This window comes from Echeneis naucrates, chromosome 11, assembly GCF_900963305.1.
Source record: "Echeneis naucrates chromosome 11, fEcheNa1.1, whole genome shotgun sequence".
Taxonomy (NCBI): Eukaryota; Metazoa; Chordata; class Actinopteri; order Carangiformes; family Echeneidae; genus Echeneis; species Echeneis naucrates.
In genome coordinates, this window is record NC_042521.1 from 16,327,729 (window position 1) to 16,592,932 (window position 265,204).

Below are 265,204 nucleotides of genomic sequence, written 5' to 3' on the forward strand. Positions count from 1 at the left end.
CTTTGACTTTTCATTAATACTTTTTCCTATTGAGGTACACAAACATCTTTAAACCACACAAAATTGTATTTTAAATGAGAGTATACCAGAGTCCTATGGACACCATAGTAATTTATTGATATGCTGCATAATGTCCTCCTTTTTGGTGTTATGGAAATGGTCACCCTAGTCAGTCTCCACACCAGAAGCCGTTGCTAGATTTGTCGCTAATTGCCATTCTGAGGGAAAAAAGTAACTGAAAAGTTGTTAAATCTTGGCAACACTGATCGCAGGGCCAAGATACAGAGTTAAAAAAACTGATGAACAACCACTCAGACCTACAGACAATATAGTCATCAGCTGACCCAAACATGATGTATTCGGACGGTGGGAGGAAACTGACGCAGGCATGGGGAGAACCTGCAAACTCAATACAGAAAGGCCCCAGGCCTGGAACCGAACCTGTAACCTTCTTGTTGTGGGGCAACAGTGCTAACCACTAGTATGCCATGCTGCCTAAGAGAATTATTTGCCACAAATATTCAACAATGTGTTCATAGCTGGATTTGATCCTTAACCCAAAGGGTGAGAAAAACAATAATTCCTGAATGCAAGCTAGGAAGGTATATGAATAATTTTGCATGACTATACATTTCAGGCTGTATTCCATTCATTCACATTAATTATCTGCTTTTTCTAATGCCATATTAGTGAAGTGACCCCTCAAACCCCACATCTTGGAGTGTCACCAAGGTATCATGTAGAACATTAACTATTTTCTTATGAGCATCCATCCATCTTTTTCTTCTTAGTGGTAGCAGGTTAAGTTGTCCAAATGTCCCTCCCCCCCCAAGAACATTTTACAGCTCTCCTGAAATGTTCCCAGGCTAGATGAGCTTGCTCTGCTTTGCCCCAAGGCCCCTTAGCAGTTGGACATGCCTGGAAGACCAATCAAATGGAAGGTGCTGGGGACACTTGACCTTTGAGGGTAGCTTGCCAGACAGCATCTGGTTACCAGGCCTCAGTCCAAGCACCCCATCCCCATCAGATACACTCAGAAGAAATTACATGGAGCCATCTCCCTGTTGGCCCTCACCTCCAGGACAGATGTGCCAATCCGTGGCTTTTTAGAACAACTTTTTTCGTCTCTGGAGGAAAATTCTGCTGTGTGGTAGCTTGTCATCTAATAGTTAAGGCATTGTAAAGTCTGATGGCAGCGGGAATGAATGATTTTCTGTATCTTTCTGTCCTACATTGTAGATGGATTAACCGTCCACTGCTGTCCAAGTATTTTAAAAGGGTCTCTGCCTGCCTCTGCCTGCCTCTGCCTGGATTGCTCCACTACGGCCAACAGTGAGTCTTATCTGGTTCCACTTTTAGACTAGTGTGAGGTATCTGAGTAAGTGCTTTATCAAATAAGACATAAAATCTGCTTTCTGGACACATGGTCATGGTTTAGTTCAGTTTTCAAACTGAAAAAACACATTTTATCAAAATTTTAAGCTCTGCGTCTAACAAAGCTGCATATTCTAACTTGTGAAGTTAGTGAACAAGGTGAAGCTGTTGTTTCATTTCATGGGGACTTTAACTGTAGGAAATACTTACATAAGCTGCTGTCACATGGCCACATTTTAAGGTTCAGGTTGGTATTTCATATTTGCCAGCGCGCGTGCAGTGGCAGATAGCTGACTAATTAAGTCAGAGAGTCACAGTGGATCAGTAAACAGGCATGGATGAGGATTCCTGTGTGCTTCTCTGCCAGTTTTTCTCTCTGTTGTGCTACAGGCGTGAGAGAGAAGGAGCAGCACAGGTGACAAACCACTCGTTTTTCTTCAGCATACATCCTAATCCTCATGCAACCTCTTCATCGCTCTACTACAGAGATCATTTACATATCAAGGTTGCAGATATATAGGAGTGGACGTGAGTTACCACTCAGCCTGGAGAGAGAGAAGAAAAAGACTTAATTGAACTCTTGCTTCTTGCAGACTCATTAACATGAATGTATTCATGCAGAGTGACACTGCACTGTCTTCAGCTGTGCTCTGGGGAATTTCTCTGCTACTGAATGAACTCACTATTGAGATTGAGATTATCTAAGGCAGGGAGGAAGTGCAATGGCAAAGATTGATGGATGATATCGGCCAGATCACAGTCAGAAGCACAAGTACAATATGCTCCAAGATAATAAGCTGGTGTCGTTATTTTGATAAGAAATCCTATTTAAAGTGTTCTGGATGTCCTCCGTTGATGAGAGGTCGGGTTGCTGTTGTTACCACTCTTTGTGTGTGTTTCTTCTGATGAATGCATTTTTATAGCTACTTACAACCTCATTTACAGTAGTAATAACCAAAGCCTTTGTTTAAGTACAAGTATTAATTAAATTAAGTATCATATTTAAATATGAGTTTCACCTTCACTTAAACATTGAGATCAAGGAGTGAAGAATTTTGTGGCTCTAGAGAATCTTTGTCAAGTGTCAGTTAAATTAACCCCAGACACTATTATCAGGATTACTGCGTTTTTAGGGATAGGACTCCCAAATGGTTACCCTTTATTTAAATGACAGCTGCTCACTGAGGACACATTAATAAAAGTTTTCTGGGCCTGCTCCTAAATCCCAAAGACATTTTCCTTGAAGAAAAGCCAAAAAAAAAAAAAAAGTTTTAGAAACATTAAACCTTGAACACTTAATGGAACTCACAATGTTCTTTTGTACATCATACAGGGAAGCTCTGAGGAGCCTTAGATGCTCAGTCTATCTAATGACCCTCAGGGTGTAACGACACTGAAAGATGTTAGATTGTATTAGTCTATGGGAAAATTGTCCTACTTCTGACTTGATTTATTAGCTCAGTAGACATTTACCTAATGAGGTAATGGTCTCTGTCCCTAGTTTGAAGTCTTCAATACAGCATTATCATTTATTTTTTAAATGGTGGTCCCATTTAAAGGAAAATAAATGGGTGCAACAGGATGCAATAGAATAAGATGGATTAAGGTGTGACTACAGTGTGATTGACAGACTAAAACCTAATCAGGATAGAGTACAGACCAGCTCAGATCCACCCTCTCCTCCTAATATAGTTTGTTCTCATAAAAAAAAAAAAAAATTAAAAAAGTAGCCAACATACTTCAAACCCACTCATGAGCGATACTTAGGGCCTGAGCACTCGACAGTGGAAGAGCCCTGTTGCATTTCCTGCTATTATTATGTCTTTCCGCCACTTTCACTAGCTTTTTGGGGCCTTCAACATACCCTAAAATTCAAGAAATTCAGGCAACATGTCAAGACTGCATGAAATTTATTGAAAAAAATGGCTCGATGCCACCTTGAAAAACAAAAATTTAATGGACCATTTAAAAATTTTATGAGAAATGTAAAAGGGTACACATATGTATCATGACTAGGTGCACAAAAGAGTTGTAAGGATCCATACCCTAATTCCAACAAGATATTCCCCTGATTTGGCTGATTTCCACGTTTCGTACTTTATAGAACTTCTCCTAATGTTTTAATGCAAATTACTTCACATTTACTCAGTTTAATCTCAAGACTTGGCAGATGAAAAGTTAGCCTTTTTTTTGTCTCTTCTACATACTGGTTGCGGTGGTGCAATGAATTTGTTTAGATTTGCCAGATTTCACCATAAAACAAGATGCCGCTATAACTATCTGCCCTAAATTCAATTAAAGTGATCGGAGTCCCACTCTGGAAACATCTGTATGTATCAATTCTAAGCCAACCTCAGAGCACCACCTCCTGCACACAGGGAATCAGCCTCATATGATAAATCTAATCTGATTTATATAATATTTACAGGCTGTCTTCCTCACATCGAACACTACGACATGACATAAAATTTGTGGATGTTCTCTAGCGCCACAGTGTGGACACTTATAATATGACATCTTTGTAACCCTTACATAGTGCAATTTGGGGCAAATTGTGCACACATGTTCACTCCTAAACGAAACAGCTATGTGCCAGTAGTGAGTCAAACTCCAAGCGCCACACAGTGGGCACAGGAATTCAGCCTCATTATGCAAACATTGAATGATTTACATCATATTTGAAGAATGTGCTGTCCACAGCGTAGGCTACTACATGGCGTGAAACTGATGAGTATTCTGTTGCACCACAAAGTGGACATTCACAAAACATTGCACGCATCTCACAGCAAAATGTTTTAAAGCATTTGGGTGGGGGTGAGTCCTGAGGAACCCCCGAGTTGCTGAGGGGTGTAAGGGCCCTTTCATCGCTGCTTGCCACTTTATTTAATTCATTAATTACAAAATAATTGTAATTATTGTGAGTATATATTATTCATTATTTAGTTGATTAACCTCTACCATGCTATTGCTCATTTTCTCATTGCTACCTCATTTATGGAGCGAAACTTAAAACCCACCTTTTTTATTAAAACTTAGACCCACAACCTTTGTACTTCTGTAAATGATCCCCAGCATTGATATCAGACATCTAATTATCTTGATGAGTAAAATAAATTTTTCAGGTTAAGTCCTAATTTATTCAGGCACAGTGACTGAGTAAACATGAGCATACAGTGCAACTGGCAGTGAGCTGAAAGTGTGGACTGTAAACAGCAAAGACTATTAAAGTAAGTCTCATGTTTATTATGGCTATCAACCAGGTCAGTCTGTGATGCTGTCTGTTGTTTTTTTTTTTTTATTATTATTGTTTCTTCACCTCTCCTGCATTCAGATTCAGGTGCCCAAACCTAGAATTTAATTAGAGTGAATAAAATGAATCTCTGCTCCGATAAGTGAGGATGGTATTATTTTCAGCTCTGCTTTGTACTTCAGTCTGATAAAATTGGTGTTGCCTTTACTTAAAGGGGCACTGTGAGGGTCACAGAATAATATGCAGAAGATAAAATTTGAATTTAAGAAGCAAGGTTGAACAGGCTGTGCTGAGCTCTCTGTTTGTACAGGGTCTACGCTCAAACAGATTAAGACAATCCAGTTAATTGTTGCATGAATGATGGCAATTTTTAAAGCACTGAATAAATACGCACACTTTACACAAACATACACACATGCTCTGTTCTTGCATTGTTTGTGTTGTGTGCATAACTAATGAATGTGAGGCTTCACTAATGTTTTATTCACACATATAAACTTACACATGTATTAGGATAAGAATCCACTTTTGACTGAGCTTCAAACATGATTTTCATGAGCAAACACCACTATATTGCAGAGAAAAAAAAAAAAAAAAAGCGATTGTAATTCGTTATGCTTTCATTGCAAAGGAACCTCCTTCACATTGCAGGAACTGCTGACATTTCTGAAGTAGTTCAACACAAACTGTTCATGTAGTCACTTTGCATATAGCAAATCCAAACTCGGGCAATGTTATCCTGTCATTATTACATACTGAAGCTGTTGTTTGACAAAAAATGCCATCAAAAAGTCCAACAAGACTCCTGTATGATCAGTACTGCTCTGGGCATACTGGTTTGCTATCAGTGCATTCACAGATACTAAAAACAGACATCCAAGGAGGTCTAGATCCAGACAAATAACAACAGTACACTAACACTGCTCTGCCATTCAATCAAAGATAGCCCAAATGATAATATTTCCTGCTGTAACAATGAACTGCACGGTATCAATGGCTGGCAGCAGGTTGTTCAGTCCTCCTTTGTATAAATAAAATAAAAATAATTATTAGTTGGCACTGTTCCCCCCCGATAATCATTGTTTATGGATTATGAAGTAGGTGAATGTCAGACTTGAGGTTCTGAAAATGATGTGATAAGAGTCATCTCTGTAGGCAGAAAATGAAGATAATCACTGAGCTATTATGGCTGGAACTGACAAATGCAATAAGCTGGAATAATGTCAAAATGAACAAAGGTGATCTCTTAGAATTTATTTATAGCAATTACACACACATAATGATAGGCTAATCTAAGATGGGCAAATTCACAAGTGTGCTAGTGTGGTGGCACAGAGGCAAAAGAAAACATCATTTTAAATCTGGCTGATCACACTCCCAAGGGTTCTTGCAAAGCTCTCAGCCACTGTGGTGTGTGCTAATGTCTATCAGACTTTCGTTACACTGATCTTATGTATTATACTTTGATATGAAAGAATCAACTCAATCAATGGCTTTATAATTCAAAGAGTGGCTGCACCACAAAGTAATGCAGCCACATTATAACTGGTGTGAAGACGGTGCTATTGGAGGCTTACCAATGGATTAGCTCGCTGGGGAGTTGTATAGTAGACAGTTTTCGTTGTGGTTAGTTTGACTATCTGGTGACAGGCTGCTTCCAGCCCATCAAATCAGCTTCCCAATCTTACTAGCAATCACTTATGAAACTACCAGCGAACAGACTAACTGACTAATAAGGTTATAATAATGGTTAATTCAGGGAAAGAGTGGTATAGTCTGCTCCTGTCTTACAACCAATGTTTCTGAGACTCTTTGATGGAACAATCTATGATCTGTCAGGTCAGGATTCCATAAGATTTTATCAGATCACTCACCATTATTCCTCCCATAAAAAGTGACTGGCTGTCTACCCTCAGAGATCAGCATTGTCTGATTTGCTAGTGTTCACAGATGAGATTTTTGCATCAAAATATATGGGGATAGAAGAGCATCTTCCTAAGGCTTTGTGTCAAATGACGAATCATCTGAATTTCTTCCACCACCCCTGTAAACTGCGTGTAACCTTTAAACTGAAAATTCAAATGAAAAGATTTTGCTGTGTTCTGTACACATTTTAACCTGTAACAAAATATTTACAAATGAAGCAATTTATATGGCTATTATATTTACAGACATGGACAACAAATTGATTAACGCTTCCGATGTGCTGTCTGGGGGACCTAGGCCCCAGCCTGTAGTGGCACATCCAGGGCTTTAATGTGGACACTGGGCAGAGTGAACCAAGCTAAGGGAAGCTCGCGTCCAGCGCTGTCGTCCTGGAACTTGATGTTAAGGTAGAAGTCTCCAGTGTAGAGGAAGAGCAGAGCACCCACACAGACTGCGCTGTCTTTAGGTTTCACCTGATGATGGGGAAAAAAAGACACAGCAGAAGGATTCATTAGACTCCACCTTTCAACAGTTTTATAATGAAACTAGCGCACTGTCAGCTAGAGTGGAGCCAGCAGGGGAATAAGTGTGAAGCCTTTGATTTAAAAAATCCACACAAATGCAAATAAACTGCCTGCAATACTGGGATATAGTTTTAATATTTCTTATTAAAGTATGTGTCAATAAGTATAACTCATCTTTGGGCACTTCAGTAAATGTAACAAATAACAAAATAGTAACACATTGTTGTACTGGGAAAAAGAAAAAAAAAAAAAGACAAATAGTGTACAAGGCTCAAAACTCTCCTCGTAAATGATTACTCGATGGTTTGTTTTATATGTGTGTTTGTGTTGGTCAATGTGTTGGTGTGTATTGGTATTTCTAATGCTGTGCTGCACAATAGGATGTGATATCCGTGTACTGTTTCTTTTATTCCTGGTAAAGACTTGTCCGCTGATGCTATGTTGCCTATTTGGCCTACTGCATTCCTTTAAAAGTGAAAAAGACACAGAGCTAAAAAATTGTATTTGTAGCTGTGTATGACAATCTATGGGACTTCAAGTCAAATGTCAGCCATGTTGAACTGGTTTCACGCTGTCTCATTATATTAGTGCTGCTGATATTTCCATGCTCACTTCTGCTAATTCTGTCTTTTATGACTGACAAGACAGCGAAAACTATAATGTTGTAATCAATGTTAGAAACATTTGAGCTAAAAACACATTGCAGTCTTGAAAAAGGTTACAGCTGCTGTAACTTTGAACATATCACCATGACAATATGAGGCATTCTGGTTAAAACAAATGTGATACATCTATGTAAATTTTGCACTTAGCTCATTTCCCTCATCATGGGTGCGTTCAGTGTGAACTCAACCCCCGACACAAACAACTTCAGCTCTAAAAAGTTGTCTAATTCTGTGACTACCTAGAGCATTCTGGTTACATAATGTGATGTAAGTGGGTGAAATGAATGCTTTTAGTTGGTGGGTGCATCTATGTATTTCAGCCACCACTGACCGTGTTGATGTAGAAAGTGTTGGAGCCGATGAAGGTGACAGCATCCTCCAGATCGTAGTTTTGGACTCCATTTTGGTAGTCCTGGTATGGCACCACAGTCAGAGCCAGGGGTCCCACCGAATTCTTGCTCAGATTTGTCAATTTTACCTCCAAAGTCACGGCCTCGCCCACTTTGCAGTCAGCAATGACATCACAATCACATGGCTTCTCATTCACCATGACATCTGTGGAAAAAAAAACAAAACAAAAAACAATGACGGGATTAGTAGGAATGGAGGAGAGGGGCTTTTTGTCAAACATTTTGTGCTAAAAAAGGAACTGTGAGGTTTCTGGCAGAAGCAAGAAGTGCGTTTGTTAAAAACCAGCATTCAGAGCTGCTGCATGATCATTTGCAGGATTCCCACCCAATTTCCTCTCATTTGTAGTCATCAAAACCCTGAGCGGACCAATAAGGGCCTATCATAGTATTTCTGGTAGCGGGGAGGCTCAGGCTTTGTTTGTCCTAAAAAACATTACACTGAATTCCCTCCTGGCATGACTAATTTCTGTCAAGAAGTTGGAACAATCCTACACAGACATACACATATACACACACACTTCTGAAATATCCCCTCTCTCTCTTCTGGCAATGCCAACCACGAAACAGTGAGTGAGTTCAATTCAATTCTGCTAATGTGTGGCCAGTCACTCCTGAAGTGGCCCCTATTTGGCTAAGGTGCTCAGGGAGACACAATGATTTGTTTAGAACAGCGAGCTGTGTCAGTGAACTGGGCCCCCGTATGCTAATCGTACACTGAAGAGGAGACTGACTCCAAACATGGCGGATTCAGGGGCACCTAAGGAGATCGAGTGGCATACGCACAACAAACATGCACACACAACGGTTTTATCATACGCTTTCTAGTGTCACGCCTGCGGCTGTGATAAACACTGTGAGTCAGAATGCCTGAGCCTGTATGACAGCCTGATGAAAGAGCCTGGCTGCGTTCACTGCCACTGGTGTGCTGATCCGTTGTGTACAAGTGAGGGTTGAGGCTAGATGGGCAGGGTGGGGGTCGGGGGCTATAGACAGACAATCCAGCAGTATGGAGAGAGAGGTGGGCTATGGAGGGAGGTAGGGCGGGCGTATGTGGCTCAGGCCACAGTGTCACAGCTGGTAGGAGAGCTCTGGGAAGGCTAGAGCTGCGGGAGAGTGACATTCAAAGCCATGTCTGTAGTGAAAACCCACTTTGCTAAACACAGACAACCAGCAGCTCTCACTGAGGGGCTGCCAGGAGGCTTTTTTTTTTTTTTTTTTTTACAAAAATACAAAACATTGTCCTCAATTTGGTAATGCTGCTCAGTAAATATTTAATGTATCCTGCACATATGGGCCCAACTTTAACTGTGATGCTTTGATTCGGAGTGATTATGAATCACAGGTATCGTCGTTACTGATGCATTGGAAATATCCATTACAGGTCAACGCTAGGAGTGAGGATATGTAGTATATTTATAATCCACAAGTAAAACTAGGTATGAAACGATTATTAATTCATCCATCTTCTACCACTTCTCTGTTTCCATGTCACATGGAGTGCTGGAGCCAATCCCAGCTCACTCTGGGTCAGGGCGGGGTACACCCTGGACAGGTCACCAGTCCATCACAGGGCCAACACACAGAGACAGACAGAGACCAACAACCACTCACACTCAGACCTACAGACAATTTAGAGTCACCAGTTAACCAAAACATGTTGTCTTTGGACAGTGGGAGGAAACCGGAGTACCCGGTGGGAACCCACGCATGCACAGGGAGAATAGGCAAACTCTCTTGATATAAGCTTCTGGCTCTGACACAATCCATAGTACATAACACGTTACATCAATTAATGAGATTTCCATGATGGCTCAAAGAATTAAAAACGTATAAGGACCAAATTAGTCAAATACAAGTGTACACATCAGTACCTTAGAAGCTGCAGTCATCTTTAAGCAGGTAAAATACATGAAGATATAACAAGATGCACCCTTTGAGAGTTCTAAAAGATGTGAGCTCTTCAATGTGACTACAGTGCAATCTGCAGGAATTTTACACTCTGTATCAACAATGTGTTTTCTCTTATCCAGATAAATTCCAGATCATATGCCAATGGTAGCCATCAATTAGGTCTCTGCTTTAACCTGTAAAGCTATTCTGACGGCTTTTGTAGGCTACAGAGTTGTTCCCTCAACTGAATGTATCCCTAAACTGCTATTTTAGTTTGAGTTCAAATATAATTTCAATAACCTCCTGCAGTGGTGAAGTGTTTTTTGTTTTCCTGAAAAAACCTCTGGTGATTCTGCTGGTGCATTACACTTCTCACACACACACACACACACACACACACAGATACATATATATGCAAACACAAACACACACACGTGTAACTGAATCATTTCATTGCCAGTAGCACTGAGCTTATAGTGACACCTTAGCAAGTAGTTATATTTAGTTTGTTCAAAGTCTTGTTGCTAGGAGATGTGCAAATTATAGGTAGCCTACATTGGCTGTAAAACTAGAAATAAATTCTTTCACATTAAAAGTGAAGAAAAGAAGATGGTTAGTCTGCACTCCTACACGTGCCGCTCAGCCACACACACCTACAGCCTGAACTATTGCTAAACACTTTCTCTATTGGACCATGTATCAACACCAAGCTAATCAGCTAATTTAGATCAGCAACATGAACACAGAAAAAGCAAGCAGTGGGAGCAGAGGGAAGAAGAGGCAGCCCACCGCAACTGTGCTAAAAAATGAAATATATATATATATATTTATTATAATTTTTTTCATATATATATATATTCTATATATAAAAAGTAGGGGATTAGGGATGATGAGACGACACTAAATAAAATATCCACATTTTAGATAAATCATCCTTTACAAAACAAATAACCCAGTGATAAAGGCTGCTGCTTGTAGTTCTCTAGGGGCTCTCAGCAAACATCTCTGCATCTCCCCAGAGTGGACTGGAAAGGTCACGGCAAAATGCTGCTTTTTAAGAGCAGAGCTGAGTGCTGTAGTGCCGCTGTACCAATGCTCTTTGTTTTACCTACGCAGCCCTGTGTTGAGTAGGTATGTTGAGGGGTGCAGGTTCCCCAGGGACTGAATGTGAATAGGTTACATCTCACAGGCTTACAGAGAAAAACGCGGCTGAATAATTTGATCAAGCTGTAATTATTTCATTTTAATTTGCCTGCTCTTCCTTATTTTTGGCCCACAAATTTTTATGCAAGATAGGTATACAAGAAAATTGTTCTGTTTCAATATCTTGGAATTAGACAAAATGTGCCTGTTAAACCTGAAAGTTAAGCACAGTTTAACTTGCATATATGAATATAAAACTTTTTGCAGAAGAACAGGAATATTTTATTATAGCAATTACAATTATAAAAGCTAATTTTTTTTATGTGTGTATTTAGCTGGTTGTGGTTATAATGCTAATGCTAATGCTAAGGTTATAATGCTGTATTGTAGCTGCTTAGTCTAAAGATTAGTGTTTTTATAAGTTGATTTGGCAGTTGCACAGGACACATTGTACTACTCCCTGTACAACAGTATTTTATTTATTTAATTATTTATTTATTATGAGGTTTTTGTTGTGATCATTTTGTACTTCCTATTGTTTTTACCCTTTGCTAATTTTCTTTTCCCTATACTTTTTGGTACCCTTCCCAATTTTGTTAGTGTTTAATTGACAGCACAGAGTATCCAGTGCTTCATTTTTCAAATTCTAAAAGAAATATTGTACAAATAGACAAACTATTTTGTCAAAATATTTCAATGGATAGTAGCTCAACCGGGTTTGAAATGCTCGATGATGACCGTAGCAGTGACCAAGCTGTGATATATTTGTCTTGGAGTCACCTGATTTCAGACCCGTCTACTCTTCTGTTCTGTGTGTTCATACTTGAGGTGAAATACCTAATGCAGCTGCTTTCTGTTGCAGGACAACTGAGACAGAGCCTACCAAGATCACCTCGGCTGCATGTCTGTGTCAGCACCGAGTGCTGCTCCACCTCTCAGTAAACTGAGTTGAAACTAGGACTGAGGTCTGGTTTGCCTCTCTTCTGTGCAAAGCAGTTTCTGTAAAAAAATGTTTTGATGGGGTATGGAAAAATGCTTAATCCTACAAAGTTAGTTGAACATTGCTAACAGTTGTCAGTTTGTTGCTAATTGTTGTTAAATTACTCTTGTTAGACTGTGGATCGCAAAATCGGTATGTTTCAAAATAGAAAGGAAAAACTTTTTTTCTGCCTTTACAAATACTTTAACGATGCACACTGCAGAATTTTTCTCTGGGGATTAATAAAGTGTTTCTGATTCTGATTTAAACTGAAGAACAAACGGGACAGAGTTGATTAATCAGCCGGATGATAGTATCAGTGGGAGGGAGGAGGAGAGGGTAAGAGAAAATGAATAGGCGAGTTTGTCTTAATAAAACAGTCCAAAACAGTGTATGTAAATGTAAATGGTAGCAGGAAGGAGGATGCAGAACTATTGCTGGGACAAAATGGTGCTACAGCTCTGTGCAAGCAACAGGTATGTCACAGGATGAGTGTGAGTGTGTGGTAGTTTTAGCTTAATGCTGTTCATTAAAAAGTGACTCATTTTTCATGCTCTAGTGTGCTTAGCTGTGACAGGTTCATTCATAAATTAACAAGAATTGAGAGGACTTGATCTGTTTATTAATTTCCTGCCCATTCCAACAGGCAGCTACATCACTTACAATATATTATGTAATCTCTGAGCTGGGATAGGCTTTTATGGCAGCGCGCGCGTGCGCGCGCACGCACACACACACACACACACACACACACACACCACTCTACCCAGATGCTGCTGCTAGAGTTTGCAGAGGCAAAGCGCTGCGGCAGGCGTCACCACAGCAACTGGGAGAGAAAGAGGAAGAGAGAGAGAAAGATACATGACACCTCCCTCCTGGACGGATCTGAAAGCCACAGATCAAACTGCTACTCAGAGATTAAACAACCCTCTCCAACCCTCGCCAATTCACTGTCACTCATGAAGTGCTCCGACAGGTGAAGATAAAGAAGACAAGCGACACTTGCAGATTTGCCAGTGTTGACAAGATTATTCTGTGCATCGTGCCGGGTGTCTACTTTGCTCATTAAGATTCACTCACAAATATTGTGCAATGAGAAGGGAAAGCAGACAAATGAAATACAAACAAATACAGATGTCATGCTCCTCGTACCTCACACTGTGTGAAGTGACATCTTTGAAGTGTGTGTAGGAGATGCTTATTAAACAAAAGGGGGTGTAATGCTGGAAAACTGATTACGTCAGAAATTCGCGAGTTGGTGCACGTGTATGTGTCTGGGTGTCCATGTGGTGAAGGAAAAGCAACCGTAGAAACATTTTTGTTGTCTGTCAGAAATGATGTGCTATTATTGCACCACATTAGGTGATGCATGAAATGATCAAATATCAATTATCTTTCAGACAATTAGACATTTTCCTTGCGACCAATTGGTGATCACATTTTTACAGACACTTTAAACGAGACCGGCACTGCAAAAAAAAAGTAACATAATAAAATAAATAGACCTAAGTAAAAAACTGACTGGCTGACTGAGGCAGCAGCTCTTGTGTTCTGAAAGGTGAAATAACAGTTATCTTTTTTTTTTCTCCGATAGAGTGTGAAGGCTTTGAAAGCACGATATAATAGCTACTTCTGGTTAAACAAAAAAGATCTTATTGTTTAACAGAATGGTCTTTCGCTGTAGGAAACCTATCCATAAAGTTCTCAGGCACTTCAAATAACAATGCGAACCTGTCAGTGGCAAAAACAAGCACTTTAGTGGATCTGCTGATGCCAACTAACTGTCACATTGTTTATATTGCTGCTGCCAAAAAAAAAAAAACATGGGGAGGTTGAAAAATTCCTCGGATGTAGCTTCTTTTTTTATTTTTATTATTTTCACTGAACCTTTGTTAAACTAGGTAAATACCACCGAGGTTAGAAAACACTTCTGATTGTAACTCTAATCTTTTGCTGGGATGGCATCATAAAAAAACCTGTAGATAAACTGATTATCATTTTAAAATGATGCCAAAAGCAGTGGCAACAACAGAATACATAGGGGAGTTGTTTCTGTCCATACATTAGGAGCTGATACACTCATGTGATGAGACTTAATGGTTACAAGACATGACATCCAATGGTAGTTTGACAAGACTGTCTTTATAAATAGAAATAAGCCAATGACTCAGATAGACATGGCCAGCTAGCAAAATAAACAAATGGCGCTCTTTAAAATGGGTACAAATCTAGTGCCAGACATAATGGATACATTTAAAAATACAACAAACTCCTACATTCAGGACTTGGTCAGTGCCTTTTCCTCCGGGATGAACATTAGTGAAGGGGTGTGCTCTAGCCCAGATGACCAGATTATCAAGGTTTAACAGCTCTGCCCTGCCAGTGGCCGCTAGTCACACAGGTTCATTGATGAATGATGTGATGGAGCCAGACGATGTGCTTTAAAAGGTTGAGGTGTGCTGCAGTCAGTCTAAAAATAGCTCACCAACCTCTGATATCCCCCTAAGCTATCTGCCCCTTCTATAATTATCCCCATAACAACCATTCACCTGATATTGTCTTTTCCTGCAACCAAAATCTAAAGATTCCATCTGCTCCGACCAAAAGAAGGGAGAGAGATACTCTAACATTCAGTTGAGTGGGACATGAAACACTACCACATTTATCAGTTCAGTCCAGGAGGCATATACATTTAACTTTTCTGTGGAAGCACGAGCAGTCTGATTGGCGAGGATGACATAAATCAACCAAAAATTTGGAGCTTAAACTCCTCCCACTGCAGCTTTACTTTCTCAGCGGTCTGAATAATTGTTATCCATCTGTGCTACTCTTTGAAATCTACCACTGGCTGTGCATAATTATTTTGTTGTTTAGCGGGGCCATATTTAAGAGGAATCACTCCAAACAAGCTGACCTGCTTGGCTGCTATAATTCCAATCAGCTGTGTGCAGCAGCCTGTGGCAGAAATGGATTGGGGGGGGGGGGGGGGGGGGGTAGTCTGTTGCAGTAACAGTTAATAAGCTTGCTGGACTAATATTGGCTCATCTCCACACAAGACAACTAACTGAGCCGAGCTGCTCCCAGCCTGTTCGCACTCATCGCTGCTCTGTGAGCACAGCATTGCTCACCCAAAACATTGGACGTCGCTTTCATTCTCCACCAGTGGCTATGTGACTTCTGTTTACTCAAATAATAGTTCTCCCTCCTTTTCTCACCCTCCATTCAATCTCTCCATCCTCCTCTTAAAGTGCAAGAGTGTTCTCTGCCGGCTCACTGTTTGCATGGCGGTGCCAAAGGTTACGATTGTTTAGCGTCCTTATCCTGCACTTCCAGCCGCACTTATCCAGGCTTTTGAAAGCAGGCAAGATACTGCAAGGAATTAGAGGTTAAGATGTTTACACACTTATTGAGACATTTTCCAATGCAACTTGTGTCATGCCAGCGTACACCAAGTAGAAATAAGAGTGCACTCCGCAGAAGAGCTTCGAAAGAGAGATATGAAGAGACTAGACTAGAAAAATAATGAATGAACACACATAAACTGACACGGTGACTACATCCGGGGTACCGACTGGCTCTCAATGTTGAAATCGCAGTTATTTCTAATGCTATGCAAAATTTTAATGATGGTGGAGTGAGTCTACAAATCTCTGAGAGGTGCTGCCAACTCTTCTGTGTTTATATTAATAGGTGCCAAATTTATTTTGTCTACTCCCCTCTTTGATACAGCACATTAGAAAACATGGAACACCCGACACACGCAGAAGATACAAAGGCAAGATAGAAAGACGTGGTGGGTGGTGGCGTCACTACGCCTCATCCATACTGTGCTGGATCACCAAACAGCCAATGAAAGCCATGGCTCCACGACAGTGGAGGTGGGACTAACTTTGTTACTTCACAGAACAAAGAATCTAACGAGCACAGCAGCTGGCCAGCTGTGTAAAGACAGTGAAGAAGTAACCATTTTAGACTTTAAAGCTGTCACTCTGTTTTTCTAAAGCTTCTGAAGACACTATTTTTGTGTGTGGGCTGTTACATGACCCTTGAGGGTTCAAACCTGCACTATTAACACGAGGCAAACTAGCTTTTCATTTCCTCTCTCAGGCTTCTCTCTGGAGCTCTGTTAACAACAGGTGAGCCAGCCAATCGGCGTCTCCTCTGATTGGCTGCTTGTAATCTGTGATAAAATAAAAATATGACAGAAGTTCCACAAATGAATCAAGTCTAGGTAGAACCTACAGCAAGGGACGTTTAAAAGCACAAGCAAAACAACTGTTGGCCTGTCATGACAGAAATCAAGTTTGACGGGTTGTAGAGTGGTGCGTTTAAGTGTTGGTCTATGATGACCTCTTTACAGGCTTGTGATGGTCCTGTCACTGTTAGTGTAGGTTCAGTGTAGATGTGCTATTAAGCCTCGTCGTGGGGACCAAAAGCGCTGTAGCAATGAGCTACAGTAAGCAGAACATAAAATCTGCTGATCGAATCGAAGGACAGTTCTGAAGACTATATCCCATCTCATTTGGATTTTTTATAGCCCTTGGATTAAAAATTTATTTTTCTATTTGTTGGAAAGTTTAACACAAAAAAAATCTACATTAGATACATTTTGTGACATCACAAATACTTTGGAAACCAATAATGATTCAATGTGTTTTCACAAAGGCTTATATTGAAGTGTGTCTAAATGGACCTCTTTACTTTGTCTGCATGCTTTCAATATTTCCATTCACATTTATCCACATACAGATGATGACGCCTTTCTTCCCACTCTGCTTCCATAGATAGTAAAGAAACATGGGGAAGTTTGGGGAGGAGAAGGCCAGAATGGAGCATGTTGCAGGCACATAGTTTACAGTATGAGCACCTGCATATCACTTCCAGCATTTCATTTTCACTCAACTGTGAGCTTGGCTAATCGGTAAAAAAAATTAACACCGTAGGCCTCGTGTCTTTGCTATACATCGACATGCCAAAATGGAATGAATCAATAGTGAGGGTGAGCAGCCGTGTGGTGGCTTGGTACCATTACACTTCAATGGCACCACATTGAGACGGCAGTTTTAATTGGGGGCTTCCTGGGGGCATTCTTTAAATGCGACTCTTTTTCTGAACTTTGAAGATTGTGTTCAGAGCTGACTATTGTTTCCTTACCATAATCTCTGAACGGGCCATTGTACTCATGCAAAAGCCAAATGTGAAGAATGAGTCTGTGGCGTGGCTGTTACTAAAATGATTTAATTAATTTGCATGAGCTGGTGACTTTCACTTGGACCAAATAGTGGTCATCGCAGAGTGGATGACTTGGGTTGTTTGAAGAGGGTTTGAACTGAAGAGCAGCGTTTAATCTCACTAACTCTTAATTGAAGTCTCTTCCTTTCCACATGAAGTCTTCATATTAGCTTCAACACCTCATCACCTGCTGATCTCGTATTGATTTTTGATTGCTCACTGTCTCTCAGAAAACTCTCCCCCTGCCTCTAACTGTGGCGAGAGCAGACTGTGAAAACAACACACAACTGTTGTGTGAACTTCACATCGCATTTTCAGCAGAGGTGAGCAGCGAGCCACAGGGGTGATACACTCATTCGTTCAAACTCCACAAGCGAAGACTTCTTTTTCAAACTTGGAGAATTTATGTCCAACTGACCCCGGTGTCATCACTTGTAAACATTTTTACAAATTCAGGTCTGTCCGAAGCCAAAAAAACCTTCATCCTGTAATTATTAACATATGCAGCTTTACAGTTAATGAAGCAGCCTGAGTGGAAACACGTCCGCTGTGCAGCCTTGCCAGTGCTGCCTGGTTGAATGAAGACTGAGATAGGTGGCTCCATGAAGTCTGCATGTGAGGAATGAGTCCTAAAACCTGAAAATGATTCCACTGGTTGTAAAAAGAAGTCAGAATTGCATTGAAGTCTATGGGAAAATGTAGCAAATAATTTTGTGGTGGCGCTTATGGTCTAAGCATTTAGTTTAAGGTGTTCTTCAATCGCAGAAACAGTGACCTGCTGCAGAGAGGATAGAGCAGGTCAAACCTTCTGATTCCACCTTAGCACACCTTCTCCAAAAATGGTTTCTTCAGGTTTCAAAATACCAACAGGATGGGGCCGACAGAATGTTAAGTCACAAACTACTGGAAGATTTGGCTAATACCCACCAAAACTGTGTTAACAGTGGTGATTTATGATTTAAGTTGTTGTGCTGGACAACATGTGTTAGTCTCATAAACTCGCTTCTAAATTTGTTTTTGGTAGTAACCTGAGAGCCAATGGAAACCTCCCATTGGTATTTGTTGCAAGAGCAGGGGTGATACTAACTTCCAGATGAACCCACAAAAGACATCCCTGCAGCTCTCAGTTCTTAGAAGTAGCAGTGTTGTGTTTTTGGTGCAGATGCTTGCATAACATGTGCTTTGAAGTTTTTTGCATGGCTGAAATTGCTTGTTGAAATGTTTGTGGAGTCAAGAGTGTTTGTGGGGATCTTAGCTGTTTCAGTAAAAATCTTTCAGCAGTTCCAACTGAAGGCTGTATCTACCTCAACAAGTTGTGCAGCCACTTTAATGCTAGTAACACCAACCCAAACCCAATCCACAGTGTCTCAAATATTGGTTCCACAGGAAACTCCGCTTTCTTGGCAAGATGCTCAAGAACTGAATTGAGAATTGGGAAAGAATTGATTCTCACATCCATAATAGGCATCTTAAGAGAAAACAGACATGAATTTATGATATTGGACGACAAGCGATTGGTTGGATGCAAATGAAACCACAGTCCACTCTGCTACTTCCTGAGATCCTACAACATAAAATCAATTTTATTCGATTGAAAAAACTAACAAACAAAAGAACAAAACAAAACAAAACAATAAAGTTTATTTAAAATAGGGAAGTCATTTAGATGACATCCCAAAGAGCCAGGACATTGTTGTTGTGTTTAATAATGAACATCAGTTTCTATCCTTGCGTCATGGTTCAATAGCATTGTGGATCGTTTGCTCTGTACTTGGAGCTACAGAATCTACTTATGTGTGGAAATGGACAACTACAGGGCCTTTGGAGTACTTGAAATACATGTTGCCTGCTTTTAATAGAAGAGCGTTATATCACGGATTTAAAAAAAAAAAAAAAAAAAAGTGTTATATGTTCTGGTGTGATGAAAAATTTGAACACTACACAAAAAAAGCTGAGTTTTTTTTTTTTTTTTTTTTTACTTTTTACCTTCCTGATAGACTCTTTCTTATTATATCGCGTCTAATCTCAAAGGTGAAATATTTCCTTCTGTGACTTAAAATGGCCTCCTGGAGAAAAATTCTACATGTTGATGTAATGTTATGAAGAAAGGGTAGGTGAAATAGGCTTTCTATGTTCAATTTTTTTTTTTTTTTTTTTTTTTACAATGAATATAACATAATAAACTGAACAAGTGTTGCCAGATCCTGATGTGGCGCAACAGCACGACCCGCTATGCCGCCGTGCTGCCCTTCATCATGGAATAGTTCAATAAATACTGAAATTTATTTTTGGTTTTAGCAGTGGCACTAAAAGATCATTCAGGAATCAACAGGTTAAGTAATTCATCCTCTGGAGTCTATGAATGTAGTAAATTTGACGGTAGTTGTTGAGATATTGAAGTTGGGACTACAATGGGAAGGTCTTTCTCTAAACAACTGCGATGAGTCTGCTCAGTGCATCTTTAAAAATCAAGACTGCAGCCTCCTGTGGAGTTGTTTTTTGAGGAATGTATTTCTTTTTTGAATTCTTATGCCCTTCCCTCACATCTTCCTAATAAAAATCATGATATATCGCAGCATATGAGTGACGGGTTTTGGCTTTCCTCTGTCTGTCTCCCCTCACACATGCACCTGTAACCAAATACTAATAAAACCACAATGATCTTTTTCTTTTTCCCCAAATGTAATTTGCTGCCACTTGATTACTAACTTCGCTTTGGGATTAATGTCAGAAAACTCAGAATTAATCAAGACTAATCAGGTGCAAGGCAAACAGGCAAATGCTTGCGTGTGGCAACTGCATAAGTTACAAAAGAAAATTGGCTAAATTTGTAGATTTTTTTTTAAGTCTGATTCTAATAAAATCTCGAGTCAATGCGGTATATATTTTTATACATTGAATAGGCTTACATTTCCATTGAGGCTCACAAGCAATACTATTGTAAGTGGAAAGTTACAAAGGAGAAGTAAAACCAAAACACTGTCAGTGACCTTATGTAATTTCATACTCTGACGGTGGCTTTAAGCATAGTCAGCCATGACCGAGGCTGAAGCTAGTGGTCCGTGTCTGAGCCAAATTGGCTGGGAGATGAATTTTCAACAGCACCCCCATACTGAGCATTTAAAGACAATCTTAGTTAATCACATATGGATGGAAAATAATGAGGCCTATCTTTTCCTGGCAGATTTCGATAGCCTGAGTGTTGAAGCAGGAAAAAAGAGCTGCTGTAATAAATCTGATCAGATAATCCAGTATGCTGATTGAACACAACCAGAAGGGCAATTCTCACAGTCAGTGTCCATACAGCACGGTGGACTGCATGCCCTGCTCTCATCTCCTAAACTGACCTAAACAGGGGAAGATCATTTACACAAATTAGGGGTTTGTTATCTGTCTGAAATCTATTTACTCTAACAGATATGAAATAAAACAGATTGGGTGTCACGCCACAAAATTCAAAAAAATGTCATTACAAAGTTCTCTGTCCTCTGTCCTCTGTGTTAGTCCATAAAGTCACTCATCCAAGTAATGTCAACAGAGCAACTCCGGTAAGTCTGCTGGTAAAACGATGATTTACAGCACTGATTAGTTGGGTATTTTGGCTGAAAGTCATACGCTCATGAATAAAAAATTAACAAAATCCCCACATTCTCAAAGTACCTTTTGACAGGAAAGGTTTGTTGAAATATATCAAGTAGATCACTGTACACTATTGTAACACACCATGTCAGGTGACTAAAAGGCCGTAGCTAATAGCTGTTAGCGCATATGAAAATAGCCAACAAATGCGTGGATTTTTAATTTCATACAAAGCCTTGTGGGTCGGTAAGTTGTGTTATATGGGATACAGGCAGAGGGATGCCAGGACTAACTACACCTGCTGGATAAATGGCCCCTGTGTCGCTGTTTGGATCTTCTCATTCCCAGTCATATGGCATATGTCAACACACACGATGAGAACCAGTCTGGGAGCGACTGTGGGTGTCCGTGTTCCCAAAAGTCTCCCATTTGTCTGTCCGGGCTACAACACACCCCCAAGGTTTCAGACTGAAACAGGTCCGGCCACATTTCAGCTGCTTAAAAATGCGTGAAAAATTTAAGAGTAACATGTCTCAAAGCCCACTTATGCCAAGCGAAGAGAGCTGAGAGCAGGCCAGTGTAAAAGACCTATGAATTTCTTTTTAACAAGAGATTTATGAAGAAATAAGAATCAGAGTTTAAATTATGAAAATAAAAACATTTGATGTCTACGTTGATTGAAAACTGACATGTTCCTTCAGTCATCTAGTGCACTTTGACAGCACTCAGTCGACTAAGCAAACAACCATGAGCCATTTTCATAAGGAGGTGAATCAACCCAATGTGAAGAGAAGATGGGAAACACGTCGCAGGAAATCCGCAGAACAATATGGAGGACATTCAGTTTATGATGAGGACGCACTGGTCATAGCAGAAACCGGATGAGACAGAGAGAATGCTACAAAGCTTCTCAAAACGTCTAACTGTTGCTTTAGCACATACCTAATGGATGAAAACCAAAATATTCACCTCAGGCATCTGAGGCTAATGACAGCGTACCCAGGGACAGCCCATCCCTCACTGTGGTAATCTGGGATCTTCGTCGCCACTGGGAGAGTCTCCCCTCTCCACACAAGGCCTCTGGCTCTTTGAATCTCCTCTTTGGTCTCATTTTGTAAAGCACTTCAGAACATCAAACTCTTTGGCAGACAGTAATGTAGTTTTTGAGTCACATCTGTGATTACAACTCTGATTACATCAGATTTGATTAAACTTGAATGACTTTTTTTTTTTTTTTTTTCCTTGAAAGGCAATTTCTGCATGCATCATCATAATTAACTGGGTGTGATCTTGCTCAGTGATGCAGGAGCAGGCTGCAGATATTCCTGGGGTGCATGGGGGCTAATTTGGTTGGATCAATCTAAATGTGAAAAATGTTATTGATTCACACTGAGGAATTGATTTGTTACAAATGTACAACATGCAAATATATAACTGAGCAGGTAAATAAGGTGTTGTAAGATTTACATTAACATATGGGCCGAGGATTCAGTTTCCATGTCACATGGAGTGCTGGAGCCAATCCCAGCTCGCACTGGGTCAGGGCGGAGTCACCCTGGACAGGTCACCAGTCCATCACAGGGCCAACACACAGAGACAGACAGAGACCAACAACCACTCACACTCAGACCTACAGACAGTTTAGAGTCAGCAGTTAACCCAAACATGATGTCTTTGGATGGTGGGAGGAAACTGGAGTACACGGAGGAAACCCACACAGGCACGGGGAGAAGATGGAAATTCCACGCAGAAAGGCCACAGGCCGGGAACTGAACTGAACTGAACCAGAATCTTCTTATTGTGGGGCAACAGCGCTGACCATTATGCTGCTACGCTACACAACTGTCTTAAAAGCTAATTAAAGGACGACAATAGCTCACAAACCTGAGCAATTATTTGCTTTTTCTGTTTTTGTGTGAAAAAAAAAAAATCTGGTAAACCAGATTCCAAAATAGCAAGCCTAAACAAATATTATGTATGTCATCAGACTAGAATGGACAGTTGAGTGTTTGGGCAATTTAAGAATAACATGTACAATGTGCTGCAGTCTGGAAACAAAGAAGCACAACAAACTCCAACTCCGCACACATTGAGAAGTGCATTTGCCTGAGAATGGTTTCAACGGCATACGAGTCTTTATCTCCATCAAATATTTGCTCACTTGGATGGGACAGCAATCGACTGTGTGGGGGATGTGTGTTGTACTGTAAAGTAGCCGCCAGTACCTCCTCTGACATAATCTCCAAGAATGGAAAACCAAACAGGACGAGTGTGCAACGACCTGCCGTGTCAACTCCACACTCCACAACCACAACATCAACAGGAGGCGGGGGAGCGGGTGGGGGGGGGGGGGGGGGGGGGGGGCTGGAGGAGTGGGCGGTAATTGTCGGAGCAGGATGGATTCATAGTGGGAGGGTTGACAGAATGGGAAAATGTGAGGAAGAGGCAGCGGCTGTTTTAACTCGTATTCTGAAAGCTCAACGTCAACAGTAAGCCCCCCCCGAGGGGCTCACTGTTGTGAGGTCTGAACATGGCCGCTGTCATACACCGTGCTAAACTCATACTCCAATTCCACCGTCTCTCCCCTTCATATGCTCCACCTCTAATTATGCTATTGAACACACTTTACCTTCAGCACTGAAGCTCTGATATGTAACCTTATAGTTCATTGACAACTTAAGAAAAGAGATACAGAAAAAAGACATTCCTTGTTACTGTATAAAAATATGATTCCATGTGATTCTTATTTTCTGAAATGATGGAAGACCAGAGATGAGGAAAAGTAAAAAAAAAAAAAAAAATTCTCAAGTAATAGTAAAAAAAAATTGACCGATCAACGCACATGATTGAAAAGTGCCATACAACAAACTTAATTTAAAGTCTAACTGTCAGAAACAAAACAAATAAAAAAGCTGGAAGACCATGAAACCACGGCAGAGCAGCTTTCTCTGACTACAAGATGTGTCACAGAAGGCTGAGGAAGAACCTCTGCTTCTTATTCTGCCTTCTCCTGGTGTTTCAAGTTTGCCATCATGTAGGAGGTTGAAAGCTGTAAAAATTGCTCCTGATGACGCAGATGTAGCTGTGACTGGGAGGATTTCCCAGGCATAAACCAAAGGGATGCTGCTGAAGGGAATGTCATTTCATTATGTAAAAAAAAAAAGCACAGCACAGCAACAAAGCCCTGCCTGATCACCCACACACAATCTGCTGTTGCACAATGTTCTTGCTGCTGCTTTTATGTTTTTTTGAGTAGATAATGCGACACAGAGACACACAGACATACTGCGAGCGTGCAATACTTTTATGTGGCAATTATGTCCAAGACAAATTATACCTGTGGTACATATAAAGTCTGTAATTATCTATTTATAGTTTTCCGTATTTTATAAGAGGGAAAACATACAACACAAAAAGTTTATTTAACAAACTTGCTTGCATTGCTGGGCAAACAAGAAGCAGGAGTTGCTGGAGAGAAGAGATAGTGAGGAATGAGATATTTTGCATCATGCTGTTGTCATGGGAAACATCTCGGACATCATGAAGCCATAAATATATAATAATATTAATAATTGTTTCGGAGTTGGAATTCTGAAGGCCAAAATGGCAAAGAGATGTCAACATTCTTGTGTGTGTGTGTGTGTGTGTGTTGTTTTTTTCTCAAATCCACAGCTTTAACCAAAATCTAAAAATGAAGGCACAGGTACTGAATTAAATGAAAAAGAATTTGGACAAAACAAAAATCTACATATATCTAAGTATATTTCATCTGTTGTTTTTAACAAAAAAATGAGTGGTGGTGAGACATATTTATTTGTTGGACTACCTGATAAGGCACTCTCACTGTGGAACGAATCACTGACTCACTGTCTGTAGGCGCCAAATAGACAAACTAGCAGGCTTCCTACTAGCACAGTTTTAGGATGAAAAATTTAAATGGCCAATTCATCTGAATGAATTTATACCATTCATTAATGTCTTCCAGCTAACAGCAGAAAATGCCTTTCCTAACGATATGACATGAGCTTAAGTGGAAAGTGACCTGAGACAACCTTGGCTAAGATTTGCCAGACAAATAAACAACATTAGGTCAACTTAGATTCACAGTCATCACTGTCAAGTTGCTCATCGCTACAAACTCTCACTTTTAATGTCACCAAGGCCGAGCCGTAAAGTATTCATCGGGTTTACTTTTCCCCATCTGAACTTAATTCCTTTGGTAGCAAACTGTGCTCTCATAATTTTTGGTGTGGTGGAGCCCTCAACGGTGACACTTAATCAAAAGATTGACATTAATCAGCGTTATAAACGTTTAAGACTAAACTTGGTCTTAAGAAAAATAAACATGAAAAAAGCACAACTTTCAAAGGAAAAGAACAAGAATGGCATTAGAAGTACAGATTGTCCAGGGAAATTGTCAGTGTGAAGCAGGAACACTGAGGTAATGAGCTGTCAGTACTTCACTGTGGGGCAAATGGCTACAGGCAGCACAGTTACCTGAAAGGTTATTATTTCCTCCACCAAACGAATGGCAATCAATGTCATTGGGAACTTGCTTCAATCACCTGAAGGATTTAAGTGGGATTGAAATTGAAAATACAGGCTTCTCATTAAAAGAAGATCTGCTCCACCGTCCCCCTTATTCACGTACACTCAGATCCTCCGTCTTGTTTTGTAAAGAAAACACTCATTACCAAGAGAAAGACTACTTAACGGGTTAATACTGTTTGTGTATGAACGGATGAATCGAAGTCTCTTTGACAAGGCTCAATGTATACCGCCTTACATTAAGCCATGAAAATAAATATTTGTATGTTTATGTGACATCTTCCCTTAAAATCTGAAAGTAAATTCTAAAAATGGGTCCATCGCAGCTCTCGTCTCTGTTGTGGTCTTTTAGTGATGCTTTACTGCAGTTCCTGTAATCGGTGTACTGTTGTGTGAGATTACCGGCAATCAAACAGACAACAGAAATTGGCATCATGTGTGACTAAAGCTGAAGACAATGTAGATCCTATAAAAAAAAAAAAAAAGTTGTCATGATTGTGATTTGTGACTGTGAGCATGCAGTGTTTAAAGCAGAGAGGCTGTCAAACAAATGGGCCCATTAAGACTTTTCAAGTAAATCACTGCTACATTCAAGAGGGTAAATAAACAAGCACACACATAAACACACGTACCAAGAAACTGTGACCGCAATACATGCGACAAATGAAAAGAGACGGGACATAAAAATTTGGTTTTCCATTGACTACAATTACAAAAAGCAGAAAGAAAATGAAGAACGAAAACAAAACAGCCAAACAAACAAAGAAAAAAGGTAATACATTACTGTAACATCAGGACAGTTAACTCTTCCTTTATTTAGATTTAACTCTTAACCGTCTTTCAGTATTTCACTTCACGGCAACTTCAAAAAACATCTACTCCTGGAAAACCATAATTTATATTCATCTAATATAACACTAATATTGACAAATGTTATAGTCTTATGGATTGATAAGAGAAGTGTATACCCAGTTATCAATATGGTTAGCAAATACTATAACTAATGTAACACCAACTTTAACTTAATTAATGTTATAGTTTGACTGATGGACAGAACGGCGCTTTGCTTGACTCGAAATGTTGAGAGATCTCAGTAATTATGACTGAAATAGCAACGTGATGTACTGAAATTAAAACTGTGAGGACTTCAGAGAAATCAGAAATAAAAAAAATAAATAATAATAACTCAATGAATAACGTCAAAAACTACTTTTATAGAGTGCTAATACCAAGAAGAATGGTCACACTCAATGATTTATGACATTATGAATATCCAAATCACACACACTACTCCTTGGCAGGGACTGGATCCTGATGTGGATTTACAAGCTGACACTCCAATTTGTTGAGTCTGGCTAACATAAATGTTGTTAAACGTCGTGAAACCTGAAATGCCTGCAAATGAATTTGATGCCTAATTTTGACCCTAATTTCTCTATGATTATGGCACACTTCAGCTAACACTGTGCACATTATATTGCCAAAGTAGAACCATAGTCTGTATACGTTACACCTTTACTCACACTAATGGAATAACTAGCTGCGTCTGTTATCGTCATCATCTGTACCACAGTATGGAAGGACAGCTCTTAAATCAGTGGATTCAACTAAGTCCAAATGATGGGAGTTTAATCCCCGTGATTAATGGAGAAATAATGTGAAATCTCTCTAAAAGCCTGAACAAGGTCAAAGAGAATTAGCCTATGCGAAACAATCAAGGTTCCTCGCCTCTAAATTAAACTGCCCTGAACTGCATTACATCTCCAACCTGTCCGCCATCAATCACCCGACTAAAGCAGCTATCCAAACGCACTCACTCCATCAGTCTGGGCTGCTTCTTTCCTTCCTCTCTTCCTCCCCCTCTCTTTGCGTCGACGACACTCCGTCACATCGTCGGCTCTATCATCTCTGCTCATCGAGCACTGTGGGAGTTATTTACCCCATCTATTTTCGCAAGTCAAAGGCGATTCCTTTTTCTCGCCGTTTCTCATTCATTTCTATCTCCAATCTTCCAACCTCTTCTTCCGTTCATCCTCTACCTCAGCATTTCCTATCAGTGTTTCTTCATTAATGCTGCCGGCACAATCACCGCAGTTTTTCATTTGACTTTCCATTAGTCATATCTCCTCTAATAAATCTGTCCCAGACTTTCCTACAGTTGGTGATTTTTTAACAAGCTGTTATGAGAGATTTTTTTTTTTTCATTTAAAAAAGTTGATATGTAATGTATCTCAAACCAATTTGCTGCCAAGCTCACTCTGGTGATGTTTTTTTTTTTTTTTTTTAACAGCCCATCATACAAACTTCTATTCATCCCTGCAAAATTTAGACACACATTCTTTCCTACGCATCAGATTTCGCCAAGGCTAAGGAAACTAAATGAGACTGTTTTTTTAAGACAGTAATAACAGTCAAATATATAAAACTAAACCTGGTTATTTATATTAACATGGGTTATATCCTTTGTCCATTTAATGAGAATTTAAAATGGTGAAAAATAATGAGTGCTTGGGGCTATCAATTATCTCCGCAGTGGATAAGTGAAGTAAAAAAGCTGTACAGGTCATCAAGCAGGTTATCATGAGACAGCCAAGAGTGTAAAAACCTCTCTCAGTTATTAAGACTTTGGGATTAAGCCACACAACAGTGGACAGCCTCTCGCTTTACAGGACACACAAGATCATAGATAGAAAACGTTTCTAGAATTTGTGCAGTGTTTTCTTTTTGATGAACGCGAGACCGGTTTCATGCACAAACGCGTTAGTAATACAAGATGCAAATACAACAGGGAAGTGTAAGATCTCACTGTATCTTTAATTCAACCCTGCAGCCATTAAAACATGAAGCTTTCACTGAACCGCTATCCGTAATTCTTCATGGAAAATCTTTTACCCCGAAAATATGCTATGAACTGACAGTGACAGTAAACATTGTTGCTGCATTGACTAGCTGAACGCCACATGACACAGTGGGACTCACACCATAGGCCAATGGGCTTTGAAAACGAATTTGCGCAGTTTACTATATCAGGAAATTTACAGGCTGGTGTGGAGCCAACTTGGTGCATTTGTCATTTGATTTAGGAACTTTTTTCCTCTTTCAAAAAATCCGTTGGTGACAAATGTAGTGACTTGCAGTAGAAGAGAGTCACCAGTAATGTCCTCTCTCTCTCTCACTCTCTATTATGTACATTAAGACAAAATCACAGCACAACCCTTGTCTTAACTCATGTGTTTGGGGACTTTGTTTGTCTGGCACCAGAAACAGAAAAATGGAACTGACACATTCAGCTGCATTAAAATACCAAATGATCCTCCATTTGTGCATTTGATTTAAATTCCCTACTTGTGTTTCATGGCATTGTTTTCAGAAAACAGTATAAAACACCAAATACTGCAACCGGAACTAACAACAGACACCTCAGATTAAACGCAATGGAAGAAATCGGAACCAAGTTGTTGACAGTTTAGATTTTTTTACTGACTCCAAAATGTATATAAACAACTCTTTCCCTTTTTCCTGAGATCAACCATTCACATCCTGAGAGAAAAGGGACTATGAATTGAAAAGTAATCAAATCTTTGTGATGTTTCGGTCACTTGAAACGACATCAAGTCAGTTTTTTTTCTTGGCTGAGGTTACTAAATTAAATGTAGTGAAAATCTGCAAATAGGAGTTGAAAATGGTCAAGAATCAATGTGAAGCTCTTGGCTGCATGATGAAAGAATGAACGAATAAATGCCAAGGTTAATCTCAACATTGATTATACAGCAGTGCAGCTGACCCTGGCATCCTGTTAAAGCTTATATAAAACCTTTCCCCAATCGTGGGTCTTGGATAAATGCAAAGCAGTATAACTGCAAAGTCTCGCAATTCCCAAATTTTCCATGTACACCGTTTGAATAAATGTTAATCTGTCAAATAACACAAAACATCTGGCTGTTTCTTCCCATCTGCGCACAGACTGAACTGGTGTTACAACATATGGGAGCTTGTTATGGCTATTGCTGAACATCTGCAAACTGTAATGCAACCAAGTGCAATAGCCCCGTAACAAATGTGACACTTGCAAAGCTGATTATATTCAGTTTCTGTTGAGACTGACAGAGCGGTTTCAGCCCGATGCAGTAAGTTTTGAAGCTGTACTTTTTGGTTAAGATGCTGCAATCGCACTTTTCTGTTTGTGCCTCATATAAAATATACAGAGGGAAATTGAAACTGATATATTTATGGATTTAAAGCTTTGTTGAGCGTTAACTACAGCGAACAGAGGACATCACTATTTAGATTTCAGAGCGCTAAGTTAAAGTGGCTTCGGGATGTGGTAGCTTTAAATCACATCGTGATTAAACAGCTGCTAAATGGACCTTCAGTTGAAATTTTTTACTTAACTGCTGTTTCCAGGGTCAGAAAAAACTATGAAACTCATAGTGTTTCTTTTTCAATTTATTAAAAAAAAAAAAAAAAAAAAAAAATCTACTTTAGCTTTAGCTAACTTATTATCTTCCACCAAGGGACTGATGGGAAAATATGCTTCAATTTCATTTCTGGCATCAGTTCACAACACAGCCCAAACGTGTTGATGATTCGTGTCTATTTCCTTCAGTAACTGCAGCAACCAAGTCAAAGGAGTATCTAAGTATCCAACAACTTGAAGCTCAAGCTGCTGCCTCAATGAAAAGCTGAGATGAGACGAGATTTGGATAGCACTGGCGGCAATCGTTAAGGTGCAGCAGCACGCCAACATGGAAGTGCAGCTTCTCTACAGACCTCTAGAGTCCTGACTTAAGTGCGAGCTCCTCACGTCTCACCTCCTTGGCCGTTTTTGCATTAGCCAAGAGTTGGGTAGAATCGGGCACTGCCAAGATGATGATGGATAAACATCCCCCCTCTGAGCTTCAAAACTGCTCCTCAGACACCATGATGGCTATGACCATCTGTAGTTAGTTAATTGTGGTTAATATTTTCTCAAACTGCGTTTTGCAGTTGCTAATTTCAGGGTTGGTGCAACAGGCGACCCTTCTTATCTATTATCCTGTCAAACTGAACCACGCTGTCGTAACCTGTGACATGTTCTCATTGAAATCATCATAGAATCACTTTCCTTGATGTTTCCTGAGACAGATAACGTGAGAGATGAATAAATGCAAACGGTTCATTGATATTGCAGAGAAGACCGGACAATGCTCTCAAAGGCCGACTGAGCAATGCTGCTCCCTGATCAAAACGTCATTGTCAAAATGTCAATAGCAGCTTAGCAAAATCATGTTAAGGAGAGAATATCAGATTCAATTATACAGCAGCCAAGAGAGACCTCTGTGCCTCTCAGCCAAGGTCTAATTACAGAGAGCAGGTTTGCCTCTGTTTGACATAATTAAAAGAAGGAAGAGAGGCTGAGTCACAGATGAGGACCAAGATCAGAGCATCAGCTATAACCTGTTGATGAAGTACCATCATCCAGAGACACTTGAGTGTTTTATTTTGTTAATGTGATGCAGAGAATCATTTCTCTTCATATTTAAATGTGAATGCAGTTGCAGCCTTGAATAATGAGGCGCAAGGGTGTTTTCACAAAGTGTGCCTGGTTGCGACCGTTTTTTCCGCCATTTTGCTTTGATGGCAGCAGGGTGCCGTGTTGGCGGCGCCCAGCTGTCCCCGGTCATGCCGGCGGCACCCGCATGTTGTCCATAAGCAACCATAGGTTACAATTCTCCCAGTGCAATGAGGAAAACTGATTCAACTAAGTCGAAATGGTTACCATCCAAAGTGAAGTAGATCCAGGCAAAGCTGGATGTACAAATATCAATATGCAAATTTGAGACACACAAACAGATGTCGCAAATATTGTTGAAGTGTAAGTGAGACCCATCAATAATTTTTAATCCACTTCCCTCTTTGCTCACCGCTCCTACCCTTGAATTATTTAATTGTGATTCAAGCTGTGTGAGTGCTGGCTCCGAAATAGCTTTGGCTTCTAAAAACAGCCAATGAGGGCACCGAGCTACCAAAACACACTGAATGATTTATGGCATTCTGTAATAATAAACTGAGGCTGATTTATTTTGAGCATCTAGATGGAGACACAGAAACATCACTTAAAGTGGCCCAGATGGAGGATATCCCACAGTCAGTCATACCTTTATAGGTGGTTCTATCTTCAGGCTTTCTTAGAACTTAGGCACAGACTGAGGAGGACGAAAGATGAAGGGCAACTTGGTTTCATCCTAAGCACTGGTTTTACAGTTTTAAAAGTGTCAGGAGTAAAGAAAACCAAAAGCTGCGGCGTGAGAAGACCAACAGAAGCTTCCTAACACTTCCATTGTGTTTCCTCTTCTCGCAGATATTTATATCTTAGTCTATGCTGGGAGGCGGAGGCTGTGACGGTCTGTGTTTGCAACGAGAAACAAGCCTGAGATGAAATTGATTCTGAAGTTACAGTCGATGTGGCTTTATGGGGCTAATAAAGGCAAAATGAATCTCTCTAGCTGTAAAGTTTTGGAGAAGGTTTTTCTAGATCAGGTGATTACTGATCCGTCTGTTTTTATACTTAAACTCTTCTGTTTATAGCCACACTAGCATCATGAGTCAAAGGGCAGCCATGTTTGGTGGCCAGTCTGTTCAGCGCAGGGAAATATCTCTGCAAACACTGAGTTGTGGACCGACATTAATGGTGTCTAGAGGCCTAAAAGAGAGAACGAAAGTGATCGGCTGACCTTTCAGTCAAGAGATCAAGAGCAGCTCAACGCCTCCATGACAATGGGTGTCACTAACTGAGACAATGAATCCTAATTATCTTTCTGACTCTGACAATCTCTTGTTATCTTATGAACAGACAATATTTGGGGCAGAAGTGGAAACTACTGTAGTAGAGTACACACCTCATGTCGTCTGCTGGGGTAACTCGCTGGCTTTACCCTCTTCTTAGCAGAGAATTTGGCATCAAATCACTCTTTGGGATATATATGAGCAAAATATCTGTATCTGTGCTTCAGGTTCATATCAGGGTCTTCTAATAATAAAAGCACAGAAAAGCTACCTGACAGCTATAGGCTTTATCTTGTGGAGAATCCACAGCATAAAAATGGACTTTAAATGAGTTTCACATTAAAAAAAAAATATATCACTAGGACAAACAATATATACGATGATGTGGTGTAAAGAGGAGCAAACACATCACATCACATCAATCAGACGTAGCACTGTCCAGAGTAATCAAACTGCACCATGAGCAGTGTAGGATTTAACAAAGGGGACAGTGACCCACTTCCTGCATACCTCCTGGGTAGACTGGACTGATCCACTGCTCTGACGTCTTTCAAGTGCGAGCGCAGTCTGATTAGTCATTGATATTATGGTCTGCATGGATGCTGTATCCATGCGGCGTTATAGCAAGGCATAAAGACATGCATGGCAGGCAGGGGGAAGAGACAACCCTCTCTGACAGCATGCAGAATAAGTTTCACTGAGGGTTGAGAGCATCTCCTTTGCCAATGTGGCCATGAGGATTGCTTCGGATTGTTCGTGCCCCTGTGTGCTCCTTGGCTGAGTCAGGACCGAGACAAATGGCCCTCCTACAAGTCACATGTCCGAGCAGGTTCTTCTGAGGAATGACCGTGTGCTTGTTCCACAGCACATACTATTTGATATTGGTCAGTTCCAATGCAGTTATAGATGAAAGTAATATTGTTGAGACCTTTGTGTTCCAGAATCAATGATACAATAAATGAATTAATACATAAATAAACAAGTCAGCGGCTCAGATGACTTCTCTACAGTATGAGAACAACCCAACATATACAAGAACTGTAACAGTTGTCCTGGCGTACCTTTCAGCTGCCACTGCTTCAAACAGCTGATACAGCTGCCACTTAATTCCTATTAAATTCTATAAACTCAACTGAAGTATCACAATTCAAATCTCTGCGTCAAAGTCCTGACTGATTTTGAAATCACCCACAAATGAAGAAGTGTCTGTCTTCTCTAAATCTACAATTTTAACACATTCCTTTTCAGAGGATATTATTACGATTATCCTGCCACAGGGAGCAGTCAGAGAGCGACGTATTAGCCCACAAGGTCTCGTGGGGGCAGAACAACAAGACAGTGGAGACTGTGTTGTGTTGCCACCGCTTGTTAGTAAAACTTTCTGTGAAAAAAAAAAAAAAAAAAGGAAGCAGAAAGATAAATGAGTCAGAATGAGAACATGTTTAGGGTAACAAAGTCAACACCGGTCTATTCTTAAGCAAGAAATGGAGGTAAGGTTTTTATTTGAACTTCTTTTTAATATCTGTCAACAGATGTTCGCTAGTTGATGTGCGCCTAAAGCGCTAGACTGTCAGCCGAACTCGGCTGAAAGTCCTGTTGTCTAAGCCTAAAAGTGTCTAAAAGTATATGACAGGAGGAAAGTCAGAAGTCAGGACTGAAAAGTTTACAGCTTTGGTTCCAATAACTAACAATGGATCAAATTGTACTGCGGATGTGAAAGTTGTCACGAACTCACAGAGATTTGCTCAACTCTGCAGCTCATTGTTTTGGTTGTACAGCCGAGAAGTTTTGGTTCAGTACATGAGGCAGCTGTGTTCGGTAGAAAAGCTGGGAGAGTCCACTGTAAACATGGTAGAAAGCAGGAGTTGTCAAGCAGACAGAAGACAAAGTCAGCACTTGCCAGCTGAAGAGCCAGCCAACTCTGAGCACTTCTGCATCCGACACTAAGCATAACATTGGATTTGACATTCATCAGACAGCTGCGAGCACAGCTCCAAATCAATAATCATGCTGCCTTGGAAAAAAAAATAAAATAAAAAAAATATTTTTTTTTTTTTTTTAAAAAAGTGTTTCGAGTATCAAATTATAATATCATCTAAAAATCCCTGAATACTAATTGAAAATATTCCACATCCAATTAGCGGACAATGTTTGTTTTGCTGTTTGATCAAAACATAATAAAAATACGTAAACAAGCTTCAAAACATTACTTTTAAAATCAAAATAGAAAATATAAATTAATACGCTACAATAATCAGCTGAAAAATTCCAATCCGGTTTGGTAGTCGAGATTTGTGTTTCAACATGACTTGCGGCCTCTGCAAAGATTTTCCAAGATTTTCAGAGCCTTGTAGTTAAACTGCTGACCCCGTGGCCAGCAGCTGCCTTTCTGCACAGAGGAAAGACATAAAATAAACACCTGCTTTGAGGCTGCTGGGGCCCAAATAAACACTACGGCAAGAAGATTCTGCCTCTCACTGAAGTGTGTTGGAAAAGTAAACACAAACACAGCCTTTTGCACACCTGGCATGTGAGTGAATCAGTGAAAGGACAGTTTGGGGCTGAGACAAGATAAACAGACAGACTGATGGACTGAATTAAAGATGTATGAGTAACTCTCTTCATCGGCGGTGATGACTGTTATCTCAGACTGCTTGCCACCAACAGAGAAAGACAAAGACCCATAAAGAGAAAGCGAGGGAGGAAATGCATCCAGTGTGATGAATAAGTGAGACAAGAACGAGATTAGGAATAGTCCACTGAATTAATGAAGTGAGGGAGGGGGGAAAAAAAAAAAAAAAGAACAGATGGCTCAACGCTGCCAACGATGACAACTTCTTCTCCTTCTAAATAAAAAGTGCTGCTTCTAAGAATAGCTGCGTTTGCCTCTGGTTATAGGCTGCAATTGCCATCATCATTAGCACCCTTGTAGTGTGATTCTCAAGCACAAGTTGCAGTGTGAATGTGGGAGATGCTGGCGTGTCACTAATTTGTCTGTTAGCAGGTTCCTGATGCCCCTTTTTTCCTGGCATTTACGAAGCATCACAGGTGGCTGGACAGCAACGCGGCAGAGTGACTGGGACTACAGCTCAACAAGGTTAAGTGCACGCAAACTTCTGCAGTCTGCGTTATGTTTCTCAGCTGAGAAATGTTTTCGGCAAAAAGACATTCGTGACACTTTGTGCTGAGCTTTAATGGTCCGGAGCACATGATCTAAGCGCATCTGAGGTGTGTCCAAATCGCTTCATGTTTTTTTAAGGGGTGAAGTTTTGGACGTGTTTTGGGCGTAACATGCCATAAGGCAATTAATGGCAGGCATGCTTGCAAAGTGTTCCGATTGTTACTAACATGGCACAGCATCTCCTGAGGAATGAGCCTATCTGTCGAAGATGCGGATCCACTGACTAGCCTCACATGACAACGCCTCTTTTGAGACTAACATGTCCAAGTGTGTTTGCTATTGAAACAGCAATCACAATTTAGCCATATCGAAGCTTCTCTGAGGAGACATTTTGTGGCAGGTGAGGGATATGACCCTTGGTCCCAATTTTGTAGAAATTGAGATCTTCAATGTTTTTGCACAAGCTATTTGCTGGGACTGAGATAAGACTGGTTCTATTTCATGAGGAGGGAGTGCATTAAGTACGTAGCCGTAGCCAGGGGACATTTGGCTTAGCATAGTAATAGATTAGCAGTATCTGAAGTGGTGTTCACCCTGACGTCTGTGATCAGGCGGATGGCTAGAGAAAAAGTAGGGGATGGGATGTAGTCGATATAGTATTTGTGGATAAAATTGTGAGCAAGCCCCACAACATACAAAGCACCGATGTTTCTCCTCCTGAGTCACCATCAGAGGAGGTGATAGGGGAGCAGTTATTCATCGGGTCCCAGGCGGCTGCTCGTCATGCATACATTCGTCATGGCAAAAACAGTTGGCAAGGCCAAAGAGCCACTTGAAAATGTAGGTCAGAATGTTTGGACGTCATAAAACACAGCATGGGAATTATGAGAAACGCATTTGTTTTGCCATTTACAATCGTTGCTTTGCAGAGTTCTCATCGTTATGACCTTTGCCGGTTGTAATAATAAGTAATGTGAAGTCAAGGAATGCATTTGTCCCAGTCTCGGTGATAATCCACCTACTCCAAGCCTCCTAAATGTCATGCACGTAATCACTACAGTGGTCGCTATCTGAGCAAAAGCTACTTGAAGTTCTCCTGCAAGATTAATACACTTACTGCTCAGCAACGCCCCTAAAGGCTTGACTGTTTACGTCTCAATGTCGCTTTCTTCAAAAAAACAAAACAAAGCAAACAAACAAAAAAAACACACTGTGTCGTTCCCTATTTTAAACCCCTCATAGTCTTCCAGATCTACGACTGTTCTCCTGCATGCTTCCGTTCCCTCTTACACAAACTAGGCATTCTTAATCCAGTATACGTCTATTAAGAGGATTTTTCCTGCAGAATACAGAATTTCAGGGAGGCTCCCTGGACATAAATTTCAGTGCTGCTTGTACAAAAATCCGGTTGACTATTTTAAGATGGCCAAAGGCAATGCTGTCAATTACTGCATCAGTGGAATCGATCCAGGGGTGATATTAAAGGTAAAAAAAATTAAATAAGAAAATACAGCATATAACAAGATGATTCATGAGCTAATTAGTGCTGGCCAATAAAATCACAGTTCACATGGCCAAAGAGATATGGAAAATTTGTCATGTGTGATGGTGGGAAATGCGGCGTTGGTGTGCAGTCACGTGGCTGTGAAACAACTTCACATCTGCAGCTCGGGCCCTCCTGTTTCTCGTCATGTGAGTTTTTTAGGTCCTTGTTCATAAAGGCGAAATGTACAAAAACACATCAGCCTATACCACAGACTGACGGATGCTACTGACGCACAACAGAAATGAATCAACTCCTCTGTGACGCATTTTCAATAAATGAAGACTTTTAAAGGGGCTATTTCTGCGTCCTCTGCTGCTCCTGGTTACAAAACCAGGAGCAGCAGCAGGTGCTGGTGAGTGTCAGTTGAAAAGATCTTTTGCCATTGATGCATTTACAAGACGTGAAGTTATAATGTCCCTTCTGGGCAGCGCTACGTCTTCAGCACTGAGTGGAGGCGAACTGCCATGCTAAGTTCAGAATAAAACAGGGAGACTTGAGTTAACATTGTTGTTTTCCTCTTCTCCACACAGCTCTTGGTGAGTAAAGGAAGTCTGATGCTGAGGTGAAAACTGGCTGGTAACTATATAGCTGTTAATGCCAATGTTGGCTAGGTAGCAAAAGCAAATCTTACAAATGGCTCCCTTAACAAGGTAAGAGTACATTTAGTGCATTATAGTGCAGTATATTTAGTACATACATTTACACTTGAATTTGCTTCTGCTTTTAATGTGCACAAATGTTATGTCTTAACATGTCAATAGCTGCAATAGCAGCACTAATACGGGCAGCAACAGAGTTGTAAGGTTATCTAAACAGTGCCAGCAGATACTTCAGGGCAGTGTGTGGGCTTAGGCGCTGGCACATACTCAAATGACTTTCCTATTTAAGTAATTAATTGCAGTTCAGTAGATCACAGCTGAGGTAAAACCTTATCCTCCTTTTGAGGCAGCAGGAGTCCTGGTGTGAGATAGTGCATGAACCTAGGAACACGGTTTCAGTCCCCCCTGTCCCCGGGCAGACCCAAGAGAGCGCTCACACGGCTGGCCGATGAAATGCTGCATCACTTACCCATGATACAATCAGGGTATTACAACAAAAACAACAACAAGCAAACACACACAGTAAATATGCATATGAAGAAAAATATTTGGAGTGACATCGCTCTCACCGAAAGACTAATCTTGACGTGGGTTTCTGTTTTAAGAATGAGGCTGATGCCGTCACAAAGGGGGCGGATTATTGGAAAAGACTGCACAACAAACAATTCAGGACCAGGAGCGCAAAAGAAAGCATGCCCAAAGCTGGTAGAGGTTATGCTGATCCCCTTCCATTCTTTCTGAATAAAATTAAGCAAAAAGAAAATTCATGAGTCTTACTGTGGCACGAGATGCTTCATAGACGGATAGAGAGAGAGAGAGATGTACCTTATTGATAGAAACTGTCATGTTCATATCTTCATGCTGCTGGAAATTCACAAAAACCTGCAGGCTCACAACACTATCTAACACAGCAAACAATATTTTAACCTTCCATAGCTTTTATCTGACACAGAGCGATCAATAGAGGGAAAACCGTGAATGACCTCGTGGACCGCCCGCTGCCCAAGCTGCAGTGAAGCTCATGATCATCTCATCATAAAAACATTTGGAGAGAAAAAAAAATAGAAGAATAAATAGTGCATTTATGTTCAACAGCATTTCATTTTGTTACGATTTATTTATACACAGAGTTGAGTGTCGTTTTAGGACACTGTGGCTGCTGTGCTCAAACACTCCCTACCAGCATTCTTGCGTTTTGATTCAGGAATGAACCCAGGAAGTGAACAGACAGAGCCAAGACCAGATTTGTGCTTAAGAGATAAAATAAACAAATGATGGGGAGGAAAACCAGGCTCTTTAATCCACATTTACTTACAGCGCTGGTCAAACTGAACGGATGAGCTTGTTAAGATAAGCCGAAAAGGATCAAAGAGTATCTAAGGAAAGAGTATCTGAGTGATATCACTGTAATGAAGAAAAAGGCCACTTTCAAACAGATCAATGTCATTGTAATTTAGAGTATTGGCAGGTTGTCCCCCAACATTTGCATGTTGATGTTTGAGCTGTCCCACAAACAAAGTTCTATTACCTAAGAGCAATAGGCAAATTAGTTTTAATTACACAGACGTAGAGAGAAAACTCTGGTTCCTGATCTTTTCCAACTCATGGCCCTAAAAATCAATGAAGATAAAACATCTGAATACTGACTGAGCTGAAAACAGAGGAGGCTCAGTTTTTCCTTTGTGTTTGAAGAACTGTCTGTTGTTCGCCAGGCAGTCATTCATTTCACAACCTTGATTTTCCCTGTGGTGGGCCGATGCCCACAGGTTAAGAACTGTTGTACCAACTCTGATGATGGTGCTAGCAAACTGTGCCAATAGTTTCAATTCAATGACATTTTCCAAATGAACACAATTTTTTTTTCTCGTTGCTATTGGGTTCATGTAATAAATTCTAAAATTTCATAAAAAATTTTTATTAGCTCAGGCAAAAAAATCGCAAGACATTTAATAGGAGTTCAAATCGGCAAGCACAGAAGAAAAGGAAGGAATAAAAGAACTGACAGCCAGCCTCGGCGAGCAGCGCATCTGAATGAGAGGAGCTGAGGGGCTAAAATGAATATGATAAAAGCTCAGTTGCGAGAGCCAAGTTTAGAAAATCCCGCTTTACCAAATCCCCTCTAGGGGAGGCAAGGTCTCAGAACAGGTTGCAAAGGGGAGGTTGAGGAGTGTGTTGAAGAGACATTCAGTGGCCCTTCAAGAGACGAAGCCCTATTAGAAAACCACGGGCCTGGTACCATCCCACAACACAGTATTTCCAAAATCATGGAAAGGTTTAACCCGTCCAGAGGGGCCGCATCGAAGGGTTCCCTGGATGCTTGGTCCATACAGGGGCCCTCAGCCATCTTATTCAAGAAGCAAAGGAAAAGAAAGGGAACTTAATAGTCTTCTGACTTGATTTTGCAATTTTGACTATTCCCCTTAATTTGATCCAAGTTTCCATGAACTGGTACTACATCCCACATCCCCCCTACTTGGGAGACATCCAGTTGTGATTCCAGTCAGCCTAGTTTACAACAAAGCACTGATAGTGGCCACCACTCTGAGGGCAGCCCACTGGCACTTGTCCCAGCTCACACTGGGCGAGGGCAGAGTCCATCACAGGGCCAACACACAGAGACAGAGAGAGACAAACAGCCAATTAATCCAAACATTATGTCTTTGGGCGGTAAGAGGAAACCAGAGTACCCGGAGGAAACTTCTTGTTGTGGGACAACAGCACGGCCCACTATGCTGCTGGGGTTAAGGCCATTTTCCTATCAACTTCAATACAATCTAAGTTTTTTTCATGCAACCAGTGGAGTAGCCCTCCGAAAGTAGATGTTTAAGCATTGACTTCTGCCTAAAGCCTCAGAAAAGCGGTCCACTTTTATTTCCAGTCTGAGTTTTAAATAAAGAATAATTCACTGTGACTTCACATGGTGCAGCTTTTATTTACAGTCAATAAAAACCACTATTTTTCCCGAGCTTGCTTTTGCACCTAAACCACACTGACTCTCCAAACCCTTTGTGGTGTGGGAGTGTGCTCGTTGTACATCCACCACCCATTTCCTGTGTACATAATCCACTAAGCGGCACTGCCACCCACCACCAGCGGGGAGAACGTGGTTGGCCACAATTGCCACCCCACTAATAATATATGATAATGGATTCCAACTGATCCCACCCCGTTTCCTTGGGAGCCCCAGGTGTGCTGCACAAAAATGCCACAAGTAGACTATCTTCCTGTGCCTCATGCACTTAGCCACACCCTGCACCCTGCCTCTTCATATTCAGAATTAGCTCCTATCCTGACATCTCTCATCTAAAGAGAAAAGAGAACTGCAAGTGACGTTGTCTAGATGAGGTAAGTGTAAAGTAGCTGCAGTTGGATGAGTTGAGTTGACATTGTTCAAGCTGAACAATGTGCAAAAAAATAAAAAAATAAAAATAAAAACACAAACTACTGTAACAGCTGAGCTGCAATTTCAATTGCAATGATCACTTTTGGATTTATAAAAAAAAATATATATATATATATATGGTGACATATATGGTGATATGGTGACATGATTTTTACTGAGTCTTACACCATATAAAGAAGCTCCAAATGTGCGCAGAATGTGATTGTTGTCTGATGTCCCCTGTAGCTTTATTTATGGTCTGTTGTGACACCATTAACTTTAAAGTTGCAGCTCTTTGACTTTGGATACTGCACTTTGTCACATTGGGATTTTAATAAGATCAAATTAGTTGTTCAGCCCCAGTTGGGGATAATTTTAACAACCTCGTAAACACTGTGATAAACATATAAATAACAAATAAACAGATAGATGTAGCTAAGTCAAAGGCAAATGAAGTCTTGTGATAGACAGGCGACCTTGGTCTCCAGTTCTCCCTTGACCCAGAATGGATTAATGGATTAATGGATGGATAAAAAGGTCAAATGCACACCTCAGAAATGTAATAGGTTAGAAGGACAAAACTACTAATGCTTATGTGGAGTTAAGTGCAGTATTTGTGCATGGTTACAATAATATGGTTGATTGTTCCCCTGCTTTTCCAGCTCTTTTTAAGTGTTACAATGAAATGAATTAATGAGCCGAAAAGGGATTAAAATGCATTATGTGTCTACTCACACTCAAAAACAACAAGTCCAACATGTTTGACAGTGTTGGGCCTGCAGGGCTGAAGAGATGTGCTAACAGGCTATTCCTAGGAAGTGTGATCTGAAATACAAATGTGAGCTCTTCCTGTGTGCGACCATTCAGTGTGTTGTCAAAATAAAGATTCAAGCCCTCCCAACCATTTGCCTTAGAATACATACTTGTCCTTTCCCCCGCTGCAGCCAGTGTACGTACTTCATGGAGCTTCTGCATAAATGAAACAACGCGCTCATTACTCCTTAATTACATCGCTGCAGTGTTCACAGGTGAAAAGGTCTTTCCTTCAAGACTTATGGAGTAGAGCGGAGAATATGGGCTGATTGCATTCAACAACCCTGCAGCAACAGGAGGTAATGACAACATTTGGAGCTGCAGACGTGAGATACAAGTCAAACAATCTTAGTATTTAAACTGTCCAGGGGAAAATGCCCATTTCGTCCCGGTCATTTGCACTGAATCATGGGTCATGTCATTTTCTATGACATCATACATTATTTATAGCACCCTGCTTTATTTTTAGAAATTGTGGCAACGTTCTGTTCTTATTTTCTGCTGGCAGGGATTCAAGTCTCCATCTAATTAGCCAGGGAATTTTCTTTTCAGCCCTTTCGGTTATGCAGAAATTGAGATAGACCATAGCGTATGTGATTATCTTCACCCTATCTCCTATTGTAGACTCCACTCAATAGCTACAGTCATTATATACATTTTGGATATCAAGAGTGCCAAAAATAATTGTACAATTTTGTAAAGCTGATTTTGAGCAGTTGGGTGTAGGAGTGTCTGGGGTGAACCATTGGTGTAAAAGATAAACAGTCAGTGAATATTAGCACTGGCGTCATTTAAGTTTTCAGATTTATTCTCACTGTGGAGTACAACAGTGCTCTTTAAGTCAGAAAACTTGTTTTTTCATTTGGTCATCCATGAAGTAGAATAGTAGAATAGTTTTTCCTAACTTGCTTTTCAGACACTTTGCTGTCCTGATTTTATGAAAAATCTTTGCTCACAGTATCCCTCATGCAGGAACTTGCCTTGATGAAATGCAAATAGGTGCATGACTTCTAAAAATTCCCTCCTTGCACATGTCACAAAAGAGAAAAACTGTATTGTACCAGGCTCAAACTGTTTATTTCTGCTTTAAAGTTGCACATATAGTTATAACGGCCAGATAGCGAATCTCCCGTCATCATTTTATATGTCAACTTTCGTCCATATTGACAGTGAAGACAGACACAAGCATTCAAAAAGCAAGCGTGGGCAAAATGTGCAAAACTTCCTGGCTTCCACCTAGTTTACAGTATATTTAGTACATGCTAATTGTAATAGAGTACCTTATTTTACAGTTACCCATTTAATACATCCAAGAAATACTACAGTGCATGCACCAATGAATGCCAATCACACTGCAACTCTGGAGCATCATCTCCAATTAACTTTCACCAACAGATGACAAATGCTTTTCCAAGAACTTAACTCCGGTTTGTTTTCCGAATTATTCCTGGCACTGTTTCACCAAGATACAACATTCGTCTCAGCTTTCCATCAACTTTGAGCAGCTCCTCCATTTTCTTTGTGGAACAATAGTGATAATATCACCACTCCGTACTACTTGACCTGGCCTGACCTCGTCATCGTCACGGGGATTCGTCAGAAAGTATGTTAAACCACTGCATCATCTGCCTGCTCCCACCGAACAGGAGAATGAAGACAGAAGATTATTGCCCCCCTCTCCCTCCCCCCTTGTGGAAGCTTACCACCAACACTGCATTGGCAAAGCCTCCAGTATCACCAGAGACCCCCTATCACCCATCCAACAGTCTGTTTACCCTCGTGCCATCTGGAGCATCAAAGCCCAAGCAAGTACGACTAGGAACAGCTTCTTCACCCTGATGGTCAGAATCACAAGCATATTGTGCCCCCCGTAGGCAAGTACGCACTAACACAACTAACACACAGGTGCTGGCCACTTTTTACCTCCTCGACACTTACTTATTCACACAATTCATTACTTATTAGTAGTGGCTTGTGTGAAACTGGATATGATCTATATGACTCGTTTTCACTATGTCATCCAAACAGTCTTAGTCGACCAACTTTGGATTTATCGGTTGGTCCTAAGGAAAACAAAAAAAAAAAATTAATTGCAAAGAAACTAAACAGTCACAGATAGACATGGTTTCCACGTTGGTTTCTGGTGGTTAACAGATAATAATGTGACCCAGTTTCTTCTGTTTCGCCTAACTGGGTAGACTTAGTATTGAACGTCTTAGAGCCATAGCATAATATCACCTTATTGGTGACTTTTATGGAATATATGACCGTAAACATCAACAATCTGTAGACACACAACTGTCTGCTACACTAATTATAAACAGGACATAAACTATTGTTTGTCGTCAAACATGGATCATCATTTTAATTACTAAGCTAAATTCTATTTTTGCAGGCATCCTTGAGCGGTATCCGAGTTCATACAGGTACATGTGTATTTTTATAGCTTTGTATTTCTCTGTCATGGAACAGTGTTCTCAAAATACTCTCAGCCTTGGGTTAAAACCTAAGCCATTCTCTAATGGCCCTAAAAATACAACGTTAATGATGGCTAGCCACACATTTGCAGCGTGAACTAACCAGTCGACAAGAAAAATATTTGGTTGGGGGCCGCCCTGGGTATCACACTGATTGTGACTTCAAGTTGATCTTGTTTTACGTACATATTATTCTAGACGTCTAGTCTATTTTTCTTTTGCGCTGTCTTATGCTGAAAACAACTACAATACCCCCTAGTTCTGCTTCTATGGCACAGTCAAACAAAACTTCTCACAAAGAAAGCTGGTTATAAGATAAAAATAAAGCACTGCGCCATGAGCTCATCGAGTCAAAATTTTGCGTTGGGAAACATCTGTAAAAGAAAACTTGTAACAGAAATTCCAATAGTTTTGGAGGTTGACTGACTGAGATTCCCCTCTGTAGACATGTAAATAAGCCTGATGGGTTTTTTTCTACAGCAGTAGAGCCTTCGGTTACTGGGAGGACACTCTGGATAAGTGAGGATAATACCAGATGGTCCATGCTTCAAGTGCAGTTCTATGCTTCTGTGGCACCATAATTACATTTAGCCCTTGCCACGACTTGAATTAGAAGTAAGACTTAGGGCAAATACCTGAAAACCATCCCTCTTGCTCACCTTCATCTTTTCCTTCTCTGACTCTGCTCTCACCTAAGATGACTCAGTAAGCACAATCTTCCCAAAAATCTCATTAAGGCCCACCACAGCCAACTGAGTGCCATTGCATTATTCATGTGTTTTTCCCAAGCACTCTCCAAAAAAAAAAAAAAAAAAGGGGGTGAATAATTCCATCTGATGCTTAAAATGCACTGCTAGAAAATCATCTAGGTTACATCTAAGCATATCTTTAAACAAACAATGCTGCCGGGCCAAAAGAACTCACGAAAACTCGTTCATCAAAAGTGACCTATAAGAAACCTAGATAGCATAAAGTCAGACAGAAACATAATTTATGAACACAATTCAATATGCTGTGATAAAATAATGTTAATATAAAATGCAGCAGCAGACATATTGGACTATATTTAAATCACTAGGATACACTAGCGTGTAAACATTTTCACTCTATTTTTGCATGGCATGCTGCTCAACGCTACGTGAGAGAGCAATTCACCGTATCCTTCAGGACAGAAAAAGAGATCTGAATAACTCTTCAATTGATGTAAAAGGACCTGTCAAGTGTTGGAGTCACAGGGAACTTGTTCTTTTGTAGGTGTGAGAGCAGAGTGTTTGGATGTGTATTGACCTGTCTGCCAGATGACACAGTATTTTTATGTAACTACAGTGGCTGGGGAAAATGCTCATTAATATTTTAGTTACAACTACAGTACATTGAGCTGGTGAGGAAAACATTTCGCTTAAAAAGACGGCACAGCTTTTCAATCAGTATTTCGGCTGTCAGACCAGCGCAAATCTTCGGTTTGGTTGAGTCTCAAGGTTCAAGGTCGCATTGTTCACAAGCCTGAGCACAAGCCATCCAGGGAAACAGCAAATTCATGTTAGGCATTTATAAATAAAAAAAGACAAACAAACATAAATTATTGTAAAATAAAGCAGAAATTAAACAGTTTGAGCTATATCCACATTCAGAAGCAAATCCACTGATTTAATTTACAATAAAGGCCCTTGGTTTATGCTCTGAAATGGTTTTATTTCATGCGTCAATCTGCTTCAGAGACAGAGCAAAATGTTGTTTCAGTGAATGTCAAGTTTTTTCCAGAAAGACTTAAGGCTTTACAAGGTTGTTTTGAAACAGCGTTAAAGTTGTATAATGCTCTTTAGAGGGCATCTTAGGTTTTAATGGTTTAAGTCTGAGTTTCTGAAAACAAGCTTTTTGCATTTCATTGTTGAACTTTGATGCTTTCACAGTAATAATATAGAAGCTAGCGCAGCTGCATAAAGGAAAAAGATAAGCAGCACCTCCAGAACGTGCAGTAGAACGCTGACCCTTTATACTTCAACACAAATCCACAGTAATGCAGCATTTCTTCATCATCTCCTCCGAAGGCTACAATTACGACAAATGTGAAGACAACGTAAGAAATAAAACTCTACCTACTGCTTCATTTCTATGCATGCCGGAGATTTTTATGAGCAGGCTTAGGTTTGCAGTATCATTTCATGACTCCATTTTTACCTTCATGAGACATATGCTGTAGGCAAGCCCCGAGGAATCCGGGAGATTCCACAGCTGTTGCTGTTAAAATATGCAAATTGGTAAAATATGGTTCAAACTAAATATAACCCATCATTAAAGTTTTAGTGTTGCATTAAGCAGGAGTGTAAAGCAATAATGACCCCACTGAGTCACAAGCTCGGCATTATTCAGCCAACCTCCACGTGCGATGGCTGAAAATGCAGAGAGGGGGAGAAATGTATGAATAAATGTGCATGCATCAGTCTCTCACTGACATTACACTGGCCTGCATGTTTAATGGCTTCTGGTAGAGCTTTGACTTCTGTGAACTTGACTGCCAGGCCGAGTCCCACGCCGGAGCACAGAAAGGCTTTATTACAAGTTCATCGTAATTTCACTGTCCTAATTTGCATCGAGTATGCACTTTCACCTTTTACATGCATGCACCAAAGTGTAGCATGCTTCCACAGCTTCTAGCTGTGAAACACCATAAGGACGAGCTCCACTAATTTCCATGTGAAGTGAGAGTAGAGACTAACTTAGACTGGCAGATGGGTAGAGGGCATTGGGTAAACAGCCACACAGGTCAGGATGACATTAAATTGTCTTTCACTGGCCAGCTCACTAAAGGGGAAGCCCTCATACATGCACGGGAAACGGAGTCACATTTACAACATAGCTTCCTGCCTTTAAAACACACCTGCACACAGCTGGAAATTTCTCAGATGCTTTTCTTCAGTGCTTATTATTATTTTCCCTTCCTAATTTTTGATTATTTCACATGTCATCGGAAACACGGCTGTGTGAAAATAACATTTGTCTCCTTAATTTCCTGTTGTATATAGACTAACTATATGAACGCATCCATTTTTAACTGAAAGCATCATCAGAATGTGTTTTAAGCTCACGCCGTTACGCACATGCTCACGCAGCCCTGTCAAGGCTTTGATTGGTTCTGCTGGCAAAGATGAAGATATCCAGCACACAGTCAGTGGCACGTTCACACTGACCTCAGACCAGTGACATCCTGCAGTCTGCTGAGCACAGTCAGCAGACTGGTCAAGCACGGTTCGTCGGGTAAGGATCCAGTCTCATTGCAGCACCCAAAATTCACAGCATGCACAGCCCAGAGAGTGGAGAGGATTGCTGATACATCTTTTTTTTATTTATTTTTTTATTTTTTTAAGTGTACCACTGGTAATAATACTGAAAGATAGCAGTCACTGCAGACTGCACAAGGCTCCTGCTGAAGAGCCAGAAATGTTCAGTTCCGTCAAATGTAAGAAAAGGCTTATGGCTTTGTTTAGGCTTGTCATCTAAGATTCAAGCAGGTGAAAAACAACCAGATCCAACCCACCTTTCCATCTACACCGAGCATTATTCAGGTAAGAATTCCAGCTCCAGCCTTTGCGATTTTTCCTAAGCAAAGTCTGAGAGCTGGAATGAGAGACAGGAAGCTGTCACAGCTGTAACGCACCATCCACTTCTAATAACCTTCTGTGTCAGAGCGCTGAATGCCCTACAAAAGTGCAGGGCTTCCAGACAGATATGCCAAGAGTTCATGGTAAAGACACATCTTTTGAATAAGCTGTACGGTGTCCTTGTTAGTGAGTGTTAAATGTCATTGGCCTGCCAACTTTTTTATCAGACTATTAGCAACATTTTTAGTTTTGGGGGATCTACCTTTTCTCCTCAGTAACATTTTATAACTCAAAAATGGTATACTTGGGAAAATGGGAGGGAGAAGCACACAGAACAACAAAAAAAATTGCTAACTCTGTTTAGGAATAATGTGCAATTTGAATGGATTGATTTTACTCAATGCCTTGTAGTACATTTATGTGAGAGAGCACTGACAATGCATTTTGAAAAAGGCTACTGCATATTTCAATATGATAAAAATCCAAGGAAGAAAGTAATTCAGGTTACATCCTATGTGCAGTTTGATGAAATCTGGCACATGATAACTAATGTTTGAGTGAAGGGCTGGTGCGGGCCCGATAACTTGAAGAAACTGTAAATGATTCTAAATGTAAAGGATGATTCTCATAACGTAGATTCTGTGGGAATCACAGATTGAGTGCATGTGTGTTTGTGTGTGTGCGACTCTCCACCTGTTCTGCGACTATGTCCTGCTCATGCCAGACTGCCTGAATCACGCTCGGCCAAAAAGGCAGAACTAAGGCCCTTCTGCTTTCATTTATAATTCAGACCAGCACCACATACCATTTGTGTCGTGCAGAATTACAATTTCATATCTCTTGTTTCTGGGGAATTGCTTTTCGAGAAAGAAAAAAAAAGAGGTGCATACCTACTGAATGTTTCAGGTGTTCTTTTGTAAGGGCTCTTTAGGGAATAGAGCAGTATCATGTGAGAAAATTTACCAGCACAAAAAAAAAAAAAAGATACAATATGAAAGCAATGACATATTCTTCTTCATAAAAGGCTTCTGAGGGTTTATATGCATCTTTGAATAAGAAAAATCTGTAAAACTCTTCTCTCTGTCTATTCAAACTAAGACTGATGTGTCTTTAACAAACATTACATCCTTTTATACACACGTATATCATGTGTACTGACCAACTGATCATATTACACTATGAATTTAACAGCTACAGTATATGAAGCCATGCGATTATGCGACAAATTACACACGGCACTCTTGTCGCAAGCTGTTCTGACTCTGCCTCGTGAAATCTGGGAGAAGCTTTTCGATTATTTAAAAATGGGATTGGTTATTCCATGATTGGCACAAAGGTTCAATAACAAAGCAACGTATGGGCTCACTCCCCGTTCAAATGTCTCTACTATAGCAGTTATTGTTGAGTGTAGGACTCAAATATTACAACAACACACCCAATTTTATCTTATTCCTCTAGTCCCGCAACAAAGAGTCGCAGCATTATCAAATCAAACTTAAGACAGGAATATTTTCCAAGAAACCATCCATCCATCTATCTTCTACTGCTTTTACATTTCCGGGTCACGGGGGTGGAGCTGCAGCCAATCCCTGCTAATGCTCCAGGTGAGAGGCGGAGTACACCCTGGACAGGCCACCAGTCCAGCACAGGGCCAACACACAGAGACGAACAACCACTCACACTCACACTCACAGTAACACACTACAGACAATTTAGAGTCACCAGTTAACCTAGACATTGGGAGACAATGGGAGGAAAGCGGAGTACCCGGAGAAAACCCACATAGACATGGGGAACCAAGCCGGATTTGCTGTCGGGTTGCCTCCAAGAAAACAGAGCCAATCAATTTGACATATAAGTCCAGAGAATTTTTAAGTACTCGCAGACCAAAGAAGCCCCTCATGCACTTTAATGTAGACCAAGAAAAGGTTACAGATTTGTAATATTAAAAATCTCTATTTGTTCATGGAGGTTTAAAGAAACAAAAAAAATAAGTTTAATATTCACATACCTGGGAACAAACATCCTGAGACGTTCTATCTATTATCTATTACTTTAACATTGGAGTTGTACAGGTGCGATGTGGAATAGTGGAAGCAAAACTCATTTAGACAGACGTGACATCACAAATTTCCAGCAAAGCACCGCCGATTGTAAGCCTGTGAGATATGCAAGGCCTCCAAACATAAATATGGAAATATGTCCTGTGAAATAGCCCAAAGTTTTCTTGCTTTTGCAGAAAGCTTTCAAGTTTTATCTTTAATACCAAGAAGCTAACTCAAAGAATTCAGTTTTCGGGGATTTGAACAGCACGATTACCTGACGCACTGTCAACAAAGAAAATTGCAATAATAATGCAATTCAGGGTCTTTAATAGTTACAAGAGTGGACTTCAAAACAAGCTGTAGGTGTGCAAAGCCCAGAAAAACTACAAATGTCCTGATGGATGCCTCATCTGTCTGATTATAAAACACAAGAAAGCAATAGAAACAGTCAGCAAAATAACAGCGATTATGTCAATATATCGCAACATTAATGTCTGTATGCCGAGAAGGATTACAGAGGAAAGATTCATATTTTACAGAAACTGTGCACAGAAATCCAGTCATATCCAGTGAGCTGTGAGAATGACACCCGGTGTGTGTATGTGTGTGTGTGAAATTGTCTCATCTGCTGCACAGAGTTTCAGCCTGGCTCAGACTCATTGGTCAACCTGTCATCACTGGTTCTGACTCACCGCTTAACCTTTGTGAGCATACACCATTATTTAGTACAACACTGGCCCCTCTGGGAAAGAGGACTGGATAAATGGATGGGGCTGCAGCAGGCAGACTTTCCCCACACATATTCTTCACATACTCACAGCTACTCAATTCAGACTGTGCGGACAGAGCATGATTCACTAAAAGTTAGTTCAGCGTGCTAGTTCAGAGTGAGGTCAGACTCTGTTACTTCCAAACTATTTAGTTACTGGGGGATGCTGCCAAATTGTAATCTAAGGATTAATCCATAGTTAATATTGATAATATGACCCCCCTGGACAACAGACAGGTAATGAATTACTGTTTTGTTTTGTTTCTGTTGCTGCTGTTGTTTTTGGATCTAGTGGTGTTTATAACTTTGTTCAGAAACATTCCAACAGAAAGCATGAAAACACCAGCTAATTAGCAGAATGGCATACTAACTACAACAGTGAAGTGCTGACCGAATCAGGCCTTTATTCCTGATTCTTTGCTGAGATGATAATATCATGCAGTAATTGTGCCACATTCCTATTTTTTGTCGATGGAAAATATCAACGTTTCATAATTATTGTAAAAATAGAGCAATTTCTTTGCATGTAATTATGACATACTGTAAAATATCAATGAGATAATGATGCTCTGGTCAAATCTATTAAAAAAAAAATCTTCATCTACCACTGCTGATGTACAAAGTGAGCAATGTGTGTTTTAATACAGAATGCGAACCTTGTATATCCTTTCTGTTCTAATAGTGGAGCATCTTCATGTTGTTCCTGCCAAGTGCAGAAGCAGAAGACAGACTGAGTTTGTGTTATAAAGAATGCAAACCAATTGGAGGGCTTGTGTGATTCAGAAACTGGCGATCGTTCTCTTTTCTCCATTCCAAAGGTGGCAGCTCAAAAGAATCCAAAGTTGGCAGACACTGAGGTACGAGTTACAGCTCAAAACTCTTTCGGGTGTGAGTTACTGTGGTGGATATTTCTTGATTTTGCAAAGAGACAGAAATACTGCAGGAGATTTTGCAGCATTATTGTGTTGCTTGCTAAAATTCTAAAACTGTAAAAATGCTATGGTGTGATTCAGCAGAACCAACAGAAACCCTCTCCAGCTGTCCAATCTTGTATCGCTTAAAGACCAGCCACCTGTTACAAGTAGCTGTTGCTTCCTCTTGTGATCACTACATCTGAGAAGAAGGCTGTGGTGTTCTGTTTGCAGACAAAGCTGGGTTTGAAAATAGACCAGCAAGTGGGATCCCTGGAGCTAATTACTGGCCGCGCCATGATTGTCTTAAATACCAGGTGGGAAGAACAATGGCAGGTCCAGACAAAAGAGGAGAACAAAAGGCCGTTCCTGTTTGATGATAGGAGGGCACCAAGTGAATCGACCCCCAGGAATATGTGATGTGATGTGTATGTGCTTGGGTGGTCAGGCTATCCTAAAAGGGCACTAACACTCTCTGTTGTTCACGGACCTCAGACTACAACATAAATCATCAATTTTAGCTTTTGAAATATTGGTTTATGGGAAGCATGGGGGCAGAGTGGTTAGCGCTTTTGCCTCAACAAGAAGGTCAAGTGTTCGGTTCCCGGTCTGGGGCCTTTCTGTGTGGAGTTTGCATGTTCTCCCCATGTCTGGGTGGGTTTCCTCCCACCGTCCAAAGACATCATGTTTGGGTTAACTGCTGACTCTAAACTGTCTGTAGGTCTGAGTGTGAGTGTGAGTGGTTGTTGGTCTCTGTCTGTCTCTGTGTGTTGGCCCTGTGATGGACTGGTGACATGTCCAGGGTGACTCCGCCCTCACTCAGTGTGAGCTGGGATTGGCTCCAGCACCCCCACGACCCGAAAAAAGCAGTCGAAGATGAATAAATGAATGATATTAGACGTTACCACATAATCAGTATAGAGTACCCTCACCTCCAAATATGGCTTCTTCTGCTTTCAAAAACCAAGATGGCTAAAGCCAAATTACAAACTGGAGCCCAAAAAACTATTCACAAACCAATAGGTGGTGTAACGATGCATTGCAGCTTGGTTCGTTTCCAAGCCAAGTCTAGGTGTTACAGTTCGAAAACCGCAATGTAGCTCTTCCTAAAAGTAATGATGGCTAAAAATGCTCAAAATGTTCTGCCATATTTAACCATCGTTTACTTTACTGCGTCGTGTACCTCAGCAGTATGATGCCCCTGGAAGCAAAAAGCTGCCAGTACTGCATGCATTCGATTCAAATGTGATAATGGGGTGGAAGGGGAACAGATACTCCCATGTGTGACCACAACAAACGATAGATACGAGTCGCACGGATTGATTCATCCATGCCTACAAACCAATTATCTATCCTCGCTCTGCAACTGCCCAAGAATGTGATTATAATGACCTCTTCCAGTCAGTGCTCCTTCACTTCCAGCACATAGCAATGCATTGGACCGGTGGCTCATTGGCTTGTGGAGGCCACATCATGGACTGATTTTGACTGGTCGACAAAGGGATGAAGTAATTCCATTAAAATCAAATTTAGGTAAAATATTAATGGACACAGAAGGCAGGCGGATCAGCTGTTCCTTGTCATGCCTTGTCTGCGATTTCCTTTGATAAACAGCTTACAACTGACTACTCAACACTAACCACGTCCACGTCTACTTTGTTGAGAATGTATAAAATATGAAAAGCATCACAGGCTTTGATGTCAAATGATTGAGGAGGGATGTAGAAGTAACTCTGAATGATACAATTAGAAGCAGAGATTTCCATAATACTGGTGTAACAACTGACTCAGCTGGAAAAAGCTCATCTCTCTACCCCTGTTCTCTTTAAAATTAAATTTAACTTACTCATAATTCTGCAACATACAGTCCCTGAATTGCGCTTCTTCATTTTTGCATCTCTTAAAAAAAAACCAAAACAAAACAGAGGCATACCAAAAGAAATATCTGGCTTTAGTGTGTCAAAAGTCTTTACCCTCGTTAGCAATCTGTGCAACAAAGTGTTGCATGTTTAAGAGCTCAATGTGGGCACTGTAAGGAATGTAACCGGCATGAACAACCAACCCAGGTTGAGTATTGCCAGTATTAGCAGCTTATTCAAATTAACATACAGCCACCTACTCATCCAAAATTTTTTTTTATTTTTCAAAACTGGCCAACATGCTCACTTGGCTCAGTGACTGGTCAGATGTATGAAGGTGTGAACATAGAAAGGATTTGCGTCTCACTCCTCCGTATGATGGTAGGCTTTGGGCTATCAGGCTTGGTCTTTGAATATGATCATAGGAACATCGACAACTGGACAAATTTCTGTACTGACTACATCTGTCTATACATATACATGTATATATATTTATACACCTTTAACTTCTCTCATTTGGAGCCAAAAGTAAACTGACATTGACTTTTACCTACATGAAAAAATTCAAACAAAACATCAAACCAAATCTAAATCAAACTGGTTTGGCCTGCTTTTATTTACCTTTCACTCAAAAAAATAATGTGTATACGTACCCTATCAAACTGTGGACTTTCATCATCTTAACATGCAATGAATTGTCAATTGTCTTTCACAAGGCTATTGCGTCAACAGTATATTCATGAAAGCCTGCTGAACTAAAAAAAAAAAAAAAAACTGAGCTTATTATATCATAAAGCTTTATGATTCTATGTTTTGCCCTGGTTAGTTGCTTTAAATTAGGCTAGTTTGATTGAAAAGAGACATTTAGCAGTTTATCAGCATCCTGCTAGGATGTTTAGTGACACTAATATTCTTTTGTGAATCCTGTGATGCGACCTTGCTATAAAATGCAGCTAATAAGTGACAATTAGGGCAATAGCTATTGATGGCAGTCCCTTGCATGAAAAGGCAACATTCTAGCTAATTGTACAGATTGATTAATTATGTAGTCTGCTAGCACCATTTCCATTGATCTCTTGTGCTGCAAAGCTGTCATAGCATGACAATGGTCATGGAAAGCGTAGGATATTTGGCCCCAGTCATTATTAGCACCACCATGAGTGGTAATATGGTAATGTTGCCAGTTTTTACTCTCCGTCCGTCAAATGACTTTGTCTGCGTGCTCTGGTGTGAATGAGAAAGAGAGCAAGTGTGTGCAAATAAAGAAAAAGCAAAAAAAGAAAAAGAAAATAAATAAAAAAGAAAAAATAACGAAAAAGATAACGTGACAATGTGTCCCAAAATACATTTCCTGTGCTTTCCAGGCACCCCGAGGATGTTGCAGTCATGCACAGGGGATCTCGAAGCCTATATATGCTGTCAAACAGTCACCTATTATTCTTACGGCATGCCCTGTGCACATACTCCTGAAGTAACTCCTCACATATTCCAGTGAAGAGGGGAACGATGGGCTAACAGTGTGCACTCCGAGGTTCTCAGTGGATGACCTGTTACGGTGCTGGCTGCTGTGTGTTGGGGCCAGAAACCTCTCAGTGGTGTGAGCAGGACCGGTTCATTGAATGCTTAATTGTCAGTTTTGCATGGTGGTTGAAACAGATCTGCCAGCAGGCTTCAGTTCTTGTGAATCCCTTGCTGGCTAACCTCTGATGGAACACAGTCAAACATGATGGATCGCCTGCTACTTCTTCGCTGCTGCATTGAAGAAGACTGATAGCATGTTACAAAGAGCGACATCAGTGAACATCAGTGACTGGCAGAGCACATCTGAGCAATAAGTGCAACAATCCCACATAAGAGTATGTGATTATTATCAAACATGGCACACTGTACAGTGTGATATGTATGAGCTCCCCCAAGCCTGCCTCTGCCTTCCATTTCCAATCAAGCATCTTATTCTCAACAGTTACTGCATCATTCTCCTTCAACATTATTGTGGCATAGTCTTGAGAAACCACCCAAGTTTTTCCATAATCCACTCAACTATGTCTTTTCTAATCCCAACTTTCAATATTCCCTTACTCGATTAAATTGTGGAAGACATAAACAGATCTGCTGGCATCCACAAACTGTAAGAAACAGGCGGCAAACTAAACAAGAGCAGCTCCACTCAAGTGGGATAAGATCTGATTATAAGTCTGTGGCAACACAGCATCCTTGAAGAGGATCAATAGCGACATATGAGTGTAGTGGAATGATTTCTTCCTCCAAGAGGCTCCGTCATGTCCCACCATTGTTGAAAAGTAGAGCCTGCCCAGTCTTTTTGACGATGCTATGTGGCAAGTCAAGTCCAGAATAAGAAACCCGTCATGAAGGATGAGGCCAAATGCCGGGTTCCTGTTCTAGTCACTGATAAAGCGCATTTCACTGTAACCACCGTACAACGAGAGATGATCTGAGTATTTCAAACCCCAAGAACAAACCTGTCCCAGTCTGTCAGACTTTGAGAGGGATTGTTATGTTTGCCATAATGCAGTGTTTCACAAATAGTGGAGCAACGGGGGCGGGGGGGGGTGACCCCAGGGAACATGCTTAAACTAACGTCTGTGATTTTTCATTGCCTCAGCAAAACAAAGCGTGATTGCACACCCGCTACCGTAGGTGGCAGTGGCACTTTCATGCGCTGTGCCATTAAACGGTGGGAGATGAAGAAAGACCGGCGTGTGTATTGTGTCTGAAAGCTCTGGCAGCGGACAGCATGAAGCCAAGTAAATTAAGGCGGCACTGACAGACATTACACTCCAATCACACTGATAAGCCACTTGAGTTTTGCCATTAATTCTGTGAAAGACTTCATTTTGATTTAAAAATCAGCACATTTTTTTTTCTTTTTTTTTTTTTTTTTGGGTTAAAGTGTTTTATTTGCATCCGGCATAATAACAGCAGCCAAAACCAATCATGCAAGTCACGGAGATGACTTGCTGTGGCGACCCCGAACAGCCAAAAGCCAAAAGGGGAAAGAAAGGAAAAAAAATATATATATATATTAAAGCGTTTTATTCATATTCCTCCTGAGGTAACGTTGCTGATAAATTTCTAATTATTTATTCATTTCATTCAAGCTTATTTTTCAGTAACAAATGGTTCAAGCAGTTGTCGTCGTAAGTTTGTGTTATAACCTATTCTCTGGAGATTGATGCAGAAGTCGCGTTCATCATCTTCTTCTTCTTTGTTGAAGTTAGTGCAAAACTGATGCACTTTTAATCTTTTCTGAAAATGCACTCCGACGGAAAAACAGAGTAAAACTCCTCTTTTTGTAAGTGGACCTGTATTTCTTTTTTTTCTTTTTTCTTTTTTCTTTTTTAGTTTTCTTTGATTTTAAGAAGCATGCAATGTTACACAAAACTGCACTTGTAACAATTTTATAGATAAACACAACATTATAGTATTATTAGCATAGTAATACTATACTACAATAATAATAGTGGGGGGGCGGGCACTGTCCCCCACTGCCATAATGGAAGCAGACGGTTGGTTTGTAAATCACTGCTCAGCTTTCACTGCTGTGCTGTTGGATGATGTCCTGAGATTGACATTTCCAATTAATTTTGATCCAAAATCGTGAGGGGCTTTACAGGTATTTGAATCTTGAAGTTATGAATAATAAATGGGGGTGCATTCAAAGCTGATGTCTGCTGATGATGTAAAGACATTTTGCAAAGATTCAAGCTCCGATGTATTATTGAGCCATTCTACTCTAGGAGCAGATTTTACGGTTGCGATGGAACGATGTTTGCGTCAGTACCTACAGTTGTAAGAAGTTAATACCATTTCGTTTATCGCATCTATATTATCTCATTCTATCTTATTGCATCTGATCTCTATCAAGGTGTGCAATGGGCACAATCATCTGCTAGTCCTTGAAAGCCTAAAAATGTAGCGGTGACTGCGCTAACTGGTTTCTTCAGTAGCCAAACTGGGCTGGTCCAAGGTGAGCTGCTTCATAAGCCTGCTGCCGCTGCAGGCTGTATGTAAAAGTAGCTGCTGTTCCATTAGCATAAGTACAATTTGTGTGCATTTCTGACAACACATACTAAATTCTAAATACGTGACAGTCACTATATACTCACTGTCTCCACCCTGATAGCGTGTACTTTGCACTCTGTTGGGGATGTCACAGGGATGTCAGCAGTACAGATGCTACATCAAATGTATAGTTTGAGGTGTGCTGTTGTTTCACTGAAGCAAAGGGAGTAACACAACTTAGTTTCTTGGTAGTTTGACAGGTCAGCCATGCTTGGTGAGCTAAAGTAGGGAAATATTTGGATTGAAAAGTGTATGTGCTTTGTCTGGGGTGGGGGTGCTCTTCATATTAATGTCAACATGCCTGATTATCTGACAACTTCACGTATAACATGATTCTTTCCTAGATATATGATAAGATATGTAATCAGAGCCAATTTGGAACCATTAGTTGGACAAAATAATTTGAAACCCATATCTTAAGCTTTTGTAAAATTGTAATGGATACCTTTTCACTATTTCCTGACATTTTGAAGATCAGATAATAAAGAAAATAATCAGAGCATTCCCACTCCATTACCATCAGTTTCCTATGACAACGGTCTTGTACTGCCATTAATGCTTAAAGATAAAAACACTAAGTTTTGTATTCACATTGTATCATTATCAAACATTTCTATTTCATTTAAAAGGGATCAAATTCTGAATTTGATGTGTCTCATTTTGCAAATGTTTGACCAAATCCCAAGGAACCTCAATTATACATCAGCTACCGATCTGTTTACGTTTCCCACAGCGAACGATCGAGAAAGCAGTGCCACATGAACAAGGCAATGCTCATTTCTCTGTAGTGCAGCAGGTAAAACAGCTGTGTCACAATATTCCCTCTTTTAGTAGTACTTGAAATAATATTGCAAAGCACTCAAGGCATTCTCACTATGGAAACTGTGGCTGGACTCGGTTGCATTTAGAAATGTCAGGTAATCTGTCTTACAGGGATGAAAAGGCAGCTGTTGGGGTTACTCTTGTTTCCTCTGAAGAAATCAATAACAGAGGTGGTTTTATTTGATAAAAAACACAGAGAGAGAAACAGGTTTTAGCCCAAAACACCTTTTGAAAATGGTGAAAAAAAAAAAAAAAAAAAAAAAGTTGCTTCCTAGCCTGAACAAGGTAACTAAACGGATGTTTTTGCCGTTCAGTGAACTCCACTTACTAGATAAAACTTTGGCAAACTAAGCATATGAGAAGTTTAGTGTCATATGAAGTGTACACAGACGCATACAGTAAAACTACTTACTACACACACAATCCCTGCACACAGAGGCTGAACGCTTCCTTTGTGCGTTTATCACAACTGTCATGTTTACATTTTGACTCGGTTTCCTTTCCTCTCCCTGTCGCCTTACTCGCCTAAATGAAGGAGCAAGTATGTGGTGAGGTAGGTTGGAGGAGTTTGGATTTATCTCCACAGCTCACCCAAACTGATGCACTGACAGCCTGGATTGTTCTATAGCCATGATAAATGCCCCATAAACAGACGCTCTGAGCCTGTTAAATGTGCCAATTCTAAATCCACACAGGCGCGATAGAAAAAGGGAAGACTAGATAGGCGATCACAGTGTGCCGCTGTATCTTTGCTCGCATTTGCACATAAAAGCTACCTGGGCCGTGGAATAAGAGTAGTGAATTCCAGCCAAAGGAGCTCAAATGATCCTTTCATGCTCGTCCTCTAATGTGGTCAAAAGTCTATTAACAATGCTTTTAAATAGTCCTGTGTTATGATAATCCTGCATGAGAGTTATAATGATTTTAAACCTCAGAGGAAGATGCTACCTCATTCTTACGCTCTAATCTCAACATCTGAGTATCGCTGTCTGCCTCCAGGAGCAGTACGGCGGCATACTGCTGCCCCGCAACAGGAAGGTCGCGAGCTTGATTCCCAGTTTGCATGTTCTCCCCGTGCCTGTGTGGGTTTCCTCCCACCATCCAAAGACATCGTGTGTGGGTTAACTGGTGAATCTAAATTGCCCCCCCCCAACCCCCCATCCAACCCCATAACCCGGAAATAAATAAGTGATAAAAGATTAATGAATGAATGAATGTCTTCCTCCACACATCCAACTTAGCCTATCAGCAGCGGAGTCAGCACTGGCTCAGTAAATCACACACAGCAGCCCTGTGGAGAGAGTGAGTCTCCTGAAAAAAGGTGTGTGTTGCCCTTCTATCTCACTCTGGCTTCCTGCTGCCTTCAATAGAAGACCTTTAGGCTGGCTGACTGGCAGAGCCTAGGCGACAGAGCTGAAAAACAAGCAAATAAATCAGCTTCTGCCCATCCAGTGCTCCTCCCAGTGCCCATCAATTAGCTAAATGGACAGCACCCGCTACAAATTTAGGACTATCTGCAATCCAGTAGGTGGGTGGACGGATAGATTATGGGGTGGTAATGTGTATGTTTGTGTTTATGGACTGTAGGATATTGAGACAAACAAGCCTTTAGGTGTACATTTTTCTTCAGTCGTTTTCCTGCACACTGAGGCCTCAGAAGAGCCACTAAACTCAGCGTTCGACTACACATGATGTGAAACCATGTTAGCATTTGTCCTGACAAGATCTTTCAACACCCAGATTACTAAATCATTAAAGTTAGGCATAATTGCGGTGTCAGGCAGACTTAATTAAAGGGGATATTCGCATGCTTTCTCCCTAGAAACTTGCCAGGGGCGAGTGGTGATGACTGTTGCTTGACAAGACCTTCTGCCATTGTTGTATTAACAACACAAGGGTTTATAATATGGCCTCCGAACAGCGCTGCATCATCAGGGCAGATTGGAGACTGCAGCAAGTCACTACTGCAAAGTGCCAAGAGGGACTAGCCAGTTGGCAGAAAAGGTGTGATAGGGACAAGAGTTAACATTAGTACAGCTGTACTAGACAGCTGCTGTTGAATAAAGGAATCCATTTTAATGCTGAACTCGTGTCCTTTCTTCTTGACTGGTACAAAAACAGCTGCAAGCTACAAACACGCATGAACATCTATAATATGGAGACAGTGCTAATGTTGAGGAAATATAGCGGTTACAACAAATCAACTGATTTATTGGTTAGGATTGTGGAAAGATGGTGGTGAAGAAAAGGGAAAGAACTGACTTTAAGCAACCGGTCTCCTGCCTGAAAAGCCATCAACACAACACCTTTGCTTTCTTCACCGCATACAATCTATCTGCACTGACAGTGGACATTGCCTTTGGACTTAATTCCTGAACTACTATTTGTCCATTATGGACATTCCTATCACAGTGAGTGTGCATTTCCTCCAATATATTCAACTGTCAAAGGCTGAATCTGCTTTTTTGAATCAAAAAAAGAAAACTAAATAAACTTTTTTTCAGTGTTGCATAAAAATGATTGGCATGCTGAATAAAAAAAAAATAATAATCCTTTTTAGTCCTCACATTCTTTGTTTTGTTTTTTTTTTTTCTTTCAAACTAGGAATTTAGTCAGATATTCAGGTGAAATCCAGCTGATGTGCTGTTCAGCTGTTAGCCACAAACAAGGATGAGGAGAAGAGAACCCCAAACACTGACTCAGGTTCCATCACCTGAAAGCTCCCGCTGGACATGCAAATCTTTGTGGTACTTGAAGAGACTTGACTGAGGTGTACATTTGATTTTATATGTATATTTTCATGAACCTATATATCTTATATTAGGTGAAATATTATCTTGTATATTTGAGTTTGGATAACTGTCCTTTTGAAAGGAAAATGAGGATGAATCATCCTCTTAACTCTCTTACCCTTCACAGGGTCTTGGATGTGTACAGCTTACCCCTGCTGACATCTACAGAAAGATACATATATAGACACCTCGCACAATAACCAGTTTATAGCTCAAAATAGAGTACTGTCGACATAAGTCTTAAAAAAAAAAAATACATAAAACCACAGCGCTTACAAAGTGGTCCTTCCTGCTCGGAGCTTGAGGCAGACTGGACCGACATCATCCCTCAGTAAGTTGGGCTTTAAGGATGCTGACTATCATCTCCCACAGGCCCCATCGCTGCTGTGCAGATAACTGCAGAAGAGCCTGAGTTGATGTATGCTCACAGATGTGACATATCGGCAGTCACAGGTGCAGTCTGAACACTTCTCTTTCATTTCACCCATGCATGTATTCATCCCCATCCTCCCTCTGTCTAAGGTCAGCAATCATCATCACCACAACAGGACTTCAGCGCGAGATGCATCTGGACTGCTTGGCAGCACCATTTGTCAAACCAGTAGCATTCATTGCAACTGGGAACCTGACAAAAGCTTAAAGGCATATTATTCCACGAGGCGCCCCCTGTGTCTGTTGAAAAGGCACCGCCTGTGACTGTTCCAAATGTCCGTTTCTGTGTGATTGTGTGTGTGTGTGTGTGTGTCTGTGTAAGGTAGGGGAAAAAAATGCAGCGGTGTGAACAGTGGTTCAGAAGCACTGTCTTATTAAATTATCTCTCCGTCTTTTACAGCAAAGCCCCCGCCCTTCTCTTTCCATCTCCTTCCTCGGCTAAACATTTGTCTTTCCATTCATGGGTGAATTTGTATTCCATTGAGATGGGTTTCTGTTGGCGGACTGATGGCTGGGGATGGAGAGAGGGGGGTGGGTGCAAAGTCCGTATTTAGGGTTGCTGTTTTCCATCTCACTGCTTGGTTACAGTACTCAGCAGGCAGACAGATACTGAAAATCAAAGCCTGGCCACTGCTGCTTTAACACTGCTTCTAATTCATGGATTCATAATGCATTCGCACTACATATACTTGAGACTGCTTATTATTGATCACCTAACATTATTTAAAAAACAAAACAAAACATTTTTTATTATCATAACATTTGTTACCAAGGTTGAAGAGTTATTTACACATTGCTTACATTTCCAACTCCCAGTGCCGATGCAAGTATTTTTGTAAATTGTCGTAATATATTCTACAGCTGACAATACTGGCTATACTTTATGCATTGCGGTATTTTATATGGTTGCTTTAAGAACGGAGCCAATAGCTTTATACACAGATATTAAAATGTATTTGCTTTTACAAAAACCCAAATTTGCCCATAAGATCAATAAAAAAATAAATCTCATCTCTAATCTCATCTAAAAAATTGTCAGGACACTTCCTGTCTGGTACACACCTCATGTTCTTATTCAGCGCAGTGTCTTCAGAAGCTATGGGAACTCCCGTTTTGATTGGTGGGAGTACTGTTTATTTAGCACCACTCCATTAATTTGACATAGCCACTCCTAACATGACGTACTCCACTGTGCTTTAATCCAATTTACATGAGCTGATGAGCTATAATCAATGGAACTATTTACATAATATCAGGCTGTAAAAAACAAACAAAGCAAAACCAAACAAAACAAACAGACAAAAAAAAAAAAAACCCACACAGTTTTGCTGGAGGTTTGTAAGACCTTCGAAGACAAAATTTATTTAGAAATCCTGCCTTCATATCAGGCATCTCAACATGAGTCATGAGGAATTTAACTGGTTTTATTATTCATGTCAAGTATTGATTCATTATTATGTGCTGCCTTTTGTTGAGATGTTATTCTTACCAGACTGAATGGTTAAATTAAGATGAGAGACATAAAACAAAAATGTTCTGAAAAGAGACAGATGAATTTGGTCACTTTATTTTGAAAAACTATATCAAACATATTTATTGTGTGTCAATGAGTCAGATAGATAAATAGTATACTGTAATATTGCAATTGTAAAATGCTCTAATCTTAATCATTTAGAATTTGACGGATAATGGAAGTAAGTGCCATTTAATCAATCACTCAAACGACTTCTCTACTTTGATAATGCAGCGGTGCTGCCAAAGCTGCGGTGACCACTGTCTTTATTTATACTGAATGGTAAAACGAGATTCAGTTGCTGCTTTGGTGGGAAGAGGGCAAAACATTTACTTTAAAAATCTGATCCTAATTGAGTGTGCTCCATTCCATAGCCCACAGTCAAATGTTCTCAATTTTAAGGATGACAAGTAACCTTATAGTTTTTGGAAGAGCAATAAAACATTTTTGTCATAGATAATGATACCAGCCAGCCGCTAACCTTCTGAAAAACAATAGCTGAGAATCTCAGTGGCTGCTCTGCTGATATTTAAACTGTTTGTCAAACTGTCTACCCTTTTCAATGGCACTATGAAATCTACGCTCAACATAGACTTTCATGGCAGGACTTCTTTCTCAGGAGAGTGAAAAAAACAGCTTCCACTGAGATGTTTAGTGCTGGAGCAGAAAATGAAATGACTCAGTGCATCCCGTCAGAATTACTGCTCTGTCAAGGGTAAAGGTACACATCAATCCAAAGCTATATTAAAATCAGGCACAGCAATTTTAGGCAGAGCTGAACTTAATTCTAATGTCTTTAAAAGCTGCAAATGTGAGCCACAGTTGATTATATTAATAAGTTTTTTTTTCTTGGCTTTTTGAAGAATTATGGTTTTGGTGGACTCACATATATGAAATCATAAAAAAACCTGTCATCTCTTTTATGGCAAACAGGAAACGCAGCTTTCTCATTTATGTTTGCGCTTATTTAAAAATTTGCATCAGATGTTGTTGTTTTTTTCCAGCTTCAGGAAAAAAAAAAAACAAAAAACAAAAATTTTACCTGCTTTAACTTCTGTCCCCTCAGTGAGTTACAGATGCTCCCCGAACACTAACAATAAAACTGAGCGGCTACAAAAGGATGCATTATTAATTTGTAATTATGAAGTGAATTTCATCATATGTGATCTCACTTTATTGCAGCACTGCACGTGACTGCAGCCCAGGGGCAGAATCATTTACTAATGGTATCCTTTTGCTCCCCATTCAATAATAATAATGAGCCTGTAAACAAACACAAAGCCATAAAAGAGATTCTGGCACTTTCCATCTTCTCCATTTACTGGAACTGGTGATCAAATATTCATTAGGTTTCTATGGCAGCAAATCATGAAGAGGCATCAGGTTTCTCAGAATTAGTTGACCACAGAATTAGCTGAGTTCAGCGGGAGATGTCAGAGCCTCCTTCCTATAACCCCCATCTGAAGCGCCGTCTCTGTAAATATTAACTCGCACTTGTTGACCTTTTTGGAATTTTGTGGTTCTTTTAATTTCCCATATTTGAAAATACAAGCAGTAAGTTCTAAATTTAACTCTAGGAAAAATAAATAAATAAATAAGTCATTAAGTCAATAAGAAGAAACTGTGCGATTGTTGGTTTTTTACATTTCATTTTTTTGCTCCAAAAAAACTAAAAAAAAAAAAAGACACAAAATTTGCCATCTATGGACACTGATCGCAAAATAAGGTAAAAAGGAGCACTTTCCACACTGTTACGATGACTGCAAAGACATGCCTTGTGACAATCGACGTGGCCAATCACAACATATGGAAACTGTGCAGCATGCAAAATCACTTAGAATTGCGGTAAGTAACAGACTTGCACTCTGCAGGTGCATCTCAGATCAATCTCAGTCAATATTTTTTCTCACTAAGGTCCAGAACACATTCTCCTTCAACCCCACCGGAGTCATAGTTGAGTAGCTGAGGTTACCTTTCAGACACTGCTGAAAATATTGACACTAAAATATATTGTACTCCTCGACTAACCCGTTGTGACCTTCACACCATGATTATATGTTCATTCATTCATCCGTTTCCAGGCCCGGGAATGGAACCAGTGACCTTCTTGTTGTGTAGCAACAGTGCTAACATGATTTAAATGTGCAAAATATTATTTGTACTTTTGTATTTGAAAGGAGGTGCTTGAAACACAAAGTATATCTTAATCTCCTAATCAGGACTGTTATAAAGTAGAAATCTAATTTCCACACAACAACAAACCTGATGCTGCTGATCAGTCATGTAATAATCTCCTGCCAAATGTCCACATTTGTTTGCGACATGGAATCTGTAACTGCTGGAGGACTGAAAGACAAAGCTGTGGCAATTACACACAACTACGATGAGAATTTTTGACAGGCAGGTTCTTTTTATCTACAGTATATCTGCGAGAGTGTTAGGCAACAATGGTATTAAAAGCATTCAGCTGGACGAGACGCAGGGGAAATGCTTGAACTATAGCCGTAATTGAGCCAGTGATAGTCTTGGCAACCCTGATAAAGGCATCCTAATGGGCTGAGGCAAATTATCTGGTTCATAATCAGCAAAGGCCGTGAAGGCCTGAGCTGGAACCTGCACAGCTGTAAGAAATGAAGCCACAAGGAAGCGAAAACAACTGCTGAAAATCTCTGTGCTAAGATAATGATGAATATCGGATCAAAGACAGGAGCACCTCAGACAACCTTACAACAGCATCAAGTCCTGGGAATATTTCGTCTTGCAGGGCGGGAGCACGTCAAAATATCTGGAGAACAGTGAATCTGGTGAGGCAATTTCCCTGACCATCCCCCTCTCCTCCCCACTCTCTATTTTTATCTCAGCAGATTCTTCCATTTCCATGCTTGATGTGCTCCGTCACATCATTTTGCAGACCGCTACCCCCTTTGCAGAAACCAAGGACAGTCCCAGCTGACTAATCAAATGCTGGCAGTGCCCTGAGAGAGGCCGCGAATCTAAGAAAACAAACACCCCAAGTACATCAAAAGTGATTTCAGAAGATGATCACAGATGGTGCGACTGCAGAGTGCTTCTGTAAATTCTTCGCTTCCCCCTGGTGATTCACACATTTCCCAAGTGCTGTCTACACTTTTCTAAAATAGCATGTCGCTCATAATGAATGCAAATAAAAAACATGACTTGAGACCAGTTCTGGAGGTTTATACATTCACTGACAGGTAAGGAGATTGCTATAACAACAAAAATAACTGTGACTGGCAGAGTAACATACTTGTAGAAAGTGTAATGGGAGGTCTTATTTCCAAAGATTTGAGAAAATCTACAATACAACCTGATTAAAGCTTTTTCATATTTCACATTCATTTGTTATTTTCTATAAACAGCATTCATTATTATAAGTCTTGAAACTCATAGTCTCGCATACAAGTCACACACACACAGATGCACATTGACTCACCCCACTGCAAAGGCGCGAGCTGGAGGTGCTCCAGGACCAGCTGGTTGAGGACTCCCTCCACGCTGGCCTCTCCACGACGCCGCAGGGAGGGGTGGGAGAGGTTAAGGACAATAGCATTTTGAGACACATGCACAGTATTTCCCTTGTAAAACCAGGAGTTAGAAAAGTTAAATATTTTATTTGGCAATCTTTAAAGGTAAAGCTCTAATGAACTGTCCAGGAAATTGGACGTTTTATCAAATATTTGCACTGCCTGGACCCATGGTCAGGATCTGTGTTAACACTGTTTAATTTGGAGATTTCATGCAGGCAGTTCTACACAGATCCAGTTTCCTGAAAATGCTTTGCAGAGCCACAGCTGGGTAAGAGAAGTGCTTGAATTAAAATGTATGATTTAAGCAAGGACTACTGTGAGGCATAGTGGCATCAAATAATAACAACAAGAGAAGTACCATGTAAATAAAGCTACTACTGGGAATGGACAGGCCTCATTGACAGGCCTTACCACACAATCAGGATGGAGTACACAGCAGTTCAATGTCCATATGCACAATATGACATATGTGACCAGTCCTGGATGTACACTGTCCTCACCTAATGCCGCCTGTGGTTGTTTCCAGCCTTAGCAGCGCTGACAGATAAGCAGTGTAGAAAATAGATGGATGGAGGAAAAGACACTATTGATGTTGTCTTGAGTTCAACAGGTCGACTGTTCCAGCAGCAGACAGCTGAAACAGCAGAGACCCCAGAAAAACCAGCTGACCACCTAGGTATATATGGGATAATAATTCTTAAATATAATTTAGCTCAAGAGTATTTAATACTTTAAAAGTGAGGGTATGTAATATGTAAAAAAAAAAAAAAAAAAGTGACTAAAGCGTAAAGTTACAACAAAAAGATACATGTATAAGTAATTGTGGCTGAAAAATGACACATTCTATTTTTACAGCTACTTTTACTCTACAAATAAAAAACCAGATAAACATCCTGTAGTTTCTGTGTCAAAGGGGCAGGGAGTGTGTGCATGTTTCTGCAACATGGCATCAGACTCAGCACAAGGAGGGCTATCAATGTACTGTATGACTAGCTCATACAATCAAATATGACTGTAAAAGAGCAATTACCTAGATAATGTGTGATGATAAGGACGCCGATGATCATTTACACAGCTGACATTTGGAATAATGGGTGAGACGAGCAGCGCCCAGAGCACCAGACCTGTGTCTATTAACCTTTTAGTGGGAGAGACCAAACGCGCTATGCTGAAACGCTCGTCTGCTGTGCTGCTGACTCTGAGTCACAGAAAATGTTATTCCCACAAACAATGGCCGCAGCGTGGTTGTGATAACTTAAGTTTTTTTTTTCTTCACAGCTTGATTGGAGTTGTTTCTCCTGGCTCAGGTACCATGAGCTCCAGTCTCTGGTCTGACACAGGTACCGTCCCTCATTCTTTGTTCATGCAAGTCCACTTTGTGACTGACAGCTTTCATAAAATATGCATGCTCATTAAATCTACTGCCACCAGAAACAGAGTAACCGCGGTAACACTGCTGGCTGACTCCCCAAACAGAGGATGCAAAACTCAGAGGCCTTATCCTTTGGAGTTACATTTGAGTCAGCATTACCAGGCTGCCCCATTTCAAAGGCAACAATTGTTCAAATGTGTTCCACAAACGTGTCCTCTTTTTTCCTGGGACACCAATGAGCCACCGTTACTTACTGACTGTTAATGAAAGCAATACGGCAGCAACAAACACAAAGACAAAGGATCACACATTTAAATAGAATTTTTCTTATTCAAAGGTGTAGTGGCTAGGCCGTAAAATCTCTGGCTTTTGTGTCAAAGAAGTTACTTTCAAGGTTGCTAGGCAACAGGAGCCACCTTAGCAATGCCACGGTAGGGGCGGGAATAGCTGGTGATGCAAAGCCAAAATCCTCCGTAGGCCGAGGTGCATCAGTTAGCTCAGACCACCCCTTCATAGACTATTAGTCCTCCAAAGGAGCTGCCCTGCAGTGGGTTACAGCACCGTACTGTCACTCGCAGACAAACAAAAAGGTTCAACAAGTTGACTATACTGTAAATATAATTTATCATAAACTTTTCCGCAGACATCTAATGTGCACGAAAAGTCTAAAGTGTAAAGTGTAAAATGACACACTTGAACATGAGTCATGCAACAAGTCACGTAAACGGCATACTATACATCTCAAATTGAAATTCTTTAACTTTTCCACAGAGGGGAAATGACCATGTTGCAGTAGCTTCGAAAGGTGTTGTGATAATACATAAGCATGAAGAGGATATTACTGCTGGTTAAGGAATAAATAAATTCCCACACTATACATTCAGGGGTGAGTCAATGACCTTGTGAAAGGGATAACACATGTTGAGCATTCTCCCCTTCATTTCCTGTATTTCCCCCCCGTGCATATGTCCGAGCCCTCTCCCATGAGCGAGTCACTAAGTGTAACTCAGTGACTCGCACAATCAACAGAACAGCAATAATATTGTAGGGGCCTCATAAACTAGCAATTAAAGTGATTGTTACTCTACTCAACACCAACTGAATGCTTCTGAGTGTGACATTTGCTATAATAAAATCTTTTATTCTTATAGTTTTTCACGGTGAAAGAGGAAAATCCAGCCTGAGGCAGAATTAGCATTGTGCTCTTCTGATGCTTTCAGGCAGCTGAGTCACTTTCTACAGACAGATAAACGTCTCCCCGAGCAGGAAACGACCGAATCGAGACTTCACCCACTAACACCATGTGAACATTTTGGTGTCAGTCCATGCAAATGCATTGCAAGTTTTATCCCATCCAGTTAATTTTATGTGAACGTGGACTTCCAGATGTGAAGCCCTGTGGTTTTCAAGGTCTGAAGACTCAAAAGTTGGCTTCTATTTTCCACATGTGAAGCTGCTGATAATATTTGACGCAAACTGCAACTTTGGCAATTTTTCACTCGTCAAAAAAAAATCCATCTTTTCAATTTTACTATTCAAATAATCATAATTTAATTTAAATAATTTTTCCTGGAAACTAAGACACATGGATTATTACTTCATTACCTCATTCACAACCAAATAAATATGTCTTCACTGAAAACATTTTAGCTATGGTAGCTTTGACAAACTGTGCTCTGTCTTTTTGATACATGTGTGACAGATGAAAAAAAAAAAAAAAAAAACAGTTATTGGGCCATGATTTATAAGATTGATCAGTCAAAACGGTTCGGTTTTCAGATTTTGGATTTTTCAGGATGAAGCATCAACCCACCATGACACACATTCATTTGTACTGCGGTTTTAAAACCTTCGGTTTTTAATGTGTTTGTTCAGTCATTCATTCATTCACCATCACACAGAGACAGACAGAGACCAACAACCACTCACTCTCACACTCAGACCTACGGACAATTTAGAGTCACCAATTAACCCAAACGTGATGTCTTTGGTGGGAGGAAACCCACACAGGCACGGGGAGAACATGTAAACTCCACACAGAAAGGCCCAGGCTGGGAACTGAACCCATGACGTTCTTGCTGTGCCAATAAACAGCTAATTAACTGTTAATGCTGTAAAACGCATAAAAAAAATGGAAGAATATATATATATAATATATATAATAATAATATAATAATATATATAAGATTCCAAATCACAAAATATTGGTTTAAAAATATAAATTATTCATTCATCTTCACCCGCTAATCTGTTTCCGGGTCACAGGGCTAAAAATATTCATTTGACAACATGATAAAACAAAGAAAAGTGTCAACTGATCGATCGCCTATTAAAGAGAATGAAGTTCCTGCTTCATCAGTCACTTAATTTAAGTATTCATTTTGTGTTTTCCCCAAGACGTTTTACATTTTTGGGAAAGAGAATAATCGTCATGACTGATTTTTTTTTTTTTTTAAATAAACTCTAGAAACAATGTTACAAGTTCATTGTTTCTAATAGACAGCATTTTTGAATAGTTGTGATCAGTTGTGAAATTATTAAGAATCGTGGACTGCACACAAAATGCAGGCTGTATTGGATTTGATTGAAATTTGCCATATTAGCAACACATATGGTCAACTAAAGTCATATCATGAGATCTTCTTTTTGAAATATGTTAAACATCCTGGTCGCATGTCCCAGCGTGAAATGAGCAAATGGAAGATTTGTCTGCTGAGGGTATTTAAATGTATAAATTACTCTGGCAGCATATGTTCTAAATGAGCAGAAAATTGGTCAACCATGCAGTTTGCTGCTGTGGTGGAAAGAGGGCTATCAGACTGGCTGCTGGGATTGCATTTATTTGGCAGGTTCTTTCTTCAATCCAGCCTACATGCTGCCAAATTACTTAAAACAATGCACATAATAATGGGAGTGTTCATGCCATCATAAAAAAGAGAAAATATAATGGCAACTTCATTTGTTCAGAGATCCAATTCATCATTAATTGCACACCATGCTCATTAACAATCTGACAGGCGCTTGTTAAATCTCTAAATATGTGCACTGGTAAGTGCCAGCTGATGAGTTATGGGCTGGTACAGGGGACTTTTCTGGGCAATGACTACTGTAGTAACTATTTAAGGCAACAACTTCTTATGAACCACATGTTTTTACTTGAATCCTGACTCTCTCATATGTTGCTGCATTCTGATGCTCCTGGGCGTTGTCTGCCATGTCGAAAGTTCCCCACTGCTTGGCGTGAGCCCCTGAGTCCGCTGCAGCTAACGTGCCAGGCTGTGTGCTGGTCTTTAAATCGTGATGCCACTGTAATAGAGGCTTTTAAAGCTGATTTCAAAGTTGATTTCATTTGTTTGGGGGTTCACTTTCTCTTCTCTACAGCTGCAGTTTGGAGCCCACTTTCTCTTTCTCTCTAGTTTTTGACCTTCTTTGCTAGGTCTACACACCTCCTTTCCAAACTGGATTTAATGTCTCACAACACTTTGTCGCACAATGAAATATATATCAGGTTTATTATGTCTCAAACAAAGCTGTTGCTCTTTAAGGTGGCATTTCAGGTTATCTGGCATGGAGTTGTGTGAGGTAATCAAGTATAGTCAGTGTGCACTAGATGCAAATCAGCGAGCTGCGAGTTTAGAGAGGCAATAAAAAAAAAAATAAAAAAAAAATACCTGCACAGCAGCAGAGTGATGTGCTGATGTGAGGACAGCAGAAAAAGATGCCTACCAAAATAATCTAATACAAGTTGAAATATAACCTTCATAATAATACTTTCAGCTCTTTATCTTTTTTTCTTTTTGTACGGCATGGTTTTTGACCACTGAATTAATCCACCAGGCCACTGTCACCTTACAAAAGGAACGTCATTTTGCTTCCTGTTATAGACTGACTGGTCCAGGATGTAGCCCACCCTATTGATGACGGATGGATGGATCCACTCCACCTTCAGGGTGACTGTAGTGCGCTGGAGCTCCAGGTCAACTGAGTGACTCAGAAAGGGCTAACCTTACTTTGGTGGCCATCTCTTTATTATTCAACATTAGGTCAGTATAGTGGGTAATTTGAGTTTCATATTTATGTATATAAGTACCTCCTTGGTTCTTGTCCGCCTTGTTCCTAAGTGGATTTGTTTGTTACATCATGGATGTCAAACACTCACATAACAGCTAAGATGGGCAGAGAAGTGGGCATTAATGTGTCTGTTTACAACCCCACAAAAAACACATACTAACTCAACTTGTATCTGTGTTGCAGTTTAAAACCCACACATTTTTGATGTGTGGCAGTTAAGTTGTACATGAAAGGCCAAAAGACAACAAAGGAATAGAAGCGTTGCCTCCCTGTGGAAAACCAGAACACAGAGAGCAGCATACTGACAACAATGATGTCAAAGATTCAAAGATTACCTTGGCTAGACCACAAAGCTTGCCAAGCTAGAATACATGGGAAAATGTTCTAACATACTAATGTGGGTATGCGCCACAATTACCCCCCCCCCACTCACACACAGAAACACTAATACATCACTTCACAGTGTCAGAGTGGCAAGTGGTCTACCATACGCTTTCCCATCTGTCAGCGTAGGCGAACAAGATCCCTGCTGGCCAGAGGGCCTCCAGATGTGGGATCCAGATGTTGCGCAACTCTGATATGACTGATGACAACAAACAACATTCAATAGATGCAACAATAAATCTGTTTACCCACTCAAAACTATTGGAGCAGTATGTCAAACTATAAACCTTTACCATTTCCACCTAGAGCCGGCCTAACAATCATCAGGTCCGGCTTCTTTGCAGCCTCTGGAAGGATATGATGCTCCAGCAGATGCCCAGCTTGCTGTTGATCTGGCAGCCCTGGGCATGCTGTCGCTCCTCCTGCAGCTGTTTGGGGTTAGTGAAGCGAGCAGTCTCCTGGTCTGGCTGTGGCAGACTCTCAAAGTCAAACTTGTCAACCTGGATGGCCATTCTGCAACAGGAGATGGAAAAAGCACTTAGTGTTACAGGGTTCATCTTATATAATTACTAAATAGGAAATCTCACAGTACTCGTCCAATAGCTCTCAGGAATGGCAGTTGCATAACTGTCATTTGAAACTTCATAAATAAGTTAATAAATGTTCCACTGACAGATGTTGAAAGGTTCATAATAATATTTATGATATTTGAGCAAAACTGGTAAATTTCTACTCTTCAGCAAAGTTAAAAATTGTTGTGAAAGCATTCAATTAATGGGAATTTTGGTGTCTAGAAAGTGTGCAAAAGAACACTCCTCACTTCTAGTTGTTAAATAATCAAGCAAGGTAAAATATTGAAATTTCAGCCAAAGAAACAGAAAAGCAATTTTCTACCAGAATTTATGAACCAATTAAAAGGCATGAAGACCACAACAAGTGGAAGTTATAACAAAAGAAAATGTCATTTCTACATACTGTACTATTCAAATGCACAGCATTGTTGCATTCAAATAGTTTCAGGTATATTCCCATAAACAATAAATATAAGTTGTTGTGATCAACCAGAAACCAAAAACAAAAGATGGTATATACTGTACTGTAAACAAATGCAGCTTTCTCTTGTCAGAGGACGTGCTTGTTGATTGCAAAAGAGCTTGTCTGTAAGACAATCTATTATAAAAAGCGATTAGAATATTGAGTTTTAGCAGCACTACATCTTCAGAACAGATTAGAGGCTGCAGTGGGTCGCCATCAGAAAGTACAGAGACAGCCTGGGGCTAGGTGGTTGGGATGCTAACTTCAGCAGATACAGGGCACAATACAGAAAATAAAACGATTCAATTATGAATCTGAATTAGCCCTAACCCATCAAGATTGACAGGTGAACAGCTGTTAACTTTGGCTATAGAGCAGGGGTCTCAGACTCGCGGCCCGCAGTACAATATTTAATATTAGTGTGTCGGGGCTAGGTGCGTGACAGCGCATGCGCCAAACTTCCACCAGTAAGTGGAGAAACATTCATAGCCCTGTGGAGAACGAGGAAGAACTGTTTTGGAGACGAAGAAGAAGAGCTTGTTTACATTCAGCGCACTATCGGTAGTTATCATGGACGTTGTAGAAATAAACCTGTCGTCGGTGCTGGAAGAATAATAAAGTCTATGTTTATGTTCCAATCAAAGCCTGTATCTGTAGCGCACCAGTATGTAGTATTTAATCGTGTCTATTAATAAAAACAACAAACTGCAGCGTTTCACTGTTCAATGAGCCGTTTGTATATACATAGCGTGCACAGGTAAACACTGTGATGGATGGAGACTGTCCAGGGTTTAATCACTGCCTGTCACCCTGTGTGAGCTGAGAATAAGCACCAGCACACCCCGCGATGCCAGTTGGTACGAAGTAGGTGAAGAGATATATATTTAGAAGATGAATGAATGAATAGCGTATCCGCGGCGCCGGTATGCTGCGCCGCCATCTTGACTACGGCCCCTGATGTTGTCGCAGTGTCTTTTCTAATGATGAGATAGATTAAAATAGGACTCAATAAGTCCAAGTAAAGGCCCAGACTTACTGATGATCATCTTCAAGCCATACTGAGGGTCTCAACTGCTTCCTCTCTCAAGCCAAATGTGGTTGAGATTTGTGAGAAGAAGCGCTGTCAAGTCTCTGGCAGCAAGGAGTAGGCAAGAGAAGCCATGTTCAGAAGAACCGTTCATGATTTTCACTCAATGTTCCATTCATGTTTAGGACACTTCATATTCAGAAGAAATCATGAAATCTGTTAATGACATTTGAGGACTTTTTTTTTATTTTTTTAACTTTTTTTGTGGAATCCCTTATGCGGCCCACCCTTACCCAGACTCTGCCTCCAGTGGCCCCCCAGGTGAATTGAGTTTGAGACCCCTGCTATAGAGCAATACCAAAACTTAAAAACAGCTCCTTGATGGCCAGGATAATGGAACAGCATTGAGGTGGTTGAAAGAGCTCGGTGAGTAGTTTCAGGGCTAGTTGGTGAACTACTGTAGCTACTACAGCTAAGACGCAGCTGTTAGATGAAAAAAGTGAGTCACAGCAACTCTCCTCTTCAAGACTGTTTGTTATTTAATTCAGTTAAGACTCACAAGCAGCACTCATGAGTTTGCAGCTTTAGTAATTTCCAAGTACACTATGCTTAGTGCAGATTTTATATTCTGACAAAGAAGGTAATGAGCTGCATTAGCTTCTTTCCTCCATTTTAACCTCTTTTTCATTAAGAATCAGACCAGAGTGCAATTCATAAAACTACTTTTCATGGGAATGAACTGATTTTGCTGAAAAATGCCGATGTTGAAGTTTTCACTGAATTTGAAAATAGCAATAGACTTTCAAAGGCCAATGAGTCCTGGCATATTCATTTCAGGCAAAGGATATTGGATACTAAAAAAATGTTTAGGTCAACATACAAACTATATATTTGGCAACAGAATTTGTTGACATTTTCACTTTCTGCCTTGCAGCATTTAGATCACACAGATTTGTGCTCATCTTCATCTTCCATGGAAAAACTTGCTTATATTCCTGTCTGATGACAACCAATGCAGGCTGATTTGTGTGGTTTGGCAAGTGATAAATTATTTATCTAGTCTGAACAAACACCCTGAGGCCCAAGATCCCCCGTCTGTACTGAGGCTGTTTCTAAGTTATTTATTAACAAGAGCTGGGGTGTTTTTTGCCTGAGGTTACATCAAGTGCCACCTCCCGGATTCAAAGAGTAGTGTGCTACTAACTAAGCTCAGGCCGCGCTCGTCCGTGCTCGTCAGAATGACCCCAAAGCCCACCTTTCTCTCACATCCTTAAGGCTCTGCATTCAAAGATGAAAATATTAATTGGAAGTATTCTCCCTCTGACTGTATGAAACTCTGTAAGGCTCAGAGTTCAGTACAAAGACAGTGGATGGAAATATCCAGAGGGAAAAAGGGTGATAAGAGGAGAGGAATATGGGATGAGACAGACCATCTCCAGTGCCTACAGAAAGAAGCTGAGCATTTTTAAAACTGGCAACCTCAGTAAAATACCAAAACATCAGAAAAACCCAGAAAGAATTAAAGCCACACTAATCGAATAATGCTAAGTTATTAAGCATCTTGAGACAAATTTGACCTCCACCAACTTTAGAGGGAAGTACCTGCATATTTGTCCGCTTGTTAGCTACTGGCAACATTATGCTGCGTCTACATACAGTGATTGTGTCACAATGACTGTCACATTTCGAGGCATCTTCTAATGTGCCTGCTTTTCCTGGGCAACAAAGGCTCTAGCTGGCCCAATCTACCTCTCAGACTCAATGTGGGAAAACAAGATGGCAGCAAATGACGTCAACAATGTAAATCCTCGGTAGACCAGGCCGTCTCATTTTGGGTTGGCCTTTGTGGCCAGTGACGGTTATGAAGGCCACGCCGTCAGGAAGGATATGCCCCCAGCATTAGGGACGCATGGTTTTATTTGTTGCGCTGCTACAGAGTCGAGTGCAGATGGAGTTGTCTGAGGTCCTCTGCTGAAAACAGCTGCCTGCAGCTAATTTTAATGAGGTGAACCAATACAGTGAATTCACAGGACAAAGAACCGAAACAACTCACCAAAAGAAATAAAAACTTTGACCCATTGCCATGACTATGACTTCAATCTTGAATCTTTTTTTTTTTTTTTTTTAATTGGCTTCAGATCCTGAACATATATACCAAATCTTGCTGGAGTCTACTCGGAAATTACCGAATTGTAACGTATGTGAAGGTGGTTTCTTATAGTGAGGCTGCATATCTCTCCTCAGCGCTACAGAGTTCTCTAGTTTCTTTTAGGTCATTGTTTGCAAATTTTGCTGACGGCGACCCACATTCCCAGCAGCAGCAGCACCTATACTCAGCAGTTTCCAACAAATCTGAGGCACATCAAGTCCTCACACAAAGAGGAAACTGTAATAGCCAGCAGCTAACAATCCACACTGCAAGAGGTGGTGGAGAGATTTGGGGTTAAAGCAGATACTGGACCAAGATCTGTCATGTCACAAGAAAAATTCTAAATGTGAAATACTATGCCAAAATCGACTGAACGGCATACTCTAACATTGTGATGGTGCGGTTCTCAAAGCGTGGGGTACGCCCCATTGGTGGGGAATAGAGACATTACAGGTAGGGCCTCACAAAATGGAGGGGATTTTCCTTTTCATGCCTTTCTTTATTGACAACAGTGACCCGACATTCAAAACAAAACACCTACACACAAACAAAGTAATCATTAATGGCCCACATGTAGCCTGAATGAAGAGAACTTTAGATAGGGGAATGAGAGAAAAAAGTAAGACGGCGTTTAGTGACGTCATGAATTTATGTTGAGAGCTGAATTATCCAAAAAGGTGTAGCCCTTAACTTCTCACAGGAAACCACAATGATATAGAAGATTTCTTCTGTTAGAAACTTTATGACCACCTGCCTTATTTTGTGTGTGTCTCACTTTTACTGCCAGACTAGTGAGGACTCGTCAGACCGGTGCGATGAGAACTGATGAAGTCCTGGATAAGAAGCAAAACGCCTTCTTAGACAAATCTCAGTCCAGTTGCTTTCCTGCCAAGCCATGGACTCCTCTAGAGCACTGAAGGTGAGCTGTGATATCTGGACCAAGGCTTTAGAAGCAGATCCTTTAAGTCCTAGCAGTTGACAGGTGGAGCCTCCAATGATCAGACTTGTTGGTCCAGCTCATCACACAGATGTTGGATATGGCTTGAGGTCTGTAAAATGTGGTGCCAAGTGAGCACTCTGAGCTGGTTTTGGTTCTTCAAATCATTCCTGAAGCATTGTTGCCGAGACAGTGGCTCTTCTCTTGGATCCGCCTTCACTCCTGATGTGCATCACTGAACCTTGGCCCCTGACCCTGTCTGTGGTCCAGTGGTTTTCCTTTCTTGCACCACTTCTAGTAGATCCTGACCTCTGCGGACCAGGATCATCACACAGAGCTGCATTCTTGGAGATGCTCTGACTCAGTCAACGAGTCTCTCACATCTTCAGATTTTTTGAAGCCTTTTTCTTCTTTAACGAATTCAGAACTGAATTTTCACCTGCTGCCTAATTTGTCCACCCACTTATAGGTGCCATGGCAACCAGATTTATGTTATTTACTTCACCTGCCATGGTTTTTATGTTACAGCTGAAGGATGTAATGCTAAAATTAAGTTTATCAGAAAACATAAAATCGCCAAAGCTGGAGATGGGCATCACACTTCTGAAGAGCATTCTAGCAAAGAGCTGCATTTTACAGGACAGAACAAATGTCTCTGGTGTCTTACTAATGTCACGATGAGTGGCAGCATTTGATTTGAAGTGTTGAAAGGGGAGACAGGCACCATCAGCGTGATCACTGCACAAAGAGACCAGAACAAAAACAGTCTAACCTCCATTTTTCCATGACCCCAGTTCTCCCATCACTCTGTACTTTGAAAAATGACACAATGTGACTTTGAGGAGAGCGACTAACCGCAAATTATGTGGGCATCCATCTCTGTGGGGGGCCATCTTGTTATAAGAGGCTCTTAAAAAAGCAGGGTTGCAGTACAAGTGTCACTTCCCATTTTCAATCCTTGATAAAAATCTCTGCTTTGACAGTAACTATGCTAACCGAATCAAATTACTTCACAGTGAGCGCGTTCAACACCTGAAGCATCAAGTGTGTAGCTTCTTTTTTCCCCTCATTCTCTTTGATAGGCAAAACACAGTGGACCCATAAATTGATCTGTTGGCTCATCTCTGGATTTCAGTTCAGAGGCCACGGCAGCTCCCTGAAGAGTCAATTTAAGAATATCTGGGACACAGCACAGTCAGATTGGCTGCAGAGTCGAGCTGTATTATGTTTCTTGGGTGTTGTGTGGCCGAAGCCGCTCACTCCTTCCCCAAGCACAAACACTCAGCATACTACCTGAGACACAGCAGGACGGACAGTTTGATCACACACACTATTCTATAACACCTTTTTCCTTCCACAGTGAGACTGATAGCAAAAGTGAATAAGGACTATACACAAACACATAGTCATCTGCGTCAAAGTGGAATAAAAACTGCAATTCTGCAATGTAGAATACCATTCCCAAAACCAAATGTCTTTATGTTTTTTTTTTTGGTGTGTCTTGACTTATAGCTCTTACACAAGAATTCCTATATACTCAGACTGTATGCAAGTGTCCAAACGGCAAATAAAGTTCTCCTCCTTTTTTAATAGGTTTAGTCTTTTTTTTTTTTTTTTTATATATATAGTACCAAGTCATGATAGAGTTACATCAGGACACTTTAAATATAGAGCAAGTCTGTATAATTCGGCTCAGAACTCAGATCATGAATTACCACATGAACACAGATGATCCCATCTCATTTATAATGAATGGCTTGATTCAGTACGTCTGATTCTGTCAGTTTTGTGTATCACAGACACGTGTTATTTTGACTTATTTTTGACTGCTTCCTCACACCTCTTGCGTACAGTATTGAAAATCTTTAATGAAATTACACTGCGGGGGGGAAAAAAGAAGTCTCTTGATGATTCCAGAGACGAATGTACATCAAAGTGAGACAGGAGAGAAGGGAACGCAATTATTATTTCACAGCCTTTCCAACAAAGCAGAAGACAAATTAAATAACAATTAAGGCTTCAAAACAAAGACGAAAGGAAAGTTCCTGGTCTTGCTGGCCCCGCTGAATTACATCAGCCTTTGAAGATTAGGGGCACAAGGCTGATGTCACTAACTGCAGTCCCATCTTCAAATGGGCGCTGCTTTTCATTTGTTCGTCTTCAAAAGCGCAGAATACACACCAGGTCTAAAAATACCACGTTCCAGCAATGCAAATGGACCTTAAATGGGAAGGCGCTGTCTGGTAAAGGCTTGGGACTGCTTTTCTTTAGACAGGTAATCACTAACCGCCAGACACACAACATGCAAAAATGGACACTTCAAATGGGTTGTAATTTGGAAAGGAATGTTTGTTCAGGGAATAATCCAAACATTTGGCATAATAGCAGTGAAGAGTGCGTTTTACATTTTGTTCAGTGCAACACCGAGACCATGTTTAACTGGCTTCATCCAGAAAATCCTCATTTAGAACGTTTGCAGCATTAATTTGGTGGGATTTGATTTGTCAATTTGAGTGGCCTGTCTGCATTAGCAAGTAATTTATAATCCTATTGCAAACATAATGAAAGGAAAACAAAGGATGTGCTAATGTGCAGTCCAAGACCTAAGGCTAAAACACAGCACAATCTGTAAAGCACTAGCACCGGCAAAATGTTGAGTTTACTGCACTGAGCAATGTTAAAAATAACTACCATTGCCTTACCGACAATTTTAAGACTTTGGCAATGACAACCACGTAACTGTCATATTTGCTGGTTTGGGTTGCGCCTTAAGAAGTCCAACTTATGGCATATTGGAGCCAATATTTTTATTGTTGGCAGTATTTTGTGTTTTGTTGTTTTTTTAAGACAGTGAAAGTTCACAACAGCAGAGCCATTAAATCGTCTGTGGTGTAACAACAAAGCAGTTTAAGTAAGAACAGTACAATATAAAGTACAGTATATTTAAGTCTCTAAAGTGGTTATACCAGCAAAAGACCACATTCAACCCCGATCACCCCTAGGAGAGCTTTTTACTAAAGCATGAGCGCATTAACAGACCAAGCTCTCACACCGTCTTCTTTTTCTAATGATTTGATTGCAGTGTCTTTCAAGGATTAGGCCATATCTAGAGACTAATCTAGCCTGCTACAAGGTTTTTAATAACAATCTGTGTGCTGAATCGGGGCCATCATTGAACATCTTTAGGTCTAATTCCCAGTCCATTTCACCAACCAGCCTCCCTCCAGCCCCTCACTGAAATCAGCCTGGCTGGCCTTTAATTCCCTGGCTGAAAGAGTACGCAAGGGGAGATGGGGGATGGATGGATGGTTTGATAGAATGTAAAATGCAAACAGTTAGCATTTAAATCAAACTCTTTCTATTTTCTCATCTGCGTGTATCGTTTTTGTCAGGTTCAAACAACGTTTTTTTTTGTGTGTTTTGATGACTCACAATGAGCCTGACTGTCAGTGAGAGTGGAGGCAAAGCAGAGGTGTACTAGAGAGACCTGTGATGCTCAGGGCATATTGAAAGCTTGCAGCAAAAGCCAAAGTCACGTTCTGTGCTATTTTCATGGATCTGCCGAAGCAGAACATGTTTGAAGTGATTCCATCAAAAGATTTTTGCTTGGTGAAAAGGATTTTGGTTGGCTTGAGCTTTGGCGTTGCCCATCCTTAATAACTGTTTGTACTGAAAAGAACATTTTCATAAAAAGTCATTTGACCTTGAATATATCTTAGTGGAAAATAACTGTAAGTATATGACACCCATTATTGTATTGTGGGTGTCTTGGTGGGTATATGAAGCACATGACTTTGACAACCAGTCTGAACCTGTGTCCCTCATATTAGTCCACTAAAGCTCAGGTTTAAAGTTTACAGGCAAGGAAAAACAGTAGCCGTAGTTAGGACAGATTTCAATGAGTACCTTCATGTTGTTCACCTCTGAACCAAACAAGAAAGTCAAATATTTGCAGGTGTTTTCATATTTCTATTACATATTTATGAAAACAGTAAAATGCTATTTCACAGCTCTTGGGAGATATTACAGAAGAGTGAAATATCAATTGAAAATATTATGGTTGTATATTTAGGTAGTGTGGTGGTGAAAGATGTAATTTTTGTTTTATTTCTCTGCCAAAAAAAAAAAAAACAACATCTAAAAGCAAACCAGACCTGCATTACTAAATATCATCATGTCTTCTGACACCGTGCTGCTAATTACCACCTGCAGCAGTGAAGCCTTTCTTAATGGCCATTGTAACACAGGCTCAGGATGAGCCGGTCACATTGAAATGACCTCTACCTAATCAAATGCTATGATCCATCAGACTAAAAGTATATAATAGCATTAAATCATATGGGGTCACTTTCATCTGACCACTGCGGGGCTGTGAATCATTTCAGCTGCAAGGTGTGTATAAAATGAACTGTGGAAATAAAAAAAAAAACAGCCAGCATTACAACTCAGGGCTGGAAGGAATATAGACATACAGAATTTTATAAAATATAGAAATAATTTTGATTTTCCTCTGACTTGCTTCCAGTCCATCGCAGCTGTTGTGGTATTACAGCCATTTATTTAGTGTAAAAGCATTTAACTTTGGCAGAGGTGCTCTATAGCTGTACTTGGTTTTGCAGCCCGTGTCTCTGCAGGCTTCGCTGGGTGCCTGACTGTGAGCGCACGGTGAGTAATGTGCACAGTTTGAATCCTAATCTACACAGCCTGACTCGAAGCAATCTATTTCCAATCAACATTTTTATCAAAGCTTTTTCACACTGTTTTTGTTCTTTTTTTTTTTTGCCCGCGTTTGTGTTATATCACTAGGGAGAAGCTGTGAGCAAAGAATGTGCTGAAAGAGAGAAAGAGAGGGTGTGTGCGCATTTCCACAAAAAAGGTTATTTTTAGCTCACGTGCAAGAGCTTAAAGGCAGAGATCCATAGACGCCTGTGCAGAGGCAGGCAAGCGCAACAGTCTATTTTTAGACTGCGGCTGACTCTGTAACCCGTTGTTTGCAGCAGCAGCTCCATCCATCCCTGTCTCGCTCAAAATGATGAGCCACAGTAAAAATGAGCCCTTACAGCCAATTACTGTATGCGGATAGTATGCTTTTGTGAAGATGTGCTGGCTGTCATTAGAACTGGGGCTTTGTAAACTATGACTACGGTTGACAAGAGTGAGCTATTTTTATCTCTGCTGCTGAAACCCAAGAGTTCTTTTTAGGGCATTTTGCCATTTTTAGACAGCACAGCAGAGGGAGCAGCCCATGCAGAAGATAGAAACAGAAAGGAATGACATGCACATAAAGCAAAGTTGGGTCTGATCCCAGGATGCTGCAACTTGTAAATGCATATTATTTACTGTAAGTGAAATGGCTAATCCACTGATAGCACAGAAGGGTTTAACAATAATCTGAAGGTGGACGGAGTTACAGGTGACTGGAGAAAGTTGTGTGTAGGTTAGATAAATCTGCCATATCCTGTTGTGTGGATATATGGAGTTTGTGGAGATGAAGCACAGTTCCAGAATAACAATATAAAAGGATGACTGTGTCAGATGACTACTGATTCAATGACATTCACTGCATAAAGCACACATAAAGTGCAAAAAGATCTCAGTGTTCCACCACCTTAAGTACCCATCCCCAGACAGCTGAAGGAACTAAAACACCCCCTAAGGAATACGTCTTAAGAATATATTCAGATAAAATTTGTTAAGGAGGGAAGTAAAAAATATGCGAAGAAAATATTACAATGGTGTGAAACTGAATCCAAGGGAGAGGTCGAGCCTCATCATCTCGGCAGTCAGTTCTCATCTTTGTCAAAAATATGCCTTTCCTTGGCCTCGGGAGACATAAGCATGTATTGATTAGAGATGACATTGTTCATGTGACATGCATGTACACTATGTGGTAACACTAACAGTATACTGGGAGTATTGAGGATGGGATACGTGACTGCAGTTGCATTATGTGCTCTGCTGCCATAAAATGTACCACAAGGGGGGGTGGGGGGGTGTGGTCACCATGGAAACAAGCTTTGTTTGAAAAGCTCGTGCAATGTGGCGTGTCTGCCCTCGTGAGCGCCAATCCAGCTGAGCCAAAGAGGCACAGCGAAGGGAGGAGACATGGTTAAGAATGAGTAACTGCTGCAGTGAGTACTAACTTGCCAGTTGTTGTCATTAGCATGGTTCTGCAATTACAGTGGTGAACTGTAGCGGGAACTTGTTAGCGCCCCTGGGGTGGAGGGGGTGATGCTGCGATGAGATGTGAACCGCTAAAGGCCTGTTTCAGCCCCCTGAGAGACACAGCTGCACTGCGGATGCAGAGCGGGGGGTTGGCATGAAGGTGTAAGAGCAAGCCTACGCTGGCGACGAAGACACTGGACAAACTTCAAGCCTAACAGCCTTTATATCATTCCACCATTTGATGTTTAACCTCATTACACTGCAGAATATTAAGCTGTTAAAAGGTGCGGCCACTTTCCAGCATTGTTTTCATGTCGATAATGAGTTTGTTCAGGATTAAAGTGTAGTCTTTTTAAAAAGGTATTTTTAATAAATGAAGATACAGTATTTCCTGTAAAACCCATCGAAGGGGGCAGACCATTAGGGCCTGCTGGTAAGGGGATCTTGAGTGAGCTTTGATGCTCTAACATCACGTGGGTTACATTCAAACCGCTGGCAGCTAGAGACAAGTCCCTGGGGGCAATGTAATCTAGTAATAATTAGATGCTGCTCCAACAGTTGTATCAAACCCATCCTTTAAAAAAAAAGATCACTTGAGTGACTTGCAGACAAACCCTTGTAATTACAGTGCTTATGAACTAGTTTTATGGAAATGCCATTTCAGCCTGTCATCCTGGACAACATATCCTATTTTCAATTCATAGTAATAACAGGAATTGTAATTTGCTCCCTCCCATCATAATTTGCTCATTAGATCAAAGGTCCCGTCAAAGTAAGGTCAGAGCTGTCTTGTGACACACAGGATCTCTCCTTTTTTTTTTATCAAATAAAAGAATATGAAGTAAGAGAGTAAGAGGGGAGAGGTGCTAATTTACATGCTATTTATGTAGCGCAGCGACCGTTACAGCCTGATCATTTGACTCAGCTCGGTGTGGTTAAAAAGCGGCCGCTGAAAAAGAATGTGGGGGGAATTAGTCACTTCACCAAAACCACACACTAATCAATGAACGGAAAATTTGATCCCTCTTAAAACTTTTATGGTAATCTCTATCCCTGAGATAATTATTTCAGACCTTTTGGACTAAAACGCATCACCGTGACATACAGTATACGCACCCAGCACTCTATTAGGGACTCTTCATTATTGCCGCACGGCGCCTCCCTTTGCTCCTAACAGCCATTCATGCTGCCAGCTTCCTGCCTTGTCAAACACTGCATCGACACAGGACCACAAAATAGTACATAAGCTAAATGACAAAGCACATTAGTTAGCAAATAGGAGAATGAGCAAGGAAGAATCCTGTATTCCTAATTATTAAATATAAGTACATATTTATCTTTTTAACATGCATTTTTAAATATAACTTATAGCCCATAATTTTTTCATACATTGTGTATTTCATGATACACTTATATAATTCACTATACTGAATGTTTTATGCAGTTTATACGATGCTATTTACTCTAATTCTGTTTCTATTTTTTCTTACCAATTAAAATATAAACTAATGGCTAACATCATCATTTAGCATACTTTTTATTTTATAAGCAACCTTTTTATTTTTATTTGTGACAATGAAGGGGGTAGAGTTGGAGAGAAGAGAGCTTACTACATCACTGTAGCCTTGAGCCTGTGAGCAGCTTCATACCACATTAATTGCTACTTAAGTCCCATGTAAGGTCCCAAACTCATGAACACGGCACCCAAGTGTCACATGGCCAACTTGGTTTTGCAAAACCAGAACAAACAAATTTTAATTAGAAGGTGGAGCTAAACTTTGCTTTCTCCAGCAGATCCCAATTTTTGGTACTGTCAGTTGGTACTGGGGTACTTGGTACTCCCTACTCCCTATATAGGCAGATTCATGTAGTGAACTTATTCACAAAATAAACGATCACTTTCGGACACTACTTTTGGAGCCGTTACTTGCGTCATCTTAGGTTTTTAATTGTAACCTAACATTACTTGAACGTCTGATTTTACTGTGTTTTGCAAGATGTTAATGCTCTTTAAAAGTAAACATGAATATAGCTCGTGCCTCTCATCTGTCATCTAATGACATGATATTTGAGGATATGATGTGCAATGCATCATGGGGCATCTTGCTTGGTTTGTAATGGGTCGGTGACCATTCGCTATTCACTAATTTTCACAATGCATTGTGGGATACATTTTGTAGCAAAACATTTGGACACCCCTGAAACGACGAGCTCACTGTACAGTGCACTACATAGTGATTGGGGGTTGGTTTCGGACACAGCCCTGGTGGCCACGTCCTAATGCATAACCAGCTTTATGGTTCAAATCCTTCAAATCAGTGGAGGCACCATCCATGAAAATCTCGCTTTCCCCTCTTGATCCTGTTGTCTATGTTTTGGTCTGTTCAATGCAGACATGGAAAACAAAAAAAAAATATTAATATGACTGACGCCGGCCTTCAGAAACTTGTCAGTCTCCCAAATATCTTAGTGGCCATTCACAATCTCAGAAGCTTCAATTCTTTCAACCAACATTAAATAACACCATCAATCTTAGCTTGCTTTGTTTTCAATTACTAACACTCAATAAATGTACAGTCTATCTAAACCTACTTAAATATGGTTGTACCAGAAGATGGAGACAGTTGTCTGTCTCCATCTTCTGTCGTCATGGTGCCCACATACACACTCATATCTCGAACCTTTTAAAGACTCCCGTTACAGCTGCTATATTTCCCTCCATGCCTGAAAGCCTTCTCTCCAGTTTCTATTTATATATCCATGAAAAGGCTCAATCGAAACAATTAAAAGCCATTTGTCGTAGGAGGAAAGTATGGATGATTGACAGAGTCATTTTTGTGTCTGTCGGATTGAAGCCTCAGTTTCACCAGTCCAAGATGAAGACTCCAGAAAACATCTTGTGCCTGACACCTCATTTATCATAGAACAGGAAAGTAGTATGAAATGACAGAGACTTCTGGTGTAGGGGGCATGAAAAGAAGAGACACAAACAATATGATTTAGCGGGCAAAGATCTAGGATTCCAAGTCCCTGTTTCTCTCAGTATGCAAAACTCCTACCTCTACCTCTGTGGATTGCTATGAAAAGAATCAATATGTTGGATCTGAGAAAATGCTCCTGATAATGAATTTATGTGGATGTCAGGCTTCAAGAGGAATCTCTACAGGATGGAAGAGCTTTTTGGTGGAGTCAGAGGCAGTGTTAGTGTCTACAGGGAATGTCAGTCAAAGGGAGAAAAAGAGATGTAGGTCTATATATACATTGGTAGTTGTCACCAGACTTGACATTTTTTGCCCCAAAGGCACATTGTGTCATATTGTATCTCTTTCTAGTGGGGCATTGATTGGAGAACTGGCACATCATGTATCCTGACCACTACTGACTGCTAAGTCCTAATGGATACAATTGACTTTATGATGGTATCAGCGGGAGATGGGTAAAGTGAATCTTATTTGGGTATTGGATATTTGGGGAGTTATACACTGGTGACTGATGGCCTGACTGGAGAAAACGCACTGCAGCTATGACTCGTGAAAGAAACTTTTGTGCCACTCAGACCCAGCTTTAAGTGGTATCTGCAATGCATATCACTGAACAATGATTAACGTGTATCAATTAAAAACTCAAAGTTACAATAAGCAAGGACAGAAAATCAAGGCAGTGCTACAATGAAACTTTAGAACAAACCACTGCAGGAGTCCTATCAGCAGCTTTTGATCATGATACCAGTTTGTTCCACAGGCAAATAAATAACCATAGATAACCAATATGGACCTTTGGGCCGAATTCTCATTCAAGAAACTCTTGACAAAGTAAAAATGGAAACATATTCGTGCTTTTCACGGGGCAGACATTAATACTGAAAGAGCACAGCAAAAAAGTGCAGAGTAAAGGGTATGGTTGACTTAACCAGCAGTCATTAGGCAGTGGGTTTGATAGCATATGTTCTAAATCAGAGCCCAACCTGGCTGTACACTGCAGCTGTAAGAAAATAAGTCCTCAAAACGCCATAATACAAGTCTACAATGGAAGGAGCTTATCTACAGAAACACCACACCGCCACCACATTAGGTACTAAATTAACCACTCATATATATATATATCGGGCAGCACAGCAGCATAGTGGTTAGCACTGCTGCCTCACAACAAGAAGGTGGTGGTTTCAATTCCCAGGTCTGGGGCCTTTCTCTGTGGCGTTTACATGTTAATCCGGGTACTCCTGTTTCCTCCCACCATCCAAAGACATGCATGTTTCGGTTCATTGGTGACTCTAAATGGTGTACCCCGTCCTCGCACACTGTGAGCTGGGACTGACTCCAGCGACCCACAAAGTGATAAGCAGTAGAAGATGGACAGAATATCTAATATCGCTGCATCCCGTTTGCCTCCTGCCTCTGTTCAGCTGCATTCAACCTTTTACCTTTTTGCCTTTTTCCCCTCTAGTCTCTGTTACTGTGTACATAAAACACGTGCAAGAGCGAATTCTGTCACAAACAATATGATGCTTATGACGGTAAGATATTTGGAGCATCAACCACCACAAGCTACTGACCCATTTACTTTTACAGTGGTTAAACTGGAAAAAGTTGTGTATTTTAAAAGGCATTTGGTTAGTTCTTGTGAGATATAATTTGGTTTTGCAATAGGTACATTTCCATCCAAATGTAAGGAAAATTTTAACAGAATTTTTAGAAAACTGGCTACAGGAAATGAGAATTATTTATTTTATTATTTGTTCTATTCTAATTTTAGTTGTTTGGAACAGCTGGCGGCACCATTTTCACACTTTCTACCGTGCATTAACTACTACAGTTAAAGTGTCGGCAAATAAGAAGGCATAGATGCCAATGTAACGACAAAACATGAGTAATGAAAAATGTACATAAAAACCAGGCTGACGCAACCACGGCACCTGGTTAATTCATTAAACACGGAAGTAAATGAAACAAAAGCCCCAAATGCAGCGTTTTTAGCCTTCTGCAGTTATCTTTCCTGTTGACAATAAAAGTTAGAAAATTCTGCTATAATAAGCTTGTTGATCTTAACAGTCCACATCTGCACTGGAAAGATTATCTGGAGTGAGCCGAGTGATGAGCTCTTTGGCTCTGTTTGAAAAGATCCCTTTCTATCCTCTAATTCCCTTCAAATAATAACATTCCACCCCTGCAGAGAAAGGTCTGTGAGTCACCAACGGTGTACCTCTGCTTGTGGCTAAGGATGCGCTGGAGAGACATGCTGACAGGAATCATAATTTGCCACTTTCCAGTGAAAAGGCAAACAGAGTGAGAGAGAGAGCGAGAGCGTGAGAGAGGCAGTGGTAATCTACAGAAAAGAGGAGGAAGAGGGAGAGGGACAGAGAGAGAGAAAGAGAGAGTGGATGTGTGTGCATTTATGTCGCTGAAAAGTGGGAGAGAAACTGAAATTTTCAATGGGGTGAATAATTTGCAAATTATTATATATATCCACCTGGAAAAGTGTATGAAAGGCAGTTTTGACTTTCACTTTCACAAAATAAATGAATAAATAAATAAAACAAAGCAATGATGCAAACTGTGCTAATGTGATCTGAACTGACGTGAACCAAATGCTCATATACCTTCTCATGTGGAGAAAATGATTTATGGGCTGGGGCATCTCTATAGCACCATATGTGACAGACAATTCACCTTCATTATCCCATTTTGATCATATTTCATGTGATATTCAGCCTGACTATTCTTACAACTATTTGTATTTAGTTTGATGCACTAAATATGGATACAATAATTATTATAATAATGAAACAAATTTTCTTCTATGAATTCTGCTGCTCCTTGAGGAACAGTGAGGAAGGTTACTTTTTCTGACACAAGAGTGAGGAGAAAATATCAGTGTTCCTGTCCATCTTTAGTGGAAACAGCTGACTGTGTTATTTTACAGCTCTTAAACTGACTACACTTGCAATGGAGCAGGTTCCAATGGTTTAACAAAAATATGGTGCGTCATTTTTGACAGCCGGTGTTCTCGCAGTCCAGCAGGTTCAGATGAAAAATGGATTCTTCCATTAAATATCTTTATCAGACCTCATTGTGAATCTATGGATCGAGCCTACATCTCACCATCTCTCCCATTGTCCCACAGTAGACTACAAACTACAAACTTAACATGACCTGTCCCCCACGTGTCCTTGTGTTGGGTGTATACGAGTCAAAATGGCCTTGTGACATTTAGATCATGGGTGGAAACATGATAGAAGGTTGTGTTGCATAACAGTAAGTGTTGTGTAGGAGTTGGAGATAGAGCGGTACAGGGAGAGCACAAACTTGTGCTGGTTCAGGTTAGGGTTAGGGTTAGGGTTAGGGTTAGCTGCTAACAATCAGTTAAGAAAGATAAAGGACAAGACTCGTGCAATACAATACGATACACATTCGATGTCCACCAGCTTCTTTACATACAAATGGAACTAGTTGTACGCAGACTTTTAAGGAAAGTCTCCCCCACTTTGTCAGGTCGCAATAAATACTGAACTCCTGGTCCGTGGTTCTTCGTCAGCATTCAGCATTCACCATAAGCCCATACATTGAAAATGTGTGGGACACGAGGAAAAAAAGCGAAACACTGCACTCACCTCTGGCACTCGCTGGCATGGAGAACCAGGTCCTGGTTGTTCTTGGCGCAGACAGTGAGCTCGTGTTCTGTAGGGTTGAAGATGTCGAGCAACAGGTAGCACTGCCGGGTGCTGTGGACAGATACAGGCAGAATAATTGGCTGTGGAACCAAATCAGACTATACTGGGTGACAAGTATGTTTGCACAAACTCACACTGATGAGCAGTCCTATGCACCGTTTAAACCAAAGAGTTCTTTATACGCTGTACACACAGGAAAAACAAAAAGTAAGTACTCTATACCATATCAGTACTCAGGTCCTGCAGGGTGACTGTCTCTTGCCCATCTCCCCATATAACCTATGCATAATGGCTTGTTAATGCGTATAAGAGATAATCCTTTATGCATGAGGTTACAGTTATTTCTTCTAAAAATACACACACGCAGCCAGTGCATGAGATCCAAGGACACGGTGTGAAGTACTCATCAGTCCTTGTCATAACATCAAAGGTAGAAGTGCTTTCATCAGGCCTGCAAGCCTGGCTGGAGCTGGCCATCTTCACATCATCCCAGGACCTGCTTTGCTCATGCAGATCATAAGAGGGACAATTTGTGATTTAGATCAAGACAGGAGAGGTGGAGAGAGGAGTTAATTTTAACCCCCAAGTAGGTGTTTTTTTGTTTTTTTTTCCTCCCCTTGTAATGATGGATAAAAGGAATGAATCTCTTAAAGCAGAAGCACAGCAGACTGCGGCCAGCGCTCTGACATTAATAGTTTCTGGAGGTGTACAGGAAGAATGTGACATCTCTAAATCTACACTGCACATGAAGTCGGTAGTAAATATTGTATGGCTAATACAGTGACTCTTACACAGTACAGCTGCATAAATAGGTTTATATAGCTAAATATGTTTCATGCTTCGCAAAACTTCACTCTGGAGCCACAGCAGTGTTGCTGTAACACTGAGCTGCATAATAACGGCATTCAATATGCTGCCCAGAATAAATGTCCCAAAAACAAACAAACAAACTCATCAACACACACTAATGCGTATGAATGAAAAGATGTTTGGTGAAGCACATACAGCTAAAGTTAAAATGAAATGAGATAGAATGACGTGAAAAGTTATTTTTAAAAATCCAGATAGAAAATAAACAACCAGATAGAAAATTTCACTTTCTATCACTTTCACTAGGTGATTTTATGTGCGACAAAAAGGTAAAAACGGTGAAATAACTGAAAAGATATTTGAAAACAGATCCATAGTAAATCAAATATAAAATAAAACTGATAAATGGAAAGTCTGAAAACACACTTTGGATCTTACTGTTTATGAGTACAATTGGATGAAATATTGATGTCATCATTTTACTGTGATTTATGTTCTGAGTGTCTTTTTAGACTATATATATATATATATATATATATATATATTGACGTTGATATCCATATATCACAACGTCACATCTTCTACTACATACATACTACATACTCCCTCAGTTGTCTTACAATTATCCATTCTTTTTTCTTTTTTTTATATCTTTTTTGTACAGTAAGTAAAGCAGTGATGATGGCTGGACCAGGCAAAACATTGGACTGGAAAAAAACTGATACGCAGTGAATATGGCACAAAATATTTACAGTATATACAGAATAAATAGAAGATAAGGCAAGTTTCACCAAATTTTACAGCAAAGATTACATAAGTTTGAAACAGCTGTAGAAGCAGGTCCTGTACAAATGAAATGCTTCCTATCACCCTATCTGCTCTGCAGATTACACTAAACCCCACCTCCCAGGTACCTTCTTACCTCTTTAATCCCAGGGTTAATAGATTGCCTGGGACGCTAATAAACTGCTCTGGCAATTAAAGAAGAATATTTTTTGAAGGCCTACCAATGTTTCTTTAATTGTCTCGTTGTCTTTGTTGGAGGACATGATTAACGGCCTGACAGGGGCATGTACTGATTTATAGGACAGGGCGTTTAGCTGAGGTGATCAATCAGACCTAGTTAAGAAAGAGGCTCGCTGTTCATGTGCTAAGTACATAAGAGCAGGTGAAGGAACAGAGCCAGGGATTTAAAGACACGACAATGAGGATTTACACTTTTTGATTTGAAGAGTTTCGTGTTCAGCGACCCCACCGAAAGCCTGAAACAACACTGAGCAGTTGAGGATGACTTCAATCGGGAACTTATGTTCGGAAGAAGTGCTCCAGAACGCTTGTCGATTGAAGTTGAAGATTATGTTTTTGAATTTTTCCAATAAGTATTCTGCATGGGGCACCAAGATCTAAGATAAAGATATTATTCAGAAATGCCAATTGGGTTTCAAACTGTTTTGTTTCCTTTTCTGTCTGTGAATATTTGAATTTCTCTCTAAGAGCAGAGTGAGATGCTGAAGAAATAAAGTCACTCTCAGTGCTTAAAATTTAACATTTATAAAAATCTGCTTCTTTGTGGAGTGCAAAAAATCAGCACTTCACCTCTCCATCAATACTTTTATCTGATTTACCTTTAATGAAGTCAAACTTTGGCTGCATATACATATGCTTTTGTATAAACCATGTGTCACTGCTTTTTGAACTGACTCCAGTTTGTCATTTGGCTGCCACTGACGTCTTTTTGAAAAAAACAAAAAACAAAACATATTAGAGGAAAAGGTGGACCTCAGAGTGGGGGGGGTGTTGACCTGCTTTTTTTTTTTCTATACTATATATACAGCACAGGCCAAAAGTTTGGACACACTTTCCGATTAATTTGAATGAGAAGGTGTGTCCAAACTTTTGGCCTGTGCTGTATATATATATTTATATATCTATATATATAGATATATGTATATATATGGACAAAACAGACACCAGACGCCACAGCTATGAGGGGCCAGGGTCAAATCAAGTCAATGTGTCACAGTAGGGCGTGACACTGACTGGGAATTAGTTTGACCTGGCACTGTGGTTTTTACAACATAGTGGGCGGTACAAATGGCACACACTACGGCAGGAGCTCATAGATCAATGGCCCTGGGCCTACATCTTAGTCAATTCCGCGAATTTGCAATCAATAAGTGCTGATTTTGCCACCCTCCTCTGGCACAGGAACGTGACATATTCCATGCACACAAAATGTAATGGCCTTAATCAGCCTGGTTGGATTTAGAGGACTGCCAATGATGGGCTATTTCTAGCCAAAGAGGGCCAGTTGTACTTTAATGTCCACATTCAAACATTTAATAACAAATAAAAAGTAGCTTTTAAACTTATTCAAGTGATTCCCACTCTGGAACATTGGCTGTGAATAGGATTATTTGTAGCATTCAACGGATTAAAACATTTAATAGGAACATCCCTATTTAGCCTCTTTCAACAGTCAACAGGACATGGTCAGGAGTCTTTACTCTCGTAGAAAGTGCCTCTAATGAAAACTGTTTACAACAGTTCACAATTAGAAATATTCTTTTTTTTCTCCAAGTCAAGTTGGAGGCAGCAGAGCTGGTCCTTATATGGTCCTTTATATGGGTGCTGCAAACTGTTGTTACTTTCTAAGCTATAGATGATACACAGGATGCTCTTCATAAAAACACATCAGTTTATATTCCCCAGCAGAGCAACGCATTTGGCCACAGCACCACAATGTTGAACAAATGGGATTTTAACAGGTAGCCGTAAAGTATGAATCACTGGTCCTTCACACTCTCCATCACTTTCTTCAACAGATTTGTCACCTTATGTATGGCCTAACCCCTGAGGAGGATTCTCTGCGTGCCAGGAGAAGATGGCCACTGAATTGTGTCATAAACATCACAAGAAAAGGAAACTGGGGAAATTGCGGCAGAGTGGGGAATTACATACGCTCCTTGGAGAGGGAATTTAACTGGCATTCAAGCGTGACTGTGGCCTATGTTGTAGGTTTGTTTTTATGTATGAGGAGCTGGCAAAACCTTTAGATGCATTGATTCCTTGGTGAAAAGTGCACTTCAAGAAGCAAGGCTAAGGTAGAAAAGTAAGTTCTTGAATAGAACAAGCAAAAGATACCATAAGCAAAGGTATGCAAATATAACCTAAAGCAAGAAGAGTAGCAGAAGTGGTAAGGGAGAGGCAAAGAGAGATGTAGAGTTAAATAATGAAAGAAGCAATGAGAGACAAAATAGAAGAGAGGCAGATAGTATGAGAAGGGAAGAACAGAGGAACAGTGAAACAGCGAGACAGAGCAAAGACAAAGATTGATTGAATTGCTGCATTATATACATATTATATTATATAAAATGGAGCTTATATTTTATATTACAACATACAAGCTGGTGACAGAGGTGATGATGAGGTAAACTATATATATATATATATATATATGACCATAAGAGGGAAAGTAAGTAAAAAAAATTTAAAGTGAAAAGCAGATCGAAGCAAAGACACTCGGAGAGCAAAGTAGAAACAGAGTATTGAAAGTAAAAATGTGTAAAGATCTTAGTCAGACTGGCGTTTTGGGCCGAAATCAATTCACAGTAATAGAAATCACTTTTGTTTTGTTTTTTTCAAATGTTAATATTACAAATGTAATCTTAACTGTTTCACTCCATCCAATGTCATTAATCTTGCTATGTTCTTGTTGAAGACATGTATGAACCTAGTACAAAAAAAGTTCAGGGCAGGATTTCTCTTTATCCCAGTTCAACCTCTGTCCTTCCCTTTTCCAGGCACATAGAGGAAACTCATACAGAAAGAGGTGATTTTAAAAATGGCACAAAAGGATCATGATTTCAGCAGCATGGATAGTGCCGCTCAGCCAGGCCTTCTGATGCCTTCAATATGTAACAGAATAATCTGACAACATTCATTCATTCATTCATTCATATTCTATCGCTTATCTGTTTCTGGGTCTCGCGGGCTGCTGGAGCCAATCCCAGCTCACTCTGGGTGAGGGCGGGGTCACGCTGGACAGGTCACCAGTCCAACACACAGAGACAGACAGACCAACAACCACTCACACTCAGACCTACAGACAGTTTAGAGTCACCAATTAACTTACACATGCAACAAGCCTCTTAAAGTGTGGGTCAGTAATGTGTAAGGTACATTCTACTGCTTTCATTTGAGGAATTCAGAAATATAATCATGGCATTTTCAAAGTTTTCCTGACACCCGCCATGGATTTAGGGTTACATTTCTCCATATAGTCAGCCAGTTTAGCTACGTTGGCATCTCAGGCGCTGGACAGCCGCTGGGAAGTGGAGACGCACTTCCAGTTCACTGACCCTCGACCTCTATTCTGGCAAATTAACGACATTTTGACATAAACCATTGCTGTTAAAAGAGGCAGAGGAATCACTAAACAAGAAACAGAGCAGAGAGAATGGGGAGCGCAAGAATCATTGGGAACTACACAAAATAATGTTGCAGAGCGGGATAGCATGTTAGCAACAGAAATGGCACTTTCTTCTCTGACTGCAGAGCAATCACTTCACAAGCCTTTAAGATCAAAGGAGAGAAACCCACATTTCAGATTGAAACAAGGAGGAGGTGCAAGAATGAGACGCAAAGAAGAAGCAAAAGCGATAGAATGAAGACACCACCTCCATCTTCCTGAACCTGTGTTTCCTGACTTGTAGAGCCTTTTTATTTGCCAGCATCTCTTGGATACTTTGCTGACCTGTCACGTGTTACAGTTTTAGAGAAGAGTCAATGACAATCCAGCAGTGAACAGCAGTGTTTGTACAAAGACGACCTGCATTTTACCAACTACCAGCTCAGAGTATGTCAACAATGTGCTCTAAACCATACACACACACACACAAGCGCATAAAACAGTCCCAAAAATCACAAGATAATCCTTTTAGTCGTGCCTTGCTTGAGTGTTTTAGTTCATCATACATTCTAAACACTGTTCTGTTTTAACTTCAGCAGTGATGCCATGAAGGCAAAAGAGAGATTAATATCAAAGATTCTACCTGCATCTCTCTTGCACAGCAGCTGGCATGTATGAAGGCCTCCCCTTTCAGCTGATTAACACAGAATACAGCCATCTGAGGGTTGCAGCTATGTGCTTCATCCACAGTCACTAATTGGAGTGATGGGCATTGTCTGCACCTGATTATATGCATCAGTTTCACTGGCTTCCTTGATTAAATCTTACATAACCACTCGCAGCCTGTTGATTAATGATAATACACAATACTGTGCTACTGAGAACACCACCCCAGCTGCCTATACTTGCATATTTGAGTACACTTTTACTGAAAATCTGTGCAGGGAAAACCAGGAATTTTATAATGTGCGATATGAAAAGATAAAAAATTATTCAAGCTTTCAATTACAAGAACAACTGTATTCTGAAGCACCTCAATGTCCAGAGGAAAAAAAAAAACCAAAAAACGTTTACAATGCTAGCAAATGCAGTATGATGAAAGACTGCTGTTTGTGTAATGGTGGATATTTAATTTTAACGTGGTCATGATCAGAATGATCAACCTGCAGAAGGCTGGATGAAAAGGAAACCATATGCACTGTGTATCTGTGCCTCCTTATGAGAATTGAAGCCTCCAGGTTGGAGAAGACTTTCTGCACGTCGCCACTATGTACAAAACCAGCAGAACATCACAGGTGAGAGAGTAGCGGTCTTTAGGAGAAGGAGTGAACAAAGTCAGAGCAGAAGCCAATATGTTTTTCTGCGAGGCTCCTTCCTCACTGTTGCCATTAGAGCAGCTTCTCTATCGCTGCATGTATTAGGACTTTAGGGCAGCACAGCTAAATCACATTCTCCAAAGAGGAAGGAGAAAGATTACCAAAAGAATTATGAATGAAGGTTTCTTTTTAGAGTGTATGGAAAAGGAAAGAGAAACAGATGGACTGATAAGCAGAGGGGGGAGGTAAGAGAAAGATAAACACAAAAACAGATCGAAACGATAAGTTGCTGTATTACTGAGCAATTTCATAAAACCACTTCTTTTAAAATCAAAGCCAAAAAATTCAATAGTACTAATCTCGACAAAAGTGTGTTCAAGGCTTTCTATGTCTCTCCTTCAAGGGAGGAAATCAAAGGAAGTTCTACCACATGAAGAATTAATATGTGATTTCAAAACATAAGAATATCAACATTAGTTTTAATGATGGCTGTCATAAAAGTGGTAAAAGTGTAATATCTGCATGAGCAGCGTCTGTACATTATCTCCACACAGCAGGGTAGGCATTAAAGGTGTGGTTACACACAGGGACCTGTCTGACAATCTGGATTACAGAGCAGGTCAGATCTACCCTTCACACCTCCTTAGCTCCACTTTCTTTTCCAAATAAGGTTCATTCCGCTTTCAAAAACTAACAAGCCAGGCTTATATATAATCTAAGGCTTTGGGGATGCCACAGGGGGTTGTCAAATGATTACAAGTCATAGTTGGGATTTTTCAGTTAATAAACACAACAGCCTCTATCCCTGCGTGGGCTTCCTCCAGGTACTCCGGTTTCCTCCCATCGTCCAAAGACATCATGTTTGAGTTAACTGGTGACTCTACATTGTCTGTAGGTCCAAGTGTGAGTGTGAATGGTTGTGTGTCTCTGTGTGTTGGCCCTGTGATGGACTGGTGACCTGTCCAGGGTGTACCCCGCCGTCACCCAGAGTGAGCTGGGATTGACTCCAGCACCCCAATGATCTGGAAACGGAAAAGTGGTAGAAAATGGATGGATGGAACAGCCTCTATCCTCAGACTTTTCGATTTCAGCAGTTTTTATGCCACCTACAGCTTCCATTTTCTTTATATATTTTAAGTTTTTAAAGTCTTACAGAGATCAAACAGGGTCAACGACCACAGGGTGGGCTGATGATACAGTGAGAGTTGCAAACACTCTCAATTTCAAAATATCTTTCGACGTTTGGCTGAGAGCCAACAGACAGTACATTACACTGTATCTCAGTATGATGAGGCAGAAATGGGTACATTAGAGACTTGGGGAGGGGGCGGGAGGTGTTGCAATGACAGGGTGACTGTATAGCAGCTAGTCCAGCATATCTATCATTGCTGAGCCAAGATGGATGGCTTCAAATGAAGATATTATTACAGCTAATGATTCACCTCAAGTGGCCATTACTCCACTACGATCTGTCTTCCTCGCTTTGAGTTTTTTTTTTTTTTTTTTTTTTTCATGAGCGCTGGGGAGAGTTGTGAAGCAAAACACAAGAAATGTGTGCGTGCGTGTGTGTGTGTGTGTGTGTGTGTGCATGAGGACACACAGCCAGATCAGATCAGAGCGTCTGCAAACATGCATGTGAGGAAATGTGAGCAGTTAAGAAAAGTGAGAGTATCCATTTTATATCCATTCAAACCTGCCACTAACTGACGTGTGGGTGACAGCCTGGTTTCGATAACAGGAAAGTCACAGTCACGTGTTCCTGCAGATGAAAATTGAAATCCATTCGACAAATCAAGCGGCTACATTTGTGTTGTATCCGAGATTGAATGAAGTTGTACCGTTGAGATTTATTAGTAATTATTGAGAGAAGGGAAACTGTCAAGTGAGATTCTCTTTGTTTGTGAGGTACGTCAGTGAAGGTTGAGAGGTATTGCAGTTTTATCTCGCAATGTCTGGGTTTAAATCACCAAATTTGTGTTTTATGTTAAAGCGTCATCAGATTACAAAGTAGTACTGAATAGAATGTGAGCACCTTAAACATTAGTTTTCTAACCCATTATAAAGGATGTAAATTAACAAAAACAGAGCAATGATTGAACTCATACCAGTGAGCCACAGTGATTAAATATGAATAAAGCACTGTTTGACTGAGTGACTGAATTGGGCCTCGAAAGAACAGTCCTTGTAAAAGAAATCACGTCTTATCCCTGTCCCCTGATTTAATATAATTGCAGGTTCTATCTGCCTGCTCTGTATTCTAGGGGTCCAGTTTTTAATCACGTGTGGTAAAATAATGTAACTAAGGAATAAGGGGGAGTCTAAATAATTTAAATTCTACATCTAGGGTCAGCAAATTGACTCTGTATTGTCTAGGTTTTTCGATTAATATTCAGAATTTCTTACGTTATGCATTAGTCCAATAATTGTGTCATTTAAAAAGGAGCTGCTCATAGTGATAAGCCCATGGAGAATTATAACCTAATCATCAGCTCTTCTCAGCTCTAGGGGTGATTTCGAGTCTTTTTGATCACTGTTTTGATTCGCCGGCTGGCATCACCGCAGTGTTTGAGCTGCTTTCCAGCAGCAGCAGCAGGCAGCTCTTATTATGCCCTACCTGGCCTGCACCAAATGGACAGAGTGCGACCAAATTAGCAGGTAGGAATGACATTGGAGAGGAAATTGATGGTTGTTCGGCGGAAAGAAGCGAAACTTTAAATGATCAGTGATAATTTGCCAGATGTGTAAACAGGCTGTTGACACTTTTCACAGCAAATGCATCTGTGTGTTACCTGGTAGCAGGGAGGGTGCTGACTCTGGTGAAGAACACAGATGGCTCCACATCAACATGGACTCCCAGAGACAGCTCCCTATAGTAGCCTTCCACTTTGCCTGCTCCCCCAGAGTACTTGAAGTTCAGCACTGCTTCCAAAGTCTGCAAAAAAAAAAAAAAAAACAAGGGAAGAAAGGATATAAATAAAGATCGGGAAAGCATGGCAAAATTAAAAAAGACTACAAAAGGAATATCTGTATGGACGACTGAGTTGGAGTTGGGTCGGTGCTCCCAACAGTCTGACTGTTGTGTCCTGCCATTCCATCAGCTAAACTGTCTTTTTCAGAACAATGGATCAGAAGTCAGTGTGAGGAAAAATAACACTGAAGCACATCTATTGTGCTGTGTAGTTAAATGGAAATATGATAGTGAGGATAGTGAGGAAGACTGGGTGGGTGGGGTGGGGAGGGGGGTTGGCTAACAGATCATTCCAAATGGACTGGTGGACATCCTAAAATGGCAATGAGTGGGTTCTGCTGGCTGTGTTCCACAGGAAGTGGGGAAAGCAGTCACTGAATTACTCAGAAGTACTCAGAGGTATTTTGCGGAGGCACAGAAAAAGCAGCAAAGTTGGCGAAGGATGGGGAAATTAAAAGTGGCAGTTTATGGTGAGGGAGCACTAGCTGACTCAGGCAAAGGGCTGAAATGGGGTAAAGGGAGCATCCAAGGTCCCGCTTTTCTTCTTATGCAGCATACATCATCACTCCACATATTGCTGATGGAGCCACTGGCTGGGCCTTCTCAGAACAAACTTCACTGATTCCTTGATTATTTTTGCTCTTTATCCCCTCATGTGGGGGCGCGAGGCCAGAGTGGAACGATTTGGTGCCTGCTGGCGAGACGTCTGGCCGATTACAACATAATGACAGAAGCACAGCACACTGAGTAAAAAGAGATGGAAACATTGGAGGGGAGCATTATTATTGTGACCAAGCACCTTGATTCAAAATTTCTCACTTATATTGAGCTATAGGGGCTCACTGGAAATGTTCATGTGATACATATAATCGTAAAGCTGGAGGAGAGTGCTGACTTCTCCTCCACCAGTAATATGTCTCCATAACAATCAAACTGACTGGCATTAAAATGTAACCTTAGCTGGGTCCAGAGAAACCATGAACATGAAAGTGAAACTCAAGTGTTGAGTTACAGGATTCCTTGGGAAAACATCCATCCACAGAAATGGTACCAATGAAGCGTATTCTAGAGATACTGACTTTAATACCATTTCTATCCTCATTTTCAACTTGAACAAGAGTGGCGTCATGATGGAATACTCAGTAAAGCATGTCTGACGCGGTGGCTCTGGATATCCTCCCTGAAGACCATTTTTTTCTCATTCCTATAAGAGAGACAGGAGAAACGGCATGCCCTGGATGTGGAGGAAGTGTGGCAGTCAGAGAATGCAGGAAATAGACAGACTCATGCTGTGCTGGCAACAAAAGGAAAGGAACAACATGCTGATATGAATCTCATTTGAATTAATTGACTGAAATTGCTCAGATTCCTTGAGCAGAGACTATGGTTGGAGGCCAGTTCTATTTGAATCTATGTTCCCTCTACATCAACAGTTTCATCCCGATGTTTTTCTTGTTTGTTATAGGATAAGGATGGTGTTATTCTGTCTTTTAATTATCATTGACAAATCTAATGAAAACACAAAAGCTCACAATGAGTTTATCCTTTCAGCAATATTGTATAAAGCCTGATATTGCCACAGAACTACACCAAAAATGGCCATCTAAAAAGGGCCATAGCATCCTTGAGAATGATTTTTTTTTTTTTTTTTTCATATCAATGAATACAGCCACTTCAGTATATTCATACATTTACAATCAAGTGGGCCTCTACCAGTGAGAACAAAAATATGCAAAGTCATATATCTTTTGAGAAGTCAAGTGCTGTTACGCTCAGTTGTGTGATCTGCCATCATGTCAGATAGACTTGATCCTCTTGAAGGACAGTGATTGTCTCAGCGACACTGGAAAACAAAACCTGCGCATCCTGATTCCCTTTTCAGACTTGGGGCCAGCCCTGACCTTCCCCTCCTCCTGTGTTCAATCCTCTGCTCTCACCCCTCAGAGACCCTATTTCAATCACTCCAGGCTAAAAATAAACTCAGCTGTAATGAGCTGACTGTGTTAGAGGGAGGGCAGCAGCAACAAAAACAGCTTGACTGCACACGTGCACTCCCTTCACATATATATAATACAAAGCGCGAATGCCAACACTGAGGTGACAGTTTGAGAAAGTTGTTTATCAGCACTGATAACCACAGATTGCATGAACTATTCTGTGTCGGAATTAATGCTCTGTAGGCTTTGCCAGCAAGGGAGCAGGAAAAAGAAAACAGTTTCCTTTGAAGCAGGGCTAAGCAACTTTATGGCTAATAGGTGGCTGTTTTGGATTCATGCTAAATACTCCCCTTATATAAGAACCACAAATGAATGAAGTATTTTTTTTTTTTTTTTTTATTAAAACGCTTCTGTAAGCAAGTGTGCTTAACACAGACACAGAACCAGCCAGAGAGTCAAAGACTGAGCTGAAGTGGATGTGTGTGGTATAATCCCCGGTTTGTGCATCTCGTTTCAGAGTTATGTCCGTTGTTGGCGTGGCCTCAGAGATGTCACAGGTCAGAAAAGGCTGATGGATTGGCGTCAAACTTTCTGCATCCTCAGTTACAGTGTAAGCTGAGGATGAATCAGATGGGAGCAGGAGCTGGAGCAACAAGCAGATTCCTTTGGATCACTTTACATGTCTTACATCATGTTTAAGGTGGACATTTCCACAAACAATAGAAAACGAGGGACTTTTTGTTAATCATTTGTAAACGTTGCAAATTTTTTTTGGTCAGTTTTGTCTTGTTTCGCTGATCTTTTCTGTCACAGTTTCACTAATCTTACAAACATGAAGCTGATCCTCTATGAGTAATAATATGGTAATTACTGTAGACAGCAGTATCTGGCTGACTTCCTTTTGACTTCTCTTTAAAAGGAATAGTTATATGATTTTGGTTGCTTTGTGGCTAAGAACCACTGACCTGATATGCAAGGCACACTCTGTATTAGCCTGGATTTTAGTTTGAAAGCCATCAATCAATTGTTTTAGCCATGTCAAAACAAAGCCTCAGAAGACTATCCATCACACCCTTCAACGCAAATGCAGCATTTGTTTGACAATAGCAGTGAATACTTAACATCACAGACAGCACTGTCACTCCTGCACGTGGCAAGTGAACAAAAACAGAGAAAGAAGAGAGAAGCTACAGGCTTTTTCAAACTTGGGACTGAGATTAAAAAAATAACAATAAATGAATAAATCCTGACACATCTTCTGAGGAGATTATGGCATGACCACATGTCTCCTGACAGGAAAACAAAGATAAAGCAGATGAAGTGACAGGTAGTCGGGGACAGGGGCAGCTCTTCCTTAGTTACCACTCTGGAAGTTTCCTTAAGCACGAAGACTGAAAGGATCTAAGCAGTTTTCACTTTGGATGCATTTATCACAATTTCTTTGATCCTTTGGGTTTGGGCAACAGTTGAGCTTCAGCAGGTCAAACTTAAAAAGTATTTCATTGACAAAAAAGACTTGTTGGTTTCTGTTCATGATAATTAAAATATGTAAGGTGTTCTATGCAGAATCAATTGCAAACACTTTGGCTTCACCACCACAATCTATTATGTACATCTTCAAGGCCAAACAAAGCAAATATTTTCTAATCAACTGATTAAGTAGAAAGCACTGATGCCACTGGTTTGTATCGGCATCACAAAGCTTCAGACGTCCTGACTGCTGGTTTCAAGGCTCATTTCTGACTGTCTATCAGCTGCACTAATATAGAACCTAGACCTGCTTTGCAATCATAGAAGACATGGAGGTCTATATTTAAACTGAATGGGATTTTTGAATACAGGTGGATCACAACTTCTTCAAGTAAATGCTAACCCTAACCCTTTCTGTTATGGTCTTCCTCGTCCATTGTCTTCTCTTTCTGACTACTCAGCTGTATATAGTCAATGGTAATAATTGCGACCATGGAAAATAGATTTTGACCATTTTATTTGCACAGACTCAGCAAAGAGCCATTGTAAAAGGTGCTGGTGTGAAACATCATTATCTTCCTGCAGACCGCCAAATTGGAGATGGCATAAAGCCCCCATTTATGGGTGATACACTATCAATTTCTCTGTCTCTTTCAGACAGACTTTTTCAGCCTTTTTTTTTTCCCCATCAGAATTTTTAAAAAATGTGGTGGATAACATGTTCCGCTTGCTACACACACGTTATTTATCCATGGCGTTTTTATAACTGGAACCAGTGGTTAAATGCCAGGTGGACAAGAGCATCACAACAAACTTTGATGATATGACGCAATGGAAGCCAGCCTGCCTAATTTTCCTTAAAAAGAAACTAGACCCCTGCTTAGGTTGCATCTGCCTAGTGGCATAGGAACAATAGTTCAGGCAGAATAGATATTTGGTCAGAAAAGAGAGAAATTCCTTGAGGAAATTCAGATGCATTATGGCCATGAGGAGTACCGCTGGGACCGACTCTTATATCCACACCTGGCTGTTAATAAGTCAGCCAATCAGTCGGGCACCCTGGAGCAGGCACCTCCACAGCAAGGAAGTTAACCAGCATCCTGACACTTTATACTTTATATTGAGATGAGATAGAGAAATAAAAGTCAAGCACTGAACAGATAAAAGGAGAAAGAGCAGTCCAGCTTTCTCCCTGTGCTCCTGTTCATCACTTGTTATTTTGTTCAAATGTACTCTGAAAGGTTCCAACTTGATGCAATACAATCCCCCCTACCTGAGCAAATGAGATCCCTCCACCAGCTTCCATGCACATCTTACCAATGTGCACGATCACCCTGTCTTTTAGATCCGCCTGCCTTTGTGTGTTTTTGCTTCAAAGAGCATTTTCATGATATTTACATCCTGGAGAAAGCTTGACATTATCATGCTTCTGCTGTGCTTGTTGGCAATTGGTGATTCATGAGAGAGGAGGGAAGGAGGGCCGATAAGAGCAAATATGTCCTCTATTGGTTCCACGGTGTAATGACTTGGCAACAATGGTCAGATGATGAGGGGCGAGGGCACAGTGAACAATTCTAGGATTGATGTCACAGCTGATGCAGGTCAGAGCAGCTAAAACTGCTCAGTAACAACCAGGCTGCATGTAGACCGAAATAGCCCATACTGCTGACAGGGGAAAGGAAGTATATTTATTTTAAAGGAAAGGATCGAGTGAAGCACAGAAGTTTGCATAGCATGGCATATTAGCTACACCTGTTCCCAAACGATCCCAAAACCAAAAGCTTACCTACACCAGCCCGAGAAAGTCTGCTTAATGATGGTCCTGACATTTCTGCCCACAGCGCTTATAATGTCATGCTCTGCACGCCCTCACAGTTAGGGTTTGCCTCTGATGTGGCAATTACGAAGAAAGACACTTTAAGGGGCGGGTGAGCAACCTGCCCAACGGTGAGGACTCTGGGCAAAGAGGGTTACGGGATGTCAAGCTCAAGTTAACATTGGGAGGCAAAGAGTAGTAAAATATTGCCAAAAATTACGACAAGAGCCACATGACAGAAAATGCCTTCCAGCAGCTGTACTTAGCTGAATCTGACAGTTAATCTGATACACAGAGGACAGCAACCTGAGGCAGTAGTGATGTTACCAGTCGTCCTTTCAGCTTCAGAAACACTTTAGTTGATCCTGAGCTTTCATTAAAACATCCTAAAGTCAGCAGCGTTGAAGCTACTACACCTTCTGTTAATGATATCTGTGCTGTTGCTATTGTGACTGTTCAGAGTCTCCATTCTAAGGAAGAGTTTTAGTTTGAACTTTTTTGTTGTTAAAATGAGATTTAAAAAAAAAAAAAAAAAGGAAACATGAACTCTGCCAAGTGGTAATCTCCCCTTCTGTGAATCTGCAACGGTGGACATCTTTTGCTCATCTTTGTTTCATGTGTGACAGGACATCTGAATTTGATCTGACTAGGCAATAATTTCTGATAACAGATCACCAACTTCAAACTTTCAAACATGTTTGTTCTCCTGGCCACAACCCACTATGACATAGACACAAAAGCAAGTGGAGCTTTTTGAGATGTATTTTCTCCTCAGTTCATTTCCCCCTATTGATCCTCTACATACACACACACGCATGCATGCATATGATATGAAAGCTAAATACTGACCAATTAGTGGGAGACCACTAATTTGGTGCGGAAGGAGTCAGGGCTAAACAACTCCACCGTGGCAAAGCATCAGGGGTTGATGAGATACTCCCTGAAATGCTGAAGGCTCTGGGTGTTGAGGTGGCTTTCTTGGTTGACACGCCTTTTGGGGAGTTGGGGATGGTGCCAAAGAAGTAGCTGACCAGGGAGGTGGGCCCTCTCCTCAAGAAGGGGGACCATAGGTTGTGTGCTAACTACGGGGCAGCAGACCACTCAGCCTCCCTTGAAAAGTCTACTCTAAGGTACTGGAAAGGAGGGTCCTTTCCGATTGTTGAACCTCAGATTGAAGAGGAACAATGCAGAGTCGATTGGCCTCTGCCAGGGCTGTGCCTTGTCTCTGATTCTGCTCATAATATTCATGGACAGGATTTTGTGGCGCAGCCATGGTGAGTAAAGAGTGCAGGTCAGTAGCTGGAGGGTTGCATTGTTGCTTTTTGCAGATGATATGGTTTTACTGGATCGGTACGCAGCGGTACGGGTGAGTGGGTTCTCCCTTAGCGATAGGGTGAGAAGTTTATTCATCCAGGAGAGACTCAGAGTAGAGCTGCTGATCCTTTGCATGGAAAGGAGCCAGGTGATGTGGTTCGGGCATCTGATAAGGACGCCACCTGGGCGTCTCCCTAGGGAGGTTCTCATTGCATGTCTGCGTGGGCCGAGACCTCAGGGAAGACCCAGGACCAAGTGGAGAGTTTATATCTCCTCACTGGCCTGGTAGCACCTCAAGATCCCCCAGTCAGAGTTAGCTGAAGTTGCTGGGGAAAAGGAAGTCTGGGGCTCCTTGCTAAAGCTATTAACCCCGCGACCCAATTTCAGATAAGTAGTTGAAGATGGATGGATGGATGGCGCTAACCTACCCACACAAAAAAACCCCAAGCAAGAAATTACAGTGGATGCAAGATAGCTAATCTAGCTGAGGTTTATGTGCTTGACCTGACGTTGCACGTGTAGCAATAGTCATATTCATAACACCTTTTCCCCCACGTTCAGAGTTTTTCTGCCTGCTGCCCATTAATTTGGACCAGATCAATAAAGCACTAAGCACGGTGCAACTGATAGTCCCTACACTTTAATTAGGACAGGACTACTACGAATTAAAACCTGTAGATACATGGCAAAAGTAAACCACAAGTCACATTCATGTAGGACTGGTCTGTTTTAGTTTCATTACTTCACAATATTTCATAGCCAGCAGACACACCTAACCAGGAAAAATGCTTCTATAGAGCAGGATTAATTCCAAAGCCTTTTATTAGCCTCTGACAATTCACAACTCTGTCTCCTTGAGGATGGCACTCCATCTGAAACTATGCTCACACAGACTAGATCCCCAGTCGAACGAGTGCCAAGCTGCTGCAAAATAAGCACCCCAGCTCCTGCATCTCATGTACGTCACATTGGTTGTGACTCATTATGTCGCAGTTTCTTAGTTTCTGCAGTGCAACTCAACGGGCAAGCTGGACGCAGCCACATCCTGGAGATCCATGGGGGGGACACAGTCGTTAGGGTTCTGCAAAAAAGCCGAACCTAATTAAAAAGTTCTCTCTTGTCTTCCCCTCACTAAAACCCTTCAGGAACGCCCATTTTCCACAAATCCTCTCTCTCTCTCTCTCATTCTCCGTATCCTCATCCAACAACGCCAGGTTCCCAGGGAAACGGCAGAGAGCAGCTTATGCAAATATTTAAACCACATCTCCCTGGTTGGCTACCGCAGGGTCATCAAAGCGCTCCCATATCATGGATCTGACGTAACCTCGACATGTAATTCAGCGTGAATACTAATGAGCAACCTTTGCATACACTTCAAACTGAGGATGGCAATTATGAATCATTCTGGTAATAACCTCTGAACATACCAAATGATCAAATGTAGCTTAGTAATAAGATGCTAAGTTGATATTGGTGGAACATAAACAGGCTTCTTTTACCTGTCCTCTGTTTCAACATCACCTCTGGTGAAACTCACACGCCTTCTCTGATCAAACCAATATAAGATTCAGTCTGTTGTGAGAGCAGCCTAGAGAATGTCATCTGCACTTTTTGCATTCCCACTTCCTAAATAATGATGGAGCTACAAGTTAATTTTATCATAAATGCTGTAAAGCCTCATTCCCAGGCACACATAGAAACTTTCAAGGCCATGTATGTCCTGTAGCATCCTGTTGCATCGTGTATTCCAATCAATTCATCATATGAAGGAGGGTTGTGAATCTCCATTCAAATGTATCTAATTTGCAAACATAATGCTGGTTATATAATGATAAATAATGTTATGTAAAGCCTTTACTTGAAAAGGTTTATCATAACTTTATGTTGTGTGGGTATGCTGGCAGTCAAACACACTATATTTTACCTCATCTGCTAAATCGTTGAATCTTTGTGGTTTAGTTGCATGAAGTTGGGCTAATTACAGAAACGTACTGCTCCTCCAGAAGATAGTTTATTTGCATCTTTAGCTGACACCTCCCTGTCCTCTGAACCACATTATCAGTGGCGTAAACTCATTTTTAGACAGACCTGAAAAACTGTTCAGATACTTGGACTCAATTTGCAAAACTCATCTGCTCTTTTTTCGCTAAACCTGAAACATTGTAAACACTGGCAGCAAAATGTGAACACAACTCCAACACAGTCGTCATCTTTTGCACACAATAACTCAAAAAATGTATCATTTCTACTGATGCGATCAGACCGATTGGGCAGGTTAAAAGTCAGTTCAGAGCGAACAGGTGGCTCATGTGCATCCATCTACAATGGAGAGAAACATACAAACACGCACAGGGGGGAAGAGTTCGTGTAAGAGGTGGTGGACGAGGAAGAGGCTGAGGAAAACATCATTTCTGATGAAATTCGGACAACTATTGTACACCGTGTCCTTGTCCGTGGGATGACAGCATGAGAAGCAGTTTGAGCAGATTTTCGGCGGCCAGCATCATCAGGACATTCAGAGAAGACAACAGGTAATTGTTTCTTGTTGTACCACATTTGACATGCAGAACACTGTAAGTACTATAATGTTCACTACAATACTGCTTTACTGGCCGTGTATCTTTGTAAGTGCATTTCCTCCTTTGTAGAGTTAAAAAAGCACCAAATGAGGGAGGAAGGACTGCTCCTTTCTCCCAACAACAGGACGCACTCATTGCTGACGTGGTCCTTCAAAATAACGCCATCCGACTTCGTGAAATCCAGCAGACAATCCAGACAATGTCAACTTCGATGGAATCAACAGTGCGTCTCTGTCGACCACTGACATTGTTCTCCAGTGCAGTAGACAGTAGCGTGAAACAGGTGTACAGAATGCCCTTTGAGCGAAACTCTGAAAGAGCCAAAGATCTAAGACATCTGTATGTGCAAATAAGTGTAACCTGCACACACTTTCAGCACTGATGCTTCCAGTACATTTCTCTGCTCATAGGTTCTCTGCTACTGTAGGCCAGCAGTTAGAGTTGTGATCTTTACAGTACTGTAAAGTATATTGTAATGTACGTAAATCTGGAGTGCATACTGTAAACACACAATTGCACAAGTCTGCCTTTCCATATCACTTAATGTACAAAACTACCTTTTATCTATTTTTATAGCGAGTTTTTGAACTGGATTCCATGGAAAGGCCTCATGAATACATTTTCATAGATGAAACAGGGTTCAGTCTGGCAAAAAGGATGCGGAGAGGCAGGAACGCAACTGGTGAACGTGTCATTGTGGAAGTCCCTGGCCGGCGTGGTTGCAGTCACCGTTTGTGCAGCCATTAGTAACTATGGGGTTCTCCATCGTCATGAAAACCTGGGGCAACATAACACTCAACATCTCCTTACATTCCTGGGTGGTCGACAGGATATTATGGCTGCGTGAGAGCAAGCAGTACATCCTGTATATGTCAGTTTGGGACAATGTGAGCTTTCACTGTGCTGTCCTGATACGCAAGTTGTTCGCCAACAACCGGCGCTTCATGCTTTTCCTTCCACTGTTGGATCTGGGGTTTAAAGTTTTGAGGAAATGAGTGGGGGTTACAAGAAATATGTTTTTGCAACTGTAACATACGCATTCAAATGAATGTATCAGAGTGAGAAGCGTGTTTGTCTTTTCAAACTTTTCACACGACTATCTTTGAAGGAGTTTAGAGAGGGAAGTAAATCATCCAAGGGGAAATTTAAAAAATACTGGTGGTGGTGGTGCTATCACACTGCTTCCTGTGGACCACCTGGTGGATGCTCACATCTGCACTGCTAACTCAGGCTTACAGGAATGCGGCGATTAGAAAGTTGGTAGCAGTGGAGCAGCACTGCCTCCGACAGAGCCTGCAGAGGATGCTAATGCTGTCATTACCGGCTCTGGCTCAGACAGAAGTTTGTTGAGGACTAAGGAGAAAGACAAGAAAAAAACAAAACAAAAACATACCATGACAGCGGCCGGAAATGAACCTGTTCAGAGTACAGTGCGGAATGAAGACTTGGCTCCTGCGTGATGACAGATAGTGGTGAATATTTCTTATCAGAAACTGCGAGGGAAAACAATTCTTTTCAATAATGTCAAGGATTACTGGTAAATTGTGGTTGACACATTAAGACAGCATCAAACGACTTCTTCTTCGAAGAAGAAAGCTGCTCATTTATGCTTCACTGCACTTGTTCAGTTGTGCTTTGCTGAGTAGGTTGTTCACATTAATATCGCCCGTCATGGTCGTTTGCTGGTTGTCTCACTAACATCACGTGTGTGTTTTGCTGATGATGGATTGGTGATGTGATGCATAGTAATGCATACCATTCTGGTACAACAAAAAGGACCCTAAAATGTTGTTCATGTCATAACATGTCAACGTTTTTTTTCCCCTCTCTCTCTTTCGGCTTTTCCCCATTTGGAGTCACTACAGACTTGCCTGATTGATTTGGCTACAGACTTTACACTGTATGTCCTTCCTGCCGCAACCCTCTCCGGCACAAGCCTACCGCTGGTATGCCTTTTGGCTGGGGTTTGAACCAAAGGCCTCTGCATGCAAAGCATGCAGTCTACCACTGAGCTACATCCCTGGGCATTAACATAAATAACTTTTTTTTTTTTTTTTAGTGCGTAGGTTGAGGCCTAGGTTTGTGGTTAGATCTCATTGTAAAGGTAATACATCTGTTGCTTTAGTCCTAAAATACATGTAATCTCCTTTCTCATTAGAATTGGGGGGGGGGGGTAAATACAACCCACAGCAACTTCAAGGAAATTTTTCCATTTGGAACATCATTTTCATACCGCTATGGCAAATGAAACAACCACCAGAAGCAGATTAACTTAATTTTGCATAAAAACGTGTACAGGTAAAGGTTGTTTTGGGTTTTCCACTTGCAGGTTGTTTTCAAAAATAATGATCAGATCAGACACATTGCATACTACCTTAAATGCAGGACTACAGGAAAGAAATAAAACTCTACCTCACAACACCAGCCACTCAGAGCACTTGTCTTATATTTGACTGCATGACTATTAATGATTCATTGTTTTATAATCTTATATTTTTAATTTGACTTTTCAGTCACTGTTTATAAGTTCTATGAAATGTTTTACTTACTGTTTCTTGTGAACAATGGTTTTTTTTTTTTTTTTTGGTTGGGTTGATTTTCTTGTCCCCCTTTTTTCCCCCTTTTAATTGATATAATTTTTTTTATAGATCCCTTCATTGTATACAAACATTCCAAGCCTAGCGAGAATGCGCGCACAGTTTGGGGCCAGAAAATGTCAGAGCATAGAAGCGAGCATGGATGTCAACGATCCTCCACCAAATTATTCGGATTATTCAGAATATGTGCTTTAGTTGTCCATTAACGGCCGTGAGGAATACCTCAAAAAATTACTGCTAGCCGACGTCTAACTACAAGCTAGCTACGTACATCCACCACAAAATAACTTTAGGCAGCATAGGTTTCATGTGTTTCATAAGCATTTACAAACGATTTTCTGAGAAATCCAGGCTTTTCAGCATAATCTAACAGAAAGGGTGAGATGAAGTGAGCACTACAAACTTCTTTGACTGCAGTAATGCACATCTAAATTACGATTGGATGGAATGTTGATTGACAATGGCTTTGCCCAGTCAGAATCCAGGAAAGTCATAAATTTGGTTATTTTTTAAGAGAAACTTGACAGAATAGCAACCAAAACAGCAAAGATATTAATTATCTATTGTGTGTTTAGTTAAATGAATGGCCCTTAGGCATTTAGTGTTAGAGCTTACGGAAAGCGACATTCTCCCATAGACTTTGGGAGAGTTCAGTGGTTTTCTGGCCCCAAACTGCGTGCACATGTTTCTGTGACGTTGCACTTGAAGGGGTCTATCCGGATGTTATCTTAATTGTATGGACCCAACATAAGTACCTGGTACCCTCAGCACTCTGTTGAAAGCACCAGGTACTTGGCTGTGGGGATGCAGATAAATAAATACACTGTGACCTGGGATGGAGGACAGAAGGAAGGTGATCAGCACATTGACTGGTACCCTAGGTGTGTCTTCTTTCTGCCGTCTGCAGTTTGGATGAAGTTTCTGTTTGCAAGCAATTATCTAAATTGAAGTGTGATTGAATTTCACTATCTGGACCTTTAATCTATCATAGATAGTAAACCACAGCTGATGTTAATATTGTTGGGTTGTTGATGGGTGGCCACTGACACAGAAAGTGGAAACCCAGGTGTGTGTGCTTCATACATGTAAGTACTTCCTGTGAATTCTCACAATAAAAGAACCATTTCATCCAGAGTAATTTGATTTCTTTTCAGAGTGTTGGCTAATTCACTTACAAGTGATTCAATCTGATTATAGGTTGTGAGTCATAAAGGGGCAGGGCAAGAGGATGAACAGCAGCACTAAATTTTGTCAAAGGAGAGTGGCATCTGCTCAAAATGAAGACTAAATCTCATACACACAGGCACACAAACATGGTTACCTCTGATCACACATGATCAGAGGTAACCAGAAGACTGACAGGTGCCTCGGACACGACACAGTCGCTCTTTTACATCACCGAGGGTCCTGTGCGAGTATCACACCATTTACCAGCTGGAGCGACTATATGGAGAAGCCTTACAACACCCCTGACCCCCGCTGCTGTTCTTATAGTATATCAGCAGCCAGTCAGCCATGGAGATCATCAAGGATGGAACAAGCAGAGCTGAAAGCCAGGAGTTCCAGAGCCTGAAAAAATTATAAATTGCATGGCAATGCATGAGCAAACATTTACACAAATACACACACATTTATTGCTACGCTTATATAAACACATGCACACACACAAAAATCCCCAACAATGGCCTGTCTAATAATAAAATATAAAAAAAAAAAGCAGGTGTGGGGGCATTGAATCTTGGTGGTATATAAACTTCCTGTTTTGGGTGGCTGCGGTGCAGCTGAAGGTGATCTGATTGACACTGGTTCAGCCGCCGAGCCCGACAGCATATGGAGCCACGCTTGGCCTGACTCACTGAATTTCACACATGGATTCAAGTCCAGTAAGCATGATGAAATGCTCAATTCTCTACTAATTTCACCCACCAGGCCTGCATACACCAGCAGTTCCAGAAACACACACACACACACACACACACACACACACACACACACACACATTCCCAGGAGCCTACAAACAGAACATTATCTTGACCTTCTGTGGGTGGAACAGAATTTTACACTGAGGCTCATTTACTTGATCACTGTGGGTCTAGTTGTTCCTTGATATTTTTGGACTTGCAAAGAGAACATGTAGTCTTTGAACAGAGCACAAACAAAAACATATCACTGCCAGTTCATTTATATATATATATATATATATATATATATAATATATATACACATATATTTTCCATCTATGGTGGATATTTTCAGCAATTGTCTACATAACAGGGTTTCTTTTCTTTAAATCAAGTTTAAATGGTAAGAATTCATTCATGGAGCCTGTAGTGGCTGACAGGTAACTACGGTATATAACGATGCCAGTATCACTATCCTGCTGTTAAAAGTGGTATAACCCTATTTTAAAAGTACCCATGCTTCAACACGGTGTTTTAATAACAGCCATATTTCCTGTGCGTTGATGTGTTTGCAGCCCTCTGCTTCAACTCAACTCAAAAACCACAAAGCCAGAATTATGGGGTGTGAAGCCTGCCCATAACATGTCAACCAAGCAGACGCATGATATGAAATGTGGCATTTCTGTGTGTTAAAGCACAGCATCAACATTATAAACAATATTTTGTGTCTGAAAAAGCCTTTGTCTGGAATAATAACACGAAGAAAGAATGTTATAAATCAAAAAATGGATGTGCTGCTCCAGGACTTGGATAGAATCGCTGTTAAATAAACATTTCTTTTATGCTGTGGCAATTATATTGTGAAAACAAACACATGGTTAAGATCGCAGAAAGCCTTGGTGACCGTTCATTTGAAACAAAAAATGAGAAGTGGTTGACCCAGCCATCCACCCCAACCTACTTCCATTACACCCAGCTTCCATTTGGCTCCGACAGAAAAGAATCTATGGACTTCTTCCTTTTTGTTATCATCATAATTTCAATGCAGCCTGGTAATTATATCATTCATAAACGTGTCATTTTGGGGCATTTTCTGAAAGGACTAATGCAGCTTAACAATAAAACACAACTATAGGTCATCAAAGTCCCTCTGGACGAATGGCCAATGGGGTTGTTTTTCCTGGGAGGACATTGTCTTCTTAAAACGAGCATTGGGTTGTGCTCAATGCCACATTCAAAGTCCATCCAAGTTTTTTAGTAGAAAAACTAGAATTTTTTGTTTTCACACAGAGTCTCATGTATGAGTTTTAATGTATGTATCTTTTTCAATGACTGTTGCCAAGTATTACAGCCTGTAGATTTATAGCTAAAGTGAAAGTAGAACAACTTCTCCCCTTGAAAAGTCCAGCCCCACCATTTACTTTCAAACTGAAAACAAAAAATATGCACGGTCACTGAATTATATAATATATGCACAATAATTGAAAAGCTAAAGCCTATATTTCAATAGTTTCTTTGAACGGGGACAACCCCCTAAAGATAGCTGACTGAAGGCAAACCAGTCAACCAACTGTTGCTCTCCCAATTGGCCTGTCTCGCCGCAGCTTCTAAAAAGCTGCCTAGGAGCACAGACAGAGCTGTGCATTTTATATGGAGGTAATTAGGAATACGGGTACAAACCTCAGTTATCCCTGGGGTTAGGTTCTTAATGGACCAGATTATTTGGCCATCAGTTAGAGACAGGGGCCCTGCAGTGCCACATCACAGTGTCTGCACTGACAGAGTAGCGATAGGTCGACAGGGACAAGGCATACGGTAGAGGACTGACTTGTCTTTTTGACGCCTGATATAAGGGGACATCCAGGATTCAGGAGCCAAATGCTAAATAGGATTTGGTGCTGCTGGCAGGATAAGGTGTCCCCTGCCTGTTGCAACTACAGTTTGGAGATATGCTATAAAGTGCTGCGCTGATTTTCTGCTGCCAACACTATAACTGCAAGTACGCTTGCAGGTCTGCTGACTCTCACAGGAAAGCAGGCCCTTTCACAATTTATTCAAATACTAACATTCATCTTATGAGCAAATCTGAAAAGTTTAATTTGATGACTTTCAAACAACCAGGAGCCAACTCCTACAGGACATGCTGATCGCAAGGTAAATCATCAAAAGCAAAATAAAAGCCTTGCATGCAAAGCAGATCACTAAACATTTGCAGGAGTTCTGCAGAAACAGAGTGAATTATAGCCTTGATTATCATGACTGTGATGACAACACTGCTTGAGAAAGAATGAAGCACATAATTGCATTTAGGCTTATCGAACGAGCCAGCAGCCGGCCTTGCTGCATCTCTGCCGAAAGGAAGAAAATAGGAATGTGATGGAAGAAGATGCGGTATCCACAGAGGCACTTGAAAAAAAAAAAAAAAAAGACTTCTGCCTATTGCTGTGGGATGACATACCAGAGTCAGCCCTACAGTGACACAAGTCTCACCCCAAACCCGATCCATCTTCCTATTTCTCCTGATGTGTATCCTCCCTTCATCTATCACAGAGGCACAAGTAGGATGTGCTTCATATCGTTGTAGCCTGAAGATAACAGGCAGCCATATACAGAAAAACTGAAGGAAAAAAAAAAAAAAGAAAGGGGGACAGCTGTGGTTTGCAACTGTAGCTTAATAGGCCAATCAGTGAAGCTTGTGAAATGCATACAGGTAAATTAGGCACTCAGAGATTAAACGGCTGGAAATGAAAATGTGGGCAAACAGCCCACGGCTGAGGCAGTGCGGGGTGTGTTGCTTTTCTGTGTGTTTGAGGAGGAGCCTTCCTGATGATGATTATGCCTTTTGATTAGTCTTCACACTCCCCATTTCTCTTCCTCACAGCTTCACAACCTCCGTGCAGAAACACCTAGAGCAAAACAGCCTTTCCAAGACCTGAGGCCCAAATCCAAACATAGACAAGGAGATTGACAGAGCTTGAGAGGATGGATTGGGTGTTTGGTCAATATGCTCCCTCCCCCCTCTTTCAGGTGTTTGTCCTCCTCTTCCTGGGTCGCAGTGTGATGGGGCCTGGCCTGTACTTCTCAAAATACTGCTGAACCCATGATTCTATCGGATTTCTCTAATAATACGTAGCAGGAGTCAGCTGTCGTGAGGACCACCGTGCATCTTCTGTTCACACAGTGAGGTCACAGCCTCCCTTGGCTGATGGTGAAGCTGCCATTCTATTGGCAAGGACTGCAGATGCTTTCAACATCACATATTCTTCTTGTGATTCACTGCAAGTTTAGTTACCTATAGAGTGATTTTGTCTCTGTGCTGAGGTTCAGTATTGGTGAACACTGTGGTGTAGATGTCTTATTTTGTTTGGATAAGTGTCTGATATGTTGTTCACCCATCTGCTGTAAGCTTTCTGTTGTGCTGTATTACTTATTCAAAATTTTTCCTGTTCTCCGAATGCGACTGTGACTGTAAATTTTAATGTCTATCTTTCTTTGCTCTTGCATCTTAAGATAATTGCGTCCTTTGTGCCTTTATATCACTTCACACATGACTGCACAGGTTATATACAGTGTCAGATTCTGGAGTTTTAAATTCAAACCTCCGTGGTTGTGGATGTGCAAATATCTCTGGGATGTTTTCAGCTCTGTGTGTTTCCCTGCAAAATGTTGATGTAGGTTGTTTGGCTTCGCTGGTCTGTTCACAAAAGCCTGTGAAGAGTTTTCTGCTCAATGGATTACTTTTCTGGAACATGTTGCAGTGAAGGGCACTTCAGTCTCTGTGGACTCATACTATCATACACAACAGTCACAAGCAAGATGTTTGGATAATCTTTAATCCTAATTAATGGCTGACTGCATTACTGCTACTACTGCTGCATCCACATCTGTTTTTCCTCTCTCTCTTTCCCTCTGTCTATCTATTGCTCTGAGGTCAAAGCTGAATAAACACACATCAACTTTTACTGATTTGTTTACAGGCAAAGTGAGCTTTAGCATCAATAGCAGACTTAATTAGCAACGGCCACAACACAAGGTCCAACAAAGTGGGGGTTGGGCCATATTTCCACCCTATGTTGGAAATAAATGACCAATTGGATGGTATGTACTTAGACACTAGAGTTCATTTCTCAAGGGAGAAAGTCTGATTGCTTCAGTGGATGGTTGATTCATAGCTGTGTTTTTAAAAATGGCCCATAAAACATCTTTGAATTTCAAATTTTAGAGAAGGTCTCTGCAGAGGTGCATCATTCATTCCTGATTTGCTTCTTGGGTTATAATATGAAGGGAGATCAATGCTCCATTCACGATTGATTCTCCCTTCCACAAAGCTGCTGTTAGTTTTATCTGTGCAGCTTAACTATGTTACGTTTTATACCACAGAGCATTAAAACTACAGAAGATCAATTTGTGGATAACATATGTTCGTATAAAAAAATACAAAGGAAAGAAGAATGTAATATGAAACTATATTAAATAATAATTTAAGCTATCAATGTAACAATGAAGTGATTATAGCAGTTGTGTTCAAATTCTCTAGAAACAACCAAGTGTTGTTAAACAAATTATATAATACGAATATCAGCATCGACTTTAGCCAAATGTGTAATGTGATAAATGATTTTGTTTAGGTAATGTTGGAATGTCTGACTTATGCTATTTACCGTGTAATGTATTTGACATGGTACAGTCACACAAACACGGACCTGGGTTATGTCAATATCGTATAGAAAGGGCAATGAATAGACAGTTAAACACCAAACAATGTGTTGATATATGATCAAAATCACGCTTTTAAGGACAATAAACATAAAACAGTCAGCGCTTAACTGAGATTCATTAGCACTGAGTGAGGTAAAAGCTCTGTGATCTGTGATTAAAAACTGCATGTCTTTAGAACTAAAACCCAGCCTCCATAGGCACAATATCAGCATTTGGATCAATAAATCAATACATCAGAGGTCACACTCCTCCAGAGCTGCGGCTGAACATAAAATCGGTGGTGAACTAGCCAAACGAGGGGAGGGAAAAAAAAAAACAAAAAACAAGGAACCATTTTAATCCTGAGCTAAGGAAAAGAAAATCATTTGGTTGTTCAGCTGGAGTTTCATACTTGAGCAGACAGCTGTGGCAGTTATAAATATCCGTACCACGAGATGGGATATGTATATGTGAGGAGAGCTGAACTGCCATCGGGAGGGCTGGGCTTCTAAAAATAGCACACTGGCTGGCTGGCTGGCTGGCTGGCTGGCAGGCAGAGAGCCGACTCTGCTTCTGTCTCCACTGGATTCGATTAGCCCTGAGGAAGCTTTGCTCCTCCTCCACCCACCCACCACCACCACCAACTGCACTGCCCCAAACACAGTGTGTGAGTGCGTTTGTGGCGGCTTGTCTTGTCTGGAGGGCTGGTTCTTTTTCACAACATACAACCACAAACACTTTCTTTATTGTTGAAAATGCTTATATTGGCTTTTCAGAGGTGTGAGCCAGAGACTCTTTTCTCCAGCGTGTTTAACCCTCGTATTATCCTCAAATATTACTAACACATTTTACCCTTGGGGTCAATTTGACCCCAGGTATATTTGCCTCCAGAAAATGATTTACAGAAAATTGTTGACCAAGTTTTTGTGTCAGGCACTTTGTTTATTTGTTGAATACATAAATAACCCCTTGATAATGAAACCTATCAGTGAGTTTACCTGCCCTCTAGCGCCACCATCAGGCAAAACTTTTAAATTAGAATTAATTTATCTTGAAAACTTTTCATACAAATCTTCTCAAATTTACTGACAACATTAATGACCACAAGAGTATGAATCCTATTGGTTTTGGTGATGATATGACCTTCCCTGTAGCGCCACCATCAGGTCAAACTTTCAGTTTTAGAGTTAGTGTATCTTGAAAATCTTTCATCCAAATCTTTTCTAATTTGGGGTGCACATTCATGACTCTCACAGAATGAACCATATTGACTGATGTTGATAAGCCCCCCTTTCCTCTCATAAACATATTTATTTACTTATTTTTATCTCCTTTTCTTGTAACATATTTTTTGTCTTCTCTGCTGCTCAGGGCATCATCTTTGTGCATGGTGCTAAGCAGCAGGACATTTTTCCCTTTCTTGGGGCAATAGGAGACCACAGTTGCTTTATCAGTGAAGGCAAACACTGAAGATGTTACCTTCCTGTTCTTGACAGCAAGAAGTTCAGAGGGAAGCTCTGGTTTATTTTTTCTCACTGTCCCCAACATCGTTACCTTCCTTTTCAGCAGTTCCTCACCCAGGGCATAAGATGTGAAAAAATTATCACATGTAATATTATGCCCATGCAGTCCTTCAGCCATATCAAGCACAACCCTTGTGCCCTGATTTTTTTCCGGTGCTTCGCCAGGAGATTTGCCTGTGTAAACCTGCATATTCCATGCAAAGCTGGACTGTGCATCACATGCTGCCCATATTTTGATGCCATATTTGGCAGGTTTGCTTGGCATATATTGTCGGAATGGACAGCGCCCACGAAACGCAACCAAGCACTCATCAACAGTCACGTGGGGGCCTGGATTGTAAAGCAGGGGTAAACGCTGCACCCACTTGTCCCACACATCCCTTATTGCCGCAAGTTTGTCACGTTCGCGTCGGCCGTGCCTTGTTTGTTTGTCATCAAAGCGTATGACACGGGACAAAACTTGGAATGTCTTCAGAGACATGGTGGCTGGAAATATTGCCCTTCCAGTCTCAGCATTCCAAAGGCTTGCTGTTGCTTCACCTTTTGATTTATAAACTCCCGCCAAAATGAGCAAGCCAATGTAGGCTTCCAAGTCGACTACATCCAAGTCTTTCCAACTGTCCCCATACACACGCTTCCCCTCTAAATTTGTCATCCCAAGTACAATATTCTCAATCGATGGTGTTATGAAGAGCTCTAATGATGACTTGATGTCTTCAACATGGCTGATTGCATATCTGGTGGGGCCTGGAACCATTTTGATAATATTAGTAGCGCTAAGTCTACCTTGCTGTCTAAGTGGGGAAAGGGACCATATTATCTTTCCATTTTTGGAAAGGATCGTGTCTGCTGGTGGTTGAGAAGCAACAGGAGGGTCAACACTTTCATTCTCATCAGATGAGAATGCCTCAAAATCAGGGTCCTCCTCAACACAATCCTCTGTCTCAGAAACATTCTCCTCTATGTCACTTTCACTGTCAAAGAGCTGTTCCAAAACGTCATTGACAGTAAACCTTTTCCCAGAAGACATTTTCAAATGAGAGAGCGTGCAGATTGCAGTGTACACAGAGCACAAAGAAGAATGATGTGGATAGAGGGCTGCAATGCAAGCTTTTATATGTTTGCTCCTCCCTTATTTTGCATGAACTACCAATGTCCTTGCAGGAATACCCCGCCCCCCACAGAGCGGGAAAGTCTCTCCCCCCCCCAGAGCGGGAAAGTTTCCCCCCATTATGTATCAACTCAAAAGTATCAACTCTGCACCTGCAGGTGTGGGGATGTTAGGTCACACACACAGACAGACAAGTTTTACACAGCTAAAACAGCTTGGGGTCAAATTGACCCCAGAGGAACACCGATGCGTGGAATATGCGTTCAGCACATTGAAAAAATATTATCATGATGATTTTACGCTTAATCAGTTGTCCCCATCAAATTAGGAAAAGTCATGAAATATGGAGCAAAAAAAAAAAAAGCCAACTATTGTTTTTTGAATGATAAACATTGATTGGGGTCAAATTGACCCCAAGGATAATAGGAGGGTTAAGGTTTATGTTTGGGGCACATGAAAAGTAATTTCTTTTTGTCTGCTTTCAAAATAAAACCTTTTTTCAAATGATGATCCCACAACTTTGTGTTGCATCATCAAACACAAAATACAACAACAGAGATTCGGCTGAAAACTATAGCTTCCCTCAGCTCTTCTGCTTCTTTCAACCTTTCACATACTTGTTGGTGTGCTGTGATAAACCTTCTGCATGATAACTGAAGAGTGAATTCTTATACTCTCCAGGCAATTAGCAACCCAACTCCGTGTAAATTGCTGGTCTTGATCAGTGTCTGTTGATGTCTTCAGACTGTACATAAACAGAGGCTCTGGGCCGGCAAAGTGAAGTCAATGCTAAAGAGCCTAAAGCATACATACAAACATGGACATTTTATGACTCTATAATATGGTTTGAATCTTTTTCATATTGAATATTTATCAGTCACAGCACACGGCGGTTAACAGTACATGTTATCCTGTTTTGTCCAAAACTATGAGGAAATACAATTTATCTATTATTTAAGAATAAACTGATTACACTTAGCTGAGTGTAAAACAGCACATCACCAGTTTTTTCAACCAGGGAAACGTCAGGAAAAGACTTGCTTAGTCTGACCAACAGTCGAAAGACCACAGATATTATTTATTGTCATGGATAATAACCATAATCATACAGCCCGAGTGTCTCATCAACGTATCTATTCCTCAGTTCTGAGGCACAGACTATAACCACCTGAATGGACTCATTTCGAGAAAAACTTTTGGAAATGCCCTCCAAGACTCCTGAGCTGGCAAAAGGAACACAGTAACAGCCTCTTCTCTCTCAGGCTGTTTGTCCAAGAGGAGCACACACATTCATGCTCTAACAGCAATCCCTGCCATGCAATAACATGGCATTGCAAAGAGGGAAGGAAAATCACACTGGATGCATCTTAGCAACACCCCATGCATTTGGTGTGTTGAAGATACAATAATCACCTGATGTGTCTGAGGTGTCTATTTCAGTATCATGGTTTCTCTTGAAATGCCCTCGATGGCATCTGTCCATTGAATATAGGTTCACAGGAAGTGATTGAGCAGGAGTGCACAAAGCCCAGATCCACGTTTACTCACAAAGGTGGGATTACTGTATCCACTTTCTTTTCTCTTACCCCCAGTCTGTCACTCAAGTTGCCCATCATTAAATCCTCACCAAATAGAAGTTGGGGGCCCAAATCCTAATAAAACTCATCTCTGTAGTTGGTGCTGCTGCTTCATACGCACACTCCAAAGACTATCACAGAAGCACTGTACACATAGCAACAACACAGCACTCAAATCAAAACTGAGCTTGATGAGATGATGTGCCCCCAGTGAGGACAGGCAGATGGAGTGAGACATACAGCAGCAGAGATGAGGGGAGAGGAGTAATTGGTGGTGTCAAAGAAACAAAGTTGTGGAAGTGCCCACACTCTCCTGGGGGGAATGAGTCATTGAAAATGTGTAAATAACCAGTAAAATCCACACGTCTGGCAGCCAGTCCTCTTTCACGTGTGGTGGATCCATCCCACCCTGACAGAATACATATATTTCAAGCACACAGGCATTTGCAATTTGGGGGGAGGATTGAAAAGCAGGTGGTAAGATTCAGCGATGAGAGGCCAGCGAGATAAACATGTTGACTCCTCCTGTGCTGATTACAGATCAGTCATGATGAATTGCACTTACTCATAGTCTGCAAACTGAAGTGGACATGCCAAGAAATTCCCCTGCCAGAACAGCACATAGATACTCACAGACTGCAGACACAAAACAGGGGGAGGAGACTATATAAATGTATGGGCAGAAACGGCAAAGAAAACGGATCAGTAAGACTTGGTCTAATTTGTGTTAGATGGTCAAAAATAGACAACCTCACACTTAATTGGCCCACCTCAGATTTCAATATGCAGGGAACACCCTTCTGTACTACCAGCCTGTTTGGCTTGAAGGTTTTCAATTTCCTGTGCATCTGTCTTTCTATCCCCATAGCCAAAAACTGTTTATTAGCAGCTAATACAAATTCTCTCTCATTGTATCATACACACGCAGACACACATATACGCAGTGACAAATAAAGATCCACATAACACAAGCAGTGGTACACCTGTTCAAAAAGCACTAACACATGCAGAGACAGAGCTCAACCTATTAGCATTTCCTGTTACAAACTGAATGAGGAGGTTCAGACAGAGGATTAAGCTTCAGTATTGTTACAAAGTTTTTCTTCTTTGGCTTTGGTAGATCTGTGACTGCCAGCACAGAGAGCAAGGATGGGAGTAATACAGCCAAGGCAATAATGGGGGAAATGCCAATGCCTGAGCAGCCCTTTCAGAAACAGCCTTATCACTGGGTGAAAATGTCAACATTGGACAAAGATTACATTAACCCTTTGAGACCAGATGACTCACACACGCACAGTATATGATTATGTTCATTTTAAGACATAAGACATAAGTAAACCATGAAATGCATTTCAATTGGCTGAAATTCATGTCAGGAAAGTCTAATCCATTATAGAAAATGTGTGATGGTGAAGCAGATTACAGCTCTTACCTGCATAAAAAAATCTAAATTACCTTAAAAGATTCACAGAACAAGTTCAATCTGCGAAGCAATCAGATAGCCGCCATAAAAAAAAGGCTGTTGGCAATGTGCATCTTTTTCCAGCCATGATAAATTTCCAAAGGAAAAGCCAGTAACTGACAACAAAACCAACGGTTTGCTGGCCTGCTTGGTGAGAGAAGTTAAACTTTTGAAGTAGCAGTTCAGGCGTTATTGCGGTGGGGAATCACTCTGTTCTCTGTGATCAGTGTATGTACATATGAGGAATGTAGTCTGTAGAAAGGGGTTAGAGCCAGTTCGACTTCTGATCATTGATTCCTTTCCTGTGTAATGTTCATTTCCTCTCCCTCTAAATCCAACCGGTTGAGACAGATGGCCACCCACCCTGGTTCTGTCCGGAGTTTCTGCCTGTCAAAGGAAAACTGATTTGGATTTTGTGGACTCCCGTTTAGCATTGCTAGCATGGAAGAAAAAGGCTCAAGCCAGCAATGTTGCATGGCTGTTGTGTGACTGGGCATCAGGTGCACCCGTGACTGAGTATTCATGCAACAAACACAACACAGTTCAAGCTTGTGCATCATCAGTTCTACATGGACAAATAAGCTGTGATGTTGGCCAAACAACTGTCTTCCCATTAGTTACACATACTTTCTCTAACCCTTCGACAGCTACCTTAATGAATTCCAAAAACGTTTGTCTCAGTTGCCTCAAATGGCTCAAACATAATGCTGCTGCTGGAAATCGTTTATAAACTATGGCGCTAGTTTGTTGTTGCAGTCATATGAATCACTCTTGTGTCTTTTGAGGAGCAACAGGTCTACAAAATGCAAAGGAAAGAGAGGCCATGTCCTTGAAACCTTCATTACATTACTTATGGAGATACGATAAGAGTATTTATGTAACCAGCTGCACTTTAGAATGGGCCCAGCATTATGGAGGGATGGAACTTAGAGCTGTCAAACAAACTCTATCCTACTCTAAGCCATGCCCATTGATTAGTGTTCAGCTTACCTTTTGCAAAGGCATTGCATTGGGAATGGTTAACCAAAAGGCTATGCAATAAATTCAAAGGGAAATGAATTCTGCACTTAACCTTGGTGTGAGTTACAGTAGGAACGAAAATGACTATGTTACCCTCTAGACACTGACACAAGCATCTGATGTTCCTCAAGGATAAACACTCAACAATCTATTCCATAAAACAGAGAGTCCTTTTACTTCAGAGATTTCTTTTACGTTTTCACTATCAACTATAGTAAGAAATTAATAAACAAAATTTTGGAGACAGTTTGAGTTGATGATCTGCACGTGTTATTTCACACCAAGATGCAATTTGCAACACGACTTGACAGAACAATTTGAAAATGACTTATCAGAGAGTTTTATGGCTTCTGACAACTGCTTCCTCTCTTTAGAGATAGACTCCCCAGTTTTATGGCCAAGGGTCTATTACAATAGTTAAAGAACCATTCTACCACTTATTTACACTTGTCTTACACATGGAGAGAACGTTTTGGGCGCTTAAGCTGTACCGATTATCATCCATTACGCAATATGTTCAATCAGTGCCAAATTCATTTTGCAGGATGATAAAGACTAATACACACAGCCAGACTCATCTAGAAGTATCTTCTGTGAGTTATAATCAGACTAATGCATTGTTGCGCTTTCTGAAACGGTTTTGTCCATAAAGTTGTCAGTGACTAAGCAATTATGGACAGGAAAACATCCTCTTGTGCTCTCCCTGCCATTAATCAGCACCCTGTCAAACTTTTATTAAGAAAGGGTTAGAGAGAAGTCGACTTTGTTTAGCCACGCATCTGAACATCTCATATCAGAAAAGACAAAATGGATCCCCTGGTGTTTAAAATTCACGACTCCGCAGCCTACACACTTGAGGGATTTGTGCTTCGGATGACCCTCAGCAGGTTTTCCTTGGTAAGCCCGCCCATTTCTATGCCCATGAGACCTCAACAAAACCTTTTCCTTTGCTGGTTGATTCCATCCATTGCACTCTCATTCTAAATGTCTCCATCTGACCTGTTTCAATCTACTCTTTACAGTTTCAGATTTAAAAAAAAAACAACAACAACAACATGTAAACAGTTTCCTCCTTTTTCCAAGAAAATGCCCTTCCCTAATTTACCATGAGCTAACTTGATGGAACAGCTTTGCCTCAGTTCAACCGACACTGTGTACATTCTCAATGCAGAGCTCTGACTCCATGTGTCAGAGTGAGAGGATCAAATATCTCAACCCGAGATATTCATTAACTGCAAAAACAGTCCAGTGAGGATGCACCCGGTTGAAAATGCATTTTCACTGAGGCTATGCTGCCGGGAAGCACAAACAAAAAGAAAAAAAAAAAAAAAAACATGGAAAATGGGGTTTGTTTTTTTTTTCAAAGTTTTCCAGACTCTTTTGCTTTTACCTTAATATGGCTGTACTCCGCCTTGCCAGGCTCACTGCTGACCGGCTTGTTCTCGGGCCTGGGTTTGAGGACTTGGCGCAGCGGACTGGAGATTGGCAAGCCCGTCACACTGATCCCATCTGAAAATACATTGTGGCATCACACAGTCAGCAACAAACAAAGCACAGAGACATGGCTATCATTAAACAGCAGCTGGCAGAGCATCACAGCAATAGTCGTGCAGTGCGAGATATCAACAGTCTTTGATGAATTACAATGTTTTACAAGAGCTATTTTGTGAATCATTGTTTTAATTACATTTTTAATGTACTCACTTTGCTTCAACTAGCTCACATTTAGTTGGTGATTTCTGACATTTCCCATAAGAATGTTCTTTGCAGTTATTTACTGATCCCCACAAACAAGGTAAGCAGGTCCACACTTGTTACACAGATGGAAAGACAGTTGTTTGATGTGAAATCACACCCCTTAACTGGAAATTCGAAATCTCTTGTGACTGCGTCAGTACAAGAGAGAGGAAATATTTTTCTGTTTTTTTTTTTTTTTTTCCCCAGCTTCTATGAAAAATGACACCGTCACATCGTGTCTTTGAGCAATAATGAGAAATAATTAGGGGAAAAAAACTAGTTTGAATTACAAAATGTGCAGATATATGCATATTTTTTGTTTTTTTCTTTTGGATGTGTTAAATTTGTTTTAAACTGTATCTTTTCTGGGAACTGACCATTTGTTACACTCCACCCCTGAATGATGGTCGGCAGCTCCTCACTGCTTAGCAACCCTTAACTAGGCACAGCCAGCAAAGGATTTTTTTGTTTGTTTCTTCCCTTTACAAAACCAAAAACAGGAGCAAAAGAAATGGATTAGACAACATCTGTTCCAAAATCACCCATCCAGAGTGATAATGAAACTTTATTTTTTCGATTTGCAAAAATGGTTGTATTTGAGCATTGGGTTGTAGGATACTTAGTGTAGGATGTGAGACCGTGCCCCCCTTTTTTATCCCACTGTCTTAGTTGAGGGCACCTTGTAAGTGATTTCCAGATGAACAAATGAAATGGTAACTTGAGATTTTTGTGCAGTATAAACTAAATACCGATTTTGTTTGCTCAAATGAAAGATAAAAATGTTTGTGTGTCTTGCTAACACCTTAATGCCTGCAGTTCTAACTGGGGCAAGTCATTAGTGAATTGGTGGGATTACAGGTAAATGTGTCTCCAGACAGTGTTGTCTCCGTGTTGACAAAATCAGAAATCACTGGCGAGAGATTAGGCTCTGTGTAAAACTAAGGATTAATTGCATTTAAAAAAAAAATGTTTTTTCAATATTGTCTGTCAGTATTACTTCCTAGCTTGATAACCAAAGAATCAGTAATTATGGTGGATGAGGATTTACATGTCAGATTAAAGGCTGTTTGTGGATACACTGCTTCACTGTTATGGTACGTCTGTGCTGTTTAGTTAATTATGTTATCTAAATGTTATCTAAATTATGAGTGAACACATTCTACCCGAGGACCAATACAACGTATTTTGTCAGCGCATTTTATCACTATATATTGTGATCACTTTGTCACTTGATTGATAATTGTTGTTTCCCACTTATGGTACAATAGGAAGGTAGTTTTGAATATTTTTAAATGATAAAAACTCTAATATCACGTGGCTTTTGGCTTATGAGAAGAATAAAGAATGAGTGTAAACTTATGACCTTGAGTGAAGCAACTGGAGCAGCTGCACTATCAGCAGCTGTGCTCGGCTCCACTACAGGGGCTGCTGCTTTCAACACACTCCGACAATACTCAAAAGTGACGCCCAGAGCCCATGCTCTGACGTCAAAGGAATCATATCGCTCTCTGACGTCAGTGAGGTTGCAAAGCCCTGCAATTTCCCCGAAGAGGCGGGAAATTACCAGCCTTAGCAGCAGCTGAAGCATTTGGGTTCCTGATCGGCAGAAAGATTCACAGACAACCATACCAATGAGAATATTACAAAAACAACAAAATGGAAAGCTATTTCCAATAAAAAGAGAAAAGATAGGCATGTGTGGAAAGCCAATGTGGCACTGTTGGTGGAATTAATGCTGTGAAACTATGGATTAAGCCATATTTCTAGGACGACAGGTAAACACAGACAAGGCTTGCGCTTGTATTCACAGTGGGAGCAGAAAAAGGAAAATTCTGACTGAAATAAGAAATTACAAAAGCAGAGAAATTCAAAATAAATGTCTCCAATGGGCAAAATCAATAAAAACTCATTCTCTTATATTAAATTTAGTCAATTTCCAATTATTAGTATGTGGCATTATTATAGATCTCTACTTTGGAAATGCAGTGAACTAATGTCTCTGAAAAACTGATCCAGCCACCTGTAAATGTACAAAATGTCTGCAGCTCATTTACATTTTAATGATCATTCAGGACTGAACTATAAACAGGGGAAATATGTTGAATGCTCCACTTCTCTGTTTTGTTTTACCAGGGAGTGATCGCTTAGTCTCTTAGTTCTCTTTTCTGTAAATTGCTAAGCAGCTATCCATTTTGATTCTTATTTGCCATCTTTTGATAAGTGCCATTTCACTGTGAAAACCCCTCAAATGAGAAAATGGAATAAGAGGAGCAGGGCAAAATAAGCCTGAAATCTCATCAATACGGTGTGGTTGTCTGTGCTAATGGAAACAGTGGCTCTGTATCAGCTACTACCAGTTACATGCTGATAAACAGGACAGGACTGCACTGATATACCTCTGTTAGTCACTCATTTCAGTGACATCAGACTCTTTATCTGACTGATGTTAAACCTTCTTAACGCGCTGCTCTTACCGGCCATCCTTCGATCAGTTAGTGGGCAGGGAACATGGCTTGACCCAGAATTTCTCAATGCTTAAGTGAGTGCTGCTTTCCATCCAGTTTTTGTTTTTCTCTTTTGTCACTTTCTATGCAGTGAAATCACATTAAAATAAATATTAATCATATAAGAGTATTTCTCAGGGTGACTCAGAGTCAGAGAAAAGCAAAGAATCAAAAATAGAGCCAACTCCTTTCCACTTCATAGCCTGCATCCCCCATTGTGTTACGCAGTGTGTTTAAGGCACTACACATGACTTGCCATATCCTGTGGCACAGCGACTGTGTGAGTAATGGATGGCATGATTAACAATGGCATCGCTCACAATCATGCCCTCCTTTACACCCTCCCTCCAATCAGTATTTGTCTAGCTCTCTGTGGAACGGCCTTGGGGTGGATTGGGTGAACTCAGCATTACCCTCACCGAAGGTTCATGAGATAATGTCAAAACTATGCATCGTCCTTTCCTCTCACATTTACACCTTTTTTTTTTTCCAGGATGATATTGTGGAAGATATTGTAGATATTAATATCTACAAAGCTAATAAATTAGGAAGTTATGACCTGGTAAACCACCTTCAATATCCCGTAAAAAAGAGAGTGACACAAACACCAAATACAGCTTGACGACACCTTTGACAACTAGAGACAAACTATCCAATTTTCTATAACTGTGAGTAAAACAACTCTGACAGATACTGCAGCCTTGTCTCATTACTGGACATCAAACGCACCATTAATCCAATTGAAACTATGACAAGAGTTACATAACAGTACAAACGTACAATCTCACTTTAAACCACAGTTATTCTGAGGTGACACGCAACACTGAAACTGGAAGAACATCATTAGACTTCTCTTTCACTGAGAGAGACGGAGGAGGGGCGTGCCATGAGCAGGGATCTGTAACATACATGCATTCATACATCTGAGCAGATGATTACTATCATTACTAAAAGCCATTCCACTCAGTGTGGACACTCCATTTAAGTCAGAGGGAAATCACCTGCAAACGGCTGCTTTAGCTTTAAAAGCAGTAACAAATGCAAGGCATGGTGGGACTGCTGTGGTACGTATTTAACCTGTGTCGAGTTAACAGCAGCTACAAATTTTCGAGAACGGGCCATTTTATTTTACAGCTACCAATGTATGTATAAACTGGTTGCCTGAGATTTACTGAGAGATTAACTCTTAAACAGAATTTATTTCTTTAATGGTCTTTTCATTGTACTTGAGGAAATAGACATGTAGCACTGAATTCCTGAAGGAGACCATTTATATTGTATTAAATACACATACGCATGTTAACAGAACATGCCCGTTCCAAAGATATTCAAGTGACTGTGACTACTTCATTAGAAAAAAGGTCATTCAGAAGCTGAGTTTTGCATTTAGAAGAGGAAACAAAAGAGAGAGAATGAATCTTTTATTGGACTAACGCTGAAAGTTGTTTTCAAGACTTAGATAGGACATGACACCACCCAGCCATTGAGCACAGGTGGGTGGGGCAGGACCCATCTGAGAGGGACTGCCAGCCTGGCCATAAGAGAGGCAAAGGACTATGTGTGACTTTTCTTTGCAGTTATTAACATTCTCTCAAACAGTGTGAAGTTCCAAATTGAGTATATGGGAAGGGGTTTGGAAGCTATCATTCAAGTATTTTCAAAGGTGTGGCATTAAAGGCTTTTCATTTTCTGTTCTTCAAGTTTAATACTAGATCCAGAAGAACAAAGCTTTATGTTCTGATAGAGTTTCGTATGGCATGAAACATTTTTGATACTGCCACAAATACGGAGGCTGAATCTTTTGTGTAAAAAAACATTATATTTTGTGATGCCGCACTTTTTCTCTGCAGAAATAATAATAATTAATTTCTCAATTTTTCTGATAGGAAAGAATGTTGGCTTCAAGATTGTAAATGGGAAAAGTGACATGCACAGCAGGCTGAGCTAAAAAGGTGATGGAATTAGCATTTATACACATATATATATATATATATATATATATATATATTAAAAAAAAGCATGATGCAAACAGTGCATCTGAATGGAACCATTGTTACTGTCCCTCCTAAATTTCATCAGAGTGTTTCCGGAAAAGACGAAAGCACAACCGAGTTTATATCAACACAGGGAGGCCTAAAATCATGTTAATCTCCCCAAACTAAAACAGTTTGAGCCTTGGATGAATAAGGGGGTCTGTCTACTACTGAGGCCCAAGGATGGGGCTTTCAGGTCTGATGTTGCCAGGGCCAAGAGCAGCATTTCACCCATTTCTTAAGGATCAGGCAAGGTAACCAGGCCATAATGAAACCACAGAGCAGCTAATATTACCCCTCCAGTCCCCACTGCCTGCCTCTGAGGAAACACAACCCACTTTATCCCTTCATGACAAATATCTGTTTGCTATAGACACTACTGAGGTGTGACAACTAACTGTTGTGACATGACCGGACTCATGATGTTTAGAGCAGCAGTTGTAAAAGCTTTCAGGGAGGGGTTCAGCCCCTTTTGAGCAGCAGCTTCGTTGTAGCGCTTGACAACAAATATTCCCAAAATGCCATAGGGTATTACTTCAGGCCTGCTGGTGGAGGTTGGAAGTTAGGTAACTGGAAACTAACTGCAACTAGGACAGCAGTGTATTGTCAGGCTAATGTCAACTGAGGACATGCATTAGAGAACAGTAAGACAGTACTTCCACTTCTCTGTCTTCTACGAATCTCACAACAATGCTTGCCTCTGACTGAGTCCTTTAATTCCTGTGGTTAATTGGTATAATGTGTTTCTGGCGAGACTGCATTCTGTTCGATGCAAGGTGCAGTCTTCAAAGAACAACCACTATTAATGTGGGCGGTTTTGTGACAATTAGGTACAACACTCCACACCATTTAACACAATAAAGTTCGCTCTAAGTCAGGGCCCATTAGTCCTGAGTGATGACATCACCCTCGTCTGATCCTAAGTTATAGCGTCATGGTCTCACGTCAGACTCAAAGTGAGGGACAGGCTCGTTGGAGGATAAATCAATGAGGCTCAGCCTTTTTTCTATGTTCCCGCTGTACTGTTTTCTGTGGCTTTGTCCAATGTGCTCCTTATGCCTCAGCTGAGACACAAAGGATGTCAAGCGCAGTACTGCCAGGGGAGATCACAGTTAAGGGTGCCGTATTGACTTTCATCACAATGCGCATATAAATGCAGACTGCTCAATAAAGAGCATATATTAGTGTAGGTTAAATGCCACTGATGATACATTATATCACTCAACATCATGACAAATGAGAATCTGGTGCATGCTAATTCTGTACAGCATGACACATAGTGGCAGCCAAGCCACAGTCATTGGAGGGCTACAGTTATATTTAATAGTTATATTAATAGATAAGTGCTGATGTTGACACTGTACCCACTGCATACATGTCAGACAGATTCTGACACCCATTGCACAAACTGTGAGTTCTCATCTATCCTCAGGCTGTGGTGCTGGAAAAAGGGAAGGCGTGAAAGACTGACTGAGAGAGAGGGGAAGAGTGAAGAAAATTCATTCCCATCTATCCATACGTTGGTGATCATCTTCATAGAGTCAGAGTGGGGGAGGCTGTTATGTTGTTAAGTTATGTTCTTAGTGTAGGATTGGATTGTACAGTGTGTCTGTTGCAAATGTTCTGCATTCTTTTTGTTTTTGCAGTTGCTTGCTGCTGTAACATAAGAAAAGAAGAAAACATAAGAAAGTCAATCTATCTAAATATCTATCTGGCTTTAGTATCTATTACAGTTAGTTAGTTGTTAATAAAAAAAAAGTTACACATAATCAGGAATACACACATTTGCTCTCCTTTCAAGAGTTATCAGGTAGCAATTTGCTTCGCTTACAATAAAGACCTGATGTAGGACAAGCACAAAGCTTTATTTCTGTCCAAAGTCCAAAAATCTGCCATTGATAAATGTTGCTTATGAGCTGGTAGCTAACGTCTCATTTTTTCAAACTACACAAAATGGAAATATAAGGAGTTATGATTGGATGTGCATTTATTTCAGCATTTTCTTTCTATCATTGGCTGTTCACAAAAATACAATTTGTTTGTTTCTCCTCTATCTAAATAAAGCAGTTGTTGTTGTTTTTTTTTATACCTTGCCCTATAACAGCTCTCAACAGTGTCTCTGACCTTCTCTGGGGACTGTGGCTCAGGAGAAAAAGCATGTTGTTGACCAGTTGTGGGGTTTGCAGATCTCACCGCCAATATGCCAAAAATATTCCTGAGCAGGACACTGACCACAGTTAGCTGTAAATGGTCAGACCATGCACCCACTGTGTTAGCTGGCTGCCATTGGTGTGTGGGCATAAGTGGACAAAAGTAAAATATAAATAAAGCTAATGTGAAGGATTATACTTCTTTCTGGAAACAAACACAAAAAACAACAGAGGCAAAGGACCTAGTTAAGAGCAATGTCGCATTTCTTGAATTTTTGTTGTTGTGTTTGTTGCATTGTGTGTGTAGGAGCCCAAAAATGAATTAATAACATTGTGTTACATGAAGACAACTAATGACTGCCATTTTGAACAGGCTACAACAGAGCAGCATCGACACAGTCTCAGAGGAAGGTTATCAATCATTCAAAACATACCAAACAATTCATTGTCGGATTTCAGGACAGGAGAATCCCCTGCACAGATTTAGATCACCAATATAAACCCATTTTCACAAAGCTTATAAAAGTTTAATTCAGGACTATCCATTCCTAATTATTTCTCATCATTATTTTATTCATGCTCAGTTGCACCTGGACAAAAATATCTGAATGTATAAAACTGAACTTATACTTGACTATATGTGGAGGATATGATGTGGCTAAGCAGCACAACAGTTAACAAATGTGCCAGTTTTGCCGAAAAAAATAATAACAATAATAATAAAATCTGGATTTTATGGTTTGATTAGTAAAGAAGGAAGAAACTGGTAATCATCTAGCAAACAGTAGCACCGATTAAAAAGCAGAACCTCTGGCCTTATGCAAATAGTTTCTTCATTATATGAACACAACATTATTAATGTGATTACATAAATGTATTAGAGTGCTAGATAGCATCAAATGCTGTTTAGCAAAGCCTGCATCCCATAATGTCACCATAACTGCTTTCAAAGCTGTTGTTTAGACAAAGTCATGTCTTATCTTCTTCATTCAGGGCCCCAATTATTGCTCAGCTAATTAAAACACTGAAATAGTGTCACTTAAATGACCTTATGAGAAGAGCTGCACCGGGGCTGAGAGCAGCACGCAGCATTGTTTGTGTTTACTTTCCCAGTCATCGAGCAAAGTCTTTGGTGTAGAAGTTGCCCCAAATTGATCACTCACTAATATTTGTCCATCCAGAGTCTGTGGTGAAGAGGTTCAACAGAGGATGACAGAGGAGATTGAGAGGTCAAAGTAAAACAGGAAGGAAGAGAGGCTGAACGTGAACTGTGCGTAAGGGTGGAGAAGGCATGCAGGGAGTGAGCTTCGAAGGTATGGGAGAAGGTCAGACTTTTTTTTTTCTTAATAAGGGATAAGAAGAAAGGAAATCTGGCAATTGAAGTGTGGAAGTCAGACGCTATGAGAGGAATGGACATTTAGAGACCTTGAGGCCTTGTTCCTATTACTGTTGAATCTTAAATAAGGCAACCGGAATGGCTAAAACAGACACTCTCCTCTGCATTCAACATGGTGGTACGTAGCTTCAGCTGGGCATTTTGGAAATAGTGTGATTGTAATAAAATCTAGCACAGGTTTGTTAATAATAATTATTTTCATTATTGATTATTTTGCATATTTTTTCCAAAACATTGTTTAATAGTTTTTTTTATATATATAAAACAGTAGGAAATCAACTAAAAAGAAATATTGAAGAAAAAATGACATAAAGGCATGTCCCACCAGTTAAGTGGAACTAAATGTCTCATCGACTTCATCTTGCTAATGTCTAGAACACTCTCACCAATGCTGCGTTAATGGCCTTTAAAAATGAGCTTCTAGCTTCTTTTCAGTCATGTGGCTCCACATCGTTAAACTAAAATCGGTCCAAGTTCATGCAATGGCAAGCTGGGAAAATGGATGAATGTTGAACCTCAGACCCCATCTGCTGTTAAAACTGTTAAAACACATCAACTTTGCTGTTTACACCTGGCTTTCACTACTCTGAAGATGGCTTCTATTATTTGTGATTCTCCCTCTTTCCACACACACACACACACACACACACACACACACACACACACACACACACACACATATATAAGATTTTATTGAAGGTTTAGCCTATCTGAGTACCGTCGCCTGGCTTACATACTCTCTTGCAATATCAGTGCTGAATTAACTTATTGCTTATTGCTAATGGTGCATCTTCACAAAGCACAGGGTCATCGCCAACTGTGATCTTATACTCATTAATCAGCGTCAGAGGATCATTTTAAATTTTGTGAGTGCATGTCGTATATAAAAAAAAAAAAAAAAAAAAAAAGCCGGTTGGCAGCAAAAAAACAGGGACATAAGTCGTTCCACTGTTATATATCTGACAGGAGCAGCTCAAGGATGTGTCCCATTACAGTACAGTTTGCTGATCTCGTGTCAAACTGGACTGACATCAAAAAATGTTTAGAAATTTTTAAAGAATTCCGCCTATAATCATTCCAATATTGTTGCTGGACTGTACATGTTAGATCTGTAAAAAAGGCAACTTAAATTGTCTGTTGGGGGAAGCACGTTTATACTCAGCTCACCATCATTGAGGTCCTGTAGCAGGCTCTCCTGACCAGAGAAGTCCAGCTTGACTTTGATGTTGACAGTAAGCGTCACAGCCTGGCCAGGCTTCAGAGGCAGATGAGACAAAGGCTCATCCAGCTCCCAGCTCAGAAAGTTCCCAAACACTTTCTCTGCATGAAAAAGAGACAAGATACAGGATTACAAAATATGTAACATGAACTATCTAAGCATGTCAAGATTACGACATAACAGCTGGGAATGCATGTTAATATGATATTTTTCACATTTGTGGAGGAAAGGTGAGACACTGCTGTCCATGTAGCAAAACAAAGGTACGTCATGAGAGATGCACGTGTAACGACTGCAGAGAAATTCACTTTGAACTGCTTGTTGTGTATTTTGTGCAAAGAGGTGAGAAAGAAAAACAGCACACCGGCATTACAAAGCATTACAAAAAAAAAAAAGCAGTACTATTGTATTGTTTCCTTAGCATTTCTCCTTCTGAAGCAACAAAGCTACTGATTGGCCCCCTGCCTACGAGTGCTGTTGGTGCCCGTCATGAGACCTGATGCTCCACTTTATGCCTCCAACAGCGTCCTACCTGAGGCAGAATAACTCAGCTGCATCCACTGATACATCACCTGAATAAAGCATGTGCTCTGTCTGTACAGGTGAGCTGCTCCTGCTCTTAGGGATTGCAGGAACAACGAGCGGGCTGATTTTAATAGACACTCGGCAGGAGGGTTGATGCAAGTTCGCAGTAAGAACAACAGAGTACAAGTCCCTGCTCCGTTCCTAACGAAAGCCGTTAATATCCGCTGAGAGGATGTGAGCGCAGGCGGCATTAAATAAAGATTTTCTGAATAACACTCTACTTGAAATATTCATAAATTCAGAGCATTTGCAGTGAATTAAAAGAGAGGTTAAAAAGAGGAGTGGGGCAGAGAGTGGGGGCAATGGGGAAATTATTTTAAAGTAATGGGATTCACTCACTTTAATATGTAACACCGGGGCATGTGATTCAACAGGTAGATGTCTGGGGTTGTGGGTGACATCACCATCATTACAATGTTAAAATGTGAGTCACAAGGACAGGCAACTGCAACGACTGCCTGGAAATCTTCCTTGCCTTACCTCGGGTATCAACCAGAGACAATATGGAGAGCAAGTCCAGCAGATATGAAACACTTTCCAGAACATTGAGCAAGGGTTTTGAGATTTTAATCCTCTCTGAATCCAATTCCCTTGCTTCTCTTTCTCCCTCAATAATACACCTGCAGGAAAACAGGAGGTGCATTACAGGAGCTGGAATGAATTTATAACAGGCAGTATGAATTTGTCTGATACTCACATAGCTACATGAGTCTATTGTTCATGTGTTGTACTGTATGTTAACAATTTAGAGCATTTAGACATTATTGAGGAAATGTGGATGAAGCTAACAGTTAGCAAGCAGTTTGCTAGCTCGAGTAAGATCTGATATGTTCAGTTATCAGCAGTCTATACATTATTGACAACAAACGCAATCACTGACCAGGCCAGTTAAAGAGATCAACCGAAACCTCCAACGTAAAGGAAGTACTATGATGCTGACACAAAGACTTATACTGTGTGTAAAGACATATCCTCGTGGATGAGGAGCTTTGACTTTAGTTTTTTCGCATCTTTGTTTCTGACCTTTTAAATAAAGATATTACATTTCATAAAACTATTTTGGGATGTGTGATAGCGAAGTGCACTGTGATTTTTTTTTTCTGCTGTGCCTAAGTGCACCTTCATCTGAAACACAATTTAAACCTGATTTGTGGTTTTACGCCAAAGTTCCGCTAAAACACTATTGTTGGAAACTGAAGCTGAAACCAGAACGAATGCAGCAGAAGGAGAAGAGAGATTTGGATGAGAGTGTGTTCCTGAGACAGAGACAAGTTCATTTTTATCTGATCCGTCTTAAAAAAAAAAAAAAAATGCCGCCTTGATGTCAGCATGTTCATAAGATCTGTGGCTTGTGAAAAAAGGATCCAATATTAATTGGAAGAATTGGTCAATCTATAATCAGGTTCACTTCTCCCCTTGGAATGAATAGACTGGCCAAAGAGGAGGGAAATGGAGGAACCAACATGACACAGTTACAGGAATTAAATGGAAATGAATAAATTCCTTTCTCAAGTGTTTCTGGTCTAAAGTTTGGATATGAGCTTTTCATAAATGTCAGTGCTATGTAATCAAAAAAGTGAATAATATCACATGGATTTGCCATGCCATGCTTTGCTACATAGGCATTTTTAAAAAAATATACCAGAAAGATGCTTCTAATAAGAGGAACTGTTAGAATATTTTTGGGATTGTGAGTAACGGCTGCTTAAGTCAAGCAATGTGGTAACTGCATAAATTAGGAGGCTCATGGATAAAGAAATGCCTCACTTCATGCCAGACAACCCCCCTAAATACAAATGCACACCCATCTTGAACAAACTGATGCAGTCAAAGGAGAAGGATGGCGTACACAAACGCAGCTGACTGCCAGCTTTGCTTATGGCCACAAAAATCACTGAAGCAACATTAATCCCCCTTTTTTTTTCCTTTTTCACTGTTTTCACAGTAAAATGTGTTTTGTCCTTATGAGATATCTGAAATGAGAGTGTGTGTAAAAGGATAACTGAGCCAACCTGATATTTATATCCACAAAAGAGTAATAACGAAGCAATGATGAAGAAAAACTCTGATGGCTTTTATACTGGTTTATACTGACTCTAATTTAGATGTGATAAAATAGATTATTCTGTTAAGGGTTTATTTTTTGCTATCCACAAAGTTTTCTCTGAATAAATATTTACTTTTGAGAAAGTGAACTCCTATCTCATACGTCAAGGCGGCTGTGCTGTGGCAGAAAGAGTAATGTTTTGTTTGTTTTGCCAAAGATGTCCTCCTATTGTGACTCTTCATCTTTTATTCATTCAGTTCCCACGAGAAAGCAGAGAGGGCCTCACAGAGCAAAACTCACAGGTGGGATGTCCAAAGCTACAACAAAGAAGCACAGGCAGCCTCAGTGTCTACAGGTATGCAGAGCACACCATCGCCATGTACAGTTCATATATGACTGAGACACTCAGAGAGATTTCCTCAAAAGGAAAGAGTGGATGTATTATCAGGATCAGATGTCCTCATTATGTGAACAGAAATTATGCATGTCCCAGTGCTCTGACTTAAACTGTAAGAATAACCCTGATGCATACCCGATACAACTCACTAAGTATTGAATACCGCATTCATAGCAACAAAGGCATTGGGGCGTCTCAAAGACCGCTTCCAGTGTGTCAGAGGAATTTGTCCATAGCACACGAGGTTGTGGTTTGTAAACATCTGCTTGCTGTGGTCCCACTAACAAAGTCTTTCTACGGTGTCGGTCGAAGTGGAGTCATTTCTTCTAAAATTGGAATAGATTTCTAAAATGCACAGGAGCTGTAAGTGAGTGTTGTCTTTTAATCATTTTTTCCCCTCACATTTTCATTGGGTACAGCCCTTTTTGCGCTGTATTCTTATTACCTCAATTCTTTAGGCTCCTTTTACTTGTACAAGCAGATTTGATTATATGATATTATTGCTCATGGGAAACTGGAACTGCACTTCATTGTCAAAAGTCATCTGGTATTGTTCAACCCAATTTTTATGTTAGATTTTAATGCGGGTGATTAACTCTCGGTGACCCCTGTGTTTGGTGCAATTGTACAGTCTAACCTCTACAAAGCTAAAAATGTTCCATTCCTAGTGACAACATTTGTCCAATTATGTTTATTAGTGAGGTCAAGGCTGAAGGCCATGTTGTACATGAAAACATTACATTCCTATGTCTTCTTGCAATGAAGTCAAATGCATCTTTACCACCAACTGTGACCTTAGTACAACAACAGGGATTTGAATTGAAAATTTGACCAAAAGCTAAACATTAAATGCACTAAAACTGTGTATGAGGAAACATTGGTATTGGATTATGTTTAGGGCAGACAGGGTTAATTGTGATCTATTGAAATTCAGTGATTAGCATGCTATTTTTAATTTTTTAAAATCACATTAATGACATGTTGCTATTTTGTCCTCTCGCTGCACCTTTAACTAGCTATTCAGTCATCAGTAGCTTCCTGCTTTCTGCTACAGCCTACGTCATTCGCAATTTGCTTCCGATGGTTTTTGTTTTTTTTTTTTACACTCCAGAACAGCTCTTTGGACAATTCAGAAGTAATTAGCAGCTTGTGTAAAGAATAATTTAAATTGTTTAAATTAATATCGGGGCAGAATGGCGGCATAGTGGTTAGCACTGTTGCCCCACAATAAGAAGGCTGTGGGTTTGGTTCACGGCTAGCGGCCTTTCTGTGTGAAGTTAGTGTATTCTCCCCGTGCCTGCGTGGGTTCCCTCCGGGTACCAGTTTCCTCCCACCGTCCAAAGACATCATGTTTATGTTAACTGCTGACTCTAAACTGTCTGTAGGTCTGAGTGTGAGTGGTTGTTGGTCTCTGTCTGTCTCTGTGTGTTGGCCCTCTGATGGACTGGTGACCTGTCCAGGGTGTCCCCTGCCTTCACCCAGAGTGAGCTGGGATTGGCTCCAGCACCGCCCACGACCCAGAAACAGATTAGCGTTACAAGGTGCTAAACTATGTGGACAAATGCAGACCAAAAAAAAAAAAAAAAAAGGATAAGCAGTAGAAGATGAATGGATGGATGAATGAATGAATGAATATATTTCACATATAGACAAAATAAGACAAGCTATATTTGTGAAGTAGACATGGTGTTCCCTAAGGCCTATCACATTTCTCCAGATTTTAAATTACTCCGAAAGGCAGCTTACTAAAATCATTTTCTTTGATTCGTATTCAGGACACATTCGTGAGAACTGCTTAACTGCTTAACCTATTGTGAAGTTTCATCAATCCTTACATCATATATTTACAAAATAAATAAATAATAAAAATAGCCATGCCTCTTCATTTGGATTTGACACCCCCACCTCTTTTCATCTCTCTTCCTGTTCCAGCAGTATACTGAGGAAAATGTGGCTTCTCAGTCATATTTAAGAATGGTATTTATTATATTATTAAACCACAGTTACTGTGAGATTAACCAGATTTAACAATTTGATTATTTGACAGCCCGTAATTATATTATAACAGACAAGTAAATATAATAAAGTGGAGTCTGAGTGTACAGTTGCTTTAAGGCTATGCCATAATTCCTAGAATATTGCATGTTTGCACTGACCATAATGGCTGTAAGTTCAATAAAACTAAACTTACTCTAGATGAGGAGAACGAATGGTTTCATAAAGCATCATCAGAGTAACGATGCTGCAAAGGGAGGGTGAGAGGTGGTAATACAATAATAAAACATTGGTAATTGGTAGGTTGTTAGCAGTCTGTACAGCCATCTGTGAAATGGTGATCAAAGGTATCACACTGGTGTGATCAACTTCATCTCCCTTTTTATTTAGACTTGAGGAAACATTTTACACCTGTCATTATTACCTAATGTCATACTTTCACATGTGAGCTGATGTGGTTGTTTTAAAAAGCTGTTAGATTTTAAGATACAAAATAAAATGTAATTTAAATGTGATTTGAAACCTAAAGAGTCTTGTCTTCCCACTTTTTTTCCTAGATGTTCTATGATGACCTTACTAAACAAAAATTGTACACCAATATGGTCCTAACTGTAGAAGAGTGATGTAAAATATATCTATATAGTATAGTTATATATACATATAACTATCAAATCTCATATATGCTGAATAAACTATAAAGATTTGACAAATTGATCATATCCTTTGACTAATAATATTCTAATTTCCAGAACAGCAAGAGCTAAATTGTAACTAATAGGAATGCTTAAATAACAGCTATATTCATGACTTCCATATTGTCATATTATTGCCATATTTTACCTTAATAAACACATTATTGGGTTTTAGGTGGGGCTAACAAAGAATCTAATAAAGTATAAAGAACTATAAGCAACTATTTAGTTGGTGCTTAATAAACATACAGCTATGCTCTGATTCATTGCATTGAAACTGACTTAACATCTATTATAACCTGACTTTCAGCAAATAAGCGACATATTTAAAACCATTGAAAGAGTTAAATCACAGAGCTTAAAACAACTATCTTGCAAGTGTACCAACTTGATCAAGTGATTCAATGTTAGAAGAATATTATCTACAACCCTAAAAGAAACATCTAGTGGCCAACAGTGGCATATGGCTGTTTAGAGGATAATGTAACTTGAATCCTTGTGTTTCAGCAACTTTAAGTGCAAATCATCCAACCTAAGGATGTGATGTGACTTCAGGGTGCATTCTCAGTATTATTAGGGATTCTCCAGTGGTTTAAGATTAAGGTTGCAAAGGAAGTAGCAAATAAAAGTTATTCTTGATGAATTGCAATGTTCTAAAAATGGAAAGAGAGAAAACCGATTAAAGAGTTTAACAAGTATTCATTTCTCAAATGCAAAAGTTTAAGTGGGTGGTTCCTCATCATTAATGGAGTGAAGTGGAGAAAAACCAGTAAAAATCAGACCAGATTAAAAATACATATTAATTAAAACGTGCCACTTTCTTTAAGGGCTGATCTTACTTAAAAAACTGCGATTGAAATCGCAGCACTTTCAGAAATTACAGCAACAAAAGAGAAAAGAACTGGAAGATGAATTGCCCAGGTTGTGTTGTATCCAGCTATTACGCCTCGGAGCAAACATGTTTTTAGGCTTAGGTGTCATTTTCTGGCATTTTTGTTTGCAGAAACAAAATCAATTAAAGCAGCAAGCAGCGATGAACAGGACCTCACAACTGCCTGCACAACTTTGAGTGTCCACAAGTCCATCAGTTTTACGTCAGGCGGAAGTGTACAATGTGGAGAACACAAATTGGACGATGTTTGCTTAATGAGGCTGACTTCCTGTGTCCAGGAGGTGGCGCTCTGTGTGTGACTCAGTATCGACACCTGGACCTTTCATGTGACAGTCTGAATGTAGAGAACACAGCCTGTAAATATCATGTAAATCTGATGATGTTTGCGTTACTAGGCTGACCTCCAGTGTCCAGGAGGTGGCACTCGGTAATGACACAGAGGGGTTCGGGGCAGCACTTGTGGTGAATTCAGGCCTGTGTATGCTGGAGTTGTGTAGACTTCCTTTTTTATGGCGAAACCTGGCAAAGCTTTAAAAATTCACCACCACACCACGCCACGCCATGCCAAGCAGGTACAACTTATTAAAAAGATTTTGATAGTTTTACATCTTCATGGTCTTGGGATGATACTGAACGAACATGAAGCAATTTGGATGAATACTGTGGGATGAGTTTGTTAAAGTACAATGCGTGGAAATTGCGTGAAAGTTGGCAAAAAATCTAAAAATGGCCGAATTCCTGTTGGAGTGCGGGTTATGAGTTTTGTGATATGTTTAAACCCCGAAAAATGCCCTCAAAGTAGCGGAAGAAAATTAATAACACCAAGGGATCGAATTGGGCTCCCGCACTGTCGAGTGCTTGGGCCCTAATTAAAAGTTGGGAAGTGTAAACTTTCTTATTCAATTATTCAGACTTTAAAACAACTTTTGCAAAGCCTTATAGAAAAAAGAGATATACAAAGCTGCACTGCAGAAGGAGGTATAGTCCAATATGTGCTAATTATCAGCCTACAGGACAAGCTGGGAACAATAAAGCAACTCATCTAACAGCTTTCCAGGGTCACTGTGGTTGGCTTAAGACAAGATGAGGCTCTGCGTCCATACAGTGTTAAGTAATGGAAGGTGAAAAAATATGATCAGTGTGATTCAGGGCTGTTGACTGCAACAGATCTGCCACGGCAGCTCTGAGTCACACCTGAAACAGAAAGGACGCAATGACTCCAGCAGACAAGTTGATAAAGGTTTGCACTTTATATAAACCCCTATATCTGATGAGAGGCTGCGGGTCAGGAGCCGAGGTTGTCAACTAATCAGAAAGTTCTTCATTTGATTTCCAGCGCCTCCACTTACAAGCCATGGGTAGACCACATTTAATTCACAGTGTCATTGAAATGTAGGACACAAAGTGATATACGTGACGTGGTTTGCACAGTGCAAATGTATTTGGAGGCAAAAAAAGATTAAATAAGCCCCCCGTTTTTATGTTAACCTATGTATTAAAATAATGAATGAAAATGGCATTTCACAACATCAGACATTTAAATGGCAAAACAGAAAAGGTCAATTAGCTCCTAAATAGGAAATAATGATAGACTAAGTAGAGCCAAGTGAGTTTTTTCTATACTGGATTCTTCTCTTAGATGATAAGCTCACGCAGCTTAATAAGACCTTGGAAACGGGCAGCATACTGCTCTTTATTTTTTGAATGTATGCAAATTGTGCAACTGTCTGCCACGCAACATCTCAATACACTTCAGGCATTCCTGAGGGCATCTATCCATCCATCATTACAAAAAAAAACAAAAAACAAATCTCCAGAACAATGGCTGCTACTAACTGAGGTAACGCTGCTCATACATGCAACATTAACAAAAATCATTTCAGAGCGAGAGTGTAGAGACTATCGGGAGATCTGATATATCACCTGTCATTCTAGGCCCAGCAAGAGGAGGCGGGAGAGATAGGAAGAAGAGAAACATTTCCTAAGACAAATGCGTTAAAATCCAAAACTTGATTTGAAATAACATATAAAGTCTAAAATAAACATGCTGTTGTCTGTGCACCTGGTCCTGGTCAATTAAATTCATAAATGATAAAAACAGTATTGAGATATTTCCTTCTTGTTTTCATTTTCTTTGTGGAACTGGTAAGCTTTCAGATATGTTATCTTGACACATCCTTTTCTTCCGTAAAAGTTGCACTCATCAGATAAGCAAGCTGCCACGTCATTCATTCATATAACAGTAGTGGATGGAAACACATGCATTCGTATTTATCCTTTATCTTCTCTCTGGAAACGTGGACGGAAATCACAATATATTATATATATATAAAATTTCTTGTAGCATCTCACTGTGATGACACCCATAGGTCTGTGAGCTGGAATTTTAGTTTGTAATTTGGCGCTCGCCATCTTGCATTTTGTGTGTGGTACAGACTGTTAGTCACAGGGTAGCCTGCGCTGCTTTATGCTCTATTGTTGTACTGTACTATTGTTGAAATTTGAGATTTACACCTTAAACACATTTGGGAAGCATTTACTGAGCTAATAAATCAAATGAGAAAAAGAGACATTTTTAAATAGACAGCACATTCTGACTTCTTTTTCAAATAGAAGGAGTGACACTGTGATGGTCTTTAGATAGAATGAAGGTTTAAGGCTCTTCACCATTGAGGGGGGGGGGGGGGGGGGGCAAACAAATAAATGCAAAGACCTGAAGTTAGGAGTTTGACATTTTGGTTTTTCCCATGACTGCAAATTTGTAACTATTATGAACTTGGAATGGAAACAGTTTTAGGGTAAAAGCTGAGAGAAGTGATGTTCATTCATTCATTCATCTTCAACCGCTTTATCCGTTTCCAGGTCACGGGGCTGCTGGAGCCAATCCCAGCTCACATTGGGTGAGGGGCAAGGTACACCCAGGTTGCCAGTCCATCACAGGGCCAACACACACAAAGACAAACAAACACTCACGCTCACTCACACCTACGGTCAATTTAGCATCACCAGTTAACCTTTACATTCATGTCTATGGAGGGTGGGAGGAAACCCACGCAGACACGGGGAGAACATGCAAACGCCACACAGAAAGGCCCCAGGCCGGGAACCAAACCCACAACCTTCTTATTGGGGGGGACAGCACTAAACACTACGCCGCTAGAACGAGAAACTGTCTTAAATGACTAGGATTGTTTTGCCATGTTGTCATATTATTCAAAATGTTTCCATTCGTTCTCAATAAAAAAAATGCCAGATTTAGGCTATTGGAATAATTTGGCATAGTATTTCATGTTTTGTTTTGTTTTTTTATGGTCAGCTTCATTTGATAGTCAATGACACCATAGCCCCTATACACGTAAATCCAAATATAGATTTTTAGTCATCCGAAGTCTGGATCTCAGGTTTTCAGAGAAAAAAAAAAAAAATGAAGACGACTCCCATGATCCCATGTAATTTCATGCCACCCATTGTCTTTTGCAGAGACTCATTTACCTAGGTCAGATATTATAAACTTATACACTTTATGAAAACAACATACCACTAAACTTAACCTAAAATCAACTATATATAACTATAAATATAAATAAAGCATATGCATGAATTTAGTGGAAATCGTTAGATTTATTTCAATTCATTTCAAGTCATATTGGCTGAATACTTTGGACATGAGTTATAAAGACATCATCCGAACTCTAAATCAGAGAGTCAATTTTCTTTTCTTGTCCACACAACACACAAAAAAGATTCCTGAGGAGGCTAAAGTGTAGTTGCAGCCTAAATAATTTCCAACTATTACAGCAGTTCTATTTCAAAGAAACCTCGTTTGAACTAGAGAGACTGCATTGTAGTGTGGAGTCCAGCCACCAGAAAGCAGGGAGGTCACGACCGGTTCACTGAACAAGTGTCTTCAAACACTAGGCTTTTGTCAATTAGACTCCTGCAGTATTTAGCATTTACCATTAAGAGCTGAACTAGGCTTTATACAGAAATTTCCAGACGACACTAGAAATACACAGCAAGTCTTTCACCACACTGTCTCTGGGCCATAAAATCTTCATCAGGGCTGGTCACCATCTCTGCCTTGCATAGAGTCACTGACATGTTTGTTAGACAAACACATGAATAGTGACACTGACAGAAGCTGTGTGGTAGGACAAAGACTGTGAGTATTAACCCTTGGACAGAGGATATGTTATTGAGGTTTGCCTTCAATTAAACACTGAACCCCAAGGCCACTTTGGAAATGTCAGATCAATTCCATATATATTGCTCCTCATTCTGTGCAGACAGGGAAGGTGGGGGGGGGGGGGGCATCGACACAAGCAGATTCTTCTAAACAGAGGACATTCAAATACCAGGTCAATAACAACACTACACCTGAATACAACACACTGCACAAAAATATAATCTGATGAAATACACTGGAGTAACACGTTATTGCAAACACTGAACTCTAACTGAAAAGATGAAGCTTGGTTGAATCGCCAAAAGAACTGTTGTTCATTCAGATGGCCAATACGATGCCTAACCAGTCATCAGCTGAATTCAAGTGATCGAAGATCAAAGGCAGTGACAGCCGCTGTTAGATGATAATGATTTACAGCAATCATTATTTTCAAAAACATTTAATTCATTTATTTAATTCAGTTCATTTTAGGGTTCCTTAATGTAAAAGTGAGGTATTTCATTGTTTTATTCTTCTTTTGCTCACAGAGAAGACAATCAAACTTGGCTATCTTCAGGATGTAAAAGATAAAACTAATTTTGAACCTGCAGAAAGCTTATTACCATTCCTTCATACGAGCTAAGCTCATTTTCAATCATTTCATGTACCCTCATAACTATAGTTAATGCCTGGAATGAAAGAAAGAAACGTGACGACTTGCAGTGAGAAATTTCCATAGATACCAAGAGCCCTGTCTTAGAACCAGCACCAAGCACCAAGCAAAAGTCTTGCCAGTTTCAAGTAGACACATTAGTCACTTTCCTGTCCAACACCCATGGTGTGTGAATAACAAATGCACTGGGCATAGTGGTCTTTAAATGATGCGCGGTTCAGTCTATTGTTGTCTTGAGGGAGCATAAAACCATTCTGTGATTAGTAGATGGCACTCTGATTAATAACTTGTGTGTTACAGCCCAAGCATACCCATGCATAGTTAAAACACAGAGTAAATCACTTTGGAATGTGTCTTGCACTGAGAACATTTTTTTCTGCCATTAATCCAGCAGACGTAGATTTGAACACATCCAAAATATACTGGCCCCTCCGTAAAGAGTATGCAATTACATAGTTAGCCTTACAGAGACCCCTAGCAAGTTGAATTTCATTGGTAAAATGCCATGATTCCGAGATAACAAGATTGTTGTTACCTTGCCATATTTCTCTTCCAGATAGATGTAAGTATTATATGTCTGGAAATAGAAGAAAATAAGTTGGTTTCTTCCTACTGTTGAAATCAGCTTTTGGTTGTTGAAGGAACATATATTTCTTCTAGACAGGTAAATAAATAGCTGACAATACTAATATCGACTAAGGAGCAATATAAGACTCCACTACCACTATTCTATACAATAAACTTGTACTATATTGTACACACTGCAGCTGCCAGTGGGCTGATGTGTGCCATCTACAGGATAAGAAAATTACAGCTTCCACATTGCTGACATTTGTGCTACCATCATAACTTTCTCTGTACTGTACTGGATTTTTTTTTTTTTTTTTTTTTTACACAGACAATGAGACAAAGACAAAAAAGCAAGTTGCAGAAACACAGCGGGGAGAGGTGGACTGCAGAGATCTGACAGCCCGAGCAGGTGTTGTACAAAGAGACAGAACAGAGAGTTCTGCCCGTAGGTCTGAGTGTGACTGAGTGGTTGTTGGTCTCTGTCTGTCTCTGTGGTTTGGCCCTGTGATGGACTGGTGACCTGACCAGGGTGACCCCACCCTTGCTCAGTGTGAGCTGGGATTGGCTCCAGCAACCCCCGTGACTTGGAAGAAATTGAATGAATGAATATATTGATGCAAATTCCTTCTTAAGTCTGACATAAAAATTCTGAACTTTATGAAGTAAAAGTGACACACTTTGCTTTGATGCTGTTGACGGGGGCCACTAACCTTTAGTGCTGACAATCTTGGAGGTGAGTTCCAGCGTCTCAATGTCCTCAGATCCAATGTTCTCCAGGGTGATGGTCAGCTGCTGGGTCTCTCCATTGAAAAGCTGGACAGACACAGTGCTGGATAGCTCTTCTTTGGACATGGGCTGAGGCGGATGCACTGACCTGTTTGGGTTTGGAAAGCAGGAGGAAATGTACAGGGAGATTTAGAGGATTTGTTGCCTTAATTCTGTTGGCAATAAAGTTTTTAAGAGAATTTTTCAAAATAGGTGTAAAAACAGAAGAAATACTTGATTTGATTTTTAATTTGATGATTTTCAAACATTGCCAGAATGATTTGATGAGGGCTTTTGAATACCGTTCAAATACTGCTTTCTATTATATGAGGGCTTTGCCACTCAATTTGGGTTGTAGGTAAAGTATTCACCATGAGAAGATGACATACACTTTCAGACATGTTTAACAAAATCGACCTTTGTTTTGTTGACATTTCTTAAAGATGCCTAATGTATCCTGGATATATTTTAGAAAGTCTCCCTTATGTTGCTATAACTGGACAGTGCATCATGCATAATATTGACAGGACTCATATTATATTAATTGGCTGAAGCTGTATTCACTTAAAAAAATTATAGTGTGTACTGTCTATTAATAACTTTGGAATAATTTCATAGCCATTTAAAGATGCTGTAAGTTTTTATACTGGTAAACATGGTCCAGTGGTGGTTGCTTGAAAAGAGTTGCCAAGCCATTGCTGATTTTACAAGTCAAGAGGTTATCGTACACCCTCTGAGCGGGGCTTCATCTTCAGAGCAGACTTGAGGCTGCATCGACGAGATGGGCTGGCTGACTAGCATGCTAACTGCAGTAGAAGATAGGATCAAGACAAGAATGACAGTTTCCTTCTTTGGACGCACCTAACATAACAAGTCGAGGAATGAAATCCGATGCTGGACTTGAGGTGTTCCTTCTGGACTGGTAAACAGCTGTTCAGAGTAAAGCTGGCAAAAAGAGCCAAACTTAGCTTAAATAGCTCCTTTAAACGGTATGCTGAATCATGTTTAGCAATAAAATGCTCTTGCACCTCTGTTTGTCACTAACATTATGTCTGGCAGTCAGCAATACCATCGTAAAGGACGTTCATCAGCTGTCACAAATCCAGTGGACCAACATTGAGATGGCTAAATCTTACAGGTACTAGGTACTACAAACAACACTGCTGCACTTTATAAGAAGGACCAGAGCAGACGCTACCTGCTCAGGAGACTGAAGTCTTTGGAGTGCAGGGCGCACTCCTAAAGACCCTCTATGACACTGTGGTGGCATCAATCATCTTCTATGGGGTGGGCCGCTGAGGCAGCAGCATCTCCGCGGTGGACAGGAAGAGACTGGACAAAGTTATTAAGAAGGCCAGCTCTGTTCTGAGATGCCCCCTTGATACGGTGGAGGTGGTGGGAGGGAGGAGAATGATGGCCAAGCTGTCTTCTCTGATGTACAATAACGCCCACCCCATGAAGGACACCATGGCTATTATGGAGAGCTCCTTCGGCGACAAACTCCTTCACCCCAAGTGTGCGAAGGAGCGATATCGCAGGCCCTTCATCCCTGCAGCTGTGAGGCTATATGACCAGCACTGCTCCCAGCAACCCCCCCACTCCACCCCACATTCTTCCAACCTGGACAATCCGACAAACTGCACCTTAACGTCCAACACTGTCTCATGAACACTACCAATTATACATTTAATTTCTATTGTGTGAAATATACATTCATTTATTATATGCAATAACAATATAATCTCTGGTATATTAATCAGTACCAGCATTTCTCATGTAAATAATGTAAATCAGTTATTATTTGTATTGTTATTATATATTTTATCTATTATGGTTATTTTTGGTGCCTATTATTTACTGCACATATTCTTCTTTTTTATTCTGCTTTTCTACTGACTGTTTACTTGCTGTTGAAACAATGCAAATTTACCCAATGTGGGAAAAATAAAGGAATATCTTATCTTAAACTAAACATCTGCAGCTGCCACTCTGTGCTTTATAGAACTGCAGCCATCTGATTTTACAAAGTAATGCAAATAACGGAGCAACAACTGTCGAAGATAATGAAAGATCAATGTGGGTGCCCGTCTACACCCTCAAGAAATGTCCTCATATTAGGATATGTATACCCTTAAAATGCAGCAAACATTATGCCTGAGTTGAAATGTATGTCATCAACAAGTGTCTTTACTTTTTGTCTGACTTTGAAAGCAAGTGAACACATAAAAATCGCTTTGAAATGATACTGGAATTTATGTACTTGTGGTCAATGTGTTTCAGAATGTTTAAGAGAACATAAAAAACAAACAAAAAGGTTCTAAATAATTGAAGTTAATCTGTAATGCTGGTGTCAGTGATTTAAGAAAAAGAAGCTGTCAGTACTCATGTTTTGTATTGGAGGCAGGAAGATATCCAAGCAGACAGTAAAGCACCTGTTAGACTGAAGTCAAAGCCGGCAGTCTACCTGTGGGCCCAGTGAGAGGACCCAAGGGACCACATATTACATTTTCATTGTTTGCTTCACGCGTCTGCTCCAGGACTTGTTCAGCACAGTAGAATAAATCATTTCTCACATCCAAAACTGCTCAAATGCTGTACATACAGACGTTACCTAAATGGTGGATTTTGCTGTCAGAATGATTTACAGCAATCCAAAAGGGAAATCAATGTGTTATTTTCTGGTAGTAATAAGCTGTGATTTCTCCTCTCATGTCCCTTATTTTCAAAATTACATTTCACCTTCACAGGATATACAAGGGGGCAAATTCACCTGCTCTGATGTTGAAGTTGTCAAGGACGTCAGCTATGTATCTGTTTGAATGTACATAAACGTGGGGCATGTTTCAGTAATTTCAACAAAAGTTCCTAGTTGTGCTGCTACTGACCAGGCAATGTCACATACTGTTTTATATATTGTATACTGTAATATTATATATATTATATATTGATTCACCAAGCACACATGGTTTCATTTCATTTTATAAATGAAACTATTTGATCGTCATTGTATCTTTACATATCTAGTTTTATATTGTCATCAGAAATAAGAGTTAGGTTACAATCCATCCTGAATCTGGTGCTGATCTAGGTTCCAAGTGTGAAACTCAAGCCCGTTTTTGATTAGGCAAGATTCAGGCAGAATGAGGCATTGCTAAGATAGCAGCAGTGGGATGGCCCACTGACTTTATTTAGAAATATGGCGACACCACTGACGTGTATGAAAGCCTTTTCCATAGAGGATGAATGTTCTTACTATAAGATTCCAGTTTTGTTTGAACAGCTATAATGTGCATCATATGTGAGTGATACAATTAACTCATTTAAAATCTTCTGATCATAAACAGACAGATAACTAACTGACTGTATATACACACTTCATAACCTGAGCAGTTACCTTTTTTTACTTGTTAGGAAATTGAGCATCAACACCATTAATGTACGCTGCAGTCTGTGAGGACTGGAGCAGAACAATGACACATCTTTCATTGTTTCGGTTCTGCACTCCAGCACAATGGATGTGAAGTGAAATAATGACTATAAGGTTAAAGTGCTGACTTTCATTTTTAAGGGTATTTGAGGATGTTGACATCAAACGTGGGTGAACAGAGAAGGACTCACTGCCCTTTTTATATTTTTATGGTAGAGCTGCTACACTCATCAGTACAGTCACCTGACTTCAACTAACTCAGCATGTGTTGTCATTTACTGAACCAAGCATCCAATGGCACATCAAATATAACATAATTATTTAAGATTAACTAACTGTTCCTATAAAATCCAGAATAGATGCATAAAGCATCTACAATTCACACAATTATTTTTTTCACTCATGTTGATGTAAATGAACATGTTAATACTTTAATCCTAGATTGATTGCCTTTCAATATATTTAAGTAAAGAGGAATCTGCCATCCAGCTTGTGGACGGTAATGTAAATTTGACAAGCTGGTTCACTAGTTCATCAATTTCGGCCGATCTGCTATGATCCGTAGCCCAGTCCAGTCAGTGAGCGGAAATGCATTGATGTTTTGTGTAACCCACAGCAGTCATAAAGCAGATGTGAGTTAAGGGTTTTGTACCGTGGTAGAGATGTGCTGAGCTGAAGGCGAGGAAGGGAGGGAATGACCTCCACCAAGCACCCAGTAGTCTTTACAGCAGGCAGACCCTCCAGCAGACAGTCACTGGTCACACCAAACACTGACGTGTGGTAACCTGGGCCCATGATGATACATTAAGGTGCAGTGAGGTGAGGCTAATGTTACTATCAAGGATAAAAACACAGAGACGTGTAATGTAAGCAGCTCATTGATATTTGTTTTCAGCTGGACTCACCATTGACAGTGATGTTCCCAGCCGTGCGTGGAGCACCAACCAGAGTGACAGGATATAGGCCAGACTCTGCAGGCAGGGACAGTGCAGCAGGCAGAGATTCAAACTCCACTCCAGATGTCAGCAAACCCTGAGTACAAGCAAAAACATTTTTATGGTCAACATATAAACATTTCCGCATATCCCAAAAAGAGAGACAAGTAGGCAGCAGGCAGAGATTCAAACTCCACTCCAGATGTCAGCAAACCCTGAGTACAAGCAAAAACATTTTTATGGTCAACATATAAACATTTCCGCATATCCCAAAAAGAGAGACAAGTAGGATTATTAGGACTGCACACAAGGACTCAGAGACAAGACGACCATTCTATTGCTTTTCCATAAAACTGTAATGTCACTGTGAGGTTATACAGACAATTTCAGAAGTCATCAGTCATTCATCAGCAATTACTTATCTTTCGATACTTTTAGATATTCATTGTCTTTTTTAAAACATCAATCTTAAATAATTTCATTTAATCTAGCCAAAGGAAACACAAGAGATTGATAAAAGCCTATTGAGGTAACCTTGAAAAAACATTCTTCTTTATTCTCTAGTCACAGCGATTGCCGGCTTGGAGGTGATAGCTGGCAATACCAATTGACAAAACAATGGCAATCTACTGTACAAGGGACCACACATTTTTAAAAGGCAGAAAAATGCCAAGTGCACTGATGAATAACCGACACAATGTGCACTCCATGACATTGCGGCCACAACAGGAAAAGAAGGGCTGTGCAGCTGTCTGATCCCCCAGTGCCAGTTTAGTGTGAAGCATCTCGGCTTCCAACTGTTTCATGTGCTCCATCATTTTAATCCACCCAAGATATCCTCAGGATTGAATCGCTGTCAGTATGAGGCGGCCATTTCCACAGAAAAATGAAAAAACAACTGTTCGTCGCAGGAAATGGCAACTGGAGCCACATATACCTAAGAAGTTACCGAATGCAAGTCCAACAGCTCACAACAGAGAAGGACAATGGATCAGACAGCATTCACACTGGGCACTGCTGAAAGTAAAATATCCATAAACTAAAACTACAGTTTTTTATTCGTTAGAAAAATCCTGCATGGCCATCCAAAGTGTAACTCTGAGCCATTTAAATTAAGATCACACAGTGAATTTAAATCAACTCCAAAAGCTCTATAATACATACAAAATAATAATAATATATACTCTAAGTGTTATTCTGCTCTGTCAGAGCTATAACTTCTGCAATTTACACATCACTTTATTAATATTGGCAACACTGTACTCAAAATAAGAGGGTGTGACCTGAGGTGTCAGAGATCAGATCTATGAGATTTTAGTAATCCAATTTGGTTGTGATAATTATTAAGAAGAAGGACGTGAAGGAAGTGGGAGCTGTTACACTGGGGGCTGGTACAGGATGTTAGTTTGGGACAGCTACAGGATTTTAGAGAGAAACTTTACCTGTAAGATCTCAATATTTTAAGCCAAAAAAATGTATAATAAAATAATAAAACTGAAATACACCGAGGTAGCACAGTGGCATAGTGGTTAGCGCTGTTGCCCACAAAAAAGGTCACATGTTCAGTTCCTGGGCCTGTGCTTGCTTGGGTTTCTTCTGAGTGCTCAGGTTTTCTCCCACCGTCCAAAGGCCTCATGTTTGGGTTAATAGGTGACTAAATTGTGCGTAGGTCTGAGTATGAGTGGTTGTTGGTCTCTGTGATGGACTGATGACCTGTCCAGGGTGTACCCTGCCCTCAGCCAGTGTGAGCTGGGATTGGCTCCAGTACCCCCCGCAACCCGGATAGAAGAATGAATTAATAAATTAAATCTAAAGTCAGTATTGAAAAACACAGGCCATATCTGTACATCATTTGTAGTCAGAACAGACCTGTGTGCCTTAAATGTTTTTGTTAAATGTGTGAACGTTGGAATAACTATATTTACATTCCAAGTACACAGCGGCTGGTTGCACAGGGCAGACTGAGGTGATGTAATGACTGCATCAATCGCTAACAGCAGACACTACCTCACTGGAGGGAAGGCTGAACCTCTGAGGTGCCACGGCTAAGATTTAAACTCTCCTTGCTTTCACTTCAGGACATTATACATTGTTATTGGCTTGCAGAAGTATCACTGTTAACCTATTGGAAATAGTTCATTTGCATTCAGCTTTGAAAAGGTTAATTAGCCTGTTTCATTAACAGTAACGATTAGAGCATGTGCAAATTAACTGGATTGTTTTAACTTGTGAGAATCGACTTCATAGTGCAACAAGTATGTAGTTAACCTTTTGTTTTGCTGAAAGTAATGCTATGGGCGGCGTAGAATTATCATTTATGATGATGACAGTTTATTTGTTTCAGCAGATGTGAGGTTCTGTTAAGGTTTAGGTGGGATAACCCCTTGCAAAACCTAAAGAAGAGGAAACATCAGATACCTCAAATTCAAAAAAGGTGATGAAACATTACTTTTAGGAAAGAAAATCAAAAAACAAGTCAAACATTATAATTTGCTGTTTAAAAAAAAAAATCATGCAAAGAATGACAGTGTCCCATTTGAAAATGGAAGGTGGAGGTTGTGGTAAAAACACTTTAATAGACAAATCAATAAAGCACAAAGAAAAGCTGAGTATTACCACTAAAATGTAGTGACTGCGAAGCACTGCCTGTCCTGCCAAACTGCAGGGTCACCTTGGTGACGGAAGACGGATAAGTGACCTTGCATGTGTGTGTTTGTTTCACAGTGTGCTTCTGCAAGTTGGTTTATATACCAGTGGATTATGACTGTGTAGGTCTAACAGCAGTCACTTTGTCTAGGGTACAGAGGAGCTCTTGGCAGCTTGCGTCACCCTGTCTGTCTCTACCTGCGTGACTCTACAAACCACCTGAGGTTCCCAGCTGCTGTGGAGCTGGTAAGGGTGTCAGTCTCCATCTGTGACGTGATCGATTCACCTGTAGGTGGGGAGGAATTAACGATATCCTTAGCACTACTTGGCCTCTGTCCGATTGTATCACCTCACGTTGACTTTGCAAACTGGCACCTCCTAAAATTACTCACCCTGAATGCGAAGGCAACTGGGGTGGAGATACTGCAATTCCTGCTCATTCTAGCTTCCATTAAAGGTCCTGAAGCTTCAAAATGTTTGGGCATAGTTGTTAAGTCAGTATTTCCACGTGTGTAAGGGTCAGCAAGGCTATGCATAACATAATAATTGTGTTCATGCCAATTTTTTGTGTCTACAACCCATGGGTACCAACTAGTGGAACATGTGAGGTCAACAATTCATCTTTAGAACAACAAAACAAATAAAAGTAAACACAATTTGTTAGTTAAGAAAAGAACTTTCCAAGACTTTGGTGTATATCTTTGAAACGCATCCTCCAAGTGGAGTTTAAGCAGTCGGTCATGAGTATACTGTAGCTGAGGCTTTCCCTTGCTGTGTGTACACAGCGTATAATATTTGCTCTTCCATTTTTCTTCATTTTTAATGACCTCATGGCTGAAATAGGCTACAGAAATTATTAAATGAGAGGAGTTTAGCAAAAAAAAAAAAAAGAAGGTTTCCAGTTCTTTCTTTTATAAACACTTCATGGAAAGTGCTTCGGGATTTGGGCATGATTTGACTTGCAATTTTGATAATTAATGTGTCACAGAACATCTCTATCAGTGGCTGGAGCAGCCAAAAAAAAATAGTGTAAACTCTGTCATTATATCCTGTCTGTTTGGTTTTGTATTTCATTACGATTTCAGTGTTTCAGGGCAACCACTATTGCAGCCAAATTCTAGTGAAATAAAAATTAGCTTAATGGAACTTTAACTCATGAACAACTGGTTGCTGATTTCTCCTCTAGTTTAAACTGTTCCAAACCCCATCGTCACATGTGTTTCCTGTGTCCGTAACACCATGTGCTATTATGAGACATGGCAGAGCGGCAAAATCAAGGAGTGCAACCTGTCCAAGTCCATTTGGCATCAGCTCACACAGCCACTGCAGTTAAGGGGCCTCTGATTCATTTACACTTTGCTACAAAATTTTCACAGCAATTTGTCCTTGACTTTCCAAATAATTAAAGGGCATTGTCACTTTTGATGGGTGTGTCCTGTCCGCTACTTAGTTAAGTTACCCGTTATTACATTCACTCATCTTATGTTGTCCTTCCTGTTTTATTTTGAAAAGTTCCTCACCCTTGTCTCTTTTTCAGGTGTGCATCCTGCCCCCACCCCCTACACACCTGCTCCCTGATTGTTTCTCCCCAGCTGTCTCATCATCCATTGCTCCTCTCTGTGTCTGTGCCAATTCATTGTACCTTTGTTGTCGCGTTCCAGCGTTCAACTCATAGTTCACTCTTCTGGTTTTTGGATTTTCGATTTGCTATGGTTTTTGCATTTTTCCTCATGTTTTTGGATACCTCTCACTGATCTGACTTATCTTCTGTGGTTTGATTAAACAATATTGAACTCTGATTCTCCCCATCTGGTTTCGTGCATTTGAGTTCTTTTCCTGGTTCGGGTTCTAACAGTTGAAAGTAGGCTTCTCTCCCCTAGCCTTTTATTGAACCTGATGACTGTTTTGCATTTCAAGGATGTCCCACGTCACCAAATTCATAAACAGAGACAGCCACAAGCAGGAAGAAAAGCAATTTAATTGGCAATCTTTTGCACTCTTGAACCAGATAAAGTGGCTTAACTGGTGAGTGTGCTTGTATAGTATGTGTGTCTAAGGGACAAAGTACATACATTAGAAATGCTGCTGCAGTGACCAAGCAGCTATTAAGTAATACCATTAAGTTTGAGTCGCCTCTTCTCAAACTTTGTTTTGTACAAAAAACAAACAGAAACCATTGCTGCATTAATTTCAGTATGTAATCACATCTGGCAGAATGGTGTGTAAAACCATAACAGTAATAGCAGTGCAGGGGGCAGAGAGGGGGGTTGTCTGCCTAGTGATGTTCTCTTACTGTGAGGAGTAAGAGGAGGTTGTTCTCACCATCTCATACAATCATTACAGTATTAAATTGTAAAAAAAAAAAAAGGCTTTTAAGGGATTCAGAATGACTCATTGTAACACTTGCCTCATTGTGATCCTAGGTGAGTGGAGAGGGGACTTTTATTCTACCACTGTAACACACCTCCTGAGCTGTGTTAATGAACTATAAAGTCTGATCAATCACATATTTAATTGCTGATTCAGATTTCCCATGTCCAATGGTCTCACTTCTCATGTAGTATCAAGGTAAATGTCTGTTACTTCTTTGATTAAAAGAAATCAGGTTTAGGTCCTATATTAATAAAGCGAAAGCATCAAAGTTCTCAGTCCACAGACAAATGCTTAAACTGAGCCTTAAAACTAGCATTCAGGGCCTCTGGAACTTTAAACATGTACCATTAACGTATGTTGTTAAAAGAAATTTAAAGTTTGGTGGAATAAAGTTCTCCTACCATGTTCTCCACTCGAAGTTCATAAGGCATGGGGTTGTACACCATGAGTTGCACTTCACAAACATCCCCTTGAACCCACTGGAAGTCTAGAAGAAAAAGACATGAATGCATTAGAATAAGACGTCAGTGGTATTAAAACCCATTTGTAATTAATGAGCTGAGGGAAACAGATCATTAAGCTACACGCCTGTAAAACAGCCAAGGCATCATCAGTGATAGATGATGTAACCAAAAAAATTATTAAATCTTTCCGATTATTTTTTTATTAATTCAGAAACAACATAAACAATCACTGAAAAAATTCATCCAGTTTATGTTACGCTTCAGTTAAAATTTGCCAGACTACTTTAAAGAAAGAGTTGGACATCTTGGGAGGGTGGCTTCAGAGGCTTCAGCTCGGGCTTTGACTTTGAAGATTGATGCACCTTCAGCAAAAATTTACATCTGACAACCAGAGTGATTTATCTCAGCTTGTCTGATCCTGTCAGATAACAAATTCCCCCTACTGGCATCTTTAAAGTTAAATTGTTGATGTTTCATAATTCTTGTTTAATCTGAAAGTGTAAAAAAGAAAATCCTGTGTTTTTTAAGTAACATGCCAATCTTCTCTTTCATTTCTTGTGAAGGGGGGTTGATTCTGGGACCATTAAGAGAAAGAAATACTATCAATGGTATCAATATTTCTCTCAGCAATTAAAATTTTATAATTCATAGTGAAATTCTGTTATTTTACATTCAACTTCTTTACTACATGATGCAACTTTGTCTTTTTTGGCTAAGTGCTCTGTGTTGGCAAACCCCCGTGTCAATGAAGCACTCTCATTCACATCACTGCTAAAGCTAATGTTCTTTGTGGTTGAATGAGAACAAATCCTACTGTACAGCCTCAATGAAAACTCTTATGGCAAGTTTTGTCCGATCACAGAATCGTGTTAATATTTTGCAATGACAATTTCAACAAAAATATATGGATTTGATGGTATGCATACACTATACATGGTATTGGGGGAAAAAAAAAGGTATGAAGTTGAATTGATGCAGGGGCTGTTAAAGACAGCATACTGTAAGACCTCCAACTGGTCATTGTTAGCTCAGAGAATGAAATTTACTGACCTGTCAGCAGGTGACAATGAGACCAAATTATGTTAGATTCTAATTAAATGGACTTTGGAAAAAAGCACACATAATGGGTGCTTTGTACAAGAAAATGTCATACACATTAAGGAAATATTCAACAAAAACTGACTCAGCCATTGGTTCCTGAGAGCAAGTTGGGTTTTCCATTCCTGGATTTTCCTTCTTGAAGGCGCTATCATTTGTGAATGAGATGTTGAAAGGTGTTGTTAGCCTGAGAAGCTATTTTTGCCCCATCGTAACTATACCATCTCCCATTTTGAGATGTATCACATTCTAGTCCATTTAGAGAGTCCTTTGCTCGAAAGAAACTTTAAAAAGAGGGGCTGAAAAGCCTCGCTCAGAAAGTGGCAGGAAAAACCTGACAAAAAAAATTTATGGAAGGCAAACTGCAACCATCCACCCTGGGAAATTAAGTCAGTCAAAAGAAAGATATCAATAACACGAATGTCTGGAAAACCCACACAACCTTAGGTCTAGCTCACAGGCATGCTCTCATAGCCGACCAATTAAGTGTGAAATACACCTCAAAAAATAGGAAAACAAATTGGACTGCTGCCATCTTATTTGCTTTGCCTCAGTACTAACTCCTCAAGTGGCCATTGAAATTCAGCACAGAGTTCCAAACGCTTCAGCTTTTAAAATCACATTGTACAAAGCTATAATTAATTAATTAAATTCCTAAGTCCAGCTGCATTCGATTCAATTGTTGGCCGGAAATGTTTGAGTTACTGCGTGGCAGTGTGGGTTGGTTAAACATGGACCATGTTTGTTCTCGGTTCCTTAAAACGCAAATCATTTAGTCACTCTCGCCCTGATGTTCTGTGACAGTGTCTACATGAACAGAGACAGAGCTCAGACATGTTTACTGGTGTTACTGGATCCTACAGAGAAATTTTCTGAACAACTATCAGTAGTCTTTTGTCCTGAATAATACATGCTCTGTGCCTGGGCATGGAACAAAAATCATGCGATCCTCTGATGGAAACACATTTCTGGAGGAAAACTTAATAATAATCTTAACTGGATATTCTCAACAGCCCAAATGAAAAACATAAAAAAATAAAATAACTTAAAAAAAAAAAAATGCTTAATCTGTTTGACAAGCAAGAGATACCAATGTTAGAGGCACCAAAGTGATTATGAAAGTACATCTTCGGCCTTGGAAAAAACAAGTAGGCAAAATAATATTGATGCCATTCACTGAGGAAGACAGTGATTTGAAAACCTAAATCCCTGATTCATGAATATTTAAGTAGTCAAGGAGATCACCCAAAGCAGAAACCAAAGAAGTGAAAACTTAACTCGCATGGAGGAACCACAAGTGACCAAACAGATCAATTTACTAACTATGTATTCATTATGTCTGTTACAGAGTATAAATACATGTATAGAGAGCAGACCAAAGCATAACACACACCAGGCTTCAGTTTAAAAAAAAATCTAATTCACAGTAAATCATCTGTAATTGCCCTCAAATTTTGTGTGCTCTACCCTGGCCCAATTCCCCTTCCTCCACCAAGTTCTGCCCAAATCGATTCAGTACTTTTCCCATAATCCTGCTGAAAAATAAACAAGCCAAGAGACAGACATAGGTGAAAACATACGTACATTGCTGGGGGCAAAAAAAAATATATATATATACATTTACAGACTGTCCACTGCTTTAAGCAGCTTACAGCACCATGGTGATGTAGATGTGTTCCCTAGGATGGCAATGATTCAGGACGTCTGGGTTGACTACTCAATTAATGGGGCACAACTCACACATCTCAACAATCAAGAAGTCAAAAACACAGGCCTTTCCAGGTGGAGCTGTACTAGTCCAGGTTCAAGGTTCTGCCAGACAGCTGAAGAGTTCCATAAAGTGGTGCACCGCTTCATCCCTGACCTTCAAGCTGATCATGGGTGCAGTATAAAAAATGGCCCATTAGTTTTGCTCTCCTTGGCCCTGCCTGCATAATAATAATTCCTGTGGTCTATGGGGACTATGAGCCTGGAGGAATTTTCCATAGCATACCATAATTGGCCAGTGGCGCAAATTGGCAGCAAGGCTTCCTGAGACTGGCAACCTTGGCCAAGGGAAACATTCGTCCACAGGGTTCCCCAGACACAGCCAGGCAACACCCTATGTGGTGATGGATTACAAGTGTAAATCTTGATACTGTGCCCCCGCCCCAGAGTGGTCTCTGGAAGAAGACCCTGTTCTATCTTTCATCTTTAACCTGTTTTTCAGCAAGTGAATCCCACTCTGTACGATTGCAGTCAGTTCAGTCTGTAGGTCAAGACCATTACACTTTTTGTCCAACAAATCTCGGCAAGCCCCTCCCCAAGCAAACATAAAGGTGGAAGACAACTCTTTATACTTATAGTTATTGTTCTATTTCAAATCAAACATGATGGAGTATAGGGAAAAAAACAAGGAAAATAAGTCTGTTTCTCCATTGAGGGCTAGATTAAACAAAATTCCCCTGCCTGTTTGTCCATATACCAATGTAACAAATAGCCCATCACCCCCATTAGAGTGAATGAATAGCTGCAGACTAGAATGTTCTTAAAACTGAATCTCAGAGCAATTATAGGGAGAACAACCTCCCATTAGACGGCCCCTTGTTTGATGGCTGAACATCAATCTGATCCATAGAATGTGACTTAAAGAGCAAAAAAAATACTAAGTTTTTTATTCCAGTGTCCATACACCTCAATTGCCAGAGTCAAGCACAGAATACTAAAGACTTTGGTTTCCCTGTCAGTAAAACTTCTGTACCTATGTGTAGAAGTAGGTTCAGGCTAGTCAGCATAACTTGTGTCTGGGGAGGATGTGGGGTCTGACCACCCATTTAGGGACATAGTTAAAATTATCTGGAACAGGAATATGTTCAGACCCCTGTATTGCTGTTGTCCAGAACTTCTTAAGTTTGAAACACTGCTTGTATCTTCTGTGCGTAAGTTTTGTCTCCTTGTGTGTTTACTAGATTGTTGTTCAGAGTGCCTTTAAGTAAAAACCTCCATTACATTCTTAGTTGTGACAAGGCAAATCTGGTGCTGGCTTTACCTTAGTTAAAAATTTCAAGCTGCGATAGGACATTGAAAAAAGGAAAATAAAACCCTTTAAACTGCCAGAAACCTGAATTAAGCTTTTTCTCTACAAGCTGACTACAACTTGTTACATGCAGAAATGTATGTTATTTGGCACAATTTGTGTACTTCACCAACAGGTACTTTGTTGCCAGCGATCTCCCAGTGGATCTAACATTTGCCCAAACTGTTACCCAAACTTCTGTGCCCTACTGCCTCCATTTAATCATAAGTATTTCTAATCTGTGGTTTTAGATTGTTTTCTTACCAAGTACATTGAAAGAGAACTGTGTATGCTACAAACTGATACTCTCTTTTTTTTTTTTTTATCTAAAGCAGCTTATGTACTTTCATGCAGGAGAGGAACTGTGTACCATGCTGTATAGGGGCTTATGACTCATCAATAGGTTTAATTTTAATACATTTAAAGTACAACTTATTGATCTGTCCATCCCTAAAAGCTGTTTGGTAAGCAAATGATGAACCACTGCAGAATTTAAGGGTATTTATATTTTATGCTGTAAAGTAGTGGACAGTGCATAAAATTGTGTAGTGAAACTAAAGCAGACTGTGTTAATTATGTCACACACCTGAGAGACCAGTGTCTTCAGGATTTGCCTGAAAATCAAGTTTTAATATCATTTCATTAGACAAGTTGTATTTATGTATTTATGTTTCTTTACATTAATTGCTGTATGCTCCAGACTGGGTTTACCACTGGAAAAAAATATTTATATACCCTCAAAAGAAAGCTGGAAAATTGTGCTTCAAAGACCCAGGGATGGAGCTTTAAGGGCTTCAAAGGACTCAGAGAGATGAAGGGGGCTCTGCATGGTGTCCCTGGGTCAGCTTTGGCATCATGTTGCTGTGGATGTCTACAACCTGCAGACACACGCATCCAATGCACTGCCACACTCATATTCTCGCTGTGGCTCATATACAATATTAAATTGGACTTTGATGACTGCATCGGAGATTTCATAAACATCTGAAATGGATTCACTCTAGACTCAGTGCAAACAAGATGTTGTTTTTCCGTACAGAAGATTTTCCAGTCAAGCGGGCAGTGATTGATTCCAGCATAGCCTTGAGCCTGTTGCTGCTGCTTACATACCAAGTGATGAATATGCTGTAAGTTTCTTAGGCAGTTAAGGTATACATGAGAGGCAGTCATTAATTCAGGGCTGGACCAGTTAAGGCTGGCTTTATTTACAGTAAATGATGCCAGGACACAAATCTGGGCCAATTTTATTTGTTTACTTGTTATGCAACTGACATGTTTTTCTGCGACCGAACAAATCAATCAGTAGATAAATTTATGAACGGAGAAAGTAGATATTCGCCATACTCATCAAGAGGTGCATTACATGGCTGTGGCTGGACCTTCCACGCAGCCTCACCAGCACCGCATTGTATGGGACAAAAAGCACCTTGTAGCTACTGTTCGGTGGATTCAAGGAAGAGTTCATGGTGGCTCACATGTGGGAAGTCCTCCAGTTCAGAGACACTAAAGTGGCAGCAGCCAGCATCGCGGTGAGGACAGTGGGGGGCGGGCAGAGACACTGGTGGGCACTGCGGTAATCAGCAGAGTGGGCTTGAGTTACTTCTAAAGGACCCAGGACACCTTGCCAAGTCCAGCAAACGCCCACATCTGGGAAAAGAACAATAAGTTGCCATATACTCCCTAACGCTTAGGGGTTACTCAGCAAAAGAGCCCTAAGCCATTTTTCAGGGCTTTTGAATTGATTTCTATTATTAACTACTTTTTTTATTTAATTTTTTTTTTTAAATCTCACGTACCCCCTGGAGTGTCCTCAAGTACCCGCAGGGGTACACTTACCCCCATTTCAGAACCACTGTCTTAAACATATAAGTTGGTAGATAAAACACTTTACATTCGGATGTTTTATGTTTGGTTCTGTTTTTAACATTTTTATGCTTAACATGAGTCACAGTTGTCTCACTCCAGAAACCAGATGGTTGGCAGGAAATAGACAACTTTCCCTTTCTGAAGAATTGACTAGTTGGAAATTACAATAGATTAAACAATAAATATTTTGTCTTCGTCATTTAATTTTACTAGATATTGGAATTAAACTATTTCATTATCAGCGCTTAAATTTGATGTTTAATGTTACAGTACAGAAACCTTTCATCCTAAACAAAGGGCAAAACCTAATAAGTTCATCCTTGGGTCCAAAAGGACCAAAAGGACATTTGTGCCAAAGTTATAAGGAACTAATTTGAGTTGTTTCAGGTCTTCATGCAAACTGCTTTTACCCAATCACTAGATCAGAGTACATGTCAAAGTTTGTACCAAGCGTCAAGAAATTCCCTTCAGGTGTTACCGAGATATCGCGTTTACGGGAATGTGACAGATGGATAGGCTGAAAACATAATGCCTCCAGCCACAGCTGTCTCTGGTGGAGAGGCATTTTGTGTGTGTATACAAACAGTACTCACCAGTAAAGATTACAAATACAAAATTTAAATATAATTGGCAAATGGTAAATATAACCTTGGAATACATTACAACATTCAGTGGAAAATTAAAAACATTTTTAATTTCCAAACTACAATCAAACATAGTTCCAACTTTTGAAGACTGCTGAAGTGGATGATTGCAGGCATATCATTAGAGGAGTGACTGTACCTGGACATTACCTTTCAGCTATAACTCATGTAGTCAACAAAAATAAGCCTGGAGAGGAAAGACTGCACTCACTGGAGTTGTCTCCATAAAGGATCAGTCATGTCTGCCATTAATTAGCACAATCAGGATCAATGAAAAGGGAACTGGAATGTGTCCAAGCACAGACAGCGCTGCTAACGATCCATGGAGATCTTAGTCATCCAGGCCAGGGTATCTCTCATGGCTTTACAAAGGCAAATGGACTTTAGCTCCCATCCAAAAGACTTCTTCAGTTCTGATCAGATGATCCAGTTTGGATGAAACAACCTCAAGAACCACAAACAAATGCAGTTGACTTTGTAAAGTTCTGATATCAAGCTGAAAGTGAAGAAGAATCCACTAAGTTCTAAAATTAATACATAATAATAATACAATCCTATCGACCTGGCTACCTCCACACCAAGTTTGTTTTATGGTGCATCTCTTCTGCTATATTTTGGCTTCCAGTCCACACTACTACTAATGTGTAAGCCCCAAAGACAGCGGAATTTGGAAACACTGTTAACCTTGTTTTAGTTTGACAGCTTGGGGTTGCATTAATGTCTGGATGGTCAAAAAAAAAAAAAAACAAACAAACAAACAAACTGTCACTTACGGACTGAACATGAATTATCACCACCATTAACTGACATTGACCTTGCTATCTTTGCTAACAGCTGTTCTACATGTTAACCCTACGATTAGCTTTGCTTTCCTTCTATATAATATGTTCTGCAACTAATCAGCTGAGCACAACTTTATGTCCACAGTCAGTTGTTGTTTTTTTTTTGTTTGTTTTTTTTGTCTACTCATGCTCTCTTTGAATGCTCGTGTGTGTGCTTGTTAGAGCGAAAGGTTGCTGTTACTTTAAAACACTGTTATTAGAGGAAGATGTAGAAGCCTGGACATACTCTTAGGTGTTTGAAGTTCAGGACTCTATAGGTTGTCGAATTCTGAGGAAGTTACACACCCCTACTATAAAGATGTGTGAATTGAGTGAGGGATGTGGAAAAAAGCCCATTCATTTTAATTTCACATTATAACATCTTCTGTATTGAATTAGTACAAAAGATATACAAGTGTATTAGAAAATCTAAAGTAAATCAAATCAAATCTCAGTGTTCGTAAGTGTTCTTTTTGAATACACGTAGTACTTATCAAGGTCTCCGCCAAGCCTTTGTGCCTGACTTCCGGGTTCTTTTGGATAAAAGCTTCTGATGAATGAGTAAATGTGAAAGTAAAGATTAACTAAAGGAAAATTATTTCCAAGATGCATTTTGTGAAGAAATATACACTAAGTTCCACTAAAAGCAGGTAAAGATTACACTGTCAACAAAATAAAATAGCCTCATCCTCCACACATTTAGTCCAATTTAGCTGATTGTAGATCACTAAAGAACTTCAGGCTTGAGCTGTGTTCACAAGTGCAACAAAACAGCATCTTGAGTGTTGCTCCAATTCTGATTGATGCCTTTCTGTTTCTTCTCTTTAGCAACAGTGACCTGGGCTCATGGGAATTATAGCATTTTTCAAATTGATGGGGGGAAAAAAAACAACAAACAAACAAACGTTTGATTTGTTTGAATGATTTCCGTTGCAATAATTTCGGGGGGGTTTCCCTATTTGGTGTCCCCTCAGCAAGTCTGCTCTACAGCAAATGCCCTTCCCATCACAACCCTCCCAATAGCCTACCACTTGTTTGCCTTGTGGCTGGGGATTGAACCTGGGGCCTCATGCACTCTACCATTGAGCAAAACCATATTTGGGTTGCTTTGCTATTATTGATTCATTATTATTTGTAGCACTAAGCCAATATTAATTTTAACCTGCTGTGCCAAACGTTCCCAACAGCATTTCTAGCATATCACCAATAACTGATAAAACTGAAACATTGTGAGGCAGACGGTGGTATGTGATTTAACAGAACAGGAACAGCTGGCTGCTTTTCCTTGTGGTAAGCAAAACTTTTAGCTCTAACAGAAGTGAACTAACAGTCAACACAGCTCTTTCTATTCACCTCTTCCACAGATTCTAAATCCACATTGTGATTGTTCTGATCATTAAATGTGAATAAATAAAGTTCTTTTGTCTGAGATAGCAACTCAGGCAAGATATGGACCCCAAAATTGCCCCACACGTGCCATTGTTGTATTGTGTGGGCGATAGAGATGCACCATGAATATAACAAGCACTGCAAAAATGTGTATGTGAATTTGAGTTGAAGTGTAAAGTGCTTTGAATGGTCACTAACAAGAGAAAATGGCTATATAAATCGTTTCTACTCAATTACAGTTAGAGTTTTAACATAACCACAAATGCTTTTGATACCTTACAAGGAGTAACTGCAACCGCGATAGCTATGTATGTGTCAATTACATTGAACTAAGTTTGTATGGTCACTGGCAAAGTGAGGACTTACCTATCTTCTTACAGCGCTCCTCTCCTCTGTTGTGCATGATGATTGGCGAGTAGATGAATGGGCTGGCAGTGGACATATTATGTCCCAGCAGTTCTTTCACTTTGTGCGGGCGCAGACTGACAGGCAGATTCAAGAGCTTCACAGATCTAGTTTGGGAATCAAAGGACACAGTGACATGAGCTTGTGTCATTTGCCAAAGAGCAGCTCTCTCCAAATACGATGATCTCACATCTATATAAAATGTTTGGCTATTTTTGGCTATGTGATGGCTATTTATGATTATTATGGTATACAGCAAGAAATTTACAACAGTAGCAAAGCAAACCTATAAAAAGTGCACGCCGTACTTGAAGGTGTCTTGTCAGTGTAATCCATCAAATAAGACTCTGAACCTGCTCATTGAACAAACATTATGCACTGCAGGGAAAGGCTTTATGTTTGGAGAGGAAAGACTTCAATGATCAAAAGTTTGAAGTCACAATGACATTGAGGGAAAGACATCTTTCTCTCTCTTTTTTTTTTAAATCCACTTAATTTCCAGTGCATGGGTTTCTCTTGGTTTGTTTCTAGCTCTCCACAGTTACCTCCTAACTGCAGCATGTATGGGTCAGTTTTGCCCAGAGGCAGACCTGTCTCACTTTGAGCTAAGTTCTGCTGTCAGTGAAGTTATTTCAGTGTTGTTAAACCATTAAAACTGCTATCCACACCACAACAACTTTTCAATGTGATTTTTCATTGTGTTTTATTTAATCACACCAAACCGAGTCTGGTTTGGGGTTTTTTTTCCCTATTGTTTTGTGCGACCATTGTTGAAGTATTACCCGTGGTGCCTCACCAATAATGAGATTATGTTAAAGGTTCTGCAAACGAGATTTCAAACAAAAACACAGCAGTGAACAACTATTTTTCCAGTAGAGTAATGGTGTGCTAAGCAGAGAATGAAATCACAACCCCCACTGCGTGTGTTGTAGTATCTCTAATTAGTGCATGTTGTCCTCCCTATTCTTAGAGAGGGAAACTGCAATACACTGTGTTCAGGGCAAAGCAACCCACCTTTCCTCCACAGTGGAAACCACGTTTCTGGCTGAAATGGCCTCGGGCAAAAAACAGAGACAAGACCAGAGCACAGACATATTGGCCATTGGGGCTATTGGCTCAAATAGCTGTCACCCAGGGAAAAGTCAAACATCCTCAAAGTTTACTGGCTCCATCAGTGTCATTCTTGCGCCTAGGCCGGTATAAAAGCCAATGGCTGAATCTCTTTCTCAGTCCAACCTTGGAGCTAACACTGGCTGATGTACAGACTGGAGTTCAAGGGCTGTTTCTGAGCAGAGGCCTGAGATGTGGAATCTATTAACTCTAAAAAGTCAGATTCCTGTATATATTGTTGTCTAAACACATCACTGAGCCAAGCCATCATATAGGATTCCAACATGACATTTCTGCTGGTGTAAATACTCTTAGCAACACAACCACAACTTAACAAATCTAATATATTCAAACAATCATTGAGTCCAAATGATGTTTTCAAAATATCCCAAGTAACTTCAATTCAATTCAAACCCTTTTTTAGGATTGAGTACAAGAGTGCAGCAGACAATCTGAAGAATCCAGATGGCATTGAGAGACAGACTTACATTTTGTCCTCTACATGGGATCTGTTGTAAAAATGAAATTCCATTCAAAATTATTCAAACAATTACATGATTTTCAACAATTTTAAGAGTGTACAAAATTTTAATTTACCCTGTTTGAGAAATGGTTTTTAAATGAACTCTAGGGGATTAATGGAAGTCTCGTTACAAAGCAATCGAAAGTAAAGGCACCAATTATACATTCATACAATCGTTTAGCAGTAATGGCTAACTAACTGCCACATTTTGATGCATCAATGTGTAATTACTTCCCTTTTCTAATTGAGATGATATGTAACCAAGTTAAAAATGAAACCAACATGTGACAAGAGAGAAAAAGTAAGACAGACAGACTCTTCTCTTACCGGACAATGGGAAGCTTTGTGAAGGGCACCGGCGGGAGCTTCAAGCCGTCAGGAAGAGTGATGACCTCCATTCCCCCTGGGCACTTGGAGGTATAGTTCTCCAGACTCTGAGTCACTTCCTTCTTCTCTATAAATGAAGAATGTAACAGTAGAAAACTTGCTGAGGCACATGTCCACAAAAAAATCTATAGACACAGTTGTCCACCAATAAAACAGGAGCAATTACGATATAACACAGTCCCCTTTAAATTTCCCCACAACTGGATAATTTGAGTGCTATCAAGAGTTCATGTGTGACAGTGTATGGTATAAATTAACCAGACATTAATAGCCTGTGAGGTGTCTCTCTCCTTTTCCTATCTTAGCAATAAGATTCTCAGCCTTCAAGTACAACTCTAAGTTTTATTGTGCCATCAATACCTTTTGAGGGAACATTACTGCTCACCCAGTTGTAGAATTTGCTTTAGCGGTGCAAGTTTCAAGATTTCCCATCAAGGTGGAGAAGGACATCTACTTGCAAAGCCTACGTAGGGGTAAATTAGGAGCCCTGTGCTTTTCTCCATTTTATTGGATACTAAATAAAAACTGTTCTATAATAGAAAGCACCCAACTTCCTCATTGCACGATCCAAAAACAATGTTCATTTAACCAGCTGCCTAAGATATACAGAGAAATGCTCTTTTTAATAACCAAAAGGATGGCCCCAGGCGGTTCTCAGACAGCTGCAAAACCCCTCCATATAAAAACACTAATCTGTGCACAAACTACAAGCAGAAACCCACCAATCAGATCAATCAGAGTGAAGCCAGAGTGGAGAGAAACAACAGAGGAAAGGTTAGACCAAATGAAATGAAGGAGGATGGAGATAATTAAATAAGTGAGATGGACAAAGGAAAAAATATAAAAGGAATAAAATAATAGGATATGTATGAAGTGATGGCTCACTTGTCCTCCTGGCTCACAGTTTTCATGACTGAAGATGTATGTGTCCATTTTTTTCCTGGTTTTTCATGTCTGAGCTTTCACAGCAGCTGAGTGGGGAGGGGCCACTACAATTGTCATATGCTCAAAGAAAATCACTACCTAGAAAATTTACATTTTTTTGCACCCTTATAGAATATTTTACGTAAAGAAAGCAAGAATGTACAAAATTGAATTTTTCTTTCTTCCACTGTCACATTCAGTGTAATTTTACTAAATGTTATTCTTTCTTTGTGTGGTGGAGTTAATGGGTGTGATGGCAACAGTATCACTAACTTATATCATGACTGAAGCTGGTTTCGGTATCCAAGGAACTTATGGAAAATCTGTGATCAATTGAGTCCAGTAATGACTTAAATGACTTAAATACGTGAATATTAATACTGACAGGAACTCTGGGTAAGGACCTGGTGGAAGAGATACTGTAACTAGCACAAATGGTTTTTCAATGTTCCTGTTTGAAGGGAGAGACTGAGCATAAGGCTGTCAAAAGATCTATGCTCAGAGTTTGGTCTAGGATTGATTCATAAGCTGGAATGAAATATCACAGCCAGCCCTCCCCCCTGACCTTTGGTACAAGGAATATGAAAGTTAACATGAGTGGGAGGTGTAGATTCATTTATACCAACATACTCATTCTGCTGAAGCCAGGTTTCAGCGATACAGAATAAATCCATAATATGATCAGTGATCAGATCATTAACTAATAGGGATTTGAATGATACTGATCTAATATTCAGTACTCCACATTTTTTTGTGGAACATGGGCTATGGCAGTTACAACAGTCGGTTGCTGCTGAAGTGAATTACCACTTTACCATATTTACGCTTATCCTTGGCCAGCAGTTTCTTAGACTGGATGTTGCCCACTCTGGCCCCAGGGGTGGACTTAACTATGGCTGCTGGTGTCGCTAACTTCATGTTCCTCCGAATAGAATCACAAATAACTACAGTTGGAAACATGAACTGTTTGGTGGTATAGAAGAGGGGAGGAAAGTACAGGAGAGGAGAAGAAACCAAATAAAAGGAAAACTACATTTCACAGTAAAACCAGTAGGGTTGAAAGTTGACAAAATTTGAGTCAGAGAGACCACAGGTAGTTTTGTATGAGGCCAGACCATATCATGGTTTTGAAGCAGCATCGAACTTTTTACCCAACGCATTTGTGTTGTGGAAACCAACACACCAACAGTCTCTTGTGTGGCAAGCATCCACCATCCACCCCAAATGCCTCCTGGAAAGTCTGCTGCTAATAATAAATGTGAACCTTCATTCAAAAAAATATGTTGCCTCTACAAAGACAAACAGTCTAAATGATTTACTAAAGCAGTGTAGTCCAGAAAAATGGATTACACCATATAAAAACCAGAATGAGAGCTGATCAAATGACTTCAAATACATTAGCAAACATATGTATCAATGAATTATTCCTGTCAATAAAAACTACTGGCTTAAGATTTACTGCTTCTGTGTCCCACAAAGCCTTAAATTTTGTGCCATGTCTGACCCCAGAGATAGCTGTTTACTCTGAGGCTTGGGCAATTTTGGGCCAACTATGTTGACTGACTGCTATCTAACCTTTCATGCATATATTGAGAATAAGCCCTTAAATTTCCCCATCACGTTTTCTGAGGCTAACCATGCCAAAGCAACGCATAAAGAATATTTGTTAATTTTCCATAGACATGAATTAAAGTCAATAAGAATTGTGTTAATTGCTTGCTAAGTCTAATGTTTGTAGACCTGTAACATGAATCTACAGGAGAGATTCAAGTTTGTACATTTGTAGAAAAGGTTAGTAGCTGTGCGAGCAAAATCTATGAACAAATAACACCAGTTGTATGCAAAGACATGGCAGAAAACTGTGGGTATAAGACTTGGCATTGAAAGTTCCCATACTGTGTGGGCTTTTTCACCAAAGTGGATTTTAAATTAAGTTTGATGAGACTGTCAGAAATTATGGTAAACATTTACTGAGCAGTATGCAGGGAAACCCACCACGGTCATGCAGAAGCACCCACCTTCATCCATCTTGAACGTCTACTCTAATATTTTCCTCTTTGTATTACTACACACACATCTTCACAAAAGCACTACTGGCTTAATTTACCGTAATTTCCGGACTATAGAGCGCACCTGAATATAAGCGGCACCCGCTAAATAAAAAGAGAAAAAGAGTTTTGTTCATATATAGGCCGCACTTTTTTATAAGTCACAGGTGTCGAAAATATGGGAGGAAATGGCATATGGCAGGAAATATGTTAGACAGAAAGATTTCACCTTTTCACCAGGTCGATCAACTTTAACTTGAAAGCTGCATCATATGCATTGCTTCATGTGTTTTCCATGATAAGGGTGTGTGCATGAAGCGCAAAATAAATGACTGAAGAATTTAGTGTGGGTGCGTTTAATTTAATTCGAACAATTTCATTGGTCCACTGTGACCTGTTGGGCAATTTCATTGGTCTGATGTGACGCTAAATGTATTGGCAGGATGAAGCTTGTTACCTGAAAATCCATAAATTAGCCGTATAGTTGTTTCAACCTTGAACCGTAGGGTTCAAAGCGTGTGAAAAAAGATGCGTCTTATAATCCAGAAATCACGGTAACTTTAGATTTCCTTTACAAAATGTCACATGCACAGACTTTCATTTCTGTAGATGCATACCATCTCTTATGGTTTATGCAATTGTGACTGGCTTTTATTTTGTTTTGAGAAGCACTTTGTAAACTGGTGTTTTTAAAGGTGCTATATAGATAGTTGTTATTATTATTATTGTTATTATCATCATCACCATCATATGAAAGCTTTACAGAGGTTCATTTACTATAAACTACTAATTTGGCTTTTTTTTTCCATGACCAGCACATTGTTAGCTCTACTGTACATCTTTCCCTTAACGTGAGGCCATAGTTCTCCTTTGGTGATGGAATTTCCTTCAGGTAAATCTGACCTGAAGGAAATTGCATTGCTTTTCGTGGGTGTTTTTATAATCAAAGCCATGGGTTAAACTAAATGAAATTGTTGGCTTCTTCTCCATTGCTTTTTATCCAACATCCTACCCATACAAACAATAAAGCACATTATAGGCTGGAACAGGCTGTCCAGATCAGCAAAAAAAAACATTTTTACACACAACAAAATGGGGAAGCAATAAGGTCTAGATTCTGCCGTTCACATAGTTCCCCCAAATGAAAGGATCGCATCTTCAAGTGACAGGTGTCATGAAGAGGAATAACAATAGAAGACTGGATGAATGGTAGCACAGGAAAAAGTTTGCTCTTTATCCTCCTCTCTGCGAACTAAGCTTCCGTCATCTTGTTGTGCACTTGAGAGTAGGACTGAGACGCTTTTGAACTTTGCACCTATTAAATCTACCTTCTTCGAAGAGGTTTGTTTTCAGTTCTCTTTCCTTACCGAGCACTTCATTAAGCATACACTTTCAAAAGCCCAATATAACCGAATATTCAGCGAAGCGCTGCACACACCATTCAAATTAGCTTGACAGTAATGATGGTGTTCAGGTATTCTGACAGGGTCTTTTGTACTATTGCTGTATTACTGTGTCCCAGTTTGTCGAGACAGATTTCACATAATTCATAAAGCAACAGGTGTTGCTCTGCCGCTTCTGCCGAAGCATAAACGCTATGAAAAGCAAAATGAGAGGAATGTGGGTCTGAGGGATGATCTGTAAAGGCCAAACAAACTAGTGCAACACACCTTCTTGCCTTTCTTCTGCCTTGATGTGTATTGTTTTTGCTGCTTCCTCCAAAAGATGCATTAGTAGGGCTATCCCCTTAAAGTTGATGAATGGATGCCTCCTCTTCCAAGTTGACTCATATTTTGTGATTAAATTGACTGAAGTTTTTTCTCAAGGTAGAAGCTCACACAACAGTGTATGTGCCTCATCTCTTTTTTTGCCCTCATGCATTTCCTGCCAGAATGAAAGACTTTGCATAGTTTGTAACTTTGATAAGATCATGACAGCAAAGTTCTCTGATTGTGTGTAAATGTTTTGAGATCACAAATGATGAACTTTGAAACACACATCTGGTGAAACATGAGTATAATATTCAGGAGTATGGTGAGGGAAACTGAATCTACAGGACAGGTGCAGTGGAACGTATGATATAAACGCCCAATTTCAAAAAAGCTGAGACACTGTAAAATGTAAATAAAAACAGGATATATTGATCTGCAAATGTGAAAAACCCATATTTTATTTCCAATTGAACATAAACATAAACATATCGGATCATGAAACTGTGCACGTTTTACCATTTCATGGAAAAGATGGGCTCATTTTGAATTTCAAAAAGTTGGAACAGGGTTATGTTCACCATTGTGTTGCATCCCCTCTCCCTTTAGCACATCTGGGAAGTGAGGCGACCGGTTGCTGGAGTTTTAGGAGAGCAATGTTGTCCCATTCTTTTCTGATGCAAGATTCTAGCTGCTCAACAGTCCTGGACCTTTGCTGCAGGATTTTTCATTTCATGATGTGCCAAATGTTTCCAAATGGTAAATGGTCTGATTACAAGCAGGGCAGTTCAGCACCCAGACTCTTGTCCCATCAAGCCATGCTGTTGTGATGGATGCAGTGGTTTTAGCATTGTCTTGCTAAAATATGCCAGGCCTTCCCTGAAAGAGACGTTGGCTAGATGGGATCATGATATGCTCTAAAACCTCTATGTACTTTGCAGCACTGATGGTTCCTTTCCAGGTGTGTAAGCTGCCCATGTCAAAGGCACTAATGAAACCCCACACCATCAGAGATGCAGGCTTTTGAACTGTCCACTGATAATAAGTTAGATGGTCCTGCTCTTCTTTCAGCGTCCATGTTTTCAAATTTTGATTCATCTGACCACAGTTTTCCATTTTAAAAGAGCTTTGGCCCAAAGAAGACGACTGTGTTTGTTGACTGTGTTCATATATGGCTTCTTCCTTGCATGACACAGCATTAACTTGGATTTGTGGATTGGAAACTGTGGTCACAGATAGTGATTTCTGGAAGTGTTCCTGAGCCCAAGGAGTGATGTCCAGTCGAGAATCATGACTGTTTTTAATGCATTACCATATCAGGACCAGAAGATCACAAGCATCCAGTTTTGTCCTTCGACCTTGTCCCTTGCCTCTGTCCCAACTTTTTTGAGATGTGTTGCTGCCATCAAATTCAAAACGAACTAATATGTTCCATGAAATGGTAAAATGTCTCAGTTTCATTATATATGTTGTTTGTGTTCTATTGGGAATAAAACCTGGGCTTATGGGGTTAGGGTTAGATTTGCCAAAAATAGCATTTAGTTTTTCTATACATTTTACACAGTGTCCCAGCTTTGAGGAATTGGGGTTGTGTTTCTCCATTTGTATATACAGTCTACACAAAGTCTTTCATAAACCTAGAAATATGTACAGAAAACAATGAAAAAATACATTTTCTGGGAAAAGTCACTAACTGAATGGAGCCTTGGACCCCTGAGATTCAGACTGTCAGCACCAACAGCTTGATGTACACAGTGAAAACGAAATGTAATTGGACAGCAGTTGGTTGAAGATTAGCTGACATGTTGCCAATGACACGTTACTTTAATCAACATGACAGATGGTCGGGCAACTACATCAAACAGGACGATAAATCGTACTTAATAATTAGCAATTTTCGTTTTCCATGAAGAAGCCAATGTCAGGCTGAATAATAGTCTCCTAACAAAATAGAAATGGAAAATAATGACTGTTGTCAACTGTGCTGATTTGAAACTTTTTCTACTTTAAATTTATGGCATCCAACTTTGATACAGCCCTAACGGGACGACACTATAATGTTCCCCATTATTTAATTAATAATCTCAGATTGCAATGAAATATGAAAACTCAGCAGTACAGTTAAAGTGAAACTAAGGGAATTTTTATACATATGCACTATATAAAAATGCAATGCGTAATTATAGCTATTTCTTAAAGAGAAATGTTGAACTTTTGCTCTATAATAAAAAGGTGGATAGACTGTTCACCCAGTCAAGGCTGTTGATACTAACTGACACTCAAAATCAATAGAGATGTTGCATCTTCAATGATCTCCAAAAATAAGGACTGTTGATAGAAGCTACTATACTTGCCACAGATTTGAGGAATTGGGGTTGTATTTTTGTTGTTCTCTGTGTTGTTCAAAAGAGTAAATGTTGTGCACAAATCAATGAAAAACTGATTTACAAAGAGCAAATCATGGCCAACTGTAAATTTTCATTATCCTTGAAAAATCTTTAGAACCTTTTTGGTAAACTAACTTCACTGGACACAATTAAGCAAGACGCATGCACCTGTTACACTGTACGTCAACACAAAAACCAGTCAATGAAGTCCAAGGAACTCTGATCAAGATCCCCTTGATTAAGATCAGACAGAGGGTTTGAAACCTTTCATTAAAAGCTTGTGCATTCACAGGAGAACAGCGGGAAACATTTGGGCCACTAAGACCATTCCTATACACCATGTCCTGAAGTGGCCCAGCCAAAGCCCATACTTAGAACCATTAAAACATTGTTTTAATGGAGGGCCCTGAAAATGCCAACTCACAGATGCTTCCATCTGAGAGGAATCCGAAAAGGAAAAACTGACCAAATCCAGGTGTGCAAAGTTTGAAGAGGCTACCAAAAGGTGCTGCTGCAAAACGGCCTCCTTCGTTGATTATTCACACACACACACACACACACACACACACACACACACACACACACACACACACACACACTTTCACCTTGTTACTGAGGGATGTTATTGAAGGACTTAAACATACTGGAAAAGTGTGTTTAAAATGAAGCAGTTTGAATACCATCTGGACCCTGTGAGCACGTCATTATTATTACTGTTACACTGAGAAAAAATTGTGATGAGGCAGCCATTTATTCAAAACGTAAGCCCATCTTATAAGCAATAATCATCTGCCCTTTGTATTTCTATGGAAATATCAATCTACTGACAAGAAAAGTGAAATGAGCCATTTTTTCCAAATGATTTCCCTGGTCACTGCAGCAGCACAACAAAAACATCCCATTTTTCTGAGAATATTTGTGATTTAATGTTCTGGCTGAAGAAGATCAGTAACTTGGCCTAGAGATGGTTAACCCTTCATCAGTTTCATGGAGCGAACATGGAGTGTCTGCTGGGGAAATTCTGGCCAATGGGTGACGTAAACAATGTAGTTGGTCAAAGTTTTCCAACATAACATTTTCTATTAGTCCCTTTGTTTGTTTGTTTGTTTGTTTTTTTGTGAAGAAGTAGTAGTATTGGGGCCTATAAGGCTTGAAAATACTATAAACAGCAACAACACCAATAACCTGTGACACCATCAGTCACAATGCAATTACCCCATCAGTAATCTGGCAGCCAGATGGGTAAAAGATATAAACAGGTCAAATAAAAGGCCATCAAGGGTTCCAGTTTGCATTTGTGATTGATGAGAGAGTAACAGTGCAAAAACTCAGTGGTGACAAACAAGATGGTGAGCATGTTCAACAAGCTTGTCAAGAACCCGAAGAGAATCTTGTGGTTTTACATGCTAGATGTAAAACCTTTCTCTTATCAAGTGTCCCTCTCTAACACCACTCTCTGGGGCAGGACTACAGCAGCTATAATTAGCCCTACCTGATCACCTTGTCATGACCCAGACAAAGAGCTGTAGGGAGCTATCTTAAATTCTACCACGACTAAAAAAGATGAAGGCTCTCATAAAACATTCAAGGTATGTTTCTACTGATTTCAGCGAAGACTCAGAGAGGCCTTTGAAAAGACCAAAACCAATTCAGACGTGTGGCTCCTGGGATGGTTGTGATTACATTAAAAAGAAAGAATAGCAGATGGCATCCAGACAATGTGTTTTCTCACTACAGTATCAAACATTGTAATTAATTTGCAAAAAAAAATGAGCAAGACCTAACCTACCAACACTAATATGTAATGATATCAGAGACAATATCTGGAGCTCTTCTAATCATCTCTGTCTATTTTCAGTTCCCTTTCAATTAAACTGTATTTTATAGCAGCTCCAACAAATTAAAAAAACTCCCACACACAATCAAACAACTATGTTTTGAACACCACCCCTGGTATTAGCAGAGTCATCAAAGACACATTCATTACCATTGAAAAAGTAAAATTATTTATTGTTATGCTACACTTTCAAAATATGATCAGCCAGTCAGATCCTGGGGTAAAATGTGTTGTTGGGCTCTACGTCCACATTGGCAGTTCCTTTATTTCCCAAGATACCCAGAGATCAAGAGACACAGAATTATTAGTTGATCCACTGACTGAGATATTGATAAACGGCAGTATGCCAAAATCTATACAATAAAGGATCCAGACTTGCTGCCTGCTGACCAGTCAATATATTAATAAGCCTAACCCTGCCAGGTCTATTGATAATGAAAACATTGCTCCTGTTCTGAAGGTTTTCTGCATGTTAATCACGCCAACCAGAAAAATTCAAGCAATCTGATAAAACATGAGGTTAGCACAGATGAGCTCAGTCCAAGCTAAATCAAAAATCCCTTTACAATACCAACATGGTCATAAATGGTGGTGCCATTTTTTTAACCACCACTTATGACCAGACGCCTTTGTGAGTTTTTAGTGATTTTTGTTGTTAAAAGCTGTAAGATTCCAAACACATTTGTTTATAATGTGTCTCTAATCCTTTATCTGTGGAGAATAGGGATTACAGAGAAATTTGATTTCAGTATGAAGAATTCTTCTAAAGAACTCAGACTTTTTTGGTAGCGTATACAGTTGACTACCTTTTATAATCTTATAAGGGCATGATAAAGATGCCAGAAAGGTAAACCCTAAGAGCAGTTGAATAAAAGGGAAAATGATCGGAACAGAAACAGAAGGAAAAAAAATCAAGTGTCACAAGAATCCCCCTCAGCACAGAAGCAGCAGAGATGCTTTTGTCATCTGTTGCAGAACCATATAGAAGTCCTTCCCAGCGTAGTTCCTGTCTGTGATTGACACAGACACACCCAAACTTAGGCTGCCATTCAGTGGGACCATTTTTCCATGAGAACAAACTACAACTTCTGACATTTTTAATTTCCCTCTGCAGACTAGGAGTAAAGACAATCACAGGAGGGCACCTAAATCACTTCAAGCAGCACTCTGACCCCAGGAAAAAAAATAAATAAATAAATCACACAAAGTTGATATAAAATGTATTCTATTGTAGCGAAAGCTCTCCTCAAAACCAGCTTACAAGGTCAGTTCCTCTAGCCAGAAAATACTTGATAGTGGCAGTCGTGGTTACATCATCCAGTGTTGTTTTTCTCCAGCCCTTGATGAATATAAGGCTGGAGATAGTAATATTATTCAAGCAGGACTGTTCCTAAGACAGCTTTTACTATCAGCACCCTAAACACACTCATTCAGTTCTCTATGCTGACGTTTAATATTTTATAAGAGAAGCTTGATCCATGTTGTTCATACCTCTTTTCCCTCCCTCCATTCTCAAGCTCAGAAGCCAACCGAGGATTACACTGGCCTCTTTTGTGTGGCCAGTGGACCATCTGGCTCACACTGCTCCAGTAAAAACCCTATCTCCTGGCTGCACATGATTTCTGCTCTGAGCACAATGTTGTACTATGCGCCAAAAAAACAAAAAAAAAAAAAACAAAACAAGAATTCAGTCTTTGTTGTGCGTCATACTATTTAGCACAAGATATAACACCGCAATCACCAAAAGACAGGGGGCCTGTTTCTATATTTTTTTATGTCTGGGAATGAATCTAGAAGCACCTCACAGGCTTGAGATTCTAGAAGAAAAAAATAAAGCAAAACAGTGCTGACTTTTCAAGCCTCTTTCTGAATGTTTACTGTGGGCTGACCTTGATCAGACAGGAAGTCCAGCATGGTCTGCAGCAGGAAGGACAGGTGGCGCACAGACAGACCAGGGTTGCCCATGCGACGTGAAGCGTACACCAGTTCATGCAGGAGACGCATCTGCACAGCAGCCCAGCCTCTGTGAGTGCCTAGGAGAAAGAGAGAGGGGGAGAGAGAGATTCACAGACATACACTGACAAAGCTCATTGCTGACATCTAATGTTAGACAGCTACTGAACCAAAAAAAGTACAGAAGCATCAGTGGAGTTGAAAGAATCATGTTCTGTGCATCTGACACGGAGAACTTCATGACACCGTGTTTCAAGGATGAAAAACAAATTTCTTCTGAAAACGTAGGCGCAACATGAGAAACAAATACTTGGCTCTTCATAGATATTACACATACTATTACACAAATATAAATGCATGTGAAAAGAAGGTGGGTACAAAAGTTTGATTTTTTGATTCTGCAGTTGAGCATGAAAGTTCAGCTTAGAAAAAATATTTGTGCAAACATAAAACATGAACATCAAGGATGAAGCAATTACATCCCGCCATCCTGTTTGAGATCTATTAATGTTCACACACATACTTTTAGAGACCAACGTTCATACACAAACTGCACCAGTCTAGCACAGTCATAAGTTACATTGCCATTATTGAAAACATCAGTCCTCAGTTGGTGTCTTTCAATCAAATAAGCTGTACTTCAGCCTTCCCTCCATCACTGTACAAATGAACAGTGAAGGAATCTGATTCTGGAGGTCTACCCGCTGAATCAGATTAATCTCCATTTACAATATATATGCAATGCTCTATATCTCTGTCTCTCTAACTGAGAGTATAATAAAGATAAAAAAAAATGCCCAACAACAGCCCTGCAATGAAACGTCCAACAAATGTCCAACAAGTGTGTGACAAACTGTCATAAGCCTGGATTTGGCATGCTTAACACTTAACATAATCAGATCAAACTTAAATGTTTTCATTGGAACCCTCTCTTAAAATGTAAGTATCACTGTAACGGACTATCACGTGCTTGAGTCTCGCGCTAACTTCACAAGTGCTTTTTGTTTCTGCACAGCTCCACAAGACACCTTAATAGCATTCTAGTCTGACACCAAACATTATATAAGACCTTCAGCCCCCTTACGAGATCCCCTGCTCCACTCTCAGCTGTCTACTGTTGACTCACTGAGTGGGAAAGAAAACTAGAGGAAAGATGTGGCGGTAAGGCCTTGGGAGCTTGATGGAGGGAAGGAGGATATTTGGTAAACACTGATGTTTTCTCTGCTTAAATACCACTTTCAATAATGTTGAATCATGTCCACGATGCTTTTCAGCATTTTTCTACAATGGTGATTATCCATCCTGACTTCATCTGCCATCTGAACAAACTCTAAATGCAATTCCTTCATGAACTATTTTTTTACTGTAATGAAACTGCACCCACTAAGCAGTGTAAAAATAGCTGACTCCCACCTGTCTGCCAAAACTAGTGCTTATCTGAAGGACAGTAATCCAAAGGACACTTTGAATTTTCTGAGGATGCCACTCTCACCCGAGCACGAAAAATGGGGTATCTCACAATCCAATTAACACACTACCAAGTTAATGAGCCCAGTGCCACAGCCCAGCAGTCACACTGTCATGCAAACCTGAAGGCACTGTACCTTCGGACTGCCTCCAACAGAGCTGGGGGGATTTTCTACTGTGCAGGAGGATGACACTGCCATTATTCTCTACGAGAATAAACATGTAAATTATTACAAAAAATAGAACTCCCCATATTTCTGTGACAGCGTGACAACAGTGGAGAGTTGAGTTCTATTCCAGGAGAAGAAAGAAAGCAGACTGAAAATGAGTGTTCCCATTTCTCGTAAAAGGGGGGGGGGGGCTGTGAGCCACTTAAAAAGCCATTTGTTCCACTGTATCTCGAGGCAAAGCAGCCTTTATTGGAATGCACCAGTGATCCCCATTTTCCTTCTCACTTGAACTTCCATCTCAAGCTTATTGCTTGATAAACTCTCACCTGATCCCGACTGCCAAAAGACTTGCAGCCATCATTCCCTGATATCCCATCATCCCTGTGGGGACTGGGAGTGGATATATCGGTGCCTCAGTTGGAAGAGGTGTATTAAAGAGCACTGTTTTGTGTTATCTGTGATTTAAGTCTGTTATTAAAGCTTACAAGCTCCATGGAACAGTCTCCCTATTAATCCAGCTGTGTATCTCATTTTATTATATTTCATATTGATTAGGAGTAAAGTTAGAAGTAAAGTTTCAGTGCCCATGGTCTGGCATACTAATTTATCCTCTATGTTAAGAAAAAAGGCTTCTTACCTTTAACTTTCAAATTTGAAATGACCACCTTAAATTTTGTATTAGATATTTCTTCACTCTTTCCATTTGCATCCTTGCATCTTAGATGCAAACTGATTTATTTTTTCTATATTCTCAACTAAATGATGATTATTACGCCAAATGTAGTAAATAAATATGGAGTAAATGTAGTAAATACATATGTAGTAAATGTAGTAAATAAAATTGAACTATAATGTTATTTAAAGATGGGAGCATAAAATTCAATGTCTTTGGTATTTGATACTGCGTGGGTTTCCTCCAGATACCCCAGTTTTCCTCCCACCGTCCAAAGATGTGCATGAATAGGTTAACTGGAGACTCTAAATTGACCACAGGTGTGAATGCGAGAGTGAGTGGTTGTTTGTCTCTGTTTGTCCTTGTGTGTTGACCCTGCGATGGACTGGCGACCTGTCCAGGGTGTACCCCACCCCTCGCCCAATGTGTGCTGGGATTGGTTCCAGGAGCCCCGCGACCCGGATACGGATAAAGTGTATGAAGATGAGTGAGTGAGTGGTATTTGGTATATATATTTGGTATTTATGCACTAATGTTACAGTACTTATATGTTAGCATGAAACACAGCAAAATGCAGTTAAAAAAAAAAAAAAAACTAATGTAATGTAATCCTTCCTTAAAAGGGTAAACTATTTCCTATTTTCCAATTTTTCATCCTGAGGCTCTTTTCTTAGTTGAGATCATACAGTTCATCATCATCATCATACTCTAAAAAGGGCACTGCCCACAATGCACTTTGATCATGTCTTTCATTAGCTGTTCCTCTGTCTTATCACCATCATACACTGCATATAAAAAAGGACATTGATCTGAACAGTGAACCCAATTATGTAGAGCCTTGGCTTTATACTATATATAATGACATTCAAGGAGCAACTCCACTGGTTGTGAAAATATGTCAGATTCTATTGAAATCTATGGAAAAATGTCTACTCACATGATTTATGGGCTCAGTAAACATTTTCACAGGAGTTTATAGTCTCGTCTCTAGTCTCTCTAAACTGAGATAAACTTCAGTTTAAACTTGCTATCACTTTGCTTGTTTTGAGTATAAGATTTTAATAGTACAAAATAACTGATTGCCTAAACTTGAAGCATATCAACATACAACTAGCAACCTTCTATCTCAAAAACCTGAAGCTTTTTCCTAATCACAGTTTATAAAAAGGAAACGAGGACAAAGCTTAACAGCATATCGGAGAGAAACATCTCCCTCGGAACAACATATGGACGTCCCTGAGCTTTTTTTACTCACTGTGAACGCTGTCCTTTGTGTAGCTAATGCTTGTCACTGAGTGGCTGCGATGAGCCAGGGTCAAGAGTCTGCAGAACCATGAGACTTATCAGGAGGGCCTTAGCAGAGAGTCGACAAAAGCACAGGTCATGGTTTCAGCTGGATCTCTTTTTTGATCAGAACGCTGGCATGAATGCAGAATACCCTGAAGGAGCACTCTTGAAAAGAATGCAGCTGGAATGAAGCCATGCTATTCATCTCGTTTATCTATTAGATATGTGTTTACTCTGCTGCCACTCACTGCTTTTGCTCTTTGAAAGCAATCGATTCAGTGAGATTTTCTACTTTTCACTGACATAAAATTTGCTCTTCTTGACTCATGACCCTTAAAAAAAAAAAAGGCCTTGCTGTTATAAGATGACAGAAATGCTAGTCAGCTCCCGCACATTCAGTTTTTCTTCTTTACTGCCTCATTACAACAAATGGTGGTTGGTACATATTCAGCCAACAAAAAAGCTCTCTGCAGCTTCAGAGCTAAAATCACATCAAGGATAGAAATTCTAATATTTTCTTGAACTTTTTCAGCCTTAAAAATGCCAAATAATATGATGGATGCAATGCTTTATGAAGCCGGCAGCCAAAACGAGAGCTTTGGTCTTGGCAAAAAAAAAACTTCCAAGTAGTAAATATACAGTCTATATATTGTATCATTGTCATTTGGTATTAAAGGTTTTATATTTAATATTTAAGGAAACTGAAGCTTTAATTATCAAGCAAAATGTCAAACATTTTCTAGTTCCAGTTCCATATTGGGATTTTGTTTTCACTGCTGCTGTAAAATTGATGGGAAAAAAGCATCATCAGTGATGAAAATTTAGTTTTGAAAAGGCGATTTCTCAGCGTTCAGACCTCATGCCCACAATATTGTGGAGTTTTCAAGTACCTAAAACAGAGAAATGCCACTAAAGTAGGTATAGTTTGACAATTCCCACCTTACCTTAGAGTCTTTACGGGCAAAGTCCTTTAATGAAGCACAATGCTGTTGACGGTCCCTGACTGGGTCTCATCAGCATACTCTTCCAGTGATGAAAGCAACATACGTAACTAAATAAAAGTGTTACTCAACTTCATGTCTTTGTTTGTGTGTTTGTTTCTGCGTTTCTGAAGTGATGCAAAAAACCGTCAATATTTATCTACGGATTTTCTACAGCAAAACAGACAATGTGCTTCCCGTTTAGCCTGGATGGAAATTGCTTCTAATAGGAAGCTGAAGTGCACATTTGGTTGCTTTGGTGAGCAAGTACTCTTAAGGCCTGATCGCAGTAGCTAAGGTTTGAGTCCAACCTGCAAACCTGTTTTTGCTCCCTAACTTTCATGGCTCTCTCTCTCTCTCACCGTTTTTAATCAAAATAAAGGCAAAAATACCCCCCCCAAAAAAATATATAATTCAGCATGCACACTTTTCATATGCCATTTTGAGATGAAAACATAGTAGTGAATGTAGCCTGGAACACACTGTATCTGATAAGAATGTGAATAGTTTGGTGACAATGTGTCTACACAAAACAAACCAGGAAACTATTTCATATGTGGAAATCTGTTTAAAAATGCGCTTTTGATTTCTTCATATTAGTATATAACACAAATATCTAGATAGCCCCACACACACACACACACACACACACACACACACACACACACCTACCTTTACTGAAGTCCTTTGGATCCAGAGACAGACTGTATCCTGGCAATGTCTCCAGCAGGAGCTTGTAGCAGGCCCTCCAGCCGGGCTCAGGGATGGTGGGAGCTACACACTGCATCGCTGCAACACGCTTGAAAAACGCTGACTTGCGGTGAAAACCGATCAGTTCGTACAGCTCGGACAGAATACTGTAGCGCTGGATCTTTTCCTCCTCTGACAGCTGTAGTTATGGAAACAGGATTTCATCTTAAAAAGGTGTTTTTCTTATTGTTGTTGAATTGAAAATTTGAACTAACCTGTGCAGAAAGCCATAAGAATAAATAATTTTTAATAGCAAATTGAACTTTTTTTGTCCCTGACAAGCACCTGAACTATAATTTCATCATTCAGATTACAACACAATAGAACACAAACAATTTGACATGACAATAAAACATAACATCTGAAGTTAAGATACAATGTGGTTCAATAGAACACAATATGACAGAACTAACCCCCAACCTTAACCCAAGATTATACAATACGTCATAGTATACAATAAAACCTTATACGATACTATATGATGTATTTAGCTCTTCCAGAAAAATATTACAACACTCACCAGGCCATCATGCACAGATTGTAATAAGGCATTGACGAAATTCATGCTAAAGAAGATCACTTTTGGACATTTCATTTGCAAACATTTTCGCCCAAAGGATCGAACAATGAGGAACAATGTTAAATCATGCTCTAAGAAATTTGAAGAGTTACATGTTGCACATAACATTTTTCTCTCTTTCTTGTATATACTGCATATGAAGAATTAGTCATGACAGTATAAAAACAAATTGCTGTCAATGACTGAAAGACACACCCACAGGAGCTGTACCATGCATGGGCGCACAAAATAGATGCAGCAATATATATATATATATATAAAATCCTGTTTGTAAGAACAATTCAAACATATTTCTGAGACAGAGGGTTAGAGAGCCAATAATTGTGAAGTAAGAACAGTGTGGAAAATATTTTCTTACAGAGAGTGAAGTGACAAATTGAAACACAACGCTATCTAAGATGGTATGATGCATGAATATCTTCACTGAGAAAACTAATTACATTATTAAGATGTAATGCCAAGTATATTGAGATTTGAAATTAGAGAGACATAAATATTGCTTCTACTGCGGGAAATTTTGGTCACATGAATTGATTGAATTCATTCACAACACTGTGAATCAATTCAAATAAAATGTATTTCTATAGCGCCAAATCATAACAAAGTTACAGCAAGGCTCTTTGCACAAAGAGGAGGCCTAAATCAAACTCTTACGGATTTGTTAAAGAGACCCAACATATCACTCCAAGAGCAAGAACTGGGTGAAGGTCTCAAGGAAATCTTCCTTTGAGAGGCAGGAACCTCGGGCATCGGGTTGATATCATGAAAGGGCAAAGATTTGTGTGAAAGAAAAAGAGGAAAAGTGTTTATACAAAAAGGTAATACTCTTAGGGTAGGCGAGTTCTCTTTCAGTGATCGATGGGTGCTAATAGCAAGATCGCCTGCAGTCACCCTGATTCATCCCATGCAGCCAGAAGAGATTCAGAGAGTATACCTGTCCCAGGTTGATGTAAACGGCATTCTGTAGGAAGTCGGAAGCCTCCCTGGCCCTCTTCTGGATGGCAAGGACCCTGACTGCTTTCACACAGGCCTCCAGTTCGATCACGCCTGCATTCTTATACTGTGTGCAATAACAGGAGGAGCAGAGGAGATGGGGGTAATTAGTCAACAAGGTGTGCCGTGACCTCTACAACCCACCTATTATCAGAGTATCAGAGGGAGTGTTCTTTTCATTAACATATGACCACCCTCATTAGTTACTACAGATACTGAGATCACAGACAAGCACGATAGCACGATAGCTCCGACCCCCACAAACACATTTGCTCATCTCTCTGCGATTCATAGACGTGTTTGTGTCCACTGAAAACTTGAACTATGGCCACTCAGGTGTCTTGTCATGCATTTTTCTTTATCGCAACATCCCTCAACTTCCCCCCATTTTCACCCTCGTTGTCTCCTTATTAAAATTCAATTAACATCTGAATGGCTATGTGTTGGGATGTAATTTCATTCTGAATGAACTAGTTACAGGTAAAAGGGCTAAGGGAGGTCAGTGCAGAAAGGCAATTATAATAATGAAGATAAAGCACAGGACGGCTTCTGAAAAGTCTGGTGGCATAATGAGCCCATTCAGCTTTCCCTAAGCTATAGCGATACTTTAACACTGTTCTTAGAGACGTTCTACAATACAGTAATGAAAAAAGGCCCCATTCACCCAAGGAAAAAAGTCCATAACACTTACTGTCAGATTTTAACAAGTTATGGCCAATGGTATAAATAGTTTCTTCTCCAGAGTTAACGCAGGTTCGCATCTATTGTTTATACGTCTTGTCCCCCTATAGAGGTCAGTAATCGGCATTTGCTGAGAGGATGTGCTGGTCTGTTCCTGCTCAAACATACTGTTATCAAGCTGTAAAAGCTAATTAAATACTGCCCCCTGGTAAAAGGAATAAGTATTACAATATGGACCAGTCTGCCTACCAGGGATACTTTGTATTAAAGAAACCTAAATATAACGACTGTCATATGACCATGTGTAAAGTTAGTCAGAGTCCAATTCAAGATTGTTATGACCCCTTTTGGAGCTCTGGATGGCCTGACATTGAGGGTACTATTCTGTAATCAAATATACCATAATCTGTCAGACTAAATGTGAGAGCTATTGCAGCACTGCATCATCACTTCATCTCTGATAATTTCTGATTACAGCCTTGGGGTTGTTGTTCCAGTTTTAAACTCAAGGATAATGTGTCTTTGAATGTATGGTTCCTAAACTGCAGAACGTTTACAGCAAAAATGTTCACATTTTTTGAGTTACAAGATAAGGCTAATTTTCCTTTTCCCTTTTTTTAAGCCCATCAAAAGGCTTGATCCAAGCCAGTAGATGGAAATGTCCAAAAATAAAAAAAATAAAAAAAAAGATTTTTACAACATAGTTTTTTTGGTTGTTTGGGGTTTTTTTTAAGACCTAAATTTTTAAATCTAAGTGTATGAGCTCACAAGACCTTGTTAGGTACATACAATGAAATGTGTTTCAGTCATTGTAGCCAAAGTGGAACAATAATTCACTCCATTATAGTGTACAATTTGTTATATCATATTTTCAGTGCCTTCCAGCCATGTCAAATTATTCAATTTATACAATTAATATGACATCAGTATTTGACTTATCGTGTATTTTATCATGTATATTCTCAAGTCATGTGAGTCCTGTCTTTTTGTATTCCACATCTGGACAATGCAAATGTACTAGATTTTACTATTTTAGAGTTGCTAAGTACCTTTCCATAGTAGGAGATGGCTTCTTTGTATTTCTCAATAATGTCCTCAGGACTCAGGCAGTTCTTCGCTCGCCCAATCTCAGTGCTGGTGTCTGCACTGATCCCATTGGCTGTGAGGGCACCTATGCTCAAAAGACGATGGTAAAAGGTTAGTTTAAGAAGGACACATGGATAACTGTTCATTGGTCTATTGCACCACAAAGGGAAATGAAATAATAAGAGTGGCAATGAGAACATGGGGAACGGTAATCTCCCTGACTACCACTGTCACATGTATACTATATATTTCAAACAAATGAAAGGCAGATATGCATCAGAGATCCTTTAGGAATCTGAGCTGATAACAAGTAAACTATGTAAAATGTTCTGAGGCTTGTACACTGTCCGCATAAATCTGAGGCCCATGAGATGGACCAAATGCGGTTTTGTGTCCCAGGCGGAGACGGGCTAACACACAAATGTTTTCAAAGCTATTCCAAGGTGTATCTCCTGGCCAAATCTGATTAGAATACAAATACCAATTGAGAATGCGTCACCTAGCAACAGGGCTGTGCCCAGCAACACTGAGGTGCTGTCACTATGACAATCGTGTGAATAATGAGATACTGCACTGCACTATTTGCTGGCTAAATTGCAGATACAACATAAGAAAGAGACACCTTAAACAATATCTGCACAGAAATGGATAAAGTGATACTTTTGAAAAGATGAAATGAGAGAATATAAATGTACCATGTGATTTATTTAGGCAACAGTAATCATTCATCAAGCAGGACATCAGCAGTGTGCACCAGGTAAAGGATGCCACCTGCTGGTACTTCAGTTAAATATTATAGAAAGATAAAGAAACTATATTTTCAATTGTGTTTTCCATTGAAGGGAAGATAAGAATGGTCGAGACAATGATGGCTTGATAAATAATGGGTGAAGGAGGGCCATTCAGAGCCTTCAAGTCTTCAATCATGTGGTAATGTGATACTGATCATCAAAAATTTGACTGTGAGAACAGGTACAAGAGGGGAAAAAAGTGTCTGCAAATCAAATCAACACAGAGAGGACACTACCTGCAATAGGAGGGGGAAATAAAACGTCAGGTGATTTTCAAAATAAAGCACAAGAAAACGAACATTGTGAAGACGTGCGACAAAGAATGGCGCAAAACGAAGGTCTACTGCAACCACGAGCAAACAGGAAGGTGGTAGTCTACAAGAGCTTTGGTGGTTAGAAATACCATACCTGGGTCAATGAGAACCTCCTGAGCCCCTACAGACAGAGAGAAAGAATGCAGATTCACTCCATGACGCAAGGCGCAATGTTAGCAGTGTTAGTCTGCGTCTGCTTCAGCTCTTCAACAAATTAAGCTAAACAAACTAGGCTCTTAGCATGCAATTTAATACACCAAAACAAATGTAAACTGTAGGAAACATTTTTAAATATACCAATAAAAAGATATTTTAAAAATAGATTTGTGTGTTTTTGAAGCTGCTGGATGAGGGGTTTCCTTTTTCTCCAAATGCCTTTTTTATTTTATTCTGAAAGAATGATAATAAAATTTAATTTTCCATCCATCCATCCATCTTAATCCGCATATCCGAGGTTGGGTCTAGGGGTAGCAACTTCAGCAGGAAGCCCAAGACTTTCCTTTCCCCAGCCACATTCACCAGCTCTGACTGGGGGGTGCCAAGGCGTTCCTAGGCCAAAGAGGAGATATAATCTCTCCACTTGGTCCTTGGTCTGCCCCAGGGCCTCCTCCCAGTTGGATGTGCCTGGAACACATCCCAAGGGAGGCGCCCAGGAGACATTCTAACCAGATGCCCAAACTACTTCAACTCGCTCCTCTCAGTGCAAAGGAGCAGGGGCTCTGCTCTGAATTCCTCTCAGATGACAGAGCTCATCACCCTATCCAAAAGGGAGAAGCCAGCTACCCTTCTGAGGAAGCTCATTTCGGTCACTTATATCCGCGATCTCGTTCTGTCGGTCATTTAATTTTCATCAAGTAAAATTATGTATGGTGGCATAAGCATGAAATAAACCACATTTTAAAATAAAATTAGCTGCATCACTTAATTTTTCTGACCTCAGTTCATTCAGATGTCATGTTCTCCGTAGTTACTTTTGGAGTGCATACATGCATATGCAAACACATGCATACACATACACTGATACAGCTCAAGTGAAGATACACCAAGCAGTAACATTTACATCCTTTTAACACTGTTCAAAGGATGTAAATGTCAGAGGAAGCAGATGTTACATTTTAGTACAAGTAGCACTCAGCAGGGTAAATAAGAGAAGCTTCAGCAGTTCATCTTGTGTTGTCCATACACAGGAAGTAGCTTAACCGTGCAAAGTTCAGTAATGTTTGAGTCGACACGTTATCCCATCCAGACCGCTGCTTCTGTCAATCTGCTCACCTGGTCTGTGGCGTTTCCCTGCGTCTGCTGCCTGGGACATACTCAGCTTGCGTCCTGGCGCCTTCCCTGCTGTGCCCCCAGGGTAATGGAATATAACAGAGGCTGAACACAAACCTTCCAACGCAGCTGCAGACAAATATGAATAAACTATGTTTATTTCCATTTTTATGATCCAAAAAACTAACATATACACTATTGTTGCTTTCGCTACACTTTTACAGTATCTACTCTGCAAATGTTTTTATTCATATTGAGTAGTGTGGTAATGTCTTCTCTTCAACTTTACTTAATTTCTGTCCTACTTTTATTTGTCCTTGTTGTCTGAGTCTCTGTTGTTAAACTATTGTTATACAATCACTATTCTACTTGTGAACATTCAGAGATACGAACAGACAGAGCCACACATTAAAATTGGGGAGTGTCTGTACAGGAAAACATACATCAAAACGAATAAAAATGATCATTAAGGCCTTCATTTTAGATCAATTATTTCAGTGCCTGTTAAGAGTTTCCCTGATAAGATTATGAGATAGGTTAAAAGTTATCCTGACTCATCACAGTTGATAACCTCTTCTCAGTTGATAACCTAATCATAATTTTTGATTTTTCATATCATAAGGATATTTTGGTGCTCTATGTCTTGCCCTATGTCAAATGTCAGCATTGATTTTGCTCAGAATGGTAATGCAAGTATTGCTGTTATGTTGCCCCATAGTTATCACAATATTAAACACTCACTTCAGCAGGTAAACAGAGCTATGTAGTAATAGGCTCCCATTCTTGAGACTTACCACCCAGCCAGAGGAAGTCATTTACACCTCTGAGCAGCTCCACAGACATGTGGTAGTGGACCAGGGCATCCTGCAGCATGCCTGCCTGTAGACACAAGTCCCCGACATGCTTCCTCATCCGCCCCTGGCAACGCTTCTTATAATGCCTGAGGAAGAACAACAGGGGAGAGCGAGAGACAAGTTTTTTCTGAAAACAGCCCAGTGAATATGGAGGCACAAATTCTTGAAAACATACACAATTTCAGCTGTTAAATTGTTTCATGTTCACTGTTTTGCTTTGTTTTTTTTATTGCTCATCTTCCTGCCTGTTATTTTGTCAGCAGGGACTTCAGAGAGGAGACTCAGGTGGATCTTAGCATTCAGCTACACAGTAGATGCATGGGAGTGAGAAAGGACAAGCTGAGAAGAGCAACAAAACGTCAATGACCTGACTCTTTGGTCTTGCAAAATAATAAAAGGTGCTGAGGAAGGGGCAGCGTCACAGGGACACAGGGAGACAGAACTGTTTGGAGGAAAAATAGGATCCTATCGTGCAAGACACCAGAACTTTCCAATAGAGTGGGAAGGTCATAAGGTGGATCAGCGGGTGATCGCAGAGTCAAAGTAACACAAAGCCATGGACAAAGTTTCCTCTGTTGTGTAATCTAGAAGGAGGGATACGAAAATCTACAGAAACATGTACTCTAGTCAATGTAAATCTGATTAAAAATTCATACTAATATTGACTAGCTACTTCTAAACAACCACAACAACAACAACAACAACATTATATTGGTTGAATAAATCTAAAACTGAGAAATTTACAAAGAATGTACCCAGAATTGAACTCAATCTTTGGGCTTCTTTTCAAATCTATGTTTTTAAGTGTAACTCCAGGGCTATCCCTAGTTGGTATATAAGATTTATTCTCATGCCAAACTGCCCCAAGCCACACCCAGTCTCCTGATGAAGGGAAAAGTCTCAGCCAGATGTATTGAGCCATATAGTGACTCCACACTATGAGCCCTTCTTTTAAAAAGACCATACCAAAGTTTTTGTGCGATAGCCCTAACCCTAATCCTTTTTTTGTATGAAGTCACAAATAAAATTTTTAACAAGATGATGGCACACTTGAAGGTGGCCACTAATTGTATTTAATTTTGCATATATGTATGTATGTATGAGCATCAGGTAACTCCATCTATCAAGTTCTTAATTTCCTTCTAATTTGGTCAGTTTGATCACAGCATAATTTGCACTTAATTAGTACATTATTAAAGCTCATATATAGTCTAAAGATAGTTTTCCATATTATCTCTGATTAGAAATTGGGTCTTGGTTCTACATTAATACAACGTAAGTATAAAAAAAGTCTCAGTCCACAGAAAATGCTTACAGAATGTATTCAGAAACTGAGCCTTAAAACCAGCTGTGAGGACTTCTGGAACTTTGTGATGCCACAGCAAAGTAGTCACTGCCCTTGGCGCCGCCGCCAAAACCCCTCCCACTGGTTTCTCTGAGATTTCACCTGAAATCTGATGGGCCATTTTATTGGCTTTGCACAATTATACAGTTTTCTTTGTAAGTAGAAAAAAAGCATGGATTGCGCACTGCTACGAATGGCAAAAGTTTAAAATTGTAAACACTGTTGGAAAATAAGGAAATTAATTCCCCAACAATACCTAATCAGCTGCACTACCACTAAGTTTGAAAGACTAAAGCTTCCATCAGCCCTTTAAGGCACAGATTATAAAGAGGTAGCACTGTGTGCTATCAGCTATATTAAAGTATCAAGGATGAGCTGAGGTTCAAACAGACAAACAGAGAGACAGATACATGATTACAAGGCTCAGGCTCAGAGTGACCAAAGGTACACTGTGGCAAATGGATTTGGTTGTAGTAAAATTAAATTTGATATGTTATAAACATATGTATGTACATCAATAACAAAAACACAGGTATGGTCTTTTGACTTCTCTCTCCCTTTAATACACTACACATGTAACAGTGGAGTTCTCCAAACTGTAACAGTGTCACACAAGACTGCTGACATTTGTGTGCAAGTATACAATGGATTGTAAATGTAGTCCTGTAACTCAGGCCTCATATCCACCCACTGAAAAACCCTTATGATATAATCGATGTACGTTGTGATGAATTTTGGTGAACACGTGGCATTTTTGGTTTACACATTTGTCTTGCTGCTGTACATTCTTATTTTGTAGCTGATTGATATTTTGGCCTGTAACTTCAATCAAAACTTCTTTAAATCTGTTTGTGCATGAACTGTGGAGCAATGTGGAGGAGCGATGAGCTTGGCTTGGGGTCATGAGCGGTATGGCTGTTTTGTCACGGAGCAGAGCTGAAGCTTTTGGGATTGGCATGGGCTGATTAATGAATCAAACATCTCACCTTTTCACACCCAACAATAAACTCACAGGACAGTATGAAAGAAAAAAAAAAGAAGAGAGACAAATAAACCAAGGCAAACAAACGAAAATGAACGCAGCAAAAATCAACAGACAGATTTTTGCGAAGACAGGCTGATATGTAACAAACAACTTGACACAGAAACAAACACACATTCAGAATCAAAAAGGCAGGATATCACATTTACAAACTTAAATGACCATTCAACCACCCCTTGACCAGCCTCTACATGTTAAAGGGCTTTTGAAAACAAGTAAAAGAGAGCAACTCACCTGCTATCTGTGTCCAAACCCACAAAATCTTTCTTCTCAAAAGGGACACACAGCAGAGGGATCTTGTCACCAGACTTGTCTGTGGCCCGGTCGAGCCGCTTGGACTCAAGAACTATAAATATGGACTCCACAAAGTCTTCCACTCTCTTCTCGACATCTGAGCAGTCTTCGAAACTGGGGTAAAAGGCCACATCAGTGCGCTGCTGCTCTGCAATCTCCCCCTGTAGTCCGAACACCAGCAACCGCGAATCATACAGCGTGGAGCTGTACACTTCCTTCTGGCCATGGAAGCGCTCAGCGGTCTGAGACCACTCCTTGGCCGAGCCACAGGTGGTGATGGCGATGAGCCCCACCACCTTGCGGTGCGTCTGGAAATCGCCCCATTCGTTGTTTTCAGGCAGGTAGTGGTGACGGTAGCGGATGTAGAGGAGACGCTGTGAGTCCCTGATGCTCACCTGGCTCACAGTAGCAATACGTTTGTAGATCTTGAAGAACTGGTCCTCGGGTACTATGCCAACAGGTTGGACCACCACAAGCACTGTCTGGTGGTCCTCAGCACTTTGCATGTAGTCTGGGACACTCATCTTCACTTCCTTACAGGAGAGAAAACAAAAAAATTGTAACACGGCTAGTCATATTCAGTTTTGGTTCACGAACTGATAGTGAACCACTTTCATCTCGTTCTTTGACTATTCCTAAATTTCTTCACAAGTTGCAGCGCGAATGAGCCATTATAACCAGGACGTTGTTTCTAGTAAGGGATGCTGCTGTTTTCTGTTAGTGATGTAGATGTTTCAAAACCAAAAGGTTAGTGAGAAAACCAGTTGAGTTTGTCGATGTTGCACTTTGCTTGAACTTAACCTCTGCCATTCATATATTTCAGCCCAAAGACGGATAGCTGGACAGAACCACTGGAAACCAATAAAATGCATAATGACAAACCAAGGGAGATTTGAGCATTGATACACACACTTTTATTAAAATTATAATATTATATTATTCCTATTAAGGCCTATTATGTATCTTCCTGTTTTGGAAACAGTGCACACTACACACAAACACCTGCTGGGGTGTGTAAATAACTCTCAGCTGTTTGAATGAAAAAAAAAATGCAACCGACGGCCTCAGGATATACACTGGATTGAAAAATATGAGTCTTTAACGAAGATATTTTTTCAACATCTAACGTTGCATTAAAACGGCTTTCTTTAGCAAACATTTACAGTGAACAGCATCAGCTTTAAGTGGCAGCTAGCAAGATTATTACAATGAATAGACGCGACGAAAACGGTGTGCGAAGCAAAGCAGAGGCTGTGAACTCTGTAACATCGATTTAGATAGTTTAGACAGACAGAAACGGCTTACGATAAACTACATTATTCACACAAAACACCTGTGTCAGCGAGCGTAGCATAGCTAACTATTCTCTGCTAACTATTCACTGCTCACACACTCACAGCAGCAGCGCTGACAGGAGTAGCCGCAGTCAAATTAAGTCTCTTTCACACCTTTTCGTCACATATATGACTTTAACTCACCTTTACCTCGCACTTTCCAGTCAAAATTTCAGTTTCCTTCCTTGGATCTGGGTTTAGTACCACAAACAGCTAAACTTCCGCTCAATATTTTCATATTAAAACCACAGCATATTAGGAACATGAGTATCGCCTTACAGAATAACTGCTCTGGGCTTTTATTTTGCAACCAGGGTGGTGATTGCTTGCTTCCTGTTGTCGTCTTCTTCTGCTGCAGTCTGACGCGCTGCACCTCCAACCAAAGGAGAAATTAGGTACTGCAACTGAGTAAACTCACTCATTCACTATTGAATGTACTATGAGTTCTTCATAACTGCTGAAAGGCAATTATAAAAATTACAACATGGGTAGCCTTATATTAGCAAACAGTATTTAAAGCTGTTGAAAAATAGATAATTACACAAGGCTAAATTGTACAAATTCTTATTGATCACAAAATAAAAAAAAAGGCAGAGGCAGATTCAACTCCATTTTATTTTTTAACCCATAAAACACTTTTCACAATCTTCTTGGAAGACAACAGCATTTTATTCCCTAATTTCTTCTTTTTTTGGCCAAGGGGAATTGGTCCAAAAGCAAAGCAGGAGTTCAAGAGAGACGTGGAATGTCTAAAACATGGTTCATAGTGAATATACAAAGACAAAAACAGGCAAACATCCACAACCATCGACTTACAAAACTGTGCACAAACATTGTGTCTGAAGGCTGTCATTACTGGGGATCCCAATCCATAACAACACAATTATGAAAGCATGGGGGTCTGACAGATGTAAGAAGGGAAACCACACTGTTTTCGATTAAAAAAAGATATGTAACCAATACAAAAACATAATATTTCAACTGAGACTAATCAAATGTATGATGCAAATACATAAAAAGCACAAATAAGTGAAGCCTTCATTTTTCCCATGTGGTGAGTGTTCCCTAAGGCTAGTAAGACTATGTCAGGTCAATCTAAACACACCAGTGTCGACCTTTATGTCTATTGAGGATGAGGCAGGGTTTCAGTGCATAGTTGCATTACTGCATCTTCATTCCCAGTACAATCAGTCAAACTAATGTCAAATGAACAGAGGAAGGAAAAGCTACATGGTTGCAAGAAAAAAGATTCACATCTTTTCAGTCCAATTATTTACTGTCCCAATGAAATACCTCCTCATACATGTTTGGCGTCTTTTTGCCCTGTTAGTCAGAAATAAAGAGCAACCATTGGTGAAGCTTTCAAGTTACACAGTAAAATTACAGATGACATGGAAGATGTCAGGTAAGTGCTAATACTACAGTGAATAACCACCTCTAAAAACTCACTAGAGATATATTGGCACCAAATGTTTATCCTGCTCAACTTGATGCTCAAATTAAGCAGCCAGCAATGCCTAACCACTTATTTTTAGTGGTAGACCAACCTTTTAGTAAGTTTGGTTCACTTGAGACCTTGATAACATATCTGAGGGGAGCGTTTGGTCCAAATCTAACATCCAGATGATCTTAGTAATACCGACATTAGGATCTCTACGTTTCTCCACACGGCATACAACTTTAGTGCAAAGATAATTATTTAATTTTGTTTGTCTTGCCCATAACATTCAAAATCCACTAGTTGGTAGTTTCCATCTAAATTAAAGTAACTTGTGTTTTTAAATATCAGTGGACTCTAAGGGATTCTAATATTAGAACCAAAACTCTTGTCACATAATGCATAAGGTAATCATGAGAACCAAAAATAGCAAAACAAAACATCCAGGCCAAACAGGCATCTTTTAGCTGGTATAATTCATAATTAATTGGGTTTAAGGACATTGGGGTCCTTGCTACTTCCGTGTGCATTTGCATCCATGTGAAGTACAGATTGTGTGCCGTCATGTACAACATGGGAACTTGAAGGCTACAGAAAAAGACGACAAAGTAGTAAGGACTGAGTGATGATGTGTGTTTGGTCTGCAGAGGATGAGGAAGATTTTGTGTTAAATGTTGTTTAGTTTAATCTCCCGCGATCATGTGGACACAGCCAAGATTAGTCGGCCTAAGTGCCACACATTTAGACACCCCATTGATTCCTAGCAAGCTAGGTGTAATTAGTAACACTGTTCTGTCAGACAGAAAAGGGTCTGAAAATAATTGAAGAGAAAAAAAAAACAAAACACAAGAATAAACCTAAATTAAGACTGACTAATAGTCTAATGGTGCATTAAGGGGAATGTGGGTCTTCTGATTAGCTGAATACAAGATATTTGGCATTCTTTTTGTGGCATTGAAAGTGGGTGGACACTGTCAGTGGTGCAGAGTGTGAATGAAGGGCCTCCATTAGGGCACAGGGCAGGCAGGGAGGTGGCTGGGGTTAAGATGGAGAACTACACTTCACCCTCCTCATGCCAGTTTAAGAAATTGTTCCACTGTATCTGCTTCCACCGCCTCGGAAAACATTTCATAGTTCTGTGAAGAGGAAGAGAATCAATCAGTAAAGCAAAAGACACAGAGCTTCTGAGATGACAGCTGCATGTTCAAATTACAATAAACATATGTACATACATATACAATACAATATAAATAAACAAATTAATCATGAGCTGCATGCTTGTAGCTGTGGCTTTCCACAGTGTAATGGTATGTGACTGCAACAGCAGCAGTGCATTAATAACTTGTTCCGCCTGATAAAAATCCTCATGTGCCAGCCTTAAGCGGGGATAGGACATAAACAAAGTGGTGCTGTATTTTGCAATGTAATGTTAAGATCAATGAAAATTACAACCACTAATTTAACGCTTCTGGAGAACTCTTCACCAAAAAACATTTCACAACACTGCACTTCCTCAGAGATAGACACGTGGGTCAATGATTCATTGATACAAAAACACTTCAATATTTCTAATCATTTGAGTTGAGCGTGTGCGCCTCCCTCACCCCACAGTAGTGGTCTTCATTGAAAAGCTGGGGAGGGACTGCTGTCGGGTCCCCTGCTTTGCTTCTCATCTCGTCACGCAGCTCGCCTCCCACAGAAATGTCGATGAGCTCGTACTGGATGCTTTTACTATCAAGGATTCGTATCACCTCTGCCTGCTGAGACTTCACCTGAGATGGGGAAAAACACGAGTGGCCATGTGAAATGCGTTCAACCCGGCGATACTCACTCTGAGGGGAATGAATTCATTCAACTCTAAGCAACTTCTCTGCATTCTGAATTATCTGTCACCACGACTTCAAACCCTGCTTTTATTTAAAATAAGTAGGAACAACAGATGAATGCCACCAAAAACCTATTTAAATAAGTCTGTTCTGACATTTCTCCTTCAGGGTAAGGCCCCTCAGGAACAGGAGCAGAGGCTGTGCCTTTAAAAAAAAGTATCGGCATTATCTGGCTCCTGGGTGATGATTTATGTCCCTGGTGAACACTATCTTTTAGTCAATTGAGGAAGTCGGGAGGGGGTACATGTGACCACACCTAAGCACAATACTAACTGGAAACACAATCTGGCACTTAGTGACACACAACTGTAAGAATAGCTGTGGTTGTTTTTTGGGGAAAAGGGGAACAGAATTCACGTTTTAACAGTTTCAAGTTCCTCTGCTGGAAACTCTGTAGCTGACAAACCACAGTAACATGTTTCAAATGCAATGTTTTTAAAAGGGAACAACTAAACGTGAAATATGACCTTCAAGTAAGGTATAATTGTCTGAGCAAATCAAACGGGCTGCACATTGCATTACATTCACACACAATCACAGATTTGTCTTCTATGAATTTCTATGATAAAAGATATTGTGATTGGGAATAATCATTATTATTCTCATGCGTGATGATGCTGAAAATGCTATCTAGCTAACTGTTTTATTAATACACTGATATCAGACACAGGCTAGCCAGAGGCGACGTGAGCTCCATGGGAGGGTTAAAAACTACTGCAGTCAAAACTTTTCCACTACACGAATTCCTCTCAGCTAATAGAAACCAGATGTTTGGTCCAGTGCATTGCCTTACAACCTTTTTCATAAAGTGCCATAAAAGTTATTTTAATGTTGTTCTGCACAGTTTTTGCTCATTATAGTTTGCAAACAGCGCTGATGTCAGCCTGTAACGGTAAATACAAATTTGTTTTATCTTGTGTAGCAAAACATTGCCGAACTCCCATTACAAAATCACACATTTAAACACTACCCTAGCATCTTAACATAGAGCTAAGTAAAATAATATCCATGTCAATGCTTTGCGAGTTCTATTGGTTAGTATGTTTTACGTCAGGAAGCTCTTAGTTCATAAATATTTTGGACATTATTAAAAGCCCACAGTCACCGACCAACAATCTTTTGGTAGAGGATTGAATGTTAGGACTGCAACATTCACATGAGTAATTATATAACTTCAGGGGTTGTTTAGAACATGTGATGCATGTACATCTGATGAACCTTTTCTGAAATTCTTGTTCCTCAAAGGCCTTGACATTATATTTCCTCTGCCACATGCAAGGCAATGCTAAACTGCCATATTTTTACACGACGTTTGGTGTGCAGTTTCTGCACAGGAAACGGACGCATTTGGATCGATGCAGCTGGCTGTTCCGAACAACAACAAATGGCACTATGATAGCGTCGTGATTAGTTTTTTTTTTTATTGGTACACCATGCTGTCACGTTTTAAAGATACATTTCTGCAGAGAAACCTAGCCAGGCATGCTTCATTACAAAGAAAAATCTAAATACAACGAGACACCTTCCCTCTACCGAGACCTGCATCCCGGCTCGTGTGCAGGTCTTTGTGTTTGGCTAAATGTCCCCATGATGAACTTGACCCGTTCTAACCCCTTAAATCGCCTTAGTGCTGATGGAAGCGGCAGTGAGCTGTATGGGCCCGCTGCACGGTTAGTCAGGAAGAAGCTAGCGCCGACGGGGTGCTAGGTGTGTCTTTTGGACTCATTGTTAGCCGCCGCTGCCGGAGAACGGAGCTCAAAGCAGCAACAAAATCCCAAACTTATCAAATGAAAGCCGCCCGACTCACCGTCCGAGAGGCCGTGACGGTGGTGTAGTACAGTTTGACTCCCATGGCGGCTGGTTCTTCCACACTCTTAGTATTACTGCTCCGGAGTCGCTTCCTCTCGCTCGCGTGAAGCTCGACGGGTCTTGATTCTGGGGAAGGGGAAGTTGGGCAACGTTAGTTTCAAAATAAAACACACGCAATGCATTGCGCTCGTTGAACTGAAGGCAGGAGCGTCTCGCAGTGTGCAGAACTTATTCTGGTGTTACTCACCCAGCTGTCGAGACTCTTACTGAAGAAGAAAAAATATATATGTTTTCAGATATCTAAATGTAAATCCTAGGCCTCTAGAGTGTACCCTGAAAAAGATCCATTTCCTGTTTCAAAAACATGTTTACACCTATTCACACACACACAAAATTTGTTCAAACTATGGTAATCAATGAATTTATATCAACTACTTTTGGGAATTTCATCAAATTGTAAAGAGTACAGATGAACATCTCCATCAAGGTAAAATGTAACTATGGACTGGCACACTGAGAAAGTGGTATAGAAGCCTCTATCTAAATTTGCATATAGTGATATGACATAATATGTAATTGTGGTCCCTCCCTTTACACAGTCTCTTGATTAGTTCTTCACAGCTTCTCGCTAATCTACTGCTGGGTCTTCAGTGAAATGGGACCGACATAAGGAGTTTAATGTTTTCCATTTTGAAAAAGTTTGAAAAAATTTTGAAAATTTTGAAAAAGTTTAATATTTTCCATTTCGAAAAAGTCACAGATGGGTAAAATAAATCCAGTTTACCAAAAGCTCCTTTGATTTTGATGAATTAAAGCAAGATAATGGTTAGCTTCCATCCGACTAAAAGAACCGCTGACTGTGAAGGGTATCAAATTAATTGAGGAGTTTTGTTTTGCCCAAAGAAACTTGAATATAAAACATGGTTGCTAAGGGGTGGCCTAGGTCTAGTACACTGTCCTTTATTCGCCCCCCCCCCCCCCCCCCCCCCCCCCCCCCACCACCACCACCACCACCACCACCAATATCCCCACCCCCAAGCAACAGTATGACACTTGAAAATAATCTAGATTTATGCTTCTATGACATGTTTTATTTCACAAGACATCATTGTCAAACTCATTATAATTATCTTAATGTATTTTGAGCCCAATGAAGTCTAATGAGGAAAGTAGACTGGCCCCCTCTATTGTGAGTAGCACAGCAGGAATGTGGGAAACAGTCCAACAGTGCCATAATTCAACTGATTCGGGCTTGTGAGTTAACTGAGCCTTGCAGTACAGAACAACACACAGCAGTGCACAATAAAACTAGGATCAGACAGGAAAGTCAATATATCGGACAGTTGCAAAAGAGGTTAACAGTATCACCTCTGATGTTTGCACAACAGATGCAGTTTAACACCAATTCTGCTCATGACACAAGAATATTTAACCAGGTCCATCTCCAAATGTGTTGTTTAACTCAAAAAATATCCCTTCATCAACACTTGGGGGCAGTAGAAATACACAACATACGCAGAGACAGAGACACAAGCTTCTCTTGCTTTCACACCAGCGTACATAAAGTAAGGATCTGGATTATCTCCATCCAAAGAACATTAGTAAAAATAATTAATGTAAAGAGGAGCATGTATAATGATATACCCATTCTAAGAAACAATTCAGAATCAGAAAATTTACTTCCAGTCTAATGGGAAGACCAGTGTTCAGCTTTGTGGTACTGTTGGCATATTTTTTGAATAAACTTTGGGAGCTGAGGTAAATAACTAGCTCAACCAACACAACCACATAATCCACATGATGAAGTGACTGAATGAATAAATCTACCAAGTTGTTCAGAAGTAGCCCTCAGCTTTGATGAATACAGCTTTGAGGGGCCGGACAGCAGGGGAGTCCAAGGCATTATGCTCCTTCCAGGCTCCTTGTGGTAGTTTCCCCCTCCACACACAGCTCATTGGCATTGGATTCATGTCTGTCTTTGTTCAACCATGTCTTAAGTTCCCCCAAACTGTTGGTAAAGGATATCTGAGAATTTGAGCCCTGTGTGCAAGTTGATTTAACCTATTTCTCATCCGGAAACCTGCTGGGCAAGTGGGAGGGGGTTGAACCACTTTGAGGTGCTCTACCAATGCTTGTAAATCTGAGAGGAATTTTGTGACATAACTTTTCAGATTCTGGGCTTGTATAGTCAAACTCATGTGCTGTTTAGTGGGACCAAAACCCATAACAAACTACCTCACAGGTGGAGTATAACTCCCATGAGGAGGCTTTCCTAAGGTTCGGACCGTTTCAGTAAAACAGGTTGGCGCATCATCAACAGCTCCAACAGTCTTTAATGAGGTTCTATGCAGAGCCCAGATCACAATTTATGCCACAAAGGTGTAACAGTACATGTATGAGGCTATCTAGCAGGCTGACTAGCTCGACTGACTCCAAGTTGGTAGCCAGCCTAGAGAGAAGCCTGTGCGTCATCTGTTTATTGTTGGTGGGAGTGAGGCAGTGATGAAACAGAACATCTGCTTCCTAGATGGACGGAATTAACCACTGCCACTTTATTCTGCTCATTCTATTTAATGGGTGACACAGACACACAGGTACATTTTCATCTTAGTGGCAGAACCCCTGATTAGTGAGATACAGAATAAAAATAAATTATCAATTCAATCATTCATGTCTTTTTTTCACATTAAAATAGTATATAGTCCTCACAGTTTCTTGGCGCTTTAAGCCCATGTTTTTGCATGCTGATCCAGCACGATAAATCACAGATTCACTTTGTGCCAGGGTTTATAATGAGCTTACAAATTACCAGCATCACAGTGTCAAGTGTATCCTTTCAGTACGTAAATAACAGCTGAGGCCCTCCTCACGCTCTGCCTGGAGGAACACTGTTTAACAGGTTGCTACGGAGACCAATTAACCATTCAAGGACTTCCATCAAGAATCATCAAACACCACATTTGGTATACAATCTGTTATGCATCCAATGGTTGTCACAACTGTTTTTCAAACCTAAAAACAAGTTGACAAGATTTGCATTAACACACTTTTTTCTAATGGAGAAATCATAGTGGTTGCAATAACACCATACATTCTCAAGTTATTAAGCATTACAAACAAACCAGATCACCAGGGGATTCATTCTTTCATTTTACATGACTCCTCAACCGCTTATCTGTTTCCAGGACACAGAGGATGCTGGAGCGAATTCCAGCTCACACTGGATGAGGGCAGGGTCACCCTGGACAGGTCACCAGTCCATGAGTGTGAGTGTCACCAATCAATGTAAACATTCATGTCTTTGCACAGTGGGAGAAACTCAGACTATCCAGAGGAAAAACATGCAAGCATGGGGCAAAGATGCAAACTCAGCACAGGGCCCCAGGCCCTGGAACCAAGCCCATGACCTTCTTGTTGTGGTCATGCCGCCATACTGCCCCACCAGGGCATTAGTTGATTTTGATTCCAACTCGACAACAACAAGAAAAAACACAGAGGGCTAAAGGTTTAACATAATGTCAATTAGACAAGGAATAAAGCTGCAGGTTTAATAACAAAAAAACAGACACAACTAAGGTAGAAGTAAATTCAGTTGAACAGTCAGGCACAATATTAGAAAAATACTTTTACTTATGATTGCTTCTGTCACTGAAAATGCAATCTGGTAAATGGCACAATGTTCTCATAGGCTGAAGGGAGGCTAGAAGCACGTTGCATTTTAAAGATAACAATGAAGGTAACAAACATGTTGCTCTGAACAGTGTTTAATGGTCAATGAGGGGATTTGTTACAGTTGCTCTGGAGATGGCAGGAGATGAGATGTCATAACTTGAGGAAGTGTGACACTCAGGTTTAACTAAATATTAACATTACAATATTAATAATGTTTATTTATAATTCAATCCTGCTTTTTGGTCAGTAATAACATTAGTATCTCCCAAAAAATATACTGTTGTGGTGCCTTTGTTAACGTTTCTCCAGTGAACAAAACCCACCAACAAGATTTGCAGTAAAACACAACACAGTGATTGCCAATCTCTTAACATACAGTGCATAATGCAAAACAGTGTATATGTCTAAAATATAGATAAAGCATATTGAAAAGACTTTCACCATATATTATGAATCACTCTTAAAATATCATTAACTAACATATTAAATAACATTAAATTAGCCTAAAATTGCTATGAAGTTGAACTTCCACTGGCACAATGACAATGGCATTAAAAAAAATTCAAATCTCACACTGGCAACAAACATATCATCATGTGAAGCATCTTCATTCCTAAAAGGATGTGTACTGTGCCATTGTCTGATGGGACTTAGGGCTTAAAAACATTTCAAGTTTTAATGTAGTACTCTATCAACATCAACTTCATGCTCAATTTTGCATCAAATGTGCAAACTTGGCCATTTATGTTGTACCATTGCTTTTGCATTGTAAAATAGATTTATTTCTGTTACTATAATATAGTGTCTGGGCCCAGGGACGTAGCTAAGTGGTAGAGTGCATGCTTTGCATGAAGAAGCCCCAGATTCAAACCCCAGCCACAAGGCAAAGCCAGTGGTAGGTTTGCCCTGTAGCCAAATCAGTCATGCAAGTAACAGAGCTAACCTGCTGTGGTGACCCTTAATTAAGACCCTTAAAGGGGGGGGGGGGCTAAAACAAACTATACTATATGGAGTTAGACGGCCCAAGTAGATTTCTGCACACGAGAAATGTTGCCGTCATCTACATGCTTTGATTAGAGTATAACCATATTTTCAAAGTAAATCAAATAAATATCTACCAATTTAAGATGCGGTTCATCACAATGCTGTGGAATAAAATAAATGCAAGTCATCAGTTTGTTTGTTTTTTAACCAGCTATACCAATGACACTGCACATTTTGATAGTCTTTTGATTGTACTCACTTTTCCAGCTGTTGATCATACATGAAAAATACTGATACAGTAAATTAGTTCCAATACAGATGAGTATAAAAATACTAGTTCTGAATATCATTATGCATCCCTGTTGTAATTTCTGATTTACAATTACAAAATGTTCTAATAGTGATTTACATCTACAAGCAGACAGCAATAATAGTTTGCTCCCTTTCTATTGAAGCAGTAAGTCCAGAGGGACAGGCACGAAAGGCTTCAGTGGGACATCCAATCTTTTACTTGGACTTGGTGTCTAGCACTTGTTTGACCTTCTTCAGCATACAGGCGCCAATTAGCACACATGCACATAAAGTGACTAGATAGAGTCCCACAAAGAGAACGACCTCACTGCTCGTATGCAGGCGTGTGTACAGCTCCCTGCGGCCCACGTAGTCGAGGTGGGAGGCATGAATCTGACACAGGGTGCAGCAGGAAAGGAAAACATGGAACAGCTGATGACTCTGTCCCACAAAATCACACCGACCAGGGAAGAAGCGCTCCAACACGGGGCAGGTGAAGAAGAAGGCACAGCTGAGAAAGAAAACCACCTGGCCGCAGTGATAGAGGATAGCTGGGTCATTGCTGGCTTTGGAACAATATAAAAGTCTCATTGCCACAGGACTGCTGTCCCAGATGTAGGCGAGTGTTGAGGGCACAACCTGGCACACTTTACGCACCCAGGTTGGCAGACTGTGGTTGCAGTATTTGCCATAGCAGCAACCCAAGCACGAAAGACAGCTGAGGATGGTGGCAACGTGCATGAACACACCATGCACTTGTCTGTGCAAGCTCTCATCCACAGCATAGTAAAAATGAACTACAGCACTGCCATACTGATACTGCGCTACCCCAATGTAGTCCAGAAAGAAGAAGCTATAGTGGCAAAGCTCAGACTTTCCACCGAGCAGGTGAGCTGTTACGCTGAAGGCTGTGTAGGCTAAAGAGGACAGGATCAGGATCAACAGGGGCCAAGAATGAGGGTCACCTACAAAGTCCACAGTCTCGCCGAGCTGACACAGTTTTACCAGGAAAACTAAAAATGCCAGCAGGTGGGTCCAGATGTTGAGTGTCTCATTGTGGCGCTGGAACAAGGACAGAAAGTAGTATCGCCAGTGTTGGTTGAGTGGTCGATAGCCAGTGCAGACGTATCGCTCCCTGAAGTAGTAAGGAACCTCAGTATCTCTTATGGTGCCAGGCATGGAGGGGGCAGCCTTAGTCAGCATCTGAGGTACCCCCCTGATCTGCTGCAAACTGATGAACACTCGCCCAATTCTCTCCATCACAATGGTCCCCATAACTGTCATCAGCTGTTTACAGGTTATTGCTGGATGGTTCCTGCAGATTTTAAGAGATAACGGTATAAAATGGCACACAATGGTTCTTTGTTCAAACATTTAGGCTGGCTGCATGATAGCATTGTATGGATCATCTGCTCTATGTGAGGCTTCACATTTAGGTAATAAATGTGTTTGGAGGAGATTCAATAATATCTCATTAGTCACCTTTCCCATCTTTTTCTCAGTTTTTCCTAGTTTGCTCGTAGTTGTTGTTTTTTTTTTTTTTAGTTTCAGAGTTCAACACATATTGCAATATAACAAATTCCCTTACTTCACCTTGCGCTTGCCACGAGACAAATAAACTGTAAGGTTATTGCTGAATGTAATACACTCATGAAATCATGTAGTTATACATTATTTAAGATACCCTGAACATCGGCATAGCGTATATAAAGCAGCTGATAAATACAGCGATATAATAACAGCCTCCTACCCATATGTAAAATGGCCATGCAATGTAGTGTAATATAAGTGCTGCTGTAGAAAGGGGTCAGAATGTGAAGCTGAACATGACTTCAGTATGTTAAAGTCCCTCTCTCTCTCTCTCTCTCTCTGTGCCCACTATCAGCAAACACACCGCTCAGGTGTCGGTCCAGGAAAGTTCTGCCGGAGACAGGCCGCCTGGTGTCCATCTCCTCAGCAGGCAGTCCGGCCCCCTGCCCCCGTTAACTGACCCCCGACGGGCTCACCTTGTGGTGGCCCCTCGTCTCCTTCTGCGTCCGCGGCTGAGGCGTCCCCTTCTTCTTCCTCCTCCGCCCGCCGACAGAAAAACATTCAACACATTGCCTCCTTCTTCTCAAGTGGGAGACAACAAGTCAAGCTGGCCACCTTCAACTCAGCCAGGAAGCCCTGTGCTTTCACCACAACAATAAAAGCCCCATTATTTGGATTCCCCAGCAACAAGAAGAATCCAAAAATGATAGAGGCGATGGATTTGAGTTGAAAACGTAAAGTATGAAGAAGGAAATCTATCCTGCAATGTGTGGGTTAGGGTTGGTGTGTCGAAAACACACAAGCAGGCAAAGAGACAGTAGTGGGCCCGTTTTTACTGTGTCTTAGTTTTTCACTCATTAACTGTTTTTAGTTCAATTATGGCGCTCTTGTGCTGAGAATATTGACTTTTATTTATCATCTATTACTCATCTACTACTACAATACACTTCAGAGGGAAATACCCCACTACATTAATTAGACGGCTACTTTGTTAGTAGAAGACAGAATGAGTTTTTCAGTGATGGTGTACTATTGGAGATATAATCTACCCAGCAGTGGTCTGAAATACTGAAACAAACATATACAATTACAGCGATCCTTGCGCAATAATTAATCCATAGAACTTTTCTTTATTTGTTTATTACTGTCAAATAGGTCATTAGAATAACTTTATTAATGGTTTTTCTACTCCTGCTGTGTTTTATTTTGAAAACAGATTCCGGAAAACCTGCTGTACTTACTTGCTACTTGAAACACCGAGTGATCCAAAATACGCAAAATAAATAAATAAATGAAAATGCACTGAAGTAAAGTTGAGACGTGATGTGCTTTAATCCGGGCACACATCTGTATGCAGCCCATAGCTGCTCCGGTCCGAGTGCTGTGGACAGATTTCCTCCAATGTGCTCGCCGCTAAATAGACTTTATGTTTGAGATTCAATGGGAAAGGCGTCCTCCATTTACAGCAAACTGAAACTCACATACAAAGTCCAAGAACTTTGTCCAACTTGGAGCAGTGTGTTTTTCCTGGAGGTAGAGGAGCTCTCTGGTATTCAGACTGCGTTTAGCCTCCTTCAACACGCTATGTCAGCAGAGCTGCTTTTCCCTCTTTTCCTGCACAGACATGCATATAAATAATGGACACAGATCGCATTACTTCATGACTTGAAGGCCTCCAAAGACTTGGAGACATTAACAACATTTCACATTCATTCAAGTGTGTTGCAGGAGACAGGCAAGAGACATGTTTGAATGAGTTACAGGCAAGCAATTTCAATATTCTCAACTTAAATCCTAACCTACCTTCTAATGTTGTAAAATCCAATATCTGCCAAGATGTGGATATAAATACTGAGCACCTGCTGGATTTAATAAAAGGAGAAATAGATTATGGGACACTTAAGAAAAGTTGGTTTACCAATCTGATTAAATTGTCTAGTTCGACTACTTTTAATAACACCACATGCAAGGAGAGTCTCAGCAAAATACCCAATTCTTTCATCTCTGTGCCATCCTTTTCATTGTGCTATTACTATATTTTCTTTCTTTTAATCAAGGTTGGATTCAGTCTGCAATGTGTGACTGGCTGTAGGCTTGACAAGTTTAAAACTGAGAGGCAGGAAAATAAAGGAATGTTATTTTCACAATAGCGGACTAATGTCACTTAAAACAGAAGGGTGTAGTCTCTGCTTGGTTAGCTGCAAAAGTTGCTGCACATCATTGCGCTCTCATAACAATTGTATCGTGGTTCAGAGACAACATGAAATAAAGACATGTTTTCCTACAAAAAAAAAAGGATATACTGTACAATTCAAAAGTTTGGAAACACTTTCATATTCATTTGAACGGGAAATATGTGTTCAAACACTGAACTCATACTGTAAGTTTAAATTAATTAAGGCAGCAAATAAGGATGGTAACAATAGAAACCCTGCATCAGTGTAGCACAAAACCTACTCCCAACCAGGAATCTGCAAAATGACATAAAGGAGACACAACAAGCCCCAACAGATGCTCTGGGGCCATGAGAATAAATGGTAGCAGCCGCTTAGCTAAGCATGACAACCATTTTTCACATCGTTTTTTGTGCAGAACATTAATCATTGATTCATTAATCAATAAATTCTAGGGATATTTTGTCAAATTTAGTCAGGCCATGACCGTTTCCAGTCCTTGAACCAAGCAAGGATGAAACTGCTGACTCAAGCCTCAAATTTATTGAGTGTGGCATCAATCCCCGATACTAACTCCTGACAAGACATCAAAGAAGTATATTTCTCCAACTTCTACTCATGAAGATGTCCGCAGTTTTACATTTTTTCTTTTGGCTTTCAAATGCTGAGAGGTCCCATGTGCTATTTGTTGAAACTGAGAATGAGTGAAATAGAAATGTATCTGTATATGAACATGTTATCAAGTCAATTTTTTTCTGCAATGAACTTTGGAACGGAGAGAACAGAGCCACTTGTTACATAACCTTTTAGCAAGCAATAGTGAGAACTGGCCCTGGGGTTTGCTGAATGTAAACTAACTGGTCATAACCGCCATCAACAGCACAACTTACAATGTCTGTGGTTGCTTTATTTAAAACACCCAGAATTTTAAAATAAAATATATGAAAACAGTGTTTTATATGTGGTCAGGTTATTATTCACAGAGAAGTGATATGTTACAACATACTAACCCTCTGATGCATGAATTATAAAAAGCTCCTGCAGGATGTTTTTCCCAAATGTCTTTATTACTCCCTAGGCATGAAAAAAAAAATCAATTTAATTTTTTTACACAAATTTTTCAAGGAGTTGGTGACATGTCCACTAGGCTGGACAACATGCTTTGGAACTTTTAACCGATGCAATGCGTTTTTAACAAACAATGAATAAAACAAGTTGATGTGAATACTTTGAAATACTTCATTTCTTTTACCTGCAAATGTGTCCTAGAATTAAAGGAATGCACAGATATCCTCCCCTGCACTGCACTTCTGCTCTGTTGAGACTTTTATTTTTATTTTATTTTTTATTTTTTTGCACTGTGGTGACCACACTATACACCAGAGGTTTCAAACAAACTAAAAGATACACAAACGCACTAATAATCAGTTCCCTTTCCCGTTGCCCCAAACAGTCAGTAGCTCTTGTTCTTGACTTTTAAACATTTCTACTGAGGACATCTTTAGAGAGTAAAGTGGACATTTAGGCCTGTCCTCATGTCCTCAGTGAGCTTTTTGATAGCTGAGGTGTCATGCTACAGTACCACACTTTATCAGGAGGGTTAGCAGGTCTGGCAGGTCTGGTCTGCATTTCAAGTTATCTTTGGGAATGTCTCCTGTGTCATCGTGTGTAAGTGAAGTGTGGCTGTGGCTTGCTGTGTAAATTGCTTTGAGTGGTTGAGCTATCCATTTACTGTTAAATACAAAATACATAATGTAGATTCAAACACGCTTAGATACTGTAATATATGCTATCCTGCTGTGTTTTGCCTACTGAACTGTGACCAGATTTTTGCAGCACATTTAATTTTCATGGTTTACAGGGTGTTGGTGATGGGTCCAGATGTGTAGATGTAGTTTGTAGTTTGAAAGGGCGGGAGGGGGGCAACACTGCTAGATGAGATCAGACCCCACCATCCCGTCCCACTGCTTATTTCACACAAATAATATCAGGAACTACAATTTAAAAAGTAATTTTAGCTGTTCCCCAGCTGCCTGTAAAGTGTTAGCAATAATCAACAATTATCTCCTGTCCTGGAGGAAATTACTTCACGCTGTACGAGCCAAGAACTCTGGTCCACTTCCAATGACACAGACTGGCTCCAGCAATTTTAATTTACAGGCAGGATATTATCAAAGCATCCACTACACCACATGTAAAAGACTGGCCTCATTAAGATGTAAAATGATGATGGTTACCAGAGCACAATGATACTGTAAATCATTTATCTTCTGGATAAATTAAAGCTACGCTTGTATCTGAAACAATGGGTGGAAACAATTTAAGTCCAAGAACTAAGTCTAGAATTCATATTGTCTATGATATCACGTTCAGTAAAACTGAGCATTTACTGTCAGTCATATCTTATACCATTAGTCAGCAGGGTGTCACGGCCACCCACACTGTGAACCCAGTTCTCAGGGGTGACAGACAGCGATGATACCTCTCAGCCACAGGGCAGACTGGCTGAGAGGGGCAGCAGGAACAGATGAAGAGACATGATCAGGGGCAAAAGGCAGGCATGACACTACTATAATCCGGCAGTGTCTATGAGGATTTGGGCTGATGAAATACTGGCTGCTTGATGAGTGGAGAGGAGCTTCAGCTGGGGAGGCCAGATGCAGAAGATTGTGACTGATGAATTGGTGAGGCTGGAGGTGAGCGAGTGAGACTCTGGGAGGATGTCTGAAGGGATCATGTTCACATCAGCAATAACTGATAACAACAGCAGTTTCTCCTCACAATGTATTTATCTACTGGTCTTGAGGTTTCACTGTGTTTATCTCTACAAATATGCACTTCCTGTCGCCAACCACGCTCACTGAGTACTGAATACTTGGTGAAAATTCACTCTCTTTAACATGCAGTCATGTATATAACAATATACGTTCACACAGGAAAGAAAGTGAAATTTATTAAATTCATTAACTGAACAGCAGTGAATATACAAGAGATAGATACAACTAAAAAAAAAGGAAAAAAAGAAAATGATCTATACACAATACAGTATACAAAAATGTTCTAGACAGATACACACAACCAGTAAGCAAAATGCCCTGAAACAAAACTAGTCACACAATGTTGTGTAAACACAAACCTTTTGCTATTCAAACCAGCTGACACACAGAAAAGCAGTAGGAGAAAGCATTGTGGTGGCAAAGGGCAGTGATTAATGGGTCCCTGGAGGTGACAGGGTGTATGCACGATGCACAGGTGGAGGAGTTAGTTTGCCCTGAGGGGTGTACTACGAAGCAAGCTCAGCAGAGCCGGGCTTTCTTTGGGTGAGCTGGCTGGACAAAGCCGAAAGCTCCAACCAGAGATGACGAGCATCACGACGGTGGTTATCATCTTGATTTGTCGATCCAGGCTTGCCTCATTAGGCGCTGTGCGCATTCACATAAAAAGGGGCGTTTCCGCAGAAAAATGGACCGATTTCGTGCCGCATATTTCAACCAAGAGGAGCAAATTATGATAATAGAGAACTATGAAGAGCTCAGACCAATAATAAAAGCTAAAAGCAACACTGTTGGTGCAAACTAGGCAAGAGAGGAAGCCTGGCAAAAAATTGCAGATCGTGTAAATGCGTAAATTAATATAGCTGCTATAATATACATCATTATACAACTTTAATTCCCTCCCTGACATTGTCTCACAATGAAGGATACATGGAACTCACTTGGATTAGGGCCAAATCAAAGTGAAATTCATTTGGTTTGTCTTATTTGTGATACAGTCTAAGCTATTTTCTAATTGGTGTTCTATTAGTTTTAGTGCCTGCAGTGCAAAACGGTCTTGGCAACAAATCCAGACCAGGCACAGAAATATAATCCACAGTGGTATGTATTTTCTGTGCATTCATCACTCTTGTAGTGTAATGTGGATGATACACTGCATAACATATTACGTGTTAATATTATCTGAAGCAAACAAGAAGAAAAATGAGGGGAGAAAGACAGAAGGGGGCCCACTCCAGCAGATTACACAGCCTCAGAGGAGCTGACCCTTGCAAACAATGGCCGGCCGATCATGGAGGGGATAAAGGGGGTATTCAATCAGACCCTGGTGCTGGCAGCTCCCAGCAGCAAGTTTTTGTCCAGGGTATGTATAAGTGCTTTGGTGGTAAAATACTAAATGCATATTTATTGTTCCTCAGATGAGAAAAGTCTTAATCTAATTTACAGCTGAGGGAGACACTGAAGTGTTGCTCAAGCCGCCAGCACACACCCTTGGTGACCCCACTCTTCGTTTGCTGTCTTGAATCCACTTTATTCATTTCTCTTAAACTAATCCACAGGTGGAGATCAATGATGAGACACTTTCGGTGTATTCAGAGGTACTTTTGGGGTAGATATTTTAATATTCTAAATAAGAATTTTCAGTAACTTAAACATTTAATTCATCTTTTTAAATTAGAAACAATTAATTTGCTCATTAATGTCACAGGGAAAGGACATTGTGCAACCCTCCCCTCACCTGTGGCCTCCACCTCTAGGCCCACAGAAAAAACAAGGGGTAAGGGTTTTATAATTTCAGTCCTATGTCTACTTGTAGTAATCCTTACCAAGAACACCAACGTAACTGAAAGGTCTCTCTGGGGATGAGAAAAAGGCACAGCAGTAAATGGTGCTTTAAAATGTTTTAAACATAATTGAGATTTTATTCTTATGACTTTTCCTTTTCCCAGGAAAGGCAGGCTATAATAAATAAAACACATCCTAAGATTGGTGTTTTTTTTTTTGTTTGTTTTTTTTTTTTAATTGGGTGAATAACTGCTGCTGATGGCTGTGTTACTGTAAGTGCATGGCTTCTAACAATTCAGGCAGATAAATCCACTGGATTTTCCAGAAACGGTGAGGTCATGTTCAAGGAGGATGATCGGTGAAGGGGCAACGTTTTTTTATAGCTGACTTTAAACCCACAGTCAGAACAAAAACTGGTCCGGACCAGGTTATGTTCGCAACATAAGTTACCCCGGTGATATAGCCATCTTAAAAGAGCCACCTTCGTGACAAGGAAAAGTCTGGCTTTAAGCTCAACATACCTCGCTAACGCACAAATCTTGCTTCGTAGTACACCCCTCTGGTGACCCTGACACAGTAATCTGGTCACCTTCTAGTATGATCAGGGCGGTGTGGGTGTTTTCTCTTACAGGTTGAAGATTGTTGTGAAATCGCTTTGATTTGTTTTCCTGAAAAGCAACTCATGTTTTTCTGAACTTTATCAATTATCAAGTGGACTGTAGCTGAAAAGGCCTTTTTTCTTCAGTTTTGTTTGTCTAACCCTAACCCTGACTGTATTGTGGCCCAAAACCAGCAACCATAGTGAGAACTGCTCAGATTCTCTAGACACTGAGGACAGGCAGTTCAGACCCTTGTCACCAACCGACTGCTTTTTATTTTTAATAAAGTCAATGAGTAAAATTAATAAATAATCTGATGAAACTGCATCCTCTTCACAAACTCTCAGGTGGATGTCTGAGCTGCAGGTCTACAGCATTGAGTTTAGCACTATGCTTTGTCTGCTGTGGGTTTTAAAGGATGGAAGGTTGGTAGTGTTATTACAGTCAAGTCCAGTTGTTTTGCATCCAGGTCGAGGAAAAGTGGTCAGGAAAGGGAAATTTTTGCCCACTTATGTGTGTTATCTTGACTTGAGTCCTGTTTACCAGTCTAGTATGTCTTCACTGAATCCACAGTGGGGCAGTGTTTCACTTGTTTTAAAAGCGCTGCTTAAAGCAGGTTGTATTTCATACAGCAGAGAACATTTAATTGTTTTCACCTTGTGAGCAGGAGAATCAGTTTAGAATATTGACAGGTGGATGTTTTCTGAACAAATTTCATAGTCTATTTGTTTGAAAGCATTTCTTGCTATTTATAGATAATGAAATTTTGTACCTGCGGGTTTCTTAGATTTTTTCCCAGAGCTGCAAGAACCAATAACTCTTCCCGCTCTGTGGCATCAGTTTGTTATGTTACAAATTTTTGTTAAGTTACTTAAGTAACATTTTTATTTTTTAAAATCCGCCATACAGACACAATATGAATTAACTTCATTCATGACATATTTTCAAACAGAGCTGGCCCTGCCCCCGCAACCTGGAACCTTTTTGTTGAATGGCAGCTGTCATTTTAGATTATGCTCTGTTGTAGTGGCAAATAACACTTAACTAATTACGAGTTTGTGAAATGATCACAAACTAATTGCCACCCAGTCATCCCAGGGGCATTTGGCTCTCGGTTCTTCAGACGTTTTACCTCATTGACCTCTCTCTTTCCCTCAGTGAGGTAAAATTTGAAGCTTGGTGGTATCTTCTGGGGGGAACAGAAAATCCATATGACAATTCAACACATTACAATGAGTTGATGGTCAGATCTATTATGGGAGTTGCATTAGTGTGTATGTGGGTTTTTGCAAGACACTCACAAGGTTTCTTCTGCCGTTAATGAAAAGCCATACACCTCTGGGAGCATTTAAAGACATGGTGTTGTGTAAGAAAGTGCAGTGCAGCTTTAAAAGGGCTGTTTGAGGAGAACTTTTTCTCTCTTTAATAAGGGCCTTATTTAACCAGGAAAAATAGAACTTTTTAACTTCTCTACTCTTACACACAACCCTGCTGATAAATTCCTATTCCTAGATGTGTTTCTAAAAGTGTGGAATTAGAGCCTGATTTCATTTCTTGGCTGGGTAATCACAGTCCAGGGAGCTGAGCTGGAGACTTACCGACACTTGACATTTTACTTTTCAAACCTTTGACTGAAATTGATAAGGTGTCACTGAGTTCCGTTCCCAGCAGCACATCCTCTGGCCTAATTGGGGTGGATGGCCCAGCCAGATTTCGAGGTGGCATTTGCTGGAGAATTCCCTTAGCTCCCTAATCATGAGCCCAGTGCACTTTCGTTTATCAATGTCTGCCTGCTTTTGCTGAGTAGTTTGTTTTTGCCCTTCGCACAATATATCACCTGTCACTTCTAATAGGACAATGTATGGAGTACACTGAGCCCTAGCAGATCCCCTGGGCTCATCTTTGTTTCCATTTCCACCGTTGCCATAGATAACTCCTTTGATATAGCTGCAGACCTCAACCACCAGCTATGCTGCAGCTACGCTGGAGAGTTTTGCTTGTTCTGCCATGGAGGCTCTTCTAACAAACTGCGTAGAAGTCCCATTAACTCCGGAAAAATGACAATAGACTTGTGAAATACAGTTCAAATCCAAAACTAGCACTTCACTCTTCACAAATGTTTTGAACTGTATACAAATTTACAATTCTCTTGGTTTTTCACACAACTACCATTTTCTGACACCACAATGCAACCCGCAGCTATAAATATGCTTATTTGTGTCGGGGGTTCATTTGTAGATATTACCTCATTGCCTATGATGCGAAGGACTGTTCTCTATTCTGAAGCGTGAGCAGAGGCTGAAAGTTAAGTTTTGTGTGCCACACCACTACAACTGAAAACAACTGAGTTTTGAATCTGTCGCCTCTACCAGGGGTTCCAGGCCTCTTTGGATCTCAAACCTCTCAACAGAGGTTCAACTCTACCTGCAACTCCTAACAGCCTTAGTGTGGACATGGCCTGTGAACGCTTCACTCTAAAAGAGTTTTGGATGTTCTTGACACATTGGAGACCATCCAGTCACATGTTCATCTTTATCAACTGAGGATACTATACAAAAGAATTATAATATCAATTAAAAAAAAAAAACATACGAATCATCCCAGCGACTGATTGATAGATAAATGGATAAGCAGTTGATGATGAATGAATATTAATCATCATCATGTCGAAGGTCTTGTATTCTGTGTGTTGATTCTTGGCACACATGAGGTCAGAAACATTAGGACTAGGGCTGCAATTGCTTTTAATTCAGTGGCCATCTTCAACATCTATTTTCCTCTTGAAAGGTCAAGTTAGAGCTATAATTTTGGTCTGCTGCATATGTACCATATGATCAACAGATTTTCAATTTACAAATAGAACAGCAGCAAATCTTCACATTCAGCCAGCTGAAAAGATATTTGCCTGAAGAATTACATGAATTTTATAAATAATAAATAGTTCAGTCAGTTTTTCATTCCAGTGTCATGGCTTGACTGTTATAAATAAGTAAAATAATAATATGGACTGTAAAGGACTGTAGCAAATGTTTTAGTTCGTGGTTATTGGTGATCATCTACGTACAGGTAAAAACAAGATATTTCTGTCCACGTTTGACCGTCACAATTGTAAAAAATTCAGTGTACTTGCTTTATTAACGCTTTATTAGTCTACGAGAACAGAGTTCCTTATCCACGACCAGCTCAGAGACCCCGGAAGCTGCTGCCGCTGCTGCCAGGCAACGCACGGTCAAACCGGATTTAATAAGGCAGAGAGCTTCCTGTTATCCCTTTCAAACTAAATCCATATTCAACGAATATAGCTGTGCTGTCGGTTTTGAGAGTGTTGTTTTTCATTTTATGTTATTAATTGTTTTTACATGCACATATTTTTATGACTCAACGCATTAAATATGGGCATTTTCCGACTGAATACGAAAAAAAGGCCATCTTAATTTATTTTGAAGCTTACAACACCGCTCTTGTTCCGTGGCGTTCGGGGCGAACCTGACCCAGCTGCAAGTGGGGCAAATGAAGTTCATTTTCCAAAGCTGATGATGGCGGATGTTGTTGAAAAAGACACCATGAAGAATTACCACATAGCGTCAGAGAAAATTAACCCAGAGACCAGCCGCTATCCTTACTGTATTGTGTGGACGCCTATCCCCGTGCTGTCGTGAGTTAATGTTGCCGCTGTGACAGTCGGTTCTTGACCGGAGCCTCGGGACAGGGGACGCACTGACAGCCCGACTAGCTTAGCTAGCTAGCGGCAGAGCAACAGTGCTGGTTTCCTCTGAAAAACACGTTATACCAACGCGTCCCCGTAGCCAACTACAGACAGAGTCACGCGTTTGGATTAACAGCGTGTCCACTTCTGTGTTTCCTTTGCCACTCTTCTGTATAACGAGACACGAAATGATCGCAAAGTAAACAAAGGTGGCAGAGGAAACAAGTCGGAAATGGTTTTACGGACTCGAGAGTTGGAGGGTCAACGTTTAAATGCTGAATCCAATCAGCCTTAAAGAGTTTATTATCGCTCTTACTTAATAAAAACATTGACGCGGTAATGTCAAAAGTTGTGAACATTTCATTTAAAGTTACTATTAAGTAGTCGAAATCGTGCTGTTTTTAATAAGATCAGTGTGTGTATGTTGTTTGTGCTCTCCGTTCTCTAGTATGCTCAGGTTTTATACCTGACACTAATATAATCCAACAATAACTGGGAATAATAAAATGTCCCCATTGTGTCATATAGCTGAATATGAGTAGAGGAGCTGGCCGCTGATTTTAATTTAGAAAACACGTGATAGGATCTTTGGAGGAAAGTGAAAGAACTTCCTTTATCCTAGAAGACATTTATCTAATAATTTCATTTCAGCCTCTTCTCCATCTTCAATATGGCTGATTATTGTTGTATGTTGAACTCATGGCCTTTATTATGTTGACTTTATAACTACCACTAAAGGCGGTAGTGGTAATAGAGGTCTTTTCTTTTGGGTTGGTCACAGAAATGCTTGTTTTTGTCATGAGTATTAACTCAGAATGTGTTTATTTATTATTTATTTATTTTTTAAACAGATGGCTGTTTCCATTCATTGGTCATATGGGAATCTGCACTTCCACTGGAGTCATCCGGGACTTTGCTGGGCCCTACTTTGTTTCAGTGAGTAATGATAAACACTGTCCAAACACAGTATTGGACAGTGGAACAGTGGCCGTGAAGTAAAGGTGTACCTGTATCTTGCACAGACACTACTTGGGTCCTTTGTGGTGTTAATGTCATTATTGATGTGCAGCTGCCCTGCAACTGACGAAACACATCTCTCTGTTTAAGTGTTGAAGGTTCATCAAAAAGTGATTGTGTCCTTTTACAACTTCTACGAGGGACAAGTGAGAGACGTAAATTACTGTGTTGTGTTTACCTCAATGACTTTACTGTCATTGAGCAGTTGTATGTTATAATTTGTCCCTTTGCCCAGCTCTTGGGCTCTTCTTGTGTTGGAAAATAATGTGTGTGTGTGTGTGTGGGGGGGGGGGGGGGGGGGGGTAACTGTCACTAACTGGAGTAGAAATTTGCTTGTATGGAGTAACGGATTGACACAGGCCTTAAAATGTAGAGAGAATAGGAGTGTGTGTACATCTGTGTCTCAACATACCCAGTGAAAATAAGCTCACACACACCCTCAGCTTGAACAATGATTGAACGGTTTGTAACATGCTCTTTACAGTCATTTGCAATAGATTCCAGTAACGCTAGTTTTCAGCCAAACAAGTGTTTTCTAATGTCAAAGGACGTTTCTCAAAACACTCTTAGAGTTCTAATTACTTCTATGCTCTCCATTTGTCTTTCCACTTTTTCTTCCTAACTCTCTCAATTTTTCCCAACATGTGACACAACATTCAGTTATGTCTGTGTGTCCGTCGCACCAACATAACCAAATATAGTTGACTCATCCATCTCATAAACACTGGACACACACATTTTGAGAAATAGACTGAAGAGCTCACAGACAATAAATCGCTGCACAGTAGTCTGTTACACCTCTGGGAAGATATCATGGCAGCAGTGGTTTCATTTTTCATCAGGACAATCACAAGCTGAACAACTGAAACATGGCAGTAGCCATGTCACAAAGAAAGGTATACGTGTCTACATTTCATTGGTCTATGCAATGACCGAGATGTTGTAGCAAACATTAAGAAAGGATGCATTTGAGAGCCCATCACTCAGACCACATTCAGATAGTGTGTGAAGACAACAATTTGTCCTTAGCCACATTAAAGGACCACTGCCTCTACTGACACAGTCCAATTCGTCCCAACACAGTTTCATCATGATCTGAAATATATGGCTCTTTTCAAATTGACAAAATGGGCAAAACCTTTTTTTGGTAGCAATATGAATCAGTCTCGCCCAGTGCACACCCAGGCTTAGGTTCTGGTCTAGCCCATATAAAGCCACACCTGAGTATATTCCAGCTGCTATCTTTTGGTGGAGACTAATAGACATATATGAGGTCAGAAGAAACACAAGCATATGGCTCAAGTGTAGGCCAAATGTACCTTGCTATCTGGGTAATTTCATTGATAAAACACCTGTCTGTCACAATCAGATTGGCTAAAAACACAGTATATATATGTTTACATAGTGTGTAAGTGAGATTTGATCACGACTGAATGTGTTGCTTCACAGCTGCATTGAGACTGATTTGGCCTCCCCACAAACTGAGTTGATGGTAAATGGAGACAAACAGGATGTCAGGCCCATTTCCTTAATCCTTAATGCTCAACCATCTAAACTACACATTCCGGTTTACAGAGAGTCGCCAAACGTGTCTGTGCTGATGCCGCTGTCCATTACGATGTGAGAATTGAACAAAAAACAGAGGCTAATTCAAGTTTCCATTTTTAAAGCAACATTACTTTCTGCATATATTTGGACCTAATTGCTCTGTCTGGCCTCACTGAGCAGTAAACTGTGGTCCACACACATATGTTCTTTAAAGAGGGAACGTATAGTGAGAAAAGGTAGATTGAACACAGACTCTCCAAAGATCACCTAACAGTTTGAAATGACCATCCTCCCTTTTTACAGGAAGACAACATGGCTTTTGGAAGACCAACAAAGTAAGTGAATGAAGATCTCTGGAATTTTTTTCAGTGATGTGCTCCAAAAAAAGAGAAGCTGTCAGACTTGTTTTTATGCCTCAACGTCAGGGACAGTCAGAGCAGCAGGTATCATGCTTTCAGGTTTTCTTTTCCATTCCCGTCAACATGATGCAAATTATGGCCTAGTTCAACTCAAATGTCATTAAAGATAAAATCGCATTTTATATTCAAAAGGTCAAAGATCAACTTCATTTCGAACTCATAATGTTCTGTGTGACCAGATTTCCTGCAATTTTTGGTTGGTGGAGGCATAAAACCATGAGGCAATAGTTTAAGTCTTACAACTGCTCCATAAAACGAAAGTTAAAATTTCTCATTGGCTGTAGATATTGGATGCTCGATGTTAGCAAGGTCTATGCTAGCGGCTCCAATGCCTGGGACACAGCAGTGCACGATGCTTCGGAGGAGTATAAGCACCGGATGGTAAAGAGTACTTATGTGGACATTTCCTTTCTTTATTTTAGAAAACTGAGAGATGAGTAATAACCAGAACTCTCATCTTCTCCGTAGCACAACCTCTGCTGTGACAACTGTCACTCACATGTTGCCATGGCTCTGAACCTGATGCGATATGAAAACAGTACCTCATGGAACATGGTAAACCTCTGCCTCCTCGCTCTGATCCATGGAAAGCATGTCAGGTAAGAACTGGACTGACATGGAGGAGAATCCTACATCCTCCTCTAGTGGTCCAACTGCAGTGAAAGTGATGGATGAAAGTTTTTTTAGTAGTTAGTTTTAGTTGACATGTGTCTGATAGAACCATTGTGCTTTTATTTTTCTCAGTACAGCCTGAGTTGTGGCTCATATTGCACTGGCTTTTTTAGAATGCACTTTTTTTATTTTTTATTTTAATGTGTAACTTTTAAATGTTGGTGAGCTACACTCACTGTTAGGCCTAAACACAATTATTGGCAAAGTTGTAGCTGCTGTCACTATCCAGACTGTATATCAGATGTAAAATGAAAACAGACTTACCTGAACCAGAATATAAAGACTATATAAAGATATAAAGAATATAATTCAATCTGAATGGATTTATTTTTTCATACTGCGAAAAAATCAGTATGGATGCTGAGCAGTTCAGTCCAGTCATGTCCAGACCAGACCAGACTAGCCTAGCCCAGTCCAGTCCAGTATTATGAGTCATAGCCTTTTTATTGTTGTGGCTCAACTCCAACACATTAGATTGAGAACAAAACAATGTCTGAAAACTATGAGAGGACTATCACAGTGTAGTTTTGGGTAACACAGCACTACAGTCACAGTCAGCTTTTAAAAAGTCACTTTAAAGAGTGTTAAATGTTCTTGACTACCCAGATCAGTCATATGACCTCAACCAAGTCGAGATGTTTTGGCTCTTATGCTGAGGAAAGAAAATCTTAAAGATAACTACAAAACATGTCTGCCAGAGCATCATCAAGAAAAATATCCATAAATGTGTTGTAGACTAGGGTGTCACTATGTAGGAGTTTCATTGTCATACATGGTCCAGAAATATGTGAATGTTTGATTTTAGCCTCAGGTCCTTAAACAGCAGCTGCTGTTTTCAGTGCAACAATAAGAAACAGGGCTAAAGCTTTTCAGTGGGATCCCAGGGGCTGAGGCATAATCATGAGAGAGAAAGATGGAGCACTGATTCTTCAAGTGTGAGCAGTATGTAGGACGCTCCTCCAAAAGGCTCTCCAGGGCTGCATGAACGGACTACGCATCCCAGAGAGCCTCTGTAGACCATTGAAAACTATTTCTCACTATTTGCTATTCACCATTATGCATGCAATATGGAATAAAAACCATCCAGGTACAACTGAATGCTCCTTTATCAGCAGTAATTGAAACCAACTGCATAAATGGGGTAAGTAGGAAGGTTTTTATAGGAGGCCTAAGACTGAAGAGAAGTGGAGCAACTTGTAGAATCACTTCCTTGTGACTTCTCTCGCATGAACTAACCTGATGAAATCTGTAGCTTTATGTCTGGACCAGTTTAATTTCATGTTATTGTTGAGCTTCATGTGTGCTCAGATTTCCTATTGCACAATACAAACCTTTCATTTCTCAGTCCCTGTCCTCTCAGTAGGGACAAATGGAACAGTAATGTGAAAAAACTACATCAGTACTTGCCATACTGAAACAGTTGTTGGTTGCCATGGTTATGGGAAGTTCAGAGCTTTTTGATGGATGGTTTGAATACCATCAGAATTTTTTATTATTACTCTTCTGTTACTGTTGTCTCCTACTTGTCTGTCCTTATTCTCACCTTGTGCCCTTGTCATTCTTGGTCTTCCTCACCTGATCCAGCTGTGCAGGCTTTCTGAAGACCTGGCTGCCTTTCCTGATGCTAATGGGCGCCATCCTTACAGTGGCCTTGGCCCTCAATCTCCGGTGACCTGGGAGGAAGGTTAAAGACACAGTGGAACCCCTGGAGGCTGGATTTGACCTTTTCAACAGCAAAGGGGAGGGGGGGGGCATCACATGGTGTCAAGCGAATGTAACCAAGGAGATTAAGACTACTAGCCTCCGAGATAATGTTGAACGGAAATGTCGAACACGTGGAGAGCAAGGCGGCCTATTCCGGGCATTACTCCAGGTGTGAAGCTGGAAGTGCCAATGGAAGTCCATTTCAATTCAGTTATTTTGAAAGAAGTGACAGAACAGCCCCCACATCCACCTCCCCCAACCACCACCAAAACAACTACAAATACCTAGACTGTAGAAACACACAATGGATTATGATTATTGAAGGTCTAACAGCAGGTTAAACCATTGCTACCTGCAAAGTGTAGAAGGTGTGTAGCCATTTTTCTAGTTGGTCTGCCCACTGTTGAAGGAAACCCATCCATGCCTTGCTCTCAGATTTGAATGGTTTTACTTTTTTATGGGATTGGGAGTGAAATCCCATGATTCAGTGCTTCCAGGACTTAGGTTTATTCCAGGGAGCACAAACATGTTAAATCAATTAGATGCCTTTATAGGGTATTTACTGCATTTCATGCTCGATCTAATGTAGCTCTTCTATGGCACTGCAACTTAAATATGCCAGAGAAGTTTATATATTTGTGCATTTTCTTACTTGTATTCAGACTAACTCTATAGGATCAGAAAGTCTGCGTCTTCGAAATAGAAAAAAGGGTATTTTCTCACAGATATGTTGGACATGCATCACACACCTAATCACCTCATGGTACTACTGCAGTAGGTTTACCATCAATTTTCATACCTTTAACTACAGATCATCAGTGCAATGATTGTAGCAACCTCAGACACTGTAGCTGTGGAGAAAGCAACAGAACAGTTGTGCTCCTTTTCCGTACTTGTGCCAAATGCAGGCAAACGTGAGACCAGCTCAAACTGTGTCCTAATAAATGGAGCATTTTCCTCAGTGGAACAGCTGGCTGACGATGCCAAAGTTATTGAATGAAAAGTCAGTTGATGTCAGAGCTATGTAAACTATTGTGATTTATTGTTTTTCATCTCTAATTCTGACTTAGTGGGGAAAAAGCAAGTGCCAGTGCCTAAAAACAAAACCTCTCACAGATCCTTGACTTATATATTTTTTTGTTGTTTTTGATGCACCTAAAAAGAAAACGTTAATTCCATGTGATGGTTGGCACTCAAAATCCGTTGCCATGGCTTTGGTTGAGTAGATTCAAATCCCTTCATTGTTTGCAATCAAACAGAAAAAAAAAAAGTGTCAGGCCCTTTCTTTGTTCACAGTGCTGCCAGAAGCAGCAGGTAGCCAGGATCCTCAGGTTTTTCTTGCTCACCATTCCCTGCTGAATATCCCCAGTCCCCCCCCCCCGAGCCCCAAGCCCTCCAAGCGCCTGATCAGCGTTGCTCCTGCTGTTTCCCACCTTTGCAGATCAGATTCGAAGGTCACTGTGAAATGTCAGTGGTGTATCACAAAGCCTTGACACGTACTGGTCAACATCCTGCAATACTCTATGGTAAATCTCATTTAAATTGCGAGCTTCTCAACTAAAATCAGCCGCGGTGAGGGTCCATTGCTTGGTTGGGGCTAACACAGTGCCAGTTTTCTGCGTCTCATTGAGCTGCTGGAGGCAGATGTTCTTACTTTCACTCCTGTTGCCTGTAAATATTTGAACACACATTTAACTGTACACCAGGTGCTCTTTATATACTTTGCAAACTTGATCGCTCAGATTTCTCCTTTGAATAATTTATCGTGGCATTTTTGTTTCTGCATATTGCTGCTGCTGTGTGTGTGTGTGCGCAGGTGCGTGTATTTTTGTTAGACACGATTGGTGAGAGCATGTGATTGCATGCCAGCATGAGTGTGTTGCATGCCTGAAAGAATATATGGGTATCTGAGAAAGACCTTGGTGCTTGACTCACCCTGTGGCTTCTTGATTAATAATCAGTTGCTTGTCATCACAGCCAACTGCCAATTGCGTTTAATTTGTTACTACATGTCTTTATTTTAATCAGTACATTTTATGCAATTTTCTGGTAAATGTTTGCAAGAATAAATAATACATTAGATTGTAACGGGTCTGCTTAAGTCATTGTTGATTCGATGCAATGCAATGCAGCTCATGTATATGAGAGCTGCAGAGTCATTTTCTGAAAGCATTGAAACAATAAAAGAGATGGAGAACTTGACCTCAATTTGAAAAGTGGAAAGGGTCACAATGAAAACAAAATGTTTTGGGAATATTTTAAGGCTGATTTTAAGAAATACCCTCAAGACTCAAATATTGATGTTTTGGGACAAATTTTTGACTTGGGACACAAGCAAGCCAAGTTGTGGCCTTGCATTCAGCAGTTAAAAAAAAAACTGGTCATATTCTCATTATGCCTCTACTACTCCAACATTTTACTTCTCTGTCCAAACTTAAACTTGTAGAAACAAACAGAAACGTGAAAGCGCCTTTGGTTCTCTGAGATTGAGCTAAATGTCCAAACTGAGCCAAACTGTGTCGCTGAATATGTCACTTGTTCTTCAGTGAATCAGCTCATTCATTACAGATTGGAGCCATGAATGAAAAGCCCTTTGAGATCACCTGATGAACATTGTCATTTCACTGCTTCTGACAGAAATATATAGGCCTGTGTATGTTTTAAGAAGAGAGCTAGATAAATAACACACCCCTCCTTTATTGGAGTGCATGTGCGGTGCAACATTCAGTGGGGATCACTTGAGTGGGTTTCGATGGTGCCTTGTTGTATCCAAGACCCAGGTCCAGGAATGTGGAGACCTGTGGTCCCAACGATTCAGACCGTTGACAAAAGACAGTTGGGATGCTATTATTAGTGCCACTATCAATACTTATACTAGTCTGCAATTTTCCAAACCCTCTTTTGTCTCTCTAACCCCCCAAAATATCTTTTATGCTGCATATCATGTGGCCCACTGGGAATTTTAAGACTTCTGCAAATGACTGTGTGAACTCTGAATGTGTTTATGACGTACAGCTATAATACCAATAAAGATGTTTATTATTGTAGAAATTTGTGGGAGTTTTTTTTCCCCCCCACTTTCACTTAAATTGAATTTCCGTCCTTGAATTATGAAGACTGTGTTTCATCAGGCCGTCAGCAGGAGGGATGATGTTAGGATTTCAAGGCTCTCTGGGCCATGACAGGCAGAGTTCCCTCCTCCTCTGTGAGTTCCTATAAACACACTCTAAAGTGATTCCTGTAATAATCATTATCGTCGCTCAGAATAAACATTGAGGGAGGAAAAGCCGCCGCATGCTTTGATACTGCACTACCAAGTCTCACTCAGAGGCCATTATCCTGAGGAGCATCATGGTATTCAAGTGGGGGGGATCAAAGAGTCTGTAATATGCCCGACCCCTCCCCCACTTCACCGTACCACCTAGGGTAGATGGGAATGACCTGGGACAGCAGACTCCCTCATCAAAGTATTTCATAGCACTATAGTATTCATCGAATAATACACGGACTGACGTCATTGGCAGAAAACATGGTTGGTAACTGACTTGGACGATTTTTTTTTTTTTCACTGTCTAAATCTGTGTGGTTGTTCAGTGTGATGGTGGCTGAGTATATGCGAAACAGAAGGAACGCCACTTCAGGCCGGCCGGCAGGAGGGAAGCCCCTCCCCGCAGATCATCGCTGCCTTTAACTTCATTGTTAGAGAAGCAGCGACGCCCCGCTCTGCCTCGGAGAAGGATCAAGCACCCCCCTCTGATCGGCGCGACCCCTGCCTCCTGTTCTCATGGAAATCAGAGCCTGCCTCCCGGACACACTTTCCGCACACATGCAAAGTTGAAGCGCATTCCCAGCCGGGACCGCAGAGGACGATGACGCCTCGGAGGAGCTGATCGCCCCGGTCCTGCTGCCCGCTGCCCGCTGTCTGCTCTCCACTCTCGGAACTCCTTCCACCATGCTGAACTCTGCGCGGTGCATCGCGATCTGTGCGCTCCTCTGCTGCGTTCACGCATCCTGCCCTCCTCGCTGCGAGTGCTCAGAAGCGGCTCACACCGTCAAGTGCGTCTCCAAAGACCTGCGGACTGTCCCGGCCGGGATCCCGGGCTACACCCGAAATCTCTTTATAACTGGGAATCAGATCAGTCGGATCGGCCCGGATTCTTTCAAAGGTCTGGATAACGTGACCAACTTGTCTCTGAGTAATAACAGGTAAGGCTGTCCTGGACTCTCTTTTGTCTTTATTATAATGCAAATCGAACTCCGTAAGTCTAATTATTACTATAACACACTCAGTCTCTACTCTGGCCATTTTATGGAACATACAAGTTATATGGTCCACTAAAGATATACTGTCAGTTGTGTGTCCGTTTTGTTGCACGGTCATATTGAATGTAGTTGTAGTAGAAGTAGATTCAATTTCACTGACATCTCTTGGATTTCCAGAATTTCCGAGGTGGAGTCCCACACGTTTGCTGGTCTCCGCAGCCTTCGCTCCCTGGATCTGAGTAACAACCAGCTGGTAGTCATTCACCCCGAGGCCTTCACTGTCCTGAACCAGTCCCTACGGGAGCTCAACCTGAGCCGGGCCCTCTACAACGACTCATCTGTGATGGACTTGGCCACGTCCTTACGCTGGAGCTCCCTGGGGTCTCTGCAGGGACTGGACCTGTCCCACAACAGCCTGATCTATTTGCCCTCACGCATCTTCTCCCACCTGACCAGCCTGAGACGGCTCCAGCTCTCCAACAACTCCCTGGTAGTCATCCACAACTCCACCTTCTCGGGACTGGAGCACCTGGAAGAGCTCGACCTGACTCTCAATGCCCTCAAGACGGTGCCTGAGGAAGGCCTGCGAGAGCTGGACTCCCTGCCGGGAGCTGCTTTTCTGCTGGGGGAGAATCCCTTCACATGCACATGTGGGATTGAACCTTTCGCTTTGTGGCTCAACAGATCACAGGGACGCATTAAAAACAGTGAGGGGCTGGTGTGCGCCTTCCCGGCCAGCATGAGGAACACATCCATGCTCGCCGTCAGTACGTTGACTCTGGGATGCCACCAGAGGGACGCTGGGGCAGACCTTGCTCTGCAGACCTCTTACGTCTTCCTGGGTGTCGTCCTGGGCTTCGTCGGCCTCATCTTCTTATTTGTACTTTATCTCAACCGCAAGGGGATCAAGAAGCGGATCTATGACATGCGGGACGCCTGCAGGGAGGTTTGGGAGGGGTACCACTACCGCTTCGAGATCGACTCCGACCCCAGGTTATCACAGGTGTCCTCGAGCGCTGACGTGTGACAGGACTATCACGTTGTGTTCTTTCTTATGACTTTTCTAATACATTTATCAGTAGAAAACATGTAAAAATTGTACAGATTTGTCTGTAAATATATAAATACAGTAGTGTCAACCTTTTAGCCTTGTTGATTAAAGCATGCACTGCCCTTCCTCACTGCACAACTAAGACACCTCCTACTACAAATTGTTTTGGATTTCTATGCTTGAACAGACACTAATGCTATGAATGGAGTTATTTCTCACGTCCTTGCCTGCTCTTTATATTGAAACTAAAGCAACAGTAAGTGCCTGGAGTGAGCTTGGTAATGTTTACTGATCTTTTCGGTGATCTGGACCGAGCTCACTTTGATTCAGTGCTTGGTGTCCGATGTCATAATGAACTTGTTTAAAAAAAGGCAACAAAACATTGCAATAAAACCCTGACACTACATAAATGAACCTCGGGGAATTGAAAGCACAATCATTTATTCATCTTTGAACCATTGCAAGCCCATTGGTCCCATCTTCCTTCAGCCCCAGGGTGCAAGGGAGGAATTAAGCCACCAAAAAGCTTCACTAAAGCTCCCCTGAAAATCACCCCTCTGCATTTCTCTGGCTGTTGGATTGGAGAGGGGTGACAGCGGAAATCTCCTAGCCCTCCTCTTTTTTTTTTTTTTTCATGAAACGTTGCTTTGTTTTAACTCCTTGAGTTTTTTTTATTGTCAAAATGATGAGAACCAGTCCTGGGCTGAGGCTGCTGAAAGCAATCTCCCTCCCTCCTTAAAGACAACTGGCGCACTGGAGGCACTTTGAAGGAAAACTCTCTCTGACTCTCCACATTTTTCTGTTTAGTGAATTTTTTTTTCCAATGATAAGATACAGATGATTCTGAAACACCAGCGACATTGTTTGATTCAGCAGCTTACTCCAATCTGTTGTACGGCCTGCTTTTCCTCTACCTTTACAGTTGGACTCTTTTTGAAATGCTTCTCTTCTAACATTTGCCATGCATGTTTTAAACTGAATGAATCTCCAACAAAACATTTTCATGTACAATTAATTTAATCCCCAATTGTGGAAATGGCCACATGACAAAAACAATTCACTTTGGCCTTTTGATGCTGCAGACAGGGGTATGGCAGGCTGCCATTCCCCAGAGTGTTTATTGCTCATATTTTTTGCTATCTAGGTAGTTGAACGTGAGGAAAGGAGCCAAGGGGATAAATTTAAACAGCCCCCCATTGTTCAAAGCCAAAGCAGCATCTTCTTGCCATCAAGATGTCCTCCTCTGATAGTAGTCCAGAAAATTGCTGTAACACAGAGAACATCCTACCGCATGTGGAATGACAAAATAAAAGTTTAGAAACTCATGATCTCTGTCGACTTATTGAGCAGAAATGTAATCTTGCATGATGTGCAAAGAGCTGAGATGAAAGTGAAGCCCGGGCTAAACTGGAGGGTATCACTCTTCTGAGCTGCAGAGCCACATTAAACTGGGCATTTACTCGCCAATGAGATAACAATTGAGGCTCGCATGCTGACACAAAGGGCAGCTCAGATGGTGAGATGACTCAAATGAGCTTTTTCATCTGGCGCAGAAAGAGGCCTTGTTATAGTCATTTTCTCTGCTTTTTCACAGACAGGCACTATGTTGCAGCGTAATAGGATTCACTCATGATGACAAAGTTCAGTGCTTTTATCCAGCTCTCGTCAAAGTTCCATTATTCTTAATAATATTTGTCTGAGGGAGAAAACCAAGGAGAAATTCTCACCCGCTATTACACAGTGTGTCACGACCGGGACCGGCCACGGGTTATTGGTGTCAATTGGTGGAGCAGAAAGAAGAAAGATTGCTCTCCGGATGGCATTACTTCCGTTTCCTCTCATTAGGATCTGCACCCTTCTGTTTTTTATGAGCCTGGTTGAAAAATATATGGTCTCCTTGGTATAGGCTATGCAAAATTATCTCAGCACGAATGCAATGAACAGAGAGGAACCCTGCAAATACATCCAGACGTTCTCCATTACTAACTGCAAAGGAGAGGCTTGTTAAAAACAGAGAAATTGCTCCAATTACCATGTTCTTTCAAACCTCTGTAAATTGCATATCCAATGAAAAGATCACATCTCTATTTCAGTTTTGCTTCCTACATGTTTCCCCAAGCTGTTCGTTAAATCCTTGAGGTTCCTATAGAGGAAGCAGTTGAGAAAACATTAACAGCTTCATGTTGCTGTATTCTTTGCATCATGTGGGTTCTTTTTTGCTTTTGTTTTTTGCTTGCTTTTTTGTAAGATACATATTTAAAACATTTCTTTCCAGTTTTAATGTGTTCCTGTACAGTACGTCCCTCTTTATTTTATGTTCCTGCTGTCTCTAGGAACATCTTGGCGCCATTACATGGGTTTAATGGCCATGATAGGGAATATGCCTTAAAAGTGAACACCACATCTGTGAGGAATTGAACGCATTAAATAAGAGACCACAACAGTCAGCAGCATGACGACAGAGACAAAGTGGCACCCCCCTGCACTGGCACGGTATGACAAATGCAGCTGTGTGTCACTCAGCCAAGGACGCATGTCATCATTTACATTTACCATCAGTAAATACTTCAGTCATCTGATACACTTGGCCTACATTTGGCTGCACACTGTTAAAACCAAACCTAGAACAGAACAGAACAGTGACTCCCAAGTCCAGCCGAGCCTCTGTGTGCTTTTGTGAATAATGAACTTATTTGGGAAATCAATGGATTTGTTGACGCAACTCCCTGTGCATCACCAATGCATCACATCCAACCAGTCAGCTCTTCGGAGGTGACAGTTGAGCCACAGAAGTGGTTCCAGTGGGGTATAACCCATTGTTCTGCTGCTTATTTGATCAATGTGACTGTTATGTAAGCATAAAGGAGTTGGTACAGCTGGCCCAACTGCCCATTAAGTGGCCTTCCATTTATCACTTTTATGAAGGCCTGGAGCAAACACACCAGCACACTATATGAGTACACACACAAACCTGAAGCGGAGTTTCGATTACCTCTGCCACTGAAGTCTTCACCTGTGTCAACAGGACACACAAATTCTGCAGGCTTCGCTCCAACTTGCTGAAATGAGTCAATTTAGTTCAAATCGAAATAGGATTTTGACGATTTATTTAATCACTTACATAAACATTGCAACATTTTCTATATTCTTGTGTTTCACGGAAATCATTTAACAGTGTGGAGCTCTATGACTGTACAGTCTACATAATAATCTGAACCTCACAGATATGTGTGGGAGTGTTTGGCCTGCTCTGCAAGGAGCTATTGCAGTAATAACTGTCTCAGATAATCTGCCTTCTTGTTGGTGTCAGTGTCCAATGTGTCCAAAAATAATCTAAATAATTTAAAATCAAAATATTTATGAAATACTACAAAGTGTCGGAGCATACTTTGTATCCATTGTATGAAAAGTGTGAAAGAATTTCATCTGGAGTAGTAGTGTCACTACATGTGTATAATATATGAGTCCGACATTAAAAGCAATTGAAAACATCCCTTCAATTCCAACAATGTGAATGCTGTTAGGCATTGCTTAGTTAAATTTTCTATGCTGGCACTCATATGACATTATGACTGCACATTTCTATGTGGTTTGAGGTTAAAGGAGGAGGATTCATTACTCTGAACTCTGAGACCTTTGTCCTTTTTCTTCATATCAACTGGACCCATGAAAATGAACAACAACACAACTTTCACAGTGGAAATCAGTGCTAATTTTAAGCAAACTACTCTGTCATTGAATACTCTGTCCCAGGTCAGTGCACACATCCTTCAGGGGATGCTTTCTAAGATGGTAAGTTCTGTTGTAGCCAATGTAGTCAATTTTTAGGGGCCATAGCTTTAACAATTGTTACCATTGGCTGTAAAACTTTTGGCTCTCTGTCAGAGTTGGCATGTTGTTTTTATTACTGCATTGTTCAATGAATCATGGGATACACAGGACACAACCCTACCATCATCTTGGGGAACACAGTCTGAGTAGCTGGGGACGTCGTCAGCTTAGCTGCCTAGCTTCATGCGTTATGGTAAATCTTAAATATTTAATGTTACAATGAAACACATTATAAGTCATTTGCAGTATATAAACAATGCTTTGCGATCTTGTTCTGTTTGTGAGACATTACCACATGCTCCAGTTAGTAGGTTGTTGGTCAGTGTTTCTAACCCTTTAACCCGGAGTCTCTGGCGATACTGCATCTCACCTTGGTTATCTTTTGAAAAATGTGCAACTCAGGCACAACAGCTAAATCATCATTGTCAATATCCCTTCACAGAAATAACAAGATTCATTCAAATTTCATCCAGACCCACATTAAAACTCGGATTTCAAGTGGATTTGATTAGTATTTAATCGTATAATCTATCAGTCCCACTTGGGTATGTTCACCACAGTTTGTACAACATGTATGTGTCCACATGTCATAATGGAATCCTTTCTGCTCTTGAAATTTAAACAAAAACCTCTTGGAGCACGACCGCAATGGAACCCCAGGACCCGCAGAAAATGAGAAACAAATGCTCTCAACAAAGTCCTGTCTCATATGAAAGGCCAGTTCATGTAAAACACTCTACCGCAACAATGCAGCCTCCCTCTGAAGTCTTCATGACTGCCTCCATTGATCTTTGAATTGACTGCAACTGTAAATGCAGCAACAGCATGACTCTCCCAGGCCTTACAGCTCCGCCACCCCAAAAACACCCCTCCTCTGGGCCTCTCTGCTCAGTGTCCTCAGCCTTGTTGTGGCCTCTGTTGTCCTCGACATGGCCGCCATCGGTCTCTCCATCTATGTGGCTTGTCAGAAGTTTTGTTTTGTTGCTGTGGTTGTTTACAGGAGGATGAGCCGGGGAGTTTTCAGTTAGAGAGAAACATTTCCCCATGTCCCATCCTGGCTCCATCTCTTAAACTCTGAATGAGCCCCTGAAGCTCCAGCTCACTTGATGGACTAAGGTTTAAAGAAAAGACAAAGTTCTTCTCTGTTTTATAGTCTTGCAATGATCCTGTGGGGAGAGCAACACAGTATAAAGATGGATCACTCCAGAGGAGAACAAACGTAATCAAGCCCTACAATTGATCAATCGCAGCAGAGGAATAAGCCGCCTATGGGTCATTAAAGAGTTTCTCCTCTGGTCCTCTCAGAGAAAGGGAATAAGATCTGTGCTGCTGCTGCTTGATTATAAATGGCCTTTTTAAAGTAAAAACAAGACACTCATAAATCCTGCTCTACTTGATCATCAGTGTCATGCATCAGTGAGTTGGGCAGGAATTGAACAGAGATAAATCCAATAATTAGATAGATAGGCATTTGTTAAAAGCACTATAACTGTGCTTAATGTTTTCATATGAAGAATGAATAAAATGTGCGTATGCTTAAAGTCTTGCTCATTGTGAGGACGCCTAAAAGGGAACTCCTCAAGTCTTCTTTTATCTACGTAACATTTGAGCATTTTTCGTGCCTCACACATCTCACTACATCACAGCATGCATTTGGTTTTAGGAAAAACGCCTAAATATGTAAACTGGTGTGCTATTTGATCCATAGTGAAAGACAGACAACTAACTTTTGAATTTAAACCAATATTTTTCACCAGAGATGGAGGTGGGGAAACATTGTTAAAAAGATTAAAAAGAAGGATTCAAGTTACATGCATTACGTTACATACGTTTTGTACAACTTCTGACGCCCTGGAGCTGTAATGCAGCTCAGAGGGTGTATCATAAACTCATGTTTTATAAACCCAAAGATGACCAAACCATTGTCGGGCACCCCCAGCCGCCAGTAACAAGAAATAGCCCTTTCAAATAACTTTCAATCCCAGCCAATCCCAGCTCACTCTGGGTGAGGGCGGGGTACACTCTGGACAGGCCACCAGTCCATCACAGGGCCAACACTCAGACCTATGGATAATTTAGGGTGAATTTGGCAATTTGGACGGTGGGAGTAAACAGGCGTATCCAGAGGAAACCCATGCAAGCATGGGGAGAACAAATTCGGCACAGAAAAGTCCCAGGCCCAGGAATCAAACCCGTGTCCATATTGTTGTGGAGCAACAGGGCTCCCCGGGCTTGAGTGGGTTTCCTCTACATACTCCTGTTGACTCCCACCATCCAAAGACATCATGTTTGGGTTAATTGGTGACTCTAAATTGTCTGTAGGTCTGAGTGTGAGTGGTTGTTGGTCTCTGTCTGTCTCTGTGTGTTGGCCCTGTGATGGACTAGAAAATGAATGAATGAGATCAACTTCCTTGTTCAAATGTAAGCTTATATACAGTTTTTTGTGCAGTAACAAATGAATATTTATAATAAGGAAATAAGGAAATTGTCAGTGAGACTTGTGTTATAAATTGCACAGTTCTAATAAACTGGAAATACCCTCTGACTTCAGCACCGGAACAAAGTCAAGAGTTAGCAGAAGTGGAAGGAGCTCAGCCTCTGTGATGGTGATGAATCCTCGAGCTGTTCCAGGAATGTGTTGAGTGTGAACTCTCTGTAGGTAGTTTGACCTCTTGACTTCCTGATAGGAGGAGACTCAAGCTCATTATTATTACCTTCATTATTTTGAACGCAGGAGCAGATGCCAGAGCAGGAGGGGGTTTGGTGCACCCAACAGGGATCTGAGGCACTTGATTGGTCAGGAGAAGAACAGTTCGGAGGCCGAAGGGTAGATTCTTCCGGAGAGGAGACACCATCTGCTGACTGAACATCATCTTTCTACACTGAGGACTATGAAGAGGACATGGACATTCTGTTTACTATCTTTATCAATTAGTATCAGACATCAAATATGACATTCATCCCTTCCAACAAAATCATTTAACACTAATGCAATATGTTCATTCATCTTCTACTGCTTTTAAAGAAATCTGGCTCTTCAGATCTGAAAATTTAGAAGTCTATGCATTCATACCATTCAATCTTGATGCATTAAAATTGCGTAGCTAAACTTAAAGTTATGCAGCTGTTTCTTTCAGTACTTTCAGTTATTTTCATAGATTCTGAAGGAAAATGTCAAGCGTTAAAAAAGAATCATCCATATTCAAGTTACAAGTCCAGGGCCCGCAATTTGAGTTAAAAACTTAGACACAACAATCAGTTGGGTCACAAATTAAACCAATATTTAGCCAATAAAATTTTACTCATGAGGTGAGGGTTGAATTAGATGCAGTTTTTTTATTCTGAATGTGCGAATGTGTGAATGTATACTGAAACAGCAATGAAATGAGACGAATTCAGTACAAATAACCAAATGAATAAATAACAAAATCTATATACATTACCAACACAAAGTTCAACAAACCTTTAAATGTCAGCATGTAGAGAAACACATACACTGTATATATACTTCTTGTCTAAGAACAAATGGGCAGGAAGTCAAAAACAGACTACTGTTTTTAGTATTTTCACATGATTTCGATTTTTTTGATTTAGGATTTTTTGACAGTAAAGGAAGTAAAGACTATTGCCTGATCTTTTGAACACATGAAAATGAGCAATACTGCATTTTACTGGTAGAAAATTCAAGAATTACAGGATTCATGGAGATGAAAGGCCACACCACAGCTGGTACAATGTGGCGCCAGTTGGTAACACCAAGTGTTACCAACCTCTTTCACTCCTCATCTCCTCGTTCTGGGAAGCTGGGCATATGATTTAGATGATGTTGCTGCTGTGTTTGTTTTCTCCTCCATCAGAGCCCATTTGTGGGTTAGGGTTAGGGTCCTGCGCATAGAGAATTGAAGTGCGTGTGCAGGGAGCAGATAAGTGTCCTCTACACAATATAGGTGTGCCAAATGTGTATGTCTCTCCCACTTGTTCACAGGTCAGGGGTCTGTGCAGACTGAATGGTTATTTTAGCCTAACGACTAGCATGGTGTTCACACAGATGGAGATTATCCACAAGGAGAGTTGTACTCAGTTGTGGTTTTATTTCTTCTTCTTAACTGTAGTTAACTGTAGTTTTTGTGGAAGACTTTCGCCGGTGCTCTTGCTCATACAAAAGTTGATAGGCATAATGGAAAGAATTCAGAAAGGAGGAAACTGTTCCTAAAAAAAAAAAAAAAAAAACTGCACTATTTCCTCTGACAGGAAATTATGTCTTTGATCTAAGCCACCACACTCATCTGGTCATTGCATGTGAGGTGTCACTCTTTCTGCATTGTAGAACAGTAGAGGAGAGAAGGGGAAGAAGACATTGCTGCTCTGGCTCATGCGTAATTCCCATGTTAAACATTTGAGCTCCAGAGAAATGGAAAACGATGAAGTTTGAATAAATGAAAGTTTTAAAAGAGAGAACTGAGTGAAGGCATGTATACATCCTGGAAAAAGTAGGACAGAGCGACAGATTCAATTGTCATACATCTGCATCATGCTTTCTGTGGCTGCAGGGGACTATCATTAATGAACACTGTTGATCGACCTCAGTCTGGCATGAAGATTCATGCCTGCCAGATGACCAGAGAGTGAGTCCTGTACCCTGCCTGAATGTGTGTGCGTGTGTGACCACGTGAAGAGTCATTTTCATGTGGTTCGCCCCACATGATCATATTCATATCATGTTGTATCATGTTATATTCTGATCACAGGTCAGTCGAACAGATGCAGAAAGCTGGTGCTGTCACTCTCATGTGCTGATGAGATCATGCATTTGTTTATTATAGTTCGAACTGCGTGATGTGTGGATTGTGGTGTAGTATGATGAGATTTAAATTCTGTGAACAGAGGGCCAGCATAGTGGTTAGTGCTTTTACCTCACAATAGAAGGACCTGGATCTGGTGTGCAGTTTGAATGTTCTCCCCCTGCCTGTGTGGGTTTCCTCTTACCTTCCAAAGACATCATGTTTGGGTTAACTGGTGACTCTAAATTGTCTGTAGGTCTCAGTGTGAGTGTGAGTGGTTGTTGGTCTCTGTCTGTCTCTGTGTGTTGGCCCTGTGATGGACTGGTGACCTGTCCAGGGTAACCCTGCCCTCAGCCAGAGTGAGCTGGGATTGGCTCCAGCACTCCTGTGACTCAGAAACAGATTTGAAGATGAATTATTACTACAATGTGCTGTCTGGGTGTACTGAGCATCAGAACACATCATTGATAATGTGAAGAAGCCCATCCAGACCAACATGAGCTTCCTCAGGGTTGGGCCTTCATACAGACTGAGAGGGCTGAGCACATGCAGCAGACACCTCAATGACAGGCTCCTGTAGGTAATCACTTCATTAAGCTGTGATTGGTTAGAGGCTGCTATATAAGCTGCCCTCTGCTGCTCCAACATGCAGAGCAAGTAGCTTTAGGGCAGGTGAGCTACTGGTGCTCTGACAAGGCTGTGTGAGCAGGCTTCCTACAGAAATGGCTTGTGGAATTCATCTGGGGTAAGAGTTTTCTGCCTCTTTAAAGGAAGCTGTTCCTTGCCCCTGTTGCCAAGTGCTTGCTCATGGCAATCTGTTGGCTCTCTAATTTTATAAAGAGTCTAGTCTACAACTGCTTGATATGTAAAATGCCTTGATGTAACTTATGATTTGGTGCTATAACTGTTTGTGAACTTGTGTCTTCTGGGCAGGATCTTGCTGCTTTGTTTAGTTCAAGCAGAGCATGTACGTTTATGGGCCACAGAAGGTGAGCAGAAAATGTTTCAATACACAATTTCACTCTACTTTATAAACCACTTGAGGATTTTACAGTGTAGTTTCTGCTGCAGGCCAAGCTGCCCAGAGGCAAAGTGGCAACGGACATGTTGGCTTCTCGCAACAAGACAGTGGCCTACAAAGGCTTGGTGGCATCTATCCCCAGGATCAATTCAGACAGGCCCCAGTTTCTGCAGGATCAGCCCGCAGCAGCCTCAACACACAGAGTACTGTCAGTAAAAGTTATAAAATCCAGAGACCCTCCAGTAGCAACACACAAACCTTCTCACAGCTGGCTCAGAGTGGCTCCCCGTCAACCAGGTTGGTGCAGCACAACTCCCTGACAAACCCCAAGTGGAAGCTGAGCAGCTCCAAGCAGGTGAACACTCCCAGACGGTCTTTTGGCCTCTCCACTGACATTGCCAGTGGAAGCTCTGTGAGTAAATATGATAAAGACAAGAAGCATTCTGCTCTCAGCAGGAGCAGCGTTAGGCCAGTTCAGCACGGTACGTCACATACTAGCCAGTATAGGCCTGGCAGTTCTGCATCTGTTCAGAGTCCTTCTAGGGAGAGAGACCTGTTCACATCATCCTCCTACCAGTCTGCAGCAAAGCTGCCTTTCAGTCCTGCTGCCAGAACACCAGTCCATGGAAAAACAGGTTCCTCTCCACCTTCCAGCCTGCTTGGTGCTGATGCTGCAAAGATCCGAACTGCAGCTAGTGCTCCTGCTAGAAGAGTGTACATCAGTCGTCCCATTTCTAAACCATCTGCTTTCTCTGCTCCACAAAATGAGAGGCGTAGCCACATCCCCAGTCAGGCTGTGGTGGGGAAACCATATCAGAACAAGCTCCCTCCTGCAACTGGAGGGAAAGCTCAAGGAAACTACAAGCCCACTTCCACCCTGGGCTCAAGCAACGTGTGGCACACCCAGTCTCTCCCAGCACCCTACAAACAAAACGCCTCTCCTCTTAACTTTGAGCCTCGCAGTATGAAGACCGCTCTACCTGGAACAAGTCAGAGGTTGAGCTCCACTGAGCAGGTTCCTGGCCACATGTCTAGAAGCAGCCTACCAGGATACCGTACTCAGCACTTTGCCCCAACCAAAGTTCTCAATATTCCTCAACGCTTTGGTGGGTTTAACATCAGACGTCTGAAACAATCTGAAGAAAAGGATGTTGGTGTCCAGAGACAGAGCTACCCAGCTCCCCTCCAGCAGACTGCTCCTTATGAACCCCAGTCTCTTCATCAGCAGAGCAAATGGAAGAGAGTCGGCCTGCCTCAGTGGCAGAATAAGGTATCTGCTCCCCTTCTCAGAGTTTTACATGACTCAGTCTGGTTTCTAATGCATGTGTCCTTTCAACAGGTCCCACAAGAGCCGTGATTGCTGACTGTACTAGTGTCATGAAATAAAATAAGTTAAACTTAAATTTCTGTTTTGATTTTTGCCTGCCAGTGACACCAGAGCTTCTGCACAAGGCTTTGGTGCCACCTAGTGTGGGAAAGGTGTGGTGCATAGTGTTCTCTGATCCAGGTATTCAAGTTTGTGGTGAACATGAAGGACCTAGTGTATTGCTGAGTGTTGAACACCCCCCCACACGTAAACACACACTGGTCAGCAGTATTTAACAAATGCTGAATTTCATATTCAACATCTTAAATGGCATTTGACACTAAATGTGTCAAACTAACTGAAAGCAACATCACAGATGAGCTTGTGAGTGCTGTGGGTTAAATTCGGGGGGGGGGGCTTTCTGTGCAGAGTTTACATGTTGTCCTGCGCCTGCAGGGGTTCTCTCCCACTGTCCAAAGACATGCTGAAGCTAATGGCTGACTCTGAATTGTCTGAGTGGTTCATCTATCTGTATGATGCCCAATGTGAGCTGGGATTGGCTCCAGCACTCTCTGTGACCTGGAGTTGAATGAATGCAGTGTGCTGTCTGGTTGTATGCAGCATTTGGACATATCTCACTCAAGGCAGTCATTTTGACTTCCTTCAAAATTTGCACCATCATACCTTGGTCTCAATAAAACTTATGTACCAATAGGACCCTGACTTTTACTAAATATTTGATTTTAACATTGTTCTACCATTACAATTTCAAGAGAAATGAGTATCAGTACCTCAAATGACCATAGCAGTCAAATTGACTGCATGCTTTTTAAAGGGGGGTGGGGGATCACATTTCACTATTTGCTGCATTTCTCCTGCTTTTTTTTTTTTTTTTTTTTTTTTTTTATGCTCTGTGAAACTACAACGTAGCTGTAGTTTCGCTCAAAACCAAAGAAAGGCAGAATGACATATGGAGACTTTAGCCTTGCGTCAGATAACTGAGGAGCGGATGTTCCCAACAAAAATGAGACATGGAGGCCAGGACAGTGACTGGGAGACAGTGTGGTGTTGGAATCGGCTTAGCCTTTTCTCGGGAAGGGGAAAAGCATCACCACTGATAACTTCTTTACTTCCCTTGAACTTGCCAAGGCACCAAAGGGCAAGAAAACCAGCCTGGTTGGCAAAGTAAATAAGAGCAGACGAGAGCTTCCTCCATCTGTAAAGGATCAAAGGGCACTGCACACTACAGAGGTGCTGAAATGTGACAGTGCAACCCCAACAGTTGATCAATGCAAACCAAGCAAACATGTCTGCATTCTAAGCACTGTCCACACAGCTGAGGCCACCACAAGGGGCCACAAGGCTAAAGCGGAGACCGTTACATACTCCAACAGAACCAAGGTTGGAGTACATGTGCTTGACCTTTCGTTGTAAAGTTCTTAACCTATTTTGAAGGCAGTATAAAATAGTTAGTTTTTTTTATTTCACAAAGAAAATGGACTCAGTATGAGTTTGCATGTGTAATTTAACAGAGGTTAATTTGGTACAAATTAAATAAATAAAAATCTCATTCTTTATACTTTCCATCTTGTGTCCTTGTGTGTTTTTTACCTATTCCATCAATTGATTCTTAGAGCTTTTTATTGATTATCCAAATGACATGCAAATAATGTGTGAGCAGTGAAAGTGGCTGTTATGAGTGTTAATAATGTGAAGAAGCCCATCCAGACCAACATGAGCTTCCTCAGGGTTGGGCCTTCATACAGACTGAGAGGGCTGAGCACATGCAGCAGACACCTCAATGACAGGCTCCTGTAGGTAATCACTTCATTAAGCTGTGATTGGTTAGAGGCTGCTATATAAGCTGCCCTCTGCTGCTCCAACATGCAGAGCAAGTAGCTTTAGGGCAGGTGAGCTACTGGTGTGCTGACAAGGCTGTGTGAGCAGGCTTCCTACAGAAATGGCTTGTGGAATTCATCTGGGGTAAGTTTTTGTTTTATTAAATGCAGATTTATTTTTTTTAAATTACTTTCATAAAGAAAAGATTTCTGCCCTTGTGTTTTCTGGGCAGGATCTTGCTGCTTTGTTTAGTTCAAGCAGAGCATGTACGTTTATGGGCCACAGAAGGTGAGCAGAAAATGTTTCTATATATTTTCAATTTACTTTTATAAACCACTTGAGGATTTTACAGTGTAGTTTCTGCTGCAGGCCAAGCTGCCCAGAGGCAAAGTGGCAACGGACATGTTGGCTTCTCGCAACAAGACAGTGGCCTACAAAGGCTTGGTGGCATCTATCCCCAGGATCAATTCAGACAGGCCTCAGTTTCTGCAGGATCAGCCCGCAGCAGCCTCAACACACAGAGTACTGTCAGTAAAAGTTATAAAATCCAGAGACCCTCCAGTAGCAACACACAAACCTTCTCACAGCTGGCTCAGAGTGGCTCCCCGTCAACCAGGTTGGTGCAGCACAACTCCCTGACAAACCCCAAGTGGAAGCTGAGCAGCTCCAAGCAGGCGAACACTCCCAGACGGTCTTTTGGCCTCTCCACTGACATTGCCAGTGGAAGCTCTGTGAGTAAATATGATAAAGACAAGAAGCATTCTGCTCTCAGCAGGAGCAGCGTTAGGCCAGTTCAGCACGGTACGTCACATACTAGCCAGTATAGGCCTGGCAGTTCTGCATCTGTTCAGAGTCCTTCTAGGGAGAGAGACCTGTTCACATCATCCTCCTACCAGTCTGCAGCAAAGCTGCCATTCAGTCCTGCTGCCAGAACACCAGTCCATGGAAAAACAGTTTCCTCTCCATCTTCCAGCCTGCTTGGTGCTGATGCTGCAAAGATCCGAACTGCAGCTAGTGTTCCTGCTAGAGGAGCGTACATCAGTCGTCCCATTTCTAAACCATCTGCTTTCTCTGCTCCACAAAATGAGAGGCGTAGCCACATCCCCAGTCAGGCTGTGGTGGGGAAACCATATCAGAACAAGCTCCCTCCTGCAACTGGGGGGAAAGCTCAAGGAAACTACAAGCCCACTTCCACCCTGGGCTCAAGCAACGTGTGGCACACCCAGTCTCTCCCAGCACCCTACAAACAAAACGCCTCTCCTCTTAACTTTGAGCCTCGCAGTATGAAGACTGCTCTACCTGGAACAAGTCAGAGGTTGAGCTCCACTGAGCAGGTTCCTGGCCACATGTCTAGAAGCAGCCTACCAGGATACCGTACTCAGCACTTTGCCCCAACCAAAGTTCTCAATATTCCTCAACGCTTTGGTGGGTTTAACATCAGACGTCTGAAACAATCTGAAGAAAAGGATGTTGGTGTCCAGAGACAGAGCTACCCAGCTCCCCTCCAGCAGACTGCTCCTTATGAACCCCAGTCTCTTCATCAGCAGAGCAAATGGAAGAGAGTCGGCCTGCCTCAGTGGCAGAATAAGGTATCTGCTCCCCTTCTCAGAGTTTTACATGACTCAGTCTGGTTTCTAATGCATGTGTCCTTTCAACAGGTCCCACAAGAGCCGTGATTGCTGAATGTACTAGTATCATGAAATAAAATAAGTTTCTAGTTTTAAAACTTTGTTATGTCTTGACTTTGACTTCCAGTTGTGACACCAGCACTTAAGTGCCACCTAGTGTGTGTATATAAAAAGGTGCCTAGTCAAAGCAGATATTCATATAGTGATATAGATGTATTAAAGTTTGTAGTGAACATGAAGGACCCAGACTATTGCTCTACTTGGAGCAATTTCTCTGACCAAGTGTTGAACTTTATATTCAACATCTTAAATGGCATTTGACACTAAATGTGTCAAACTAACTGAAAGCAACATCACAGATGAGCTTGAGTGCTGTGGGTTCAATTCGGGGGGGGCTTTCTGTGCAGAGTTTACATGTTGTCCTGCGCCTGCAGGGGTTCTCTCCCACTGTCCAAAGGCATGCTGAAGCTAATGGCTGACTCTGAATTGTCTGAGTGGTTCATCTATCTGTATGATGCCCAATGTGAGCTGGGATTGGCTCCAGCACTCTCTGTGACCTGGAGTTGAATGAATGCAGTGTGCTGTCTGGTTGTATGCAGCATTTGGACATATCTCACTCAAGGCAGTCATTTTGACTTCCTTCAAAATTTGCACCATCATACCTTGGTCTCAATAAAACTTATGTACCAATAGGACCCTGACTTTTACTAAATATTTGATTTTAACATTGTTCTACCATTACAATTTCAAGAGAAATGAGTATCAGTACCTCCAAATGACCATAGCATTGCTCATAGCATTGTCATGCACTTTAGAGGGGGGAGGGGGTATTTCACTATTTGCATTTCTCCTGCAGTTTTTTTTTTTTTTATGCTCCATGAAGCTACAACCTAGCTTTAGCTGCGCTCAAAACCAAAGAAAGGCAAAAATGACAACTAGAAGGAGAATGAAAGTGTGGTGGCAAAAAAAGTTGACAAAGGTCTTGGAAAGCGTCTGCCCACTCACCTTACTTTCTTTTGTTTAATAGCATTCAGTGAATAGGCTCACACACATACAACCATCAGTCAGAGAGCCCTGACCTCAAAACATGCAGTTTTTCTAATGTTCTTGAAAAGGGTATTAGTAGATAAAATGCATGGCGTTAACATCAACACTGTCAGACTTGTTTGAACAATCTGTTTTACTGAGACATCACTATCATGGGGTCTCGCCTTGTGGTCTCACAGGACTGCGGCCATCTCTTTGTTTATGGTAAACATGGCTTATATCTTCTCTGTGTCTGACAATGCTATTGCGGGATTACGCAGGTCATTTATGTTTACGTGAACATGTGACAAAGGTCACCGTAACCTGGGTGAACAGGCAGAACAGTTAGATGTCAGATTTTTGCATCCCCAACCCTTTTTAGCAATACAATGCTAAACCATACTTCATGGAAAATTCCACAAGATCTTACTCCCTTATGACCCATGAACCATGGAAGATGAAAACCCTAGGCAGAGGTCACAGGATAAAAGCGCAGACAAGCCAAACATCCCTCTCCAAATATGACAAAGGAATGGGTAAAAGACTTCTTCTGCCTAGCTGCATTAACTGAAAACTGGAAAAAAGCTCTAATATGATGAGGAAAACTAATTCTAACAAATTAATAAGCAAAATAACTGTCATTCATGAGAACACACACTTGTGAAAAGGAAATAAAATCACTCAAATCAAAATCAACATCAAAATGAAGTCATCATGGTCTGTCATTCAAATGACTACATGAAAGAATAACAAAATCCAAAAACCCTCATGTCAAGAACGAATATGAATAATGAATAATACAATGAATAAATGTATTGAGTGAAATAAATGAATCAACAATACTTATGAATGTGATTACACTAATAATTCAAACTACTAAACCTAAATCAACTTTATACTCCAAAAAATATGTGGAATAAACATTTAAAGCAGTGACTGGTGTGCATCCATGTGGCTCGCTGCAATCTTGACTGCTGTTTCCGTCACCAAGAGCACCTGGAACGGTCTGTTCCATGTGCAAACTCTCCAATTCTTTCGTGTGAGGTCCAGTTGCCTGGATTAAGGTTTTGCAGTTTCGTCTCAGCTGGTCTGGGCAAAGCATCCTTCGCCTGTTGGTGGATATTGGACAAAGCAGACAACAACATTGCACAATATCGTAACATTTCATCCTCACTTTGGCCAGTGTCTGGCAACTGTCTTTTAACGGGCCCAATCCCAGTGTTAAGAGGTCTGCCAAACAGAATCTCAAATGGGCTCAATCCATTTCTGCTTTTCCTAGCTCTCAAGCATTTGGACAATAGGAAGAGCTTTCATCCAAGACAACTTAGTCTCTTCACACATTTTCACAAGTTTGTTTTTTTTGACTGTTGCATTTTCTCTTTCACAAGCTCCACCAGCGGCTGGATGATAAGCACAATGTCATTTCAAGTCAATGCCCATGCACTCACCAACAGTCTTCAAAGCTGCACTTACAAAAGGTGTGCCATTGTCTGAGCTGATTTTTGCTGGAGTTCCTCGCAAACATCAGCTCAGACAATGGCAACGGGATGCAGCAGCGGCAAAGGTGCGCCATTGTCTGAGCTGATTTTTGCTGGAATTCCCTGCTGCATCCCGTTTGGCTGTGTGGAAAGCTTCAACCCATTTTCGCAACATGCACACAATAACTAAAACAAACATTTGCCCCTTCACTTGGTGTTAGCTTAATGAAATCCATTTGTATGTGGTCAAAAGGTCCCTCTGGAGGTGGATGAGCAGCCTGTGGTATTTTAATGCCCCTCCCCACATTGTTTGTGGCACAAACCACACACCTTTACAAAACTTTATTCACAAGGAGTGCACCCTGCTTTTTCTCCAAACGGCCTTCTCAGCTGGAGAGGCCTTTGTCTGCAGGTCAGCATTTTCAGCAGCAGCCACAGCTGTGGGAGGAGAATCAGTGGTTAGTGAGCTGGCATGTATCTCAGGAGATAACAGAAGCCATGAGGCAGCCTTTGCAGCTGCATCTGCTCTGGCATTACCTTGAGAAACAGAATCCATGTTGTTAGACACACAGAAATTTATTTTGGCAATAACATATCCAAAAGCACAGATTACCGACAAATGATGAGCACTGGGTTTTCCTGCTGACGTTAGAAAATCTCTGTTCCTTCCAAATTTATCCAAAATCATGAGCCACCCACCAGAAATATCTGCTATCTGTTGTCTACAAAGAAATCAAACTAAGCGTTAGAAATTGGAGGTCAGCCGTGCAGCAACACTATCGAGCTTAGATGAAAATTAAGCCACAGGTCGTTGTTCCCCCCCATGTTCTTGCAAGAAAACAGAAGTCATGAACCCCTCCTTCTCATCAGCAGTCAGTGAATGGTCATGTACAGTCAAGCAGTCCAAAGTCAGAGATGTTTGTAATGCAATTTTCAAATTAATAAAAGATTTCTCAGCTTCAGGAGTCCAAATGACAGGGTCAGATGCTTCCAGGCCTTTCCGATGAGCAATCGCTGCTAATGATGCCTCAGTTTCAGCATAATGTGGAACCCACTGTCTGCAATAGCCAGTAATCCCCAAAAATCAACATCATTTGTTTCTTTGTCACCAGTCTGGGAATCTTTTGAATGGCTTCAACGCGCTTTGATTAGAGGGATTTTCCCTCAACAGAGATCAGGTGACCAAGGAAAGTGACTTTTTCCACAACAAAAAATTTGACAAGCCTGCTTTGTGGCCCTGCTCGGCCAAGTGCTTCAAGAGCAAGTGTAGCTTTAACGCATTCTTCTCTGGTTTCACTCGCAATCACAACTTCAACATACTCCAACAAAGCAGATTCTTCAGGCAACAAGAGTTTCCAAGCTCTCTGTCAAAGCTGTGTTGTAAACTGTTGGCGATTCATAATAGCCTTGACACAGACATGTAAAAGTGTACATTTTCCCTTCAAAGCAAAATGCAAACCAAAACTGGCTGTCTGAGTGTAACAAAGAATCAAACGCACGCTTCACGACAGGGTCTGTAGTCTGACTTGGGTGTGATCACCTAAATCTTTTGCCCAGAGATGACAAGGAACTTGTCCAGACTCTGGAACGAGTTCAACCAAACTGACCATGCTCATGTCAGTATCAAACGCCTCATCATCAATGTACACAGTCACATAGGAAGTCTCAACAGCACAATTTAGTCTCTTTCTGTACACCCCCAGTCCTTCTTTAAAGTCAACATGAGGGTCAGCTGTGGGCTTCCAGCCCACCGACCCAGAACTGTGCATGTGTGGTTGGACAGTGAGATGTGTGGCTCATTCACCACGAACTATTGCAATCGATCGGGCAGTTTCATCGAGGTAGCGCATCGACCATCATCACCAATACAACCAATCTAGCTGCGGTGTGCTGTTCGAGGTGTTCGTCATCACAAGCGGAGGCTCCTGGAGCTGTGCAGCGCAGGCATGTGACGTCAGCACAACAGGAGGACGGAGATTTACCTCCCGCTCGCGAATGGTTTGTGCTCCAGCACGTTAAAAAAAAAAAAAAAAAAAAAGTCCAGGGTTTTCTCTTGTTCGTTCGACTTTAACACCGGCCGGTGTACACCTCACAAACAATACTTAACAAGCACATGAGATCCCGACCCGGCACCTGTCAGAAAGCACAACATTTCAGCGGAACTGTGTTTCTTTGTAAAAGCGGCGCCACGCTTCGGTCAGCCATCGCGGTTAACTACCGGTGGTTTTGTATGCCTCCGCTGAACGCTCAGCCAGCAGGTACTTTCTGTTTGCACCCACCGTGTAGTCAGTCGGAGTCCTCTGCCCTGTCTCTTTTCTTTTTTTTTTTAACCCAATGCCCCCCTTTTTCCGCTTTTCATCCGGCGCTCATCATCTCTGCGTCCGCATTTTTTGCCGCTTCTCTAGTTGGACCAGGTGAAGCTAATCAGCGATTCGGTTTTTCTCCGCTTCTCTCTTTTCGCCACACAGATTAAGCTCCGCGGCATGGAGCCCAGTGTCTTCAGCACCAGCGTTTTTCACTGTGAGGAAACGGTTGCGAGCGTTTGGCTCTTTCCCCTCCGAGCAGTGGTGCTGGTGCTGAGGGGGCAGCTTGGTCAGGACACTGTTGGGGGCACTGCACAGATTTCAGTGGATTTAGGTGGAGCCGAGTCCAAATCCATCTTATCCAAATAATGTGTGAGCAGTGAAAGTGGCTGTTATGAGTGTTAATAATGTGAAGAAGCCCATCCAGACCAACATGAGCTTCCTCAGGGTTGGGCCTTCATACAGACTGAGAGGGCTGAGCACATGCAGCAGACACCTCAATGACAGGCTCCTGTAGGTAATCACTTCATTAAGCTGTGATTGGTTAGAGGCTGCTATATAAGCTGCCCTCTGCTGCTCCAACATGCAGAGCAAGTAGCTTTAGGGCAGGTGAGCTACTGGTGCTCTGACAAGGCTGTGTGAGCAGGCTTCCTACAGAAATGGCTTGTGGAATTCATCTGGGGTAAGTTTTATTTTATAAATCAAATCCTGATTTTATTTTAATTTTTTAATTCCCCAAATACCTGAGTTTTCTGCCTTTTTTATTTAAAGGAAGCTGTTCCTTGCCCCTGTTGCCAAGTGCTTGCTCATGGCAATCTGTTGGCTCTCTAATTTTATAAAGGGTCTAGTCTACAACTGCTTGATATGTAAAATGCCTTGATGTAACTTATGATTTGGTGCTATAACTGTTTGTGAACTTGTTTTCTGGGCAGGATCTTGCTGCTTTGTTTAGTTCAAGCAGAGCATGTACGTTTATGGGCCACAGAAGGTGAGCAGAAAATGTTTCCATAGTCTTCAATTTACATTATAAACCACTTGAGGATTTTACAGTGTAGTTTCTGCTGCAGGCCAAGCTGCCCAGAGGCAAAGTGGCAACGGACATGTTGGCTTCTCGCAACAAGACAGTGGCCTACAAAGGCTTGGTGGCATCTATCCCCAGGATCAATTCAGACAGGCCTCAGTTTCTGCAGGATCAGCCCGCAGCAGCCTCAACACACAGAGTACTGTCAGTAAAAGTTATAAAATCCAGAGACCCTCCAGTAGCAACACACAAACCTTCTCACAGCTGGCTCAGAGTGGCTCCCCGTCAACCAGGTTGGTGCAGCACAACTCCCTGACAAACCCCAAGTGGAAGCTGAGCAGCTCCAAGCAGGCGAACACTCCCAGACGGTCTTTTGGCCTCTCCACTGACATTGCCAGTGGAAGCTCTGTGAGTAAATATGATAAAGACAAGAAGCATTCTGCTCTCAGCAGGAGCAGCGTTAGGCCAGTTCAGCAGGGTACGTCACGTACTAGCCAGTATAGGCCTGGCAGTTCTGCATCTGTTCAGAGTCCTTCTAGGGAGAGAGACCTGTTCACATCATCCTCCTACCAGTCTGCAGCAAAGCTGCCATTCAGTCCTGCTGCCAGAACACCAGTCCATGGAAAAACAGGTTCCTCTCCATCTTCCAGCCTGCTTGGTGCTGACGCTGCAAAGATCCGAACTGCCGCTAGTGCTCCTGCTAGAAGAGTGTACATCAGTCGTCCCATTTCTAAACCATCTGCTTTCTCTGCTCCACAAAATGAGAGGCGTAGCCACATCCCCAGTCAGGCTGTGGTGGGGAAACCATATCAGAACAAGCTCCCTCCTGCAACTGGGGGGAAAGCTCAAGGAAACTACAAGCCCACTTCCACCCTGGGCTCAAGCAACGTGTGGCACACCCAGTCTCTCCCAGCACCCTACAAACAAAACGCCTCTCCTCTTAACTTTGAGCCTCGCAGTATGAAGACTGCTCTACCTGGAACAAGTCAGAGGTTGAGCTCCACTGAGCAGGTTCCTGGCCACATGTCTAGAAGCAGCCTACCAGGATACCCTACTCAGCACTTTGCCCCAACCAAAGTTCTCAACATTCCTCAACGCTTTGGTGGGTTTAACATCAGACGTCTGAAACAATCTGAAGAAAAGGATGTTGGTGTCCAGAGACAGAGCTACCCAGCTCCCCTCCAGCAGACTGCTCCTTATGAACCCCAGTCTCTTCATCAGCAGAGCAAATGGAAGAGAGTCAGCCTGCCTCAGTGGCAGAATAAGGTATCTGCTCCCCTTCTCAGAGTTTTACATGACTCAGTCTGGTTTCTAATGCATGTGTCCTTTCAACAGGTCCCACAAGAGCCGTGATTGCTGACTGTACTAGTGTCATGAAATAAAACAAGTTTCTAGTTTTAAAACCTTGTTCTGTCTTGACTTTGCCTTCCTGTTGTGACAGCGCTTCTGCATAAGGTTTTAGTGCCACCTAGTGTGTGTAAGGTGTAGTGCCTAGTCTGCTCTGATCCAGGTATTCTTAAATGTCTTTTAGTGAACATGAAGGACCTAGCCAGGGGTCTGCAACCTTTAGCACTAAAAGAGCAATTTGGGCCCATTCCCACCAAATTAAAACCCACTCGGAGTCTCAAACTTGACCACTTAATTGAAGCGTGACATAGTTTTCTTTGAGTGTTACCTTTTTTATGAAATGAACAGAAAATGACTGACTTAACATTACATTATTTCTGAAAGAAATGACACTGGCAATTACACTTTCAACTAAAGCTGGCCTGTTTGAATCATTAAGGGCAAACAAAAAATGCCACTTTAAGTCAGGTGATGTGCAGCAGCCAACCTGATTATGAAACACATAGTACATCAGGGTTTGATTATATATTTTCAAAATAATAGCTCATTAAATGATTTCTGTTAATGGGACTTCTGCACTTCACTGGACAGCGTATCAATATCTGGGTTGTAAGATGTCATTTTTAGCTTCATGCAGGATTGCGGGCTCTCATCCATGAGCAATATTTCCTTTTTATAAAGTTCATTGTGGGGAATAAAACTGCTGGCACAGGTATGTGGATCCAAAGGACTCCAAATGCGTATTTCTTCATGTTCACATAAGTGTCGTCTAAGGCGTTCCATGTGTCGAACAAATGTTTTTCGGGTTTGGGGAGGCTTTCAGTGTCGCTCCATTTGTGCTTCGGAGCAAGCTATTAGCTATTAAAACTATTTATTTTAAAGTCCCAAGAGCATCTGAATCTCCAATGAAATAACTATACAATGAAAAAAATACTAAATAAATAAAACAAATTAATTGGCCATTAATTCTTCACTTGTTTTTTTTCTTCCAAAATAAGCTCGCCTTCCAGAGCCACTGCATGGGGCTGAAGCAGGTTGCAGACCTCTGACCTAGAGCATTGCTCTACCTGGAACAATTTCTCACTCTAAACAAAAACTGGTCAGCATTTAACAAATGCCAAACTTTGTATTCAACATTTTAAATGGTTCAAACTGCAGGAAAATAAAGGTCTTAACTGCAGTCACAGATGTACTTGAGGTTAGTGCTGTGGGTTCGGTTCCCGGGGCCTTTCTGTGCAGAGTTTGTAGGTACTACCTCTGCTTGTGAGCTTCCTCCCACTGTCCAAAGGCATGCTGAAGCTAATGGCTGACTCTGAATTGTCTGAGTGGTTCATCTATCTGTATGATGCCCAATGTGAGCTGGGATTGGCTCCAGCACTCTCTGTGACCTGGAGTTGAATGAATGCAGTGTGCTGTCTGGTTGTATGCAGCATTTGGACATATCTCACTCAAGGCAGTCATTTTGACTTCCTTCAAAATTTGCACCATCATACCTTGGTCTCAATAAAACCTATGTACCAATAGGACCCTGACTTTTACTAAATATTTGATTTTAACATTGTTCTACCATTACAATTTCAAGAGAAATGAGTATCAGTACCTCAAATGACCATAGCAGTCAAATTGACTGCTTTTTAAAGGGGGGTGGGGGATCACATTTCACTATTTGCTGCATTTCTCCTGCTCTTTTTTTTTTTTTATGCTCTGTGAAACTACAACGTAGCTGTAGTTTTGCTCAAAACCAAAGAAAGGCAAAATGACAACTTGGAGAATGACATGTGGAGACTTTAGCCTTGCGTCAGATAACTGAGGAGCGGATGTTCCCAACAAAAATGAGACATGGAGGCCAGGACAGTGACTGGGAGACAGTGTGGTGTTGGAATCGGCTTAGCCTTTTCTCGGGAAGGGGAAAAGCATCACCACTGATAACTTCTTTACTTCCCTTGAACTTGCCAAGGCACCAAAGGGCAAGAAAACCAGCCTGGTTGGCAAAGTAAATAAGAGCAGACGAGAGCTTCCTCCATCTGTAAAGGATCAAAGGGCACTGCACACTACAGAGGTGCTGAAATGTGACAGTGCAACCCCAACAGTTGATCAATGCAAACCAAGCAAACATGTCTGCATTCTAAGCACTGTCCACACAGCTGAGGCCACCACAAGGGGCCACAAGGCTAAAGCGGAGACCGTTACATACTCCAACAGAACCAAGGTTGGAGTACATGTGCTTGACCTTTCATTGATCAAATGGTGAGTAAATACTCAGAGAAAGCACCTACACAAAGATGGCTGTTGGTGGTATTTTATAATATTCTTGACCTGGCTGCCATAAATGCTCCCATCCTGTTCAAGAAACGCAACTGACAAACACACTTCGCTCCGGACACGATAGCAAAAGCCAGATAAATGAGAGTGCAGCAATCCCAGATGGAGCAGCAGAAGATGGAGGTTACCTTCATACAGGTAAACTGTTACCTGTGTTGACTGTGAGTGATCTTGAGCCATAAGCGAAACAACTTGGCACCGTAACAGCAGAGTGTCTTCAGCTGGCTGGCAGCCATCATGGAATTTGGAAATGTTAATAATTTATACAGTGGCCTGTGACTATGTCCATGTCTGACACACATCATACAAACTCAGTGGAGTTCTGCTGATAGGTAATCAAGTTTCTGATTTATGGTGAAACATAACAATTTGTTGCATTGCCATTGCAACACTGTTCAACAAGAAGTTGACATTTCGTTGTAAAGTTCCTATGATGACATGAACCTATTTTGAAGGCAGTAAAAAATTATTTTTATTTCACAAAGAAAATGGACTCAGTATGAGTTTGCATGTGTAATTTCACAGACGTCATGTTGGTACAAATTAAATAAATAAAAATCTCATTCTTTATACTTTCCATCTTGTGTCCTTGTGTGTTTTTTACCTATTCCATCAATTTATTCTTTGAGCTTTTTATTGATTATCCAAATGACATGCAAATAATGTCTGAGCAGTGAAAGTGGCTGTTATGAGTGTTAATAATGTGAAGAAGCCCATCCAGACCAACATGAGCTTCCTCAGGGTTGGGCCTTCATACAGACTGAGAGGGCTGAGCACATGCAGCAGACACCTCAATGACAGGCTCCTGTAGGTAATCACTTCATTAAGCTGTGATTGGTTAGAGGCTGCTATATAAGCTGCCCTCTGCTGCTCCAACATGCAGAGCAAGTAGCTTTAGGGCAGGTGAGCTACTGGTGCTCTGACAAGGCTGTGTGAGCAGGCTTCCTACAGAAATGGCTTGTGGAATTCATCTGGGGTAAGTTTTTGTTTTATTAAATGCAGATTTATTTTTTTTAAATTACTTTCATAAAGAAAAGATTTCTGCCCTTGTGTTTTCTGGGCAGGATCTTGCTGCTTTGTTTAGTTCAAGCAGAGCATGTACGTTTATGGGCCACAGAAGGTGAGCAGAAAATGTTTCTATATATTTTCAATTTACTTTTATAAACCACTTGAGGATTTTACAGTGTAGTTTCTGCTGCAGGCCAAGCTGCCCAGAGGCAAAGTGGCAACGGACATGTTGGCTTCTCGCAACAAGACAGTGGCCTACAAAGGCTTGGTGGCATCTATCCCCAGGATCAATTCAGACAGGCCTCAGTTTCTGCAGGATCAGCCCGCAGCAGCCTCAACACACAGAGTACTGTCAGTAAAAGTTATAAAATCCAGAGACCCTCCAGTAGCAACACACAAACCTTCTCACAGCTGGCTCAGAGTGGCTCCCCGTCAACCAGGTTCAACTCCCTGACAAACCCCAAGTGGAAGCTGAGCAGCTCCAAGCAGGTGAACACTCCCAGACGGTCTTTTGGCCTCTCCACTGACATTGCCAGTGGAAGCTCTGTGAGTAAATATGATAAAGACAAGAAGCATTCTGCTCTCAGCAGGAGCAGCGTTAGGCCAGTTCAGCAGGGTACGTCACATACTAGCCAGTATAGGCCTGGCAGTTCTGCATCTGTTCAGAGTCCTTCTAGGGAGAGAGACCTGTTCACATCATCCTCCTACCAGTCTGCAGCAAAGCTGCCATTCAGTCCTGCTGCCAGAACACCAGTCCATGGAAAAACAGGTTCCTCTCCATCTTCCAGCCTGCTTGGTGCTGATGCTGCAAAGATCCGAACTGCAGCTAGTGTTCCTGCTAGAGGAGTGTACCTCAGTCGTCCCATTTCTAAACCATCTGCTTTCTCTGCTCCACAAAATGAGAGGCGTAGCCACATCCCCAGTCAGGCTGTGGTGGGGAAACCATATCAGAACAAGCTCCCTCCTGCAACTGGGGGGAAAGCTCAAGGAAACTACAAGCCCACTTCCACCCTGGGCTCAAGCAACGTGTGGCACACCCAGTCTCTCCCAGCACCCTACAAACAAAACGCCTCTCCTCTTAACTTTGAGCCTCGCAGTATGAAGACTGCTCTACCTGGAACAAGTCAGAGGTTGAGCTCCACTGAGCAGGTTCCTGGCCACATGTCTAGAAGCAGCCTACCAGGATACCCTACTCAGCACTTTGCCCCAACCAAAGTTCTCAATATTCCTCAACGCTTTGGTGGGTTTAACATCAGACGTCTGAAACAATCTGAAGAAAAGGATGTTGGTGTCCAGAGACAGAGCTACCCAGCTCCCCTCCAGCAGACTGCTCCTTATGAACCCCAGTCTCTTCATCAGCAGAGCAAATGGAAGAGAGTCAGTCTGCCTCAGTGGCAGAATAAGGTATCTGCTCCCCTTCTCAGAGTTTTACATGACTCAGTCTGGTTTCTAATGCATGTGTCCTTTCAACAGGTCCCACAAGAGCCGTGATTGCTGACTGTACTAGTGTCATGAAATAAAACAAGTTTCTAGTTTTAAAACCTTGTTCTGTCTTGACTTTGCCTTCCTGTTGTGACAGCGCTTCTGCATAAGGTTTTAGTGCCACCTAGTGTGTGTGTAAGGTGTAGTGCCTAGTCTGCTCTGATCCAGGTATTCTTAAATGTCTTTTAGTGAACATGAAGGACCTAGCCAGGGGTCTGCAACCTTTAGCACTAAAAGAGCAATTTGGGCCCATTCCCACCAAATTAAAACCCACTCGGAGTCTCAAACTTGACCACTTAATTGAAGCGTGACATAGTTTTCTTTGAGTGTTACCTTTTTTATGAAATGAACAGAAAATGACTGACTTGCCATTACTTAACATTACATTATTTCTGAAAGAAATGACACTGGCAATTACACTTTCAACTAAAGCTGGCCTGTTTGAATCATTAAGGGCAAACAAAAAATGCCACTTTAAGTCAGGTGATGTGCAGCAGCCAACCTGATTATGAAACACATAGTACATCAGGGTTTGATTATATATTTTCAAAATAATAGCTCATTAAATGATTTCTGTTAATGGGACTTCTGCACTTCACTGGACAGCGTATCAATATCTGGGTTGTAAGATGTCATTTTTAGCTTCATGCAGGATTGCGGGCTCTCATCCATGAGCAATATTTCCTTTTTATAAAGTTCATTGTGGGGAATAAAACTGCTGGCACAGGTATGTGGATCCAAAGGACTCCAAATGCGTATTTCTTCATGTTCACATAAGTGTCGTCTAAGGTGTTCCATGTGTCGAACAAAAGTTTTTCGGGTTTGGGGAGGCTTTCAGTGTCGCTCCATTTGTGCTTCGGAGCAAGCTATTAGCTATTAAAACTATTTATTTTAAAGTCCCAAGAGCATCTGAATCTCCAATGAAATAACTATACAATGAAAAAAATACTAAATAAATAAAACAAATTAATTGGCCATTAATTCTTCACTTGTTTTTTTTCTTCCAAAATAAGCTCGCCTTCCAGAGCCACTGCATGGGGCTGAAGCAGGTTGCAGACCTCTGACCTAGAGCATTGCTCTACCTGGAACAATTTCTCACTCTAAACAAAAACTGGTCAGCATTTAACAAATGCCAAACTTTGTATTCAACATTTTAAATGGTTCAAACTGCAGGAAAATAAAGGTCTTAACTGCAGTCACAGATGTACTTGAGGTTAGTGCTGTGGGTTCGGTTCCCGGGGCCTTTCTGTGCAGAGTTTGTAGGTACTACCTCTGCTTGTGAGCTTCCTCCCACTGTCCAAAGGCATGCTGAAGCTAATGGCTGACTCTGAATTGTCTGAGTGGTTCATCTATCTGTATGATGCCCAATGTGAGCTGGGATTGGCTCCAGCACTCTCTGTGACCTGGAGTTGAATGAATGCAGTGTGCTGTCTGGTTGTATGCAGCATTTGGACATATCTCACTCAAGGCAGTCATTTTGACTTCCTTCAAAATTTGCACCATCATACCTTGGTCTCAATAAAACCTATGTACCAATAGGACCCTGACCTTTACTAAATATTTGATTTTAACATTGTTCTACCATTACAATTTCAAGAGAAATGAGTATCAGTACCTCAAATGACCATAGCAGTCAAATTGACTGCTTTTTAAAGGGGGGTGGGGGATCACATTTCACTATTTGCTGCATTTCTCCTGCTCTTTTTTTTTTTTTTTTATGCTCTGTGAAACTACAATGTAGCTGTAGTTTCGCTCAAAACCAAAGAAAGGCAGAATGACATATGGAGACTTTAGCCTTGCGTCAGATAACTGAGGAGCGGATGTTCCCAACAAAAATGAGACATGGAGGCCAGGACAGTGACTGGGAGACAGTGTGGTGTTGGAATCGGCTTAGCCTTTTCTCGGGAAGGGGAAAAGCATCACCACTGATAACTTCTTTACTTCCCTTGAACTTGCCAAGGCACCAAAGGGCAAGAAAACCAGCCTGGTTGGCAAAGTAAATAAGAGCAGACGAGAGCTTCCTCCATCTGTAAAGGATCAAAGGGCACTGCACACTACAGAGGTGCTGAAATGTGACAGTGCAACCCCAACAGTTGATCAATGCAAACCAAGCAAACATGTCTGCATTCTAAGCACTGTCCACACAGCTGAGGCCACCACAAGGGGCCACAAGGCTAAAGCGGAGACCGTTACATACTCCAACAGAACCAAGGTTGGAGTACATGTGCTTGACCTTTCATTGATCAAATGGTGAGTAAATACTCAGAGAAAGCACCTACACAAAGATGGCTGTTGGTGGTATTTTATAATATTCTTGACCTGGCTGCCATAAATGCTCCCATCCTGTTCAAGAAACGCAACTGACAAACACACTTCGCTCCGGACACGATAGCAAAAGCCAGATAAATGAGAGTGCAGCAATCCCAGATGGAGCAGCAGAAGATGGAGGTTACCTTCATACAGGTAAACTGTTACCTGTGTTGACTGTGAGTGATCTTGAGCCATAAGCGAAACAACTTGGCACCGTAACAGCAGAGTGTCTTCAGCTGGCTGGCAGCCATCATGGAATTTGGAAATGTTAATAATTTATACAGTGGCCTGTGACTATGTCCATGTCTGACACACATCATACAAACTCAGTGGAGTTCTGCTGATAGGTAATCAAGTTTCTGATTTATGGTGAAACATAACAATTTGTTGCATTGCCATTGCAACACTGTTCAACAAGAAGTTGACATTTCGTTGTAAAGTTCCTATGATGACATGAACCTATTTTGAAGGCAGTAAAAAATTATTTTTATTTCACAAAGAAAATGGACTCAGTATGAGTTTGCATGTGTAATTTCACAGACGTCATGTTGGTACAAATTAAATAAATAAAAATCTCATTCTTTATACTTTCCATCTTGTGTCCTTGTGTGTTTTTTACCTATTCCATCAATTTATTCTTTGAGCTTTTTATTGATTATCCAAATGACATGCAAATAATGTCTGAGCAGTGAAAGTGGCTGTTATGAGTGTTAATAATGTGAAGAAGCCCATCCAGACCAACATGAGCTTCCTCAGGGTTGGGCCTTCATACAGACTGAGAGGGCTGAGCACATGCAGCAGACACCTCAATGACAGGCTCCTGTAGGTAATCACTTCATTAAGCTGTGATTGGTTAGAGGCTGCTATATAAGCTGCCCTCTGCTGCTCCAACATGCAGAGCAAGTAGCTTTAGGGCAGGTGAGCTACTGGTGCTCTGACAAGGCTGTGTGAGCAGGCTTCCTACAGAAATGGCTTGTGGAATTCATCTGGGGTAAGTTTTTGTTTTATTAAATGCTGATTTATTTTTTTACTTACTTATTACTTACTTTACTTATTACTTTCATAAAGAAAAAAATGTCTGCCCTTGTGTTTTCTGGGCAGGATCTTGCTGCTTTGTTTAGTTCAAGCAGAGCATGTACGTTTATGGGCCACAGAAGGTGAGCAGAAAATGTTTCTATATATTTTCAATTTACTTTTATAAACCACTTGAGGATTTTACAGTGTAGTTTCTGCTGCAGGCCAAGCTGCCCAGAGGCAAAGTGGCAACGGACATGTTGGCTTCTCGCAACAAGACAGTGGCCTACAAAGGCTTGGTGGCATCTATCCCCAGGATCAATTCAGACAGGCCTCAGTTTCTGCAGGATCAGCCCGCAGCAGCCTCAACACACAGAGTACTGTCAGTAAAAGTTATAAAATCCAGAGACCCTCCAGTAGCAACACACAAACCTTCTCACAGCTGGCTCAGAGTGGCTCCCCGTCAACCAGGTTCAACTCCCTGACAAACCCCAAGTGGAAGCTGAGCAGCTCCAAGCAGGTGAACACTCCCAGACGGTCTTTTGGCCTCTCCACTGACATTGCCAGTGGAAGCTCTGTGAGTAAATATGATAAAGACAAGAAGCATTCTGCTCTCAGCAGGAGCAGCGTTAGGCCAGTTCAGCAGGGTACGTCACATACTAGCCAGTATAGGCCTGGCAGTTCTGCATCTGTTCAGAGTCCTTCTAGGGAGAGAGACCTGTTCACATCATCCTCCTACCAGTCTGCAGCAAAGCTGCCATTCAGTCCTGCTGCCAGAACACCAGTCCATGGAAAAACAGGTTCCTCTCCACCTTCCAGCCTGCTTGGTGCTGATGCTGCAAAGATCCGAACTGCAGCTAGTGCTCCTGCTAGAAGAGTGTACATCAGTCGTCCCATTTCTAAACCATCTGCTTTCTCTGCTCCACAAAATGAGAGGCGTAGCCACATCCCCAGTCAGGCTGTGGTGGGGAAACCATATCAGAACAAGCTCCCTCCTGCAACTGGGGGGAAAGCTCAAGGAAACTACAAGCCCACTTCCACCCTGGGCTCAAGCAACGTGTGGCACACCCAGTCTCTCCCAGCACCCTACAAACAAAACGCCTCTCCTAACTTTGAGCCTCGCAGTATGAAGACTGCTCTACCTGGAACAAGTCAGAGGTTGAGCTCCACTGAGCAGGTTCCTGGCCACATGTCTAGAAGCAGCCTACCAGGATACCCTACTCAGCACTTTGCCCCAACCAAAGTTCTCAATATTCCTCAACGTTTTGGTGGGTTTAACATCAGACGTCTGAAACAATCTGAAGAAAAGGATGTTGGTGTCCAGAGACAGAGCTACCCAGCTCCCCGCCAGCAGACTGCTCCTTATGAACCCCAGTCTCTTCATCAGCAGAGCAAATGGAAGAGAGTCAGTCTGCCTCAGTGGCAGAATAAGGTATCTGCTCCCCTTCTCAGAGTTTTACATGACTCAGTCTGGTTTCTAATGCATGTGTCCTTTCAACAGGTCCCACAAGAGCCGTGATTTCTGACTGTACTAGTGTCATGAAATAAAACAAGTTTCTAGTTTTAAAACCTTGTTCTGTCTTGGCTTTGCCTTCCAGTTGTGACACCAGAGCTTCTGCACAAGGCTTTAGTGCCACCTAGTGTGTAAGAGGTGTAGTGTCTTTTTTTTTTTTTTTTTTTTTTTTTTAAAAGCCAGACCAGTTCACAAAGTGTAGGTGAGACCACAACCTTAGTCCCCCATAAATACTGACATAAAAACATCAGTTACATGAATACCAACGCAATACATTCACATGCTGACACCTCCACATAAATGCTTGTTTACCCCCTCACCATCTAAGCGTAATGGTTTGCTCCTAGAGCTCTTGAGGCGCTTCCATAGGCCGTCTCCACCCTGTGCTGAGGAGGCAACCAGGCCAGGAAGAGGTGAGTACTGACTTTATTTGCTAAAATTTCTTCACACACAGGAAGCAACTAATTACACACCAAAATGCACACTGACAGTGGGGTTTTCATTATACACAGGCAGGATGGCCATTCCTTCTGTGCCTTCCACATGGCCCAGCAAATGTCCCTTCTATAAACCTGAAAACTGTGCCTATTCTGTTACTGTATTGTTTGTATCCATAAATACGCATTCAATTATTTTAAGTAATGGAACCCCTGGTCTCCATTACACCTTCACTTCCTAAACTGTGTTGGTGGAAGGAAACTTTATACCTGTACATGCTGGGGGAACGCTAAGTCTTCCATCTTGCCTTCACTGACCATGTATCCCCACAGCAAGGGGCTGTAGGGGCCTCATGAAGCATCTGTGTGTTGACAGAAAGCAGCTATTGCCAGTAGACTGCTGTACTGTTTCTGAAACCTCAGTGTGGAGAAATCCGAATACAACAGTCAGAGATATAATCAGACTTGGAAGAAATATTTGACATTCTGCCATCTGCACCTGAGGAAAAATCAAACACAGTGAGCTAAATGACTGAGTCACTAGTAATACACCAAGCAGGATTCCTTTGTGCTGTAAAAAGACATTTTCCCTCAGCAGTAAATTGGGGAAACACAATGCCAGAGAGTGAGCAATTAAAAGCAAACATCAAATAAAGAAGCAGGTATATTCTATCATTCTGGTTTTAGAACAGGTTCCTCATTCAATTAAAGGCTGCTTCTTCCTCTTGTTTGTGCAAAGTCCCTTGAGCCTGCACATCCTCATGAGGGGCCAGTTGAGGTATTTCAGTTAAACTCCCCACTGGCTCTTATCAACACAAAAGCACAGCAGTAAAAGTTTGATGAGGTCTGGATTAAGAAGAGGGATCTCCTCCTAAAAACCAGGCCTGCAGGAAACGTCCCATCTGTTTCAATTATTTATAATCAGGAAATCTCAGCCCGTGCTGTGATTATGATCTGGCGGGCTGAGGCCTTTCTATGGGGAGTCATATTCCCCTTGTCTCTGCGTGATCCCCCATAGTCCAAACACACACAGATTAATTGGCGATTATTAAGTTGTCCATAGGTGTAACTCAAAGTGTACTTTTGGGGCCTCTATGGTGGATGTCAGATCTGTGGCACATTGATGATCTGACCAGGAATAGAGTCAGATGCTCTTTCAGTTCACAGAGAACAGAAGAGCCTCTACTTCTACGCTATCAGACTAGAATAGAACATGTACAGTCTGTGACCCGGCCAATAATGATTCATTTACTGCACTTTGCTGTTCTGACCAGAGGAGAGTGTCATACTGTCAGAATAGAGAGGAGCCCACCTAAATACAAGATGAAGCGCATTTAAAACTAACTACAAAGTAAAGACTAAATGTGTTTCAATAATGATCGATAGAAGCATATAAAATGTTTTAATTGGCACGGTTTAAATTTACGCATACACATAGAAGTATATACTATATCGCTGTGGCTGCAACATGTTAGACTGTATACAAATGAATCATACAGATATATGTATGTGCATATGATCATGTTATTATGGGTATCTCATGTATATTTTATTGTTTATGTTGATAGTTGATTTGCCTCCACTTTTGATGACATTACTGTTGTCCTGCTGAGGTTTGACCAAGGACAAAGTGACAGAACATATGATGTGTATGGATTAAATGTACATATTTGTCAACTCAATTCTCAATTTTGGTTTCTGTATAAAGAATAATTACAATGGAGTAATAATAGATGAGGAAAGTCGTATTTTTGGACATGGTAACAATTAGGGAGGGATTATCAAAGGAACAGATGTTACACTTTGAAATACTTTTCATAGGAACCAAAATAGTTAATCTTCTGACACATCAGGACCATGTCATCAGAAGCACCAGGACTTTTAAGAAGCTGTTTTCACTCTTTGGAAAGAACTTTTATTTTGAAAGAAATTGTGTTGTTTGAGGAGGGGGAAGCAGCGATGAGTGGCTGAGTCCAGAACTATTGGTAGCTACTGTGTTATTCTCAGAGGTGCTATAATTCCTCAGGAAACAGAGACTGGTCTCAATATTTTGGGCCCTGCAGGAGTTAATGACCAGCAAGCACAGTCTCTCTGTCCAGCAAAGTCCCTGGCATATGGATTCCCATAACAAATAGTCACTTTACATTGCAATTACTGGATGAAGGGAAGCTTTGTTGACAGATGCTAGTCTACGAACAATGATTGAGCGCTACTTAGACATTGTTTGGCTTCCTCAACCTTATCCAGGTAATTACTTACATATAGTAGGTTGGTTTCTGTGAGATATTCCCTCCAATTAGCAATTGCGATTGTGAGCCCCTTCCCCTTCCCCTTCCATGTGTTCAGTACTTCCAGAGAGTCATCAACAGCAATGGAGAGAAAATGCTCTTGGCATCGTACAAAATGAAGAAGGCTTTTTTTCAGGTCACTGTGCTCTGCCCCAAAAGCTGGAAAATGCTTAAATGGAAAGAAGCATCTACTTATCCTTTCAGTAGAATCTGTCCAGTTCCTTTCCATGGAGCGGTAATCCCTTGTTCCAATGGTACAGAGGCTACTGTAGACTTCTCTGAATACAACTAGGCCTGTGACAGGAGGGAGACATAGCTTTCAGTGTTTGTTTCATAATCTTAGCTACAGCAAATACTCCCATTATTTCAAGATTTATGGAATAAGGTTTGAAATTCATGTTGGTCATTATTTTCTTGGAGATAACCCTGGGAAAAGGTTTTTCCACTTTTATTTTGGATTTTTTGTGGTCTTTATGTGCCTTTATTCAGGTCGTGAGTAGCAGAGAGGGTGACTGGAACCGGGGGGAGAGAAGGGAATGCCATGCATGATACATCTCAAGGTCAGAATCAAACGCAGGACGCTGTGGGCTGTGAGAGGTGCCCTGTCCGTCCGTCTATGAATTGGGAAAAGACATGGCTACTAAAAGTAAAGAGGATGAGGAAGTGAATTAAAAAAAAAAAATAAAACAACAACTCTTTATTAATTACAGGTTGATGAATAAGTAGAAATGCTCACAATGGAAAAACAAGAGGTCATATTCCAGCACATCAGCAGCAAAGAAAAGCCAGGAAGCAGTTTGTCCATCCCATCTTTCTGCATTGTTCACACTGGTTAGACTGGACAGTCCAAAAGTCAAAGATAAAGCTTACTTGAGACCTCACAAAAGCAATTTTTGGCATATGATGAATATGAAGCAATCACACAAAATATCTAATAGGATAAAATGATGGTCAAAGGTTGTCACCACTGTGACCTCCAAAAACACCTCTAGCCATCACTCATTGCTGTAACACAGGAAGAGCAGATGTACCACACTTCTATCATTGGCTAGTTGGTTGAGGCAAATTACCACTCAAGGTAGCAATTCTGTTGTTTTATGCTTCTGTAAGGAAAAGCGTAAACGCTAAATGAACGTTCTTCATTTAGGCCTTCCAACAAGCCATCAGATCCCTTATCAGAAGCTGCCAACAGCAGCAACAGGTTGTGTATCAAGAGGAAGGATTCCAACCAAGGGGCAAAAGCAGAGGAGGTGCCCCCCCCCCCGGGCACACCTGGGACTTCA

The 265,204-nt window shown here is 40.7% G+C and overlaps 5 protein-coding genes across 7 annotated transcripts; 2 read left to right on the forward strand and 3 right to left on the reverse strand.

Moving 5' to 3' along the window:
- Positions 1 to 4,800: 4,800 nt before the first annotated feature.
- On the reverse strand, positions 4,801 to 196,856 carry trappc9 (trafficking protein particle complex subunit 9). 3 transcript variants are annotated; one of them, XM_029513913.1, is made up of 23 exons: positions 196,789 to 196,856; positions 195,251 to 195,843; positions 192,570 to 192,715; positions 191,779 to 191,904; positions 190,601 to 190,627; positions 189,365 to 189,486; positions 187,576 to 187,701; positions 185,984 to 186,200; positions 180,671 to 180,814; positions 169,817 to 169,943; positions 167,818 to 167,963; positions 158,516 to 158,601; positions 153,066 to 153,192; positions 152,813 to 152,945; positions 148,679 to 148,842; positions 135,901 to 136,053; positions 126,304 to 126,422; positions 99,730 to 99,872; positions 90,344 to 90,454; positions 72,783 to 72,936; positions 66,503 to 66,593; positions 8,071 to 8,294; positions 4,801 to 7,023 (listed from the first exon to the last, which is right to left on the reverse strand). In XM_029513913.1, the coding sequence occupies exons 2-23, from the start codon at positions 195,832 to 195,834 to the stop codon at positions 6,844 to 6,846; spliced, it is 3,450 nt and encodes a 1,149-aa protein (XP_029369773.1). In that variant the 5' UTR covers positions 195,835 to 195,843; positions 196,789 to 196,856; the 3' UTR covers positions 4,801 to 6,843. The 3 variants fall into 3 exon arrangements, with proteins under 3 accessions (XP_029369773.1, XP_029369774.1, XP_029369775.1); XM_029513914.1 differs by having other exon boundaries at positions 196,795 to 196,838; XM_029513915.1 differs by lacking the exon at positions 190,601 to 190,627.
- Positions 196,857 to 197,241: 385 nt separating this feature from the next.
- On the reverse strand, positions 197,242 to 201,902 carry sh3bgrl3 (SH3 domain binding glutamate-rich protein like 3). Its single transcript, XM_029514173.1, has 3 exons — positions 201,776 to 201,902; positions 199,687 to 199,854; positions 197,242 to 199,218 (listed from the first exon to the last, which is right to left on the reverse strand). The coding sequence occupies exons 1-3, from the start codon at positions 201,818 to 201,820 to the stop codon at positions 199,153 to 199,155; spliced, it is 279 nt and encodes a 92-aa protein (XP_029370033.1). The 5' UTR covers positions 201,821 to 201,902; the 3' UTR covers positions 197,242 to 199,152.
- A 3,194-nt stretch (positions 201,903 to 205,096) lies between these two features.
- paqr7a (progestin and adipoQ receptor family member VII, a) lies at positions 205,097 to 208,866 on the reverse strand. The gene is made up of 2 exons (XM_029514255.1): positions 208,731 to 208,866; positions 205,097 to 208,039 (listed from the first exon to the last, which is right to left on the reverse strand). Exon 2 carries the CDS (start codon positions 208,006 to 208,008, stop codon positions 206,941 to 206,943), a length of 1,068 nt encoding a protein of 355 aa, XP_029370115.1. The 5' UTR covers positions 208,009 to 208,039; positions 208,731 to 208,866; the 3' UTR covers positions 205,097 to 206,940.
- A 10,210-nt stretch (positions 208,867 to 219,076) lies between these two features.
- tmem222b (transmembrane protein 222b) lies at positions 219,077 to 225,956 on the forward strand. Its single transcript, XM_029514697.1, has 6 exons — positions 219,077 to 219,241; positions 220,144 to 220,228; positions 222,161 to 222,192; positions 222,561 to 222,657; positions 222,745 to 222,875; positions 224,533 to 225,956. Exons 1-6 carry the CDS (start codon positions 219,120 to 219,122, stop codon positions 224,618 to 224,620), a joined length of 555 nt encoding a protein of 184 aa, XP_029370557.1. The 5' UTR covers positions 219,077 to 219,119; the 3' UTR covers positions 224,621 to 225,956.
- A 2,428-nt stretch (positions 225,957 to 228,384) lies between these two features.
- tpbg1b (trophoblast glycoprotein 1b) lies at positions 228,385 to 231,273 on the forward strand. The gene is made up of 2 exons (XM_029514428.1): positions 228,385 to 228,858; positions 229,093 to 231,273. The coding sequence occupies exons 1-2, from the start codon at positions 228,605 to 228,607 to the stop codon at positions 229,940 to 229,942; spliced, it is 1,104 nt and encodes a 367-aa protein (XP_029370288.1). The 5' UTR covers positions 228,385 to 228,604; the 3' UTR covers positions 229,943 to 231,273.
- The last annotated feature ends 33,931 nt before the right edge of the window (positions 231,274 to 265,204 follow it).

What these genes read in the sequence shown, in the direction of transcription:
- tpbg1b (XM_029514428.1), top strand. Translation starts at nt 228,605, where the DNA reads ATGCTGAACTCTGCGCGGTGCATCGCGATCTGTGCGCTCCTCTGCTGC. An exon ending in TTGTCTCTGAGTAATAACAG is followed by an intron (nt 228,859 to 229,092) that starts GTAAGGCTGTCC and finishes TTGGATTTCCAG; the next exon opens with AATTTCCGAGGTGGAGTCCC.
- tmem222b (XM_029514697.1), top strand. Translation starts at nt 219,120, where the DNA reads ATGATGGCGGATGTTGTTGAAAAAGACACCATGAAGAATTACCACATA. An exon ending in CTGGGCCCTACTTTGTTTCA is followed by an intron (nt 220,229 to 222,160) that starts GTGAGTAATGAT and finishes CCCTTTTTACAG; the next exon opens with GAAGACAACATGGCTTTTGG. An exon ending in ATCCATGGAAAGCATGTCAG is followed by an intron (nt 222,876 to 224,532) that starts GTAAGAACTGGA and finishes CACCTGATCCAG; the next exon opens with CTGTGCAGGCTTTCTGAAGA.
- trappc9 (XM_029513913.1), bottom strand. Translation starts at nt 195,834, where the DNA reads ATGAGTGTCCCAGACTACATGCAAAGTGCTGAGGACCACCAGACAGTG. An exon ending in GGTTTGGACACAGATAGCAG is followed by an intron (nt 192,716 to 195,250) that starts GTGAGTTGCTCT and finishes GTTCTTCCTCAG; the next exon opens with GCATTATAAGAAGCGTTGCC. An exon ending in ACAAAGCTTCCCATTGTCCG is followed by an intron (nt 167,964 to 169,816) that starts GTAAGAGAAGAG and finishes TTCCCAAACTAG; the next exon opens with ATCTGTGAAGCTCTTGAATC.
- sh3bgrl3 (XM_029514173.1), bottom strand. Translation starts at nt 201,820, where the DNA reads ATGGGAGTCAAACTGTACTACACCACCGTCACGGCCTCTCGGACG. An exon ending in CCGTCACGGCCTCTCGGACG is followed by an intron (nt 199,855 to 201,775) that starts GTGAGTCGGGCG and finishes TCCCCATCTCAG; the next exon opens with GTGAAGTCTCAGCAGGCAGA. An exon ending in ATGAAGACCACTACTGTGGG is followed by an intron (nt 199,219 to 199,686) that starts GTGAGGGAGGCG and finishes TCCTCTTCACAG; the next exon opens with AACTATGAAATGTTTTCCGA.
- paqr7a (XM_029514255.1), bottom strand. Translation starts at nt 208,008, where the DNA reads ATGACAGTTATGGGGACCATTGTGATGGAGAGAATTGGGCGAGTGTTC.